At 43.8% G+C, this 288,358-nt stretch overlaps 1 protein-coding gene across 6 annotated transcripts; it reads right to left on the bottom strand.

The window, feature by feature from the left end:
- Nucleotides 1-73,928: 73,928 nt before the first annotated feature.
- ADCY9 (adenylate cyclase 9) lies at nucleotides 73,929-251,402 on the bottom strand. 6 transcript variants are annotated; one of them, XM_030579182.1, is made up of 11 exons: nucleotides 249,028-251,402; nucleotides 177,024-177,196; nucleotides 157,900-158,004; nucleotides 141,713-141,933; nucleotides 127,978-128,080; nucleotides 121,222-121,430; nucleotides 105,345-105,504; nucleotides 101,766-101,914; nucleotides 95,346-95,387; nucleotides 86,887-87,637; nucleotides 73,929-74,854 (listed from the first exon to the last, which is right to left on the bottom strand). In XM_030579182.1, exons 1-11 carry the CDS (start codon nucleotides 250,724-250,726, stop codon nucleotides 74,717-74,719), a joined length of 3,750 nt encoding a protein of 1,249 aa, XP_030435042.1. In that variant the 5' UTR covers nucleotides 250,727-251,402; the 3' UTR covers nucleotides 73,929-74,716. The 6 variants fall into 6 exon arrangements, with proteins under 6 accessions (XP_030435042.1, XP_030435044.1, XP_030435039.1 ...); XM_030579184.1 differs by lacking the exon at nucleotides 73,929-74,854 and having other exon boundaries at nucleotides 85,136-87,637; nucleotides 249,028-249,929; nucleotides 250,381-250,497; XM_030579183.1 differs by lacking the exon at nucleotides 73,929-74,854 and adding an exon at nucleotides 86,519-86,726.
- Nucleotides 251,403-288,358: the final 36,956 nt, after the last annotated feature.

Below are 288,358 nucleotides of genomic sequence, written 5' to 3'. Positions count from 1 at the left end.
GCTGATGGCTTTAGCTTTTCACGACGGTGTTCGAGGCAAAGGCCGTGGCCGTGGCAGGGGATTCCAGGGTGCTCGGGGAAGAGGGTCCTGGCGACCCCAGCCATCAGGAAATTGTTTTCAGTGCGGACAGCCAGGTCACTTTAAACGTGAATGCCCCTGGGGACGCCCAGAGGGTCTGGTTGCATCCGCAGATGCTTACACAAGTGAGGAATACACCCCTGCACCACCAGCTCAGCCCATTCCCCAGGCCTGGATCAACTACGGGAAACAGCAGCAGCCGCAGCAAACTCAGCCTCCTCAATGACGGTACCCCGGGGGCGAAGGCAAACAATGTGATGGTCTTATTTCCTTAATGTCTTTAGCCGGCTCCTTTCTCACTTTCTCCCCTCCCAGCAAAGAGCCTCGTTTAACCCTTTCAGTCCAGGGACTGCCTGTCTCTTTCCTCATTGATACTGGGGCTACTTTCTCTCTTTTAAATCATGCCCCCTCTCCCTGGCTATCCTCTGAGGTTAAAACTGCGACTGGGGTGGAGGGCAACCCACAGTCTCTGGAACTCACTTTGCCTTTGAATGTTGTTTATGCTGATAAATGTTTTCCTCACAGTTTTCTTTTTTCCCCAGCTTGTCCGATCCCTTTGATGGGCCGGGATTTACTCTGTAAGCTTGAGGCTACTTTAACCTGCACTCCTGAAGGGGTAGGATTATTGATGACAGTGTTAGAAGATTCGGCCCCTACTCAGGGTAATTGGGAAACACCCCCCTCTCTCTCCCCTGACCTCACTGACTTGCCTTCAACCCTCTGGGGAATTTCTGACACTGATGTTGGCCTGCTCCTTTCGGCAGAGCCCGTAAGGATTCAGGTGAAGCCTTCCTTAACCCCCCCGTCAGTCCCTCAATACCCCCTGTCGCTGGAAGCCCGGGAGGGCATCCGCCCCATTATCGAGGGATTCATTGCACAAAAGCTAGTCCGCCCTCAGCGCACTCCCTGTAACACCCCTATACTGCCTGTCAAAAAGCCTCCTAAAAAGGACGGAGACCCTGTTCGTTGGCACTTTGTACAGGATCTACGAGTTGTTAATCAGTATGTGGTCCCTCTTCATGCAGTAGTTCCTGACCCAGCTACTATCATCAGCCAAATCCCCTGGGATGCTGAGTGGTTCACTGTTATTGACTTAAAATCAGCTTTTTTCAGCATTCCTGTGCACCCAGACTCTCAGTATCTCTTTGGTTTCACCTGGGAGGGACAAAGTTATGTCTGGCAACGACTTCCTCAAGGCTACAGAGACAGCCCCACGATTTTCAGCCAGTGCCTCCGCCACGACTTGGAAGGTTTCACCAGTCCGCAGGGATCCACATTGGTCCTATACGTAGATGACATCCTATTAGGTAATCGCAAAGAAGCTGCCCTCCGCATCGATGGTAAGGCACTTTTATTATACCTACACACCAGAGGCCACAAGATAGACCCTAAAAAGATTCAGTGGGTCTCACAGAAGGTCCGATATCTGGGCTTCCTGTTAACCCCAGAGGGAAGACAGATGGACCCAGCCCGCATAAAGACTATTCAAAACTGCCCTCTACCGAACACCAAGAAACAACTTCGAGGTTTCTTAGGATTAATTGGCTTCTGTCGCCCCTGGTTGCCATCCTGCGGGGAGTTAAGCAAACCGCTCCACCGACTCACTGCTAACCTTGCTCCTGACCCTTTGCAGTGGTCCCCGGACACTATTCAAGCCTTTCAGTTACTCAAGGACAGTGTGGCCTCCTCCATGTCTCTCCGCCCCCCCAATTACAGCAAACCCTTTCACCTTTTTGTCCACGAGAGGGGCAGAATTGCTAGTGGTGTCCTTACCCAGCTGAGCGGGCCCCACCATTTCCCGCTTGCTTTTTACTCTCAGCAAATCGACCCTGTCGCTCAGGGAACCCCATCCTGCACCCAGACTCTGGCAGCAGCTGCCCTGCTGATCACAAAGGCAAAGAGCCTAACCATGGGTCATTTTACCACGGTTTGGACCTCTCATGCCTTGTCAGCCCTTCTGCGTAGGGGCACAACCCAAGTCTTTTCGGCCCATCGTCAGCAACAGCTAGAGGCTGAACTCTTAGAAGACACTAACCTAATTTTTGAAAGGTGTGGACCCCTTAATCCAGCTACCTTGCTTCCTGACCTGCCAGTCCTCCAGGATCAGCACGACTGTGTGGAAGTAGTTTCCAGCATCTTACAGATAAGGGACAACCTGTTTGACGTGCCACTGGACAATCCCGATTGCATCCTCTTCTCAGACGGAAGCTCCTTCTATGTTGATGGCAAGCGTTTCACAGGTTATGCTGTCACCTCTGAATGGGACATTCAAGAGGCCGCCTCACTGCCAGGCAACTGGGGAGCCCAAGCCGCTGAACTCTATGCCCTGGCCCGAGCTTGCCAGTTGGCCGCTGGTAAGACCGTTACCATTTTTACTGATAGCAAATAGGCTTTTGGAGTTGTGCATTGTCATATCCACCTCTGGAAGTTTCGAGGTTTCCAGACAGCTGCCAGTAAACCCATTCAGCACCTCCCCCTCATCCACAAGCTTTTGGACGCCCTCCAAAAACCCTCTGTCCTGGCTGTAGTTCACTGCCGGGCCCATACTAAAGATAGTAGCCCCGTTACCCGTGGGACTGCCCTGGCTGACGCCTCCACCAAGAAGGCTGCCACCTTACCTTTAGCCATGCCCACATTGGCTATTGCAACCTCCTCCTTTACTCCACCGCACCCCGTACCAGTACCCGCTGCTGAACTACAATCGTGGGAAAACCTCGGGGCCACTCTGGTCAAAGGGACCTGGCTTATGCCAGATGGCCGAGCCTGCCTCCCTCGCTCCACATACCCCGTGGCAGTTCGCTGGCACCATGATAAAGGGGGTCACTACGGCACGCACTCCCTCATGGACACTATCGCTCGCTTTTGGTATGCTCCAGGCATTCAACCCTATTGCCTATCAATAGTGAAAGCATGCAGCACATGTCAGCGTAATGGACCTGCTCCGCCTCTTAACAAAATTAAGGGTGGAAGACCTCCGCCTGCTGCTCCATTTCAACATCTTCAAATTGACTTTGCAGATATGCCAAAGGCTTTTGGGAAAAAGCACCTCCTTGTTTTGGTTTGCCCTCTGACTTCCTGGGTCGAAGCTTTTCCTACTGCTAATTGTACTGCTGCCACAGTGGCGAAGATTCTCCTTAGAGACATTGCACCCCGTTTTGGCATCCCTCTTGTGCTCGACTCAGATCGTGGACCTCACTTTACTGGTCATGTCCTTGGCCGTTTAGAACAAGGACTGGGCATTTCACACTCCTTTCATACACCCTACCACCCCCAGTCTAGCGGGAAAGTTGAGCGTATGAATAGGGAACTTAAGTTTACATTGGCTAAATACTGTCAGGAAACAGGATTAAAGTGGCCTCAGGTACTTCCCTTGGTCCTGTTTCACCTTCGTACTCGCCCAACCCGCGCATTGGGATTATCCCCCTTTGAACTGCTCTATGGACACCCCCCTTTCAAAGGCGGGGCGCTACCCCGTGCTGATGTTTCACTATTGGGAGGGGATCATATGACCGCGTGTCAGTTTCTCTCCCTACAGGCTCGCCTCCGTACCCTTTGGAAAGCCTCGCAGTTTTCCCAGACCGTGCTGCTGGAGGAACAAATCCCCCCCGTTCCAACCAGGGGACTTCGTCTGGGCCAAAAAGTTCGTTCGTGACGACACCCTCCAGCCAAGGTTTACTGGACCCCACCAGGTTCTTTTGACAACCCAGACTGCAGTGTTCCTGGAAGGACGCAAATCTTGGATCCACCACTCCCACGTCAAGCCAGCCGTAGTGGACCACAGTGACGGACCAGCAGCTCTTGTCACCACTGAGGACACTGCCTTCGACCAGTGGACCAGCTTACCTCTCTCAGACATTAGACTTAAATTGACTCGAAAAAAATGAGAGGACCCTTTATTCTGACAACTGTATGTTTTTTTTTATGCTTTTTTAGTTTATTTTCTGCTTATGAAGATAATGCTTTTATTAGATATTCCCACGAGGTTAAAACTCGTATTTTAGGAAATAGAAGTGATTGCTGGGTATGTACTCAATTTCCAGTAAATGCAGCACAGGGACTCCCCTTCACACCCATTCCCCTAACCACTGCTAATATGACTTGGATGCCACCGACTAGAATAAAAAATCCAGTCCAACCCAATCTTACATGGGACAAAACAGGAGTGCCAATTAACAAATATCTCAGGGTAACCAATCAAACAGGATCACTGTGTTTTGTTAAAGAAAAAGGGTCAACTTTTGTGGGAACAAGTAAATGCAACATATATTTTAATGGCACCGCCTTTAGTAAAAATCTTGGCTTCAAGCCTTGCGCATCCCACTTATCCTATATGTGGATCCCTCACCCCGATCCAACCTTTTCAACTTTTTCATGGAGGGGCAGGTTTTCAGAGTCAGTTTTTAAAAAGCCCTGCTCAGATCTCGAGGGTGTCCAACTAATTGTTAAAGGATACACAATTGCCTTCTACAACTGCTCAAGCAGTACTACACTGCCCTTTGAGGACAACACTACCAAATTGTGCCTCTGCAGTTCACACAACGACCCCTCTGCGTTACCAGGGGAACAGTGGTACAACGGGTGGTGGGTTACCTCCTACTTTGAGAAATGGAATACCCAAAACGCATTATATGGAACATACTGGGTGTGCGGGCCCAAGGCTTATTATTTTCTCTCCCCTGATTGGGCAGGGTCATGTTATTTGGCATGGCTAGCACCGCCTTCTCGCATCTCCCTCACTCCCCCTCATTTTCCCCACGTTCGTAACATCCGTGAAACTGACAGAGATATTAATCTCCGTGATGGTTTGTCCTGGCAGCGGTGGGCTGGTCACACTAGCTTGAAGGGTGCTATCATCTGTCTACAGGGACTATTAGAATCTTTGACCAATGAAACTGCAACCCTATTTGAAAATCAGGCCGGGGAAATGTCCCAGCTGCGCCAGTTAGCTTTGCAAAACAGAATGGCTTTAGATATGATGTTAGCAGCCCAGGGAGGAACTTGCGCCCTCATAAATGAAGAATGCTGTGTTTTTGTAAATGACACCTACTCTGACACTTTTCAACGTACCAAACACCTAAGGGAAATGGCTAAAAACTACTCCTCTGGCCAGCCACCTTATGATTAGTGGGGAGCCTTATGGAATTGGCTGCCCGGACTTGGGTGGGTTAAAAACCTCTTGGTGGGTGTTGTTGGGGCCATAGTAGTCCTTATAATACTGTGTTGCTGTATTCAGTGTGTCCCCTCCCTCATAAACTCATGTAAGTCAGTTTATTCTTTTCCCACTTCAGCTAAAAGCCTTACTCTCTTCGAATTGGCCCAGGCTGAAATTGCCAAGCGGCCCTTGAGATCTTGAAATAGGGTGTAGCTTTTTGATTAATAGTTATCTCAAAGCTACAAATGGAGGAATGTTGGGTCTAAACTTTTGGTGAACTTTGGGGAGCCAAAACACACCCAGACTGGCCGTCTCTGCATAATCCTTTCTGAACCCTTTATCGAACAAAGCACTGACCTGCAAACTACTCATGACACCCCCTTTCTCAAGTAGCCATTAGCCTTTATCTCTATGCATTTACTTGTTAAACTTGCTTTTCCTGTAAAATCTTGATTGATTATGCATGACCATTATCTTTTGTTAATCACTTTGTTTACTTCTGTGTATAAATATTGATGCTCACCCCTAATAAAGGGGCCACACTTAATCTAAAGCTTTGAGAGCTAAGGATAGTGTGAGCCCGTTGATCAATGCATTGGTGTCTGGTCTCTGACAGAATTGTGTGCCCCATACCAACTCCGCACGAACTCGGGTGCTGGAGAGGTGAGTGAGGACTTGCTTTATTACCTAACAAGAGGAAAACTGAGACTATCAGGGGAAATCTTCATAGCAGTACAATCTCTGCCTTGGGGGTGTGGATGGAATTGTCTCCCAAGGAAAGGCTTGAACGAACTATCTGCTGTTGTAGTATGTATGTTTAGTTTAGTCCATGTGCTCTGGCAAACACAAGTCCAGGCACCATGTTGGGGGGCAGGGAGAGGTAGCCTGATTTTCCCTCTCCTATCAGGAGAAACCTGAATTGTTTCCTAAGGGAAGGGCTTGTGATCATGTTGAGAGGAGGGGGAGGCACTGCTGAGTCCCACGGTTGAGTAATTCTCTGGTGATGGTGGTCATTAAGTTACCAATTGCCATTCACTCGCTGCACACAATGGCTTGTGATGGTTGTTTAACATCCACCCAGCCATTTGGTCAATGCCTTGTTTCTTGGGAGTTGCCTTCTGTAACTTCTCTAATTTCATCCCACTCTCCTGTGAGTACAAATTCTGGTTTTAAGGACCTGGTGCCTGGATCCCATATTGCCTTGCACTGGGCTTGGGAGCAACTCCTCCTATTGTGCCAGTGTAGAGCCTGCTGTTAATACAGCTATTTGCAGGTGCCCTTGTGTTTAGCTGAAACTTTGGACTTAGTTTAGTGGGGGTGGATTCATAGACTGAGATCTAAACTGACACTACTATCCTGCTGTGTGGATCCCAGTGTGCTAGTGCTGATAGTGCTACTGCCTTGGTGTGATGACGACATTATGCTAAGATGAATCGTGAAAATAGTGTCCTAGTGTGATGGTGGTCACTCTGCTGTTCATGTGAATCTTGCATTTTTGTATGCTGGGTTGGTGTAGCCCTGTTGTTCCCAGGAAATTAGAACCACAAGGTGGGTGAGGTGATATCTTTTATTGGAGCAACTTTTGTTGGTGACAGAGAGACAGACAAGCTTTGGAGCTTTCATGGAGTTCTTTCTTCTTTCTGAAGAAGAGTTCTGTGAAAGCTCAAAAGCATGTCTCTCTCACCAACAGAAGCTGATCCAATAAAAAATATATTACTTCATCCACCTTGATATATATTTACCTGCACCCCTCCATATTACCTCACCCAGCTTTCCAGGAGTGAGTTTTCATGATGACATGGGAAGTGCTCTGACTGGTCCTGACTTCTCTGTATCAGCCCCTCTAGCTTGCACTGCAGCCCAGTATCTGGGGGCTGGGTGCCTGCAGCACTGAGACTCTGCGAGATCAGGGACTCACAGACCCAGCTGGGAGGGGAAGGGCACCTTCTCCTTGGCCTCTCTCTCTTGCTGCCTCCTTCTTCCCGAGTGGCCTCATGATGCACAGAGCCAGCATGGCTAGGTGCTGCGTTGGAGAGTCTCCCAGTGCAGCCCCCTACCCCCTCTCCCCAATGCGAACCCCCAACAGACCCTGCCTACCTCTGTCTGACTGTCTCTCTCATGCGGGGGACTGTGCCTCCCCTGCCTTGCTCCTGTGTGCTGCCTGCTTTCAGGGGCCACACAAGAATGATGTTTTATAAGTACGTGTATTATTTTGTATTTAAAATATAAAAAAAGGTTTACAGTATTGTATATAAAATCAGAACATAATAAAACATGTTCTGATTTTATATACAATACTGTAAACCTTTTTTTATATTTTAAATGCAAAATAACACACGTATTTATAAAACAATATTCTTGTGTTTTTATTTTAAGTACAAAATGAATATGTATAACAAATTTAAAAGTATGTAACTAGTAATTTGATATGGTGGTGGGTGGCGCCTTCTTTATGTGTTCGCTTCCCCTGATGTTAGAACCTGGCTACGCCACTGCCTCCACTGCGAAGTCCCCTGTGGATACCTTGATAGCTTCATTGGCAGTTGAGAGTGGACCGAGCCAGGAGTAGGCAATCTTGGATGAAAAGTGGGAGAGGGAACCAGAGGCAGAGGATGACGCGGAGGCCAGACATGCATGCAGTCAGGAGATCTTTTCTACCCCATAGGCGCCTAGCCAGTTACAGCCGTCGGATATTGGTGAAGCGCAAACAGGAGAGGAGGCCCCTGGTAAGTAGATCTGATTTTGGGAATTGCTGAAGCGAGTTGTTGGGGGCAGGAGGGTTGTAGAAAGCAGGCTTGTCTCCCACCTCATGCCTAGTTTGAGTGGTGGAACAGGCTGTTGATAGACTCCCTCACTTCACATGAATCTCCCGCATTGATCTCCAGGAAACATTCATGGAGATACTGGGCAATCTGCTCCCACAGGTTCCTCAGCAAAGCTGCTTTGTTTCTTGCCCCATTAATGGTAACTTTTCCGTGCCACTGTGCCATCATGGGGTGGGGGGAGGGGGAAGGACCATAGTTGCACACAGGCGAGCTGCATAGGGGCCAGGGTGGAAGCTGCAGGCTTGGAGAAGACCCTCCTTTGATTCCCTGCTCACCCTTAGCGGCAGGATATCTTCCATAATGATCACCTCCTGTGGAAAGTGTGGGGACAGGAATTATTATCAGGCCCACCCTACCTAGTTCTCCCCAAGTGCCCAAGAGCCACATGCCTAGTGTCCAGCAGGGTCCGGGAATAGTGATTTACCCTGCCCCTATTCATCATTTTGGGGGTGTTCTGGCTTATGTGTGCTTGCCTGGGGTCAGCTAGTTAGTGACAGGTGTGTGAGTACTGGCTGTGTTTTAAAGCACTGAAACTGTGGTGTCTGTGTTGCAAACAATACTGCTTCTGTAAAATGTTGCATTTAAACTTCACAGACATGACCTTGGGAGCCCAGCCTCCTTTGTCGGCGGCAGAACAGTTGCAAAAAATTAGAAAGTGTCCAAGAAGAATGAAGGAGGACTTTCTGCATGAGGTTATGATGCACTCTGCTGCCAAGAAAAAGGAATTGAAGGAGTGGTGGGACAGCGAGAGGAGGGAATGAAAGGAGAACATGGCACCCCAGAAAGAAGCCACAAAGCAGCTCTCAACAGTTATGGAGCACCAAGCAGACATGCTCCAGGTGATACTAGCTCTTCAAACCAAGCAGTTCCGCACCCACCCTTTTTTGAAGCTGCTGTCACAAAATGATTTTCCCATGTACCCGCCCTACACCACCAGCACACTCTTATCAACCTCCTGGCTCCGCTCTCTACTTGCAGCATTCTACTCCTCCCTCCCCACAGTCCAGCAGTGTGGACTCCCAACACCCACTGCACTCAACACCCATCCATCTGCAGTTTGGCCCTACTGAAGTACAGCACCCACTGCATCGTACTCCAAAGGAGGAGGTTGGGTAAGATCCCTGGACATCCACAAATCTGTAGCCATCCTGGGACCCCTCCTCCTTTTGAGACCTGCCGTTACCCTCTCCCTGCTGATGAATTTTTTTCGTTTGACTCTCTTCTCTGGTTGTTGTCTTTCAATAAAAGAATTGTTTGTTTGAAAGCAATCTTTATTCTGTTAAGTAAAAGCAAAAAGAGCACTGCAAAGCAACATACAGTTATGTTAAGGCCCCTTCTTGCATCATGTGCACTATTTACCTCCTAGCATTACAAGCACTGCAATCCCAAGCATAGCAACAAATACTCGTGGCTTTCAGCTTCAAATTGCTGCCTCAAGGCATCCCAGGTCCTTATGGCCCCGTGCTGTGCCCCTCTAATAGCCCTGGTCTCTGGCTGTCCAAACTCAGCCTCCAGGCACTGAGCCTCTGCGGTTCAGCCCTGAGTGAAGCTTTCACCATTCCCGTCACAAATATTATGGCGCATACAGCATGCGGCTATAAGCATAGGAATAATGTCATTGGTCATGTCCAGCTTCCCATACAGGCATCACCAGCAGGCTTTTAAATGGCCAAATGCACACTCCACAGGCATTCTCCACTTGCTTAGCCTGTTGTTGAACCGCTCCTTGCTGCTGTCAAGTTGCCCTGGGTATGGCTTCATGAGCCACGGCATTAAAGGGTAGGCAGGGTCTCCCGGGATCACAATGGGCATTTCGACTTCCACTACAGTGATCTTCTGGTCTGGGAAGAAAGTCCCTGCTTGCAGCTTCTTGAACAGGCCAGTGTTCCAAAAGATGCATGTGTCATGCACCTGTCTGGACCAGTCTGCGTTAATGTCTGTGAAATGCCCACGGTGATCCACAAGTGCATGGAGCACCACAGAGAAATACTCATTGTGATTAATGTGCTAGGTGGTCTGTGCCAGAATTGGAATGAGTATGCCATCTATCACCTCTCTGCAGTTAGGGAAGCCCATTTGTGGAAAGCCATCCACACTGTCACGCTCGTTGCCCAGAGTTATGGTCTTTTGGAGGAAGATGTGATTAATTGCCCTGCACACTTGCATCAACACGACTCCAATGATCAACTTTGAACTGGCTAACAACCGATCAGTAGCAGCCTCGAGTAGCCAGCTTCCACAGTGCAATCATCACACGCTTCTCCAGAGACAGGACAGCTCTCATTCTTGTGTCCTTGTGCCCACAGGGATGGGGCGAGCTCATCACACAGTCTCATGACTGTGGTTTTCCTCATGCAAAAGTTCTGCAGCCACTGCTTGTCATCCCAGACGTGCATCATGATGTGATCTCACCACTCAGTGATAATTTCCCGAGCCCAAAAGTGGCATTCCACTGTGGTCAGTACCTTCGTGTATGCCATAAGCATTTTGGTATCATAGCTACTACGTGCGGCGAGATCAATGTCGCACTCCTCTTGCCATTGTAGTTTAAGGAATAACTCCACTGCCACTCATGACGTGTTGGTAAGTGTGAACAGCATTCTTGTCAACAGCTTGGGATCCATTCCTGCAGCCAGAAAGAGGCAGGGCAGGGCATGCAGTACACAAACCATTGAAAGATGGCAACAAATGTGGAGAGAAGCACAGGGATTACTGGGATGTGAAGCAATGCATCATGGGGCATTGGGACAGGACCCAGGATGCCCCACAACCCCTTCCACCTTCCCACAAGACTTAGCGGCAAAAGAGAAAGAGGTGCTCCATGGGATAGCTGCCAAGAGTGCACAGCTCCAAATAGGGCCAGAAGTGCTGCAAGTGTGAACACGCTATTGTGCAGGCAGCTGTCAGGGTGAATACACAACGGTTTTCCTTCAGTGGTCTCTGAGCAGCATTGTAACTGCCAGTGCTGTAACTTTGCAAGTGTAGATGTGGCCTTAGTGACAACCATACAATACAATTCTCATAACTTCACATGCATTAATGATATACATATATGGATAGAAAAATGACTTTCAGCAGATCATAACCTTTCCCTTGATACCTCACAGGGCCTGCTTTACATGCAAGATTACAATCACATATAAATGAGGAATATGGGAGTTAGAGAGCGCTCCCCCAAGGTACAGACTGTCACAGAGAGCATGTGGGGCGATGGAGGATGCAGCTGGGGGCTCTCTGGGATGACTAGGCTGGCAGAAACCATAAAGCCACAACCTGACCACTACACCAGCTGGTTATCCAACCTTCCTGCTCCAGTTCTGCTCATGATCAACTCAGCGTTTACATCCAAGCAATTGCGCTTCCCACTGCCCAAATCTAGTCAGTCAGTTCTGCACCCACTCTTTTTCAAGGCTTCCCAACTTTGTTCTCTGTAGGAAAGTACTTATTGCTTATGAAGGCCAAATTACCTGGCCAGTTTGAAGTTTCACAGTTTTTATATCTTTGAGTTATCCCCTGGGAAAATTTAGATGTTCGCACTATTTCAAAATGGCGGAAGGGTTTTTGCTCACGATTTGCTTTTAAATCACCTTCTAGCAGAAAGCAAGCATGGAAACTTTCAGCAAAAAAAGGGAAATGTTTAGAAAGTTATTCAATTGTTAGAACAATCATAGATTATTATTTAATATTGATATTGCAATAGCACACAGGTCAGGGTGCCTGTACAAATGTGTTTGAGGATACAGACTCTGCCACAAAGAATTTACAATCTAAGATATCACAAACCATTCTGTGGCCTTCGGGAGAGCAGTCACTATAATAATCTTAATACTGTGACATAAATCCACAAAAAGAAGAAATGGATAGTTCAGACCAGAGGTGGAGATTGTGGGGGGCCTGAAAGGGAGTTTCCCTCCACCCTCAAACTGTATACGTTGCTTTATTTTTCAGTAGTTTACAATTCAAATTTTTTAAAAAACCTACCATTTTCCACACACCTGCGATTCCAGACCTATCTAAAAACCAAGAAAAAACTAAAATGGATATTTGGAATTGTTTTGTGAAAGTGACTGTTGAACCTCTGGTAGCTGATTCACAGCAGATTTTACAACACCTCCAGGCCAGGCCCTGCCACCATCTTCCTCAATTCTGGATCTTGAATCTTTGGGTGCAGTGAGTACAGGTTCTCTCAGCACAAGTATGACTTAAGATGGCATGAGAAGCATAACGGTTCCTACAGATCTTGGAGGAAAAAGCAATGGGCCTAATCAACCACATCTGCCTGATTTTCTGAGGAGATTGTCTGGGAAACACAACCATTCTTTTTCAAACACAACCATTCTTTTTCAGTTTTCCATTACAACAAATTTCCTTGGGTTGAATATTATGTTCAACAAAATGGTGTATTCTGCTTTCCCTGCCGTCACATCTACTCTGAAACAGGCTATGTGGATGGTTCATTTATCAAAAAAGGTGTGCAAGATTGGAAGAAAATCTCTGAAAAATCATCTAAACGTGCTGTTTCCCAGGTTCATGTGAAGTGCTTCAAACATAGTGAAGAAACTGGATCAGTAGCAGTCAAGCTTTTGGCAAGCCACAAAAGTACCGTTGAGAGAAACTGGGATTATTTTACTAAGGCTTGTGATAGTGTCAAGTTACATTTGAAACTTGGTTTACCGTTTTGAGGGCATGATGATGGAAAGGAATCTAAATTGAAAGGGAATTTCCATGAAGTTTATGATTTGTTTTCAAGTATGATGAAACTTTAAAGAAAATGCAGGCAAGTTATTTTAATTACACACACCCTGAATTTCAAAACAAAGTGCTGCAGATTTGTGCGGATTTGGTTTGCAAAGAAATTGTACAGGCAGGGAATAAGACCGTTTACCACCCCCGACACCCCCACCCCCATAATTGCAGATGAAGCTGGGTTAGTTAAGACAGAGGATCTTTCAGTTTGCATCAGATATGCAGAAAACCTAGAGATTAAAGAAAGGTTCCTATGCTTTTATCAATTGTTCATCTTCCCAAAATGCAAATAGCATCTATACTGCCATAAAGACAGCTTTGGAGATGAGTGGGTTGCAGAATGTGCCGATGGTTGCACAATCTTATGTCATAGTACTGTGGGCTTTTTAAATGTACTTGAGAAATTGTATCCAGTCTTTATGGAGCCAAACAATCACCAGAATTTTCTTGACATGCACACAGCTTTGGGTCTTAAACATCAAGAGATCATGCAGCCTAGTGATATGTGTTTGGCATGTAAGTGGAGAAGTGTGTTTGCAGAAAAAAAAATCACAACACACTGCCATCATGCAGTGTCTACAAGATCTGAGTGAACAAGGCAAAAAGAGGTCTGTGGGAGCCAACAGCCTTTATCATCACATGCCTGGAGTTTCATTTATTGCATGCTTGCTTATCTTTCAGCATATTATGAAAGATCATATTACTCACAAAGGACTTCAAGGTATTGACATCACACTTGCAAAAGCTTCCCTTATCATAGAGAAAATGAAAGTGTACTTTGAGAAACGCAGAAGTGAAGAAGGCTGGAATGAAATGTGGAAAGAAATTACAGAATACTGTCAAGACCATAACAGTGCAGTGCCAGATGAAGACATGCTTCACTCGCCAAAAAGCAAAAGAGTAGTAAAAGTCTTAGCAGCTCTTAGGGACTTCATTGTCCCAATAACATTGGGTCAAAGAGAGCATGTATAAGAAGCAATAAATGCACGTGAAACGCCTAAGACTGTAACTGCACCTGAAAAAAACAGGTGGCATCAGCAGTTGTACCTTCCTGTTTTGGATGTCATAATTGCAGTTAAAGAGATGATTCTCAAAAGAATCAAAAGAAATTCCTGAAGCACGTGACACAGTGTTTAAGGTGTGAAAAAATGGCATTCATCCACTCTTGCAGAAATATGCAGATCCACTCAATATAAATCCTCACCTTGCAGCTGGAGAAATGGACATTCTTACCAATACGGAATCTCCGATTAACTTTCAAAGACTTCAAGAAGAAATGTCTCAGATTACGTACCCAAAACTATTACCAACACATTCAGTTAGCTGTCACATTACCTGTCAGGACAGCCACATTGGAACGAAGCTTTTCTGCAATGAGACTGTCATAAACATACTACTAAGGGTAGCATAAAATCCCTACTTTACCTGTAAGGGGTTAAGAAGCTCAAATGACTGGTTGGCACCTGACCAAAAGGACCAATAAGAGAAGAAGATCCTTTCAAATCTATGGGGGAGGTTTTTGTTTGTGCTCTCTTTGTTGTTTTCTCTCGGACAGAGAGGGACTAGGGCAGGGAAAAAAATCATCTCCTAAAACCCTACCTGAAATAAGCATCTAAGATTACAAATGGTAAATAATAATAAGGAAGTGCGTTATATTACCTTTTGTTTTAGCTTGTGAATTTTCCCTATTCTAAAAGATAATTTTATTCCTGTTTTGTAACTGGGAAGCAGATTCAGAGGGGAATCCTCTGGGTTTTAAATTTTTAACTTTACAGAGTAAATAAATCTTCCATCCTGATTTTGCATGTGTGATTTTTTCTTTTTTTTTTAAATAAAATTCTTATTTTAAGAACCTGATTGATATTCAGTGTTCTAAAAAACAGGAATTTGGTCTGCGCTCACCTTGTTAACCTAACAGTTGGTGCCCCCCAGGAAAGTGGGTGAAGGGGTTTGGGGGATTATTTTGGGGGGGATAGGGCTCCAAGTGGTCCTTTTCCTGAATCTTTGTCTAACTCATTTGGTGGTGGCAGCAATACCGTCCAAGGACAAGGAAAGTATTTGTGCCTTGGGGAAGTTTTTAACCTAAGCTGGCAGAAGTAAGCTTAGGGAGTCTTTCATGTGGATCCCCACATCTGTATCCCAGAGTTCAGAGTGGGGAGAGAACTCTGACATGGTGGCAGTGTGGTGGGATCATTCTGAATCAGAAGCACAGACCTAAGGATTTTAAAAATATTTTTTCTTTTGGCTGATTGAAAATCAGGGATTTTTTTTTTTGGCTGAGAGCAGCTGGAGTTTTTTTTTTCTTTGCCTGGAGGCAGAGGAGTTAAATTACAGCAAGGGAATTCACAAAGTGGTTTATTTTTTTTTCTTTCTAGCTCTCGGATTAGGCTAGACTAAGTGCAGGAAGGCTAGGATGACGGAAAGTGAGGTCCAAAAGAAACTAGAATTAGCAAGATTGGAAGCTGAAGAGAGACAGAAAGAACATGAAAGTTATATGTCCTTAAAGCACTTGGAGTTGGAAGTGGAGGAGATGCTTGGAGGTGAAATGCTTAGAGATGGATATGGAGTTAGAGTTGAAGTGCTTAGATCTGGAAAGGGCTAAGCTGGGTCTACCAGATAACCCTTATAATCCTTCTCCAGGTATCGCTCCCCACTCCAAAAAATTCCCCACCTACAAGGTAGGCGATGATACAGAGACCTTCTTAGAAAATTTCGAAGGGGCCTGCCATGGGTACAGCATCTCTATAGACCAGTATATAGTGGAGCTGAGGCCGCAGCTCAGTGGACCCTTAGCAGAGGTGGCGGCTGAAATGCCTAAGGAACACATGAACAGCTACGAACTTCTTTAAAAAAGGCCAGAATTAGAATGGGGCTAACACCTGACCATGCCTGTTGTCGGTTCAGAGCCTTAAGGTAGGAACCAGAAGTGGCATTTTCCTGAGATGCCTACCACACTGTAAAAAATTGGGATGCCTGGATATCAGGAGCAAGTGTTAAATCTCTGGATGATCTGTCCTTCCTAATGCAAATGGAACAGTTCTTAGAGGGTGTTCCAGAGGAAATAGAAAGGGACATCCTAGATGGGAAGCCCCAAACTGTAATCAAGGCGGGGGGAGATCGGAACCAAATGGGTGGACGTGGCGGAAAAGAAAAAAACTAGTAGCAGTTGGAGTGGATATCAGAAGGGGCAACCATAAACAATACCCTACCACCGGGGGCAACCCAAGGCCCCACCTACATCCCAAGGAAAATCCCAAGCACCTTATTGTCCCACCACCCCAGTCTCCAGCAACTCACCTCGCCCCAGTGACCAGTCAGCTGGGCGATGTTTTAAATGTAATGTGCTGAGGCATGTGAAGGCCAACTGCCCCAAGAACCCAAACAGATTGCAGTTCATTACACTGGAATCACATCAAAAGTCCCCAGGCCCAGTTGCCTCTCAGATACCCTCAGAGCGAGTGGGAAACTGTGAGTGTGGGTGGGAAAAAGGTTACTGCCTGGAGGGACACTGGAGTATAGGTGTCAGCTATCCACCAATCCTCAGTGGACCCCAAATTCATCAACCCAGAGGCCCAAGTGATGATTCAACCCTTCATGTCAAACTCTTTAAACTTGCTTATAGCCAAGTTGCCTGTCCAGTACAAGGGCTGGTCAGGAATGTGGACTTTTGCAGTCTATGATGATTATTCCATTCCCATGCTGCTGGGGGAAGACTTGGCCAACCATGTGAAGCTAGCCAAGAGGTGGGAATGGTCATCTGCAGCCAGGCTAAGCAAGCCTTCATATCTAGCTCCATTCCTGAGCCTTCTACAAGGGCCCCGTCTGTATTACCAGAGACTGAGACTGAAGTGATGGAACCAGACCCCATGCCAACGTCTGCGACAGCAGTAGTGGATCCAGTTGCAGAGACCCAACCAAAAACCAATCCCAGAACCGGAACTGGCGGAGCAACCAGCACCAGAACCATTGCCAGCACTAAACCCAGTGCTTGCAATCCCATCTACAACTCCAACGCCAGAGGTCACCACAGAGTCTGCACTGGCAGCAGCAGATAAACCTACACAAGAGGCTCAGCCGGAGCCTGAAATACAATGCAGTGCACCAGCAGAGAGTGGTTCACAGTCAACAGAAACAGCCCATCACCTACATCGCTTCCAAAGGGACCAAGCCCAGGTCCACAAGCCAGTGAGGAACTGATGTCTCCAGCATCAAGAGAACAATTCCAGGCAGAGCAGGAAGCAGATGAAAGCCTCCAGGGAGCTTGGATGGCGGCATGGAGCAACCCACCACCTCTCAGCTCTTCTAATCAATCCCAGTTTGTTGTAGAAAGAGGACTTTTATATAAGGAAACTCTTTCTGGTGGGCAGTAGGAAGACTGGCATCCTCAAAGACAGTTGGTAGTTCCAACTAAGTACTGGGTAAAGCTCTTGAGCTTAGCCCATGATCATCCTAGTGGCCATGCTGGGGTGGACAGGACCAAAGACCATTTGGGGAAGTCCTTCCACTGGGAGGGAATGGGCAAGGACTTTTCTACCTATGTCTGGTCTTGTGAGGTGCGCCAAAGACTGGGAAAATCCCAAGACCAGGCCAAAGCCCCTCTCCAGCCACTCCCCATAATTGAGGTTTCATTTCAGCAAGTAGCTGTGGATATTCTGGGTCCTTTTCCAAAAAAGACACCCAGAGGAAAGCAGTGCATACTGCCTTCCTTGGATTTTGCCATCCTATGGCCGGAAGCAGTAGCTCTAAGCAACACCAAGGCCAAAAGCATGAGCCATGCACTAATAGACATTTTTGCCAGGGTAGGTTGGCCCTCTAACATCCTTATGGATTCGGGAACTAATTTCCAGGTAGGGACCATGAAAAGCCTTTGGGAAGCATATGGGGAGAACCACTTGGTTGCCAGCCCTTACTACCATCAAACAAATGGCCTGGTGGAGAAGTTTAATGGAACTTTGGGGGCCATGATACATAAATTTGTAAATGAGCACTCCAGTGATTGGGACCTAGTGTTGCAGCAGTTGCTCTTTGCTACAGGGCTGTACCACATCCCAGTTTAGGGTTTTCACCATTTGAACTTGTGTATGGCCATGAGGTTAAGGGGCCATTACAACTGTTGAAGCAGCAATGGGAGAGGTTTATGCCTTCTCCAAGAACTAACATTCTGGACTTTGTAAACAACCTGCAAAACTCCCTCCGAGACTCTTTAGTCCTAGCTAGAGAAAACCTAAAAGATGCTCGGGAAGAGGAAAAAGCCTGGTATGATAAACATGCCAGAGAGCGTTCCTTCAAAGTAGGAGACTTGGTCATGGTCTTGAAGGCACTCCCGGCCCATAAGATGTAAGTGTCATGGGATGGGCCATTTACGGTCCAAGAGCGCCTGCAAACTGTTAACTATCTCATAGCATCCCACCTCTGCCACCATGTCAGGGTTCCCTCCCCATTCTGAACTCTGGGGAAATTTTAACCTAAGCTGGTGGAATATAAGCTTAGGGGGTCTTTCATGCAGGTCCCCACATCTGTACCCCAGAGTTCAGCATGGGGAGGGAACCCTAACAGACAGATTAGAAACTGATTTCATTCAACCATGGGAGAAGAAAGATTTTTTTCACTGGCTCTTCTTCACATAGAAGCCAATTTAACTGCAAAGTTGATTCCAGGAAACATTGGACATTTATGCTAACTGAAGGGAAATACGATTGCATCCACATTAAGGTAAATACAGTATTTCTATATTGAAACAATGTTTGTGTATCTCTAAAACCAGGGAGACACGATTCATAGTTACATGAAACTGCTCAGTTCTGTTTATTGAAGAATTAGTTTTTATGATAATGTTGATTTTTAAGAGGTAGCTGGTAAACGTCAAATAATTAAATTAAAAGAAAAAATTAAGGGTGATTAAATAATGAACATTAACTGTATTTGTGACTTCAAGTACACTGTAATTTAAGTACCACTAACAATCAGTAAATCCAGAAATTAGACCTATAGCTATTAGTAATAGTAGTAAGCCCTCCACCCTTCCAAATATAGAAATCAAACTATTCCTATGGTTCAGATAGAAATTTATCATGTGTCTTCCAATAGCAAGACATCAAGGTTTGTAATAACTAAGCCATTAGGGTTTAGTCTTCTAGGAGAGTGTATTGCTCTGTGTGTGCAATGAATCTCTTATGTGGAAAAATCTTGATCTTGTTCATAATTTAAATCTAAATAGAAAGAGCATCAAAGAAATTTATTTAATCAAGGGCCATCTCCTCAGAGCAGATCAACACAATATGACATAGACTAGGCAACAGCTACAACCAGGAGTGGATTTTCTCTCAAGGGATGCTTTGACAGACTGGGAGTGATGTAAATCAAATAGAAGTAACTATAGTGAGAATTTGGATTTCATCCGTTTTTATAGGGTTTGACCAAGAGGGACAGACCCTGTGGGAAGGGTTCAAAGTATTTTGTTGCTTTCAGGCCCTCCATGTGGAAAATGGGTGTTAGCTTATAAGCCAAGCCTGTGTATAAGCTGTTTCTGATTTTTAAAATATGTTTTCTCTGAAATGCTTTTGTCCTGAATAAATAGTACTTTGCCTTGTGAGAGCTGGCTAGTCACTGGTTAACTGTGCCATTACCCCTTAGGTAACAGGATGGCAGGAGCTGAACTAAACTCAGACTTGCTAAATGAGTTTGCAGGAGGAATTCTAGCCCCGTCTAGGAGGACTGAAATACAGGACTGTGCCCTGAGAACGATGGCAGCTTGAGGCCTGAGACCTAAGTGGGGTGGCCTCAACTGGTATGTCTATACTGACCTGTAAATCTGGCCTCGGTCTCAAACCTGAGTCTAAGGATCACTTCCATTCACACACAAATCAGTCGGAATCAGGCCAGGAACCCCTTTGGACTCAGGCCTGAAGATCCTGCGAGGAGAGTGGGTCACAGCCCAAGTCTTGCTGAGTCGGTCGAAGCCCTGTCATTCTGCAGTGTGGATGCAAGTCAAGCCACAGATCTAAGTCAGAAGGGCTATGCAGTGCAGTATGGCTGTGTTAGCATGGCTATGAGATCTGGGTTCAGCAATTGTAAATCTGGATTTACAGTGTAGTGTAGATGCTCAAGTGCTTGGAAACACCAAGTCCACAAGCATGGAGCCCACAGACCTGGGTTTACAGTGCCTACCTGATGAGGTCATGGAGAGGTCAGAGGTGCAGTGACTTCAGGCACTGTGATATCACGGCACTTTCACTATTTTCTTGTGGCTTGTAGAGATTGTGGCCCATGAATATTAACTCTCTATTTCTGGAACAGCCTTCCAAGGGGAGTAGTGGGGGCAAAACACATCTCTGGCTTCAAGACTAAGCTTGATAAGCTTATGGAGGGGATGGTATAATGAGATTGGTCTTTGACTACTAGCGGTAAATATGCCCAATGGCTTGTGATGGGATGTTAAATAGGGTGGGATCCGAGTTACTACAGAGAATTCTTTCCTGGGTGTCTGGCTGGTGAGTCTTGAACACATGCTCAGGGTTTAGCTGATCACCATATTTGGGGTCGGGAAGGAATTTTCCTCCAGGGCAAATTGGCAGAGGCCCTGGGGGGTTTTCGCCTTCCTCTGCAGCATGGGGCATGAGTCACTTGCTGGAAGATTCTCTGTACCTTGAAGTCTTTAAATTATGATTTGAGGACTTCAATAGCTCAGACATAGGTTAGGGGTTTGATACAGGAGTGGGTGAGTGAGATTCTGTGGCTTGTGTTGTGCAGGAGGTCAGACTAGATGATCATAATGGTCCCTTCTGACCTTAAAGTCTACGATTCTATGAATACTGTTCTGACACATGGGTTATAGATGTGTCTGTACAGTGCCTAGCACAATGGGGACCTGGTCCATGACTAGGGCTCCTAGGTAATATATATATAAATAATCATAATGGCCTATCGATATAGCTTTGGCAGGGGTAGACAAAAAACATGAATTTGCATGGATCTCTCAATTTTGTGTATTTCCAATGATATTTCATGAAATAGCTTTGAAGCTAAATGCAACTGCCATATGAGGTTTGTGTAAACTGCAATAAAAGACCCACAGCATGGCCAGGGATCACCCGGGTCAGCTGGCTCAGGCTCGCAGGGCTTGGGCTGCAGGGCTAAAAATTATAGTGGAGATGTTTAGGCTCAGGTTGAATCCTGGGCTTCAAAACACCATGAGGTGAGGGGGCCTCAGAGCTCAGGCTCCAGCATGAGCCTGAACATCTACACAGCGCGAGCCCCATGAGCCTGAGTTAATCGACCTGGGCTCTGAGACACAGGGCGATGGGGGTTTTTATTGCAATGTAGACATACCCAAAGGGAGCAGGAGAGAATGTTTTGCAGAAAAGACTCATGAGAATTTGTGCAATTAGGCAGAGGTAATTTGGAGTCCACTATTGTGGTGCTTGTAGCTGTAACCCTGATTTTCTACACCCAGTTACATAAACAACCCTTTCTCTCTCTCACACACACACAGTGCCTCTTATGCCCTCACTAGTACCAAATATCACTGTCTTAGGGCTCAGTCTTACAACATGCCAAGCACCCTCAACTCCCATTCAACGCACTTAACAGGATCGGACCCTAAGAGAAAATAAAATAATAAACTAAATAGGGAACCTAAGAAATTGTTTTTCCTTATATTTAAATTGAGGTAGGATCAGGCAACAGCTCAAACCCTTTCACCCCAGTTCCTGAGGCTGCGAGAGAGTTTCCTTAGGGACTCACTCACCTTTCCGAGTGGGTTCCTCAAATAGCATCCTGAATCAGCAGGCAGTGACCACATGGTGCACTATTACCTGCACACTGCACAGCAGAGGTTCTCAAACTGCGGTCTGCGGATAATTCCCTCTAAGGTGCACTCCTGGGCGGCTGCACATGAGAGAATGAAGGCCACCCACTTAATTAGTGGAGCCATGCAGGTTTGGCTCCACTAATTAGGTGCCTGGACCCTGGAGAATACACACATGTAAGGTGAGGTGGTGGCCTTGGGGGGAATAGGGGGTAGATGGGAGGGGGCAGTGGGATGAGAAGAATGGGGTGGGGAGAATATGGGACGTGCAGGGCTGCAGTTGCCAGAGAAAGAGGTGACTTTCCCTGGCTTCAGCTGCTGAGGAGAGACCCCCGCTCCTTCCCAGTCCCAGCTCAGGCGCTGCTGCGGCAGGGGAGACACCCCCCGCCCTCCTTCCCAGCCCCAGCTCTGTGGCTGCTGCTGTCACGGAGTCACCGGGCGATGCTCTGGAACTGCTCCCCACCAAGCCAGTCAGTACTTTGGGGAGCCGCCTCTACCTTGGAGCAGACTTGTTCAGGGCAAGAAGCTCACACAGCTTTACCTCCTGGGTCTCTCCTTGGAGCATTCAGCATCCTCTGCCCCTCCGTGCGCTTCCCACAGCGAGTCCACCCCAGCGGGGTCCTGGGGAAGCCACCGGGTTCTGCACCCCCACTTTGCAGTCAGACGTGACTCTCAGCCAGCCAGTAACACAGAGGTTTATTCAATGACAGGAACAGGGTCTAAAACAGAGCTTGTAGATATAGCGAACCGGACCCCTCGGCTGGGTCCATTCTGGGGGGCAGTGAGCCAGACCCTCAGGTCTGCCCTCCACCCTTGACCCCAGCCAGCTCCAGACTAACAACCCCTCCCAGCCCCTCCTCTCTCCTCAGCTCCTTTCCAGGGCCAGGAGGTCACCTGATCCCTTTGTCTCCAACACCTTCAGCTGGCACCTTTGCAGAGGAGGGGCCCAGGCCATCAGTTGCTAGGAGACAGAGTGCCAGGCATTTAGGTGCACTGGCCATTTGCTCTGCCAGATACTTAAGAACTGCCATGGGGACACTGAGGCACCAATACAGTATTCAGAGAAAACATTAAGAACTTTCCCAGTTCGTCACATCTCTCTCCCCTTCGAGACCGAACTGAGCGAGGTCACTTCAGCCAGTGACCTGGGGAAGTTCGAACCCACCAAGGTTCCCATGGATGCCCCAGCATCTCTCCCATTCCTTGGTGTGAGTTACACCAGGACAGTCCAGTCTTACGCCCTCCCTTAGGTCGGGTGTGCTTGATGGCACTTGCAGGCCGCATGTGGGAAGGTTTATGCAGCCCACACCCTTTGCCACCCCAGTACCCCTGGGCTTCAAGCTGGGATTGGGTCTTTTCCCAGCACTCTGGTCTGTGATTCGGGCTCCCTTGGTTAAGAGCCCCCATCTTGGCCTTTGCCAGCTCTGGGCTTGGGCAGCCGCTTCCCACTTTGTGGCCCAGACACAACACCTCTGCCGTCCCCCTTTGCACTTTCCAGGTTTTACCGTCAGTCCCACCTCCTTGAGGCAGCCCAGCCCCCTCTTCACCTGTGACACCGGTTCCTCCCAGGTCTGGCTAGAGATGCACATGTTATCAGTGTCTGCCAGGGCCACGTTCTCCATCCCTCTCAGCTTGTCTAGAATCTCCCCAGGCCTAGGCATGGGGTCAGCATCGGACACTGTGATGGCTTTAAGCTTCTGATAGCCCCCATAAAACCAGATCATCCTGTCTCGCTTGGGGATCAGCCCCACGGGTGAGGCCCATGGGCTGTAAAATGGCTGGATCCCATCTAAAGCCAGCATGTCCCTGACCTCTCTCTCCAGGATCTGGGCTGCTTTCCCAGTGACTCTGAATGGGGAACACCTGATGGGGAGATTGTCTCCCACCTCAGGGAAGAGATCCCCCAGGGGGTCTTCCCCCTTCTCCATCGAATCCTCCCTCTTCAGGTCCAGGGGTCCCCTCACTCTCCTCCCATCCGGCAGCTCGAACGGGAAGAACCCTGTGGATTCCTGGGGTACCACCAGCTGCCTCCCGATTCCCCCCAGTTCTATTTCCCCTTGGGGAGCCCATTCCCGGTACAGGAATCCCTTCTCCTGCAGGACTCTGTCCCTGCAGCCTTCCCCAAGGGGGTTTGCAGCGCTGTGGCCAGCAAGTTCCCTCAGCTTCTCCAAGGAGGGATCCCTCTGCAGCTCAGTCTGGGATTCAGCGGCTGGGGCAGGGAGTGGGACCTGCTCCCTCTCGCTGGCTGGACCTGGGGTCACAGCCCCCCTGAGCCCTGTCCCTGGTAGCTCCCTCCCTGCTGTGTAATCACTTCCCAGCAGCAAGTCTAGACCAGGCAAACCTGTTTGGCAGCTGACCTGCCCTGCCTGGGTGTCCCCCCACTCAGCTGGGGTCTCAGCTCCCCCCATGCTCAGCCCTGCCCTTGCTGTCCCAGTGGGGGCAGGCAGCGAGCTCTCTGCTCTGGTCACAGCATCAGAGCTAGCGTGAGCCCCCTCTCCGGTGTGCAGGGGGGCGGGGAGCATCTCTCCCTCCCAATCAGCCCCAGGGGGCTGGTTACAAGTAGGCAGGTATCCTGAGCCCAGCAGCCCCTCCCCCCTGCCAGCCAGGTTATTTGCATTTTCACTGACCATTTCAATCCTAGCCAATTGGTTCCCTGGATTTGAATTGAAACCCTTGGCCGTTACAGGAGCGGGGCCTGGATCCTGTCCCATGGGGAGACAGTCACCCCCCAACAGGGCCTCCCAGCCGATATCCTGGAGAACCCCAACCACCAGCCAGCCCGACCCCTCCTTGGTCTGCACAGGGATCTGGGCCATAGGCAGGGCGAGGGGCCTCACCCCAGGGAACTTCACCAAGGTCCCACAGTCCCTCAGCATCTGGGGCTGCACCACCACAGTTCTCTCTGTCCCAGGGTCTCGCCCCTGCAGGCGTGTTTCCCCACTGACCCCTGGGCAGCCCCCTATGTCTCTCTGCTCCACCATCACCAGTCCACGCTGCTGCTGCTTCTCATGCAGCTTTTCCTCGGGCTCTTGCTTTCTCTCACAGTCCTCTCGCTCTCTCGGGCTCTGCTCCCATCCCATCCATCTCCAATCTTCTGATGGGGAACCCAATCGTGAAGACCCTCGTCTGATTGGGGACCAGACTCCCGGGGATGCCTGGCTGATGCTCCAGCTGCTCTCAGATCCTCTTGTAGCCCCATCTGGGCCAGGAATCTGCTCCTCAGAGCGGTGCTTCTCCTTCAACTGCACGATTAACTGTGCCTTGGTGAATTTCCCCATGCGTAACCCTCTCTTTGTGCACAGGATCACAATGTCCTTCTCAAGGAGATGGTGATAGGCCATCACTTCACCGTTCCCAAGTGGCTCTGGATTCACAGGCCTGTGTGCTCTTGGCTCCCCCATGGTTTCCAGGAAGAACCCCCGGTGTGCCAGCCCTTCTTGTGATCACCACCTCTTTGCCAGGGTCGAGCTGCAGACTCCTCCGCCCCTGGGACTGCTCCTGCAATCCCCAGGGGAACCCTGCTACTGCAAAATCCTTCTCTCTCCCAGGGTCGAGCGGCAAGCTCCTCCGCCCCTGAGACTGCTCGCTGCAGTCCTCAGGGGGACCCCGTTACTCCAACAGTCCTTCTCGCTGGTCACACGCTCCCAGAGGTTAACCGCCCCCTGAAACTGTCCCTCTCTGAGCCTTCAGCACGCCTGGTCCTCATTATCCCCCCTTTGTTTTACTGCTCCCCAGTCACTTACTGCAAGCAGTGCCATTCACGGGGTGCAGTACATCCCACCACTGCCACCAGTTGTCACGGAGTCACTGGGCGATGCTCTGGAACTGCTCCCCACCAAGCCAGTCAGGACTTTGTGGAGCCGCCTCTACCTTGGAGCAGACTTGTTCAGGGCAAGAAGCTCACACAGCTTTACCTCCTGGGTCTCTCCTTGGAGCATTCAGCATCCTCTGCCCCTCCGTGCGCTTCCCACAGCGAGTCCACCCCAGCGGGGTCCTGGGGAAGCCACCGGGTTCTGCACCCCCACTTTGCAGTCAGACGTGACTCTCAGCCAGCCAGTAACACAGAGGTTTATTCAATGACAGGAACAGGGTCTAAAACAGAGCTTGTAGATACAGCGAACCGGACCCCTCGGCTGGGTCCATTCTGGGGGGCAGTGAGCCAGACCCTCAGGTCTGCCCTCCACCCTTGACCCCAGCCAGCTCCAGACTAACAACCCCTCCCAGCCCCTCCTCTCTCCTCAGCTCCTTTCCAGGGCCAGGAGGTCACCTGATCCCTTTGTCTCCAACACCTTCAGCTGGCACCTTTGCAGAGGAGGGGCCCAGGCCATCAGTTGCTAGGAGACAGAGTGCCAGGCATTTAGGTGCACTGGCCATTTGCTCTGCCAGATACTTAAGAACTGCCATGGGGACACTGAGGCACCAATACAGTATTCAGAGAAAACATTAAGAACTTTCCCAGTTCGTCACAGCTGCAGTAGGGGAGAGAGGGCACATCCACTGCATTAGAAATGCAAGACTACTGATATTAAAATATGAATCGTGCTTTTAGTTGTAGACCAAAAAATGTTAATTATTATTAAGGTTTTTTTAAATATAGCGCTTTTATCCAAAGCACTTTACAACAGTTAGCTAACGGTACATACGACATTTGGGAAGATCATTAAGTGGTCCACCGAGACCCTCAGCAATTTTCAAGTGGTCTGCGAAAAAAAAAGTTTGAGAACCACTGTGTACAGTAATTACTCTATAGCCCATTGTATCTGCTTACACTTTCTGCCTAGTTCCACTGGTTTCATCTCTTGCTCTCTGTAATGTTCCTGACACTGCTCCTCTCACCACTGTTACTCTGCCCCATACTAGTCATTCTTCCCATCCCCACTTCTGCAGTGACAGTAGCAGGGTCCTGTGGTTCTGCCATCTCCTCCTCCCAGATGCCCTTTTCCAGTTGCCCTTGACTCTTTTGCTTCTAACATTTTAACCAGTTGGTTGACTCCCTCCATGTGCCCAAACAATCCTGAGAAACTGCAGTGAGTGGGAAGCAGGCTATTCTGTCACTCTAGGCATGGTGGTTCATCAGGTCATTATTGGCCCAGACACCATGTAACTGAACTTGGACATCCTGAATCTTATTAGTATCATGTTTAGAATTTGTCCAGAGCTCAGATATTGCAGTGATGAGCATGATCTATCATCATTTCTATTGCAGTAGTACTTAAAGATAGCAACTAAGGCCAGGGCCCACTGAATGAGGTACTATATGTACACACCACACTGGTCAGTGTACATTGTGTATCTCTCTCTGTGGACCTGCTACAGCTGTCAGATTAAGAGCATGGTTCTCTATCTCAGCTTCACTTCTGAAGGTCCCTGGTTCAATCTCTAGGATCGGCCACAAAGGATGCTGACATATATACACAGAGTAAGAGATAGTCTTTGCCTGGAAGACTTATAGTCTAAATAAACAAACACCGCAGGCAAACAATGGGAGAAAAAAGGATTATCCTCATTTTACAGATCGGGAATGGACGTACAGACAGACAAAGTGACTTGCCCAAAGGCATACAGCGAGCATATCACAGATCCAGATGCTAAACCAGTATCTCCTGAGACCCAATGCAATCTTGACCACAAGACCATCCTTCCTCTCAATTAACTACATAGATGGATACAGAGATTATACAGATACAATTAGATCTTCCATGCAAGGTTTCACTTGCTATTGAGCCTGAGCTATCATCCTCTTATCATAATTGAGTTGAACCTCCCTTTCAGGGAGGCTCCTGTCCATCTTGTTACACTCAGGATTTCATCCCAGCTTCTTGCAAGACTTGCAAGGAATCCACAATGCATGGATGGTTCCTCTTGTTTTGCCTAGTCCATTGTCCTCTGACGGCTGCATTTTTTATTGGTTCCTGCACTGCCTGGTAATATACAGTGGCCCTCCTCAAGCATGACAAATAATGGGTCCCTCTCAAATATCAAACAGCAGCTATCCCCACCTTACAGTGGGGCAAGCCTCCCACCTAGTGGTTATAGTTTGGGGGTGGGGCAGCAGCCCCATCTTGCGCTTATGGGTTAGGATAGGGGTTCCCAAACCTTTGTCCCCTGAGGTCCACCTGTACAGCTGCAATAAGCACAGCGGTCCATTAACAACACTTCTCGATAATTTTAATAATTACATACATATAAATTCTAACACTGTAAATAAACAATGTACACATTTCCTTTTCATTTTAACATAAACAATTGTAATGTCAGAAATTCCTAGCAATATGCACTCAAAGAAATGCTTCCACATCTTTGAAACCAAACCGTTTTAGTGAAACTACACTTAATAAAAATGTTGAGAGCAAAATGGGGTGTTCAAACAGGGAAAACACAATTTTGTATAAAACTGAATAAGCAACACGTTAACAAAATTGTTTAAAAAATGGTGTTATTATTGGATTTTAAAACACAATAGTTGTTCGACTTTGAACACTACCTGTTTTCTATTTTTTTGTGTAAAATCTGAATATCTGTGCTGTGTAAGTGAAGACCCAACCCTATTCTCATAGACTCATAGACTTTAAGGTCAGAAAGGACCATTATGATCATCTAGTCTGACCTCCTGCACAATGCAGGCCACAAAATCTCACCCAACCACTCCTGTAACAAACCCCTAACCTATGACTGAGTTATTGAAGTCCTCAAATTGTGGTTTGAAGACCTCAAGCTGCAGAGAATCCTCCAGCAAGTGACTCATGCCCCATGCTGCAGAGGAAGGCAAAAACCCTCCAGGGCCTCTGCCAATCTGCCCTGGAGGAAAATTCCTTCCCGACCCCAAATATGGCGATCAGTTAAACCCTGAGCATGTGGGCAAGATTCACCAGCCAGTACCCAGGAAAGAATTCTCTGTAGTAACCCAGATCCCACCCCATCTAACATCCCATCACAGACCACTGGGCACACTTACCTGCTGATAATCAAAGATCAATTGCCAAATTAATTGCCAAGATTAGGCTATCCCATCATACCATCCCCTCCCTAACCTTATCAAGCTTAGTCTTAAAGCCAGATATGTCTTTTGCCCCCACTACTCCCCTTGGAAGGCTGTTCCAGAATTTCACTCCTCTAATGGTTAGAAACCTTCATCTAATTTCAAGTCTAAACTTTCTAGTGTCCAGTTTATATCCATTTGTTCTTGGGTCCACATTGGTACTAAGCGTAAATAATTCCTGTCCCTCCCTAATATTTATCCCCCTGATATATTTATAAAGAACAATCATATCCCCCCTCAACCTTCTTTTGGTTAGGCTAAACAAGCCAAGTTCTTTGAGTCTCCTTTCATAAGATAGGTTTTCCATTCCTCGGATCATCCTAGTAGCCCTTCTCTGTACCTGTTCCAGTTTGAATTCATCTTCTTAAACATGGGAAACCAGAACTGCACACAGTATTCCAGATGAGGTCTCACCAGTGCCTTGTATAATGGTACTAACACCTCCTTATCTTTGCTGGAAATACCTCGCCTGATGCATCCTAAAACTGTATTAGCTTTTTTAACGGCTATATCACATTGGCGGCTCATAGTCATCCTGTGATCAACCAATACTCTGAGGTTCTTCTCCTCCTCTGTTACTTCCAACTGATGTGTCCCTAATTTATCACACAAATTCTTGTTATTAATCCCTAAATGCATGACCTTGTACTTTTAACGATTAAATTTCATCCTATTACTATTACTCCAGTTTACAAGGTCATCCAGATCTTCCTGTAGGATATCCCAGTTCTTCTCTGTGTTACCAATATCTCCCAGCTTTGTGTCATCCACAAACTTTATTAGCACATTCCCACTTTTTGTGCCAAGGTCAGTAATAATAAGATTGGTCCCAAAACTGATCCCTGAGGAACTCCACTAGTAACCTCCTTCCAGCCTGACTATTCACCTTTCAGTATGACACGTTGTAGTCTCCCCTTTAACCAGTTCCTTATCCACCTTTCAATTTTCATATTGATCCCCATCTTTTCCAATTTAACTAGTAATTCCCCATGTGGAACCGTATCAAATGCCTTACTGAAATCAGGGTCAATTAGATCCACTGCGTTTCCTTTGTCTAAAAAATCTGTTACCTTCTCAAAGAAGGAGATCAGGTTAGTTTGGCATGATCTACCTTTTGTAAAACCATGTTGTATTTTGTCCCAATTACCATTGACCTCAATGTCCTTAACTACTTTCTCCTTCAAAATTTTTTCCAAGACCTTACATACTACGGATGTTAGACTAACAGGCCTATAGTTACTCGGATCACCTTTTTTCCCTTTCTTAAAAATAGGAACTATGTTAGCAATTCTCCAGTCGTACGGTACAACCCGAGTTTACTGATTCCTTAAAAATTCTTGCTAACGGGCTTGCAATTTCATATGCCAGTTCCTTTAATATGCTTGGATGAAGATTATCTGGGCTCTCTGATTTCGTCCCATTAAGCTGTTCGAGTCTGGCTTCTGCCTCGGATGTGGTAATATCTACCTCCATAGCCTCATTCCCATTTGTCATCCTACCATTATCCCTAAGCTCCTCATTAGCCTCATTAAAGACTGAGGCAAAGTAGTTGTTTAGATATTGGGCCATGCCTAGATTATCCTTAACCTCCATTCCATCCTCAGGGTTTAGCGGTCCCACTTCTTCTTTCTTTGTTTTCTTTTTATTTATATGGCTATAGAACCTTTTACTATTGGTTTTAATTCTCTTTGCAAGGTACAACTCTACATGGTTTTTGGCCTTTCTCACTTTATCCCTACATGTTCTGACCTCAATAAGGTAGCTTTCCTTGCTAATCCCTCCCATCTTCCACTCTTTGTAGGCTTTCTGCTTTTTCTTAATCACCTCTCTAAGATGCTTGCGCATCCAGCTTGGTCTACAACTCCTGCCTATGAATTTTTTCCCCTTTCTTGGGATGCAGGCTTCTGATAGTTTCTGCAGCTTTGACTTGAAGTAATTCCAGGTCTCCTCTGCCTTTAGATCCACAAGTTCTTCAGTTCAATCCACTTCCCTAACTAATTTCCTTAATTCTTTAAAGTTAGCCCTTTTGAAATAAAAAACCCTAGTCCCAGATCTATTTTTGTTTATCCTTCCATGTAGTTTGAACTGAATTAGCTCATGATCACTCAAACCAAGGTTGTCCCCTACAATCATTTCTTCTGTGAGGTCCTCACTACTCACCAAAACCAAATCTAAAAATGGCATCCCCTCTTGTTGGTTCTTCAACTACTTGGTGAAGAAATCCATCAGCTAACACATCCAGAAAAATCTGAGCCCTATTATTATTACTAGCACTTGTCCTCCAATCTATATCTGGGAAGTTAAAGTCTCCCATGATCACACAATTCCCATTAGTGTTTACTTCATTAAAAACATTAAAGAGGTCTCTATCCATATCCAAATCGGATCCCGGCGGTCTGTAGCACACCCCAAGCACTATCTCAGGGGAGGCTCTAGTAGCTTTCTTTCCCAGTGTGATTTTTGCCCAGACAGACTCTGTCTTATCCATTCCTTCACTTATTATTTCTTTACAGTTAACCTCATCATTGATATACGCTACTCCACCACCTTTGCCTTTATTTCTGTCTTTCCTAAACAGCACATAGCCTTCAATACCTGTACTCCAATCATGACTACTATTCCACCATGTTTCTGTTATCCCTATAATATCCAGTTTCACTTCCTGCACCAGTAGCCCTAGTTCCTCCATTTTGTTACCGAGGCTTCTCGCATTAGTGTGCAAACATCTTAATTTTCTACAAATTAGAAAAGGATCAAATATTTAGGGTTACCATATTTCCCAAAGGGAAAACAGAACACTGCGGGGGGCTAGCCTGAGGCCCCTCCCCTGCATTGGGGGCTGGTCCTCCCCCTTCTCCTCCCCATACAGGGCTGGCATTGCTACTCACCCAACACTGACTGCACCCCGCATGAGACTGGGGCTGGCGGTCCCTATTCTCTCAAGCCCTCCGTGTCCCCCACCTAAACCCTGCTTACCCCCGTGTGGGGCTGGCATCACTGCTTACACACTGCACATTCCTCCACACCCCACTTTTTTGACAAAAGTAGGCATTTGTCCCGTTTGCTCTTGGTCAAGTTGGCAAGAGCAAACAGGATAAATGCCCACCTTTGCTAAATAACAGAATTCAGAATATCATCTGATGCAGCTCTTTGTTCATTTCTTTTGATGGTAGTGCCTGTTGACGCAGTGGGTAGCATTAACATTCAGAGTGACTTCTCGCTCTAGAGCGACAACTCCACTTCTCTTACCTGTCATAACAGCTGCTTCATCAATACATATCACAACATGTTTGCTCCAGTGAATTTGAGGTAATGAAATAATTCAGTAACTGAAAGATCTCAGCACCAGTTGTTCAGGTTGGTAACTCTGCGGAATAGAAGTTCTTCTGTCAGTTTGTTTTTGAGTATAAACTGCACATAAATCATGAGTTGTGCTAAGTTTGCTACATCAGTGGTTTCATCGAGCTGCAGTACCAAATAACTGGCATCACCAATTGTTTCAATAAGCAGGGCCAGTGCTACCATTTAGGCAGCCTAGGCAATCGCCTAGGGCGCCAGAATAATTGGTGGGTGCCGTTTTGCCGGAGGGGGCGGCAGGCGGCTCGAGTGGAGCTGCCGCAGTGGTGCCTGCAGAGGGTCCACTGGTCCGCGGCTCCGGTGGAGCTGCCGCAGTTGTGCCTGCGGGTGGGCGGGCGGGCGGGCGGTAGGCTCCTCGTGCGGCTCTGATGGACCGCCCGCAGGCATGACTGGTCCTGCCGCGGGACCAGCGCGTGGGGCAGCGAAATTGCCTTGCGCCTAGGGCACTCAAACCCCTAGCGCCAGTCCTGTCAATAAGCTGATCTTTTGTTCCTGTTTTCCTTGCAGCTTCTTCACCTAGAACCTCTGAACACATATCCTGCATGGAAGGCAAAATCAAATCCTCTCCGATAGTATGAGTGAGGTTTGCAAATCTCAGTATTTGTGTTGTGGTTTTCTTGAGAACTGATCTCTGTTTACTCAATTCTTTTTTCTTTTCAATCACAAAAAACTCTAGTGATTTATTCTGCTGCAATGTACAGTGTTTTTGCTTCTGTTGATGCTCAAATTTTGATGGCTTCAAACACTCATTCTCTAATGTTTCGTAGCATATAACACATGGGTACTCAGGCAATCCAGGAAAGAAGAATTCAAACTTCAGCTATGTGTCATCATATTTTCTTACCACTTTCTTCATTTTTTTGGCTGGATCATTTCGTGCTGCTGTAGAAGGTCTGGGATGCTACCCTTACTTGTGTGCTGCTGCTAGTGGTAGCACTGCTTCAGAGCTAGGTGCTTGGCCAGCAGCCGCCGCTTTCAGGCCACCCCCACCGGGCTGCACAGGAAGGAGTTTCTGAGCCCAAGGGCTCCTCCAGCCATACACCCCCGACCACTGTGCCTGCCGGAAGGGGGGATGCAGGGGTGGCTTGCTGGCTCTGCAGGGATGAGTACTGTTGCCTGCACCTTCCCACCAGGCTGGCAGCTCTGAGCAGTATTGCCCGCCCCTTGGCCAGACGGATCATGGGGTTCAGCTCAGAACAGGAAGAGCCACAAACCCTCCAGTCTCCTCCAGCTGCCCTGGGAACTGCTGCTGTCTCTAGGGTCCAGCCCATTCTCCTTGCCCTCTGCACACTGGCTCTGCTGTGCCCTCTGTCACCTGCAAGGGATGCTGGGCTCCTTTGGCCCTGAGTGGGGGCCATGGTTGGCTGCCACTCTGCCAACATATACTTTTTTTGGGGGGGGAACCCCCTCTCCCCCAAACTCTGCCCATGGCAGACCACCTGGGACTGTGTCACAGATCATCTTTGGGTCATGGCTCAGTTTGGGAACCCCTGGGTTAGGGGAACCCAGACCTGCCCACTCCACCAGGTTCCAACCCAGAGGCCCTCTTGAGCACCATAAGGTACGTGTCCACTACCTGCGATTCAGCTAACACTCTCCCCTGGGCCTCTTCCTACCATTCTGCCCTTCCCCTTGGGGTGCAGCATGACTGGTGGTTGGCCCTGGCAACCTGGCCCATGGGTCTCAGCAGAGTGGGCAGTCTTGACTTCGTGCAGCAGAACTCCCCCCAGAAACGCCTTCCTGGCCCAGTCCCTCTGCAGCAACAAATGCTGGTCTGTCTCTCTTTGCCCACCACTACCCTGCTGTGCTGAAGGATGATCTTTTGAGTTCCGCCTCCAACTGGAGCATGCCCAGCAGTCCTGTCAGGGCAGAACTTCACAGGTCCAGAGTAGTTCTTGCACCCTTACCTCTCCCCTGCATGGTTTATCTACCCCATCACACCACCTCAAGTTGTCTGTTCTCTTACAGTCCCCTGCCTAGGGAGGAGTACTCATTTGTCTGTGATGACCTCAGAAAGCTCTCTTATTTCCTAAGAGATTCCACTTATTTGTCACATGGGATAATTACTCATCTGTAATTTTGCTTCACACTGTAGCACAAGTGTAATCTACCTGACCGCTCAGCAAAAGGAACAAGATTATTGCCAAAGCATAGCAAAATGATTTTTCATCTACTAGTGAAGACGCCAGGCCACACCAACAACAGTCACCAACTAGTGGGTAAATATGCAGACAAAACCACACAGTGACTTTCTAGCCTTTGAGGAAAAGCATTGTATGTTTACAGCTGGCCAGCTTAATCCCAGGTCCTTAAAAAAAATGTTTTCTCAACACGAGAGCTGGGAACACTGAACACCCTTTGCCTTCATCCGATGAAGGCATCAGTGTTGTAAAACATATGATTTGCCTTTACATGAAGATACATGGGACAATGAAGATCTCGCACCTAACTTTAATTAGTGACACAATACACCACACCACCAAGTCAGCTAGACACACTCAGCTCTGAGGACTGAAGCCTCACTAACTCCATGCCTCATTTCTGGTTCTAACAATCATGACGCGGTCAAGCACTGCCAGTGCAAAAGGCTGGGTTAGATGAAGACATTGCTGCAGCTTCGTGCACCAAGACACCACAACGATGAATACTGCACACTAGGCCGGGGTCTCATGCTTCATAGCTTCTGTCAGCCAAGCTCATTGCACACATCAAGGCTCCTTTCCCCACCCCACAAGTTCCCTGTCCCCCCTACTTCCTTCTTTGCTACATGCCAGGGGTGCTGAGCGTCCTCCATGTTCTCCCCCCATGCCAGAATCACTGTGTGTCACCTTATTACTCCCCTTTCCTTCCTTTCCCCCATGCTGGGGCTCTGTTTCACACTGGTTTCACATTCCCTCGGTTTCACATTCCCTCCCCTTAGGCCAGGGACTCTGTGAACCCCATTTTGCCCTTCCTTCCAGTATCATCTCTCTTCTTTTTGTCTAGGAGATGAGTCATTCAGGGTGTCCCAGGGGAGGGACAGAGCTGAGGTGTTGCTATGATGGAAGTCATTAGTGGCTATCATCAAGTGGTCTTTGATCTATAGACAATTGCTGAGGTGTTTGAAGCTGTAGCTCTGCTTGAACAAACACCAGGGCCTGCATTTGTCCCCATCTTTCCCCTTCCAATTTCCCCCAAAATCAATAGGGTTCTGCCCATTGGTGCCTTGAATGTTCACTGAATTTTTGGAATTGATTGGATGTGGCATTCAGAAGTTATTGCATTACATCCAAACAAACAGAGAAATACCACGCTGAGTGTAGCAGCTCAGGAAAAAAAAACATGCAAAAAATCTGTTATAGATTCAAAAGTGTTTGTTTCGAATTAAACATTAATGTTTCAAACATTAAAAAAATCAAGAGTTAGGCCCCTAAAATCATGACTGGCCTAAAAATTGAGAGATTAACTTCTGATTTTTTAACCTTTAGCATGCACAGAGTTCATGTTTTCAAATGTTTTGCAGCTCCAAGAGCTAGACATTTACTAGGGCTTTAAAAAATATACAGCAAAATATTGTGAGAGTTGGCAACACTGCAATCCATGAACAATAATATTGTTCATGTCAGAATTACTAGAAGCAAATGTTTTCTTCAATGTTGACCAAACTAAAACAAGTAAAAAGTGACACCCACCCTGCAAAAAATCACACAGATCGCATCTAAGAAGATAGACAAAATCTCTGCTTAAAACGAGACATTAACAAACATGTTATATTTCAATATGGACTATTCCTGGATTGGATACCACTTTCTATGTTTGCAATAGAGAAAGATAATATCTCAGAAACTGGTGAAGAAGTGAATAGGTTACTGTGACCAAAAGCACCTCTATATTCACACCCTCCACAGTACTGTACAAAGACTTTTACAAAGTATGCCTTGTGAAGTACTATTTGAAAACTAATAACTCACTGGTGAAATGTATGTAGTAACGTTATATGTCAAGTTATGAAATCCCCGTCTGATGTTCTTAGCATATGTTAAAATCCACACAGCCCAACCCAGGCAGAAGAATCACAAAGAAAATGTGTTTACCGTAATTTACATATAAGTAGTAAACAGGGTCCTCAAGACAGCAGGGAGAAGGGATGGCAGGAGACAAAGCAAATTTGCATTTCAGCAAGCATGAGTGAGAAGAAAGAACATGGAGCCTCCTTTACCACCAGACTCCATGTTGCCTTCTTTATGGTTTAAATAAACTTTGCTTTGAGGGGTAACCCTCAGAAGAATCCACTTCCAAAGGTTAACTGGACTATAAAAGAAAGAGGCCGAAAACCCCAAGCGCACGCTCTCTCTCACCTAGGAAGACAAAGGAACCAGCCTTTTGATTTTGGGAGGGATCCTGACATGAACATTTAGTCAACAGTGCTGCTGGGAATGTGTGATAAGGTTTTACCTTGAACCAAGTTTAGTTTAAGTTTTAGCTACTAGGAAGTGTTTTATCTTTATTTCTCTTGTAACCATTTCTGACTTTAATACTGGATACTGAGTTCATTTTAAACATATTCCTATGTAGTTAAATAAACTTGTTTAGTTTTTAAGATGAACCAATCCAGTACTGTGTTTAAACAGAACTGTTTGGTGACTCCAGTTACAGTAGCTAACTGTTGAATATTGACCCTTTACAGGGGAAATGGGCCTTTAATATCTGAACTGCCCAAAAGAGAGTTGGCTGGTGCAGAACATGTTTTTGGGAAAATCCAGCACTGGGAATACATTCAGTTGCCGGCAGGCATTGGGGAAGCAAGGAAGGTGCTCCTAGCTGGATGCTGGGTCTCAGGCAAGACTTTAGCCCAAGGTCAGGGTAAAGCTGAACATGCTGGGGCTGCAGGAAAGTGGCCCAGGGAACAGTAGCAGCAGCAACTTAGTTAAAGGGATGCAGCAGGTGGCTGCCATTTGTAGGGTCCCTGGGTTGGGACCTGGTGTAATGGGCGGGCCCAGGTCCCCCCTACCAGGTCCCCCCCCACTGGCAAAGTGTCTGAGTGCACTGAGAAGGGAGTTTACATAGGGAAAGGGCTGAAGACCCTGAAGAGGTCAATATGTATTGAAATATAATACCCCAGAAGGGGGATGAACTGAACTGAAAGAAGTGACAAAGAGTCCTGTGGCACCTCATAGACTAACAGAAGTATTGGAGCATAAGCTTTCATAGGCGAGTACCCACTTTGTCAGACACAACTCAGCTGGTGTCAGTCAAGGCTCTCTACAGAATAAAGAGTCTCCAAGGCACCACTCCATTCCAGAGCAAGGACTATTTGAGGACTAATCCAGGGAGAGCTGCCAAAGACCAAGGCTGGTACTGGGATAGGCCCTGTTGGACTGATTACCCCAAAAGGGGTCTATTTTGTTTCATACAGGGACTGTGTGTGACTCGGCTGGAAGGCTGAGTCACTGAATACCCACCTGAAAAGAGGAAGTGCCAGCAGAGAGCACTGCAAAAGCAGAGAGAGAGTAGGCATATGCACAACCGATAGGAGACACTCATGTGAGGCGAGTGGCTCCTGCCACAGTGTCTCTTGATCCCACAACTGTAACATCTTTGGGTTTGGGTCTCTGGCCTCCTAGCCCTGGAGTACCTTTCCTAGTCCTGGCCCTTCTGTCTTTTCCTCCTTCCTGCCAGTAGGATACTGTACAAATGCTGCTATTGGTCAGTTACCCTCACCAAACAGCCTTGTATGTATACCTGTTTTTCAAGAATCTGTCCCCATGTGGCATGGACTTGCATCTGTTGCCTCCCAGCTCTCCTCTGGGGGAGTGGCAATTCTGGCATCCACCCTGGTAGGGGATAACTTCCCTCAGCTACAAAAGCCTGTCCTGCAGGCCTATCCATCTTCATTCCCCCTTGGGGTCCCAATTCCACAGAGTCTATCTCTGGCCCTTTGTATCAGGGCGACCATCATTCATACTCTCTCACAGTCCCCTTACATCAGGGTGACTGTTTCATACATCCCTTCACTTGGTACAGTGCCCTTCCCTCAGGGGTGACTGAATGCCTGCATTCTCCACCAAATGTGACAGGGTGGTGCACTCACTGTTATGTATGTCACCTCCTCCTGGTCATTCTGGGGATTAGCTTTCAAGGTCGATGCCCCTTCCTGCAGTTACATGCCCTCACTCCATCTCTCAGGTCTGCAGCCCCTCTCCCACTCCAGGAACTGCAGCATCCTCTTCGTGACTCAGCCCTTCAGCTAGGTCACTCAGCATTTCTCCCTTCTGGGTATCCAAGTCTTTCCTCACCAGCAGTCTCAGGCAGTCTTCACATTCACTGCCCTGCCAGCCTATGCCACACCATCAGTGGCTGGTTGGAGAGCCCAGGCCTGCCCTCTACTCTGGGCTCCAGTCCTGGGACCCTCAAGCCAGCAGTTATGAGCTTTCCTCTCCTGGTCCTCACTGCTCCTTCCCTGGACTGCTTTCTACCACTCCTGGTTCCCCCTCTCTCTGGGTGTACCAGCTCCAAACCCTCCTCCCTCTTCCCAGGGAATGACTGCCCTTTCTGTTGCCAGCTACCTGGCTTTATAGGTCCTGCCTCTTCCTGCCCAGCTGAACCTGCTTGCACTCAATCTCTGCTCCCTGGCTTTCCCTCGCCAGGTGTAGCCTGTGGAGTTAATAGACCTACCTGGCCCCTTAACCCTTTCCAATCCTTTGTGGGGTGGACACCCCATCACAATCCCTTTTAAATTAGCCACTTTTCAATTTCATTTGATGACTTCTTGTTTTTGTGCTATGAGAGGAAAAATAGAAGCACCTGATCTATGTTCTCTACAACATATTAATTTGCATACTTTATTTTTCTCCACCTTTTCAATCTCTTTTCATGTGAGTTTTTCCAAGCCTCTAATGGTTCTAGTACCTCCAAATCCTTCTAATTTCTGCTATATCCTTTTTGAGCTGGGGTAATTAGAACTGAAGTATTATTATCAGCCCTTATCTAGCGCTACAAAGGAAGTCAGCATCATTATCCCCATTTTATAGCTGGGGAAACTGAGGCACAAGAATGCAATATTTCAGATGAGGACATAGCACAGATTTATATGATGATATAATATTCTCCATCACATTCCTTATGCAATCTAACATCTTGTTTGTTTGTTTGTTTGTTTTCACAGCTGTCACACACGGAGTACAAGTTTTAACTGAACTGTCCACAATGACATCCAGCTCTCTTTTTTTACGTGCTACAATTAATTTAGAACCCAGTAAGGTGGATGAGTAGTTCAGATAATTCCTTTCAATGTGCATTGCCCTTTATTTATCAACACTGAATTTCATCTGTCCTTTGGTTGTTAATTTGCATAGCTTTGCTGGTCCTTCTGAAATTCTCACCGCCACTTCTAGAGTTTACTGTCTTAAATTTTGTCATCTGAAGATTTTGTCATTGCACTGTTCACCCTCTTTTAGATCATTCATAAATACATTAAACAGCACCAGTACTAGGACAGAGCTGTGTGAAATCTCATTTCTTCCTTGCTGAAAATTGATCATTTATTCTAAGTCTTATTTTGTCCCATACCTGTTTCATATCATGACAGAAAGTCACTTCTCCACCCATGATGACTGAGGACATGTCTACACGGCCCTGCAGTTTAGTGTAAGAGGGTGCGACTAGCAGTGTGCATCAAAGAGCTGCACTGTAACTCCCCTGTGGATGCCGTGGATGTGAACTAAGAGGTCCCGAGTTTGCACTAATGTAGGGATTTTTAAGTTCACACCCGCAGTGTCCACATGGGGGAATTACAGAGTAGCACTTTGGTGTGCACTGCTATTCACACCATCTTACTCCTGAGTTAAATCCACAGTTCTCTTAATAGCTCAACAATTTCATTCTTACGTTCCTTCATAACTCTGGTATGGATACCACACAGTTCCTTGTGCTTGTTGCTATTTTCCAGTACCTACTCTTTCATTACCTCAACCTCAAAGGTGTCTACACTGATGGCGGCATATAGAGTACAGGCACTACACATGTAATGCACACCACAGCAAAAGGCTCCAGCAGCAGGGAGGCAGCAGGGAATAATAGCTGTGTACCCCAAAGATGCGGGAGGCACTGGCTGGGCCTGTAGAGAGCAATGTAGGGTTGTCAGGGTTCCCTCCCCACTCTGAACTCTGGGGTACAGATGTGGGGACCCACATGAAAGACCCCCAAAGCTTATTTCTACCAGTTTAGGTTAAAACTTCCCCAAGGCACAAATTCTTCCTTGTCCTTGGACGGTATCACTGCCACCACCAAGTGAGTTAGACGAAGATTCAGGAAAAGGACCACTTGGAGTTCCTGTTTCCCCAAAATATCCCCCCAAACCCTTTCGCCCCCTTCCCTGGGGAGGCTTGAGACTAATATACCAACCAAATAGGTAAACTAGATGAGCACAGACCAGACCCTTGGGTTTTTAGGACACTAAAAACCAATCAGGTTCTTAAAAGCAGAACTTTATTATAAAGAAAAAAAAGTAAAAGAAGCACCTCTATAAAATCAAGATGGAAGGTAATTTTACAGGGTAATAAGATTTAAAACACAGAGGATTCCCCTCTAGGCAAAACTTCAAAGTGATAAAACACAGGAATAAACCTCTCTCTTAGCATAGGGAAAATTCACAAGCTAAAACAAAAGATAAGTTAACGCATTTCCTTGCTATTAACAGTAACTCCTCACTTAACGTTGTAGTTATGTTTCTGAAAAATGCAACTTTAAGCAAAACGATGCTAAGTGAATCCAATTTCCCCATAAGATTTAATGTAAATGAGCGGATTAGGTTCCAGGGAAATTTTTTTCACCAGACAAAAGACTATATATATATATATGTGTGTGTGTGTGTGTGTATGCTGTGTATATACATACAAACACACATACATACAGTATACGTTTTAAACAAACAACTTACTACTGGTACACAGCGATGATGACTGTGAAGCTGGGTTGAGGTGGTAGAGTCAGAGGTTGGGCTATTTCCCAGGGAATGCCTTACTGCTAAATGAGGAACTAGCACTTGGCTGAGCCCTCAAGGGTTAACTGGTTGTTAATGTAGCCTCACTCTACAAGGCAGGAGGCATGGAGGGAGGGGAGAGAGCACAGCAGACGGAGACAGAGACATATCATCTGAGAGCGAGAGATGCACACTGCCCCTTTAAGTAGCTGACCCCAGTCTTAAGTACACTGCCTTGTTAATTAGATCAGCTTGCTGAGACCACAGTTGCTGCCTGGAAGCTCCCTCCATCCTGAACCCTGTCGTGTGTATCCCCTGCTCTATGGAAATGTGGTAAGCGGGGTGCAGGAGCAGTGGGGAGGGAGACACCCTGACATTAGCCCCCCCTTTCCCCCTCCCCCTGCACAGCAAGCAGGAGTCTCTGAGAGCAGTTCCAAGGCAGAGGGCAGGAGCAGCACATGGCAGTGGGGGAGGGACAGCTCAATGCTGGCAATTGCTAGCCTGCTGGGTGGCTGCAGCACAGGGAACTTAAGGGAGCGGGGAGCTAATAGAGGGGCTGCCGGTCCACCCTGGTTCCAAGCCCCCACCAGGCTGCTCTGCATGCAAGCAGTGGACAAAGCAGGCAGCTGCCAAACAACGTTAGAATGGAGCATTACACAACTTTAAACGAGCATGTTCCCTAATTGATCAGCAACGTAACAACAAAAAACGTTAACTGGGACGACTTTAAGTGACGAGTTACTGTACTGACAATTTTTGTAATCTGGGATGCTTATTTCAGGTAGGATTTTAGGAGATTTTTTTCCTGCTCTGGTCCCTCTCTGTCCCAGAGAAAACAACAAAAAGAGCACAGACAAAACCTCTCCCCCAGAGATTTGAAAGTATCTTCCCTTAATTGTCCTTTTGGTCAGGTGACAACCAGGTTATTTGAATTTCTTAACCCCTTACAGGTAAAGGAGGGATTTCATGCTACCCTTAGCTGTATGTTTATGACAAGGGTGTATACCCGGAGGGTTCAGGCATGTAGTGTATTCTACTCGCCTAAGCCATGCCTCACTGTCTACACTGCTATTTATAGCCATGCTAGCTGGCGTGCAGTGTCTGTAGCCTACACACTGCCATAAGTGTAAACGTACCTCAAGAGCACCTCATCTTTATTAGCTGACAAGAGTAGGTCCATGATAAGCATCTCCCAAACATCCTCTGTGGTGAAGACTGATGGAAAGGAATTGTGAAGTTCATGGCATGCTCTTTCTGGAAGGTTGTGAAGCAACGTGACTTTATTTCTTACAATTCAGAAGCTTAACATTCCAGAACTAAAACTAAGGGCATGTCTACACTGCCCATGTTATAGCGCTGTGATCTGAGCAATGTAGTCACATTTTATCACCAGGGGAGAGCTCTTCCGGCGATTAACCCCCACCCTCACCCCTATAACTGGTGCTTTTCAGCGCTAAAACTTTTATTGCTTAGGTGTGTGTTTTTTCACATCCCTGAACATCTAAAGTTTTAGCACTGAAAGTGGCAGTGTAGACACCGCCTAAGGCAGAGAGGTACAACTCTCCCACCATGCTGGCTCTTTGCAGACTGATTGCTGAAAGACCTAGATTGCACACTTCCCTACAGAGCCTCCAAGCATGCAGATAGGACCAGGAAACCCTTTAGCATCTAAAGCGACAGCTTGTAATTTTTGCAGCTTTCGATACACCACAGAAATCACTTACCTCTTCTGTGGTGACCTTATCTTCATTTAACTGCTCCCTTTACAAATCCTTTCTCAGTCTTCCTACTTCTGACATTTAACCCTCCGAACTTTCAGTTTACATATTGCATGCCATTGTTTTTGGTTCAGTCTACTGGCTTCACTAGAGTTGGCTTTCTGTTTTCTGAAGGACATTTGTTCGGCTCAAACAATCACTTGAACCTTTCCATTTAGCCATGTTAGTTTAATTCTTGCCTTCTGGATTCGTGTTTTGTCCAGAGGTACGGCCAATGTCTGGGACTCAGTAATGGTACCATATGTGTTAGTCACCTCCACGCAGAGTTTAAAGATGTTAATTTCCTCACGTTTGACTTTAGGGCATTTTTTAACTAGGTTATTTTTTAAATACCCATTCTATAGTTTAGTGTCTGCATACTAGGAGTTAGTAGGATCTCTCTCAAGGATGTTGAACTTCTCTATATTGTGGCCGCTGTTACACAGTGCTTAACAGCTCTAGTTACTGTTTGAACCAATTCCTGAGAGTTACATAGGATTATGTCAAGAATAGCTGGTCATCTTGTGTGCTTTAGAACTAGTTGTTCCAAAAAAACAATTGTTTAAAGTGCTGAGAAATTGCCTCTCTAATTGCCCTGTTGTAATATTTATCTATTATATATTCAGATTATCAAAGTCATCCACTATTATCAGGTTACTAGACTTAGGGCATGGCTACTCTTGCAGATGTAGAGTGCTGTGAGTTAAACCCACCTTCGGATGGTACAGTAGGGAAAGCGCTGCAGTCTGTCCACACTGACAGCTGCTTGAGCACTGGCGTGGCCACATTTGCGGCACTTGCAGAGGCATTGAGAGCAGTGCATTATGGGCAGCTATCCCAGAGAGCACCTCTTCCCATTCTGGCGCTGTGGCTTGTGGGAAGGGGGCGAGGCATTCTGGGTCCTGTCCCAATGCCCTTTGATGCATCGGTTCGCATCCCAGCATTCCCTGTGCTCTGTCCACATTTGGCACCATCTTTCAAAGTTTTTTGTACTGTGCGCTCTATCTTCCCTTTCAGTCTGCGGGAATGGAGCCCGAACTGCTGAGGAGTATGCTGACAAGTCTCGCCAGCAAGTCATGTTTGGCAGTCGAGTTTTCTTTAGGATCCAAAGTGACAGTGAGGGCTCCAACGATGATATTGACTGGAGTAACGCATATGACATAAAAGTTTGCTTGTGGCATTCATGGACATGCTCACCACCATGAAACACCACTTTTAGGCTCAGGAAACAAGCACTGAGTGGTGGGATCACATCATCATGCAAGTCTGGGATGATGAGCAGTGGCTGCAAAACTTTCGGATGAGAAAAGCCACTTTCATGGGACTGTGTGAGGAGCTCGCCCTCAGCCTGCAGCGCAAGGACACGAGATTGAGAGCTGCCCTGATGGTGGAGAAGCGGGTGGCTATGGCAATCTGGAAGCTGGCAACTCCAGACAGCTACCGATCGGTCGCTAACCAGTTTGGAGTGGGAAAGTCGACTGTTGGAATCGTGTTGATGCAAGTTTGCAGGGCCATCAATTGCATCCTGCTCAGAAGAACCATGACTCTGTGTAACGTGCAGGACATCGTGGATGGCTTTCATAAATGGGTTTCCCTAACTGCAGAGGGGCGATAGATGGCATGCATATTCCAATACTGGCACCAGCCTGCCTAGCCTCAGAGTATGTTAATCGGAAGGGGTATTTCTCTATGGTTCTCCAAGCGTTTGTGGATCACCGTGGGCATTTCATTGACATTAATGCAGGCTGGCCCAGAAAGGTGCATGACGCACACATCTTTTGAAACACTGACCTGTTCAGGAAGCTGCAAGCCGGGACTTTTTTCCCAGACCAGAAGATCACCATAGGGGAAGTCGAAATGCCCACTGTGATCCTTGGAGACCCCGCTTACCCTTTAATGCCATGGCTCATGAAACCCTACACAGGGGGCCTTGACAGCAGCAAGGAGTGGTTCAACAACAGGCTGAGCTGGTGCAGAATGACTGTGGAGTGTGCTTTTGGCCATTTAAAGGGAAGCTGGCACTCTCTGTATGGGAAGCTGGACCTGGCCAATGACGGCATTCCCGCAGTTATATCCGCGTGCTATACCCTCCATAACATTTGTGAAGGGAAGGGTGAACGATTCACTCAGGCATGGAACTTGGAGGTTCAACACTTGGAGGCTGAATTTGAACAGCCAGAGAGCAGGGTTATTAGAGGGGCCCGGTTTGGTGCTGGAAGGATTAGGGATGCCTTGAGGGAACAATTTGAGGCTGAAAGCCACCAGTAATGTCTGGTGCCCTGCACGGGAGTGAAGTGCAGTGGTTCCAATGTTAGTAGGAATCTGCGTTAGCTATGCTGACTTGCAGGGCTTGTTTCTTTCCTGGGCTAAGGTGTCTTTTACTTTGTGCAATACACCTCTACCTCGATATAACGGTATCATTGGGAGCCAAAAAATCTTACCGCGTTATAGGTGAAACTGTGTTATATTGAACTTGCTTTGACCCACCAGAGTGTGCAGCCCCCCCAACCCCAGAGCACTTCTTTACCGCTTTATATCCAAATTCGTGTTATATCGGGTGGCGTTATATTGAGGTCGTGGTGTAATAAAGAATGTTTTCAAAGCTAAAAAATCCATTTATTGAAAAGAAACACAACTGCTTGGGAAACAGAAAGGACAAAGGCGTGGTGTGGGGAACGGTACAATCACAGATTTGCGTATGTCCTGTCTGGAGTGCTGTGCAATGAGTGTTGAACTTCAGATGGCTATACTTTATGGTGATGAGGGTTGAGTGCAGTGGTTAAGGGTCGTAGTTTTCAGGGCTGGGGGGTGAAGCTACAGGGCTGGAGGCAGATGGTGGCAATAAGAACCTGTATGTTGGGGTAAGTGGGTTGGAGGTGAAATGGGGGCACCAGGGAAAAAGTTTTGGGACAAGGGCTGCAGGGGGGCGAGAGTGGTAGTGCTCTGCCTGCATGGCTATGAGCACCTGGATAGAGTCTGCAAGGCGCTTCATTATGCTTATCAGCCGATCAGTGCTTTTCTGCCGAAGCACCGTGCTTTTGTGCCACACTCCTTGTTCTGCTGGTGGATCCTTCTTTCACTCTCCTGCTACTCCTGCACTTTTTGATTTTCATTACTTGAATGCTGCATTACTTCATGCAACATGTCTTCTTTTCTTCTACATGGCATCTTTCTGATTCTTTGGAGTCTTTCAGCCAGTGATAACATGGACGGCTGAGATCTCAAGGTTGCATCTGTAAAGGCAAAATCCAACCCTTAACAGAGGCAGCATTGTTCACACTAAACAGAGCAATGATTCCCCCGTACTTAAGGGCAAGCACAATAGCATAATTTGCCCATCCCAAAGTGAGCGCACATAAACCCACGGGAGCCCCAAAATGGTGAGTAAGCACAGAGTTAAGCGTGACTGATTGTTTCATGGCTGTACTGTCTTCTGGCTTTCTGTGCCCTGGGGAGAGCCAACAGCAGCAGGGGGCCCCTATACTGAACACTGTCCCCACATTTTCCACAGGAGTTAATCCTGCACAAGTGCATTGTCCAAGTTCTGGATGAGATCTTTGAAGAGATCATTGAGGCCGATTACAGCGATGTGCGAGAGCACATCAGCACCCTATCTAGGCATGCATGCAGCCCTAATCCTCCTCACCCCAAGAGCCCACACCGAATAACTTCCTTCGCAAAATAAAAGCCGCTTACTGGGAACTTCCTCTGGTGTTTGTCCTTCCCCAAGCACCAGTCGCCGCGACTGGCTACTTTCCTTCTGGCTTGAGAACAGCTCCTGGCTACATACATCTAGGAATTCTTGGGTGCCTTCCTCTGCCTCAGCACACTCGCTCCTGCTTTTCTCCTTCTCCTCCTCCTGCCTTGTTGAACTGGGCTCTGAAGTGTCCATGGTGGTACTCGGAGTGGAGGTGGGGTCACCCCCAAGTATCGCGTCCAGCTCTTTGTAGAAACGGCAGGTTACAGAGGCAGCACCGGAGCAGTTGTTTGCCTCATAGGCTTTGCGGTAGGTATTCCACAGCTCCTTCACTATAATCCTGCACTGCAGTGCGTCCCGATCATGGCCCCTTTTCATCATGTCCCTTGATATCTGCCCGAAGGTATCGTCATTCCTACGGCCGGAGCACAGCTGGGACTGGACAGCTTCCTCCCCCCAAACACTGATGAGGTCCAGCACGTCACCATTGCTCCATACTGGGGCTCGCCTGGCGCGTGGAGACATGGTCACCTGGAAAGATTTGCTGAGAGCACTCCATGCCTGGCTGAGCAAACAGGAAGGGGATTTTCAAAATTCCCAGAGAATTTAAAGGGCAGGTCTGATGGTTGGTCACCTGAGGGAAGGGCAATAGAGTTCAAAGTGATGACCAGAGTGGCTAGAACAGGCCTTGTGTGACACTTCTGGAGGCCGATCAGAGGGAATTAATAGACCAGGGCATCCACACTGGCGCCATGGTGCTCCAGTGGGAGCGCAGTAAATGTTATCCCACTCGCCGAGGTGGAGTACCAGGAGCGCTCTAGCCACAGAGTCAGAGCGCTTTATGTGCCTTGCCAGTGTGGACAGGGAGTGAGCTAGTGCGCTCGGGGCTCCTTTATTGTGCACTAGCTCACTCTTAGTTGTTTCTTTGACCTCTCTCAATACTGGACAATCAGTATCTTTTTTCCTGACCAGCAGGCATTATTTTTGCATTCTTTACAGGAACTTAAGATTTTCTTAAAAAAGCTTCATCATTCAACTGTTAATGCTGCTAATTTTTTATAAACAAACAGCTGTGTTACTGTAGCCTCACCTATTTAATGCATAGAATAACTGTACTGCATGAGGCCAACACTAGGTGGCGATAGAAGTCTGAACGTTCTCTGTGCCTCTGGTCTGGAGCATAAACTGGAATGCTGCTTCTTAGCCAGGAGTATTAAGAGTGGGTCACATAGCTCAGCCACTCTCCCATACCCATCCTTGCTTTACTTTGGTTGGGATTTGTGATTCTCTCTGGACCCAAATCTATTTTTCTCTCCAACTGCCTAAGTAATATTTCTCAATAGAGGTGTACGGAGGAGGAGGGACTCAAGCAAAGGCACAGATAATTAAATATGCTCCAAAAGGACAAAGCTTTCGCTTAATAATTTTAAACACTTGCTTTTGCTTTGCAGGTTTTCTCCTGACACCCTCCCAACCGTATTCAGCAGACCACCTATTCCTTCGATTCAGATCTCCCTCCATTTCCACCTCTATTGTAATGGTCAGATGCAAGCTCTGAACAGCCTGAAACAAGAGTTCTGAGGGCACAACCCCTGCATCAGATATAAAAGAAACAGATGCCCTGTGGTGGAATGTATCAACCCCACATAGGTGAGGCGAGGGTTAAGGAGCTGCACTGGACACAGGAAACAATGCGCCCTCACTCCTGCTGGACAGTGCAGAGAGCATTCAAAAGGAAATATCACTGGTACAGCGTGAAAGAGAATGATACCTCAGCAGAAAAGCACTTCTCTCAGCCAGCTCATCCACCCTGAGACTCCTCTGTACTGGAACTTCTCTAACACGCATGTGGAAGTAATAGGAGAACTTAGATTCATAGCCTTAGACATCTAAAACAATAGACTGATAGATTTTGATACCTCATTAAGTAACTAATGTACAGGCCCTGAGGGCAGTGTCACATGTTTTTGCTACATATTATATCTTCTAAGTTAATGTGCCTGTGAAGGAGGTATAAATTAGCACCATTTCACAGATGAGAAAACCAAGGCAAAAAGGTTAAGTGACTGGACAAAGGCCAGAGAGAGGAATCTGTGTCAGAGCTGGGATGCAGGAACTCCTCCTCACAGTCCTATATTTAGCCCACTACACGAGGCTGCTGCTTATGCTATTGAACTCCCTGCATTTGTGGCAGAGACCCCTTCAGCTGCTCAGCAGAGAAGCCAACCAAATGGCAGCTGGACAGGTAGCAGCGTGATCACTACCAAGGCACTAGCCTTGGTTCGAGTGATCATGAGCTGATTCAGTTCAAACTAGATGGAAGGATAAACGAATGTAGATCTGGGATTAGGGTTTTCGACTTCTCAAGGGCTAATTTTAAAGAGTTAAGGAAGTTAGTTAGGGAAGTGGATTGGACGGAGGAACTTGTGGATTTAAATGTGGAAGAGGCCTGGAATTACTTTAAGTAGCAGCTGCGGAAATTGTCGGAAGCCTGCATCCCAAGTAAGGGGAAAAAAACCATGGGCAGGAGTTGTAGGCCAAGCTGGATGAGCAAACAACTCAGAGAGGGGATTAGGAAAAAGCAGAAAGCTTACAGGGAGTGGAAGAAAGGCGGGATTAGCAAGGGAAGCTACCTTGGTGAGGTCAGAACATGTAGGGATAGAGTGAGGAAGGCTAAAAGCCGCATTGAACTGGACCTTGCAAAGGGAATCACAACCAATAGTAAAAGGTTCTACAGCCACATAAATAAGAAGAAAACAAAGAAGAAGTGGGGCTGCTATACACTGAGGATGGAATGGAGGTTAAGGATAACCTAGGCATGGCCCAATATCTAAATAAGTACTTTGCCTCAGTTTTTAATAAGACTAGTGAGGAGTTTAGCGATGATGGAGGGATGATAAATGGGAATGTGGATATGGAGGTGGATATTACCGCAACTGAGGTAGAAGCCAAACTTGAACAGCTTAATGGGACAAAATCGGAGGGCCCAGACAATCTCCATCTGAGGATATTAAAGGAATTGGCGCGTGAAATTGCGAGCCCGTTAGCGAGAATTTTTAAGCAATCGATGAATTCGGGGGTTGTGCCGTACGAATGGAGAATTGCTAACCTAGTTCCTATTTTTAAGAAAGGGGATAAAAGTGATCCGGGTAATTATAGGCCTGTTGGCTTGACGTCTGTAGTATGTAAGGTCTTGGAAAAAATTTTAAGGGAGAAAGTAGTTAAGGACATAGAGGTCAATGGTAATTGTGACGAATTGCAACATGGATTTACTAAAGGTAAATCATGCCAAACCAATCTGATCTCCTTCTTTGAGAAGGTGACGGATTACTTAGATAAAGGAAATGCGGTAGATCTAATTTACCTCAATTTCAGTAAGGCGTTTGACACGGTTCCACATGGGGAACTGTTAGTTAAATTGGAAAAGATGGGGATGAATGTGAAAGTTGTAAGGTGGATAAGGAACTGGTTAAAGGGGAGACTCCAGCGGGTCGTATTGAAGGGTGAACTGTCAGGCTGGAAGGAGGTTACTCAACCTCAAGGACCGGTTTTGGGACCGATTTTATTTAACCTTTTTATTACTGACCTTGGCACAAAGAGCGGGAATGTGCTAATAAAGTTTGCGGATGACACAAAGCTGGGGGGTATTGCTAACACGGAGAAGGACAGGGATACTATTCAGGAAGATCTGGACCACCTTGTAAACTGGAGTATTAGTAATAGGATGAAATACAATAGTGAAAAGTGCAAGGTCATGCACTTAGGGATTAATAATAAGAATTTTAGATATACGTTGGGGACGCATCAGTTGGAAGCGACAGAGGAGGAGAAGGACCTTGGGGTATTGGTTGATAGCAGGATGACTATGAGCCGCCAATGTGATACGCTGTTAAAAAAGCAAATACGATTTTAGGATGCATCAGGCAAGGTATTTCCAGCAAGGATAAGGAGGTGTTAGTACCGTTATATAAGGCGCTGGTGAGACCCCATCTGGAATATTGTGTGCAGTTCTGGTGTCCCATGTTCAAGAAGGATGAATTCAAACTGGAACAGGTCCAGAGACGGGCTACTAGGATGATCCGAGGAATGGAAAACCTGCCTTATGAAAGGAGACTCAAAGAGCTTGGCTTGTTTAGCCTGGCCAAAAGAAGGCTGCGGGGGGATATGCTTGCTCTATATAAATATATCAGGGGGGTTAACGTTAGGGAGGGAGAGGAATTATTTAAGTTTAGTACTAATGTAGGCACGAGGACGAATGGGTACAAACTGGATATTAGGAGGTTTAGACTTGAAATTAGACGAAGGTTTCTAATCATTAGGGGAGTGAAGTTCTGGAACAGCCTTCCGAGGGAAGTAGTGGGGGCAAAAGACTTATCTGGCTTTAAGACTAAGCTTGATAAGTATATGGAGGGGATGTTATGATAGGATAGTTTAATTTGGGCAACTGATCTTGGATTATCACCAGATAAGTCTGCTCAGTGGTCTGCGGGGAGATGTTGGATGGGATGGGAACTGAGTTACTGCAGAGAATTCCTTCTTGGGTGCTGGCTGGTGAGTCTTGCCCACATGCTCAGGGTTTAGCTGATCGCCATATTTGGGGTTGGGAAGGAATTTTCCTCCAGGGCGGATTGGCAGGGGCCCTGGAGGTTTTTCGCCTTCCCTTGCAGCGTGGGGCATGGGTCGCTTGCTGGTGGATTCTCTGCAGCTTGAGGTCTTCAAACCAATTTTGAGGATTTCAATAACTCAGTCCTGGGTTAGGGGTTGTTATAAAAGTGGACGGGTAGGGTTCTGTGGCCTGCCTTGTGCAGGAGGTCAAAAACGAGATGATCATATTGGTCCCTTCTGACCTATGAGTCTATATGCATCCTATAACATGTCCAGCAGATAAATGCTAACCTATGCAGAAGTCACTCACGCTTGATCCAAGAACTGACACAAGACTATGACCAGAGACAGTCCTGAGTAGTCCAAGCCAAAAATAGCACAAGCACATATGGCTGGCTTAGCTGCCATGAGCAGGCCGAAGTTAAGACAAGAAATGCCTGAACAAGTAACTGCTGAACAAGCCTGAACAAATAATTGCTGAAACAACTAATATTGTGAATATGTTTATAGTAAATAAGGGAGATAGATAGATAGAAACTAATTATTGTGTGTGTGTTTATAGTTAACAAAGGAAGCAGAAACACCCTTAACTGATAAGCTTGCCTTATGCAATTTGCAAAGGGATTGGTCTTCACATTCAAGAAGTCTAGATGTTAGTATCTAGAAAAGATGTATATGAACTTGTTGAACTGTGTGGTGTGTGACATGATTTGGAATTGGAGTATCACCCATACCTAAATCCCGTGCATCTGGACCTGGCCAGTGTGGGCAAAGAGCTGTTACATTCCTAATAAAGTAATCTGCATGATAAGCTGGAATCTTTTGGGTCCCAGCGAACTGGATGAAGTGTTCTCCCAGACTTGGACAGGGTGTTCTAAGTAAGCCGAGTGGAAAGGTCTCACAGAGAATCCTAACAAAGCATACCTGCTGACCTCAACTGCTATGGGAGGAGGAGGAGGAGGAGGGTATAAGGTGAGAAATGATCTCTCAGGTAGCAGACCTTCAGATAGAGAAAGCACAGCTGTGTGCTCATAATGGCTTACCATGAGGTAAGCAGCTGATGCTCCCAGGTAGTGCTGAAGGGTATTGCTAAGTACACAGGAAAACATTGCACTAGCCTGGAGGTCAGAGATGTGGATGAACTTTGGAAGGTCTGCACTACATACATTGGTGGATGGAGAAAGGCCCAACAGGCACTTCCCCTACCTGAGTGATGATGGAGCCCATAAGACCCTGGGCGGTGAGACATTTTGGTGAAAACTAAGCAAATGCTCTTGAGGGACGGTGCAGACATCACCTCTGCTCATTATCCCAAATGCTTTCTGCTCTCAACATAGTATCCATCTTACTAGAGTTGCCAGCTCACTATCTGCGGGATCCCAGACGCTGAGTGTGTAAAGAGACTGCAGAGTCTGGGTTAATGGAGAGGAGCCATAGAAACTGTGTGCTGCTGGCATATGGGTGACATAGCAGCCCACAATCCAAGCCCCATGTCCTGTACTGTATTTCTGTGGCACACTTGTGTAGTGATTGCAGCTTTTGTGGCAACTTCATTTCAGAGGCCTGGTGGACAAACATGAAACTGTATAAAACGACTGTCCTGCCACAGGGAGAGAAGTCATTGACACTTGACGCAAGAACTGACGCAAGACTGTGACCAAAGAAATGTCCTGCGGAAGGACCTGAAGGATTTTAAACCTGCCAGGGTCCCCATATGAAAAATGGATGACCACCTGGTAAGCCAGGCCTATGTATAAGATTTTTTTCAAGATAGGTTTTCTCTTAAATGCTTTTGTTCTGAAAAAATAATACTTTGCTTGATGAGCTCTTGCTGGGCACTGGATGACCCTGCCACTGCCCCTGAGACAACAGGATGGTGGGTACTGAACTGAACCCTGACCTGGTGAGGAGATCACACTGAATTCCAGGAGTCAGCAGCCTTGGGCCCTGCTCTGGAGTGAATGGATCATGGGATCCCACCCTGACAAAGATGACAACTGGAGGCCTGAGACATGAGTGGAGGCCCCCCCTTGAAGGAGTCAGAAGAGAGTCAGAAGTAATTATCTCAGGAACTGTGATGGAACCCCCTATTAAAAATTCACTTCCCTTCCATTAAGGTGTCAGAATAAACATCCCTGACATCTCGCAGATGTTCTCTAGCAAAACTACGGAGAATCTCACATGATATTCCTAAGGTTTTGATTGTGTTTTTAAATCTCAAGAGAGAAAACTTTCAGGGTGCCTTTGTACATCATGAAAATAAAAAGTGTACAAGTCTAATTTAATAGACTGTGGAGATGAACAAGGCAGTTGTTATAGGCTGTCTGTGGACTCAGGAAGATTACACTGGATCAGTTTTTACTTGGTTAATGTTTTCAGGGTTTCTTTACAATAAGAAGGAGCACAATGTTGCAGCAGGAGGGCCTGTAATTAAAACTGTATTTTTTTGCTAGAGAAAGAAGAGTGTCATTTCTCATGGAACAAAATGGGAAATTTCATGGAGCAACATCCCATTTCAGAAATATGGCCTGTATCAATCAATCAATGGGTATGTCTACACTACGGGATTATTCCGATTTTACATAAACCGGTTTTGTAAAACAGATTGTATAAAGTCGAGTGCACGTGGTCACACTAAGCACATTAATTCGGTGGTGTGCGTCCATGTACTGAGGCTAGGGTTGATTTCTGCAGCGTTGCACTGTGGGTAGCTATCCCGTAGTTCCCGTAGTCTCCCCCGCCCACTGGAATTCTGGGTTGAGATCCCAATGCATAATAGGCAAAAACAGTGTCGCGGGTGATTCTGGGTAAATGTCGTCACTCATTCCTTCCTCCGTGAAAGCAACGGCAGACAATCATTTCGCACCCTTTTTCCCTGGATTGCCCTGGCAGACGCCATAGCATGGCAACCAGGGAGCCCGTTTTGCCTTTTGTCACTGTCACCATATGTGTACTGGATGCTGCTGACAGAGGCGGTACTGCAGCACTACACAGCAGCATTCATTTTCCTTTGCAAGATAGCAGAGATGGTTACCAGTTGTTCTGTACTGTCTGCTGTGCCACTGTAAATTGGTGATGAGATGACGGTTATCAGTCGTTCTGTACCGTCTGCTGCTGTCATGGGTGCTCCTGGCTGACCTTCACTGAGGTCGGCCGGGGGCACAAAGACAAAAACGGGAATGACTCCATGGGTCATTCCCTCCTTTATGTTGTATCTATAAATAGAGTCAGTCCTGCCTAGAATATGGGGCAAGTGTACTAGAGAACCAGTGTATCAGAGAGCACAGCTGCTCCGTGTCAGATCCTGCAAAAATGAAGAGCTGCATGCCATTCTCAGAGGTGTCCCTGCAACAACCCCACCCATTGCTTCCCTCCTCCCCCAACCCTCCTGGGCTACCATGGCAGTGTCCCCCCCATTTGTGTGATGAAGTAATAAAGAATGCAGGAATAAGAAATACTGACTTTTTAGTGAGATAAAATGAGGGGGAGGCAGCCTCCAGCTGCTCTGATAGCCCAGGCAGTACAGAATCTTTTCTTTAGACATGAAAGGGGGGGGGGCTGATGGAGCTCAGCCCCCAGTTGCTATGATGAGGACGGTTACCAGCCATTCTGTACCATCTGCTGGGAATGACCGGGAGTCATTCCTATTTTTACCCAGGCGCCCCCAGCCGACCTCACCTGAGGCCAGCCTGGAGCACTCATGGGGATGACGATGAGGACGGCTACCAATGCTTCTGCACTGTACCGTCTGCCACCGGGGAAGAGAGGGGAGAGGATGCTGCTGTTCAGTGCTGCAGCACTGCGTCTACCAGCAGCATGCAGTAGACATACGGTGACATTGAAAAAAGTCAAGAAACGATTTTTCCCCTTTTCTTTCACCGGGGGGGGGTGTGTGTAAATGGACAAGATATACCCTGAACCACCCCGGACAACGTGTTTGACCCTGCAGGCATTGGGAGCTCAGCCAAGAATGCAAATACTTTTCGGAGACTGCAGGGACTGTGGGATAGCTGGAGTCCTCAGTACCCTCTCCTTCCCTCCATGAGCGGCCATTTGATTTTTTGGCCTTCTGTTATGCTTGTCACACAGCACTGTGCTGTGGACTCTGTATCATAGCCTGGAGACTTTTTTCAAATGCTTTGGCATTTCGCCTTCTGTAACGGAGCTCTGATAGAACAGATTTGTCTCCCCATACAGCGATCAGATCCAGTATCTCCCGTACGGTCCATGCTGGAGCTCTTTTTGGATTTGGGACTGCATCGTATCCCGTACTGATCAGAGCTCCACACTGGGCAAACAGGAAATGAAATTCAAAAGTTCGCAAGGCTTTTCCTGTCTACCTGGCCAGTGCATCTGAGTTCAGATTGCTTTCCAGAGCAGTCACCAGTGGTGCACTGTGGGATACTGCCCAGAGGCCAATACCATCGATTCACGGCCACACTAACCCTAATCCGACATGGCAATACCGATTTCAGTGCTACTCCTCTCGTCGGGGAGGAGTACAAAAACTGGTTTAAAGAGCCCTTATATCGATATAAAGGGCCTCGTTGTGTGGACGGGTGCAGGGTTAAATCGGTTTAGCGCTGCTAAATTTGGTTTAAACGGGTAGTGTAGACCAGGCCAATGTTTTTGCATTTTCTATAAACATTTCACTACTGACCTGAATAGAAAATATTTCCTCTCAATTTTCAACTTTACTGTGCTAATCACAATGCTTTCCATAGGCAGTGGGGGGGGGGGAGGGTGAATTTACTTTTCTTTTAAATTCAACTTCCCCACATTTCTGAATGGTGTAGTCCTCCCTCAAGAAACTGAAACAAGGAGACTTTCATAGATTTCAAGGGCAGAAGAGATCATTCTGATCATCTAGTCTGACCTGTATAACACAGACCATAGGACTTCCCCAAAATAATTCCTAGAGCAGATCTTTTAGAAAAGCATCTAGTTTTGATTTTAAAATTGCCAGTGAGGGAGAATCCACCATGATCCTTTGCAAGTTGTTCCAATGGTTCATTATCCTCACTGTTAAAAATGTACACCTTATTTCTAGTCAGAATGTGTCTAGCTTCAACTTCCAGCCATTGGATCTTCTTATACCTTTCCCTCTTAGACTGAAGATCCCATTACTAAATATTTGTTCCCCATGTAGGTACTTACAGACTATAATCAAGTCGTCCCTTAACCTTCTCTTTGTTAAGTTAAACAGACTGAGCTCCTAGAGGTTATTGTTATGAGGCAGGATTTCTAATCCTTTAATCATTCTTGTGGCTCTTCTCTGAACCCTCTCCAATTTATCAACATCCTTCTTGAATTGTGGACATCAGAACTGGACAGAATATTTCAGCAGGGGTCATGCAAGTGCCAATTACAGAGGAAAAATAACCTGTTTACTCCTACTCAAGATTCCTCTGTTTATACATCCAAGGATTGAATCAGTCCTTTTGGCTAGCTAAGGCAGCACCCTGGCTAACATACTGGCTTTTGTGGATTCCATTCTCTGACACCACTCTCTCCCCATGAACTATATATGTGGAAAACTTGGTAACGGGTGTGTCTGGTAAGTCAGTGAGAATTCTGGCAGTATACCAAGGCACTCTCTTGTCCATGTTTGCAGTATGGTTCCTAGGACACGATGCTGTCTGATCTGTGGGAGTAAGGTGTCTTTGCCACAAAACATGTTGGGAAGAATAAAGAAGGAGAACATAATGTTGCTTGCTCCAGTGCTTTGCCATGTGGGGCTCTTGTTTTGAGTTTCTCTAAAATGTAACCCATTCCAAAGGTTATAGAGGTGTCCAGCTCTAGAATTTCAACTTGAGGAGTACAGCACCTCCTATGGTTTTCTGTCTTTGGAGTCTCTACAAGATGACTTCTTGGCCACTTTTCATGCTAAATAAAATTAATATGTATTCTGTCTAGGTTTTTTTTTTAAATATATATCCAAGTAGATAAAGATTATGGATTTGTAGAAAGTACAATACTTGGGGAAGGATATTTGTTTTGATGAAACTGACTTGGCCAAACACAGATAAGGGTGAAATAAGCAATCTTTGAGTCTTGGTTTAAGATATTATATCATCGCAATTGTGCTTCTGTATAAGGTTTGGTTCACTTAAAGCAGGGATTCAGCCTCTCTATTTTGTATGACGAATACAGTGTGTCTTTAGAGTACAATCTGTGGGTCAAAATTGAATTCTTTGGGGATTTTCAAGCAAATCTGCTCCTCAGTTTGAGTTACATTTAATTAAAAATGAGACACTGAAGAACAAAAGGTCCCGTGCGTCTCCTTTTGCTAACGATGTCTGAGTTTTTCAATCCATCACATGGTTAAACATATTTCAAACATACTGAAGAACTTGGGTTGTAATTAAATGAAGTTACTTTTTTCCCATTCTATTCACAATTTTCCATTACTCATAATGGCCAGTAGTTCCCATCACTTACAATGGGAGTGAAGCTACCCACTGGAAACTATTCATACCCTCCTTCTTCCTTCAGCAGCTAAGGAAACACAAACACAGTCTCCCTCCAAATATAAAGCAAAACCTTATTTATAACCTCAATATGTGCCCACAAGCACACACCACACCTATGTTGGGTACATCTGTCAATGCAGGTTGTTTGCTAATGTGCTGAGGTTGTAATTAAGGTTTGTGTTATACTGGGAGGGAAACGAACATGTAGTGTATTTCCCTACCAGCTGGAAGCAGTAGGAGGTTCCTTGGGAAGATGCGGAGTCCACCAACATCACTGGAAACATGCTGTTTGGGCATTTGGGTACAGCTGAGAGGCCCCTGGAACTTGGCCATGCCTTACTGTGTGGGGTTTACACCAGGGAAATGTCATGCAACCAAGTTTTGATTATGTGATTATAGCTAGAGATTTAGGGATCCACATGCATGGACGATGCTTGGATGGGTACCTTGAGGTATTACCTCTGATTGGGTCATATTGACACGGAGATGACATAGGTCTATGACTTTGTTAAGGCCTCAGATTGAGGCTTGTGTTTCAACTGAGGCAGGATGTCAGCTGTGAAAGAGCAATTTTATATTCTTTATTCTGGATTGGCTCTTGAGTCTCTCTGGAGGATCTCTGGTAGCTATTGCAAGGAGGTCAATGCATAGAGCAAACCAGAAGTGTCACAAAATATACCTTTCCTCTGTGCCAATCTTAAGGAGAATGTCTCTGATCAAGAGCCATTTAAATAGAGGAATGACCATAGATAACTGTATAATAGTTAATGGAAGTTACAAAGATATGTTCAGAATTAAACAGCTCCAGTATTAGAGCATTTCACAGAACCCTACAGAATGGCCCCTTTGCACCTAACTCTAGAGGAAAGCTGCTTTTATTTGTTTGTTTACTGCAAAAAGATGCTGGTCTTTCACCAGATATTATGATTTGTGACTTTTCATGGGATCAAGCTAGGGATTAGGGGTATGGAATGGATGCCATATGAGGAGAGATTAATAAAACTGGGACTTTTCAGCTTGGAAAAGAAACAACTAAGGGGGATTATGAAAGAGGGTTATAAAATCATGAGTGGTATGGAGAAAGTAAATAAGGAAGTGTTATTTACTCCTTCTCCTAACACAAGAACTAGGGAGTTACCAAGTGAAATTAATAGGCAGCAGGTTTAAAACAAACAAAAGGAAGTATTTTTTTTCACACAATGCACAGTCAACCTGTGGAACTCTTTGCCAGAGGATGTTGTGAAGTCCAAGACTATAACAGGGTTCAAAAAAGAACTAGATAAGTTTATGAAGGATAGGTTCATCAATGGCTATTAACCAGGATGGGCAGGGATGGTATCCCTAACTTCTGTTTACCAGAAGCTGGGAATGGGTGACAGAGGATGGATCACTTGATGATTATCTGTTCTGTTCATTCCCTCTGGGGCACCTGGCACTGGCCACTGTCTAAAGACAGGATACTGGGCTAGATGGACCTTTGGTCTAGCCCAGTATGGCCGTTCTTATGTTCAAGCTGGACTGGTTAATGTGAATTTGCAGTGACAGCCAGGCTATGTCTTCATTGCAGAGTTAACTTGAGCTAGCTACACTTGAGCTAGCTACACTTGAGTTAATGCCTAGTTCAAGCAAGAGCAGCCACGCTGTGAAATAAGTCTCCAGCTGCACAGAGTGGTTGGGTTACAGTTGACGAGCTGTGCTAGCTCGAACTGGCCAACTTGAGCTAAAAGCACCATCACACTCAAGTTAACGTTTGTGTGTATAGACGGGACTTGAGTTAGGGGCAAGATTCAGAGACTTTAAGGCCAGAAGGGACCATCATGATCATCTAGTCTGATTTCCTGCACATCACAGGCCATAGAACCTCACCCACCCATTCCTGTAATAGACCCATAACCTCTGGCTGAGATACTGAACTCCTCAAACTGTAAGTTATAACTCAAGGAAACTCTGCAGTGAATTCAAGCTCTACTAGAGGCGGTGGATTAGCTAAGATTTTTTGCCACAATTTTGCTGTCTAGCTTAATTAAATGACGTGAGTTTCTCTAATCTCCAATCTGCCCAAGTGTTAAATTTTGTCATGAGTAATTACACTGACTTCCAAGCAGGAAATGGGAACCTTCCCCTGTACAAGACAGGGATGGAGAGTTGGGTGTCTGAAGCACCAGAACTTGCTAGTGACACACTTCGCTGGCCGTAGAGATTTGGAAGCTCCCTTGTGTTCTGAACATTGTCTTTTGAGATCTCTGCTTTAACCTGCACCTTTTCCATCTTTAGTAAATTGTAGGCTTTTTAGGTTCTTCAAAAAACTCAGTATTTGTGTCGCAGTAGGAGCTTCTCAAATGAATAGTTTTTCTTCCATTACAATTGCAGCTATAACTACTGGGGCATTCACAGGACACAATCTCTGAAAGCACATGGATGGGTTTATTTCAACATTTAAAAATTGGATCCAATTACTGAGACCAGCTGAACTTTATGCCACCTTTGCACTCCTTGATTCTGGGGTATGTGCAAGTTAAAATAGCCCTGAGGCTGCTCTAACTTACCTCTGTAGATAATGGGCCCCTCCGAAGGGCTGCTATACCTGCCGTGTACCACTGGAGTGCAGCAGCTCTTCTTCACTCATAGTTATAATCAGGGGAAAGATAGAGCTGGCTATGTGGGCTTTACTCTGCCTTGGGATTTCCCCAAACATTCAAGTCTCCTCTAGGATACAATTCATGTATGTAAGAATGGAGTAACTGATAAACAAAGCTGATATAAATTCATCAGGAGGGGTATATATATCAGTCAAATAGTAACATTACTGCCAGACAGCAAGAAATCACCTGTAAAAAATGAACTAACTACAAAGGCTAAGCTTTCAGGTATTCATGTAGCTGCCCTCCTTTCAGCAGTGTAATATGCAGCAAATACTTGTTTCCTGTCTTTCCCCACCACCAAATCTTTTTTCAGTGCATGACATTTTCTGAATTATGGCAATATTCAACTTCTCTATTTTTTTTAGGTTTTATCTAGTATCTAATTATTCCATGTACAGAATTTTAAAGAATGCAAAAGAGATAAGGTGGGGGATTGTATTTTGCTTAAGGAATCCTTGTCTAAGCCAGCTCTGTGCAACAGAGAAATATGGGGGAACCAGTATGTTTCCAAGAGAACAATAAAAGGAAGCTTCTAAATTTAACAACGTTCTTAAACATACTAACCACACTACATACAGTACCCTGCTGTGAGCAAAGGGCATCTTGGGGGCGTTTTATATTGACTTCAATGGGAACAAGATCAGAGCCCAAATGACTGGACTGTTATGAAATGGTCATGTTTAAAGACAGAACAAAGGATCCAGTCATTTAAACTGATCACAGAATCAACATTATTAACCATACAGCATACATTCCTCACCATTCCACTCTGATAGAGAATGATAAAACAAAGTTCTACTGCTAACAGACAGCTAATTTTTCCTCTGACCACTGCATCTCTTTTATACCCCTCAATTATATGACAAGGAGAGGGAACTTTTCAAGTGCTACAAAATTGTCTTTAATATTAACTAAAATTCACTCCAGCAATTTAGTAATTAAGCAATAAAGTAAAATAGGCTCTTGAGTGAAAGCAGGAACATGAGCTTACCTCTGGTTATCAGTCTTAATTAATTTCTAAGGATCAATATCTAGGAAACTAGGACCACATGGAAAGTAAAGGGCTTTGGGAATAGTCTGGAATCAATCTAGATGTAAGTGGTATTTTAGATATTTGCCATTAATTAGCATATTGTCTGTAGACTAAATGGAAAGTGAACACGTCTCTTGTTCAGTAGATCAGAAGGTAAGTTGCCATAACATTATTACAGGAGCTGTTCCCTGTCAGTTAGCATATAAACAATGAAGTCGAGTGTAAAGATGTGCCTGGATCCTACTGTCTGCAGGGACCGGACCCAGGCCCTCTAGCTCTAAAAGCATGAGACTTTACTGCCTGAGTTATTGGACCAGGTCAGTTAGCTCAGAGGTTGCAGCACTCATAAACCTGTGTTCCAGCCAGTAGAGGGAGACAAAACCACAGTGTTAGTGTGGATCACACAAGCACATACCATAGACCTGAAGAAAGAAATGTGAACCTGTTTAATGCTTTCCATTGAACAAACAGCACAGCCATCTTAATTATAGACCACAGACATTTAACACAAAGAAACCTGAACACACTTTGAGTTAAAATTTTCTACAAGATTTTTTGCAAATTTCACTTCTTCTAGGATTTTAATCACAAAATATGGTATTCCTTTAAAAAGCTCCAGGAAATATACATCGATTATTTGTATTGTGGCAAAACCTAGCAACCCCAGTCATGGAGCAGGACCCCATCATGCTAGACGTTGTAAAACAGAACAAAAAGACAATCTCTGTCCCCAAGTGCTTATCATCAAAGTATAAAAGAAGAAACAGTTGAAGACGGCAGCACAAGGAAATAGATGCTACTGGTCAGCATGATAGACAGCAGTCTCAGTGCACTATCTGCCTAACCATTGTCAATATTTTGTAGGGATAACAGCCAAGCAGAGTTTTATGGAGGGATCTGAAGGAGGACAACAAGGTGAGCTTGGTGAATGCTTACCAGGAACTCCTCCCATGCAAGAGGGGCAGCATGGGAGAATACAGGTATGTGCTTTGTCTGAAAATGTAGCAAGCGGGCAATGAAGGCTGGCATCCCAGGCAGAGCGGAATCAGGAGTCAGTATCTCTATTGTGTATGAGAGATGATAGTTGGGGTGGGGATAGGCAAGTAGTTTCCTTGATAGATGGATTGCAATTCTTCTTCCTTTTGTAGCACAGAGAATCCTGGGAAATGACAGTGTTCTCTGTGTGAGTTAACTGGAGCTCCTTTTCTCATGGCAGCCTGTATAATGGGTTGTTTGCCATTAAGATTATATAAAGCAGACAATTGCATGTCAGGGGGCAAAGGCCATTCCTGGTGGTCCGCAAATGACATCTATGGGGCTGATTTTTTAATTTTTTTCTCTCTTACCAACAGATCCAGTAGTTCAGGGATCAATTCAGAAGCAATGGACATTGGACTGGGGTTCTTTGCTCCTTCTGGCAGACCTAGGAGTCACATATTCAGCTGGTAGTGTCTGTTTTTGATATCTTCTGGTTTATCCTTGAAGACTCTCTTTTCCAGGCTCTGCAGACAGGGCTGGTTGTTCATTCTCACTCAGACGCTGTTCTTGGTCTCACTGCGATTGGTTGAGTTTGGAATCCATCTGCTTGGTCAGTCAGTTGGTCTAAGGAGGGCTGCTAAGACATTATCATCTCTGAAAGCTCCTCATCCACCACTGTGGTCCCATTTAAGCAAACAACATGTTGGATCTTGGGGGCTAGGTTTTGCAGATTCCACCATCCTGACTGACTTCCTCACCCACTCCCCACTCTTTGAGAGTACATTAGCACTGGAGCTAGAGATGTAATTTCTATCTTAAGGAGACATACCTGTGCTAGCTTTGATCAAACTACTGTACTAAAAATAGAAGAGAAGCTGTGACGTCACATGGAGCAGGAAGGGCTAGCCATCCCAAGTATGATCCTGTCCCAGACTAGGTACTTAATGAATCCCTTCCATTGCTTGTGCCATGGCAGCTATGCTTGTTATTTTTAGCACACTAGCTTGATCAGAGCTAGAGCGGGTACGTCTACTTGAGCTGGAGATTATGCCTTTCAGCTCCAGTGTAGACATACTCTTAGGCCATGTCTACATCTAAAATTTTGCAGCGCTGGTTGTTACAGCTGTATTAGTACAGCTGTATAGGGCCAGCGCTGCAGAGTGGCCACACTTACAGCAACCAGCGCTGCAAGTGGTGTTAGATGTGGCCACACTGCAGCGCTGTTGGGCGGCTTCAAGGGGGGTTCCGGGACGAGAGAGCAAACCGGGAAAGGAAACCAGCTTCGCCGCGGTTTGCTCTCTCGGTCCCGGAGCCACCCAGCAAACCGCAGGGAAGGAGACCTGCTTGCTCGGGGTTCCGGGACCGAGAGAGCAAACCGGGAACGCCGCGGTTTGCTCTCTCGGTCCCGGAGCCACCCAGCAAACCGCAGGGAAGGAGACCTGCTTGCTCGGGGTTCCGGGACCGAGAGAGCAAACCGGGAACGCCGCGGTTTGCTCTCGCGTTCCCGGAGCCACCCAGCAAACCGCAGGGAAGGAGACCTGCTTGCTCGGGGTTCCGGGACCGAGAGAGCAAACCGCGGCGAAGCTGGTTTCCTTTCCCGGTTTGCTCTCTCGGTCCCGGAACCCCGAGCAAGCAGGTCTCCTTCCCTGCGGTTTGCTGGGTGGCTCCGGGACCGAGAGAGCAAACCGCGGCGTTCCCGGTTTGCTCTCTCGGTCCCGGAACCCCGAGCAAGCAGGTCTCCTTCCCTGCGGTTTGCTGGGTGGCTCCGGGACCGAGAGAGCAAACCGGGAAAGGAAACCAGCTTGATTACCAGAGGCTTCCTCCTTCCACGGAGGTCAAGAAAAGCGCTGGTAACTGTCTACATTGGATTACCAGCGCTGGATCACCAGCGCTGGATCCTCTACACCCGAGACAAAACGGGAGTACGGCCAGCGCTGCAAACAGGGAGTTGCAGCGCTGGTGGTGCCCTGCAGATGTGTACACCTTCAAAGTTGCAGCGCTGTAACTCCCTCACCAGCGCTGCAACTTTCTGATGTAGACAAGCCCTTAGAGTCAAGATATCAAATTTAACATAGCTGCTTGTCTTTGTGCATCTCCTGGGAAGCATATGCAAGACAGACAGAGGTTAACATCTTTATTATCTTGTAAATGTAACAGCTTTCATTTGCATCTACTTTTAAAATTCCTACAACATTCCTAGAAAGCTGTGAAATTAGAATTGCTGCTTGATACAAAAGAACAACTACATTTAGTTGCCAAAACCAAAACCATGATTAACTAGTCTGAACAAAAAAAGCATGCTAAAATCATTACCAGGCTCTTCACACATAGACAGGGGCCCTTGCACTATGCAACACATTACAGAGAATTATTCAGCAGGCTCCTTCTCCCCCAGTTGATGTGGGAAATAGGCACTGAATTATATCTAACAAACTGGGGATTCGATGTCAACAGTAACTGAATACAAACCACTCCAGGGCCTTCAACTGGACTGAAATACATCTGAAATTGCACCACAAGAGGCTCATCCATATGAATAATTAGTGCACGGCAAGCTGGGGTGTGACTCTACCTTGCACTAGGCCTGCTGCACACTAGATGTCCGTGTGTTCCCTGCTGCTGTGCACTACAAGTCCCACACTGTGCTTTCATCCACCTCGCTTGGAAATGGGAGGATCAACATCAGGGTGGATTTGATTTAAATCATGATTTAAATCACTAGTCAGGAAGACACAATTTAATCATGGATTTCTACATAAAAGTACACTCTTGTTGGTTGGTATAACCTTAATACATATTTTTCACAACTCAGAGATAGATGTAGGTTTCATTTTTAGAAGGTACACACTATACATTTTCAAAGTGATTTATTTTGAAAACTTTTCAGATTAGTTTTACAGCTATATCAGAAAATGAATGATTGTTTGGTTGTTTCATTTACCAAAGGTAATTGAAGCAGATATTCATGAAGTCATTGGGAGGTGAACTTTCTCCAATTCAACAGGTTAATCATTAATATTTGGAGGATTTTCTTACCATGCTGTATTAGGAGGAGAAAATCACCAGACAAACATTTAATTTGTTTTATTTAACTAAAACAACAACATTATGTATTCTGGATTTTTTCTTCAACAGCAAACATAAAATATTTTAACAAAACAAGCATATGAATTTTTGAATGTAGTTAAATGTTCAAGTTTTTTAAAATCAGGTTTGTTTTTCTTAAAACTGTTTTTAACTAAAATAGTTAAATGAAATATTTAAAAAAAAATTAAATCAACTGTCAGCCAGGTCAACATGAGATACTTAAAATATTGGCTTCTGCAGCTAACTCAGTCATCTTCACTTTCATTTTCCTGTTTGTTCATAATTTGGAAAAGAAAAATAAGCTTTCCTGCTTTTTCAGGTCCCAAACGATTTCTCAATTTGGAATGAATTAGTTCAAAGATAGAAAATAGTCTTTCTACATGGGCAGAAGAAGCTACTGCTGTTAAAAGTGAGATTATCACTTCAACAGTCTCTGAATCCAAGTGCTTAAGTGGCTTCTACTAGTTCACTGGTGTGACTTTCTTTAAAACATCATCAGCAAACATATATTTCTTGAACATTTCACCCTTAGCTCTGAAGTTTATTATCGTTGGCATTATGGAGGGATGATTGCTGGACGTCCATGTCATAGCCAACTCCTCTTCTTCAGCAGTTAAGGTTTGACCCTGGTACCAAGTATTGAGAATATTTGCAAGAAAACGAGCTGGAGATAATGCTCGTCCCATTCGTTTTTTTAATGCTTGTAATTTAACTCTGTCATTGTATATTTCTCTTTTTAAGATCTCACTCAATTCCTTCCAAATTTCAACAGCATCAGCAATAAAACAGCTATTTCCCTGCATTTTGTTGAAGGTTACGGAAATAAGTTTCAGGGCACTGAGCATGTTTTCAACATTTCTCTTAAGCCCAATGCTGAGAACTTTGGCCGTGACAGTGCCATCTATTTTTTCATGATTTTGTTCATAAACTGTCATCAGATTAGGCCAGTTCTTGATATAGTGCTCAAAATAGTCCACTACTGAGTTCCATCGCATGTCTTGTGGGAGAGTTAGCTTGGTTCCTCCCACTTTTTTCAGAGCAGCTGCTGCAAAGTGGTTTTAACAGAAGTATTTTGCAATTTCAAGAATATTAGCCTTTATTTCTGGAACACTGAAGTCTTTGGCTAGGAAGTGCATCAAATGAGCACTACAACCATATGTTATTAGCTTGGGACTCTCTTGGAAATAGTTTCTTCTCATCTTGGATACATTTGCAGCATTGTCTGTGACCAAGCTGCGTACTAGACATTGGAATTTTTTTCACAGTTTGTTATAGCTTTTACTGCTACTTCTTGTAAATATTCTGCTGTGTGTGCATTTCCTGATGTATCAATTGTTTCTGTAAGGAAGACATTCCCTTCTTCTGTTGTCACACAAGCACATACAATAGCATCATTGTTGACACTGCTCCACCCATCAAGACTCAGGTTAACAATTTTACCCTCTAGACCTTTTGCAAACTGCTCAATTTCTTTTTCATACGCTTTATCCAGCAATTTGCTTGCAACATCTGCTCTGTTGGGTGGACTGTATCCTGGTCTTAATGACTGAACCATGTTAGTGAAGTGTGGGTTCTCAATCATACAGAAAGGAGAGTTTGTTGCATAAACAAACTGGGTAATTTTTTAATCAATTACCTCTTTTTGTAATCTGCTGGTTCTTATCACAAACTTATCTATGGTAGTTTCTGGATGATGGAGATGTTTTTTCTTTTTGCTACAGGTGATATACTGTGGCTATGTGACACACGATGTGACACAAACACTATCATTGGTAGATAACGGAAACTATAGAAAATGATGGTGATCTTGAAGGTGGATAGTCAGAATCCTGTATGTTGAGGATGGATTCTCCTAAACAAAATAAGTCAATGGAGTTATTAATTATTACGATACTGCTCATTTATTACTACTCATTGCATTCACTGATACTCACTACTACTTTAAAGATGAATTGTAAAAGGAAGAGCTGCATATTTCAGCTATTTATTTTTATCACAACTGCACCTAAAATGATAGTACCATAGAGTAACAGCTATAGTTTTGCTCCAACATGGAAATTCAAGAATAGTTCAGAAGGAAGACAGGCAGTCCTTAAGAAAGAAGTATGAAATAAAAAAGTTTACCCACATGAAGATCCTGCATGTTCAGATATGTTCCTTTCATCATCTTCAACACAGCTTCCTCCTGAGAAGGAACACTTCTCATGATGATGTTTCATTTGGGCAATCATGCCTTGCATTTCTTTGTTGCACCGTTTGCATTTTGCACACATGCCTGTCTTACCCACAGGTAGAGAAACTTCATTAAAATATTCCCAAGCTTGGCTTCTTTTATGGCTTGCTGCCATTATAGGTTTTCCCTTCTAGTGAGAGAATGTTATGGTAGATCTCAAATCAATGAAGGCTACACTCAGAAAGAGCTCAAGACTTCTGGAATATGCTGCTCAAACAGATTCATTTTTGTTTCTACTGCCTGTCCCTTCCTTCTCACATTTATCTCCAGACGTCTTCTCCTTGTCCAGCTCAATTCTGCCCCCAACCATCTTCTATTCATTGAACTTTTAAAAACTTTGCACTTTTAGAGAGAGGTAAGGGATTGACTCTGTGTACACAAATTTGCAGAGGGACAATAGTGTTGAGATCTGTTATTTCTCACCTCTATATATTATTTATTTATTTAAAACCTTTTTGCTGTTAACAAGCATATTATCTCTGGAGAGACAAATCCACAGTTTGAGAACTTCAAAACTAAGCATCTCTGATGGTATCTTCTAGACTGAGCACTGAGTCCCATTGAGTAGATAGAAAGGTTAACCTAAATAATCTATACAGAAAGCCCTGGAACCCCATAAGATTGGGTCCCTAATCCATGAACTACTGGAACTCATTTACAAAACTTTTCTTAAACATTACATGAATATAGTGTCTCATACTATAGAATTAGAATTTATAATCTCTATTCCATAATGAGATATCTTTGAGCTATAATGTATCTTAATTAAAACTAACTTTAGATAGGTTTTTTCCTCAGAAAGCATTGATTTTTATCCACCCTGGTCAACATGCACTAGGGAACTTCTAGTGCATGGCAGCATGGTCCATATGGACAGCTCGTGCAGAGTAGGGTAATGTGATGTAAGCTACCCACCCCAGCTTGCTGCACACTGTATAGACAAGCCTAAGGTGGAAACAAAGCACAAGCATCTATTGCACCAAACAAAGGAGGGGACTTGCCTTGGAAGCAGGGAAGTTACTGTATTTTGTAAACAATGATTTCAGCCAATACTTGAGCACTGGGAGCACCTGTGCTGGAGCTCTGCATGGCAGGCACCTGATCACCCTGCATGGGTCCTAAAGTGGAGCCCTGCAACAGCATCAGGACAGAAGAGACTGAAGGCACTTGTAGGGCTGCTGTTACCAGGAATCTGAGCGCCCCACAATCTTTAGTGTATTTATCTGTGCATATCCCTTGGGAGAAAGGGAAACTGAAGTGTTCCTGTACAGCTCAGAAGTGACTCTGTCATATGAGAGTGGGGAAGTTTGACTGGACTCAGAAACAGAGGCACCAGAGCACCATGAAGTCACTAGAAGTTGTAAGGGGCCCTAGAGAACCAGACCCATTTGGCAAGTTTTAACAGAGGAGACTATTTTTGCAAATTAAAATTCTATTTATTTTGTATGGAATCCAATTTGCTTCACCCCTATACTTTCTATGGATTCTTCTCACCATATTCCTCTGAGAATCCAGCATCTGCTCCACTAGACTGGGTATATCTGCTGCTCCAAAAGAATACCAGCCCTATCTGGTAGATAAAATCCCTTCCTGCATGTTCAGCTGTTTTCTTGGTTCTTCTCAGCTGTTTCAATAGTCTACCTGCCCACAAATGGTGCAATTAATTTCCGTCCAGAGTGTTTGGAGAAAGCCAATAACTGTTTTGCCCGCATGTCTTCTTTCCAGATGGTCACAATGGATATCATCTGCTGCTGGATGTGAATCCTATTAAGTAAAACAATTCATCTGTCTGTCTGTCCATCCATCTAGGTACTGATATGGCTCTCTACATGAAAAATAATTTTCAGACAGGATGACCAAATCATCTACCAAAGAGGTGACTGGAGAGTCTCTGGTGTCTGCTGGGCCTTCTGCGCTTGGCTGGATGTCCCATTCTAATCTGACACTATCCTCTAGTGTTCCAGGGAGAGGTAGAACTGATTTCTTTCCAACCCCATAGGGGAAGTATCTGCTTTCAAGTCTGCTACCCACAGACTTCCTTTTCTTGTTCCACTTCCTGGGGAAGGACCTTCAGAATTTTTTTATGTTTGTTTGTTTTTGTTTTTACCCTTGGCTGGAAAACCTGTCCTCAGGAGAAAGTCTCTTGAATCTCCCTCCCTGTCTTCTCCATCTCTAAGTCTGGTACCTCTCCTTCCATGCTGGGTAATGAGCTGGGGGAGGAATCTTTTCTTTCCTGGCTCTTGATGTGTATTCTTGGAGGCTTTGCTTTAGCTCCTCAGGCTCTTTGAGATAGAGCTCCCAGAATGCCTTGTTCTGAGTTTGGATTTCAGGTCACTTTAAGTATCCTCCTCTCCCTCATAGAATAACAGGGATATTTGAAAACGGCAATTCAGATGTACGTCTAACATCTCATGTCATTTATTGGTAGGAAGGGATCCGAGCCATTAATGAATGGACTCTACTAAGATTGGATTTAATATATCTGCTCTTTTAATCTGACTTTCCTGCTTTCTCCTTTTGATTTGGAGGGCTGCACTGAGGGTTTTAACTGGCAGGGGCTGAGCTTAGTCTGCTGGCTGGAAGAGCCCATCTGTATCCAACTGATATGAAGCCCAACAGGGCCTGATGCTCGATGAAGGAGGGTGACAGGAGGACTGGCTTTCCCTTCTGGTACTTGCCTGTGTGCCTGCTGAAATGATTAGCTATTTCAGTATCTCAGATGGTGCTGGAGGGGTTACAGAAGGAGATGGGACCTCAGAGATTGGGGAGCGAGTAGAGACCCATAGAGGGCGCATGAGGGAAATGTCAGGTGACTGTGAAAGGAGGAAAGACTTCACTTACATCATAGCATGGTCCTTGAATGGCTCTGGCATCTGTCCAAATTCTGGCTCTACACAGCCGTGTAGAGACTCCCCCTTCCTGTTATTTCTCTTACCTGCAACCTTCTGCATATTCTGTGTCCTCTTTACTTCCAGAATGGACAGATTTTTGGTGTCCAAGCCTGTTTCCTGCTGTTTCAGCCTGAAGCAGGGAATCTGTAGTATCAGGGAGAGGAAACCATAGCTGCCTTCTTTATTTCCTGCTACCTATTCTCCTCGGCAAGGTCCATGGGCGTGACATCTGGGGCTCAGGGGGAACCACCCAGGTATAGAGGCCCTGCAGTGCAGGACTGCAGACTCTTGTCTGCTAAGAGGCTGGCTCTAGCAGCCCTAGGGAGCGAGGGCAGGCAGAGATTAGCACCACAGGACAGGGCAAAGCCAAGGTGGTGCACTGAGCTCCACGTAAAGCTTGCCACCAAAAAGAACGCTGCTGGATGCAAAATGAAAAGTGAAAGAGACCAATGTGGCTATTTTACTTTCATAAGTGATCAGATTCTCAAAGTCCAACCCAGGAGGCTTGTCCTGAGCAAGGAGGGGTAGTGCCACAGCGATGGTTTGGCTGCGGGTGAGAGCAGATTTGGGGAGCATATTTCTAAACTTTTTTCTTCACTCTTTCTCACTTTCTCATCTCCCACCATGTTCCAGTCTTCTCCCTCTTCTCTTCCATCAATAGCTCTCCTCAGCTCCATTTCACCCACAGACTCCTGCTCACAGAGGCGCCGATTTTGTGATTTGCCAGGTGGTGCTTGATCCCCGCTCCTGCCTCCACTCCCACCCTGCCTCTTCCGACCCCCGTTCCACCTCTTCCTGCCCCGTTCTGCCCCCTCCCCTGAGTGCACCCCACCCCACTAAACAGCTGATCACTGGCAGGCAGGAGGTGATGGGGAGGAGGGGGATGAGCTGATCAGTGGGCTGCTGGTGGGTACTTAGCACCCACTATTTTTTTTTCTGAGGGTGACCTAGCCCTGGAACACCTAGAGTCGGTGCCTATGCCTGTTCAGTTACTTGTTTGCCCTGAACATGGTGGCTGTGCAGATGTCTAAATTGCAGCAGGGCCTGAGGTCTCCAATTTCTCATGGATCTGACTATGCATGAGTGAGGGCTGGCTCAAGGAGGTTTGTCTAGAGTATAGTTTGTTTCAATTTGAGTTAATTGGCAATAAATTCATTAATTCCCCAGACATTCCATAACTATTGGTTTTAGGACAAACATCTGTGGTTTATGCCAAGCCTCAGTCTACAAACCCTCGGAGACTTCATGGTGGGGCACCATGGAGATACAGGAGAGACCTGCCAGGCAGGGGCTATTGATGCTCAGCCAGCTTGCTGCAAGTTTCATTGGCTCAGGGGGCTGCAGTGTGGAGGGGATTGTAGCCCAATAGACAGACAACTGGTGCATTCCCGGTTTTCAGGGACCATATGGTCACCCTTGTCTTTTATATGGGTTTGAGTGGGAATAAAGCAAGCCAGTTCAGGTACCATACACATAGCTCCCTACACATTCTGGTGCATTAGGCTCCTGAATTTCTGTTTATTACTTAGCTGCCCGACCACGAGTTCTGATTCATTGGTTTATATCTGATGGCTCTACCGCTATCAGCTCCAGAGAATAGCAGTTCATTGTGCTTCTAGGAACTAAAATGATTGAAACAAAACCTCCTTATTTAGAGGGATGGCTCTTACAATGTGAAAAGTTCAAGACTTGGCTACTTTACCCTTATCGGATCTGAGGATGTCTGGCCAGCCCGTCCTGACTCAGAAGCACGTACCTGGAGCACGGTAACAGGATCTGGACTATGCAAATCTCCACTCCTTCATGGCTCCTTTTCCAAAGCAACCAGCACTTACCATTGCCGAAGATGCAGAAGTCTGGGCCTTCCAGCCTCTGCTCGGTCCTCATCCCTGGTCCTGCCCATGGCACAGATCCAGTGTCCTCCTCTCCTCACTTCTATAAGGGGCGCAGGAGACAAGAGGCCTTCAACCATCATTCACTCAATTCTGAAACTTGGATTCTGGGCTTTTCATTTACTAGTGTGTTGCTCCCTCCTTCACCTGGCCCCATTTGACCACCACCACCTTTCAGCTGCCCAGACTCACTAACCTATTCACTGTGCTTTCCCCCTCAGGAGAGTAGAAAGAGAGAGCCTGAAGCACAGGGCCTGGTGCAAGGCCTGAGGCTTGAGCCAAAGTCAGCAAAAGCCAGGCTATGAACCAAAGTCAGGCCCTGTCATAAAGCAAACACCTGCTTCACTGTCTGGTACATGAACTTGGCAAAAACATGGCTGGTGTTGCTAAAACAGACACTACTAACAAGTACTAGGCAATAGATATTCACATAAACTCATTCCAGAAGGCTAGCACAGGCCTATCCCAACATAAAGTTATGGTATGAATGCATTCATAAGATAAAGTCAGGACGACAGGATAATAGGCGGAGATGTTTTATACATTGATACAAACAAGTTACGTATTACACTCCTGACGTTATTTACCAACCCTACAACAAGTACCTGTTGGCTCAGCTAAAACACATTCCTCTCTCACCCCTCAATTCTGTCCCCCAGAAAAAGATCCCACAGCACTAAGTTTTAGAAAAGATATTTTACAAATGGAATGCGCAAGTGGTGTGTGCACCTGTCATCACCCTGTTCACCTGGGTCTTCTTACCTTATTGCCCCTCACTCCTCCTTTTTTGTTTTTGTTTTGTAAGCACTTTGGATGGGAACCATATTGTCCTATGGTTTACAGGGCTTGCATGTTTTGGATGCTACGGCAACATCATTATAGTTAGGGCCCTGCCAAATTCAAAGTCCATTTTGATAAAATTCACAGACAAAGAATTAAAAAAAATCTTAAATTTGATGGTTTCAGTTATTTAAATCTGAAATTTCATGGTGTTGTAACTGCGGGGGTCCCGACACAATCGCCGGGGGGAGGAGGGGTCACAAGGCTATTGTATGGGGGTTGCAGTATGGTCACCTGTACTTCTGTGCAGCTGCTGGCGGCAGCACTGCCTTCAGAGCTGGGCTCCCAGCTGGCAGCCACTGCGCTTCCTGCAGCCACAGGAAGTTCCCGGAGGTGGGTCTGACCGGGCCTAGGGAGCGGCCTGTGCAGGGGAAGAGGAAGTCCCATCTCTCCCCAGTCTGGCTGGGACTAGAAGCTGGAGTCCTGTGCATGGTAAGAGCCCCAGGTTGGGGCACCTCTAGCCCTGTCCCTGTCTGGTCCCAGGTCCATTGCTCAGTGGTTAAAGGGGCCTTTTGTGTGCATGGGTTAGTGATCACAATGCCCCCCTGATCACGGCACCCTGGATGGTTGCCCACATCATCCACCCATAAGGGCAGCACTGCCACCTCCCAAAGTGACACCCCCCCACACTATGCCACCCTCACTTCTGTGCTGCTGCTGGCAGTGGTGCTCTCTGGCCACCCCACTCTGAAGGCAGCACAGAAGTAAGGGTGGCAATACCATGACCCACCATACAATGGCCAGATTTCACAGGGGAGACCAGATTTCAGGGTCCGTGACATATTTTTCACAGCCATGAATTTGGTAGGGCCCTAATTATAGTAAAACCCACACAATTCTACATTATTTCATTGTTCCCAGATATGACTTGGGCTTATTACTAGAAATTGATAAAAGACACTGATTAAGGTTGAGTCCTACCTGGACTCATACAGTGTGTACACAACAGATGTATCAATTTCCTTGCACAGCCATTAAAGCCCAATTATCAAAAGATGCTTAAGTGTCAGGAATCCTGGACAAATCTTGGCACATATCCTCACACAGTGAAAGAACAAGAAGCAAGACTAAATAGTAGTTAGCAGCTACATGGTACTTTTAATTTACAGCTTTAAAGTGTTATATAAAATTAACAATTATTCTTCACAACACACGCATGAGGTGAGTGTCATTATCCCCATTTATCGATGTGGACACTGATGCAGAGACATTAAGTAAATATCTCAAGGTCAGCTGGGAGATCTTAGAGGAGTTCCTAGCGCTTACTCAAGTGCTCAGTTCACTAGATCACACTGCTACCCACCAGGACAATGCTTGCTCTAGATTTAGACTTAGATTTTTCAATATACGGCATAGTTTACTTTCAGTGGGACACCAGGCTTCCTAAACCACACCACCCCAGCTCTTGAAGGTGGATGATAGGAAAGTTATACACATATGGTCTAACTTAGCCATCTCAATGTTTGGAAATGCTGTTTAATGTGTTTGATGTTATACAGTTGGAAAAATCTCTGGAAAACATTTTTCCTCTTACATGCAATATTTTTAGCTCTACAACACTGGATAACTTTAACTCCATATCTGCACACACAGCATTTTTCTCCAAGAGTTTAGTAACTAGGGGAGTTAAGGACCTTCAAAATAGTTTACTTTTGGAGAAGACAACTTACAATTAATAAGGAAAACAGGAAGACTGGATTTATTGAAAATTCCTTTATAAGATTTATTAAAAAATGTCTCTTGGCTGTTGACAATCACCATGATCTACAATGAAAACAAACAGAAATACTTGGATAATGTTCAAACAGTTTTCACCTACAACAGAAGGCTGACACCCAGGAACTCTTGAGTATTGGTTAAAATATGTGTATTGGTATAAAAATTCCTGGGTTGAGTTTGAGTAATATGGTGGTAAATGTGGCTAATGGCTGGCTGCCTTAAGACTGAATGGTACCATATGTGTGTTATACAAGCGCTCTGATACTTACCTGTCCTTCTGAGAAAACTTTTAAGAAAAATCAGACTGTAGCTCTCAATGGTTCAATAAGGGACAAAGTTCCTGATGAAGCATCTGCTGAAATCCCATTGCATACCAATGGGGCTACATAAATAATAACAGAAAATCCACAATTCATTTGCTGTCCAATTTAACACGCAAAATAATCTACAACTGGATAGCTCTGTCATCACCAGGTAAAAAGGATGTAAAGATGTCCTTTAAAAGATGTGGCAAATGTAAATAAATAAGGTTCATTTGGCAGGCATAAAGATGAGAAGAGTGCATCTGGATGGAGTAGGGTGGACAAAGAATCCAGAAAAGAGAAAAAAACCTTCATTTCTTCTGCACTTATTTTGCAAGAGTTCAGAATTTTCTTTAAATCTTTTGAGTTAAATATTCCAAAGCCACATGAACCCAAGTAAAATACAACAGGATGCTTGTTGGAGATACCCAAGTTGTATAGTGTACTGTGCTACTTACCATAATACATCTTGTCTACAGTGTTCAGTTTTCTAGTTGAGAAACATTAAGACTTTGAAAATCTTAGTCGAACTCTTTCCTTAGAGATTCTACTGAAATTAAAATCAATATGGCTCTTTTTCTTCATTTCCTTAGATTTGCACCTGAATTAAGAGTGACAACAGCACTCTTCCAAGAGCACTGTCTGTCAGTTAACTGTTGCTGTAGCGCGGATTCACAATGTACAGTAGTGTATTATAAAAAAAGTCTGTCTCAGAAAGGAGTTTTGTAAAAACTGGTATTTAGAATTTAAAGGTCATTTGCCACCAAATAATTAGAGTACTTCTAATCTGAGCCGTACACTACCTGAGAATCCCTTTGCTTTTTAAAATTCCTCTCAAATATCCTACTTAACCACAAATGAAATGAGTGAAGTCTCATAAGCAATCACAAAGAACTATTCTGAGGAGTCAATGTTCAGTAAATAAAAAGTCCAAGAGTATATGTTCCAAACAGTAATTCTCTGAAACAATGTACAGCTGGCACAGATTCTGTATGAAGTGGTGCCTAAGCAAAATAAAAAAGCAAACAAATTTGAAGTTGACATACTGTATTGTGAATTACTTTCCCAGCTTTTCGACATCTAAGATAGCGTGAAATGTACTGCAATACAGTAAAACAGTTTAATATACAGTTGATTACAGCTCTGTAGTAACGAGTGAAAGATAATATGTATTTTTATCTATATACATATATAGCTTAATATTTCACAGATATAACTTTTTTCCATTTTATGTGTTGTCAACAAAGCATATGCAGAATATTTACAATTCATCTGCTGAATGGAAGCACCTTCCCCAGCAAATAATTCAGTGGAAGTTACAAACTTCCCCTCCAAAGTGTTTGTAAACAGGCCTTTTCTGTCTGTTTGCAAAGAGGGGAGGGAAGAATGTAGTGTGATCGTGGGGTTTACTGGGGATGGGGAAAAAAAGCAAAGACATCATTAAAGTAACACTTTCCAGGAGATTAGGATTTTTTTTGTTTGTTTTTTTGAATTGGAAATTGTTTTCAGTTAATGCTTAGTGGTTTTGTGCTGTTTCCATGCACACTTGTGGAGGGACAGGCAATGCAATACCAAAGTGCTAGAGCACTTGGGCTAATACTGGTCTAAAGGCAGCTTTTAAAGGAAGCATATAACAGTCCGGAGATGATCTCTATCTCCAGGCATGTTGCCAAGCAGGAATCTTAAGCAGGTGTCTGAACAGAAATGATATCTTTGCCCAACTTACAATTTCTTGTGAAACAAAAATCAACTCAGAAGGATCCATTTTGCGTTTCTACCTTTAAGATGAACTTACGGCAGGTTTTTGCAATCTTGTAACACTCCAGCCAGTCACAATAGCTTTCTATGCGCAGTAATTGCTTACATAACGTCATAGATGTGTAATACTGTATACAACACGATACAGAAAAAAAAAAGAAAGAAAAGAAAAGAAAGCAACAACAAAAATAAAGCCCACCTACCACTAAACTTTGGTAATACGGTAGCTGTGTCTGAATTTAAAATGCAATTTCAACTGCCAGCTCAAAATTTACTCACATGAACAATTTAAAGAAAAATGCAGAGGAGAAAAGGCATTTTTACAAATTCAATGAACAAGTTATGCTGAAGCAGAATTGTCTCAGTCAACTGCAGTGCAGGGAAGCAGCACAGTTACTGACCCACAACTGTCCAATTATTTCTTGGTGTAGCTCTCTGCATTCTTATCGGCTGGGATGTGTGTGTCCAACTGGCAACATAACTGTATGGCATACAAATCCGTGCTCTGCTTGGCTACTGCTCTCAGAACTCCACATCCAGGTGACTACAACACCTCAACTAATCATGCCTTCCTCATTCTGCTACCCATCTGCCCCTAGTCCTTCTAGCCCTTGCCCCTTGTCCTCCTTGCTCTAGAGGAATGCTAAATCCTCTCCCGAGTCATTTGCCTTTCAGATTATATTTTCTTTAAAAGCTACCCCTCACCACTTAGCTTCAGCTCAGCAGCACTGACCTGGGGCAGGGAGCATGGAAGAGTCCAGTCCCCTACACCAATATCTGCAGCTTTTTATGCTGAATGTAAAAACAACCTTTGCCAGGATAGAGGAAGCTTTTAAAATAAATCCAACATAAAACAAATCACATTTGCTATTGGAATGTGGCGATTACCCTTCCTGAGAGGTGCAGCAGTGAGGGACAGCACATTTCCATGTGTTGTTAACTTCTGGGTGTTCCCTGTTAGCTCAATAATTTTGGACATGGTGCTTATCAGAATAGGATATGGTTATTACCTGATCAGTGAGAGACACCCTCCATTTATAATGTAAATTCTACGCAGTATTCATAATGAATTTGCAACTGTGCTTTGTCTTTAAATAGTTGTTAGGACTAGTTAAGGCTCTTGGCTTTTTAATTATTACTTATATTTCTATTTATTACTGCTTAACCAGTTTAAAGCTGTAATCTCAGAGGGTGTTACCAGAGCCCCTGGCTCTGCATATGCAGAACCATGGCCTCAGAACACTACAGTTCGGGAAGCAAGGTCTGAGTGAAATTTCCTCCAGCAGCTGTGGATTGCTGAATTAGTGAATGTTGAGAGAAAAAATGTTTGACACTGGTAGGGCTTTTATAAAGAGTGCAGTGGTGCTGTAGAAGGCATTGCTTTGGGCAATGGTGTAGAAGAGGCCACCACTTTTGGGGTCTGCCGATTTTCACTAGGAGATGACAAGATGGAATTTCTTATACAGTGAGAAAATCCTGGGTGAATGGGGTCAGGATTTCACCCCACATGCATAGGTATACATTCAGTCAGATAACTGTTTTTCACTGTAGCACATTTTGTTTTTCTCCCCAGAGCTTATCCTTCAACAATTACAGATTCAAAGCGGCCTCCAAAGGGCAAATTATTTCTCCAGTATCTTTGTTACTAATAAGTACTATGAGAGAAAAGTGAAGGGTCTTTAGACAGTCTCAGTGCGTTAATGGGTTAGACTACTACCCATGGTAGCCACACACTCAATATAAACCACTTAGAATATATAACCAAAAGCTAAAATTTAAAATAACCCGTCCAATGCCAATACCTTATTTGCAGTTGTTAAGGTTTGCTGAATGCTACCATTTCTAAAGGATTAGAATAAGTGTTATAGTAAAACAAAAAAAAAACAAAGAAAGAACAAAATAAAACACCCAGAAAGATGGCTGAAGGCTAAGTTGCAAAGAGCAGAGAAAGCAGTCTTAAGGTATCTTTCAGTAACTGTAAAACTCAAATTACCAACTCTTCTTGCACGGATGTGAAACTAGAAACTCTGCATGTAAAGCAGCCTGTTGTCAAAGGCAGTAAATGTACTGCATATGGAATGGCTGGCTTTAAAATGCATTGCCTTTATTTCTTTCCTTCCTCTAGGTCTAGAACCAAAGTCCACTGAAATCAACAGAAAATTTTCCTGTTGACTTCACTAGGTTTTGGATAATATCATTGTATTAGTCAAACATGAAATGTTTAACTGATGTAACTAAGACCCAGGGATAAAGCCTTAAATATCTTTTACAATCAATTTTTCAGAATACCTTTCTTTCTCAGAGCAGTAGCAGACTTGCTAATGGGGCCTTTCCCAGTGGCCCTGACCAATTGGGAGGTCCCCACACCCTGACCCGCTACGCCAGTGTTCCTGCCGGAGAGTGGGGGAGGCCCCCTCGTCCCAACCCTGTACCCTGGCAGAAGCGTGGGAGGAGGGGGGACTGCAGGCGGAAGGGGTGGGGAGGGGCCCCCCACTTGCTCTGGCCCAGGGCCCCACAAACCCCTAATCTGCTCTGCTCAAAGTGAGCAATTCAAACCAGAGACATCTCTCCTCAGTAAATAATAAGTAGTAAGTATTTGTGTGCAAACATCTAAGTAGTGAAGTACTTAATAACCATCTGTGCAATCAGGAAATACCGTATGAGATTTAATCCACTGGGTAAAGACTTTACAAAAATTACCTAACACTTTCATTTCATGGTTTTTTTTGTCAGAGCTCAATCCTTTTTCCTCTGAAGATAGGAAAGTACTACCATCTTGAAACCCTTTCCCTCACCACCATTCTACAGGAACAGCTGGTAAACCCCCCCCCGATATCTACACATTGTAGGATTTGTTTGAGTCTCTTTAGAATTTCAGCAGTGTTCTCCTTTAAGTAATCCTAGTAAGAACAAAGAAAACAAATGTCTGAGGCCTGAGTCTCATTAAGACTGAAAGTGTGTTGTAAATATATTACATTTATGCTCAGTTTAAGGTCCCTTTACCCTGCCAAAATGGTGTGAAGCAGCCTTAGAGTAATAAAGAATCAGGACCCTGATTTTCTATCTGCCTTCAAGTTCCCTGTTCCTTCACACAAGCAAAGACAAAAAACCTTGTGAACAAGGATCAGCCTTTTAAAAAACCTGACATCCAATATTATATTTCCTTTCTCTATTTGCCAGTAGTTTTGCTGAGCTTAGTGTCTGGTGGTGTAGTGTGTATTTATATTATGTTTCACCTCTAGATTGACAGGAATTCCATTTCTTTCAAGGATGGCATAACATCTGAATGAACTTTGGCATGATAGCTCTGAGCAGGTAGGTGGCTGATTTCTCAGGTATGGCAAATTTTCAGATCTGGCCAATCTGTTAATGTGGCACATTTACTAGTCCTTATTCCTTACCAGTTGATTTAGATGATGTATTCTATTTGCATAGATATTGCATGAGAGGAGTTTTTTAGCACATCCCCACTCTAGTTGTTCCATTTTTGTGAATGCAGGGCTAGTTCTCCCCTCTCTCAAGTTTTCTTTATCTTACTACATATTAGTCTAATAACTTTCTCCATGATTGTACAGCTGAGACACTTTCCACAAATTGGCCACTTGTAGCAAGTCGGTGTGGCTCCCCTCCTGTCCAGGACAGGGAGTGCCCAGCCAGAAGCCTGAGTGGGCGGGGCTAAGGAGCGATGAGCCCACCCCTCAGAGGGTCAGGCAATGTCCCAGAACTACAAAAGCCGGCCATCAGAGCTCAGTTGGAGCCCAGCCGCCGCCAGGAGCAGACCTGCTGCAGGGAGCTCGAGACTGGGAACCCTCTAGGGCCCAGGGCAGCTGCCCTGACTGGCTGGAGCTTCCCCGCGCCCTCTACCTGGAGGAGCTGCCGGAGCTTCTCTGCGCCCTCTACCTGGAGGAGCTGCCGGAGCTTCCCCGTGCCTACTACCAGGAGGAGCCGCTGGAGCCTCCCTGGCCCTGCTGTTACCCGGAGGAACCACCGGAGCAAGCCAGCCCGGACTTCCCTGGGGAACGACCGGACCTGCCACCCAGCCCTGGCCGCGAGGAGCCCATGCTGCTGGACTTCCTGGGAGGCGACCCCACGGACCAGGTAGGCCCTGAGGGGGAGGTCAGAAGTAGCCCGGGGGCAGCCGACTCCGGTCAGGATGCGACTATATCCGAGTCTATGTCAGTGTGTTGCGGGCAGGATCCCCACTGACGCAGCAGCGGACTGTCTGCCGTTGTTAGGGCCCCGGGCTGGGACGTAGTGGAGTGGCTGTGGGCCTGCATCCCCCCTGCCACCTCACTTATGAGTGGCAGTCCCCACCCCCCCCGGGGTGCTCAGGCCTACAGGCCTGGGCTTATAGACTGTATTGCTGCTCAGCCCTGAACCAGAGGGCATGAGCTTCCTAAACCCAGTGTTTTGCTCAGCCCTGAGCCAAAAGGTCTGAGCTTTGTGACTCTGCGTTTGGTGCCCCACCCGAACTTAGGGCTGGGCCCCCTTTAGACTGTATTGCTGCTCAGCCCTGAACCAGAGGGCTTGAGCTTCCTAAACCCTGTGGTTTGCTCAGCCCTGAGCCAAAGATCTGAGCTTTGTGACGCTGCATTTGTTGCCCCATCCGAACTTAGGGCTGGGCCCCCTTTAGGCTGTATCGCTGCTCAGCCCTGGACCAGAGGGCCTGAGCCCCCTTTGACTCTGTATTGTCGCTCAGCCCTGAAGCAAAGGGCCTGAGCTCCCCATTGACTCTGTATTGTTGCTCTGCCCTGCACCCGGGCCGGAGCCTTGTGCTTTGGTGTTCATCGCCCCAGGACCTGCCCAGCCCGACAGCGTGTAGGGAGCCGGTGTGGCTCCCTTCCGCCCCTCAGAGAGGGTCGAGCCCTGGTCCCACACCTTTACACCACTAAATAAAACTAAAGGCATAGGCTAAAATATGCTGGTAGAGATTTGTTTTTGACGAATGATTATGGTTTTCCTAAAACAGTTTTTATAACTGATCATTTTTAATTTTAAAATTGATCAGAGCAGACAAAACTTTGGAGCCATTGGCTTATGTGGGTATTCATATTAATAGTGCATTACAATTCAGATTTATTGTCATTTATTGAGTCACTGGGACACTGTCCCTGGAAAAGAAAAATGGTTCCACTACAACCTAGATAGAAAACTACAATGAAAGGAGTTGGAAAATGTTGTTTCTGGAGTAGAATGCACAGTTCCCTGAACAAATACTCTGCACATTTTAGCTGTCACAGCTTTATTTAGTTCAGTTTCCAAAATGTTTGGAGGCCCAGTTTGTGTTTGTTTTCCTGGATGCATTTGTAATAGGGCAGCAGTGCTATTTTACTCTATGGTTATGCTGTAGCACTGGGATTCTCACATCTTTCACCATGAGGGCCACTTACTTCCCCTCCTGTTCACAAATGTTCCACTTCCTTTCACAGTCTCACAACATCCCTGCAGCATCTACACCAATTGCTTATGTGGGAAGGCGACATTAGGGAGTATTTAATGTAGTTTTAGCTGTCTTTTAATGCAATTTAGTTGCCAGAAATAAAGAATCATCAACGTATTGCTAGCCAGCTCTCCATAAGCAGCAGTTTAAGAACCTATAGAAAGTGGACATATGTTTCTGATGCTTTATTGTATTTTTCTACTACAGATGGTAAACTGAAGCAGCATTAGTCATGAATATATAAAGTATGCCCTTTCTGTGGATGTGCTTTGCTTTGTAGATCTGTCTACCCAGACTCCTTGAGAAAACTTTTGTTAATATGGGTCCGTCTAAACTCTGCTTCAATGAATTTCAATGCTGCTAGCAGTTTCATTTGATTTTATGTTTCATTTCCTCCTATTATGTAAGTCTGCTATGACTTAGTGGTGTACTCTTGCTGTCAATTTAACTATTCTGATGTGTTTCTCTTCTATAACTTAAAATAAACCAGCTTACAATAAGAAAAGGAAGAGAAAGGACAGAAAACCAACAGAACACAGTAGTAAAGTTGTGACTGGACAAATGGACCACTATGAAAGAACAAGGCAAATAGCCAAACTCCAGTAAGTTGGAGAATACTGCTAGAGACTGAAACAGTAGCCAAGGAAATTTTACAGCACCGAGAAAGTTTTTTGACATGAAACCATGATCTGGCACCAAAGAAATTCAAATACTGCTGTTAAAACAGAAGATCTAATCCAATGATTGGGGAAAACCATCCCTCGACATATCTCATCATGCTCAATACAGAAGAATGCAACACAAAGGAGAGGGGAAACAAATAATCTTGAAATCAGGCAAAAAATCTATACAGCTAGAAAGTTGATGAGATTACAATCAACTTCATACTAATAATTGCTCAATGCTGCTATTTGGACATGCTTTGCAAAATAAGGTATCAGCTGGTTAAGAATAATTATTCGCTTTCAATATTTTTACGTATGAACATCATGTGACATTCACTAGAAACCCAACATTTTATAAATCATTCTAAATTTCAATATCAGAGAAAGTTACAGAAACAGGCAAATTAGGCAATTTTAAAATACTAGTTTACAGACAACCTTAAAGATAGTTTCTCTAATCAAGATATAGCACTTCCTTAGATAAAAGCTTGAGAGTACTTTGTTTTTGTTAATTCCTTTTATCTTTACTCATTGAACTTCCATATCCTTTGAAAAACCATGTTCTTTGGCTCTATATTCAAACTGTCAATCGTTTCAGTACCCAGATTCAGAAGAGAATTTTTCTGTTAATCCCTGCCAATGTTCACAAATAACTAGTGCTAAGCAAAGTGGCAGTGAAAGGTTTGGCTACTTAGCCTTTTTTTGAGACTCCATCATCCTTCACCTTATGCCATCATGGCCTTTCCCCTAAGAATATTAGTAAATAATAGTGTAGGAATTGCTGACTGGCAGCTGGCATTCTTACCACTATCTACCCTACTCAGAGCAAGTATTACATTCTGATTATTAGATTAAACAAACAAACAAACCCCAACAGTCTTCCTCTAACCCCACTCTCAAAAAACCTTAAATCCTGGACAATAACAAATTTGTACTTAGCTTAAAAATTTGCTGTAATTAAAACAAACACACTGGAATGTTATTTACTTATTTATGAGAAGTCAATCTGTTTGGTCTTAAAGGAGTAGTGGGGGAAAATAATGATGTGTCAGTGGCAGATTAAGGAAGTGTTGCAGAAAATACTCAGTATCTTCCTCAATGTTCTAAACCCTAGAATTACTCACATGAACGAGGGATAACAGGAGCAGAACTCCTGGGCTTGAACACATTTAACAACTAAATTTTTTTTTCCTGTGGGTGATCTTGAAATGATCAGCATTAAGAAATTTTAAACATACAGGAAAAGAAAAGAGCAAGCATTGGCCACTGTCTGAAGATGAGATACTGTCCTAGATGGACCTTTGGTCTGACCCAGTATGGCCATTCTTAAAACAGTAAGTGTGACTTTTTCTGCTTTCAGTTTTAAGTCATTTTTTTGGACTGAAGATGGAAAGAAATAACTAAAAAAATATGGTGGTGCAGACAAAACAGCATTACATTTTCCCACAATCACCCTATTTCCCTTGGCAGATGAATTTATTTTGGACAGAAATATTATAGTCATTTTGTTGGTACAAGAAATATATGTTTAAATTGGAACCTTGCAATATTTAATATTATCCAAAGTGGGTCATCCACTCAGTCAAAAACTATGTGAAAAGGGGTTAAAATTATGGAAGTATGCAAAGGAAGAACTAGTCAGTCTTCCCTAGGAATTGAAATTAGAGGAGGTGTTTGAATTTACAGGGGGGGTTGGAAAATGACTAAATTGGCAACACTGCCACTGTGGGAGGGATGGGGCAATGTCGGGGGTGGGGGAGGAAGTAGGATGTAGGGAAATCCCTGGGACTAATGTTGTCTGAGGCCTTGATCCTGCAACTGCCTCTATGCAAACAGACCCCGGCATCTGTGAACAGTCCCACTGACGTCAGTGAGCCTTTCTGTAGGCACAGGGGTTTGCCCACACAGTCAATTGTAGGTTCAGGCCTGAAATATTGTGCTTCTCAGCTCATGGCAAAGGATCTTCCTATTCCTACTTTAAATGGCACATGGGAAGCATGTCTATGCTGCAAAAGCACAGCATACGGGAAAAGCATTAGGGGACGGATGGATAGATCAGTGGTTTGAGCATTGGCCTGCTAAACCCACAGTTGTGAATTCAATCCTTGAGGGGGCCATTTAGGGATCTAGGGCAAAAATATGTCTGGGGATTGGTCCTGCTTTGAGCAGGGGTTTGGACTAGATGACCTCCTGAGGTCCCTTCCAACCCTGATATTCTATGATTCTATGAAAGCCTGAAGAACATTGTTAAGCACCATTAATTCAGTACAGAAGGGAAGCTGGGATTTTCAGATTCAATCTGCATTTGGTGGCTTTGGCGATATCACCAATTTTGACACAAGTATTGCCTAGGTAACATCCTCACAGTGGTTGGCAGTTTGAAGAGGATGAAGCACTAATGGGCATCTGATTAATTTGAGTGACACCAATTACCACCTCTACAAATCCTAATACCTTCCACAAACACAAATTTTAAAATAAATAAATAAATAAATAAATGTAACCCCAAAACATTTATTTAAACACCCCCTTCTTAAATCAGAACAGTTTTAGAGGCATCAACTTCACTCAAAACCTCACAAATCCCTTGGGGTGGGGGTAAAATGAAAACTGCTTTTTAAACACCTGAGACCTGAATTGTAAAAACTTTAATGGATGCTTGTTTGTTTTTGGAACCCTATCTTGAGAGCTGGTGAAATCTGATCCCTTAATCCATCCCCACATATCAATAACCCATTGGATGTAAGGAAAGCAGTGCATCCAAAGCATACAATGGCACATGTCTGATCAACACTGTTAAAGGAGGGTGAAACTACAACACTTGTGCTGCCAGCTCCATCTAAATGCTGAGCCACTGTAGAACTCAGCTCCTCCTCCTGCCCAACACAAAAGCAAAATTGTGTTACTTCATCTCAGCAACATTCTCTTGTGGTACATTACTGGCACTTTTATATCAGTCTCATATGATAGATACACACACATCTGTCTGTGTGTTTACATACAGAAGGTCTGATAACAGTAAAATATTACACATACACACATATATATATATAAAGCCCAAGGAGCTGCATTAGCCCAAAAAAATGTTTTGTGAGAAATAACCATAAAAATGAAAGGATGACCACAGCTTTTCTTTTAAAATTAACAGATACCCAAAGCTATGATTTTATTTGGGGCCTTTGTACCTAGACAGGGAGTCCAATGGAGTATATTTGAAGGCACTTAATATGCTCCACTCAGCTGAAAGAGGGTTACACAGGGAGCTGGGGAGTTTTGGAAGAGGGCTAAGGGGCATGGAGGGGACAGAGAGATGAAAATGAGCCCTGAATAACTGTGATCCACACAGCATCAGGTGCTAATATGAAAACAAATAACCCAAGTGTTGAGAATGTCTTTCTTCAAAAAAGAAAGCAGCCAATTGCAAATGTCTTTGTGTTTCTATGGACAGAGCACATCATGCAGCTCTCTGTCACTGCATCATACACTCTTAGAGATATTTAACTTTGTTAGTTCATTGACCTCCTCAGTTTCTGCTTCCTCACAATCATTTTTTACAGCTTTGCCAAACCTGCACCTGTCTTCTGCTTTCACTGACTCTTTTTGGAGCTTCTTGTAAGATGGAAGCATATCCTTGGGTTCTAAGTTGTTATCTGAGCCCTGGGATGTCTTGTCAGAATTCTGTATAGAAGGCAGATTGGCAATCTCATCGGTAGGAGACCGCCCAATGCTGCCATCCACTTGAACCCGGATGTCTGGAGATATAGATAACTGGTGATGTGGCACAACCCCACTGTCCATGCATTTTGGGTAAAGGTAGGTTTTCATCTGACCTTTCCCCTTCACGTTGACTGTCCCCCTATAATCAAAGTCATATCCCATCTTATTTAGGATACGGTAGCTCTCCTCACTCACCTGTATCCGGCACTCCACGCCGGTAGTGTCCATCCTGCTAGCAATGTTCACAGTATCACCCCAAATGTCATACAACAACTTGGTGGTGCCTATGACCCCAGCAGTGAGAGGGCCATGGTTAAAGCCAACACGAAGTTTAAAATTAAACCACAACATATTGTTGTTGAAGTCATCCACCACTCGCATCATTTCTTTGGCAAATTCAAAAAGGGTTTGCAAATGTCCATGTGGATGGTTATTATCCTGACACTGAGCGGTGTTCAGTCCAGAGGCAGCCATGTAGGTTGCCCCTATTGTTTTGATTTTCTCAATGCTGCTGTAATGTGGTTTGCTCAGCAACTCATCAAAGTCCCCAATCAATTCATTTAGGACTCGATAGCATTCTTTGCCTCCCTCATAATTCTCTTCATAGAACTCACTGAAGTTCACAATGCTAGCAAAGATCACTCCGCCACTATCATGGTTTTTGGAGTAGCTCTGGGAAACCTTCAACTGCTCCGCCACGTGATATGGAATAATATTCCTCAGCAACCAGTCAGCCTGATCCCTCATGCTCTGAATTTTGGTGCGGTGAAGATCAGCCTCTACATCTCCATTGTAGTGAAGGCGGTAACTGACTTCAAATTCCCGATTCAGAAACCAAACCAAAAGGAGTAGGAGAAAGAAAACCAGTATCACTTCCTGGCCAATCCGGTCTGCTGGTTTCTTTATATCATTTAGCACTGAACTGTTGCATGGATTCTTCCTAGAGCTGGGGCAGTGCAGAGGAAAAGAAAAATAAAGATGAACATTTTAAAATACAGATTCATGACTTCTTAATCTCGAAATCTGAATTGTTAAAAATGCGTCACTAAAGCCAAACTCTAGTTGTAAAATTCCAATTTTATTTGCTATTAAATATGCTGATGCTGTAGAACTCTCTCATACCAAATTTAACTAGAACTAAATTAAATGGACCTGGTTGAGTTGTTGGCCTAAATACTGCCCATGCTTGACAATTTTAAAGTTCTCTTTGAGGAGTATACTATCTTTCCATATATATTTATAATATTGCTTTTTAAAATTATTAAATATATATATTTTTTATCTATAGTGACTTCTTGCATCCCTGATTCAGAAATCAAGCCTGGAAAAAAAAATTAACTACCAATAAGAGAACACAAACTGCTGCTTCAGGCCATCTATATCCCTCAACCTGCCCCTTTTCCAAAGACCTGAGAAAACAGATGAGTCTTGCGAGGTGTCTTGAAGATCAATACATTTAGGCTCTGTAGGACACAGGGAGGAAGAGAACTGCAGAGCTGAGGAACTTTATGGAGAACAATCTGCCACTTTACTATGAAACTGGGGAGGATGGGGTCCTCACTTGAACATCTCTGTGGATTACAATCGCTGAAGCTTATGATGGGGAGACAGGCAATTTTCTCAACTAGCCACAATATCAACCTTTTAGGGTGTGTACAGATCAAGAGCAATATTCACAAATTCACTGGTGGCCTCTGCAGATAATAAGCTTCATCGGTGAAACATCCCCAAACAAGCAAGTGGCTGCATTCTGTACAACTCTTATTTTCTGGGTGGTGTCAGGGTGTAGCCCAAATCACTTTGAGAAGACCACTGAGCCACACAATGCCAGTGTGTTTTCTGAAACCAGGCCCAAACTCAGACTGACTGGGGATTACCAACATAGTCACTTCATCACAAGTTTTTCAGTAAGCTTATCCAGTGCCAGAGATTCAATACAAGTGGGTAGTTGGTAAGTTTATCCAACTCCAGAGATAGTTTCTTGAGCAGAAGCACCATACCAAGTGGCTCCCGGAAAACACTTACCCTCCTGAAAAGGGGTGATAGCAATCTCTACCAAGACTGGTAGAGCACACGATCTGACTTTTAAGACTGAACTTTACTGCTCTCTTTTCTAACTTGCTGACATGTGGGCATCTGCTAGTTACCAACCATTTCCTCAACTACCTGGTTGAGCGGCTTTCCACTATAGTTGTCCCAGTATACTCGCCTCGCTTTTGTAATGACAATAATTCACTCGTGAGCTGGCTGACAAGAGAATTCCCTTAAGATGACTGAATTCATCCACAAGGCAGGGAGCTGCGTGTCTCAAATGAGAGGATACAAGACCTTTCCCAGACCACAGATTTTTTCATCCCATTGTGACTACAGTGAGAATCAGATATGCAAAAAGCCCACAGAACTAACCTGAAGGAGGAAATTACTGAAGTGATGCCCTCATCTTGAAAATCAAACCTCTGAAAATGTTGCACCTACTATGATTACAACTAACACTTTTGATCTAGCATAACTATAGCTGAAAGAAGTTAATGGAACAATATTTTTTTTTTAGTTTGTTAGATTGTGTATTTGACAATACAATATGATTGCATAATTAGCAAGAGCGAAATTCAGTGACCTATATAAACAACAACTGAGAAGCAGAAAATCCCCACCAAAACCAAAGTCTTACAAACTTTTTAAAAGGAGCTTGTACAAAAAAATTCAGGGCTGTTTAAGCTGTTTACTGTTTAAAGGGTGTGGTAATAGAAAATGACATTTTAAAAATTGGTCAATTTAAAAAACTCAAGCTGACTCTGTTCCTTTAAACCAAATAGTTTAAATACTTTCAGGCACAAAAGCCTGAGAAGTTAGTTGGAATTTTCATCTACTCTATGTGTTGAATACAGCACCTGTGAAAATTCTTTAGATGGAATCAGGAAGCTTTCCTTTGGATTGATCACAAAAACCGTTCAACATAATGGCTTTCTCCTTATAGTCGAGGTTCTTGGAAAGACACTTTCCCAAGGAGATAGTAATCTGGGTTTCAAATGGTATTTTCCTATATATAAAGCAGATGCATAACAACTAGGTTTTTGGAGAGAATACAAGGGCTGAACAATGAGAAAAAGAGAGGAGACCAACAGAGCTGTGCATTGGAATTTTTGATGAATCATGTAGAATCTGAGATATGTAAATAGGATGCTGCTACACATATAAGGTGTTAAGCATCCTGAGGTGATGGACAGAGATGGTGTGAACACTCTATTTTATACCCTGATGCAACTACAGAACATAGGAACTCCATTTAGAAAAAAATTTGGAGGGTAAAGGTGGCGGAAGAAAAGTAGGGGTGTGAGTTTTTTCCAAACCACAAGGCAGCTTTGAATCTTTATCTCAAAAGGCCTATCCATCATTCCATTTGGGAACTATGAACAGTGGAGAAAAGAATACACTCTATCTGCTTTGAGGCAGGGAGAGTAATCAGTGCATTGACTCTTAGTGGGAGGACGCATTTGTTTAACAGCATCTTGTTTTGATTACATGGGACACAAGAAGCAATGATGTGCCTTCTACTGGAAAGCAAAGAGGTAAATCTGATGTACTGATTTAGCAGCACAGGTGCAAAAAAGCTGTGTGTTGACCAAATCCTAGAAAAGCTTATGTGCTGAGACTTCACAGACAGTAGCTGTTTTGATACCACTTTAACAAAGATCTTAATTCTCGGTTAAGCAAAGCAAAAGGGGAAAGGTCTCCCCCAGGTACACTTGTTACAAATCCACCAGCAGAACACAGAAAAAGTCTTTGTGCTGACAGTCAAGTGAGAATGGAGACAATAATAACTTCTCCTAGGGTAGGATTTCAGCTTCTTATTGATTCATCAGTCTCCAATCACCTGTAGCGAGGGGAAGCCCTAATTAATACAAAATGCTAGAATTCAAACAGAAAACAAAACAAAAAATAAATAAAAAAGCTGAAAATGTAAGATTGCACAGCAAATCTGTGACAGAGATGGTAATAGAATTAATTCACAATTCTGTATCTTTTACAACAGATCACACCTAAAAACTATGCCGATTTTCTGTGCCACTATTCAATTGTGTGTGTCCTCAGTTTGCACTTTTGCAAACTTCCTATTGCATTTATGTAGTTTTCCATATTTAAATTTAAGATGACAGCCAACCGAGCATCGCCTGCTAAAACTGTCATATGCCTTATAGAGAGAGAGCAAATATGTTCACAAGCATGTATAAGGTGTCTAAGACAGACAGACACACATATATAGATATACAATACACACTCACAAGCGACAACACACACTTATATTTTTCAATAAAGTAATGATCATTTGGAAAAAATATAACTACAAACTCCTCATGGTAAGAACTTTGATGAGACTGTATAGCATACAAGTGTTTGATATGACGTACTTTGGTCACTGTACCAGTCAATATTTACATCTTTAGGTTGGGACTTATTAAGGAAACTAAGTGAGTTAAGTGTCCATCTCCTGTAGAATTCTACTGGGGTATGGGTGTCTAATTTCATTAGGCTCCTTTGAAAATATCAGCATTATTATCTGTTCCTATCTTTATCTATCAAGTATAAGTGAAATGTTATAATTTCAAAAGTAAAATACTTTCATACTAGCATATTTTCTCTGGCTATTACCTTTGTTATTTTTAGGGTATAAGGTTAATCACTAAAATGAAGTCATGCTTACCCTTGATTACACAAATCAGAATTACTTTTTTAATGCTTAACAGCCAGCTAGGTTTTCTAGTGCTCATGGATAGCTATCTGGAAGCAACTGGCAGTTTTGAGCTACAGAAGTGCCTGGCTAATTCCATGAACTAATAAGGAAGACCCAAGCTGAGGAAAATATTACGACATAATTTTTCATTGGTCACAATGCCTTTATATTTTCTGTTTTAAATTTATGTATAGTCTGTTGTAATAGCTCATTTTATAGCTTTTCCAAGTTATAATTCCAGTTTAAAAATAAAGGTACATTTAATGACTCTATCTTTCTCACACACAGACACACACACACGCAAATTCAGAATGCTCAAAAATCCCTGCAATATAGGACATAATAAATTAATCCTATATTAGAATTGGAAAGCACAACTACCATCCTCAGACCTCAGAAAAATGCCTACGTTATTAGAAATTATGACTGCATTCATGTAGAGATGAACTAAACAATGTAATTTTCCTATAATATATACTCCAAGGAAGAGCAGTGATCTTCAGAACACACTTCTGCCTGGAGCTACTATTTGACAATATGTTTACATAGTCACTAGTTAAATCAAAGAGAGTGTCATACTTTTAGAAAACCCAAGCCCAGAAGAAAATTTTCCACAATTACTAACTTCAGTGAAAGCAGTTGTTTTATTCAGCAACTGCGATAAAATCATGAGAATTGACCACAGTGAAATAGTGACAAGTAAACTGAATCTTTGAAATTTTCACTTTCTAAGGGGTCATTAATAACACAAGCTTTGTTTAAAAACAGGGGTTTATGCTGTCAAATGTGTTGAGTTTGGAGCTACTCTAAATTACAGCAGCTGGCTTTGGTGCCCACGGGACCACTTGCCACTTATGAATTGGCAGACTGCAGCTGTGCTCTACACTGCCTCCAACAAACCCTCTAAACTGGAGTTGGGGACAGTTGAGGTAGGAGCCAGCTAAGGACTCTCCATAAATTTTGGCCCCTATGTACTGCTGAGTGGCACAAAGCAGACAGGACAGAGGGAGAGAATCTGGCCCATAATCTGTGCATAGTACTTTAAAAAAAAAAAAGAGAGAGGTTACCACTAGAAAAACAAATACTATAATTTATCTGCCACAATAACTCTACATTTCCTAGAAAACCATATAAATAAGGGAGCATTTCACATATTAGCATCAACTTTGTTGATTTCCTTCTATGCATTTGTATAGTTAGTTTGCTTTCCTGGGTACTCACATAGCACCAACACAACTTATTGAATCGCTGTATGCTGCTGTGCACCCAAAGTCAGGGACGCTCGGGAGGGGCAAGTGGGGTAATTTGCTCCAGGCCCTGGGCCCCGCAGAGGCCTCCACAAGAATGATCTGGCCCCGCCTCCACCTTTCCCCATCCCCCGGTGCCTCAGCACGCCGCATTCAGGAGCGGCCCTGGACACAGCTAAAGCAGCGTGGCTCCAGCGGGCCCTGAGCTCCTCCTTGCTCAGAGCCGCATGGTAAAGGGGCGGGACTGCGAGCTCCAGTCCTGCAGGAGCCATGCCGCTGCAGCTCTGTCCAAGGGCCAGAGCAGCTCCTAGACTTGGCGCGCTGAGGCTCAGAGAGGGGAGAGGCGGTGGTGACTCAGGAGCAGCCCTGGACAGAGCTAAAGCAGCATGGCTCGGGCGGGGCCTGAGCTCCTCCCTGCTCAGAGCCGTGTGGTGAGGGGGCGGGGCTGAGAGCTCCGGGCCGACCAGCGGGAGCTGAGGCCCTGCTGGAGCCATGCCGCTGCAGCACTTGTCCAGGGCCGCTTCTATTCATGGCGCGCTGAGGCTCTGGGAGAGGGGGGAGGCAGGGGTAAGCAGCATGGCAGGGGGTTGGGGGGATTGGATAAGGGGCAAGGAGTCCTGGGGACAGTCAACGGACAGGGAGGGGGCAGAGGTTCTGCGGGGTGGTGGTCAGGGGATAGGGAACGGGGGGGGGGTTTGGATCGTGGGCATTCCGGGGGTCTGTCAGGACTTGGCCGGGGGGGGGGGAGGGGGTGTATAGGGGTCAGGGCAGTCAGGGGACAGGGAACAGAGGGGATTGGTGGGGGTGGGGTTCTGGTGTGGTGGTTAGGGAGGGGGTCTCGGGGCGGCGGTGAGGGGACAAGGAGTAGGATGGGTTGAGGATTCTGAGGGGGACAGTCGGAGGGCAGGAAGTGGATGGGGGATGGACAGGGGGCAGGGCCAGGCTGTTTGAGGAGGCACAGCCTTCCCTACCTTAAAGCTCATTCAGCAGTTTGAGGCTTGCAGACAGCTATTTAACACAAAGAGCCAAGCTGTTAGCTTTTCCATGGGGGAGGGATCACATGAGAAGAGCAATATCCACCACCACCTACCTCCTTCCCAATCCTACCAAGGGAGATCCCCCTCCCCTGCATTCCCCTAGGCTCTAGAGGGGTTAATTCAGTGGTTCTCAAACTTTTGTACTAGTGACCCCTTTCGCATAGCAAACCTCTGACTGTGACCTCCCCTTATAAATTAAAAACACTTTTAAAATATATTTAACACTATTATAAATGCTGGAGGCGAAGCAGGGTTTGAGGTGGAGGCTGATAGCTCATGACCCCAGTAATAACCTTGTGACCCCAAGGGGTCCTGGCCCCCAGTTTGAGAACCCCTGGGTTACTTTAATTTTAGCACCCTGTGTCCATTCACATGCATGCGCTGTTTTGAGCATTTCAGTTTTCACAACATAGGCTCATCCCAGATTCTGGAACAAGCTCAAATGCTCAGTTCGTGGAGTATGTAGATAAGCTATGCTAAAGACAAACCCACAGTAACCATCTCCAGTTTGTCTCATGGAGCTAGTCTCTAGGAAACAGATACATTCATGGAGGTTAAGTTCATTAATGGCTATTAGCCGGGATGGGTAAGGAATGGTGTCTCTAGCCTCTGTCTGTCAGAGGTTGGAGATGGATGGCAGGAGAGAGATCACTTGATCATTACCTGTTAGGTTCACTCCCTCTGGGGCACTTGGCATGGCCACTGTTGGTAGACAGGATACTGGGCTGGATGGACCTTTAGTCTGACCCAGTATGGTCATTCTTATGTTCTTATGTTCTAAGCTAAATGAACCCAAAGTTATGGAGACAGATATGAGTCAAGGAAGCCAGCAGAGTATCAGAAACCTGGAAAAATCTCTGACTGGATGGGCTCCAGCACTTGGTCACAAGCTGAGGTGGTTCAAAAGTTTTGGATTTTTTTTAAGCAGATTTTTTTTATTGTTTATTTAAACAAACACAGCAAGCAGCAAATATTTGGCCACACACTTCTGAAACCCCAAACCATGTTCAGCAGACTAATTTCAGCTTTTCAATTAAAAAAACACAACAAATTTTGAAGGAAAGCAGACACTGTCTGTGATTTTTTTCTGCTTTTTAAAAAACCCTAGTTTTCGATCCAAAAAAAGTTTTGACGGAAAATATTTGTCCAACCCTTTTAATGAGCTTTAATGCCTTTTAGCACTAGCTGATGCTGAGAACCAGTGATACCTTGTAAAGGTGACTTGAAAAGAAGTTCTCTCAAAACTGGGTTTGTGCCGAGATGTGGAAGGTTTTTAAATGTTTATTTTTCCCAGGGCTGCCGGGGGGGGGTTAGGGGGCGGGAGAGAAGTGGAGCAATTTGCCTCGGGCCCCACAGGGGCCCCCATGAGAATATAGTGTTCTATAGTATTGCAACTTTTTTTTTTAATGGAAGGGGCCCCTGAAATTGCTTTGCCCCAGGCCCCCTGAATACTCTGGGCGGCCCTGCCCAAAGTTTGTATTTTTACATATTTGACTGAAAACACATTTTCACACAAACATTTTAAAGCTATACTTTATCTAGTTTACACAACTTTTTGTAAAAGATAATGTTGAAAAAAAGGAATGAAACGAAGTTTTCCATAACATTGTAGAGATGGGCACTGTATGTAAAGCTTACCTAAAGTTCTGTCTTGAATCTAGGTGGGAAGTTTCAATAGAGCTGAAACATAAAGGTATTAAAACATTAGAAAGAAAACAAGACCATTACGCAAAGCAATCTGACAATACTTCAGATTAGTTCAATTGAACTTTTTTGCTTGTAAGGAACGATGATCAGTAATCTGTTTTGCACCTGATTCCAGACAAACTTTTCTTGAATGTGACTTAAGGCTACGTCTACACTGCAAAGTTGTTGACAAAACTTTTGTCTTTCATGGGTACTTAAAAAAGTCCCCCTGCAAAAGACAAAAGTTTTGCCAATGCAAGTGGCAGTGTGAACGTGGCTTTGTTGGCAGAAGCACTCTCCTGCTGACAAACCTAACATTGCTCGTGGGACTGAAAGTATTTTGTCAGCAAAAGTGCTGACAAAGTACCAACAAAGAGCATTTATGCATGCTGACTTTTAGCGACAAGGCTGCGTCGACAGAGTCTTATCGCTAAAAGCTGCATGATGTAGACAAGCCCTCAGCAATAACTTTTGCTTGGGAGTGGCAGAAGCATAGAGACAGTGATCCAGGTTTCTCCAGCTAAGAGTAACTGGAGGTAATGTAGTCAAGGCAATGGCTGGAAAAAGCCATTTTCAGGTCAGCTCCAACCCCCATACTTAGCTGGAGATACATGGAGGAGTGTGTTAAGAACTCTGAAAGTCAATTATTTCCCAGTTTCATTGGATCAACTCTGTAAAAAGTGACAAAAGAGGAAAAACAGCCTCTTTATGAAGATGCCATTACAGAAGAAGAACTCAGAGAGACTTTGAATTTATTTGCATTCCAGGCTCTTCTATCAGCAATTAATATAAAGAACAGCCAGGCACACAGTGCTCAGTTACATGTGCCAAGAACAACTACCACCAGCAAGTTACTGTTTAAAAAAATGTGCAAGAATAGGTCTGTCTGTAGTGTATGAAGAATTGCCAATACTGTGGCGATAAAGCATGATTAAAATGACAGATATTGCAAGAAAACTAGCTATTACTAAGGTTTTCAAATGAAAACTCTTGAGGGCTGTGATTTAGTCTTCATGTTCTGTTTTTCACTGTTGCTTCTATTCATTGTTTTGCTAGCTCCAGGATTGTATAGGGGTGTGTATTATTTTGGATATGAATTTATCTTTATAAAATAAAGTGACAAAATGTTCTGCAGTTACTGTACTTTGTCCATTAATGGTCACTGCTTTACAAAACACAGGACAAAATATATTATAATTGGGCTTGATTGTGCCTTGCAGGCATAGGCCTGTGCTGGAGGGAGCTTGGAGATGACCCACGCAACGGAAACTCCAGAGACATGGTGTTTCCTGGACACATCCTAACACACCAAGGGAATCTGTCACGGACACCCTCGCCCCACTCCCTGAAGAGGGTGAAATGTAAGTTGACTGTGTTGGCTGATATGTGGGTGAGGATGTCGCTCCAGCCTTTTGGAATGGCTAGTAACATGAGCCTTGTGCAATCCATGCACTCAGCTGAGATGTATGGGGAGCAGGTACAATCTGACCAGTTATTTGCAACTGGAATTTTCTCTAGAAGTCTACACATAATGAATTATACATAAAATCCAGTTTCTTACCTTTAAATTTTTTTCCTGTGGCAAAATGCCATGGGTATAGACAAATAGGGTGTGACCTGACACAGTAATCAGCCAGGAAATGTCAATCAGAATGAAACATTTTCCACTCTGGCTAAGAAACTTCTTTTGCTTTTTGCAGGCACACTCTCCAGTGCGATGACATTTAGAGTTATGAGCAAATTAGATTATCCTACCCTGTGTCCCTAACACTAACTTCTCAGCCAAAGTCAAAGCCCAGGTGGGCCTTAAGCTAGGGTGTCTGTAGGATTGCCACTGTACTACAGACAAAAGTTAACAGGTAAGAAATTTGATCTTCTCATGGAGAGAGTACCACTGGCAGAGACAGATGGGTTGCAGCACCCCCAGCTGCTGGGAAGGAAGAAACCAATAGCTGGACTAAAGAAAGAACAAGAGTGAGATGAGGTCGAAGGTGAGAGGAGAAGGAACCAGAAATTACTAACTGGATTGTTTCCATTAAGGCTGTCAGGAAACTAAACACCTGGATAATGAGGAGGCGGTCAAAGGGACAGTACTTGAGGAAAGTGTGTACCAATCCCACGTAACACCATGGCACAGTTCATCCATGGATATATGCCCTGTTTCTGCTCAGGAATGGGAAGCAACTGATCATTCTAATCTAAGGAGAGCACAAGAAGTCTGTCACTGAACAGGTGCACTGCAGAGCTTGATCCATCCAGAGACTGTAAAACTAGAGGATTTTTGTCCTTTTTTGGGACGTTGGAACAGGATGACTAGGTAACGGGATTTCTTTCTAGGCTGCACCAGAGTTAGAAATTCATCTGCATCTTGATGTGAAGACAGAAACTTGGACGAGAGATCTTGTTAATGAGGAAAGCTACAACTCAGGCAAGAAGCTGGGACAGGAGCAAAGAACTATTTTTCCCTCATAAAAAAAAACCAGTTAGGGCAAATTACAGGAAAGGGGCACTAACATCCCCACACAATGAACTGAGGTAATGGCTTCTTAAAAACCATTTTCCAGGAGAGGATGTGAAAGGAAATGAAGTTCAACCACCACACCTGGAGTGACAAAAAGTGATAAGCTGCTGAAATCCAAGAAAATGGCATCAGTTGTGATGATACCGATGGCAGATCTTGAAGGAGCGTTTGACTGATTCATCCACTAGCTACTGAGACTTGAAGTGTTTCCAGATTCTCCCATGCTACCTGGAGGGCTTTCAGCAGAAACTGTTGAAAAGTCCTGTAACAAAACTATACGCAAGGAACCACATTTTAGCACATTATCCACATTCCACTCAGTGACTTGCTCAGTGACTTGCAGAATGAGAGAAGGAGAAGATGACTGCTTAATGCTGTCTTGATGGTTGACTCTAGTTCTAAGTTCTTTTCAAAGGGGGCAGACTTTTCCTCCCATAGCATTGATGTCCCGTTCTGAACAAACGAGGGTCTGTTAAGGAGATTTTCTTTTGTTTACTAGACCCAGATTTAAGAACCTCAGCAGAGAGGTGGAGAATGCCTTAGATGCTTCTTGAGGAAATTTGCTTTGATGAGCGTGCTGCCTGGCCACCAGCTTCCTGCACTGTGTGGTGCAGGAAGTCTCTGAAAAGGAGGTAAAATATTGGCCTCCAGTGGGAGGTAGAACGGTCTCAAGTTATAGGCCACTACAGAGTTACACATTAGGACAAGAGAGCCAAAGTTCATGGTAAGAAGTAGGGCTGTCAAGCGATTAAAAAAAATTAATTGCTATTTATCACGCTGTTAATAATAGAATACTATTTATTTAAATATTTTTTGATGTTTTCTACATTTTCAAATTCTGTATTGTTTTGTTTTTAATTACAATACAGAATACAAAGTGGACAGTGCTCACTTTATATTTATTTTTATTACAAATATTTGCACTGTAAAAAAGAAATAGTATTTTTCAATTCACCTAATGCAAGTATTGTAGTGCAATCTCTTTATCGTGACAGTTGAACTTACAGGTGTAGAATTATGTACAAAAAAAGCCTGCATTCAAAAATAAAACAATGTAAAACTTTAGAGCCTACAAGTCAACTTTGTCCTACTTCTTGTTGAGCCAATCAACAGACAAACAATTTTGTTTACATTTATGGGAGATAATGCTGCCTGCTTCTTGTTTACAATGTCACCTGAAAGTGAGAACAGGCATTCTCGTGGCACTGTTGTAGCTGGTGTTGTGAGATATTTACATGCCAGATGCGCTAAAGATTCGTATGTCCCTTGAGACTTCAACCACCATTCCAGAGGACATGTGTTCATGCTGATGACGGGTTCTGCTTAGTAACGATCCAAAGCAGTGCAGACCAACACATGTTCATTTTCATCATCTGAGTCAGATGCCACCAGCACAAGGTTGATTTTCTTTTTTGGTGGTTCGGGTTCTGTAGTTTTCGTATCAAAGTCTTGCTCTTTTAAGATTTCTGAAAGCATACTCTCCACACCTTGTCCCTCTCAGATTTTGGAAGGCACTTCTGATTCTTAAACCTTGGGTGGAATGCTGTAGCTGTCTTAAAAATTTCACATTGGTATCTTCTTTGCATTTTATCAAATTTGCAGTGAAAGTGTTCTTAAAATGAACATGTGCTGGGTCATCATCCGAGACTGCTATAACATGAAATATATGGCAGAATGTGGGTAAAACAGAGCAGGAGACATACAATTCTCCACCAAGGAGTTCAGTCGCAAATTTAATTAACGTGTTTTTTTTTGTGTTTTTTTTTTTTTAACAATCATCATCAGCATGGAAGCATGTCCTCTGGAACGATTGCCGAAGCATGAAGAGGCATATGAATCTTTAGCGTATCTGGCATGTAAATATCTTGCGACGCCAGCTACAGCAGTGCCATGCAAATGCCTGTTCTCACTTTCAGGTGACACTGTAATTAAGAAGTGGGCAGCAGTATCTCCTGTAAGCGTAAACAAACTTGTTTCTCTTAGCAATTGGCTGAACAAGAAGAAGGACTGAGTGGACTTGTAGGCTCTAAAGTTTTACACAGTTTTGTTTTTGAGTGCAGTTATGTACCAAAAAACCCTACATTTGTAAGTTGCGGTTTCATTATAAAGAGATTGCACTCCAGTACTTGTATGAGGTGAACTGAAAAATACTATTTTTGTTTATCATTTTTACATGCAAATATTTGTAATAAAAATAATATAAAGTGAGCACTATACACTTTGTATTTTGTGTTGTAATTGAAATCAATGGATTTGAAAATGCAGAAAAAATACAGAAATATTTAATACATTTCAATTGGTATTCTATTGCTTAACAGTGTGATTAATCATTATCTATTTTTTTAGGTTAATTGTGTGAGTTAACTGCGATTAATTGACAGCTCTAGTAAGAAGCTTTGTAAGCTACTGAGAATATACAGTTTTAACAGTGTGGATGGCTGATGGGAAGGACACTCTCCTAACTAACTGCCTTGCAAGAAATAATCTCCTCATTAGGAGGTGACTGCGCAACATGGGAAATAATTAAAAGCTTGAATTGTATGGGAGACAATATAATCCCATTCTTCAAGTGGTTAAACAAGATCCTGGGATTCTGTGATGAGGGAGAAACAGAGGGAAGAGGTCATGAAGGGTCCTGCTAAAGATAGGAATTTCCACCCCTCCCCAAGGACAAGCTGCAGAGTCAGATACAGGGATTGCTCATCACCGAAATCCAAAAATAAATCCTTGGACAGAATTCAAGAGGACAAAAAGAACCTGCGCATGTCTTGGAAGTTTCTTCGGAGAGTGGAGCATTCTAAACAGGAGGGAGAAGAGAATCTGTGAAGAGCTGTCTGATAATGGATCACTTGCAAGGGTGGGGTACTTCCAAACAGATTAAAGGAAAGGGATTCTAGTATTTGAGACTGATCTTCCTAGAAATCATGCAGATCTTCTCCCAGATGGATCTGTAAGATGGCAATGATGGAGAAATCCATGGAGGCAGCCCGAAACATGGCAAAACCGTCTGGATTCAGACCTGCTCCCATTAGGAACTGATGGCGGTGAACACAAGCGATTCTTATATAAGTGTGGTGGAGCACACAAGCAACCTAGTCCCATGATGGAGGGCTCATGATTTCCATAGTAGTTAAGACAGAGTCTGACTTTTTTGACAGTTTTCTTCCATTCCTCTTACTCTTTCTCCATTTTGAGTAATGGCTAGGGCAGTGTTTCCCAAACTTGGGACGCTGCTTGTGTAGGGAAATCCCCTGGCAGGCTGAGTCGGTTTGTTTACCTGCCGCATCCACAGGTTCGGCCGATCACAGCTCCCACTGGCCACAGTTCACTGCTCCAGGCCAATGGGAGCTCCTGGAAGCGGCGGCCAGTACGTCCATCAGCCCACGCCGCTTCCAGCAGCTCGCATTGGCCTGGAGCATTGAACCACCGCCAGTGGGAGCCACGATCATCCGAACCTGCGGACGCGGCAGGTAAACAAACCGGCCCGGCCTGCCAGGGGCTTTCCCTACACAAGCGGCATCCCAAGTTTGGGAAACACTGGGCTAGGGCAAGGAAAAAATAAGCCAAGATGGCTGATCAGCCAGAGACATGAGTGGCTTCTTGAAGCAAGGCAGGAAACAAACTGCAAAACCCACCTAGAGGGACTAGAGGAAGGGGCAGAACCATATGCAGATATGCTTCATTCAAACTGGTACCTCTCTATCTGACCAACAGAGAACAGGACCCAACCCATCTGTCTGTACCACTCTCCACAGGAATGAACATTTCCTGTTTTGGGACTGAACTAGTTAATCCTGAGGCAAAATGAAGCTCATGATACCTTGTCTACAGTGATAACATGCAATACTCACCTATCTGGACATAAAGAGATGTAGAGCAAGATAAGGAGCACCACTCCTACAACAGTGGCCAATGATGATCTCATCCAGGAGCTCAGCTGGCAGAAGTTACAGTACTGGACAATGGTGATGAGAATCGCACAACACATAAACATGGTATACTGCAATGAATAGAAAGAATGACAAGTTAGCCTTTTCTTTTCCATTAGAGCCCCTGCACAAATAGATACCAATTTAAATAAAGGCATTCAATGATCTGAATGGTAAGAACACAATTTCTACTTAAATAAAAATGATCCATACATTAAATAACCAAGTATAGTGTCTTTTCAATTAACTTTGATACCTTTGTATGAATTTCAGTAAACAGCATTACAAGCCTAGAAAAGTTCTTGCTTCCAATAAGCAAGAAAGTGTCTTCCACAGATAATGTATCACAATTATAATTAGCTGGAGTTCTGAGGTACAGTTTTACTTTTTTACAATTCCATCTTCAGCTCACCTTTGTAAAGTATTAAGTTCCTCCCAGTCAAGCCATTGAGTCTGAGCATTCATAGATACCATCATATACTCAATTATGCTCCTAAGGCTTCTCATTAAATCACACCTGTGTTTTAAACTGGATATCAAATTATACTTCTGGGTTGAAAACATAACATGTGTTGAGCCCCAGAAACTCTGTCAAACTGTCTGGCCCTAATAATATATTTTGCAGGATATTATTCTGCTAAGTGTTGAACTCAACATGGGTAATTATTCCTTTGAGGAACAAAAGTGGGCAGAAATTTAACATAATGTTAATTGATGCTCTGTGAAACTGGTATTTGTGCCAAGCGGAAGGGGTAGTTCTCCGTCTTTCCTTTCTGTTCCAGGTCTCAAATCCAAGAATCTCAGAAAACCTCTCTTTTCATGTCTTTACTAGATAGGTAAATTGAAGTGCAAAGCACATGCTTTCTGAGACATATCTTAATTTCCCCAGAATGCAATATTGCAATAGTCAAGTGCTAAAATCCAGCTTACTTAAGGTACTAAGTAGGGCTGTGTTAAGAAAATCATTGAAGATCCAGTGTTAAAATAGAGAACTCCACAAAATTGTACTGCAGGTCTTATTCTCCTTAGCATTAACTATGCTGCTCTTTATGATTTCTGGTGGCCATAATCTCTTCCATTGTGAGTGGAGTGGGACACCACTGCTTTGCTTTACAAGTTGAAAATTTGGAATGCTTTATTATGTTTTCTGGGGCACAACAACAGCTGAACAAAATAGCAAGGCCACATTACAATTACAAAACAGTTTATCCACAACAGGCAAACTAGTAAAACTTACATAACTTACTTACATTTTTTTAAACCATGACCACAGTTTTTCCATGTTTTCATAACTAAGAAATAGCTAAGCTGAATTTTAAAAAAACCTCCGCACATAACTTGGTTTACATTTATTTTTTCCCCCATTTCAGGTCTCGTAAAGTGGCAGGGCACTGGTTCTGACTTCAAGTGAAGCCCCAACATGAAGCCAGCCTCTAGAGGGTCAGTAAGTGTTGTGTTTTACTATGTAAGCATGGCTTTGGAAAGTTTTTTTTTTAAATTATTATTATTTTACATCCGGGGAGGGTATATAATGCTATGAATAAAAAAAACTTTGCAAAACCATGTCATAGTAAAATATGGCACTTACCTGACCCTCTACAGACTGGTTCCCTTTTCCCAGAGCTCCATGATTGTTGCAACATCACCAAGCACAGGGCCAGCTGGAACATCTCTTGGTGAGTGAATCAACAGCCCAATAACTCTGGGGGATCTGAAACAGGAAAAAAAGGGGTAGTGCATGAACAGTTGTGTAAAGAATCCCGTTCTTACTTGCTACTACTTGGGGCATTCAGCACATACAACCTGAAACTGAGAGAGGCTGAGCACCCACAAATTCCATTGTTAAAGTTAATGTATTTTTAAAATATGTAGGAGGTGCTCAAGTACTATACGGAATGGGCCTATGTAAGACAAACAGAAATCAAAAAGGGTTGAAGGGGCTCAGCACCTTTCAGGTTCAGCTCCTGTATTGCTTGGGTTCTGTCACCCTATATAGGACAGGTTGTTCTCCAGCAGTCAAAAGTGTAATTCTAGGTGTCTTCAGTTCCCCTGCCTGAATTGCAGACTTTGAGTTCCTGAAAAACTCTGTTCAGGTTATTAATTCTGCCAGTTCCCCAGGACTATCCACACAAAGTTACCCAGAGTTTTCTACAATTCTTGACAGGGCCTGCTTCTTGCACCATCCTGAAACTCTGCAAGTAGAACCACCCTTTATTTCAGGGTTTCCTTGTCTCAACTTAACGTTGATCATCACCCTCAGACTGTCCACTGCAGCGCAAACCACCTCCACTGCCTGTCTCACCAATCTTCCTATAGTCCCACAAAAGTGACTGGGATGTGATACCAGTCCCTGCAGTTTCTTCTATACTCCTTTCCAGTCCCCCAACCTTGAGGACTGATGACAGCCTGTTGCTGCTCCCTGAACACAGCCAGTTGCCTCTGCATAATTCAGGAAGAATGGTTGGTACCATCTGATCCTCTGTTCTCTGGAATATCAATTCCATAGTTCCACTCAGTTCCAGGGGTACTAGTCTGCTCTCATACGACTCCTAACACCAACTGTGTGATCTTCCAATCTATACACAGTCTGCTGTGCCTCACTCCCTAACACAGTCTAGAACTGGCACAGTTCTCCACCTTCCCAGGGTTTCAGGCAGGCCATTGTCCCTCAGCATCTCCCAATTGTCCCTTAGGCCATCTCCAGAGCAGACTGACTGCTCCTCTTCCCTCCAAGTAACAAGCCCCTTCCCAGAGAGAGAGAATTCATTATATTCTCTTTCCTCTCTCTCCTCTTCTCTAACTAAACTTCTATCTCCTCTTTTAAATCCATCCCCTCCCCAGGTGCAAACAGTGAGACTACCAACCCTCTCAGATGCATTTAACTCTTTTGGTGCTGTTGTGGGTGTCACACCCCACTACAGGCCCACAGTTCTACAATCGGTTCAATGAGGAAAAATTTCACCTTTAAATTAAAGAAAATATAGCTTTAATATGCTGGAAACTTCACCAATTTACATAGAGAAAAAGAGCTACAGGGCCATTTAGAAGAGGACGAATCATTTTTGTGTTGCTGAAAATACTCCACCTATTTCGACAGTGTGCAAACACAGCACTGCTGTTGATATGACAGATAGACACAATCCACTGCGAATACCATTACTGCTGCTGAACTTCAGCAATGAACCATGCAAGTCCTTAGGGATATTCAGCATCTCATTGGATAAAGAAGAATTGCCGCTCAGAAATTATCCTTTAATATAATGAAAAATTCCTAAAATGTGTTCAAATTTATTTACATTAAATTCTGCCTAAAGGTAAAGCTTGTAAAAAAACTGATTCATCCTACTAGCAATTCCATCTTACAGAATCAGCCCTATCCTCTTGAGAGATATAGATCACATGGATGAAGGGAATGGGGAAGGAGAGAAGACAAGGAGGGAGGCAATCTACTCCTTTAAATCTAAGAGAAACTTAGACAGGATACATCGTCCTATAACTTACATGTATGTTGGTTTCAAAGTCAGAGGTGAAATGTGAAAAAACTGCAAGAGCCGGGAGGGAAACTAGGATTGCACCGATGAAATGTCGAGGCAGCCAGCCAGCAATCACCTCCAGCAGGCGCTTAGTACAAATCATCACCTCCTCCAGAAAGAATGCCATTCTGGAACAAATGAAAGCACAAACCAAGATTTTTTTTCTCCCAATGCATCACTTAACGTATCTGATTTACCTATAATAATATGGTCACTCCAATTCCTATAGTTAATGTTGCATAACTAATCAGTGCATAATTTCATGCTATCACTTGCTTATAACTTCCTGAAACAATCAGTGTTCAGTAAAAGATGAAAGATAAACCATTTTTTAAAAAAATCTTTAAGAAAATCTCTTCTATCACTTGGAAGATACGAGAGAGTGGGGAAAAAAACCACATTTTTCCCTGTTTAAAAAAAATGGGCTGTTTTTTGAAGTAAATGCTTTTGTAACTCAAACAAGTTGTTTAAAATAACATTAAGAACATTGGAAAAGTGGGAATATGCACGAACAGTAACCAACTTTGTTAATCAGTTAGCTTCAGACTTAAAGACAGTTTGGGTAGATGCTTTTCTAGCATTTTAAAGTCTTCTGAACTAGCTCTCCCAATGCCAGACAGCTTAACAGAAGCTGCCCTCTGAAATCAACAGAAGTTCTCCTAAGATATCTGGCTCAGTAACTTCTTAATAACAAGGAATGGGAGGAGAGTGTGGGCTCATGACTGACTGGATCAGCAAGACCTCAGTGCATAAAAAGAAGTCATGCTGAGAACTTTGGGAGGCCAGCTGGCAGCTCACATGCTCCTCCAGCAGTCCATTTGTACTTGTTATAGCAAACACCAGTGTAGCTGGCATTGCACAAAACACTCTTTGGGAAGAAACAGTCCTTGCCTCAGTTGCTCACAAACTAAAGACCCAATGCTCTCACGTGCTGAGTGAACCACAGGAGGAAGCGGAATGCAGTCTAAGGCAGGGGTTCTCAACCTTTTTCTTTCTGAGGCCCCCTTGCAAGACGCTACAAAAACTCCATGGACCTCTGTGCCACAATAACTGGTGTTCTGCATATAAAAGCCAGCGCTGGTGTGAGGGGGTAGCAAGCTGGGTTTTTGCCTAGGGTCTCATGCCACAGGGACCCCCACAATGCTGCACTGCTCAGGCTTTGGCTTCAGCCCCAGATGGCGGGGGTCGGGGTCCTGGGCCCCAATGAGTATAATCCTGGCCCTGCTTGGCAGCCCCCAGGAATCCTGTTTGCGGTCCCCCAAGGGGCCCCAGACCTCTGGTTGAGGACCACTGGTCTAGGGAAAAGTGAAATTTATTCCCATGTAGCATGAGACTCCTATTACTGAAGAATTTAATTGAAAAAAAAATCCAAGATAGTTCCCGGGGGGTAGGTGGGGAAGGAGGAAATGTAGTTAACACGGGAGCTAAAGTTGCACAAAACTATCAATTATTTAAGGAAACAAACCTAAAGAAACATAACTTTAAAAAACCACAAATATTAGCTAGTCTGGACAATCACAGTTGATATTCAGTTTAAAATTAAAAAGAAAATGAGAAAGTAACATAATGAAGTTACAGTCATCCAAACTACCTAAAATTTGGACATGTATCACGCTGCCCAAAGAGCAAATGAAAATGAGGAGACAGTCCTTTCCACACCAGACACAACTTCACAGGATCAGTGATTCTGAAAACTGAAGTGATCTAACTGGACTACCTCATTCTTGCTGATACACTAATTGTACATTACCAAAGCATTCAAACCAAAGTGAGTCCGTCTTTATATTGCTATATCAAATTACTCCTCCATTCTTTAAGACCATGCTGAATTACTGGAGAGAGAGAGACAGACTTTTACAGTTTATCATCAAGAGACACCACATTTGGGACAATGGCTTGGGAAAATGTCCCAAAAGTATATCGAATTCTAACTTTTACAAAGTTTCATGCTGTGAGACTAAGCATAGACTCATAGTTACTATACCTGGGACTATTCACATTTTAGAGCCTGAACAAAAATTAGGTAACCAAATCACTGGGGCAGAGGTTCACATTTAAGTATCACAGAAGTATATGTGGAGTATCAAAGCCAAATACTCTTGAATTCCTTGACTCTACTGGCGAATGGTGCAAATAAAATAGATTTAGGATCCACTGAAACAGGATGAGTAGTCCTTTTCAAAACTTTCTTTATAAACATGTTTTCATCCTAAATACCAGATGTGATGGACATTCAGAGTGGGAGGCTGGCAGAGAACAAAGGCAGAGCTAAAGTTCTTTGTGGGACTCTAACACTGTGTTTCCATACTTTCTAAGAAGGTTTTGTTTGTTTGCCAGTGTAACTTTAATTTTGAATTTCCGGAGTAAACTTTTGTGGTTCTTTTGAGAAAACTACAGCATCCTTTTAACGTGTTGAGATTTTCTTTTTTTTACTTCCGCTTAATAAAGCTTTTGTTCATCTGAGAATACATACAGAACTACAGAGAGAGAGAGCGAGTTATGGGTAGCAAAACGATGAGGAGGGAGACATTTGTAATATTCCAATGCCTCACAGGAGGGAGCTAATAGGCTCTTTCAACTCCAATGGAAACTGGATTTTCCAGTTTAGATTAACTGTTTTTTATCTAAGAAAAAAATAACCACAAAATCTTACTTTATATAAAGTAAAGAAAAATACTTTCCAACAAAGAGTCTGACAATAGAAAAAATTTACAAGGCAAAATAAAACAAAATACTCAAGCTATATATAGCATTAGCTCAGCTTTGCTCCCCTGGAGTTAATGGTAAACTCCCAATGATTTCAATGGAAGCAGGTTTAGGCTAATGCTGAGTACTTTTGAAAATCCCACCCTAAATTTACCTCTCTGAAAGTGAAATTCACTTCCCTACATAAAGTATGAATATTAAATGTTTATGTGGGTGGAATATGGAGAGGTGGGAGCAATGATATCCATCGCCCAACATGGGTTGCCTAGACCTGTCCCGCCTTCTCAGCTGCTTCTCCAGCCAACATGTTACAATAAAACATAAGAACACAAGAACGGACACACTGGGTCAAGCCAATGGTCTATCTACCCCTGTATCCTGTTGTCTGACAGCGACCAATGCCAGATGCTTCAGGGGGAATGAACAGACCAGGGTAATTATTGAGTGATCCATCCCCTTTCATCCACTCTGAGCTTCTGTCAGTTAGAGCTTAGGACGACCAGAGCAAAGGGTTGTGTCCCTGATCCTCTTGGCTAATAGCCATTGATGCATCTCTCCTCCATGAACTTCTTTAATTCTCTTTTGAAAACTGTTATACTTTTGACCTTCACAACAACCCCTGGCAATGAGTTCCACAGGTTGACTCTGCACTGTGTGAAAAAATACTTCCTTTGTTTGTTTCAAACCTGCTGCCTATTGATTTAATTGGGTGATCCCTGCTTATTGTGTTATATGAAGGGGTAAATAACACTTCCTTATGCACTTTTTTCACGCCATTCATGATTTTACAGAGCTCTATCATTAGTGCCCTACCAACTTCACAGCTAAAGGCATGAAGGACTGTGAAATCTGGTCTCCCCCTCTGAAATCTGGTCTTTTATGTGCTTTTATCCTATACTATTTAGACTGCACAGGGGAGACTAGTGTTTCTCAAATTGGAGGTCCTGACCCAAAAGGTAGTTGTAGGGGCATCCACAAGGTTATTTTCAGAGTGGTGGCAGTATTAGTCTGTATCAGCAAAAAGAACGAGGAATACTTGGGGCACCTTAGAGACTAACAAATTTATTTGAGCATAAACTTTTGTGGGCTAAAATTAAAACCCACTTTATCAGATGCATGCAGTGGAAGATACAGTAGGAAAATATATATACACAGAGAAAATGAAAAAATGGGTGTTGCCATACCAACTGTAATGAGGATAATTAATTAAGGTGAGCTATTAGGTGAGCTATTATCAGCAGAAGAAAAAAACCCCAAACTTTTGTAGTGATAATCAGGATGGCCCATTTCCAACCATTAACAAGGTGTGAGTAACAGTAGGGGGCGGGAAATTAGCATGGGAAAACAGTTTTACTTTGTGTATTTGTGTATTTTCGGCGGTTGTGATACTCTCACCCCTACTTCTGCACTGCTTCCAGAGCTGGGTGCCTGGAGAGCAGCAACTCCTGGCCAAGTGCCCAGCTCTGAAGGCAGCACTTTGCCAGCAGCAGCGCAGAAGGGTGGCAATATCGTTCCATGCCACCCTTACTTCTGCACTGCTGCCTTCAAAGCGGAGTGGCCAGAGAGTGGTGGCTGCTGACTAAGGTCCCAGCTCTGCCTTCAGAGATGGGCTCCCAGCCAGTATCTGCTGTTTTCCAGCTGCCCAGCTCTGAAGTCAGCACCACCATCAGCAACAGCACAGAAGTAAGGGTAGCAGTACTGCAAGCCCCTCCTACAATAACCTTGCGACCCCCCACAGCTCCTTTATGGGTCAGGACTCCTACAATTACAATACTGTGAAATTTCAGATTTAAATAGCTGAAATGATGAAATTCACAATTTAAAAAATCTTATGACCATGAAATTGACCAAAGTGGACCGTGAATTTGGTAGGGCCCTATCTATAATATCAACTCCTCAGTTGTGTCTTTTAAAAATCTCTCCTCATGTGGAAGCTGTTCCATACCTGATTAATTTTTGTTGCCCTTCTCTGTACTTTTCCCAATTTTAAAGTGTCTTTTTTGAGATGGGGTGACTGGAACTGCATGCAGTATTCAAGGTGTAGGCATACCATGGATTTATATAGTGGAATTATGATATATTCTGTCTTATCTATTCCTTTCCTAATGGTTACTAACAATCGGTTAGCTTTTTTTCCCACTGCTGCTGGACATTGAGCAGATATTTTCAGAGAACTATCCACAGTGACTCCTAGATCTCTTTCTTGAGTGGTAACAGCTAATTTACACCCCATCATTTTACATATCTAATTGGGAATATGTTTTCCAATGGGCATTAGTTTGCATTTATCAACATTGAATTTCATAAGACATTTTGTTGCCCAGTAACCTTGTTTTGTGAGATCCCTTTATCATTCTTCACAGTCTGCTTCGGACTTAACTATCTTGAATAATTTTTTATTGTCTGCAAACTTTGCCACCTCACTGTTTACCCCTTTTTCCAGATCATTTATGACTACGCTGAACAGCATTGATCCCAAAACAGATCCCTGGGGTACACAGCTATTTAATTTTCTCCGTTCTAAAAACTGACCATTTATTCCTACCCTTTGTCTCCTGTCCTTTAACCAGTTACTGATCCATGAGAGGACTGTCCCTCTTATCCCATGACTGCTTACTTTGCTTAAGAACCTTTGGTGATGTACCTTGTCAGAGGTTTTCTGAAATCCAAGTACACAATATTCACTGGATTACCCTTGTCCATGTTTGTTGACCCCTCAAAGAGGCATGATTTCTCTTTATAAAAGCCATGTTGAGTCTTCCCAATTAAATAATGTGTTCATTTAGGTGTCTTGTGATTAATCCAATTTGTTTTGTACTTAGGTTTACTAACTGCCATTATATTAGCTATCCTCCCTCCTACCAGCTATCCTACCTGGTACAGAAGCTAGTTTATGTGATAGGTTACGTATCACAGTTAATAGATCATATTTCATATATGAGTTCCTTCAGAACTCCTGGACAAATACTATCCAGGCCTGGTGACTTATTATTGTTTAATCTATCAATCTGTTCCAAAACCTCCTCTGCAGACACCTCAATCTGGGACAGTTCCTCAGATTTGTCATCTAAAAAGAAAAGTTCAAGGGTGGGAATCTTCCTCACATCCTTTGCAGTGAAGATTGATACAAAAAATTCATTTTGCTTCTCTGCTATGGCCTTTTCTTCGAGTGCACTTGTAGCACCTCGATCATCTAGTGATCCCACTGATTGTTTGGCAGGTTTCCTACTTCTGATACACTTTAAAAGTTTTTGATGTTAGTTTTTGTGTCTTTTGCTAGTTGCTCTTCAAATTCTTTTTTGGCATGCCAGAGTTTCTGCTCCTTTCTATTTTCCTCAAGAGGATTTTATTTCCAATTTTTAAAGGATGCCTTTTTGCCACTAATCACTTCTTTTACTCTGTGTACCCATGGTGATATTTTTTTTGATCCTCTAAATTGTTTTTTTTTTTAATTTGGGGAATATTCAGTTTGAACCTCTATTACGTGTTTTTAAACACACCTCTACCCCGATATCCTGCTGTCCTCATGAGCCAAAAAATCTTACCATGTTATAGGTGAAACCGCATTACATGAAACTTGCTTTGATCCACTGGAGTACGCAGCCCTGCCCACCTGGAGCACTGCTTTACCGCGTTATATCCAAATTCGTGTTATATCGGGTCGCGTTATATCAAGGTAGAGGTGTAGTTTTAACGCAGCTTGCAGACATTTCACTCTAGTGACTGTACCTTTAAATTCTGTTTAGCTTCCTTATTTTTGTGTAGTTCCCCTTTCTGAAGTTAAATGCTACTGTGCTGGACTTCTTTGGTGTTTTCCCTCCCACAAGGATGTTACAATTAATTACATTATGGTCACTATTACTGAGCGGCTCAGCTGTATTCACCTCTTAGACAAGACTCTATGCTCCATTTAGCACTAAATCAAGAATTGCCTCTCATCCCTTGCGGGTTCCACGACTAGCTGCTCCAAGAAGCATTCATTACTGGTGTCTAGAAACTTTATCTCAGCATCCTGTCCTGAGATGACATGTACCCAGTCAATATGGGAATAGTTGAAATCCCTCATTATTATTGAGATTTCTATTCTCTAATCGAAGGGTAGGCAACCTATGGCACGGGTGCCAAAGGTGGTACGCAAGCTAATTTTCAGTGGCACTCACACTGCCTGGGTCCTGGCCACTGGTCCAGGGGGCTCTGCATTTTATTTAATTTTAAATGAAGCCTCTTAAATATTTTTAAAACCTTATTTACTTTACATACAACAATAGTTTAGTTATATATTATAGACTTACAGAAAGAGACCTTCTAAGAATGTTAAAATGTTTTACCGGCACACAAAACCTTAAATTAGAATGAATGAATGAAGAGTCGGCACACCACTTCTGAAAGGTTGCTGACCCCTGCTCTAATCTTTCTCTCTTTCTAATAATTTTACAATTAACTTCCTGGTCAGGTAACTGGTAGTACAGTCCTACTATTATACTCTTATTATTAAAGCATGGAATTTCTAGCTATAGAGATTCTATAGTACACTTTGATTCATTTCAGATTTTAACTATATTTGACTCTATGTTTTCTTCCACATATAGTCCCACTCCCCCACCAGCATGACCTACTCTGCCATTCCTGTATATTTTGTATTCTGGTATTACCATGTCCCATTGATTATCATCGTTCCACCAAGTTACTGTGATGCCTATAATACCAGGGACGCAAGTTCTCCCATCTTAGTATTCAGACTTCTAGCATTTGTATACAAGAATTCATAAAATTTGCCACTTTTTTGTTGTCTGCCAGTTGCATGGGACAGTAGGGCCACTGGATGTCTATAAATGCAGATCCGCAACTCTTTTCCAGCCTATCTCCAAAGTGACCTTCCATCTATCATCACACAGGCTGGCACGGAGGCCAGTTCTGTGGCACGCAGTGTATGCAAAAACACCTTTGTTTAGCAGGTTAGCCAGTTGATTCTGGACAAAAAAACAAAAAGAAACAAATCCTCCCAATCCCAACCTACATACATATCCCATGCAGGGACTAGTTGATGCAGAGAGCCTTGCGCTGGACAGCCCACTACGGTCAAATTTTACCCTAGCTAGTCTTCTGGCAAGCATTATGATAAATCTATCAGCAAATCTGATCAGCTGATCCCATGATGATCCTTTATTTAAGCAAAGTATTTGAAAAAGCCACCATGACTTCCAGAACAATGCAAAATTCTACATTTGACAATAATATTTACATCTTCACACTGATCCTTTGGCATAGGTTTTATCACAATTGTACTGTTTCACATTTTGGTATCAAAGCTAATTTTATTCAACTCTATTTTTCACAGTTCAGTAGCCGCCAAGAAATTGTGCTGTGCTAGCTGCAGCACCTCCCTTCAAGCAGTAAAAGGAAGCATTGCATTGAATCCAGACTTTAGTGGGAGATGCAGTAAATTAATGGCTGTGGGGGCAGTATCAAAAAAAGGTTATTAGGAGTAAGCAGAGCTCCTGGGATGATCAGCAAAGCAAGGTACATTGGGCATGTTAGAAAATGTAGGAATAAAGTGAGAATTGCTAAAAGTCCAGCTGAATTCATTCTTGTCAAAGAAATTAAAATAAATAATAAAGAGGTTTTTTAGTTATATAAATAAAAAGAGAATAAGGCAGTATGAGGGTTGGGCTGCTATGCAGTGGATGGGAAGGAGATTAAAGGTAATCCAGCTATGGCCCAAAAACTAGATGAACAGTTTGCCTCCATTTTCAGCTATCATGATAATAAAGAACACGTGCATGTATGCAGTATGGCTGATGGAAATGAGCGTCTAGAAATGGAAAGTACCACCTCTGAGGTGGAAGAAAAACTTAAGTCCTTAATGTGCTCTAATCAGGGGGACTGGTTTACTTCCACCCCAGAATATTGGAAGAACTGGCATATACAATTGCTAATCCAGTAGCAAGGATTTTTATCTATTCAGCAGTAGTACCATATGGCTAGACAATTGAGAACATCATACTTATATTTTAAAAAGTGGGGCAAAATTTGACCTCAGTAGTATGCAAGATTTTATAACAAATTGTGAAAGAAAGAATAATTAAATTAACAGAGAAGATTACCAAAGGTAGATCATGCCAGTCTAACCTGATTTCCTTCTTTGAGAGAATATTTTTTAGATATGGGAAATATGGCAGGACTTCAGCAGAGCATTTGACACTGTGCCAAGAATGATGAATTTCAGCTGGAATAGGTCAGAGAAGAGCTACAAGCATGATCAGGGGAATGGAGGGCTTATCTTATGGGAGGGAACTGGAAGGGTGCAGAGGGGATATGATTGCTCTCTGTAAATAAATTAGAGGGATAAATACCAGGGAGGTAAACAGCTATTTAAGCTTAAAGACACTTTACTAAAAGAACAAATGGATACAAACTGGCCATGAACAGATTCAGGCTGGAAACTAGAAGGTTTCCAACCACCAGAGGAGCCAGGTTTTAGAACAGCCTTCCAATAGGAGTTGTGATTGTACGGCAGGGTTGCTTGTGATGGTAGGGGCAGGGCTCAGCAGTCCTGGGCCTCACTTCTGGTGTATGTCCTGTATTCTTAAACTTCATAATTCAGAGTTTTCAACTTACCACTGGTAGGGGTCAACAAGGGATTCCCACCTACCCCATGTATTCTGGGAGGTTTTTTGTTTTTTTTTAAATCTCCTTCCTCTGAAGAATCAGGAGATGGCCACAGCTAGAGAGGGGACATTGCAAGGTGCGGTATGGGGCGTGAGCCAAGGATCTGAGGTGGCACCAAGAATTCTCTCTCTCAGGTGCTTAGCTGGCTGGTTCTTGCACATATGCTCAGGGTCTAACTGATCATGACATGTGGGGGTGGGAAGGAATTTTCTCTTGGGTCAGACTAGCAGTAACCTGAGGTTTTTTTTGTTTTTGTGCCTTCTGTAGTGTGTGGGTGCCAGGATTATCTGAGTCTAATCTCAATCATTTCCCTGCTGTTGCAGGGGCCTTGGGAACTGGTGCACCTCAGTCCCTCCTATTCTCAGCCAGTGGCATATAATATTCCAGTCTCCCGTGGGCTGTAATTCTTTAATCTCATTTCAGTGTTGAGTACCTGTATGGACTTAAATTTATGACTCCTGCTTTTGGCCTTGACCCTCTAAATTGAACTTGGACCACATCCCCTGTAACCCAGGCCCTGGATTTGACCCACACCCCATAGCTGGGATTATGACCAAAGTAACAAAATCAAGGATGTATAAGCCAGAGTTAATCCATAATTACTTTTTGCATCTGTGTACTGCACAAGTCATAATGCAAATAGAGCAGGCTCACTCATCTCTAGCTCTAGAGAAAACGTTTTGCTTATAGCCAATTCAAATAAGTAGAATATTTTTTTTAAAATCCACTGTATAGGCTATATTATCTTGACACAGTTAACTGCATGATCAATACATCTTGCTTTATTACTGAGGTAAGATGAAGGAGATGATTCTGGCAGCAGATGGCCAAAACACAGCACTTTGTAGAGCTAACCAACAGACAGACATTTTTCTGCTTCTTTCTGCTAACGTTGCATGTATTGTCACTTTTTAACACTAAAATATGTATATAGCTTAAAAGCTTCACTCCCACAAAAACCCAAACCGAAAACCCCCAGAAACTCTCCCTCCTCACAAGTCTGATTTTCACGCACCCCCAATTTACACCGACTTAAATGGGGGTTGAGGTGCTCCATAGTTCATTGCCTCTGGAAACTCCAGTTAATAAGGATGTCACAGATATAGCATTCTCTTCAGCAAGCTCATTCATATTGATCTTTAACTCAGAACAAGAATAAGTTGCCAAAAATATCTAGATAATGAAAGCTCCTGTATTTACACCTAGGCATAAAGGGCTGAATTCTATGAACAGTATTCTTGTTCAAATATTTCCACAGCCCCTAAGGAAAGTGACTACAACTTCACTTGTATGCAAGCATTGTGTTGAAGTGAAACTTCATGCTTACAAAGCTGTAGCTACTCCATGCCCATTTTCTAAGATGCATTACATTTTATGAAATAAAATACCAGACTCCAAGTTTCATTACACTACACAGGGAGGCTAAAGCGGCCAGATTTCAAAGAGAGGGGAGGACATTCTTTGTATTACTGAAGATGACACTTCCTGTCCACTTATAAATAGAGGTTTCATACCAAGAAGAATCTATTTATTTATTTAATTCTTATAGCACCAATTTCCATGGTAATTACATGTTTCACTTACAGAGATTCAGACAAGTTATTATTGGACAGGACTATAATAAATGTCTAACTTAAAAAAGAGTACTTGTTTTAGGGGTTTCCTTTCCCTTTCACATGATGCTCCCCTGGCATGAATATTCCAGTAAGTCTTGAAAGTATTACGATACAATTGCATTTGCTCAAACAGAGACAAACATCTACAAGATCACTATCAAGAGTTCTTACAACTACAATACTCATCTGCTGAAGTGAAGAAACAGATTGACAGTCAGAAGAGTACCCAGAAGTCACCTACTACAGGACAGGCCCAACAAAGAAAGTAACAGAATGCCACTAGCTGTCACCTTCCGCCCCAAACTAAAACCTCTCCAATGCATCATCAAGGATCTACAACCTATCCTGAAAGACAATGCATCACTCTCAAAGATCTTAGGAGACAGGCCAGTCCTTGCTTACAAACAGCCTCCCAACCTGAAGCAAATACTCACCAGGAATCACACAACAAAAACAATAACCCAGGAACCTATCCTTGCAACAAAGCCTGTTGCCAAATCTGTCAACATATCTATTCAGGGGACACCATCATAGGACCTAATCACATCAGCCACGCTATCAGAGGCTCATTCACCTGCACATCTACCAATGTGATATATGCCATCATGTGCCAGCAATGCCTCTCTGTCATGCACATTGGCCAAACCGAACAGTCTTTACATAAAAGAATAAATGGACACAAATCAGACGTCAAGAATTATAACATTAAAAAATCAGTTGGAGAACACTTCAATCTCTCTGGTCACTTGATTACAGACCTAAAAGTCGCAATATTGCAACAAAAAAACTTCAAAAACAGACTCCAATGCGAGACTGCTGAATTGGAATTAATTTGCAAATTGGACACCATTATATTAGGCTTGAACAAAGACTGGGAGTGGATGGATCATTACACAAAGTAAAACTATTTCCCCATGTTTATTTCCACCCCCCACAGTTCCTCACACCTTCTTGTCAACTGCTGGAAATCGGCCATTTTGATTACCACTACAAAAAGTGGTTTTTTTTCTCTCCTGCTGGTAATAGCTCACCTTAACTGATTGCTCTCATTATAGTGTGTATGGTAACACCCGTTGTTTCATGTTCAGTTTGTGTGTGTAAATATCTATCTATATCTATATCTTCCTACTGTATTTTCCACTGTATGCATCTGATGAAGTGGGTTTTAGCCCACGAAAGCTTATGCTCAAATAAATTTGTTAGTCTCTAAGGTGCCACAAGTACTCCTGTTCTTTTTATTAAATTTTTGTAGTTTAATAGGCACATATTGTTCAACACCCTTCAACCTCCCTTCATTCCAGCTAGACTAGGCCCTGGATCACAAAAGCTGCACTGAATACTCTTGATTACTGGACTTGATAAAAAATTAGAACTATATACCAAGCTACTTTGCTGAAGATATCTGGGGTGAGAAACTAGTAGCATAACAATCTATTAACTATTTACAAAAGTGAGCTATCTATTGTGGTTAATACCACACATAACATACAGGAATAGCAGTTGTACAGAAATTACATTTCTTGATACTTGATAAATATTCTGTAAATGGTTATTAGGATAAATGGTAGCATTTTGTATTGCCAATGCATTATTTATTGCAAATCTAAGACAGCAATGATTTCTAAAGACGGGACTGCATAAGATATGTGTCTCAAGGTTGGATGCTTGCTTACTAGATATCTTTTCAAATGTAGGAGATTACCTAGACAAACAGTTTTCCAAGGTGGAGTTAAGTTTGAGAGCTGGGGTAAATTTTTCAAAAGCACCTAAGTGACTCAGGAGCCCAAGTCCTATTTTCAGAAGATATTTAGACACTTAGGAACCTAAGTACCACTGACTTTCAATGAACTGTAGGCTTGTAAGTATCTAAGTCATTTTTGAAAATGGTACATAGGGTAAAATTTTCAAAAGCCCCTACATCATTTACGAGTCTACATTAGTAACTTAGGGTAAACAAAAACAAAACAAAAAATTAAAGGTATGTTATAGATGTAAAAAAAACCCAACCCCTATTCGAAACCCAAGACATTTTGAGTTAAAGTTAAACTTAAAAGAAATCCAATAATTTAATAATATGGAAATACATAATCAAGGCATCCAACATTAATTTTGTCCCAGTAGCAATTCTCAAAGAGAATAACACCATTATTTGTCCACATAAGTTCACCTCACTAGTGACCACAAAAACTAGACTGCTTTTCTTTTAATAACACAGTAGACATGCTGTCTCCGGTCATTGTTGCAGTCGTACATGATCCAATTGCAAATTCCTGATTACACAAATAGCATACTGAATGCAATCATCCCCTCTCTCCTGAAGATCTCATGTGTCACCAGTTCCAGAATATCACTAAACTCAGAATCTATGCGTCTACATATAAAGCCTACATGCTCAGATCATTAATTTATAACACTTGCATGAAAACAGCCTAGATTACTGTGGTGGTGAAGAATGACATTCAGTGTTGGAGACATTAGAACAAAACAATAAAACAAAAGTTCATGCGATGAATATTTTTTACATTGTACAAGCTGTATTAGTCTAATACTTTCTCCACTTGTAACATGTCCGAAGCTTTAGATATAGACTTCTTAAAACCTTAATGCAAAATTCACATATCTTATAAAACAGGCTTGGAAGGAAAAAAAAGTTTGGAAACTGGCCTCTCTACAGGGTGGAGTTAAGATTGTTTGGGTGCCTTAATTAACAAATCTTACATTTGAGTTTCTTCCAATTTAGATCTTAATGCTGAACCTCTTGAGTTTCAAATGATGGTTTCCTGCCAGATACAATATCTGTGTAGGATTATTTAAAAACAATTATTATTTATTTTGCAAAAGTCCCCAGGTAAGGACCAGGGTTCTGCTGTACTAGGTACTGTATTCTTAAAATGCATTTCGAACTCTGCAAAATGACTGTGTAAAAGCTGACATCTTCCTACTCAACAGATGTCTTTCCTGTAGGTAGTCATAATTTGTACAGGTTTATTTTAGTGACAAATACACGTTTACTGCTTTTTACTCTTGTATGACCAGCAAAGCTAATATATCTAAGAATGTGTATTGTATTCTATTCTTCTGCATCATCAACAGAATTGTTTGCTAATTTACAATTACAAGCCAATGCTGTTACACCTATGCAAACCCAATGGGTTTTCACAGATGTAAATGAAGGCATAATTAGCCCTACACTACCTTTATTACATGCACAAACTTGTCAAAAGATTAATGCCTTTTTTGCATGAGAATTTCTTTACGGTTTCTGTTTTGTTATGTTTTTTAAATGTCTGTGACATTCACTGAGGGGCAGGGAGCAGCATCCTTTGTGGAGTTCCTAAATTGACAGGGCTCTGTGAATGTAAGCAATAGGAACTGGTTCCTGTCTCCCCAGCTGGCCTCTTGAAGTCACCTCTCCTTTTTGTCCAGCCTTTCTGCTCCACTAGGTTCCATATTTTGCTTCTCGATCCCCCTCTCATGTTTGCCTCCTGCACCTTCTGAAGTCCACAGGACCTTATATAAGCCATGGCAGATTACCAGGTACTGAAGGATTGATGTTGGCCTTACAGAGGCTCAAAACAGGCCTCTATCTACTCTAAGTTGCACCAAAGGCCAGTTTGGCTCTCAGTCAGCTGCAGGATGGAGCAAAGGGGGCTGGGGAAGGGACACAGATTCCGTTTACATGCTGAAATCTTTTATTGTTTGTATTGTTTAATTAAACCAATAGCTAGATCTTTTTAAGAAAGAGATCAGAAGAATTTCAGCATAATGAACTTAGTATTTGCTTAATACGCAATGTGCTTTCGGGGCAGTGTAACTGAGTACACGGCCATGGGGAACAGAAAGGCGCAGGGGGGTAGAAAAGTCCATGCTTTTTAAAAAAATTCCCTTATCCTCTTCAATGGTTGTTAGGGCTCCAAGGCTGAAGAAAAAGGAGCAAGGATGACAGCTCCCTTGTTCTCCTAATGTACTCAACTTTTCTTTCAGAAAAATGCAGGAAGCAGGACCTGGGACATCTGTCCCTAGGTCACAGTGAGACTCTGTCTGGGTGTGGTGCAGAGCAGGCTTTCCCACTGAAAGAGTGGGGAGGAGAGACCTAGCTACTAATTTGCTTTTAACATTGCATGCTAGGAAGAAGGAGGGGTCAGGGGCTTTATATAAAGAGGCTCTTCTAACCCTTCACTGCATGCTGGAGAAAGCAGCACTATAGGGAAGATGCTGTCCTAAAGCCTTTGGATGCTATAACCTGTCAGACATGTACAAGTAACTGAAAAAACCTATTGACTCTTAAGGAGAGGGTTTGAAGGACTAACAGCACTTTGACCATTGCACATCTTTAGGAGAATACATTCTATGTAGCTGTGTGTGTCAGTTGGTGTAATAAGAATCCCCATATTTAAATAATTGCTACATCCTTGTCATATTCTATTCTTCACTTCCATGGTGCAGTAAGGCAGCATGACTGCTGCAGCTCGTACCAAGAAAGGGTTTAACTTCTCTCTCAAGCATCAAGTACAGACCAGTGTTGGAGGCAGGATACCAGACTTGGTAGATCAATGATTTGATCCGGTATGGTAAATCCTAGAAAATCATAATGCACTACAGCAGGCTGTGAAAGATTCAGTATGTAAAACATTCTATTTTTAATTTAAAAAAACTCTATTTTTTGCTCAGCAATTGTTGAGCTGTAGGTAAAACAGTATCTTCCTTCTCCCCACCATCCCCACCTTGTTCCCCAAGCCAGGAGAGCAAGTTCCTGAAGTTGTTTTAAAACAAAAGTTTTCAAGCCAGCCACCATTTCAGTTCTTGGGGATTGCGACCCCAGACATTTCCTATACTCTGATTCGCTTTATTTACCTAATTGAGACGATAAGAGACAGCACCTCTAGCAGGATGGCAATGATGAACACCACTACTGCTGCAGGTGGGGGAGGGGATAGGGCCATCCCATGTTTCAGGAAACAGGTGATCGAGAGTATGAGGAAGACTGTTGTGGACAGGAACACATCCAGGAGTGAACTGAAGGTAGCACTGGCAAACGTCTTCACAGGAGCATTCTTTATAACCTGTTTTGCAACATGGGGGGTGAGAGGAAGTGGAAGAGAACATGAATAAGTTTTTCTATGCTGATTACATTGTACTACACACCAGAAACATAGACTTTAGACTCATAGACTTTAGGGTCAGAAGGGACCAATATGATCATCTAGTCTGACCTCCTGCACAAAGCAGGCCACATATCTGAAAACAAAGAGAAAGAATACATAGCACTTTGCCAGCTCAGCACTTCAACATAAATACTGAATGACTACTGTGAAATGAGTTGGTAGTCTCAGTCCAGTTCCTGGTGGATGAGTCCACATCACAAAAAACATCATCAAAATTTGCACCCTTGTTCAGTCATATTTTTAAAGGGCTCAAAGAATGTTTTCAGAATGCTAATAATATAGAAAGATTACTGCGATGCTCTGTACCTTGGGAGAACACCCAGCACCCTCATGTTCATCCTTGTAAAATGATTATGTGGTATCCAACGCAAAGTTTATCATGTTAGGTGTCTTCAGAAGGCTCATGATGTACTGAGCACTGTTGTTATAGTAATGTTATAGGTTATAGTTTCATGTATGTAGTTATGAGACTGAAAATATATTCTCATGGCTTAAAATTAGCCCAGGCAAAAACTCTCCAAGCACAGAGAGGCAGTTCACACCTCATCGGGGCAAATATGGGACAAACCCAGCCCAGGCTCACAGGAACAATGGACGCTGGCCTAGGCAGCAACAAAATAATCTGTTAGACTCTCGAGTGAGTCACTCCCCCTTCCTTTGCTCAGTTTGGAACTGCGATGAGATAATGATCACCAGACTCTGAAAGGGGTGGGGGGGAGAGCCTGGCTGAAAGACAACCAACCAGCCAGTAATGAGAAGCACCTAAGGTTGTAAGGGCACTGAAAGTGTTAAAATCAGCTTGGAATGCATGTTGCTTTTATTTAATTTGACCAAATCTCATTAGTTATGCTTTGACTTATAATTACTTAAAATCTATCTTTATAGTTAATAAATCTGTTTGTTTATTCTACCTGAAGCAGTGTGTTTGGCTTCAAGTGTGTCAGAGGCTCCTCTTGGGATAACAAGCCTGGTACATATCAATTTCTTTGTTAAATTGACAAACTCATATAAGCTTGTAGCATCCCATGGGCATAACTGGATACTGCAAGATGGAGGTTCCTAGGGTTGTGTCTGGAACCACAGATATTGGCTAGTGTCATTCGGCTGCACAATCCAAGGAGCAGGTTACATGCCAGAGGCTATGCGTGAACAGCCCAGGAGTGGGGGTTCTCACAGCAGAGCAAGTTAAGGCTGGCTCCCAGAGTCAAGGATTAGAGTGACCTAGCAGATCACTGGTCCGGATAACACCAGAGGGGAACGTCACAATTACACAAAAAGCATGTAAAAACTAGGTAAAAACATTCTCAAGAACACAAGAGGGGATAAAAAGATAGAAAATCACTTACTGCTATGCAGAATCTAATTCTCAACCCATAGAGCACATTGTCCCCTCTAAATCTATCACTTGGAGAGTGCAGATGGAGCAAGGGTATCAAACCCAGGACCCAAGGGGCTGTATCCAGCCCGCTTGACGTATTTATTTGACCTCCCTGGCATATTCAGATTCTGTAGATTCTTTCATTAAAAAGAAAAAAAAAACCAACACTTCTGGCTCTCATGGTTACAGAGAAAACCTTTTCAATGAAAGTCTACTTGCAGTTTGAAATAATTATTAAAAGGTGTAAACTCCCCCATCTTTCCTTTTATCATCCTTAAAGCTAGAAACTAGCATTCAGGTGCACTCTTGAGGTAAACAGCAAACTGAGCAGAGTTTTATAGTTCTCGTCTCCATTAAAGTCAGTTTAGATTCTGGTTCACAAGAAACAGCGCCCATAGCAAATATCTTACTGCTGGAAACAGAAAAAGAAGGAATAAATTGTTGGCTGTATCCAGATGTGCACTGACTCACAAACATGCAAGGCTCATTTTTCTTTATCAATGTACTAGTTCATAATGGTGCAAAATCCTCAAACACTTATTCAATCTGTACAGGACTAAGGTGCCACAAAGACTGAGAATGAAATGTTTGCCTGCCATATTTGGTAGTTTTGTCATCCTTTACGATTACCTGTGTGTAAGGAAAGCCAGGGTACTTCTAAGGGAAAAGTTTCTGATGCTCATGCACATGGCACACACGCACCTAATGTGGAATGGATGTGAACAAGCACTCAAAGAAGAATAGTAGTATCTGGTATGAGGGGAAGCTCACAAAGCAGATAAAGTACTTGACTCCTTTTGGAATTCTTTGAGTCTTAGGAAGTGTCTCTATAAGATCCACAGTATAGATCTTGGCAGTGGACTTGGATAATACTGTGCATTTCCTGTTGTGCTTCCCCTAAAGGTACATACTGCTCTCAAATTCTGTGAAGTGATATATATGCTGGAACTCCCTTATCAATACCTACAGCTTAATATTTTTAGACATATGGTGTAATGAACAAAACAGTTATAGAGGGAAATACACAAAGCTCCACAAAACCTTTGCAAATACTTGTTCATTTAACAAATTTGAGGAATATTGGCTAAATATTAAAGTAGATATTTAAATAATTTATTAATATCTTCAAATTAAATTAAACATTCTAGAGGTGACTGAGTCTAGATTTGAGAGACTGGATTATTGATCTCAGAGTCAGAGACAGGGAAAGGAGCATGAGCAGTAGATTAAACTCCATAACAGAACAGGTAAAAATAAGCTTTCAGTGAGGGGAAGTCCTTTACGGAAAGTGATCACAGAGCAACCTAAGCGTACAGCTGAAACAAGGGATTAAGATGAATTCATTGGCTATGGTATCATTGGCAGTAGCTTTCACTGATCGCTGACTGCAAGCCAATCAAACAAATGTCATATACCCACCACGAAGGTCATTTTGTACCCCAACATTTTTTTTTAAAAATGGCTGTACACTTGGAGTTCTACCTCCATCCTGGTTTCAAAGACACAAAGTAAAGATAATCAAGCAGCTCAGAAAAAAACTTGTGAAAGCAGTCTATGCTGCCCATTTTCATTTATGAAAAATACTGTGCATAATATAAATTTTGAAAATTTCAGCGAAGGAGAATAGAAATAGTTTGTTTCAGATAAATAATCACATACATATCCTACACTGCACCGTATTTGTAACCATAATTCTGGTCAATTCTCAGCAATTTACATTCTAAAATAGCTAATGATATTTCATTTCACACTATTCCAATATAGCAATAAGCTGCAAATTTCTACTTTAGTAAATTATTTGGTGCATGCTTTCAGTATGCTATAATTTCAGAAAAAGACAGGTTGGGAAGGGAAATAATGTTTAATTCAAAAGGAGCCCTAGTGATCCCAAAATACATAAATACTACTAATTTTAGAGAAGGAAGTTCTTTACTTCCCCCCGCCTCATATTTATTTCTCCTTCCTTTTTCATTTTTCCTTACAGTTCACTACATGTCAAATGTCTCAGATTGGAGGAGAGAACAATAACTGAAAATTTATTACCTGATGATTTCCTTTCTGGGACAGACTTCTCCTCCAATCCACCCCAACCCAAAGAGGTTTTTCAGGTATTTCTAGAATGGCCTCTTTATAGATCAGTGTAGTTATATAAGGCATCACTAGTAAGAGTTTTCTTGTATCTAGTAAGACATAAGTGTTCCAACACAGCTCTGGAAGATTGTGTCCAAGCCCAGGAACCCAGTGGACAAGTATAAATTATTTCTGTTATTGCCAGAAAAGCAGCGCAGTAGAACTGGCAGAGGACAGCACCAGAAATGAAATAATCAAGATACAAAATTTTCCATTTTATTTTAGTCTTCCTCCTGTAGAACCAGGAGTCTTAGTTACCCTGAGCCCAAATGTACAAACCCCAGAGGCAAAAAAAAAAGCTAAAACACTTTTAAATATGACCTAAAATAGCTATAAATATAGTTTTGTATAGCACCCATCACTGTAGTATCAAAGCACTTTTCTATATCTAAATATGTCATGACTTAAAAGTAACTGGGATCTTATTTGGCTGGAAGGAAGAGCTACATGTCCCACTGGAAATCTGAGCTTCTCACTTTACCAATAGGCTACAGACCTCATTATATCTATATGGGCATTGGATATCAGTCATTAAACCTTTCATTTACTAAAGACTCAGCACTGCCTATTCCAAGAGTATTGTAATTGAGGGGAATTAAATATTTTGAAAATACTTTTTCTGCAACCTGTGAGGAATATAAAGTATGTATGAAGCGGTGAAGTTGGTAACAGTATTATCTGTACTCATTTACAATATCTGCATAATCCACATGTTGTTTTGACATTTGAGTAATGCACCCATTTTAAAAATCACACTAATAAAACCCTTAGCCCCATAACACACTATCACACACTATTTATCGAGAGTTCTTATATGCCCGCATCTGTTTAGCAATCTGAAGGCCTCACAAAATTATGATAAACACATGAAGATGTAGCTACTGCTCTTTCCTCTTTTCCTTCCATTTGGAAAGCACTGAGTGCAGTGTACTATATATGGTATGTGTAACTATTATTACATATGTACACACACATAGATACATTATGTTATTAACATCCAGTACTTTATAATGGTATATAAACAGCAGCAAATATTTACTACCAGTTAAATTTCGTAGGCTTGATTTTTTCATTGTTTCACTCAATTTATTGACAAAAGGAGATGCAATACTAGCATGCTGAGAAATAACAGCTCACATCTATTATTTAAGTATCCATACCAGCTGAAATTAAATATAAATTCTTTCCGTAGTATCATGACACAGTCTTTACTCAAAGATAGAGTGAGAGTTTCAGAATGCACTAAAACCACATTTATGCTTAATTGTATGATAAGGTAAACTAGAGATGTCTGAGGGCTTGTTTTTATTACTGCACTAAATTGGCCCTGCTGCATTGATGCAGTGGCGCCGATTTAGTGTGTCTGGTGAAGACGCATTAAAACAATGGGAGAAAGCTCTCTTGTTGAGGTGGAGTAATTACATTGACAAGAGAAGGAAGCTATGTCAGTGGGAGAGTGTCTCCCGTCGACATAGCATGGTGTAGATGCCTCTTTAAGTCAATGTAAGTTACGTTGCTCAGGGGGGTGGTTTTTTCACACCCCATGAGCAACGTAACTTACATAGACTTAGGCAGTAGTGTAGACAAGCCCTTATTTATCGAGACTGAAATTACAGGAGGATAGGGACTGTGGCCAAGGACAGTGAAATCATATGGTACAAGAATTAAGGAAGGAATGTCCCCATAGAATTTATTTCTTACCAGTGGTAGAGGGAAGGCTGGGCAGGGGGGAACTCAACCCTCTCCCCCAATATTAATCATTTAGCTCTGACATCTTAAGTTTATATTTACCAGTAGAGAATCTCTTGCTACCAGCAAATGTCAAGGAAACAAGAATACCTGCTATGTCTGAAAGTGGGACGCAATGTAATAAAAAGACAAAAAAATCAGGACACTGATATTTGGTAGTGCAGAATTCTTAAAGAAATGAACTTCACATCATTTTAAGTAAAGTATTCTGTACTTCCAATTTCATACTGCAGTACTTTTATGTAATTTACAATACTGAGATGAAAGCATGTTTGGGTGAGGACGGTATAAACTTGGGACTGCAATAAGTATTAGAGAGCCAAGATCCAATTTTGTGAGTTTTCGTTTTGTAAGTTAAGATATTTGAAATGGCAGTAAGGAGCATTTGCCTTCCACTATTACCTGATTACAGAATTTTGCCTGGCGAAAGCTAAATCTAAATACGAAAATGAAGGTACAGTAGAACTTCAGAGTTACGAACACCTTGGGAATGGAGGTTATTGGTAACTCTGAAATGTTTTTAACTGAACAAAACGTTATGGTTTTCTTTCAAAAGTTCACAATTGAACATATATTTAATACAGCTTTGAAACTTTACTATGCAGAAGAAAAATGCTGCTTTCTCTTTATTTTTTTAGTTGTTTATGTTTAACATGGTATGGTACTCTGTGTGTGTGTGTGTGTGTGTGTGTGTGTGTGTGTGTGTGTGTGTGTGTGTGTGTGTGTGTGTGTGTGTGTGTGTGTGTGTGTGTGTGTGAGAGAGAGAGAGAGAGAGAGAGAGAGAGAGAGAGAGAGAGAGAGAGACTCTGCTGCTGCCTGATTGTGTATTTCTGGTTCCAAATGAGGTGTGTGGTTGACTGGTCAGTTTGTAACTCTGGTGCTCATAACTCTGAGGTTCTACTGTACAGTATAGAGTCAACAGCTAAAATTTATTCTGGTCCATTTTTACTGGTGAATGAAAATAGAATGCCAGAAATAATCTAATGTTCAAATCCTGGAAGCTGATCATGACAGTTTACTAAGGTGGTCATTTCTCACTAGTTCTAAATATTAAGTCATATTTGACACACTATGATCTCAGTCATCAACTGCAATAAAATTTGCAAAAGCAGTGAGATAATTATTTTGGCTCCTACAACCTGTACAAAAAGACTGCTGACAGCCAACCCGATTCAGGGGAAAACTCACCTCTTCCTGATAGCTCGTCCTGTAAGCCATCTCCAAGTCTCCATCCAGGAAGTTCAGGCTCAACTTGTTAATAGGTGGTTTAAAGAAATAGTCTTTCATAAGGCTAAATAAAAAAGAGAGACAATGTGAACAGTTTTAAAAGGAGTTTATTTAGCTGTAATTCTTTTTCAAAGATACCATTTCACAGGTTCCTCACTCCTGGGTCTCTGCTTCCAGTGTGAAACTGGTGGTCTTAACAATTTTGATCTTTTGAAGTACTGGTAGCTTCTCATTGTTCATCAGAAGCTGCAGTACCTACAGTGGGGTTGGACAAACTTTTTAGTCCAAGGGTCACATCTGGAAATAGAAATTGTATGGCGGGCCATGAATGCTCACAAAATTGGAGATGGGATGCAGGAGGGGGGTGAGGCTCTGGCTGGGGGTGCAGACTCTGGGGTGGGGCTGGGGATGAGGGGTTTGGTGTGCAGGAAGGTGCTCTGGGCTGGAATCGAGGGGTTTGGAGGGCTGGAGGGGGATCATGGCTGGGGTAGGAGGTTGGGGCATGGGGGGAGGCTCAGGGGTGCAGGCTCCAGGGCAGCGCTTACCTCAAGTAGTTCCCAGAAACAGTGGCACGTCCCTTCTCCAGCTCTTATGCAGAGGCGTGGCCAGGAAGCTCTGTGCGCTGCCCCATCCACAGGCACTGCCCCTGCAGCTATCATTGGCTGTGGTTCCCAGCCAATGGGAGCTGTGGGGGGGCACTTGGGGTAACGGCAGTGTGCAGAGCAGAGTGCCCTGGCTGCCCCTATGCATAGGAGCTGGAGGGGGGCCAAGCCGCTACTTCCAGGAGCTGCCTGGAGCAGCCCCCAAACCTGGTCCTCGGCTGACGTGCCGGAGCGGGGCAAGCCTCAGACCCCACTCCCCAGTGGGAGCTCGAGGGCTGGATTAAAATGGCTGGTGGGCCGCATCCGGCCTGCGGACTGTAGTTTGCCCACCCTGTCCTACAGCATCACTCTGCATCCTTAAAGTGAAAGGTGAAAATTGCCAAAAAAACATTTATAAGAAAAGGAAACATTTCATTACAAACAAACAAATACAAACAAACTAGACAGGCTTTTAAATTGTCAGGAAGACATTAAAAGTCTTTCCAAAAAACTTTTGAACCATAGGATAACTGAAGAAATAAATGTCCACAGATCAGCAAATGGTATACATTAATAGCTGCCAGACATTGATACATGCAAGAGACACAGCCTTTTTTTAACTGAAGCATATCAAATATCAGAAATTGATAAAAAGTTGAAAATGTATTAATAAAGTATTTTCCATTTCAGGGAACAGCACTTGCTTGTCACTGCCTTCAGAGACTAATAATAACTCTGCATCTTCCCAGGATCACACAACAACAGCACGTGACAATCCAGACAACCAGGTAAAGGAATCTGAGACAGAGTTGGAAAGCTCAGCCTTGTTTTTGAGACAGGAGATCCAAAAACCTTTGGTAGAAGAGCCAAAGGCGCTGATGAACAAAGAGAATAACATACTAGACCTGATGAGCCTGGCAGCAGATACAAGGAATGGTTGTGCACCCTCTCACCTTTTTCTCCCAGTGCCTGGTGGAGAAGCATACAAGAAGCCTCAATTCTGATTCAGTAGAAAGGTTTTTCTGAGCAAGAGATGGAACATTTTGAGGTTACAATGGATGTAAACAGATTTATGGTAGAACATATTCTCTTGTGTTAACTCTGACATTTGCAACACTTGTCATCTGCAAGTGTTTTCTTTCCCTGGTAGATGTCAGGCAGCTGGATGTGCCTGATGCTGTGACATCATTCACAATTTTTTATGGCAGAGTGTCTGAGAGTATGCTCGTACTCCTTGTTTAGGTAATATTCTGCAGTGATATTGTAATCAGCATCTCTTTTCCCCTCTAATATGAGATAGGAAAGATTTCAGAGAACATGGAGCTCTACTCCCTGGAGCTCCAACTTACTTATATGCAATTATATCCTTCTGTGATTCCATTTGTACACCCTAATTACATTTCTGAGACTTGAAGGGGAGTTCTGTGTTGCTCAAAAGTTTTTCTCCTTCATCAACATAAGTTGGTTCAATAAAAGATATGACCTCACCCACTTTGTCTCTGTAATTACACTGGCTGTTTAGAGTCAATTTTTATTATTATTAAGGTTGCAGTGGCATCCAAAATGTGCTAGGAACTTTTCAAGCACAGAGGATGACAGTGTCCCTGCCTGAAAAACTGTAATACAGTATAGAAAATGAATGACCCATCTCAGGTTGGATACATATGGTACAATCATCGCTAAGTGAAAGTTTCTGAAACACACACTGAAAAACAACTCGGGTTATTTATCAAATCTGATGCCAACTAGATGAAGATGCTGAAGGACCCCATGGAGCTGATCTCCACTTACATTGTTTTCTCTTGAGTTGCCTACTCTGCTGCTGACAAAGAAGTGTTCTGGAAGCCCTAGAAGCACAAATTCAATGGTATAAGATAATAGAAAGGAGAATTTTCTACTGAGATGCAGGATGAGTCAATCCCAGATATCTGGCCAATGACTTTTGTGACAGACCCAGACCAGTGAGGTACATGAGTCTGGTAGAGGGCAAATATACTGGTCACTGGATGAGTAGTTTTCTGTTCCCTGAGTGACCAGAGCAGGGGCTGCACTAGAGTAATCAGGAACCTGCTAGAACCAATAAGGCAGACAGGCTGATTAGAACACCTGCAGCCAATCAAGGCAGGCTAATCAGGGCACCTGGGTTTAAAAAGGAGCTCAGTTCAGTTTGTGGGGGGCATGTGAGGAGCTGGGAGGAAGAGGCACAAGGAGCTGAGAGTGAGACGGTGTGCTGCTGGAGGACTAAGGAGTACAAGCGTTATCAGACACCAGGAGGAAGGTCCTGTGGTGAGGATAAAGAAGGTGTTTGGAGGAGGCCATGAGGAAGTAGCCCAGGGAGTTGCAGCTGTCATGCAGTTGTTACAGGAGGCACTATACACAGCTGCTATCCATAGGGCCCTGGGCTGGAACCCGGAGTAGAGGGTGGGCCCGGGTTCCCACCAAGCCTCCCAACTCCTGATCAGACACAGGAGGAGTTGACCCAGACTGTGGGTTCCACCAGAGGGGAAGATCACTGAGGTGTGCAAATCTGCCAATAAGCGCAGGACCCACCAAAGTAGAGGAGGAACTTTGTCACACTTTGTACCAAAGTGCTTTTAATGTGTCAAGTTTTTAAGGTCAGCTTTCAAATTTCAAAGCACAATCCATGACTGGATCTCCAGAGGAAGACCGGAAGACTTTAACCATGAATAATGGTGATGATTTTACTTCATTATCTCGGCCCTTGCTATGTACTGAAAGCGTTATAAGAGGCACCAAGAAAATGACAAGTTACACTCTGACCAGATCTCCTCCTGCGTGGTTAGAGCTATTTTTATTGATCTGTCCATGAAGACCTGGGCATCCTTGCAGAGGCTAGCAGGGGTTTCAGACACTCCTCTGGCATTCTGATTTGTCAGGGTGACTGACATCTTGGCAAAGTACACTTCAGTCAAATGGCCAATGTATGAATTGTATGAGCTTTTTTGGGTGGTTGGACTTTCTTCCTCCATGAAATCTTAACAACAGAATAAGACAGAGAATGTAACTTCACTTCAAGAAACAAAGTGTCAAAAAAGCCAGAATGGAGAACAGGCCTCAAAGGGCCAAAGACAAGGGTCCAGTGGAATGAGGCACCAAGTCCAGTTGACTCTAAATAGTCAGGAAACAGACTGAGCATCTACAGGGCCTTTGAGAATGTGTCTGCTACAGTGCCCTAGCTGCTGCCTGCATGCCTCTGATTTCTATTAATCAAATAGTGTTAGGAAAATGGAGATTGAAAGAAATCACCTTTGTAGTTAAAAGAGGAATCCGGTCAAAGAAACAACACTAAAAGGATGAAGCGGTATGAACAAAGGAGCATATTAGGGTGCTACTCTGCAGACCACAGCTAGAAGAGACCTTAGAATGCACTGAAGTGCACCACAGATACTGTCATGGCTGGGATATGAGGAACAGTTACCAGTATTTCAGAGGATTAACATTTTTAAGAGCTCTCAGGGCTGATTCCCCACTCTGGCACTTCGAGTGCAAAAAGTGAGGACCTGCAAGGACTCTAAAAATTAATACTGGCCACTCCAGGCTTGTATTAAACTCTCAAGGTTACAGCTTTTCTCTGACCTTGGCTGGGCAGATGCTGCCACAACCCAAATGCAAAACCCCTTGGAATCCAGGAAGGCTCACTTGGGAATTCCTTCCTGTGGGGTACCCTCAAACCCTTTCACTCCCCGCCCCCTCCAGGGAAGAGCTGAGAAAGGAAAACAAAGAAATCAGCTGTTGCAACCATCTAATTAAAAAACGTGCACAAACCTCTTAAGACACAAAAAATCCAATCCTGTTCTTAAAAAAGGTAAATTTTATTAAAAACAAAAAGAAAGATAATACATCTGGATCTTAGGCTTTTACTAGATTTGAAAATCCTACTTACAAAAATTAAACATCAAGAATAACCTTATTGAGGTCCATCTTAAGGTTACAAGCAAAACAAAAGCATTTGGGGTTAGCACAGAGGAATCCATAAGCCTTACACAATAAAAGAAATAAACATAGTCGCATCTTTCTAGGCATTTCTCATCTACTTACATATCTGGGTTTCCAAATAAGCAATTTCTAGGTCTGATTCTGATGATTTTTATACCTGGCATTCAGCTTCTCACAGCATAACTGTTGCCCTATTTCCTGCTCCACCCTTCCCCGGAGAACAACAACAGACACAAAGGGCAAGTTTTTCCCCAATTTTAAAAAGTTTTAGCCTTCCCATTGGCTCTTTTGGTCAGGTGCTCACTCCCTTCCTTTACCTGTGGACTTTTTAGAGAACAGCTACTAACAGGGATTTTATAGCTAACTGGCTGGCTAGATGTCCATAAAAGGGAGCTACTCTCTCCTCCTCCCTTCATTTATTACATGAGCTGAGAGAGTTCTCGCTGACCTCACACTGGAAGCAGAAATCTCTCTCAAGAACATGAATCTTTAAAGAAATAAGCTTAAGCATTTCATACTTTACTGTCTTGTTTATTCAGTTTTACTTTAACAACCTCAGTATTGCACATAAGACTACAAATAAACATGGAAGAGCCCCATTTCTGTAACTGTATTAGTAAAGCTAGACCTAAAACTCAAAGTAATAGTACATTGTTCACCAAATATACAACACTGTTCTTGGTAAAGCTTAATATAAAACAATGCAACATTTACTGTAAAAATGCAGAACCGCCACTTGCTTCAACTGTCGCATAGTAATTGTGCTTTAGTAAAAATGCACAGGATACAGTAATCTGTGCCAAGTGACACCATACAGCTGTTACATGAACAAAATATACAGAAGATGGCCCTGCAACAGTCAACTTGCATACTGAAACTGTTTATAGCACAGAGGTCTCAAATGCACTAACGAGTTAGAATTGGCATTGCTGTGACAGAGTGAAGACCGCAATTATACCACAAGGACAGGGTTCTTATAACCTTATCCCAGATACTCCAAAAATCTTTCAGCAGTTCATTGCTGCTGAGTTCACATTAACATTTAATCAAAGCACAGTTCTGATGCTATTATCTCAAATGCAGAGTGTCTGTAAGCTGACAAACCAAAATACATCTCGATTCTTTTGTTATATGAGAACTCACATTCATGATTCCCTGTTCAGACACAGAGGAGATTCCTGCTCATGTAACAGTTTTATGGAGACTAACGATATCCCTTTCACACACTGGGGGGGTCTGTGGTGGCTTCTTGATAAATTCTTATCAGTACATACAATTTTACGTAAAGATATATTAAAATGGATGAACTTTTCAACTGGGTGAGCCAGTTTGTATAGGGCTATCTAATCAGTGAAATTATTTTTAGTTACCATTATGTGAACTGAAAAGGGATTTCTCCTTTGTGATGGTAATATTTAATTACGGGAAAAATCCTAATCTCTGAATGTGATGTCAAATCAGCATTTCCCTCTTGCTCTTACTCAGAGAGAAAGAACTATCCATTTTGTAAAAGGAGGAAGAAAGCTCAAGGAATATCTGAGCCTGTGCTGAGTATCTTCAGCTACAGACAGACAGTATAATTCTGCAACTTCAAGTTCTACTGTTGTGTTGCGTTGTTTGTTAAAACACACCTCACATCCTGCTAAACTGTCTTCCGTAAGCAATTGGTCTCACACACTAATCCCTCATCTGTGAATAGCTGAAAAAAGGTAAATATTGATCACTCAACTGCTTGAGAGAGAACCACAAAAAAGAGAAACAGAGTTAGGTAGAAAAAATGATTACCTACCTTTTCGTAACAGTTGTTCCATTCCACATTAGGTGTGTGTGCGCCGCGTGCACAAACATCGGAAACTTTTCCTTTAGCGGTACCCGTCAGGTCAGCAGGGCCCCCGCCTGAGTGGCACCACTGTGCCATGCATATATACCCCCACTGGCCTGACCCCCTCCAGTTCCTTCTTGCCGGCGACTCTGACAGAGGGGTAGGACGATGTGTGGTAGAACGGATGTGAACAACACATCTCGAAGAAAAATAGTTACGAAAAGGTAGATAACCGTTTTTCCTTCTTCGAGTGCTTGTTCAAGTCCATTCTACGTTAGCTGAATCACAAGCTTACCTTTAGAGGAGGGTAGGAGTCATGGAACAATTGATCAGAGGACCACCCCGCCAACTGCTGCGTCCTCTCGGGCCTGCTGGTTGACCGTGTAGTGGGTCGTAAAGGTATGCACCGATGACCAGGTGGCTGCAGATCTCCTGGATCGGGACATGTGCCAGGAAAGTCGCTGAAGCTGCTTGCACCCTGGTCAAGTGGGCCGAGACCATCAGGGCGGGAACACCTGCAAGGTCATAACACGCCCAAATGCAGTCTGTAATCCAGGAGGAGATTTGCTGCGCCGACACCGGGAGGCCTCTCATCCTTTCTGCCATGGCCACCAATAGCTGCGTGGATTTACAAAAAGGCTTGGTGCACTCCACATAGAACGCCAATGCTCAATGGACATCCAGAGTGTGCAGGCTGCGGTGACTTGAGTCCACATGGGGTTTGGGAAAAAACACCAGCAGACAAATGTCCTGGCCTAGATGGAATTGTGAGACCACCTTTGGGAGGAACTTGCGGTGTGGGCGGAGCTGCACCTTGTCTTTATGAAATATCATATATGGTGGCTCCGAGGTGAGGTGATGGCCACCAGGAATGCCAACTTCCAGGAAAGGTGGAGGAGGGAGCAGGTAGCAAGGGGCTCGAATGGGGGCCCCATGAGTTTAGAAAGGACTAGGTTGAGATTCCATGGAGAGACTGGAGGGCATGAGTAAGGGAACACCCTCTCCAGCCCCTTAAGGAACTGCCAAATGACTGGGCGGGAAAACACCGAGCCCCCTGAAAACCCCGGGTGGAAGGTGGAGATGGCCGCCAGATGCACCCTGATTGAAGACGGGGCCAGCCACTGCTGCTTGAGGTGCAGTAGGTACTCTAGAATGGTAGGCATCGGAGCCTGGCGTGGCTGAACCTGTTGAGGCCCACACCAGCACGAGAACCTCTTCCACTTGGCCAGGTAAGTCGCCCTGGTAGAGGGCTTCCTACTACCAAATAGAACCTGCTGCACAGAGAGGGAGCACTGGCTCTCCAAAGCATTCAGCCACAGAGCTTCCACACCATTAGATGCAGTGATTGCACGTTGGGGTGGAGGAGCTGCCCTCCATCCTGCGTGATGAGGTCCTGGTGTAGGGGCAGGATTACTGGGGCTTCCACTGACAGCTCCAGGAGCGTGTTGAACCAATGCTGGCGGGGCCAGGTCGGGGCTATGAGGATGACCGCTGCCCCATCCCTGCGCACCTTGAGCAAGACCTTGTGCACCAGAGGAAGCGGGGGGAAGGCGTATTTCAATTCCCCTCCCCACGGGATCGCGAACACGTCTGCTACTGAGCCCGGGCCATGGCCCTGGAACAAGCAGAACTGCGAGCACTGGGCATTGCCCCTGGTGGCAGACTGGTCTACCCTGGGAAATCCCCACTTGCAGAAGAGCGAATACATGACATCCGCTCTGAGCGTCCACTTGTGCATGTGGTATGACCTGCTGAGGTGGTCCACCAGTTTGTTCTGCACCCCAGGGAGATGTGACACCTTGAGATGAATGGCATGGGCTATGAAAAAGTCCCAGAGGAGGAGAGCCTCATGGCAGAGTGGCAAGGAACGGTCTCTGCCCTGCTTGTTTATGTAAAACATGGCAGTCGTGTTGTTTATCAGAACTGTCATGCTGTGACCACTCAGTGGCGAGAAAGGTCTGGCAGACTAAACGAATCGCCCTGAGCTCCTTCACATTGATATGTAGCGACCGTTTCGCTCCCGACCACAAGCCCCAAGTCTTGAGGTCCCCCAGGTGAGCACCCCATCTGAGGTCTGACACGTCCGTCACAAGCTTCATGTCCAGCTGTTGTGCAGCAAAGGGGATGCCTTCGCAAAACACGGTCTGGGACAGCCACCACCGCTGGGAGTCTAATATGTCCCCTGGGGCAGTCACTACCAAGTCCAGGGGGTCTCTGCCTGGGTGGTAAACACAGGTGAGCCAAGCCTGCAGCGTTCTGAGTTTCAGTCTGGCATGCCTGACCACATGCGTGCATGCTGCCATGTGGCCCAGCAGCCTCAGGCACCATCTGGTCGTTTTAGTGGGAAACTGGCACAGGGAGTTCACTGCTTGCTGGATGGCCAGGAGTCATGATACTGGGAGGCTCGTCTTTGCCTATACCGCATCTAGGACCGCCACTATGAATTCCACTCTCTGCGTTGGAATGAGGGTGGACTTGGGGACGCTGACCAGGAGCCCCAGCATGAGGAATAGTCTCAGGGCCACCTGCACACGAGACTGAACTTCCTTTTTGGAAAGGCCTGCCAGGAGCCGGTCGTCGAGGTACGGGTAAACTTGGACCCTCTGCTTCCATAAGAAGGCTGCCACTACTACCATGCATTTTGTGAACACCAGTGGGGCCGCAGCTAGGACAAATGGGAGAACTGTGAATTCGTAATGTTCTTGGTTAACAGTGAAGTGCAGGAATCAGCGATGCACCGGGTGGATGGCAATATGAAAGTACGCGTCTTTCATGTCGAGAGCAGCATATCAGTGCCCTGGATCCAGGGAAGGGATGATAGTGCCCAGAGAGACCATGTGGAACTGGGCCTTGACCAGGAACTTGTTGAGCCCGCCCAGGTCCAGACTGGATCGAAGGCCTCCTTTGGCCTTGGGAATGAAGAAGCAGCAGGAATAGAACACTTTCCCTCTTAGGTCCTTTGGTACCAACTCTACCGCCCTCACCTCTAGGCACGTGCCAACCTCCTCTTCCAGGTGTTCGTTAGAAGGGTCCCTGAAGAGGGATGGGGAAGGTAGTGGGGGCTAGGCAGGGAGGAGAACTGCAGCATGTAACTGCCTCGCACCGTGTGTAACACCCAACGGTCCGATGTAATGCTGGACCACGTACAGGAGAAGCGAGACAGGCGATTCAGGAAACAAGGGGATGGATCCGGTGATTGATCTGGTACGCAATCCTTGAGCGCACCTTCAAAAGCCTGGTTTAGGGCCGGGCTGAGACTTATGCTGGCCTTGGCTCTGGCCCAGCCTATTGGAGCTATTATTATTATTATGCCGCCTCCTCTTATCCTCATTTTGCCTGCGGTAGGGCTCCTGCCTAGGACGAGGTTGGTAGTGATGCTGAGTGATGCTTTGGGTCGACGGGGTATGCATACCCAGCTACTTGAGTATGGCCCTCGAGTCCTTGAGGCTATGCAGCTTTGCGTCCATCTGGTCCGAAAAGAGCCTGGACCCTCTGAAGGGGAGGTCCTGGAGCGAGTTCTGGACCTCAGGCGGCAGACCTGACTCCTGTAGCCACGCCGAGTGTTGCATGACCATGCCAGACACAATTGTCCTGGCCACCACATCTGTCAAATCCAAGGATCCCTGGAGAGAAGTCTTCGCTACGGCCTTGCCTTCGTCCATCAGCACCATAAACTCCTGTTGGGAACCCTGCGGGAAGTTGTCCTTAAACTTCCCCACTGCCACCCAGGAGTTGAAGTTATGTCTGTTAAGGATGGCCTGTTGGTTAGCAATCCTCAACTGGAGGCCCCCTGAGGAATACACCCTCCTGCCAAACAGGTCCAGGCACTTTGCTTCCTTGGCCTTAGGGACCAGGGCCTGCTGTCCATAGTGTTCTTTCTCGTTTACTGCCGAGACTTCCAGGGAACATGGGCTTGGGTGGCAAAACAAGAAGTCGTAACCCTTTGATGGGGCGAAGTACTTGCGTTCCACACCTTTGGCTGTTAGCGCATTGGAGGCCAGGGTCCGCCATATAGTCTTATAGTTCGACTGTATGGTCTTAATGAACGGAAGCGCTATTCTTGATGGACCCTCTGGCTCAGGCTGTCCACCATGGCGTCCTCCTGCTCAACCATCTCCTCAGCCTGTATCCCCAAGTTATAAGCAACCTTACGCAGCAGCTCTTGGTGGGCTCTGTGGTCTATTGGCGGAGGTCCTGATACTGCTGTGCCTGTCACCACTTCATCCGGGAATGATGAGGATGTCAGCAGCTGTTCCGTTTCCTCCTGCTGGACCCCTTGGGTCCCCCTCTCCTGAAGGAGGGGCTTCCAGCTCGGGCATGGACAGCTTACCCTGGGGCGGCACCGGACTCGGTGCCGGTTTCTCCAGTCTCTTGCTTGGCGACGGTGCAGGTGGTCTGGACGCCGTAGCTTCGTGCACGGAGAAGCGTTGGTGTGGGGACAGGGACTGGTGCATCAAGTAGCTGGCTCTGGAGGGAGCCCCTTGCTGCTGGTGGTAGGCCCAAGGGGTCCAGAAGGGCCAGTGTCCCGGTGCTCCTCACTGGGGTTGCCACTCAGCCTGGTATTCTCTGGTGTCCAGTGCCCGGTGCAGGTAACTGTATCGGCCCGAGTCGGTGCTGGACTCTGGCGACGCCGAGAGCAAAGGCCACGGCGGTGCCGTCGACGTGTGCTGGTGGGAGGCCGACAAGTGGCTTCTTGTTGATTGGGAATGGGACTGGTACCTCTGCTCGTGTGATGGTCAGCTCACCTTCTCCTGGTGCTGGTCTCTGGAGGGTGCCAGAGAGCGTTGGGTCCCTTGCACTAACCCTGTGCACTGACTCGTCTCCGGTACCGAGGCTTCCTTCTGTGTCAGAGGTAACAGAGTCCACAGACTTGATGCTTGACCAGGACCAACCCCGGGAGCGATGCCTGGAGGGTGTCCTCGAACGGCACACCATTGCCGGCTTTCCCCTTGACAGCACCGCGGGCGTGGATGCCAGACGCTTCTCCCTGTTCGGGAGGGGGCTCACTGCTGACAACCCAATGAGGTTCTTCACTGCCTCAAAGGTGTCAGGCGTGGAGGGCTGATCTATTACTCCCTCGAGCCCGTCGTTCTCACTGAGTTCACTTAGGACTGGACTCAGTGGGATGTGTGGCACCGGTGCCATCGGTGCTGGCACAATGTCTATCCCGCTCTTTCAGTACCTGGGCCCTTAGATGGTGCTAATATCCTTTGTGGGCAATGGGTCTCAAACTTTTGTACTGGTGACCCCTTTCACACAGCAAGCCTCTGAGTGCGCCCCCCAATAAATTAAACACACTTTTTAATATATTTAACACCATTATAAATGCTGGAGGCAAGTAAGGTTTGGGGTGGAGGTTGACAGCTCGTGACCCCCCATGTAATACCTCATGACCCCCTGAGGGGTCCCGACCCCCCGTTTGAGAACCCCTGTTTGTGGGGAACCTCCGTGCCCTTCTTTTGGTTTGGCCTTGGGCTGCACCAGAGAGGATGAGCGGTGCTGCGGCCTACCTTTCTCCAAGGCCAACGGCTTGCGGTGCTTATCCGGCACCGGGTCTCTTGACGACTCCGAGCACTCCACAATGAGGAAGCTGGAGCTGGCGTTGGGTGCTCTGGGCCTGATGGCTGCAGCGCTGCCTCCATCAACTGCTTCAAACAAAAGTCTCTCTCTTTCATTGTTCTAGGCTTAAACGCCTTGCAAATCTTACACCTGTTTGGTGTGCTTCCCTCAGGCAACATAGCCAGGAGTAGTGGGGGTCACTAACTGGCATGGGCTTGTGGCACGTGGCGCAAGCCTTAAACCCCTGGGCCTGCGGCATGCCCTGCGGCCTGGGGCGGGTGCTGGAAGCTGCCAAGCACCTAATCTAGTAAGTGTCCACAACAATAGAATGCTAATGAACTGATAGCAGCTAATTACCCTAAAGCTAAGGGATTGCTTCTCATAGGAGAGCAAGAGGTTGTTCCAATGTCGCCACAGATGGTAAGAGGGAACTGGAGGGGGTTGGGGCAGAGGCAGTATATATGTACAGCGCAGTGGCACCGCTCAGGTGGGAGCCCCGCCGGTCCGATGGGTGCCTCTAAGGGGAAAGTTTCCGACGCTCGTGCACGTAGTGCGTGCACACCTAATGGGGAATGGATATGAACAAGCACTCGAAGAAGAACTTTTATTGATGGTAGTCTTGGGAGAAACTTTAATTGGGAAAAGGGGGACAGAAAGAGATGTATATTTAGAAATAATTAAACAAACAGACCCTTAACAATGGCTAAGTGGTTGGATATAGTTTATATATAATTATATGGATATGTATGTGTGTAAAAATGGAAAGGACAAGGGTTTGATAAAACAGGAAATGAGAAGAAGTTAAACAGGCAGGTGTGATGAAAACAAACAAACAGATAGTATGCAACATTTAATAAAAAACAAAAAAAATGTATGCTCTGTATCACTAGCTATCCCACAATCTTTTATTTGCTCTCTATTCTGTCTTCCCTGGTTTTGACATGTTTCTAATTAGGAAGACATTGTTCCTGTCCCCAAAACATTATCTACGTGTTCATATAGAGCCAAGCACAATGAAGCCCTTAATCTAATTGGGGATTTGCTTGCTATCACAATAGAAACAGCTTATTATCTAATGTTGTTATTCCTAACGTTCACAAGCTATTCTTTTGACAGACTCAAGTTAAAGTCTGGCCATAATAAGAGGGAAATTGTGTGTGTTTGTGTAAAGTCACAGATTGTGGGATCTTGGAGCCTATATTTTCCTCTTGTCCATAGAAGGGGTGACAATTTAAAATCCTAAAGTGAAGAGAGAAAGTCTAATTTTACAGAAAGTATATTTAGGACAATATCAGACCAATACTTTCATGACAGTCTCCTTCTATTTGTTCAGCATCCAAGACAGAAAGTGTATATATTTTCCTAAACACTTCAATGTCACCAGGTATAACTATTATATGCAGATATAACATTTTTGTAGCTCCATGTTTATAGTAAAAACAGCAAATGCAAATAACATATGTACTATAACGTATTATGAAGCCTTTGTCATTTCTGAGGATTTTTTAGTTCAAAAGACTCAAATGTAAAATAACTGTTCAAAGAGAAAGATTAACAAAGTTAAGTAAAAACCTGCACTGGTATTCCTCTTAGCAGAATTTTCAGATTGGTGAGTTCCTACTGTAGTTACAGAATAGTAAGCAGACTAACATTATAAAACTTACAGTATGATAACCAACATCATACAAGAGCAGAGGAACAGAGATTAAAGGCAGGGAGCAAGTTTGCTTTCTTTATACCACACTATTTTAAAATTATGTAACTAATTCCTTCTTACCTGTCTTCTTTAATCACATCCACAAAATGAGCATCTGTCTTCTCTCTGATGTTTTTGAACCTCAGTGGAAGGAGTGCTGACTGGTCCAAACTCACTCCTACCCATCTTCCTTTCTCCTGCAACATCTCATAAAGTGATGTCTGGCTGTTGCTCAGCTTCTCATCCTGTGGAGGACTCAAAAGTCCATTCTGGGTCTTTGGATTGCGTCGTCCACGAGTCTGCTTCATAGCAAGAAGAAATGTATGAGTGAAGGAATAAATATGTGAGAAAACATACAAACAGCACAGAGGTTTGAACCTGATGATATTCTAAAAGAAGAGAGGTCTCAACGATGCTTGTAGCTGTTTACACTATTCCACACTGATGCAACAGACATTCTGTATTTCAGAGTGACAATCCTGGAATTTTATTATATAGATAAGGCCAGAAAAGACTATTGTGATTCTCTAGTCTGACTTCCTGTGTAACACACACCATAAGACTTCCCTGAATTGACTTCTGTTTGGACTAAAGAATATCTTTTAGAAAAACATCCAAGCTTGATTGAGAAGTTGTCAGTGATAGAGACTCCACCATAACCCTTTGTAAGTTGTTCTGAAGGTTAATTTCTAGTCTGAATTTGCCTTGCTTCAACTTCCAGCCATTGGATATTACTATACTTTTGTTTGCTAGATTGAAGAGCTCTTTATTATCAAATGCATGCTCCCCATGTAGGTATTTATACACTGATCAAATCATTCCTTAACTTTCTTTTTGTTAAACTACCTAGATTGAGCTCCTCTCACTATGAGGCAGGTTTTCTAATCCTTTATTTATTCTTGCGGCTGTTCACAGAATCCTCTACAATTTATCAACATCCTTCTTGAATTGTGGACACCAGAACAAGACACAGTATTCCAGAAGTGGTCACACCAGTGTCAAAGGCAGAAGTAAAATAACCTTTCTACTCCTACTTGAGATTCCCATGTTTATGCATCCCAGGATTGCATTAGCCCTTTTGGCCATAGCAATGCACTGGGAGCTCATGTTCACCTGATTATTTACCATGACTTCCAAATATTTTTCAGTCACTGCTTCCCAGGATACAGTACTTTATCCTGTATGTATGGCCCACAATCTTTTGTTCCAAGATATGACCTCATATTTGGTCACATTAAAATGCATATTGTTTGCTTGCGCCCAGGTTACCAAGTGATCCAGATCGCTTTATATTAGTGACCTGTTCCCTTTATTATTTGTCATGCCCCCAACTTTGGGTCCCCTTCTAACTTTATCAGTGATGATTTTATGTTTTCTCATAGGTAATTGATGAACATTTTAAATATCTGGGATGAAGAACTGATCTCTGCGGAACCCCACAAGAAACATACCTGCTTGATGATGATTTCTCCTTTACAGTTATATTTTGAGACCAATCGATTAGACAGTTTTGAATCCATTTAATATGTACCATGTTAATTTTGTATTGCTCTAGTTTATTCATCAAAATATTGTGTAGTACCAAGTCAAATGCCTTTATCAACCAAACTTGTAATCTCATAAAAACAGATATCAATAGTGGCACAACATTAGCTTTCCTTCAGTCCTCTGGAACTTCTCCAGGGTTCCAAGACTTATTGGAAGTTATACTCTCTTAATAGTACAGAGAGCTCCTCAGTCAGCAATTTTAAAACTCTTGAATGCCAGGCATCCGAACCTGCTGATTTAAAAATGACTATCTTTAGTAGCTGCTGTTCCACACCTTCCATATTTACCAATGAATGGAAAGTGTTATCATATGATACTAATATGTCATCTGTTTTTTTCACCAAGCACTTCTGCATTTTCTGCATTATTATTGACAATTCCATGATTTTCATCTAGTAAGGAACCAATACCATTGTTAAGATACCTTTTGTTCCTAAATATACTTGAAAAACTCCTCCTTATTGTCCTTAACTCTTCTGGTCATAGATTTCTCTTTGTGTTGTTTTGCCTCCTATTAACAATTTTACACGATTTCTAGCGTCTGATTTATATTTATACTACCAACTTTCCCTTTCTTCCATTTGTTATACATTGTTTTGTTTTTACAGTTGCCTTCACTTCTCCCTAATCCTGGTTGGCTTTTTTAGCCAGTGCAGCCTTCCTTCTTGATTGTGGTTTTGTTTGTTTGTTTTTTAGCTTGTTCTCGAATAAAATGCTTTTAAACAATTTCCAATAATCATTTACATTTTTCTGTTTAAATTCTTTCTCCCAACTAATCTGGCTCATAAGTCATCCTCTGCAAAGACAGACCATAGTCTCCAAATAAAGACTACTATATCAGATATTTAAACTGACAGAATACTTGATTCTTGCCAAAAGACCATATATAATACCTTCTGAATCTCATTAGTTTTTTTAACTAATATATCTTTAGAGACTATGTGTTATACGATCCTCATTCCTTTCGCAAGATATGCTAGTGCAGACAGGAAGGTTCAATGAGGAATGATCCCTTTCCATCTGAAGCTTTTTTTACCTAGGGTACTTATATTTAAACATTACTTGGTTAGAGGAATTTAAATCAGGATCATCTCCATAAGGAATCCACTAAATCAAGAGCTGGTGAACAGGTAATTCCCACCCCACTTGAAGGTGTTTTTTTTTTCTTTTAATTAACACTTTAGTTTCTTTGCCTGAAAATACATTAACTGTAGAAAATGTTTATATAGAAACTAAAATATGACAGATATCTCTTTAGACTATTTTTTTTTAATTCTTTCTGCTCATTTGAGCAAACTGATGAAAATGTATGCTTCCTTAGAGTGATGTGGAGAAGCCTGATATGGAAGAACAATAGGGTATAAACTGGCCATGAACAAATTCAGGCTGGAAATTAGAAGAGCAATTGTATCACAGGGCTGCTTGTGATGGTTGGGGGTGGGGCTAGGAGTCCCTTCCAATTTATGTCTTCTGTTCCTAAAGTTCATGGTTCAGGGCTTCAGATGGTCCTCTGGTCCAGGAAGAGGTGTGTTTTTGTTTGTTTTTAGTCTCCTTCCTGTGAAGCATTGGAAATGGCCACAGCTGGAGTTGACACGCTGGATAGGGAGGCCAGTGCTGTGGCACCAAGCACTTTCTCTCTCACATGCTTAGGTGGCTGATTGTTACTCATTTGCTGAGTGTCTAACTAATCACCATACGTGGGGTCAGGAAGGAATTCTCCCCCAGGTCAGATTGGCAGGGACCTTGGGGTTTTTTTTTTTTTTGCCCTCCTTGCACCATGGAAGGAAGATCACTTGCCAGGATTATCTGGGTATATTTCCCATAATTAAATCCCAGCCATTGCAGGAGCTTCAGGCATGAGTGCACCTTGGTTTCTCCTATTCTCTGCCTGTTGCATATTGGTTTAGCCTTCTCGGGGCTGTAATACTTTGGTCTAGTTTTCATGTGCAGCTGCTGGATGGTGTTGACGGTCTGTGATACAAAGGAGATCAGACTAGATCAACATTTCTCAAATGTGGCCACTAGCAGATTTTTTTTGTGACCATGACATCCTCCAAAGCATGAATTTAGATTTTTTGGGGGAGGAGGGAACAGCGGTCCCTCCCTGCAGTGCCCAGCTGTTGCTCCTGAATAGCTGTTACCAAAGGCAGCGAGATGTGCCACCTTGGTGTTTGTGTTGGCACTGCCAGCAGGGATCAGAGCCCTGCACCGCACAGCCTCCTTGGGGCTCTGGGCAGAGCCTCTGGAGACAAGTGTTGCAAGTGTGCATGGCGCCAGAGGTGGCTCTTGTCAGTGGAGGTGGCTGCTGTGTTCAGTCTCAGGTGCTCCCCTGGGCAGCTCCCCCTCTCCCGCCCAGCCGGGGCATGGAGATCCTCAAGCTCCACAGGTGGCTAGTGAGTTCCTGACACACCTTCCCCAGGACTGGCTCTTGCTGAAGGACTGAAGGAGACAGGAACAAAGAGATGGGTTGGTGCTTTCCCTACCTGGAGCCACACTCACTGTTTACAGTTGCTGTAGTTACTGCAGCAGCTCAACAGCTCCAAGCTGCTGCAGGTCTTGGCAGCTCCCCAGCAGGGTGAGGGGCTCCCGCTCCATGACACACTCCAAGCACAAGAATGGGAACGTTGAATGGGGAGCTCTACTTCCTACCGCCTTCCTACTACATACATAAATTACAATGATTTGGACATGTACATGCACATATTTATTTGTTTTTCCTAAAGTTAAGTATTTTAGGAAAAATTTATCAGAGCAGCCACCAGCAAAGTGGTCACACTCTGTGGTCACCAAAAAATTATTTGTGAGAACCACTGGACTAGATGATCTGATGGTCCTTCTGGCCTTAAACTCTGTGACTGTGACTTCTCTTAGCCTTTTTTCCTTTCAGCTCTCTGGCAGAGGCTCAAATCCCTAAGAAAAATCTTCCCTTCCGTCAGCTCAAGGTTTTCCTGGGCTATCGCCACTCTGTTAATCTTAACAAATTACTTGTGTGGCAGCAGAAAATCCCTATTTAATAAATGTTGCTAACTCTAGCTGTACAGTAGTTTCTGATGGTGACTGGCAGACTGACTGATGCACCCTATCCCAATTTCCTCTAATAAGGAGGGGTGCATATTGGGAAAGGAGAACTCCACAGGAAGTTAGGAGCCAGACGAGTTCCTTATGTTGTTTAGGAGAACTGAGATAGGTGCTTGAACACACTAAGCTGGCAGCTAAAGGCAGCAATAACGCATTTCTAATAAAGGGATTATGAAGAGTGGGCAGTCTCTAGGGAAAGAGGTCTGCCAGACGGAACTTATTGCCATTCGCCTCAAGAAACTTAAGAAGTATGTAGGACCTGGGACTCAAGTGCCACTGCATGTTTTAGTTTTTAGTTTTTTGCTTCTATTTATATATATCTATATATCAGTTTTGCTTTGTTTGGTAATATTTACACTGAATAAATGAGGCACATCTGACCTTGTGTACACTGAGAGACAAGGAGGGTGAGGTAATATCTTTTACTGGACCAACTTCTGTTGGTAAGAGAAACAAGCTTTCAAGCCACACACAGCTCTTCTTCAGGTCTCTGAACTCTGTGTGGCTCAATCACTTGGGTCCCTCACCAACAGAAGTTGGTCCAATAAAAGATATTACCTCACCCTCATCTCTCTAATATCCTGGGGCCAACACGGCTGCATCTACAGTACATATAACTTGCGTACGCTAGCATTTTTCTTTTAGTTATCCACTGTTGCAGCTCAAAGTGGCACTAGTGTAGAAAACACTACTGGCATTTTATGCAGCGTTCCACAGACCTCCTCTAAGCAGGGACAGATGAAACTGTGGTTAAAATGTCAACAGCTAATATACACTAGGGATCATAACCACTGCTGCCACTGATGGAGCTGCAGTGGTGGAAATCTCAAAGAAAAATTCAGCCTGTGTGGAGGTTGTTTGGTTTACGGAGTCTCTGGTGGTTTGTGGTAGGTGACACTTAAACAGAAGCAGAAGGGATAAAAGTATCCTACGCATATCACCTCAGCATTTCGAGATGACCAACAACATCTTTCTTTTGAAGTAACTGCCTCCTGATGTGCTGAGGCCTGTACTGGAAAAAACGGTTATTCACCTTCTCATAACTGTTGTTCTTCGAGATGTGTTGTTCGTGTCCATTCCAATCAGATGTGTGCGCATACATATGCACAGTAGCTGGAAGATTTTTCCCTCGCAGCATCTGTTGGGTCAGGCTGGGCACCCCATGGAGTCGTGCTTTCATGGCGCTCAATATACAGCCCTGCCAACCAGCCACCCCCTCAGGTCCTTCTTTCTGGGAACTCCAACAGAGGGGTAGGAGTGTGAGTATTGGACTGGACATGAACAACACATGAAGAACAACAGTTACGAGAAGCCTAAGTTCAGGAGGTGAGGTCAGTCTTCCACTGATTGGAACACTGCTTGTCCAAAGACTGCATCGTCTCTGTCCTGCTGGGTAATTGCATAGTGTGTGGTGAAAGTGTGGATGGAGGTCCACATTGCCGTTCTGCAGAATTCATGAGTCGGGACCAGCACTATGAATGCTGTTGATGAAGCCTCCACTCTGGTAGAGTGCACAATGATTGGGGGTGCGTGAACCCCAGCCAGGTTGTAGCACTCACAAATGCAGGATGTGGTCCACGACAAAATGCATTGTGATGACACAGGCAGATCTTTCATTCTGTCTGTCACTGCCACAAATAACTGGACTGATTTTCTGAATGGCTTCGTTCTCTCGATGTAAAAGGCTAGCGCCCTTGTCATAAACAGATAGCTAAGGGTTAATGTCTCTTTCACCTGAAACACCTGACCAGAGAACCAATCAGGAAACTGGATTTTTTCAACTTTGGGTGGAGGGAATTGTGTGTCTGAGTCTTTTGTCTGTCTGCCTGCTGTCTCTGAGCTTTGGAGAAGTAGTTCTATTTTCTAATCTTCTGTTTCTAAGTGTAAGGACAAAGAGATCAGATAGTAAGTTATATGGTTTCTTTTCTTTGGTATTTGCATGAATATAAGTGCTGGAGTGCTTTGATTTGTATTCTTTTTGAATAAGGCTGTTTATTCAATATTCTTTTAAGCAATCGACCCTTTGTTATATCATCTTAATACAGAGAGAACATTTGTATGTATTTTTCTTTCTTTTTTATATAAAGCTTTCTTTTAAGACCTGTTGGAGTTTTCTTTACTTCAGGGAAATTAAGTCTGTACTCACCAGGGAATTGGTGGGAGGAAGAAATCAAGGGGAGATCTGTGTGTTGGATTGCTAGCCTGATTTTGCATTTCCTCTGGGTGAAGAGGAAAGTGCTTTTGTTCCAGGATTGGAAACGGAGAGGGCAAGTCCCTCGGTTTGGATTCACAGAGCTTGTGTCTGTGTATCTCTCCAGGAGCATCTGGAGGGGGGAAGGGAAAAAGGATTATTTCCCTTGGTTGTGAGACTCAAGGGATTTGGGTCTTGGGGTCCCCAGGGAAGGTTTTTCAGGGGGACCAGAGTGCCCCAAAACACTCTAATTTTTTGGGTGGTGGCAGCAAGTACCAGGTCCAAGCTGGTAGCTAAGCTTGGAGGTTTTCATGCTAACCCCCATATTTTGGACGCTAAGGTCCAAATCTGGGAATAAGGTTATGATAGCCCTACGTACATACAGTGAGTGAAGTCTCTGCTTCCTGCCAGCAGAGTGCAGATTAGAGTACCGGGAGAAAGATGTCCTGGTTGATGTGAAACTATGACACAACCTTTGAGAGGAAAGTAGGGTGAGGCCTGATCTGAACCTTGTCCTTATAGAACACAGTATAGGGAGTGTCTGATGTTAGGGCCTTGAGCTCAGACACCCTCCTGGCCGAGGTTATAGCTACCAGGAACGCCACCTTGTAAGAGAGGTAGAGCAGGGAGCATGTCGTCAATGGTCCAAAGGGTGGTCCCATGAGCCTAGAGAGGATCAGGTTGAGGTCTCAGATGGGGACAGGGTGTGAGGATACAATCTGTCGAGTCCTTTTAGAAATCGCTTGATCATAAGGTTAGCAAACACTGCCGAGACTCATTAAGCCATCGGATTGCTACCCCTTCCTGCTTCTCCACATGGGAAGCAATGATACTGCCAAGAATGACCTTGAGTGGATCACTGCAGACTACGTGGCTCTGGGAAAAAGGATAAAGGAGTTTGAGATGCAATGGTGTTCTCATCCATCCTCCCTGTGCAGGGAAAAGGCCTGGGTAGAGATCATCGAATTGTGGAAGTCAATGAATGGCTATGCAGGTGGTGTCGGAGAGAAAGCTTTGGATTCTTCGACCATGGGATGGTGTTTCAAGAAGGAGAAATGCTAGGCAGAGACAGGCTCCACCTAACAAAGAGAGGGAAGAGCATCTTTGCAAGCAAGCTGGCTAACCTAGTGAGGAGGGCTTTAAATTAGGTTCACGGGGGGAAGGAGACCAAAGCCCTGAGGTAAGTGGGAAAATGGGATACTGGGAGGAAGCACAAGCAGGAGAGTGCAAGAGGGGAGGACTCCTGTCTCAGACTGAGAAGGCAGGAAAATCAGCGAGTTATCTTAAGTGCCTATACACACATGCAAGAAGCCTGGGAAACAAGCAGGGAGAATTGGAAGTCCTGGCACAGACAAGGAACTATGATGTGACTGGAATAACAGAGACTTGGTGGGACAACTCACATGACTGGAGTACTGTCATGGATGCATATAAACTGTTCAGGAAGGACAGGCAGGGCAGAAAAGGTGGGGGAGTTGCATTATATGTAAGAGAGCAGTATGACTGCTCAGAGCTCTGGTATGAAACTGCAGAAAAACCTGAGAGTCTCTGGATTAAGTTTAGAAGTGTGAGCAACAAGAGTGATGTCATGGTGGGTGTCTGCTATAGACCACCAGACCAGGGGGATGAAGGGGACGAGGCTTTCTTCCGACAACTAGCAGAAGTTACTAGATCGCAGGCCCTCGTTCTCATGGGAGACTTTAATCACCCTGATATCTGCTGGGAGAGCAATACAGCGGCGCACAGACAATCCAGGAAGTTTTTGGAAAGTGTAGGGGACAATTTCCTGGTGCAAGTGTTGGGGGAACCAACTAAGGGCAGAGCTCTTCTAGACCTGAAGCTCACAAACAGGGAAGAATTAGTAGGGGAAGAAAAAGTGGATGGGAACTTGGGAGGCAGTGACCATGAGATGGTCGACTTCAGAATCCTGACACAAAGAAGAAAGGAGAGCAGCAGAATATAGACCCTGGACTTCAGGAAAGCAGACTGACTCCCTCAGGGAACCGATGGGCAGGATCCCCAGGGAGAACAACATGAGGGAGAAAGGAGTCCAGGAGAGCTGGTTGTATTTTAAAGAATCCTTATTGAGGTTGCAGGAACAAACCATCCCGATGTGTAGAAAGAATAGTAAATATGGCAGGCGACCAGCTTGGCTTAACAGTGAAATCCTTGCTGATCTTAAACGCAAAAAAGCAGCTTACAAGAAGTGGAAGAGTGGACAAATGACCAGGGAGGAGTATAAAAATATTGCTCAGGCATGCAGGAGTGAAATCAGGAAGGCCAAATCACACTTGGAGTTGCAGCTAGCAAGAGATGTTAAGAGTAACAAGAAGGGTTTCTTCAGGTGTGTTAGCAACAAGAAGAAAGTCAAGGAAAGTGTGGGCCCCTTACTGAATGAGGGTGGCAACTTAATGACAGAGGATGTGGAAAAAGCTAATGTACTCAATGCTTTTTTTGCCTCTGTCTTCACAAACAAGGTCAGCTCCTAGACTGCTGCACTGGGCAGCACAGTATGGGGAGAAGGTAACCAGCCCTCTGTGGAGAAAGAAGGGGTTCGAGACTATTTAGAAAAACTGGATGAGCACAAGTCCATGGGGCCGGATGTGCTGCATCTGAGGGTGCTAAAGGAGTTGGCGGATGTGATTGCAGAGCCATTGGCCATTATCTTTGAAAACTCATGGCGATCGGGGGAGGTCCCGGATGACTGGAAAAAGGCTAATGTAATGCCCATCTTTAAAAAAGGGAAGAAGGACGATTCAGGGAACTACTGGCCAGTCAGCCTCACCTCAGTCCCTGGAAAAATCATAGAGCAGGTCCTCAAGGAATCAATTCTGAAGCACTTAGAGGAGAGGAAAGTGATCAGGAACAGTCAGCATGGATTCACCGAGGGCAAGTCATGCCTGACTAACCTAATTGCCTTCTATGAGGAGATAACTGGCTCTGTGGATGAGGGAAAAGCAGTGGATGTGTTATTCCTTGACTTTAGCAAAGCTTTTGATATGGTCTCCCACAGTATTCTTGCCGGCAAGTTAAAGTAGTATGGGCTGGATGAATGGACTAGAAGGTGGACAGAAAGCTAGATCGTTGGGCTCAACGGGTAGTGACCAACGGCTTCATGTCTAGTTGGCAGCCGGGTTCAAGTGCTGTGCCCCAAGGGTCGGTCCCGGGGCCAGTTTTGTTCAATATCTTCATTAATGATCTGGAGGACAGCATGGACTGCACTCTCAGCAAGTCTGCAGATGACACTAAACTGGGAGAAGTGGTAGATATGCTGGAGGGTAGGGATAAGATACAGAGGGACCTAGACAAATTAGAGGACTGGGCCAAGGACAAGTGCAGAATCCTGGACTTAGGACAAAAGAATCCCATGCACTGTTACAGACTAGGGACCGAATGGCTAGGCAGCATTCTGCAGAAAAGGACCTAGGGGTTACAGTGGATGAGAAGCTGGATATGAGTCAACAGTGTGCTCTTGTTGCCAAGAAGGCTAATGGCATTTTGGGCTGTATAAGTAGAGGCATTGCCAGCAGATCGAGGGATGTGATCATTCCCCTCCATTTGACATTGGTGAGGCCTCATCTGGAGTACTGTGTCCAGTTTTGGGCCCCACACTATAAGAAGGATGTGGAAAAATTGGAAAGAGTCCAGCGGAGGGCAACAAAAATGATTAAGGGGATGGAGCACATGACTTATGAGGAGAGGGTGAGGGAACTGGGATTGTTTAGTCTGCAGAAGAGAAGAATGAGGGGGGATTTGATAGCTGCTTTCAACTACCTGAAAGGGGGTTCCAAAGAGGATGGATCTAGACTTTCTCAATGGTACCAGATGACAGAACAAGAAGCAATGGTCTCAAATTGCAGTGGGGGAGGTTTAGGTTGGATATTAAGAAAAACTTTTTCACTAGGAGGGTGGTGAAGCACTGGAATGGGTTACCTAGGGAGGTGGTGGAATCTCCTTCCTTAGAGGTTTTTAAGGTCAGGCTTGACAAAGCCTTGGCTGGGATGATTTAGTTGGGAATTGGTCCTGCTTTGAGCAGGGGGTTGGACTAGATGACCTCCTGAGGTCCATTCCAACCCTGATATTCTATGATTCTATGAACACCGAGTGGCCTGCTTGCAGGTGTACTGAATGTTCCACACAGAAGTCCTACAGCATCACTTTCAACTCTCTGATGTTGATGTGGAGAGCCAGGTCTGTGTGAAACCAGAGACCTTGGGTCCTGCAGTCTCCCAGATGAGCTTCCCAGCCCAAGTCTGAAGTCACTAGCGAGAGAGATGGCTGCAGACTGGTGAAGGGGACCCCCTGAGCACACCTCCTGAGGGTTGAGCCAATGCAGGAGGGGGTCGAGCTCTGGGTGAGGCAGAGTCACGATCCTGTACAAACTGTCCCAGGCTGGGAGATACACTGACGCAGCCATGACTGAAGGGTCGAAGCCTGAGTCTGGCATGCTGCACCATGTAGGTACAGGCAGCCATGTGACCAAGAAGCTTCAGGCAGTTCCTTGCTGTGGTGGTGGGAAACTGTCTGATGCCTCGAATGATATCTGTCAGGCCCTGAAACATTGCTTCCAACAAGTATGCCCTGGCTTGTGTCGAGTCCACAGTACTGACCCTATAAACTCTATCCTCTGGACAGGGGACAGAGTCGATTTTGCTTTGTTAAGAAGGAGACCCAGGTTGTCAAAGGTGATTCTGATGAATCTGACCTGAGCTTCCACTTGGGTCCTGGAGCGGCCCTTGATCAGCCAGTCATCGAGGTATGGAAACACGACAACTGCCATGCACTTGATGAAAACTCAAGGTGCTGTTGACAGGCTGAACAGAAGGACTATGAATTGGTAGTGGGTACTGTACACCACAAACCTGAGGTACTTTCTGTGCGGCTGAGTAACTGCAATATGAAAATATGTGTCCTTCAAGTCGAGGGGTGTCATATCAGTCTGTTGGATCCAGCAAAGGGAGGCTAAAAAGACCATGCGGAACATGAGATTCTTAATGAACTTGAGTTCTTGCAGGTCCAAGACAGGCCTGAGGCTGCCTTTGGCTTTCGGTATTAGGAAATACTGGGAATAGAAGCTCTTGCCCTTCTGCTCCTGAGGAACCTCTTCCACTGCCCCTAGCGATAGTAGTGAGTGAACCTCACGTATAAGGAGTTGCTCATGAGAGGTGTCTCTGAAGAGGGAAGGGGAAGCGAGGTGGAAGGGTGTGGGGGGGACAGAATTGGATGGAGTATCCCCTATCGTGTGGAGCACCCAGCGGGGTCCGAAGTAATACAGGACCATGCATGGTAGAAAGGGGATAACCAGAATGAAAAGGTAAGGTGAGGTGGATCCAGATCTTGCTCTGGTGCACTGTCCTCGACCTCACCTTTAAAAGGCCAGTTTGGCCCCTGAAGATGCCTTGGATTGCTCTGAGCCCTGGCTAGAGGGTTGACATGGCCTTCTCCTGCCACTCCAATTTCTCCTTCTGGAGTCATCTTGGCAGTTCTGATGACCAAACCATTGAGGAGGCTGTGGACAGAAGTGTCTCCGCTGCGTTGAAGGCATATAGAGGCCTTGAGGATGGCTCTGGAGTCTTTAAGGGTGTTTAGCCTTTTGTCATTTTTTTTCTGAGAGTCTCACCCTCAAAAGGCAGGCCCTGAATGGTTTGCTGTACCTCACAGGGGAGGCCAGAAACCTGGAGCCATGAGCCCCTTCTCCTAGCCACTCCTGTGGCCATAACCCTGGTGGCTGCATCTGTTCCGTCAAGTGCTACCTGAAAGGACACCCTTGAGATGAGTCTCCCTTCCTCAACCAACACTGAAAACTCGGTACGGGAATCCAAGGGGAGCAGCTCTGTGAATTTGGCCATCACCGAGCAGGTGTGGTAGGAGTACCTGCTGACGATGGCCTGCTGATTGGATATGCGGAGCTGCAAGCCTCCAGTGGAATAGACCTTTCTCCCATAAAGGACAAGCTTTTTAGCCTCCCAATTCTTCGAGGAAGGCCTCTGGAAGCCCTGACGCTCACAATGATTGGCAGCATCGACCATGAGAGAGTCAGGTGTGGGATGCCTGTATAAATGCTCATAACCCTTGGATGGCACAGAGTAGTGACTTTCATTGTGCTTAGCCATAGGGGGCAATGAGGCTGGGATTTGCTAGAGTTTTCGTGGTATCAGAGATGGTCGTTATGAGGGGCAGGCCAATACATGCAGGTCTGGAGGAGGCGAGGATGTCCACCATTGGATCTGCATCCTCCACTACCTCCTCTACCTGAATGCCCAAGTCCTGGGAAACCCTCCACAACAATTTCTGCAGAATCTTGTTGTCCTCCAAGGCCGGGGCTGTCACCATTCCCGCCAACGCCTCATTTGGTGAAGAGAGACCCCCATGAGTGGTGGCTGCTCCTTTCCTGCTGCACCGATGGGTCCTACGGCACTCAGATGGTGTCACGCCCCTCAGTGTAGGGACTGCATACACCGACGCAGGCACCGCCAGTGCCAGAAGTGTCATCAGTGCCGATATCATTCTCAATGTCAGAATCGCCGTTGGCGCCGGAGTCAGTGTCGCCACTGGAGTCCCTGCTGATGCCAGGCCCAGTGCCGGCTGTGCTGGAGGCCTCGAGATGGTAGTGCAGGGTGGTAATAGGCCTATCCCCAGCCCTGCTGGTGCTGGCGGGTGGGACAAACAAGGCAGAGGCCACCGACGTTGCCCTGGAATGAGACTCTTGGCTGCAACCTTGGCTTTGATGAAAAGCCCAGGGAGTCCAAAAGGGCCATTGCACTGGGAGCTGCCATTGGGCAGGCCACTGTGCTGGGTAAGGGTGTTGGTCCCAAGTTGACGTGGACCATCTGCTCCTACTCCTCTGGGACTGATAGGAGTCTGACTCTGACTCCGAGGTGTCTGAAAACGATGACCACGAGGGAGTGGTACTTCTAGGCACCGTGCTTTCGTGCCAAGCCCTCAGGGATTGGCATGGCTCCTGGGTCTGCTTCGGTGCCGGGGATGGCGCGCTGGGGTTGGAGATCAGCTGGCCATCATAGTGGGCCCGGGGAACAACCGGCGCTGGTGACCTGTCCTGTTTGGGAGGAAAGAATGCTGCCATGAGGTGAAGCAGTTCCTGGGCTGCTTCAGATGCCTCTGGTGTCAAAGGGAGGTGCGGCTCACAGCTCGGCCTCGGTGAGCGAGGAGGGTCCGGACTCAACTGCCCTTCTATGCAGGCAAGAGTTAGCACGACCATCGCCGGTGGAGAAGCACTAGTGTGGCCCAACTTGGGTCTAACAGTGGCAGGCTCCTTAGGCCTAGAAGGGGGAGAGCAACCCCTCTCCAGCCGCCTCTTCTTTTGCGGCTCCAGTGATTGCGAACAGTGCCTGCGTGGGGCATGTGAGCCATGAGTGGAGCTGTGATGTGCCATGAGTCTTTATCCTTACCTGGCACCGGTGCTGACAGTGCCAGAGCACTCCACACTGAGGAGGAGATACTTAGCACAGAGTCCATCGACCCAGAGTCGGACTGGGGGGTGGAGTGCTGCCTCCATCAACAAGACCTTTGGGCACTGCTCTCTATCTTTTAAAGTCCTGCACCTAAAGGTCTTACAAATGGCACAATGATCCTTCTGCTGGCCCTCTCCTAAACATTTAGACAGGAGGTGTGAGGATCGCTTCTGGGCAAACTCTTGCTGCAGGCTTCGCTGGCTTTGAAGCCTGGAGACCCTGGCATGTTCCAGCATCAGGAGAGTGTAGGAGGGAATTCACCCCCGCAAAGGAAACTTATGTAACACTAATGAACTACCAACTACTATTAACGAACAATGGAAAACTAATAGAGAACAACGTAAGAAACTGCTAAATGTGCTTGTCAAGACAACAGCACAGGGAAATTCCAGCTAACTATCACTGATGGTAAGAAGGAACTGAGAGGGTGGTAAATTGGCAGGGCTATATATTGAGCGCCATGAAGGCGCAACTCCAGGGAGCACCAAGGCTGACCTGACAGATACTGCTAGGGAAAAATCTTCTGGCTACTGTGCACGTGTGCATGCACACACTTGATTAGAAACTACATGAACAAGCACTCGAAGAATGAACAAGCACTCGAAGAAGAATAGAAATTTCCTGTAGCCACTCTGCTCTACTCCCTCAGAGCGAATGATGGTGGAGTTGTAGTATAAGCATACTGGACTCAATACAGTAGGCTCAAATAAGATTGCATTCACTGCATATTCTGCCCTTTCTGAGCTTAAAAGATGTCTGTGCTGATTTATAATTCAAGGACTGTGTTAAGATGATGCGTGGTAAGCAAGAAAATGTGGGTCTGGAAATTAATGAACCAAAATTGGTGTCAGAAATTAGGCCTAATTGGTGAATAACATAATGTGGAATAGGCTGTTCCACCCACCATTCCCTCTGTGGGTCCTAAAAGAACAGACATTAGAGGGAAAAGAGAAGGAACAGACGGAGGCTACTGGGGTGAGCTTTGCCATCATGGCTGTCACCCACACTAGGACCCCGGGCCTTCGTCATTCTGATCCTGAGAGATCACCTGAACCAGACCAGATCAGAGAGAGGGATCCAGATGGCATTGCCAACCCCTACCAGCTTCAGCTGAATACCAAACACCTCTGAGATGAAACAAGATGACACTTTATCAACAGCAGTAATAACAATAGCTATAGCCCATCTCAACTATCTTCTTCTCTTGTAATCAAGAGTTGTTATTACCATCTTTGATACCATCTAAAAGACTGTCAAGCAAGGGGAGTTTTCCTTCTAAAACTCTCAAGCTAAGGGAAAGAGAACCAGGAATATTGTTAAAATGAAAACCTTAATTAATACTTCACATTTCAACACTTTAACTGTTTTTCCTTCTTTTCTTTATCTTTAATAAAAGGTTATAAGGGTTTTCAGTGGTGTGTTTGCCATGGTACTAAGCAGGCTGAAGTCTCTGTATACAAAACCCAACCCTTGTTTAACACTGTTTAATACTGGAGAGTGACTGGGTTATGTTAACACTTTGGGTCATATATTTTATCCAAATAAATACAATACTGCTTCTTCTGTGCCTATCTATTATTTAAGGCAGAGGTGTAACTGAGAAGAGAACACCATAGGTTGAAATAATTTCATAAAAGTGATATTGAGTGTATCAGTTTTTGGGTTTCCAACTTGAGATATTTTAAAGTAGTCAGACATTCAGAGGTCAGGTGCTCAGCAATTTCTGAAAATCAAGTCCTCTAAGGTGTCAAGTTGGGCACTAAAAAATTAAGTCATGCAAGATGACTAGTCACTTTTGGAAACATTGGCCAGAATGACTAGAATTTGGTGCCCAAATTCTACTGGATTATGCTGAAATTCTGAATTCTGAAATTGGCTCTGCTGCTTGCCAGTTATATTGAAGTGAGGAGGAACCCAGTACAAAAATGAGGCTATTAAAACTGATGCAGGGGATTCAGGAGTGAGAAAGCGTAAGTTACCTTGATATTGTTTTTATGTTCATCCTGACAGCCATTTTGGATAGCTCCTTCCTCTATAGTGACATCACTGCTGGGAGCAAACGTAACACTACATGAAGGACATGTCTGCAAGAAGACAAAAAATTGAAAACAGAAATATTCAGATACCATCAGAACATTATTCATTTCACAACAGAGTCATTTTCACTGCCACAAGTAGACTCTCAAAACTGTCCATATTCCAAGATTCCCTTTCAATAAGAATTGCATGATAGGATGTCTAACTATACTGCAATTTTAGCTGGATACTGCGTAAGGCCACAAAATGCTATTGTGAATAACTGCTATGTGGTTAAATGAAAACTAAACAGCAGAACTGAAAACAATAAGCAGAAAGGGGAATGCCAGTGAACAATCCCAGATGATCTTCTTACTTCAGAGTTTTATGGGTAATATTTACCTGAATTACTGAGTATAATAGGCTATTATGTACTGTGTTTAATCCCTGTGAATTAATTTATAATGTATGGTAGTAACATATTTAGACAGATGAAACATGCTTTTCCATGCACATACAGGACCAGATTCTCTAATGTGAGGTAGCTACTTTGTGCCAGTACATCCTGCTTCTGGAGAAAGCTCTACCACCTCATGCAATAACAGAAAGCTGCAATAGACACTGCCACCTACCTGGGCTGCTAGTACAAAGGCCAAGGCTGGGATAATCTTAAGCCTTAACAATCCTTGGTTGTAGTTTCAGCTCATTAGGGCTGTTATAATAGCCAGCATAAGTCAAAGCAACCCTCAGCCTGCCCTAATTTATGCTGGGGAACCGACTGCACACAACAGCCCCGGGATTGAGAGAGTTCAATGGTAAACTTTCCATTCCACCCACGCCCATCTCAGCCTATGTTGTATGGAGTCTGGCTCCATCCAAAGAACTTCTCCAAAGCTGTCACAAAGCATATTAAAAATCCTGTTTTGGTGGTCTAAAAGTCTTAGTGCATAATTTAAAACTCTGTATATAAGCCTCTACCCCGATATAACACGACCCGATATAACACGAATTCGGATATAACGCGGTAAAGCAGTGCTCTGGAGGGTGGGGCTGTGCACTCCAGCGGATCAAAGCAAGTTTGATATAACACGGTTTCACCTATAACGTGGTAAGATTTTTTGGCTCCTGAGGACAGCGTTATATCGGGGTAGAGGTGTACTGTACAGTAATGTACATCATCGTCACACTAAAATAAAGTTAAATATGTATTAATATGTCACCTATAAATTAGTGCAAGTGGCTCTCTACTCAGCGGCCTTTTCTTAAAGGACTCCTTGCCTCTAATGTGGACTCTGGATCAGCAGCATGATAAGGGACTCACAGGTGGAATACAGATAATAAACAGGATACTCTCCAATGGAACACATTAGAAATATTGTGCTGGACTGCATTTTTGCCATCTATGCTGTAAATTACACGTCAAATAACTGTTAATGCAAGGTTAAGACTGTACAGTTAAAAAAATAATAAAAATAAGAAAATATAAAAGTTAAGGCTTCAACAGGAAAGCAACTGGATTATGCTGAAATCCTGTATATACAGGGATACTGGTTAGTTACCATTCCCTCTTCCCCCCTTCCTCGAGGCCTCACTCCTCTCAATAGCCTCATCCTCCTACTCAGTGTTGAAACAATAATTAAAAACAGAATAAGAGCATCTGGAAAATCATTATATGATATGCTCTAAACAGCTCAGTTTCTGCAAAGGAAAATCATGTTTCACTAATCTATCACATTTTTGAGTATGTCAATAAAACAGGAGATAAAGGAGAAATAATTGACATAATTCATTTAGACTTTCAAAAGGATTTAGAAAAGGTCCCTCACAAGAGGCTACTAAAGAAAAAATGTAGTCATGAGCTGAGAGGCAAAATACTGTCCTGGACCAAAAAGAGTCAGGAAACGGATTTTCATCATGGCAAAAGGTTATCAATGGGGTGCCTACCTCATGGTTTCACACTAGGGGCATGTCTACACTACGAAATTAGGTCCATTTTATAGAAGTTGATCTTTAGCAACCGATTATGTACAGTTGATCGTGCGTGTCCCCACTAAGCGCATTAGGTCGGTGGAGCGCGTCCTCAATACTGTAGCTAGCACCGACTCACAGAGTGGTGCACTGTGGGTAACTATCCCACAGTACCCACTGCCCACTAAAATTCTGAGTTAAGCTCCCAATGCCTGATGGGGCAAAAACATTGCTGCGGGTGGTTTGAGTATATGTCATCAAGTCTCCCCTCCCTCCCTCTCTGAAAGCAATGGCAAATAATCGTTTTGCACCTTTTCTCCTGGGTTATCCATGCAGACGCCATAGCACGGCAAGCATGGAGCCTGCTCAGCTGCACACTACTTTTGTAAACACCTCACACATTATTCTGCAGTATGTGCAGAGCTTAGCTAGGAGCCACCAGCACGACCACGGCACGAGGAAGATTGGGAGGAGGACATGGACACAGATGTTCCTGAAAGCTAGGGATGTGGCAATTGGGATATCATGTTGATACAGTGGAATGCCAATTCTGGGCCCGGAAAACAAGCACAGACTGGTGGGACCGCATAGTGTTGCAGGTATGGGATGATCCCCAGTGGTTGCGAAACTTCGCATGCATAAGGCCACTTTCATGGAACTTTGTGAGTTACTTTCCCCCACCCTGAAGTGCAGGAATACCAAGATGAAACCTGCCAGAACAGCTGAGAAGCGAGTGACATTAGCCCTGTGGAAGTTTGCAATGCCTGATTGACATCGGTCAGTCGGGAATCAATTCGGAGTGGGCAAATCTAGTGTGGGGGCTGCTGTGATCCAAGTAGCCAAGGCAATCAATAATTTTCTGCTAACAAGGGTACTGACTCTTGGAAATGTGCAGGTCACAGTGGATGGCTTTGCTGCAATGGAGTTCCCTAACTGTGGTGGGGTGATAGACAGAATGCATATTCCTATCTTGGCACTGGACCACCTTGCTAAACAGTACATAAACTGCAAAGGGTACTTCTCAATGGTGTTGTAAGCACTGGTGGATCACAAGGGTCATTTCACTGACATCAATGTGGGATGGTCGGGAAAGGTGCATGATCCTCCATCTTTTGGAACTCTGGGCTATTTGAACAGCTGCAAGAAGGGACTTTCTTCCCAGACCAGAAAATTACCATTGGGGACGTTGAAATGCCAATAGTTATCCTTGGGGACCCAGCCTACCCCTTGCTCCCATGACTCATGAAGCCGTACATAGGCAGCCTGGACAGCAGTAAGGAGCAGTTCAACTATAGACTGAGCAAATGCAGAATGGTGGTAGAATGTGCCTTTGGACGTTTAAAAGGGTGCTGGTGCTGTTTGCTAAGTAGGTTAGACCTCAGCGAAAGCAATATTCCCATTAGCAATATTCCCTCAGAAACCACCCAGACATTATAATCAAAGAGGCTGATAAAGAAGGTGCTGTTGTCATCGTGTACAGGTCTGACTACCAAAACAAGGCTGCCAGACAACTCTCCAACATCAAATTCTACAGACCACTTCCCTCAGATCCCACTGAGGAATACACTAAGAAACTGCAACATCTACTCAGGACACACCCTACACTAACACTGGAACAAATCAACATACCCTTAGAGCCCCCACCAGGGTTATTCTGTCTACTACCCAAGATCCACAAACCCGGAAATCCTGGACGCCCCATCATCTCGGGCATTGGCACTCTCACTGAAGGACTGTCTGGATATGTGGACTCTCTACTCAGACCCTATGCCACCAGCACTCCCAGCTATCTCCGTGATACCACTGATTTCCTGAGGAAACTACAAGGCATTGGTGACCTTCCAGAAAACACCATCCTAGCCACCATGGATGTAGAGGCTCTCTACACGAACATCCCACACACAGATGGAATACAAGCTGTCAGGAATAGTATCCCTGATGATGCTACAGCACAACTGGCTGCTGAGTTCTGTGCCTTTATCCTCACACACAACTATTTCAAATTTAATGACAATATATATCTCCAGATCAATGGCACAGCTATGGGCATCCGCATGGCCCCACAATATGCCAATATGTTTATGGCCGACCTGGAACAACGCTTCCTCAGCTCTCATCCACTCACGCCCCTTCTCTACCTACGCTACATTGATGACATCATCATCTGGACCCACGGGAAGGAGTCTCTGGAAAAATTCCACCACAATTTCAACAGCTTCCACCCCACCATCAACCTCAGCCTGGACCAATCTACACAGGAGGTCCACTTCCTAGACACCACGGTGCAAATAAGTGATGGTCACATTACCACCACCCTATACCGAAAACCTACTGACCGCTATGCCTACCTTCATGCCTCCAGCTTCCATCCCGGGCACATCACACAATCCATTGTCTACAGCCAAGCACTGAGGTACAACCGCATCTGCTCTAACCCCTCAGACAGAGACCAACACCTACAAAATCTCCGCCAAGCATTCTCAAAACTATAATACCCACATGAAGAAATAAGGAAACAGATCAACAGAGCCAGACATGTACCCAGAAGCCTCCTACTGCAAGACAAACCCAAGAAAGAAACCAACAGGACTCCACTGGCCATCACATACAGTCCCCAGCTAAAACCTCTCCAACGCATCATCAGGGACCTACAACCCATCCTGGACAATGATCCCACACTTTCACAGGCCGTGGGTGGCAGGCCAGTCCTCGCCCACAGGCAACCTGCCAACCTGAAACATATTCTCACCAGTAACTGCACACTGCACCATAGTAACTCTAGCTCAGGAACCAATCCATGCAACAAATCTCGATGCCCACTCTGCCCACATATCTACACCAGCGACACCATCACAGGACCTAACCAGATCAGCCACACCATCACCGGTTCATTCACCTGCAAGTCCACCAATGTAATATACGCCATCATATGCCAGCAATGCCCCTCTGCTATGTTCATCGGCCAAACTGGACAGTCGCTACGGAAAAGGATAAACGGACACAAATCAGATATTAGGAATGGCAATATACAAAAACCTGTAGGAGAACATTTCAACCTCCCTGGGCACACTATAGCAGACCTTAAGGTGGCCATCCTGCAGCAAAAAAACTTCAGGACCAGACTTCAAAGAGAAACTGCTGAGCTTCAGTTCATCTGCAAATTTGACACCATCAGCTCAGGATTAAACAAAGACTGTGAATGGCTTGCCAATTACAGAACCAGTTTCTCCTCCCTTGGTTTTCACACCTCAACTGCTAGAACAGGGCCTCACCCTCCCTGATTGAACTACCTCATTATCTCTAGCTTGCCTGCATATATATACCTGCCCCTGGAAATTTCCACTACATGCATCTGACGAAGTGGGTATTCACCCACGAAAGCTCATGCTCCCAAATGTCTGTTAGTCTATAAGGTGCCACAGGACTCTTTGCTGCTTTTACAGATTCAGACTAACACGGCTACCCCTCCGATACTCAATATTCCCATTGTTACTGCTGCTTGCTGTGTGCGCCATAATATCTGTGACAGTAAGGGGGAGACGTTTATGGCGGGGTGGGAGGTTGAGGCAAATTGCCTGGCGGCCAATATTGAACAACCAGACAGCAAGGCAATTAGAAAAGCACACCAAGGCACACTGCACTCAGAGGGGCTTTGAAAAACAGTTTCATGACTCATCAGGCTATGGTGTGACAGTTGTGTGTGTTTGTCTTTGATGCAAAGCTGCCCCCTTTGGTGAATGTACTTTCCTGTAAGGCAATCCCCCTCCCCATCTTTGACCACAGCTGGCAAAGGAAATAAAGTCACTATTGTTCTGAATCCATTCATTCATTCTTTATTTAAAAAAAAACCTGAGATCACTGACAACACTGACTAGTAAAAGGCAGCCCGGGTGGGGTGAGGGAGGAGGGAAGGACAAGGCCACATAGCTTATTGTAGCCACACTACAAATCAATGCTGTTTGAATGACAGCCTTCTGTTGCTTGGGCCACCCCCTGGAGTTGAGTGGCTGGGTGCCTGGAGGCTCCCCTCCAATGTTCTTGGGCATCTGGGTGAGGAGGATATGGAACTTGGCGAGGAGGGCAGGCAGTTACACAATGGATGCAGTGGGGGTCTGTACTCTAGTTGCCTTTCCTGCAGCTCCACCAGATGCCTCATCATGTCTGTTTACTCCCCCATTAGCCTCAGCATCTCCTCCTGTGTGTTCCGATCACACTCACTGTATGCTTTGAAAGCTCACTACCAGTGAATGTCTCCATGCATTCAGCTGTGCCATAGCAGTTCTGGAGGACTGCATGAGCTCTGAAAACAGGTAATTGTGAGTGCGGTATTTTCACCTTCTAATCTGCGATAACCTCAGGGACGGAGTTGATATGGAGAGCACAGAAACATTTGCTGCTGCAGGGAGGAAGAAAGGGAGAGCAGAATTTAAGAAGATACATTTCTGAGAACAAAAGGGAGACTGTTTCACAGAGAATCAAGCAACTCACAGCAGACAGCACATGTGTTCTAGGTACAAAGTTGCATTTTGCCTTTTATATTGAGTGCCTGCCGTTACGGTAACACATCACACACGGCTGGGCAACAGAATTCGGTTTCCAGGCAGCCATGGTAAGCCAAAGAGTATGCGGGGCTGGCTTCTTCCACATTCATAACATGTGGAATGGTTTCAAACTGCAGAGCCCTCCTTTCACATAGCAACCAATGCCGGTTGGGTTTGCCATTTAAAAGGAGGGGCGGCGGTTTTGGGGTGGATGTGCAGGACACTCCTCCCTGCCTCCGCATGGCTATTCTCCGGGATGATCCCTTTTAGCCAAGCTCAAACAGCTCAGCATGACTGGGGTCTAATGTGCCGGGAATCACCAAACAGGGGATTACTGTTCCCTTACAAAAATTCCCCTATTTCAACCAGGTGACCATGAACGATATCACTCTCCTGAGGCTGACACAGAAAGATAAAGCCTGAATGTTGCATGAATATGATCAAAACCCAGGACCATTTGCTGCCATGCTTCGTGCTGCAAAGATTCCAGACTACTTGCTACTGGCTTGGTGTGGTAAAGTGTCTACCGTGGAGGACGAAATAAGGCAGCTCTCTCCAGAAACCTTCTGCAAAAGTTTTCACAGTACCTACAGGAGAGCTTCATGGAGATGTCCCTGGAGGATTCCCGCTCCATCCCCAGACACATTTTCCAGTAGCTGTGCTGGCCGTGAATGCATCACAATTGTTCAGGGAAAATCAAACATTAAACACAATTGCTTTTAACTCCAGTAGTGTAGTTACAAATGTGCACTCACCAGAGGTGCTTCTCCGCCTTCAGGGTCCAGGAACAATACACCCTGGGAGGGTATTGGCTCCAGGGTGAGGAAAAGGTCCTGGTTGCCAGGGAAAATAGATTTTCCGCTTGCCTGCTGCACGTTCTCCTCCTCTTCCTCATCCACAAAATCCTCCTCCTTGTTGCGTGAGCTGCCACCTTGCAGGTGTCCACAGACAGTGGTGGGGTAGTGGCATGCAGCTGATCATAGAAGCAGCATGTCTGGGACTCTGATCCAGAGCAACCATTTGCCTCCTTTGTCTTTTGGCAGGCTTGCCTGAGTTCCTTAATTTTCAAGCGGCACTGCTGTGTGTCCCTGGTTTAGCCTTTGTCCACCATGCCCTGTGCGATTTTGGAATATATATCAGCATTTCTTCTGATGGATCAGAGTTCTGCCTGCATAGATTCTTCTCCCCATATAGTAATCAGATCCAGTGTCTCCTGTTCGCTCCATGCTGGAGCTCATTTGCAATTCTGGGACTGCATGGTCACTTGCTCTCCTAAGCTTGCCACATTGACCAAACAGGAAATTAAATTCAAAAGTTCCTGGTGCTTTTCCTGTGTACCTGGCTAGTGCATCAGAGTCGAAAGTGCTGTCCAGATCAGTCACACTGGAGCACTTTGGGATAGCTCCTGGAGGTCAATACCATCAAATTGCACAGCGCTGCGTCTACAGTACCCCAAATTCAACCCAGGAAGGTGGATTTTAGTGTTACTCCCCTCATCGGGGAGGAGTACAGCAGTCGATTTTAAGAGCCCTTTAGGTCAGCAGAACGGGGTTGGTTGTGTAGATGCATTCCTTATAAAATTGACTTAATGTGGTGTGACAAAGTTCCTTCTCCACCTTGGTGGGTCCTGCGCTTATTGGCAGATTTGCTCACCTCAGTGATCTCCCCCACAGTCTGGATCAACTCCTCCTGTGTCTGATCAGGAGTTGGGAGGTTTGGGGGGAACCCAGGCCCGCCCTCTACTCCGGGTTCCAGCCCAGGGCCTTATGGATTTGCAGCTGTCTATAGTGCCTCTTGTAACAGCTGTGTGACAACTATACCTCCCTGGGCTACTTCCCCAAGGCATCCTTCAAACACCTTCTTTATCCTCACAAGACCTTCCTCCTGGTGTCTGATAATGCTTGTACTCCTTAGTCCTCCAGCAGCACACCCTCTCAGTCTCAGCTCCTTGTGTCCCTTGCTCCCAGCTCCTCGTACGCACTTCCTCTCCTCTGGCTCCTCCCCATCTGACTGGAGAGAGCTCCTTTTAAAACCCAGGTGCCCTGATTAGCCTGCCTTGATTGGCTGCAAGTGTTCTAATCAGCCTGTCTGTCTTAATTGGTTCTAGCAAGTTCCTGACTACTCTAGTGCAGACCCTGCTCTGGTCACTCAGGGAACAGAAAACTACTCACCCAGTGACCAGTATATTTGCCCTCTACCAGACTCCTGCACCCCACTGGCCTGGGTCTGTCACAGTGGCTAAATTTGACCTAACCTCATAGTGTAAACCAGATCTAGGTCCAGTGTTGTTTAATATATTAAACAACAATCTGGAAAAGAGAGTGAGCAGTGAGGCAGAAACATTTGCAGATGACACAAAGTTATTTAGGTTAGTAAAGTCCAGAGAAGAGTGTGAGGAACTTTAGAGAGACCTAACCAAACTAGATGAATGGATAACATGGATACAGATCAATTTGATAAATGCAAAGCAATACACATTTGTATGATTAAATTTTTAACTACACTTACACCTTCCAGGGTTCTAAATACCTGTATCTGCATAGGTAAAGGATGTAGGCATCATTATGAACAGTTCAAGGCCTTAATATAGTGGTGGGCAACCTGTGACCCATTAAGATAATCTGATTATGGGCCACGAGACATTTTGCTGATGCTAACTGTCCGCAGGCACGGCCCCCCGCAGCTCCTAGTGGCTGTGGTTCGCCGTTCCCACAGCTCCCATTGGCCAGGAACGGCGAACTGTGGCCACTGGGAGCTGTAGGGAGCCGTGCCTGAGGATGGTCAATGTCAGCAAAATGTCTCATGGCCCACAATCAGATTACCCTGATGGGCTGCATGCGGCCCATGGGCTGAAGGTTGCCCACCACTGCCTTAATGTGTAGCAAAAAGGATATGGCATGATTAGAGGAGCTTCAGAGCAGAGTGAGGAGAATATTAGTAGCCTGGAAAAACTCTCATATGAAGAGAGATTGAAAAAAATGGCAGAGAGTCCTGTGGCACCTTATAGACTAACAGACGTATTGGAGCACGAGCTTTCGCGGGTGAATACCCACTTTGTCGGACGCATGCCATGCATCTGACGAAGTGGGTATTCACCCATGAAAGCTCATGCTCTAATACGTCTGTTAGTCTATAAGGTGCCACAGGACTCTCTGCTGCTTTTACAGATCCAGACTAACACGGCTACCCCTCTGATACTTGAAAAAAATGGGACTGTTTACCTCAGAAAGGACGTAAATGTGGGGAGGAAGAACATGATAAAAGGATACAAAATAATGAAAAGTAGAGAGAAGATGAGAGATTAGAAGCCTGATCTAGCCCAACATAAAAACAAGGGGGAATTCAACAAAACTTAAAAGCAGATAATTCAAAACTGATAAAAGGAAATACTTTTTCACACAATATGCAATATTAAAGGCACAACATCAAACTATCCCAATGACAAGGAAAGATAGGAAGAATGGTAAGAAGCCAATATAGTTCCATCAGGAGATGAAAATCAAAAAGGAATATCAAAGAAAGTAGAAACATGATAAATTGCTACGGAGGAGTACAAAAGAATTGCACAAGCAGGTACGAACAAAATCAGAGAGGCTAAGGCATAAAATGAGTTATTCATAGCAAGCGACAAAAAAGGCAATAAGATGATGTTCTATAAATACATTAAGAGAAAGATAAAGGAAAGCATAGGTCCTCTACTTAGCAGGGAAAGATTGCTAATTATTGCTGACATCAAGAAGGCTGAGGTGTTTAATTCCTCTTTTGGCTTCAGAATACTCAACCCAATTAATATTAATAAAGGGGAAGAACATAAGCCAAAACAGGAAAAGAACAGGCTAAAGAATATTTAGGCAAGTTAGCTTTATTCAAGTCAGCAAGTTCTGATGAAATGCACTGCAGGTATTTAAGTTGAAACAATCTCAGAACCATTAGTGATTATCTTTAAGAACTCATGAAGGACAAGTGAGGTCCCAGAGGACAGGAGAAAGGCAAACATATTACCTATCTTTAAAAAGGAGAACAATGAGGAATAGACCAATCATTCTGGTTACTGGCCTTGTGGATGGGTGAAAGCTGTGGACATGACATATCTTCATTTTAGTAAGGTTTTCGACATAGACCCACATGATAGTCTCATAAGTAAATTAGGGAAATGTGGTCTAGATGAAATTACTATAAAATGGGTGCAAAACTGGTTGAGACATCATACTCAAAGAGCTGTTATCAATGGTTCACTGTCAAATTGAGTGGACATACGTAACATGATCCAAAAAGAGTCAGTACAGGGACTAGTACTATTCAATATTTGAATTAATGACTTGAATAATGTAGTTGAGAGTAGGTTTATAAAATGTGTGGATGATACCAAGTGGGAGGGGTTGCAAGCACTTTTGAATTCTAATCCTGTTCACCAAACTTGACAAATTGCAGAAGTGGTCTGAAATCAACAAGTGCAAAGTACCAAACTTAGGAGGATAAAAATCAAACACACAAGTACAAAATGGAGAATAACTGTCTAGGTGGTAGTACTGCTGAAAAAGATCTCAGTATTATAGTGGATCACAAAGAGAATACGAGCCAACAATGTGATCCAGTTGCAAAAAAAGGCTATATCATTCTACGGTTTATTAACAGGACTATCATACAAAAGACATGGGAGGTAATCATCCTGTTCTGCTCAGCACTGGTGAGGCCTCAGCTGGAGTACTGTATCCAGTTCTGGGTATTCATACTTTAACAAACATAACAATAAATTGGAGAGCGGCCGGAGGAGAGCAACAAAAACAATAAAAGGTTTAGAAAATTTGATATATGAGGAAAGGTTAAAAAAAACTGAGCATGTTGTCTTGAAGAGTGGGGAGACCTGATAACACTCATTAAATATGTTATGGGTCATAAAAAAGAGAGCAATGATCACTTTTTCCTCATGTCCATTGAAGATAGGATAAAAAATAACTGGCTTAATCTGAAGCAAGGGAAATTTAGATTAGATATTAAGAACAACTTTCTAACTAGAAGGATAGTTACACACTGTCATAGGCTTCCACGGGAGGTTATGGAAGCCCTGTCATTTCAGGTTTTTAAGAACACTACAAACAAACAGCTGTCAGGGATGGTTCAGGTATACTTTATCCTGCCTCAATGCAGGACGCTGGACTAGATGATCTCGAGGTCCTTTCCAGACATATAGTTCTACAATTCTGTGCGATTAGACTATGGAATTCATTGCCACAGGATACCATTGAGGTCATGAATTTAACAAGGTTCCAGGAAGAACTGGACATTTATATGGATAACATGAACATAAAGTGTTATAACAGTTAATAGTAACACAAAATGTGGTTATGAAAACCCATGTGACGCTACACCTCATATTCATCCTAGTAATATTATTATTATATAATTATGGTATAATTGTGATGCATTTTGTACAAGGTTTCATTGGAAAAGTTATGATTTGCTGAATATGATTATCCTATTTGTATGCATGTCTCATTTTTGTATCTGAAGTTATAAATATTGATTAGAGATCTGTATTTCCAATGGGCTTACTCTGGAAAACACCCACAGCCAGACTTTCAAGTACAATAATGAAGCAGCTAGACAGGGCTGATGGCCCATCAGCAAAGACAATGGACTGTGGAATAGCTTAACCTTCCTGTGGGCATTTTGGCCAGCCTGTAAGCAATAGCTGCTATAACACTGCAAGGGCATGTGACCAGACCAAATGTCTCTGGACTCAATCTTGGACACCAGCGTTTTTTCCACAAACTAAGTTTGAGACAAAGGGTTCCCACCATATGCTAAAGCTATATAAGGCAGGGAGTGACATCATCTGTTGTTCTTCACTCCTCCACAACCGAACACCTGAGAGAAGCTCCTAAGAAAAAGGACTTTGAACGGGGGTGGGGATCCCAAGCTTCAAAGTAAATGCAGCTTGACCCTTTAGAATCTGCAAGCCTGTTTGTACCCCAGCAGTCAGGGTGAAGAACTGCTAATTCAGACCCAATCTATCTAGTATGTTAAGTTTAGTTTGCATTTTTTTTTATTTGCTGGGTAATCTGCTTTGATCTGTTTGCTGTCACTTACAATCAGTTAAAATCTATCTTTTGTAGTTAATAAACTTGTTTTTGCTTTATCTAAACCAGTGACTTTGAATGAAGTGCTTGGAAATCTTAGCTCAAGGGGCAAAGGCTGTTATATTTCCTCTCCACATTGAGGGAGAAGCGAACTGGATAATAAATTCATATTGGTCAGGATTTTGACCAGGGCAGGATGGTACAGCTCTGGGGTCCTAGGCTGGGAAGATGGTGGCTATTTTGGCTGAAGCCTTTTTATGCGTTCATGCAGTGGCTGGTCAACTTGCATGTAACTGCAGTTGGGAGTGTCTGCCTGTGTGAATGCTGGTGAAAGTGCTAGCTTGGAGAGCTTTGCAGCTTGTCACGGCGGCACAGTGTAGGAGGGAGCCCAGGCTGGCAAGTCAGAGGTTCTCAGGGGTACACCAGTTCAAGGTGGCACCCTGGGGGGAACCCCACCTTTCTGATTTTAACATAATTTAACTATTGAGGATTCAGATGTGGCCTTCTTGGGAGATTATCCCACATTGGCCTTCTGCAAATTTCTTGCACTTTCCTCTGCACTGTGTGGGGCTGGCCACTGTTGGAGATATGATACTGGATTAGATGGACCATGAATCTGACTCACTGTAGTAACTGCTATGTTCCTATGTGGTTTTTGATGACACCACACTTGCCAACAAATCACTGTCAGCTGTATGCACATCTGCCTTTGGGGACAGAACGCTAAACTGGGCACACAAAATCAAGTCTTGTCAACCTACTGTACTGGAGAAGATCTTGACAGGGATACCACCAAGCAGTTTTAGTAGTCTATAACACTCTTTCCCCAAACCCAGCATCCCAGGAACTCCTTCTCTGTTTGTTTTGAGCCCAGAGAAGCGTGTTTTGACCTTTTGGAGTTCTTTTTCCTCTGGTCCAAATATATCAACTACTCATTTCTGTGGCTTAACCTCCAATTTTTTATGGCCATTTTGTATTCTGTTTTCAGGATTCCCCTCACTCCACCAAAAAGCTCTATTTAAGCAAGACCCCACCCTTCCTCTTCCCTTAACCCAATGTCATTTGGCAATCATCTTTGTTATTTTGTAGAGGTGTGGGTCTGTACCCCTCAGATGCATAGAAAAAGGGGTTGGTTTCTCTTGGTCACTATACAGCAGCAGTTCTCAAAACTGTGGTACATATACTGCTGGCAATATGCAGGCCACAATTCAGCAGTATGCAGTTTGTTTCAAAAACCAAGATTAAGAAATTATTACAACAATGACTGAAATTATGAGGTGGTAGCCTGGTCAAATATTTTTGAGTTTTAAATGTGGCATGATAAGACTGAAAGTCTGAGAACTGTTACTCCATGGAGTTTCTTCCAGGTCCTTATTCCCTGGGCTATTGGTCCACACAGTGGTTCAACAAGCCTATTAAGTTCTTTTTTTTTCAGATGGATGTTCTAGATTTTCTCAGTAAGTGAGTCATCATGCCTGCTCCTCCCCAGAAACAGAGTTGGGGTGAGGGGCTTACTTACAGAACTTCCTTACCTGCAAACAGGCAGATTTTGCCCTCTTCTTGAACAGTGATGCCTGAACAAATGACAACACAGGCAGAAATCCCAGAAAGTCTCAATTCTTAACTTATTTAATAACTGTAAACATTTATAAATACTTAGTGAGTGTGTGTTCTAAACATTTTGAATAGTAGATAAATGAACTTTCAATGAATACCAGTGCAAGTAAAACCACATCCTAATTTTGTGTTAGAGAAGTGATACTAATATATTTTATAGCAGTTTATGATTTCTAATCATAGTAAAATATGAAGCGTAACAAAATACAGTACAAAAAACTTGGTATCAAAATAAGTAACAGATTACAATGTTTTATATAAGAGTCGTCTACTTGACTCAGTAATTGCTATGTAGAGCCCTGTGTGGATACAAAATGTGTATAAGCATCCGATCCGCAATCCATAAAAATGATCCAAGGATATCCGCATCCGCGGATATAATGTGGTTATCTGCAGATTTGCAGGGCTCTAGCTATATGCAGTAAGTTTAGTTAAATTTTTCTGCATCTTTCCTTCACTATCATAATTCTGCACAAGTACCACGTCCTAGCTCAACTGTGAGGTTTTGCATTTAAACTACGGCATATTTATTGTTGAGGGGAGACGAGTAAGATGTTACTGAAATGTTGTAACAATTTACATACTGCAAGGTACCTTTTCCCATTCTCAGGTAAAACTGAGAAGAGCCTTCCAGCTCTGCTGCCGGAGAACCAAAGAAAGCTGGGTGGTCAGCCCCCAACCTTACTCCCAGTTCCAGGGGGCCGGGCATTATGCCTCTCAGGTTCCTAGATCCAGGGAGGTAGATGCAAAGGCAGAGAGGCCAGGGATCTCAGTTTGAAAGACTCCTGACAAAATTTCTGTCAATTTCATTTACAAAGTGAAGTGAAAAAGCATTTTTAGTCAGAAAATCATTCTTAAGAAATTTTTTCTATCAGCTCTTCCCACACTGCCAATGTTGCCTGCTTTGCATTTAAAACAGTAAGTGTTGGATTGATTTACAAATTACATTGCCAGGCCCTGAAAGACTACATACACGCATGGGAGAGAAGCCATCTCCCTGCTAAAATCAAATCACGTTTGCAGCAGTAGCAAGTAATTAAATTGTAGTTTATTTTACTATAAAGCCTACTCTGACTTGCTTGGCAAATTAAGCAATCACTTACTTTTCTGGTAAAAATAACTGTCATTGAACCATCTGACTCTATGTCCAGTCACGAAAAAATCTATGATGAGAGAGAGCACTAACAGACAACATATTCAAAGCTAAGTCTCAGGTACACTCAGTAGTGCATTCTCCATGATTTCATTCTCCTCCCTGTTAAGGCTTTACATCTGTGCCACCGTCAACCAGGCCCAAATTCCTCCCCTCAGTTTGGCAGCTCAGTTCTATTGCTCTGCTTAGTCCCTTCTTTTTTTGCCCTACTCTGCTCTCATTAGCAGTTCAGTTCTATTGCTCTGCTTAGTTCTTTCTCCTCCTCATGCCTGAAACAGCTCAATTTTTTGCACCTCTCTAATTAGTCTCCTCTAGACTCTGTCACTTCCAGCTGTTAGCACAAAACTGCTGAGACGGATAACACTCAGTGGTCCCTCTGTCTCGCTATCATTGTATGGCAGATAGAAAACGTAATACTTGCTCTGCTCTATTGTCTTGGGGTTTTAGTCAATATGATTTTCCTAGCCTGGATGCTACAGCTTAGATTGAGATACAGTAGGAGACAAAAACAACTCAAGTCTGGCTAGGCAGAATATAACAACATAAGAATGGCCATACTGGGTCAGACCAATGGGCCATTTAGCTCATATCCTGTCTTCCAACAGTGGCCAGTGCCAGGTGCCTTAGAGAGAATGAACAGAACAGAGCAATTACTGAGTGATGCTTTCCTTGTCATCCAGCCCAGGGTTCTGGCAGTCAGAAGTTATGGGACAACCTCGTGCACAGGGTTGCATCACTGACCTTCTTGGGCCATTAATGGATCTATCCTCCATTAACTGATCTAATTTTTTTTAAACCCAGTTATACTTTTGTCCTTCAAAACATCCTCCGACAACAAATTCCACAGGTCGACTGCATGATGTGAAGAAGTATTTCTTTTTGTTTGTTCTAAACCTGCTGCCCATTAATTTCATTGAGTGACTCTTGCTTTTAGTTTTATGTGAACGGGTAAACAAAGAATGTACAGAAAGAGGTTTCATGTCACGAAAAGACTTGGGATAAACCAAGTTGTACACAGGTTTGGGAGATGGGATACACTAAAGTGGCATAAAGCTCATTTCTCCACTCCCTTAGTCCTGGGGCCACTGTGTGAAGGCATGGTCTGCCAGGTGTAGGTGAGAAGAACCTAAGGGCTGCTCTAAGTTTTGCAGGCAGCTAAGCAACCTGAGGGGCCATAGCTATAACCAGGGATACACATGATATACAGGTGTCTCAGTTATGCCCTCCTTGCACTAGTGACACTCCCACCCCCTGCTTTACAGTAGCAGCAAAATGGGGGGTGGCATAAAGGATTTCCTGTCAACTCTACTCCACTGCAAAAAGCATTTTGCATTGAGGAGCTGCTCTCAGGACTAGATATGCTGGTTTAACATATGACTGCAATCTGCTGGCAGTGCAGCCCAAGTGGCCATATCACTCTGGAAGATCTGGCCATCATTTGTCTAACTCCATCAGCTGGCTAGGAGGAACCACAACAAAAGTGCAAGGAAAGAATAATAATTTGTGCTCTATCAGTTTAGTTTTGAGATGAAATAATACAGTGTAACAATAAACAGAATCCACACTTCCTAGGCTACCTTTTCTTTCTTCTTAAGAATGTTTGCCATTTTCAATACTCACAAAGTAATTCATACAAATTACTGCCTTTAGCTCTATATAACTTGAACTAAATTTCTAAAGCAAGCAGCTAAGTAAAATATAAAGTCCTAGCCTTCCAGAGCATATTTGTCTATTTTACAGCAACTGAAATGAAGAGCAATTCACACAGGCCAACACTACAATCACTGGCTGCACAGGGAGTATTGTCTTCCCTGGGTTTACTGATGTTTACCGCATATTCATGAACAAAATGCTAGATTACTAGATTGCACATACTTTGAAGGCTCTTGTGGGAGAGAGAGAAAGAGGAAGAAATAGGAGAGGGAGCCAGTGTCAGCTGAGAAAGGAGAGAATTTGACGGTGTGAAGTCTGAAGCATGAGTAGTGATATTCTCATCCCTCAACAGAGAATAGAATAGTAGCAGCCCAGGAGTTAGAAATGAGCTAATGGAGTGTGCCAAAGTACTTATATCAAGCACACATATATTTTCTTTTAAAATTCAGTTGAGACTGTTGAAAGAGGAGTTTGTTAATTTGTCTATTCATAGAATATCAGGGTTGGAAGGGACTTCAAGAGGTCATCTATCCAACCCCCTGCTCAAAGCAGGACCAATCCTCAACTAAATAATCCCAGCCAGGGCTTTGTCAAGCCTAACCTTAAAAACCTCTAAGGAAGGAGATTCCACCACCTCCTTAGGTAACCCATTCTAGTGCTTCACCACCCTCCTAGTGAAAAAGTTTTTCCTAATATCCAACCTAGACCTCCCCCACTGCAACTTGAGACCATTACTCCTTATTCTGTCATCTGGTACCACTGAGAAAGTCTAGATCCATCCTCTTTGGAACGGCCCTTCAAGTACTTGAAAGCAGCTATCAAATCTCCCTCATTCTTCTCTTCTGCAGACTAAACAATCCCAGTTCCCTCAGCCTCTCCTCATAAATCATGTGCTCCAGCCCCCTAATCATTTGTGTTGCCCTCTGCTGGACTCTTTCCAATTTTTCCACATCCTTCTTATAGTGTGGGGCCCAAAACTGGACACAGCACTCCATATGAGGCCTCACCAATGCTGAATAGAAGGGAATGATCACGTGCCTTGATCTGCTGGCAATGCTCCTACTTATATTTATTCTGAACTACAGATATTTTAAAAATTATTTGTTCAGCAGCAAATCTGAAAACTCACCACGTTACTTCAAGGCTGATTTGTCAGGTTTTTGATAAATATCTTTGATTTTTTTTCCCTTTACTCATAGACCAAACTGATGTTTTGAATAAAAAATAAACAAAGCATGTAAACAAGAAAGCAACAGAATGTCTCTGTGATGGGGTGTTCATCTCACACAGGATTAGAAGGGGTTAAATTAACTGCCCAGGCTACGGGCAGAGTAGCAGCCAGGGAGCAGGGAGTTGATTAAAGAAGGGTCAGCTGGGCAGGAATAGGCTGGGCCTATAAGGCCCAGGAGCTGAGACCTGACAGAGCTTTGGGGAAAGGGCAGTGACTCCCTGGGAAGAAGGAGTGTTTGGTGGCTTCAGAGAGAGAGTCTGCAGTCTCCCTGGGAAGAGGGATGAGGGAATGGGTTTGGAGCTGGTACTCCCAGAGAAGGGGGGGAACCAGGAAGAGTAGAAAGCAATTCTCAAAGGAGCAGTGAGGGTTGAGAGGACAGAGCCCAGAACTACTGAGCTGAGGGTCCCTGGACTGGAACCCAATGTAGAAAATGGGCCTGGACTCCCTTACTGGCCACTGGAGAAGTAGCACCATAGGGGAAGCACAGGAGAAGACTGCTTGGGACTGTCTGCATAGAATGACTTTGGGTAACTACGGAAGGGGAAAATATGGAGGCTGAGTCATGAAAAGCAGGATGCAGTTCCTGGAGTAAGATAGATCCATGGAGTGAGAGCAAGGTGGGAAAGGCACCACCTGAAAGAGGGTGCACCAACTGGCAGAGCTAATCCCCAGGAAGGCCAGCAAGAGGGGTCACTGTGGTAAGTGAACCCCCTCACAGCCTCTCCTATCGCTATGCCCATAACTCGCTCCATACCTCTAGGGTTTCTTTGCCTGAATTAAAAACAAACAAACAAACAAAAAACAAATAACCACAAAAACAACAACAAAAAACAACAACCCTAACCTTGTGTTTTTCGGAGTGTTTGACAGTCTTTGCCAAGTCACCAATATTCTCAGCTGATGACGCTCCCTGTATGTTGGCTCCATCTCCTGCCTCCAGACCAGTAACCAATGGCTGTGAACAGCTGCAATGGGACTCCTTCGCTTTCTGACCAGATATCAGGTAAGTCTTCAAACCTATGGAAAAATTACACAATTACAAAATGATTTATGGAAGCAATTCTTAGTTTTTCATTCTTTGATTTCTTAGGTACACAATATGAATAATAGATTTCCACACCCGAGAAGTATCAAGACTCAATGATACAGTAGAAATAACTATCATTTGCACACAAACCTCAAAAGTTTGGATAATATTAGCTTTAAGGTGTTGGGAGTTACATTTTTCTATTGTATCTGGAAATACACGATCCTAGGAAATCCTAACAAACTGCAACAACTGTAGAGATGGTTGAAGAATGCATACTTTATTTTGCTCTTCCTCTTGTACTCATTTAGGCAAAACTATGGCCTATGCATTGGACTAGAAGTCAGAAACTTCAAAATTCTAATCCAAGCTCTGAAACTGACTCCTTCAATGGGCTTTGGCAAAATATTTATGGCCTCCTTTTCATAGATATTGGGGGCATGTCTACACTACAAAATAAAATTGCTCTAACTTACATCACCATATAGCCACTGAAGTAATTACATCGCTTGTGTGTGTCTACACTTTGCTCCTTGTGTTGGCAGTGCGTGTCCACACTGTCAGTGTGGGATGGTTTCTGAAAGCCAGTAACAGTTGATGTAAGCAACACAGTGTCTACACTGACAATGCATCGACCTAACTACATGGATATTGATTCTACACCTCTCATGGAAGTGGAGTTAGTAAGTCAGTGTAACGGGAGTGTTACCTCAGCAGGAGTGAAATTTTAGTGTAGGTATTTATAGAATAAAATTGACCTAAGCTGCTTTGTGCTAACCTAATTCTGTAGTATTCTTAGGGTCACAGAAGGGTGCTTAACTCCCTTTGGTTTCATCCACATCCAAAAGTTGTACTGATTTAACTAGGGGTATGTCTACACTGCAAAAGAAGGAATGATTGCAGCATACCTATGCTATCTTAAATCTAACTAGCAAGGCCAAAAATAGCAGTGAAGACTTGGCATCACAGGCTTCAGTATAGGACGGGGTTTATGCTGCCACATATTCACTAGCCATGCTAACGAGATTAAAGCTAGTGCAGGTATGCCTACTTAAGATACAATCATACCTCTGATTGCAGTGTAGACATACCCTAATTTATAAGCCAAGAACTGGCAGAGATGCACTGGCAATCGATAGATGTTTTTGCCATTCTAGTGTTGGGAGATGTATATATTTTTAAAGAATTGAATATGCTACATGCATTTATATAGTTTATCCAAAAAATATTTTAAAAATAAGTAAGTGAGGCTTAATAGTCACTCCATTTGATGTTTAAAAACATAAGAACGGCTGTACTGGGTCAGACCAAAGGTCCATCTAGCCCAGTATCCTGTTGTCTGACAGTGGCCAATGCCAGGTGCCCCAGAGGGAATGAACAGAGCAGGTAATCATCAAGTGATCCATCCCGTCACCCATTCCTAGCTTCTGGCAAATAGAAGTTAGGGACACCATCCCTGTACATCCTGGCTAATAGCCATTGATGGACCTATCCTCCATGAACTTATCTAGTTATTTTTTGAACCCTTCACAACATCCTGTGGCAAAGAGTTCCACAAACTGACTGTGTGTTGTGTGAAAAAATACTTCCTTTCGTTTGTTTTAAACCTTCTGTCTATTAACCAGCACTTCATGCATTTCATTACAAAGACTATTTGATATTCATATTCTGTGAGAATCCAACTGTTTTATTGTAGACTCAGCTACTTATGAATCTTATGGATTTCTGTAGCCTATCTATGGATTCTGGGACAGACCTTGTCTCCCCTTCTTCTCCAGTCACGTAGTTCATCAGCTCACAGACAATTATGCCTTTAGGTGGGGCTCATTTGCATGGCCCCTCACTGTAATGTGTTGTCACTGGTTCCCCATAAGCCACTGTGGTTTAACAGTGAGCTCTGACAGTTGCAATAGCTAATCCATAGACTGGAAAGGAGACGGCTAAAGCACATCACCACTCTGGGCTTTGACTTCTGTCTAGCTTGGATGCTTAAGGCAAGTGAATTAGCTTTTAATTCCATTACTGACAGGTATTATGAATGTCTCACTTAATGAGGAAGGGCCCTAACCATCCCTGAATACTGAGGGTCACCTTTATCTTCAAGAAACCATCACTTGACACTGGAATGCTTGTCCACTATTTCCCAGTTGCAAACATCATCCTTTCAAAGGGAAGAATGAGAGCTATTCAATTCCAGGTTCACTTGGGACAGCAATGATATCCTAGGTAAATTCCAGACTCGACTGGGCCTTTAAACTGTGCTCATGAAGACCATGAATGATCTCCCGCTGGTTTTACATCAGGGTCAGCTGGCCATTTTGGTCATAGTGGACCTCTGAGCAACTTCTAATATGACTGACCACAGGCTATTGCTTCAGCAACTGAGTAACATTACTGGAATGTCTGGAATTGTCTACAGTGGTTCTAGTTATTCCTAGAAGATAGAAATTAATATGCAATTGTGCATACTCATTGAGAAATGGTGTCATTAAAGGTTCTATTCTATTTTACTTTTTAGTCAAACAGATAAAGGTTCTTAATGAGATCATTTTCTGAAACCTGAGCTAAAGTATCATCATTATGTTGACAATAAACAGCATTGTATTTCTCTTGCCCTGAGGATCCTGCAATTGTTTCTCTGTTCTGGAAGAATTCTTCAAGAATACTGCCAGCTAGATGCTCTGGGGCTGACTTATTCTCAACCATAGGAAGACTGGATTCTTACTTCTGGATAAAATCTATCTTATAAGAAGGCTTCCTCCCCTTCATATCCTAACTTGTTGGGTAGATTTTCCATTTGAAAGGCATGGTCCAAAATTGCTAAAATTAAGCTAATTTTGGACCATGCCTTTCAAATGGAAAAATCATGTGTCTGATGTGGTAAAGAAATGTTTGTTTTTCTGTTGCGCCAGTCAAACCAGTTGAACCTTTATTTCATGACAGTTTTACACTATCGATATATCTGCTTGTGATAATGATTTAATTATTATAACTCCGTGTTCACTTGACTGTGGGGAGGGCTGTTCTGTTACTTTCTAGTCCTTACCTATGTTTGGCTTGGGCTGGCTACTGTATATCTGACACTGGCTCCTTGAGACTTGTACGGATGGGAGTGCACTTATGTGCAGCTGTTTTAAGGAACTCACCACAATAATCAGTCAGCAAGCAATTACACTTTTATTATGGGAGCTTTGCAGCAGGAACTCACTGAAATTTGTTCTCTCCCCCATTTTTAAAAGTCCCCTTAAGTTGTTGTGCTCGTTTATTATCTTCCTGTCCAATGCTTTTCTTTCTTTTTTAAAAATGTGCTGCCCCCTCTTGTTTTGTATGTTAAGGCAGTATTTTATTCTGTTTTTATAAAACTGTATTGTTTCTGTTCTGTTGTACAGCATTTGAGCTCTTTGGCAATATTTTGTATGTGTGTTATGTAAATTAAATTATCTCCAGTTTGAGTTCCACATCCAACAAAAAGGTGAAAAGCCTGTGCTGCAGTAATTGAAAACTTGTTTGGAAAAGCAGCTTCTCAATTCTTCACAACCTTTAATCACAGTGGATTGTGATTCCTCTATCCCCAGTTCCACCCTTCGTGCTTTCTAAAACCGTCAAACCTTGCTAACCAAAAGTAGTTTTTGTAGCATTTGACAGTAAGAAGTATTCTCACACACATGCTTTGCCTCTTATGTTTAGTTCTAGGGTCTAAGTTTGTTAAACTAGCTGATTATTGGCCATAAGAAAGGGAACCTAACCTATAAAAAAACACCACTTACCACCTTCTCTGTACTCCTAACCCCCATCACACACACTAAACAGGAAGCATATACAAAATGTTTGATTCAGTAGACACACTAACACCACCACTTTGCAAACACTTAATAAATGTTTACTTTAATAACATCAAAATTAATTGCACTACTCATATGCATAAAGTGAAGCATGTGTGTTTGCAGGATCGAGGCTTAAGGAAGCACATTATACGGAATCTTGTAATTATTTAAAATTAACAAAAATGTTTAAAATCTTTAATCATCATAGTACTTCCTAGTTGACCTTTTCCACATATTAATTTATATTGGTTTTGTTATTAAATTTCTGCTACCCTAGCATAATGATATGTGCTTTGCTCTATTTTGCCAATGACTGCAATTAAAGTGCTTAGCAAGAGAGCTTCTGTGGTCAATCTAATTAAAGATTTTTAAATAAAAGCTGACAAACAATGCTTGTTCATTTGTAAAGCTTGTTATTATTATTTCTTACGATCCATAAATTGATGAAACTCTCTCAAAACCATTATAAAAAGGGATAATTGTCTTTTTTTTTCCAATTCTAGCAAGTAACTACAATCAACACTTTATTTTATCAACTACATTACTCACTTCACCTCTCTTCAAAGGAAAAAGGACTGTAAGCTGTCTAAACTCCTACCTGCCACATGGGGCCACAACAGTGGTACCCCTAACCCACCCAGCAATATCGTCAATCTATCCAACTACACACTCAGCCCAGAAGAAAAGTCTGTCCTATCTCGGGGACTCTCTTTCTGCCCTGCCACCCCCACCAACATGATACAGTTCTGTGGTGATCTGGAAGCCTACTTTCGCCGTCTCCGACTCAAGAATACTTCCAGGACAACACTGAACAGTGCACTGATACACGGGTGCCCTCCCACCACAGCACAAGAAAAAGAACTCCACATGGACTCCTCTTGAGGGTCGAAATGACAGCCTGGACCTATACATTGAATGCTTCCGCCGGCATGCACAGGCAGAAATCGTGGAACAACAACATCGCTTGCCTCACAACCTAAGCCGTGCAGAACGCAATGCCATCCACAGCCTCAGAAACCACCCTGACATTATCATCAAAGAGGCTGATAAAGGAGGTGCTGTTGTCATCATGAACAGGTCTGACTATCAAAAAGGAGCAGCCAGACAACTCTCCAATAACCAAATTCTACAGGCCACTTCCCTCAGATCCCACTGAGGAATACACTAAGAAACTACAGCATCTACTCAGGACACTCCCTACACTAACACCAGAAGAAATCAACATACCCCTAGAGCCCCGACCAGGGTTATTCTATCTACTACCCAAGATCCACAAACCCGGAAATCCTGGACGCCCCATCATCTCGGGCATTGGCACTCTCACTGAAGGACTGTCTGGATATATGGACTCTCTACTCAGACCCTATGCCACCAGCACTCCCAGCTATCTCCGCGACACCACTGATTTCCTGAGGAAACTACAATGCATTGGTGACCTCCCAGAAAACACCATCCTAGCCACCATGGATGTAGAGGCTCTCTACACAAACATCCCACACACAGATGGAATACAAGCTGTCAAGAACACCATCCCTGATGATGCCACAGCACAAACTGGCTGCTGAGCTCTGTGCCTTTATACTTACACACACTATTTCAAATTTGATGACAATATATATCTCCAGATCAGTGGCACTGCTATGGGCACCCGCATGGCCCCACAATATGCCATATCTTCATGGCCGACCTGGAACAACACTTCCTCAGCTCTCGTCCACTCACAACCCCTTCTCTAGCTACGCTACATTGATGACATCTTCATCATCTGGACCCATGGGAAGGAGACTCTGGAAAAATTCCACCATGATTTCAACAGCTTCCACCCCACCATCAACCTCAGCCTGGACCAATCTACACAGGGAGGTCCACTTTCTTGACACCACGGTGCAAATAAGTGATGGTCACATTAACACCACCCTATATCGAAAACCCACCGACCGCTATGCCTACCTTCATGCCTCCAGCTTCCATCCCGGGCACATCACACGATCCATTGTCTACAGCCAGCACTGAGGTACAACCGCATCTGCTCTAACCCCTCAGACAGAGACCAACACCTACAAAATCTCCACCAAGCATTCTCAAAACTACAATACCCGCATGAGGAAATAAGGAAACAGATCAACAGAGCCAGACATGTACCCAGAAGCCTCCTACTGCAAGACAAACCCAAGAGAGAAACCAACAGGACTCCACTGGCCATCACATACAGCCCCCAGCTAAAACCCTCCAACGCATCATCAGGATCTACAACCCATCCTGGACAATGATCCCACACTTTCACAGGCCTTGGGTGGCAGGCCAATCCTTGCCCACAGACAACCTGCCAACCTGAAACATATTCTCACCAGTAACTGCACACCACACCATAATAACTCTAGCTCAGGAACCAATCCATGCAACAAACCTCGATGCCAGCTCTGCCCACATATCTACACCAGCGACACCATCACAGGACCTAACCAGATCAGCCACACCATCACTGGTTCATTCACCTGCACATCCACCAATGTAATATACGCCATCATATGCCAGCAATGCCCTCTGCTATGTACATCGGCCAAACTGGACCAGTCTCTACGGAAAAGGATAATGGACACAAATCAGACATTAGGAATGGCAATATACAAAAACCTGTAGGAGAGCACTTCAACCTCCCTGGCCACACTATAGCAGACCTTAAGGTGGCCATCCTGCAGCAAAAAAACTTCAGGACCAGACTTCAAAGAGAAACTGCTGAGCTTCAGTTCATCTGCAAATTTGACACCATCAGCTCAGGATTGAACAAAGACTGTGAATGGCTTGCCAATTACAGAACCAGTTTCTCCTCTCTTGGTTTTCACACCTCAACTGCTAGAACAGGGCCTCATCCTCCCTGATTGAACTGACCTCGTTATCTCTAGCTGCTTGCTAGCACACATATATATACCTGCCCCTGGATATTTCCATTACATGCATCTGAGGAAGTGGGTATTCCCCACGAAAGCTCATGCTCCAAAACGTCTGTTAGTCTATAAGGTGCCACAGGATTCTTTGCTGCTTTTACAGATCCAGACTAACTCGGCTACCCTCTGATACTTAACACTTTATTTTGTCGCATTGAAGAAAAAAAAGGATACAATACCTAAAATATTCAGCCCAAACAAACCACAGCAGGCTTAATCAGTCAAGTACTGTAGCAGTATTGAATTAGTCTGCTACCAATAGGGGGCAAGGCTGTTATTATATGTATAACACAGCAAGTATCTGGTGCAGTATTTGTGTATCTTGCTGCCCAATACAGCATATATGAATCAGTCCGTCACAGTAAAGCAAATCCTACGATATGCTAGCATTATTACATTCAGAAAAGAAACCTCAAACATTTTTATTAAAAAAGTCTCTCTAATTTACTGTGTTCATTTCTTCTCTACCAGACGTATTCCAATTCACTGTTTAAAACAATACCATTTAATGTGATTTTACAGTGAAAATCTACATTACCAAGCCTTGTCCATCATCTTATTTTATCTCTTTATTAAGAGAGGAAAATTATTTCAGAGAGACCTCTCTGGGATGTCAAATATTTGGAAATCTGTTAATCTCTATATCAGATATTGCACATCTAACTGAAAGAACACCCTGCTCTAAATTTACATTTTATTCTATCCTCTGAAGAAATGGGCACCTTTAAGGTCTGTAATGTAGAGACATTTTTGAAAATTAATATGAGATGGAAAACAGTAGCAAACAATTACCTGCAGGACACAACTACTCCTATTATTAATTAATTGAACTAATTGTTTTCCGTTGGTATCTAACTTCTCTCTTTTACCTGCCAACCCAGGTTTATTTAAGTTTTTCTTTTTAAACCTGAATATTTTCAGGTTTTTTCAGTAACAATTTCAGATGTTTATAATGAACAATACTATTATGCCTGCTATCACTTCCATTAATTTGAGTGTCCTTGGATTTGATATTTAATCTTTCTTACTGTTACTGCTGTGTCTAAGAAGATTAGCAGCTCTGTCTGAGCCTCAAAATCAAATAGCTGCTAAAGCTCTACAAATTTACTGGAAGTGTCTTCCTAGAGTAATATACCCACTACTCCAAAGAGCAATGAGTTCCTTTCTATCAGACAGATTAGTGTAATTCAGCAGTACATATTGTTCTGATATTTATTATAATGGACACCTATAAATATATTAGAAAGTTTAGCTATTCAGGGAAAAAATATACATAGATAAGGTATTCAATGAAGTGCCCAATCAATCATCTTTTAAATACATTAACTAGTTAAACTGAAGTGGGTATAGAGTATTGGCTTTACAGAAACCATAGTGCAATCAAAAAAGACAGATACTACTTTTTCTAGTGATAAGTGACACTTGCAGGCAAACACAAACCCATGAAAAAACACATCCAAAAGAAGCTCTATAAACCTACAATGCAGAATCCTGCTTGAATCTGCAATGACTAGAACATGAGAGAAAGGAACTTTTAGTTCTTGTAAAATAGTTTCTGGGACTATGCAATTAACCTTCTGATCAACAAGCAGAGACAGAAAAAAACGGTTACTCATCATCTCATAACTGTTCTTCGAGATGTGTTGTTCATGTCCATTCCAATCAGGTGTGCGCACACCGCATGCACAACCGTCGGAAAGTTTTCCCTTAGCAGCACCCGTCAGGTCGGCCATGGAGCCCCCTGGAGTGGCACCTTTATGGCGCTCAATATATGACCCTGCCGACCCGACCTCCCTTCAGTTCCTTCTTGCCGGCTACTCCAACAGGGGGGAAGGAGGGTGGCTATTGGAATGGACGTGAACAACACATCTTGAAGAACAACAGTTACAAGAAAGCGAGTAACCGTTTTTTTCTTCTTCAAGTGCTTGTTCACATCAATTCCAAATCAGGTGACTCCCAAGCTGTACCCTGGAGGAGGGCTCAGAGTCAAGGAAGTACTGATTGGAGCACCACTTTGCTGAAAGCTACATCATCTCTGGAATGATGGGTTGTATTGTAGAGAGAGGTGAACATATGCACCGATGATCAAATAGCTGCTCTGCAGATCTCCTATACCAGGACTTAATCCAGAAATGATGCTGAAGAGACTTGAGCACTTTTTGTGGAGTGAGCCGTAATAGGCAGAGCCAGGGCCTTGGCCAGCTCATAGAATGCGTGGAAGCAGTCTGTGATCCAAGACGATATATGCTGAGAAGAGATCGGGCGTCCTTTTATCCGATCTGCCAGGGTGACGAATAGTTGGTTCGATTTTCTGAACAGCTTAGTACGCTTAATGTACAATGCCAACACCCTCCATATGTTCAGTGAATTAAGCTGTTGTTCACGGGCACTGATGTGAGGCTCGGGATAAAACACAGGTAGGAAGATATGTTGGGTGGTATGAAAATGAGACATCACCTTGGGTAGAAAAGCCAGGTGAGGCCTGAGTTGTACCTTGTCCTTGTGGAAGGCCGTGTAAGTTGGATCAGAGGTTAGTGCCTTCAGCTCAGACACCCTTCTAGCTGATGTAAAAGAGAATAGGAAGGTCAACTTCCAGGACAAATAGAGCAAAGAGCAAGTTGCCAGTGGCTCAAAGTGGGGCCCCATAAGCCTGGATAATACCAGGTTAAAGTCCTACACGGATACTGGCTAATGAACATGAGGGTATAACCTTTCCAGCCCCTTCAAGAAACGCCCCACTATGGGATTGGTGAATATGGAAGGGCCGGACGCTCCGGGTGGAAGGCCGAGATGCCGCGAGGTGTACCTTAATCAAGGCCTTGTTGTCTCAGATGTAGGAGGCAATCAAAGATGAGCAGAACCGGTGCCTGTAAGGGAGGTGTATGATGCTCCTCACACCAGCATGTGAACCTTTTCTACTTGGCTAAATAAGTGGCCCTGGTGGATGCTTTCCTGCTGCCGAGAAGGACGTTCCTCACAGGACTCGAGCACAAGAGCACAATCGAATTTAACCATGAAGCTTCCAAGGCGGTGAGATGGAGGGACGGAAGGTCTGGGTGGTGAAGGCAACCGTGATCCTGTGTGATTAGGTAGGGGAGAGTGGTAGAGCTATTGGGCAGTCCACTAACAGCTCCAGAAGTGTAGTGTACCAATGCTGATGGAGGCATGCTGGAGCAAGTGGGATTACCTTAGCCTTGTACCCTGTGCATGAGAGGGACTGGCGGGAAGGCATACATGAGGTGGTCTACCCAGGGTAATAGGAACGCATCTGAGTGGAAGCCTGGACTGTGGTTCTGAAAGGAGCAGAATACTGTGCATTTCCTGTTGTTCCTGGTGGCAAAGAGGTCAACCTGGGGAAATCCCCACATTTGGAAGATGGAGTGAATGACATCCAGTCGGATGGAACATTTGTGATTGCGGAACAATCTGCTGAGGAGGTCCGCTAGTTTGTTCTGCACCTCTGGGAGATAGGACGCCTCCATGTGAATGGAGTGGGTTATGCAGAATTCCCAAAGTTGAAGGACTTCCTGACATAGGAGGAGAGGAACATGCTCCCCCTTGCTTGTTGATGTAAAGCATGGCAGTAGTGTTGTCTGTTATCACTGCCACACACTGGCCTTACAGTATGGACAGAAGCCCTTGCGTTTGGTGGTCCCCCTGTGTGCCCCCCAATCGAACGATGAAGCGTCCATTACTACGGTCAAGGTGGGCTGTTGAAAGGACCTCCCTCGCACACAGTACGGGGGGGTCGAGCCACCACTGGAGGGACTGGAGTACTTGTTGTGGCAACATAAGTACTGAGTCCAGCCTGTCGCGCAATGGACGATATACAGAAGCGAGCCACGCTTGGAGTGGCCTGAGCCTGAGTCTGGCATGCCTGACCACGTAAGTGCAGGCTGCCATGTGGTCGAGGAGGGCCAGGCAACCCCGAGCCATAGTGGTGGGGTACTGCATGAGGCTCTGAATGATGCTCTCTATGGCTTGAAATGATGTCTCTGGTAGGTACGCTTTTGCTTGTACTGAGTCCAATACAACTCTGATTAATTCTATTCTCTGGATCAGTGATAGGGTTTACTTGTTCACGTTGAGGTGGACTCCTTGTCTCTGAAACATGGATTCGACTAGTCGGATGTGAGAATCCACCTGCTCTCTGGAACGGACCCGCAGCAGCAAGTCATCTAGCTAAGGATATACCTGTACCCGCCTCCTGCAGAGGAAAGCTTCTACTACTGATATGTACTTAGTGAACACCTAGGGTGCAGTTGATAGGCTGAATGGGAGGATTGGGAACTGGTAATGTTTGTGGCTGACCACAAACCGCAGAAACCATCTGTGCTGAAGTCGAATGGCTACATGGAAGTACACAGATCATCTGGATCCAGGGAAAGGATAATTGTGCTCAGGGAGACCATGCATAATTTCAACTTTACCATGAACCTTTTGAGTCCACACAGGTCTAAAATGGGTCTGAGATTCCCCTTTGCCTTGGGGTTGAGGAAATAACGGGAGTAGAATCCCTTGACCTTTTGCTCCTGAAGAACCTCCTGCACTGCCCCTACATCTAGGAGTGATTGCACCTCCTGGATAAGGAGATGCTCGTGAGAAGGGTCCCTGAAGAGGGAGGAGGATGGGGGATGGGAGGGAGGGGAGGAGCAGAACTGAAAAGAATATCCCACCTCTATCATGTGAAGAACCCAGCTGTCCAATGTTGTTTGGAACCATGCACAGTAGAAGTCGGATAAGTGATTCAAAAAGTGAGGGAGAGGATCCGATGTCATGGTAGGTACACTGTGCTCAGGTGCCCATTCAAAATGCTTGCTTTGAGCCACCCAATGGCTTGGTTGGGACCTGGCCTTGTCCTGAGTGGGAGTGAGATGGTTTGCGCCTAGAGTTTCTAGGCCACCATCTGTAAAAGTCTTGTCTAGGGTGAGGATGGTAGGACTGTTGAGGCTGGGGCTTGAAATGTTTTTGTCCGAGAATCTTTTAAGCTGTGCAGCTTAGAATCAGTCTGGTCTGAGAATAACCCTGCACCCTCGAACGGGGGGTCCTGCAGGGTTTGCCGCACTTCTGAAGAAAGGCCAGACACCTGCAACCATGCACCCCTTCTCATGGCTAATCCAGATGAAAATGTGGGGGCGGCAGTGTCTACTGCATCCAATGAAGCTTGAAGGGAGGGGTGCAACTTCCATTCTTCAACAATAGTCGTAAATTCAGCTCTGGAGTCCGATGATATAAGTGCCTTCTACTTCAACATCGAGGCACATGAGTTGAAGTTATATCTGCTAAGGATAGCTTGTTGATTAGCTATCCTTAGATCGAGGCCTTCAGTTGAATAGACTTTCCTGCTGAATAGGTCTAACCGTTTTGACTCCTTTGACTTCGGAGTCAGCCTCTGTTGCCCCGGTCTTTCTTTCTCATTAACCGCAGCGACCACCAGGGAACATGACTGCAGATGAGAAAACAAATACTCATATCCCTTGGATAGGATAAAGTACTTGCGTTTGACACCCCTCGCAGTGAGGGGATGGACACTGGGGTCTGCCAGAGCATTTTTACATTGCTCTGTACAGTTTTAATCAGGGCAAAGCGACTCTGGATGGGCCCTCTGGCGTTAAGATATCAACCATGGGGTCGTCATGTTCGAAAACCTCCACCTGCAAACCCATGTTGCGAGCGATCCTGCGCAGGAGGATCTGGTGTGCCCTATAGTCTATTAGTGGAGGTCCAGAGGTCAAGGTCCCTGCCACTGCCTTGTCAGGGGACGAGGATGATGAGGCTAGGGGTGGCATGGGGTCCTCTTGTCCCTCAAGCTCTCTGGCCTCCTCCTATTGAATATCTGGGCCCCGTGGGCCGACCCTGGTTGCGGGCTATTGTCCGCCATCAGTGTTGTTGCCATGGCAAACCCTGGGACACCTTCGGCAACCTCTGGATCACCTGCACATGGGACCCTTAGGAGCTGGGCAATCCCTACGTGGTTGAGGTGCTCTGGATTCGGAGACGACCGAATGAGAGTCTCTGGAGAATGAACTCTGTGCCTGGTGATAAGCCCAGGAGGTCCAAAAAGGCCATTGCGGCTGAGGCTGCCAGCATGGAGGCCAAACTACAGGTGCCTCACTCCTGTGTCTGTGGGAACGGCGCCCACTGTGGCAAGAGTAGAAGGATTCTGCATCCGAGTCCGACGATCCCAGTGTGGACTTGAACTACCACGGTGGCCCCAACCAGTACTCTGCAGAGGATAGGTGCTGATGCTCCCGCACTGGGATCAGTGCTGAGAGCTAGGCACAGGAGGTCACTGCCGTTCTAAAGGCACCGGAGATCTGGATTGCCTGGCCAGCACCGGGGACAAGTCTAAGGGGTCCCGAGATTGCTTCTGGTGCCTGAGCGATGGCGAGAGGTGCCGAGGAGAACGCCGCATCATAGCCAGCCTTCCTTTAGATGGAGCCGGAGGGTGGAAGCACAGGGGGCTTATCCCTGACTGCCCAGGGTTGTGGTGCCGTAAGTTCTATCAACTCCCTGGCAGCTTCAAAAGTGTCCGGGGTGGATGGGAGCTCCAATTCCTCCACCTGGCACTGCCTGTCCAGGGAGTTGCTGAGCACCAGACTCAACAGTCCCTCCCAGGGAACTGAAGTTAATGGTGCCGACTCCTGACCCTTAGGTGCTAAGTGCTCCTTCTTGGGATGCACTGCTGATGCACCCGGAGGCTGAGACACCTTTGGCCTCAGTGAGCAGCCTCTGTCCATTTTCTTCTGCTTGTGCGGTATCAGCAAGTGGGAACGGTGCCGGATAGTCTGCGGTAACGGGAAGCGGTGCCGAGGCTCTCTAGACTCTTTCCTCGTTGCCATATTGTGCACTGAGGCAGAAGCACTGTGCACCGCCAGGTCCCCGCGTTCCAAGGCGGGTTGAGGACGGAGAGTGGATGCCATCAAAAGCTGTTTGAGATGGAAGTCCTGCTCTTTTTTTGTCTTGGGTTGAAAGGACCTGCAGATTTTGCACCCGTCTGTTCGGTGCTCTTCTCCCAGTCACTTCAGGCACGCTTTGTGGGGGTCACCCGTTGGCATGGGCTTACTGCAGGTCCCACACAGTTTAAACCCTTGGCCCCAAGGCCTGCCCGGGAGCCGAGGGAAGAAAAGGGATAGGGTGGAACCCTGATCCCTAACCAAAACTGTAACTCTAAACTATGCTGAACTAAGAACTGAAACCTAAACTGAACCTAACGAACAAGCTAAGGGAAGCACCTTTGAGGTAAGCAAACGCTGTTCCAACAACCGTCACGGGCAGCAAGAAGGAACCGAAGGAGGGTTGGGTCTGCAGGGTCATATATTGAGCGCCACTCCAGGGGGCTCAACAGCCGACCCAACAGGTGCTGCTAAGGGAAAACTTTTAGATGATTGTGCACGCAGCACGCGCACACCTGATTGGAATAGATGTGAACAAGCACTTGAAGAACAAAATCTAACCACTGCAAAAAGCCTCTGAATTCAAACTCACTTTTTATTTAATTCTAGAGCAACAGAATGTTCCACCTTTGAAAAATTAAGTATACAAAAAAGCGAATAAAAATCGTCCTAACTCAATGACTGGATAATCAGTCTAAACAAGTGGAGGGTACCTAGGTTACAGCTGAATAAAAATCATAATTAAAAATATATATTTAAACTAGGTTTGATAGTTACACGTTTCTTGTTAGTTACTTTTTCCAATTTTTATAGTACTAAGTTGCTAATGGGAAACTTTTGAACTTGTTTCTTTAATTAGTTCCTTAACTGTATGAAGAGTTTCAGATTTTTCAGAGATTTAATCTACTAAAAAGTTTCACACTTATGCTCATCCTCTGCTGGAAAAGGTAAGCCCTGCACCTGTTTAATATCCCTACTGTGAAAACACAAAATGGACATGCAAAAAGCTCATGATATATTTACAGCCAGCATTACCTTCTAATATAACAAACTGCCACAAGTCAAAAATGCTGCAATGCTTCTATCAGGCTATACTCCTCTGTCAGGGTTTCCAGTCTAAAGTCAATGGGACTTAGAAGCACAAACTTAAGCTCCCATTTCTGAAAAATTTAATCTGTGCGTATTTAAAAAGTTCACAATAACTTTTTTAATGTATTGAAAGTCTAAATATCTTTTCATTGTTGACACTAAAGAAATTTTGTTTTGAAGTGACAAAAGTTTTGATACTGAGAAGTTTTTAATAAAAATATAATTTTAGCTCCTGATACTATAAACAATTATGTACATGCTTAACTCTAAATACACGAGTACCCACTGAAGTAAAGAGGACTACTGATGTGAGTTAAGTTACACATGTGCTTAAGTATTTGACTGTCAATATTTTGTTTTTTTTGCCTATAGCAGATTTGTAAAATTCAAAAAGATACCCTAACACCAGATGTGACATGTTAAAAAAAATGTAATTTAGTTCATTATACATTTTAACCTAAAGGTGCAACAGCACAAATTTCCTAATTAGTTCTAACAAAGCCTCAATACATTATTTTTTTAAAGTTTCAAGCAATCTAAATCAGTGCTATAAGTTGTCTTTCTTTAAATTACATCACCCAGAGAGGTACTCCACAGTGAACACTTTTTCTGATAGGAAAAATTAAGTTTCTAATTCATTCTTTGTATCAGCCCTTGACTACTGGGACTAACTAGTGCCAACAATTTACAGAGCGGGATAGTGACATAACAATTGCTTGCAGTACCTTCCTCCCAAAAGAGACATGGGCAGACAAACTTCCAGTTGAGTAACTCTTAACAAAAGAATATACAGAAAGTCCAAGTCCTAGCTTACAAATTTCCTACACCAAGGCATCATGCCCAGGATACAGTGCTATTAGAATGATCTTTAATTGAAGGAGGAAGGGCTTTTCCAGCAAGTTTACAGGACACGCATATAACTGAAACAATCTCCTAGCCAAGCCTGCCAGCTGGCCCTTATATGCTGTGCAAAAGCAAGTTTATCTGATTTCCTGAAGAAACTACCCGTAGTTCTAGTTAACTAATATTTTAGACAAAAAATCTAAAGAATGCAATTTTCTCTCATTCTTTGAGAACAGGCTGAAGGTCCAAAGGATATAATCTGCTATTCCATCTCTGCATTTAATCTGTTACTCCAGCGCTGAGGTTGCATTGTAATTGCTGTCTCATACTGCTGCCACTATGTACATCTTTTGCCTGATATTAAAGTTTGATAGGGCCCTAGCAAATTCACTGTCCATTTTTGTAAATTTTACATCCATAGCATTTTTAAAATCTTGAATTTCATGGTTTCAGATATTTAAATCTTAAATTTCATGGTCTTGTAACAAACACGAATATGTATTTGAAAACAGCAAAATATAAATATGTAAAGCCCTTCAGACTCAGCATTTCTCAAATTGGGGGTCCAGACTCAAAAGGGGGTCACAAGGCTATTGGAGAGGGGGGATCACGTATTGGAACCCTTACTTCTGCGCTGCCTTCAGAGCTGGGCGGCCAGTGAGCAGCAGCTCCTGGCTAGATGCGCAGTTCTGAAGGCAGCAAGCCCACTAGCAGCAGAGTAGAAGTAAGGGTGGCAATACCGTGACCCCCTACAATAACCTTGCGACCCCTTTTTGGGTCAGGACTCCCAGATTGAGAAATGTTGTATACTTGTATCCTATCATATTGGGTACTTTTATAGTATAGGGTAAAAGTATATAAAAGACCAGATCTGACAGCATGTGACGAGTTTTTCATAGTCGTGAATTTGGTATGACCCTAAGTACTGAACAGTCCTCAACTTGGCCATGCTTACTTTCCTGCATAATCTCACCCTTTTCTTCAAATTCATGGAGATACACACTAAAAATTTCACACAGGGGATGTGGAGCTGGTTCCATAACTCAAGGAGTAGCTGCATTTATTCCACACTGTTAGGAAACGTGTCCATAGTACAGTGCATTTTTACTTCCCTCACTCTCTGTCCCCCTCTAGTGGCTAGAGCACATACCAAGGTTTGAGTTAACTACTGCATTTTAACTCATACACCTGATCCTTTAGCTTAAGCAGTGAAGGTTCATGTCTTTAGATCTAGAGGTCCTGTGTTCAGTTCTTACAGAAGACTATGGTCCGGGGTATTACTACACAGGTCCTTCACCTTTGTCTCTGCTTCTCACTGCTGAACTGGGTCCTTCCTTAGCAGTTTCTTTTCAGCCAGCAGCAGAGACTTCCTTATGTGCAATTTGGCAAAAGAGGTATTTAACGATGAAGCTAATTTAGACAGCATATCTACTGGCTTACTGGTAAATTTTTCATTGTTCCTTATGCTATATACTTAATATACAGCTGTGAAAATGTGTATCATTATGTCTACCACTTTTACAAGATTCTGGGAGCCAGGTGGTGCTGCTCTGGCCACTGGTGCTGCTCTGGCTGGGCGATGAGGCCAGGCTTGCTTTGGCTGAGGCTGCTCCGGGTGGTGCAGGGCTGCTAGGGTCAGCAGGCCATCCAGGTGGCAGGGGCTGCTGGGGCCGGCCAGCTGGCCAGTCTGGGAATTAACAGTTAAGGCAGGTTAACTGATAAGACTAATGCTTACTGGTTAACATTTTACATCCCTAGTGTTGACTGGTCAGGAGTGGCTGTTCTCACAGTAAAGCAGTGTAAGAGATACCACAGGTTGGGGTGACACAGCTGTTCAAAAGACCAGACTGTACCCTGCGTAATGTCACAGTAGTTCTCTGTGTGAGAATGGCTTACTGTGTACTTATTTTATACAAATGACTTTTATGCAGTATGTGTGACATACACAGTACTACCAGTTCTTCAACATGTGTATCAAAGGAGATACAAAAAAATCCTTGTATTTTATTATACTAGTCAAGAAGTTATGCTACCATGTAATTAAAGACTGTATCATGACACATAAGCACTAAGGGACAGAGTTAAGGTTGCTAATTTAACATCAATGTTGTCATTTCCTGATTTATCAGTTTAACAATGAAATTTTAAGTTTCTTAACATATCTGGTATTTAACGGTATTTTTTACTTTAAAAAGAAAAAATGAAATATGAAACTATTTAACTGAACAGCATCAGAATTCTTTGTCCCGTGCAACTGAGGAGAGCCACAGGAAGCATTTCTCTTCCTGTTCACCTATCACAAACAAACAGGAGAAAAGTGGACAAAGTGCACTTTCCAGGAGCTCAAAACAAATTTTCACCCCCCAAATTACTCTTCCATATGTTATTGCCATGCAATAGTTGCATTTTTTACCTCCAGATATTTCAGCACTAGAGCTGTTTAAGCACAAGATTATTATAATAAGGAAGACATGTTGCCCCTACTATCTTCTCTCATACTGCAAAATGGCTGACATGCTTTTGCTTATATATATATATATACATATATATATATAAAATCCTACATTTCTGCAAAGATCCACCCTGGAAAATTTCCACCCAAGGAGTGAACTCCTTGTTATATTATAAGTGAAGGGGAGATAGAAGTAAAGGAACTGTTTATGCAACCTTAACTACAGTGGTCACCACTACTCTCAATGTAATATTAGATTGGGACTGCTTCTCATGAAAAAGAGTAGAGCAGTTCTACTGAAATGTTTGGAGGATCTATTCTACAGAAATGTTGCCTCACTCTCTGCTCAAAAGGTGCAATTATTTTTCAAGGGAGATATGATATGATTAACTCAAGAGGCATGTGTTTCAGGACAGTACATATGCTAATCCACTTTGACAGGATGTTTGTATAGGACTTATGCCCCTTCTTCAGTCCCTCACAGTAAATCAACAAACTCTCAAATCTGAAGTCTTATGATCTATTCTGGAAGAATTTCATTGTCCTTCTGTCATTTAGGATAAGTAGACAGATCTCAGGCTCACTATAAGGAGAATAGCAAAAATGAAGTAACTAAAATGCCCTGATCCTGCTGAAACACAGCATGACTAAGTGTCCTGCAATACACAGGACACATTTTTCTTTATGTAAAATTAATAACGGATTTGTAAGAAAAAAATGCCATCTCAGAAGCCTGGAAAGCAGCCGTTATTACTATTAGAAACAATTAATGATTAAAAACACAAAAAGGCTTCCTTGATAATCTCAAAAGGAGGACTACACAGATCCTGCAAAACCAGAGAGTTAGTCTCTCTGTGGGAAACATCCTTCTAACCGTTTTAAATTTGCCACCTTTCAGGTTCATTCTGTCCCCTTCGGTTCCTGTGTTATGAGAGAGGAAAAAAAAATAAAGCTCCTGATCTATCTTCTCTGTGGTGTCCATTATTATGCATACTTTTATCATGTCCCCTCTTATTCATCTCTTTTCAAAGACAAACTGTCCCAAACTTTGCAGTCACTTTATCAGAGAGTTTTCCAGTTCCTTAATCATTTGCATTGCCCTTCTCTGAAACCTCTTTCATTTCTGAAATACCCATTTTGAGACAGGATAACCAGAACTTAAAAGAGCGTATAATAATGTACATGAACAAAAGGGCTGCATTAGGTTGCATTGGAAACATTAATTCTGGCATTAACAGCCCAATGATTAAAGGAAACTTACGTTAGGAAGGTTTCTCTGATTTTGACAAGAAATTCCATTCTGGACATGAAAAACCTTCCTGATGAAAGTTTTGTCAAAATAAATAAAGGTGTGCTCTGCCTGATCCGGAGTGCTGACCTGAGACTGGGTTTCCCACAAACCAGGTGAATACCATAACCACCGAACTATAGAGTCAGTTTCTCTCTCTGGTCCAGTGAATATTTAATTATTTCTACAAAGCAGAACAGCTCCAACAAAGAGACAGGCCAAGCAAGGACTTAATACTGGGTCTCCCACATCCCAGATGAGTGCCTGAGCCACTGGTCTAATTCTAGTTTCTCTCTCTTGCTTGCTTGCTTTTTTTTTTTTTTAACAAGAAATTTCATCCTGGACCTCAAAAAGGTTTTGATGCTGATGAATCGGACCCGGCCAAGAAAAAGAACATTCTCTCTTATCTCCCCTCCGCTGCCATTTTTCATTCTTTTTTTCTTCATCCTCCTATATTGTAAGTAATGGGAAGTAAATGAAAATAAAGTGAGGTACCTTAATTGGGGAAGGGGGTTGGGGTACAGGAGGAGGTGCCGGGGTCAGGCTCTAGGAGGAAGTTTGGGTGCGAGCTCTGGGCTGGGGCAGGGGATTGGGGTGTGGGAGGGGACCAAGGGGCAGCACTTACCTTGGGCGGTGTGGCTTCCAAAGCAACCGGCAAACAGACCCTTCTGGTAGCAACTCCTAGGTGAGGGGGTGGGGGGGAAGGCGCTCTGCGCAGTGCTGCCTGCAGGCGCCGCCTCTGCAGCTCCTGGCCAATGGCAGCTGCGGAGTCGGCACTTGGGGCAGGGGCTGCATCCTCCCCCAGGGGCTGCAGGGACATGCCGGTCACTTCCGGGAGTGGTGCAGCACAGAGGGAGGGAGGCCACCAGCCCCGCTGATCAACTTCTCTCCCTCCCTCCCAGTGCCTCCGCATGCCATGGAACAGCTGTCCCCCAAGGCGTGCAGGAAGCGCTGGGAGAGAGGAGGAGAAGCGGGGACAGGGCATGCTCGGGGGAGGAATCATGTCTGGGGCCATCGGCCCCGCTGATCAACTCCACCCCTTCCCTCCCTGAAATGCGCCCCCTCCCTCCCAGCACCTCACCTCCTGCACGCTGGGGAACAACTGTTCAGTGGCATGCAGGAGGCACTGGGAGGTAAGGGGAGGAGCAGGGATGAGGTGCACTCGGGGGATGGAGTGGAAAGAGGTGGGGAAGAGGAGGTGGGGTGGAGTGGGGGCGGGAAGAGGTGGGGTGGAGCCTTGGGGAAGAGGTGGAGTGGGGGAAGGGCCTGGGACAGAGCAGGTGAGCTTGGGGGTCTGAGAAAAATTTGAAATCAAAATGCGGGTCCTCAGGTTGCTGAAGTTTGAGAATCGCTGGTCTAGATACTTAGTCCTGCCATGAGTGCAGGGGACTGGACTAGATGACCTCTTTAGGTGCCTTCCAGTCCTACGATTCTATGAACATAGAGAGCAATAAAAAATGAGTGAAATAAATTCTTTACAAATTATTCTAATCTTAGTAATCTTCTTGACTTCCTTCTCCAAAAAAGTTACTGCATACTGTTGTAGATAATGTATGAAGCTAATAGCAAGAATTACCGGTGGCAATATAAACAGTAAGCATGCATGATGGATGAAAGAATGTCTCATAAAACATCATAATTTGATGTTCTGGAGGCATGCTTAGACACTTTGCAAACTGAATGAACTCAATTTTAGGCACACAAACTGATTTAAAGAGTAGCCACAGAATGGGGATGCATCAATTTAACTAAATCAATTTAGTAATCTATTTACTTAAATTGTGCAATTTCTGTGTGTTGACAGGGCCACAGTAAAGCTGAGTTCTTTCAATCATGTGTATCACTGGTAATGAAAATCCTGCATGCCAAATTAGTCTTTCAAGTTCCACCACTGCCTTCTAATTATGCCCTGAGTGACACCTGTGCAACTTCACTGCTTAATGGCCTTGCACAGGAGTAATTGACTGGGAGTTTAATAAACAATTCTGGAACAGACTCCAAAGACCACTCATTATTAGCTATGTTAGGTTTTCAGATATAACAAGAGTAAAACGCTGTAAAATTATTTTAAATGGTTTCTGCAACTCTGAATACGTAAAAGATGACAATCTGCTGAGTAAGAGGGTGCCTTTTTTACATAGCTACTTTTCACAGTAGAATTATATTTTATGTAACCCACCAAACAACAATAATGAACACATACAATAAAAGCCAAAATTTTCAAATTGGTCATAAGTGAAAATATATTCTCAAAACATCTGGGTGTCTTCACTTATTACATGCAAGAAATCTCTGCCCCTTCTGTAGCAATTTCTAGACATGCATTAACAATGACCAAAACTACACTTGCACATTCAAACCTTATCTCAGTAGTGGATAACTGTTTGTATATTAAATGTTTGTGTTAACCTGTCACTTTTTTACTACAAGAACCCATAGTGAGATAAAGATATTGTTTGAAAAGATATGAAAGTACTTGGGCAAAGCTGCTAGTGTACATTTCTACTTATCATCCAAGTTTCATATTATATCTAATGTTCACTGCAATACATAAATCAGCTTTTCTCAGTAAACAATATTGCCAGCAGAGCTTCTTGGGCATGCTTACTGACCTTTGCATTCTGCAAGGGGCCTTAAAAATAGTTCTTTGGAACGGTGTCAGAGTCTAGACAATACAAAAGTTTTTGACATTTAACTGCTGTTTGTTAAACTCACATTAATTTGAGTAAGACTTCATTAACTGAAAGAATAGCCTTAACAAGGTTTATAAGCTTTCAGACTAAATGAAAACAAAAAAATCCACAAAGATGATTAAAGCAAAAGCAATCATTTTCAAGACAGAGGCCATTCCCATATTCACATATGGCTCCTTTAGAATAAGGTCAGTGTTTTCTCACCCATCAACAGCACATATCAGCACTGTTTGAACACTTACTGTATTGATCAAGTACTCCAATTTATTTGAACAGTTCTTATTAAATCAGTTATTAAGGAGAAGCTACTCACCCCTGATCACATTCCCAAATAAATGTTCTTGGAATACTATCCTGCAGTAATGGGCTTAATCTGCAGCTAGGGATATATAGGTTAGATATTAAGCTTTGGAACAGACTTCCAAGAGATACTGTAGAATCCCCATCCTTGGAGTTTTGTTAGAACAGGTTGGACAAACACCTATCAGGAATGATCTAGGTTTACTTGGTCCTGCCTTAGCCCAAGGGGTGGGAATTGATGACTTGAGGTTCCTCCCAGCCCTACATTTCTGTTCCATATTTCCATTTAGAGTTGATCATGACCAGCTTCACATTTTTAAAGTTGTTAAAAACTGTCTATTCTAGGTGCTAGCATGTTTTTAAACATAATGTATTAGCTAGCACATTTAGGAAAACAAACAATGCCTTCTTCCTAGACTAGCTATACACTAGAAACTTTCTGTTGCTACAGTGGAAGCCTCGGGAATGGAGGTTATTTGTAACTCTGAAATGTTCATAACACTGAACAAGATGTTATGGGATGCTCCTCAGGGTGGACTGCTCAGAGTAGGGGCTCACAGCTCTGCCTGTGAACTGCAGCATCTTCACCTCCTACCTGTATGTGGCTGCCCTACGAGTGGGGGTGTACATAGGCAGCTGGTTCTAGGCCCCTGGCTGCAAGGGTGATGAGTGAGCACTGTGCTGGGGTGTGCAATGCAGTCTGTATCCCTTTAAAACTGAGCTGCTCCTCCAGAGCACAGATTCCAGGTAAAAGCTTGGGCTCCAGCAGCAAACACTCAAGGCCAGGTTCCAGCAGGAGTTCAGAAAGTTTCTTTCCTGGAGTGGGATGAGGGAGAGAACTATGCCCCTGGCTTACAGGAAAGCTGTAGACCTTGCTCTGCCTGGTTGGGGGGCTCACAGCTGTTCATGTGAAACTCAGCATCTTCATCTCCTACCTGTAAGTGGCTGTCCCCCATGTAGCAAGTAGAGGGAAGGGGTGGGAACAGGAAGCCCAGATGTGCTTACCTTTAAGATGCAATACAGGCACAGTACAGTATCTGCTGGTTTGGTGTTTGTTTTTGTTTGGGGGGGGGGGGGAGGGGGAGGTTGTCTCCATTGCTGCCTGATTGCTTACTGCTGGTTCCACATGGTGTCCGGTTGACCGGTCAGTCCGTAACTCTGGTGTTTGTATCTTTGAGGTTCTACTGTATAGTAATCTCAGTTAGGCATATGGGATTTTTTATGACATTTCTAAACTGCATACAAGTGCTTTTCCCAGGTTAGTTTATTTTGCTAATTGAATCGGTATAAATTATATAGGCAAAAAGAAAAGCTGTGTCTACACTAGGAGGATTTGCTGGTATAGCCATACTGGCAAAAACGTTTCTAGCATAGACATAGTTCCAGCCTAGACAAGGTCTTAGTGAGAAAGCTGTCTTTTTTTCCCTGCAAATCTGCTTACCACTTATTCATACTACTCCCCGCTCTGATTCTTTCTTCTCCTCCTCTAATATTGCTGTCTCTCATCTCCATTACAGTAGAACCTCAGAGTTACGAACACACCAGTCAACCACACACCTTATTTGGAAGCAGAAGTATGCAATCAAGAAGTCTCACATACACACACACAAAAAGCAAATACAGTTCAGTACTCTGCTAAATGTAAACTACTGAAAAAATAAAGGGAAAGTTAAAAAAAATATTAGACAAGGTAAGAAAACTTTCTGTGCTTGTTTTATTCAAATTAAGATGGTTAAAAGCAGCATTTTTCTTCTGTATAGTAAAGTTTCAAAGCTGTATTAAGTCAGTGTTCAGCTGTAAACATTTGAAAGAACCACCATGATGTTTTGTTCAGAGTTACGAACATTTCAAAGTTACGAACAACCTCTATTCCCAACACATTTGTAATTCTGAGGTTCTACTATACTATAATCACTGCTAAAGGGATCTGTTCAGTACTAAGCCCTGAGGGAAAGGGACAGCTTATTCCTTGTAAAAGTGAAAAGGGTGGAGAGAAAGATGCACTCCACTTGTCTCCATGAAGAGCTAAGGAAGATCACATGACTAGCTGTCGAGCAGGGCCATGATCTCAAGCCCTTCCTCAAGAACTTCAGGCAGATAGCTGGCAAACTAAATCAAGGTTGAATCAAACTCTCAGATGACCCCTATCCAGAGAATCAAAGTTTTAAAACTGGATGATCCTAGGATTGTGCATTGAATGTAAAGCCCTATATCAAAATCCAGTTTAATAACTTGTCAGTCACTACAGTCATGCACCTGACAAGCTAATTTTCATTTTCACTTAAACAAAACATACCCATTAAATGTATTCATAATACACACCTAATTAATTCTTTCATGTACCAAAATAGCACTCTGCATACTAAAAATATTCTTAAATCTCATTCAAATTGTCACTTGTCACTCAAAGTGGCTTGACTGACATTGTCATTGAACTTACCTATCATGAAGGTTACATCAAATATGATTAACTACTCATTCACTGAATACATGATTTTTATCAAGTTACTTTGGCTTGCTACTGTATATGAAGATGCGTTAATCCCCAGAGCAATCCCCACAAAAAGAGCAACATCTAGTGCTGATACTCAAATCCATTTTTTAGTCCAAAGAAGATACCAAGATAGCTGTCAGCCAAAAAAGTAGAAATCCCTCAAGTGGCATTCAATGGAGATAGGTACAAGAAATACTTTTGCTGCTCCAAGGTTCAGTTATTCCACTAGTCATACCATGTTATTCTCTGCATTCTGTATAAACCTGGCAGTTCAGTCAGTTTGTTTCATACCAAACACAAGTCCAACTCAAGAAGACAGCTAGCTCTTCAGTCTGTTCATGTTTCATATTTGATTTGTTCCTCCTTTGCAAACACATTTTCAGACTTGCTGATAATAACTAGCTGGTTAAATTTCAAACTTCCCTCAGGCAGAAAACTATTACTAATGAGCACAGGAATGTATTTGGCATGCAAAAGGAATTTATGGGAGAAATCAGTGGGCCAAATTCTCAGCTGCTATGGACACACAGTTCTACTGAATGCCAATTTACACCAGCAGAGACTTCCATTCTGTCAATACACAGATTATGTCAATCACATGATTAACTTTCACGTATCAGAGGGGTAGCTGTGTTAGTCTGGATCTGTAAAAAGCAACAAAGAGTCCTGTGGCACATTACAGACTAACAGAAGTATTGGAGCATACGCTTTTGTGGGTGAATACACACTTCATCAGATGCATATGCTCAATACTTCTGTTAGTCTATAAGGTGCCACAGGACTCTCTGTCCCTTTTTACATGATTAACTTTGTGGGTGTAAGAATACTTTGTGTGTTTTCAACTGTGAAGAGGAAACTCTGCTTTCAGTGTGGCCCAACTGCTGTTTACAAGATCTCTGATATCGCTTTATCTACATAAACAGCATCACGTTTTAAATATACAACAATCCTGAATAATCTGTTGATAAATTACTGTAATGACCAGAAACTTCCTACTTTTCAAAGACAATACATATACCTATTTCAGACTGGTTTATAAAAGGGTAATGCAAAATTGCCACGATTTTTATTAAACTAACTCAAATCCAGGAACATTTTATCAATGAAACACAAAGTATTTCCACGTAATAATTAAACAAAACCAAAAACCAACAAATAATCTTTACTCCTCGCCTAGTTTTTTTTTTTAAACTTTTTCTTCTGCAAGGTTAGTTGAAAGTAAATAATTACACACAACTGTTCAGAGTTTAACACTGCAGGAATTCAATCTATATATATATATTTTTAATAGCATAGTAAAAAATGAAGAACCCTGGTATAGGAGTAGAGACATGCACACAGACCCCATGGCACACAACCTCCCCGGGGACCAAAGGGGCATAGCACTTCAGTGGGAGGGGGAAAAACGATGGACCTTGTTCTGAGGGAAAAGAGGGCACTGGGGATAATAGAGGACACAGAGCACCTGGCATGTGTCAGAAGGGGAAATGTGGGCACAAAGAGCCACTGGCATGAGTAGGGCCCTACCAAAGACATGAAATCTGGTATCCCCCATGAAACCCTGTCGTCTGTGTACTTTCACCCTATACTATATGGTAAAAGTATACAGTGTTTTTCAAACTGGGGGTCCTGACCCAAAAGGTATAGCTATACTGGCAAAAACCTTTCTAGTGTAGACCAAGGCTATTGTAAGTGGGGGGTCGCAGTATTGCCACCCTTACTTCTGTACTGCCTTCAGAGCGGGGTGCCTAGCCAGCAGCCACCGCTCTCCAGTTGCCCAGCTCTGAAGGCAATACTGCCACCAGCAGCAATGCAGAAGTAAGGGTGGCATGGTATGGTGTATTTCCAACTTTATTTCTGTGCTGCTGCTGGTGATGGCGCTCCCTTCAGAGCTGGGTATCCAGACAGCTACTCTCCAGTCACCCAGCTCTGAAGGTACTGCAGAAGCAAGGATGGCAATACTGTGACACCTTCCCTCTTCCCTCCCACCCCCGCCCCCATAGTCTTGCAACCACCCGTTTGAGAAATGCTGATGTAAGGGCTTTACATGTTTATATTTTGCTGCTTTAAAACACATATTCATGCTTTGTCACACCACCATGAAATTTAAGATTTCAATATCTGAAATTGTGAAATTCAAGATTTAAAAAATGCTATGACTGTGAAATTTACAAAAATGGATTGTCCATTTGGTAGGGCCCTAGACATGAGGGATGGGGGAGGGGGTTTGCGGCAAGTCCCTGAAACAGAGGTGGATGGAGCAATCACAGGACGGAGCTTGTGGGGGGATGGAGGATGCAGGAAGCCCCTGGTGTGTACAATGAGCTCAACATACAGAAGCAACAAAGCATGAGACCCCGTAGCCTATGGGAAGCCAACGTAGAGAAAGGAGGGTAGGTTTGATGTGCATTACTCCTGGGGAAATTCTGCACGACTGCGTGCACACATATTTAATGAGCCACTCAGATTTCTAATTTTTTGTGCAGAAAAAAGCTGCTGCCAAAATGTTGCTGCAGTTCTGCCTTTTGTTCCCCCTGAGGGTGCTGTAGCGATAGAACAAAGTTGCAGCTTCCCATCAGCAAAGAAAGAGAGAGCACTGCCTTTGCTGCACTTGTCAGGCCAGGTCAGGAGATAGGTGCTATGCAATGCTGGGGTGGGGCCAGACAGGGCTAGTGGCAGAGGACAGACTGGGGCAGGGGCTGAATGGGAGTGGAGACACAGGGCCATGGGGGTAGGGAGATGCAAACCCCTCACCTAAAGAGCTCTGTGTGTTCACAGTTTAATCTGCTCAACTTTAATAACAAAAGTTACTACTTTTTCCTCCTGTTAGCACTGCAAAGAACACAGGATTGTGCAAGAAAGACAGATGGACATTATTACTGCTCATACATTAGCCACAGAGTTGATAATCAAGTCCCAATTTCTAACCATCAGAGGAGTGAAGTTCTGGAACAGTCTTCCAAGGGGAGCAGTGGGGGCAAAAGACAATTCTGGCTTCAAGACTAAGCTTGATAAGTTTATGGAGGGGACGGTATGATGGCATAGCCTAATATTGGCAATTTATTTATCTTTGACTATTAGCGGTAAATATGCTCAATGGCCTGTGATGGGATGTTAGCTGCGGTGAGGTCTGAGTTACTACAGAATTCTTTCCTGGGTGTCTGGCTGGTAAGTCTTGCCCACATGCTCAGGCTTTAGCTAATCACCATATTTGGGGTCGGGGAGGAATTTTCTTCCAGGGCAGATTGGCAGAGGCCCCGGGGTTTTTTTGCCTTCCTCTGCAGCGTAGGGCAAAGGTCACTTGCTGGAGGATTCTCTGCACCCTGAAGTCTTTAAAACACAATTTGAGAACTCAAATAGCTCAGACATAGGTTAGGGGTTTGATATAGGAGTGGGAAGCTGAGATTCTGTGGCTTGTGTTGTGCAGGAGGTCAGACTAGACGATCATAATGGTCCCTTCTGACCTTGAAGTCTATGATTCTGTGATTAGCCACAGAGTTGATAATCAAGTCCCAATTGCAGTGCCAAATTCTACCTTTAATAACACCCATTAAAGATGATGGGGTTGCACAGTCGTTATTGAGGACTGAGTGTGAAGGCAATTCAAAATAAAAATTCTTTTTTTTTAGCAGAACAAGCTTTACAAGCAGCAAAGAATCCCGTGGCACCTTATAGACTAACAGACGTTTTGGAGCATGAGCTTTCGTGGGTGAATACCCACTTCCTCAGATGCATGCATGCATGTATTCACCCACAAAAGCTCATGCTCCAAAATGTCTGTTAGTCTATAAGGTGCCACGGGATTCTTTGCTGCTTTTACAGATCCAGACTAACATGGCTACCCCTCTGATACTTAAGCTTTACAAGGGAGCTGTCAAAGTCCAAAAGAGACAAAAAACACTGGTCTCTGATAGAGATAGGTACAATATACCAAATGTCTACCCAGGATACAGCATGGTGTGTTTACGAGATTATTCCCTGTTACCACTTGTCATCACTATCCATTCCTGATTTGGTAACAGGTTGTGACATAGCATGTTATCTCTTCCAACTCATCCTTTTCTGCATAATCACTTCTGCCTGGATTTGTGCTGTACTTTCCATCTCAAACGGAAAAGGAAACCTTTTGAAAACTAACCTAGCTACTCTTTGAATGTTACTGCTGACATAAATTGTAACACTACTAAATAGAAGAAATATAAATTCTGCATTAAAATGGCATTTAAATAATCTACTACCCAGTGATGTATACCACTGGCAACACTCCAAGAAACTGATCCCCTGAGAGACCAAGATGGTTGGGATAGTTTAATAAAGTTAGAGTGTTGTGATAATAACTAATGTTTTGAGAAAGTGTTCTGAGCTTCTTTTGTAAGTACAGAATGCTAGTTTGATTTTACTAACTCTAAGGCCATTTTGGCAAGACCCTTATTTCCAAATACAGACAACTTGCAACTACTACACATATTTATATCCACAAAATATTTTTATTCTAATTTTATTTCAATAGTCCAGACAGACACTCATTCATAACATTTGGTTTCCTTTCTTGCTTCCTGATTCTACTCACTTTCTATAGAGTTCACTTTTTTATTCTTCATAGCAGAACTGGCTTGGCTTATTCATATTAAAAAAAACCCCACCCATTAAATCAAAAAGGAATCCTGCAAAAAGTGGAAAGAGGGACGAACTGCTGAGGAGCGGTACAAGAAAACAGTGCAAGCATATAGGGGCAAAATCAGAAAGGCTAAGGGACAAAATGAGTTACACCTAACAAGGGACATAAAAGGCAATAAGAAGAGGTTCTTTAAATACATTAGGAGCAAGAGAAAAATGAAGGAAAGTGTAAATCCTCTACTTGGCAGGGAAGGAGAGCTAATAATTGATTATATAAAGGCTGAGGTGTGTGATACCAAGGCCCATTAGTGACAATGTGCAAAGGATAACATGAGGGGACAAGTTCAGGCAGAAAAAAAAGAACATGTTGGAATTAGGTGTAATCACTGGGTCTAACAGTCCCTGGGCTTCCCCAGTTTTATGAATCCCAAAAAGGATGAAAATATAAGGTTCTGCGTTTGGTTATAGAAAATATAATGCTGTCACACTAACTGATCCTTACCCTATGACAAAAACTGAAGACACAGAGGGCATTCGGTGATATTTTATCAGCCAACACAGACCTTTGTAAAAAGAATAAACTGGACTGAGACTTGTCAAGGGTCTTTGATAAAGTAAAAGAGGTTCTGGCAGGAAAGCCAATACTGGCAAGTCCTAATTTTAATAAAGTGTTTAAGCTATGTACAAATGTGTCCAGTTCCAGACTGGGGCAGTTTTAATGCAAGCTGGGGAAACTAACAAGAAACACCCCACTGCACAGAACCACAAGGACCAACTCTAGCTGCTGCGCTGGAGCACAGCACTACAGGAATGTGAGATGGAGACTGTGCTCATCAAGGGGTAAGTAAATGTAGTAAGAGATGCTTTGTCTAGGAAAGAGAACCCAGAAATGACAACTGCAAAATAACCAGTGGCTAGCCCTACTGCATTAGTGTCGGAGGAGGTGTGACAAAGATTGGTTATAATGGGCAAAGGGTTCACAATTCTATATAAGCAACTCCTGTTTCAGACCTGACGAACTCACTACACCTTATGTACCACTTTCACGGCATTTATCCAGGGACGGTAGCATGTGAGGTCTCAATTGAAAGCTTGTAACTTAGTGATACTCAATCATTGCAAGATGTGTACATGGGTAATACTTAACTGTAACTATATTGAAAACTATGCTTTATAGTCTTGGAATAAAAGCTAATCACTATTGAATCTTGGCGATGGCCCATTCAAGTGGGAGGAAGTTGTCATGCTCCCTGGTCAGCAGTGATGTAATGTAAGGTTCCATTGTTTATCCTTGCCCCATTCCAGAACAGTAAATAGAAAACCATCAAAGACAAGTGCAAACTGTTATCATCCAAGAGAGACATCTTGCTGTCATTGTGGATAGTTCTCTGAAAACATCTATTCAAAATGCAGCAGCAGTCAAAAATGCTAATAGAATGTTAGGAACCATTAGGAAAGGGATATAGATAATAAAACAGAAAATATCATAATACCACTATATGAACACATGGTATGCCTAAACTTTGAATACTACGTGCAATTCTGGCTGCCTCGTCTCAAAAAAAAAGATATACTAAAATTGGAGAAAGTACAGAGAAGGACAACAAAATTGATCAAAGGTATGGAGCAGTGTCAATGCGAGGAGAGATTAAAAAGACAGAGACCGTACAGCTTAAAAAAGAGACAACTAAGGGGGACATGATAGGACACTGAATAACACTGAATACCTGTTTCAGAGCACACTTTACAGAAGTATGATCTGATGCAGTAAATTACACTCAGGAGATTTTGCATATGGAAGTTCATGTAGGTTGTCATATGCACAACCTTTTGGACTACTTGTGAAATAAAGATCTATTCAGCATTGAGCTGGAAGGGAGGGCACAGCTTTTGCATAGATAGCAAAGAATCCTGTGGCACCTTATAGACTAACAACGTTTTGGAGCATGAGCTTCGTGGGTGAATACCCACTTCCTCAGATGCATGTAATGGAAATATCCAGGGGCAGGTATATATATGTGTGCTAGCAAGCAAGCTAGAGATAACGAGGTCAATTCAATCAGGGAGGATGAGGCCCTGTTCTAGCAGTTGAGGTGTGAAAACCAAGAGAGGAGAAACTGGTTCTGTAATTGGCAAGCCATTCACAGTCTTTGTTCAATCCTGAGCTGATGGTGTCAAATTTGCAGATGAACTGAAGCTCAGCAGTTTCTCTTTGAAGTCTGGTCCTGAAGTTTTTTTGCTGCAGGATGGCCACCTTAAGGTCTGCTATAGGTGTGGCCAGGGAGGTTGAAGTGCTCTCCTACAGGTTTTGTATATTGCCATTCCTAATGTCTGATTTGTGTCCATTATCCTTTTCCGTAGAGACTGTCCAGTTTGGCCGATGTACATAGCAGAGGGGCATTGCTGGCATATGATGGCGTATATTACATTGGTGGATGTGCAGGTGAATGAACCAGTGATGGTGTGGCTGATCTGGTTAGGTCCTGTGATGGTGTCGCTGGTGTAGATATGTGGGCAGAGTTGGCATCGAGGTTTGTTGCATGGATTGGTTCCTGAGTTAGAGTTATTATGGTGTGGTGTGTAGTTACTGGTGAGAATATGTTTCAGGTTGGCAGGGTTGTCTGTGGCAAGGATTGGCCTGCCACCCAAGGCCTGTGAAAGTGTGGGATCATTGTCCAGGATGGGTTGTAGATCCTTGATGGGTTGTAGATCCGTTAACGCATCATCAAGGATCTACAACCCATCCTGGACAATGATCCCACACTTTCACAGGCCTTGGGTGGCAGGCCAATCCTTGCCCACAGACAACCTGCCAACCTGAACATATTCTCACCAGTAACTACACACCACACCATAATAACTCTAACTCAGGAACCAATCCATGCAACAAACCTCGATGCAACTCTGCCCACATATCTACACCAGCGACACCATCACAGGACCTAACCAGATCAGCCACACCATCACTGGTTCATTCACCTGCACATCCACCAATGTAATATACGCCATCATATGCCAGCAATGCCCCTCTGCTATGTACATCGGCCAAACTGGACAGTCTCTACGGAAAAGGATAAATGGACACAATCAGACATTAGGAATGGCAATATACAAAACCTGTAGGAGAGCACTTCAACCTCCCTGGCCACACTATAGCAGACCTTAAGGTGGCCATCCTGCAGCAAAAAAACTTCAGGACCAACTTCAAAGAGAAACTGCTGAGCTTCAGTTCATCTGCAAATTTGACACCATCAGCTCAGGATTGAACAAAGACTGTGAATGGCTTGCCAATTACAGAACCAGTTTCTCCTCTCTTGGTTTTCACACCTCAACTGCTAGAACAGGGCCTCATCCTCCCTGATTGAATTGACCTCGTTATCTCTAGCTTGCTTGCTAGCACACATATATATACCTGCCCCTGGATATTTCCATTACATGCATCTGAGGAAGTGGGTATTCACCCACGAAAGCTCATGCTCCAAAATGTCTGTTAGTCTATAAGGTGCCACAGGATTCTTTGCTGCTTTTACAGATCCAGACTAACACGGCTACCCTCTGATACTTTGCATAGATAGTGATAGAGTGAAAGCTATCTAAATACAGTTTAATTGTAGCATGTATCCACCCATATCCATCTTGTTATGGGTTTTTTGGATAGAATAAAGAGGTCATTATGTAAATTCTAGAGGAAAAACAAATACATTATTAGTAATATACACTTGTATGTTCAGAGAACATGGATTAGAACTTTCTACTAAAAGGGATACTCCAATAATCTGGAAACTGGGTTGTTCTTCCCTCCTCTCCTTAATCAGGTAGCACTACCGAATAGAAGATTTTGGTACCTTTTTCTCCTCATCTAGCCTATTACTCACAGAAAATAAAGTGTAGAATTTCAAACACTCTCAGAAATGATTTTAAACTCTTGCTCTCATTAATTCAATTGAAAAAAAATCCCACTCTAAGAATTTGATGGAAGTCATAATCTTCTCAAAAGAAGGGCCTAGCCAATCTCTTGCCCTTCAGATGAAAACTTTGAAAAGAGTAAAAAATTCAGGCGGACACTGTTCAATACCTTTAACAAATGCCTTTAATAACAGTATATTCTGAAAATATCTGACCAGTGTGAAAAGGCGCTGTAAATTAAGCCTGCCCACTTCAAGGAAACCCCCCAGCCACAAGATTTCAGTCCCTTTTCTTCAGGGCTTTCATTTGATTTTTTCAAAAACAACACTCTTAATACAAGTTCAATATACCAATCTCATTCTCCCACCCACACACTCTCCTTCCCCCCACCTCACACTGATAGGCTCTTGCAGAAGATGCATCTACTCCCCGCAGCTCTTATGCTCCTTCCTAGCCTGCTGCCTGCAGGGTTACACCTCCACAGGCATATTCCTGGGAGTTGCATACAAACTGGGCTCTCTCTCATGACTGAGGGATTCCTACAGGAGCCTACCTACTCCCTCTGAGTTCTCCCCAGCAACTGACATTTACTGGTTTTTATGAAGAGCAGTGATCTTCAGCTATCACCTTTGCTGGGAGACAAATGATTAGTCGAGATGGGGCAAAAGCCCAACTCTCGTAAAGGGCCAGCTACCCTGTGACAGGCACGTAATCATAGAGGGAGGGCATCTGGACAGGTATGGAAGATCGTAAAGAAAAAAGATACAGGATAAGGAAAATTTTCTCTTCTACAGATCTTATACTAGTCCAGATTATTGGGAATCTACCCAAATTAATCAATTACTTAGAATGAGTGAGATTGACATTTGACTACCTCCTACAACACCTTTCTGATAAGCTAAGACTGCAAGACTATTCTATAATAATATATGACAAAGGGTGCAAGTAAAGATGAGGAGGCAGCCTTGCAAAATCTCTACTAAAAAAAAGCTTTTCCTCTTTCTGACAATGAAGATTCGTACTGAACAGGTTAAAGCTAGCTTTAAAAGACTGTGATGCTGTCCTTTCCCACTGCAACTTAAGCCCCTCCTGAACAGTTCCCAATCCATTTAGAAATGGTAGGAGTCAGAGGCCACTTGACCTTTAACTCCTGACAATGAATGAACAGACTGAGACGTCTCTCTTCAGTGTAAAAATGAACTGTACTGCATAACCATATGCTACCATGTAATAATTAGTACAAATACGGTTTGGGCGCAGAGTGATTAAGATGTTCATCCATCTTTCCTGATGCAGGAACTCCTGACTTGGACCTTGTATCTTCAGGCTGACTGTTTAAAAATCAGAAGAACCTCCTGTTGTTTTGTACCTCTTCTTTGAAACAAAAAGTTTAATTCAGTTGAAGCATGCCATCTTCTTGAAATTTTCTTTGCTGCTTTTTTCCTGGAAAGCAGGCCCTAGTCTTCTTGGATCTGTTTTTGTTTGGACTTGCAATTCTGCTGTTCCCCTACTGGACCCATCCTGGTTTAGGGCCTCTGTCCTTTGAGCAGCTAGATTTGTTGGATCTTCTCCAAGTCTTCCCTGAAAGAAGTCTGGCCTTTGAAGGCCCGGTCAAGCAAGACCAGTGTGGAAAGAGACTGGTTGCCAAATGTTTTAACTACAGGTTCTCTTGCCTGCCTCCAAAGTGAGCATGGCTCCAGAAGTCACTTGGATTTATGTCACATACGAACAAGAGCCCCTATGTTAGAGACCCTTGGCCAGCTCAGAGTTATCATCTTTGAGAGCTGCTAGTGCCTGTAGCCACTTCACCATCCCTTGGGAGGTGCATGCTGCCTAAAGTGAAAAGTTATATGATAGGCTTGAAAGTCTGGAGATAAATGAAGGATGACCAGATGTCCCGATTTTAGGGTCATTTTCTTATATGGGCTCCTATTACCCCCCACCCTGTTCCGATTTTTTTCACTTGCTGTCTGGTCACCCTAGATAAATGTGAGAAGGGAGGGACAGGCAGTAGCAACAAAAACAAAACTGTTTGAGCAGCATATTCCAGAAATCTTGAGGTCTTTCTGAGTGTAGCCTTCATTGATTTGAGATCTACCATACCATTCTCTCACTAGAAGGGAAAACCTATAATGACAGCAGTGATTTTTAAATCACTTTTAAAATGTATAGTGTGTACCTTCTAAAAATGAAACCTACCTCTATCTCTGAGTTGTGAAGAATATGTATTAAGGTTATAACAACCAACACAAAAGCACTTTTATGTAGAAATCCATGATTAAATCAAGTCTTCTTGACTAGTGATTTAAATCAATTTGATTTAAATCAAATCCACCCTGCAGTTGAACCCCCCAAAACATTACAAATCACCTACACTCTTGCCCATGAGGAAGAGAAGAAAAGTATCCACTTGGCCAAGTGACAAAAGCCTCAACCACCTTGTGGATACTAAAATCTCAAATAATCTCCATAGCCCTCTTAGTACCAAATTCCCTAACTGTCCTCTTGTCATTTAACAAAACATCTAGCTCCCGCATTCCCATCTTTTCCAACGTAGTTATGCACTGTGAATAAATAAAATTGTGCAGCAAGTTGAAAACTGAAAGTCTGGGATAAGCTCAAAATAAAACAGCCCAAGAGATGCACTACAGATTGTATTATTTATTTTCATGTTTAATTAACAATTGCCAATTTTGCATTTACTTGACAAAGCTTCAGATTTTCCAGTTCAAAAGAACATTTAACTATTCCATCAATTTCTGTCCAGCAGATTTAAAGGCTAAAGGGTGACGTATCACAGTGAAACCACGTCCTTGCAAAATCATGCTGAGTCCTTCAGATACATGCAGTGCAATTGTAATTTTCTTCAAAAAGTCAGAAATTACTTAAGTATAGGATTCTAAATTAATGTTGAAAAATACCAGGGTGGGAGAGCTGAAAACATTAAAAATATATTTAAAAACCTTCATGGAGAAAAAAAACCCTTAAATTTAAATGTAGTGACACAAATGCTGCTGCTTAAGAAATTATAGTTTTAAAAGAAATAAGTCAGTGGATGTGAATGTTTTGTAATTTGAAGCCAAAATCTCCTGGCCTTTCTAGCAGAACAGTTTAAGTTTGAAGCTATATCTATTTATAGAACTTGGGCTCGTAACTACAATAGTTTATTGTGCCGTGCAGCTGTTTTGTATATCTAAAAGGGCAGGAAAGAACAGACTATGCTTTGATCTTTCCCTTTTTTTTTGAGATGTAAAACAACAACAAAAATTGTCACCAGGAAGAGAGAATATTTTTGGATGTTAAAATATTTTTGGATGACATAGGTATCAATTCCAAGAGCTATGGCTTATATCAGGTGTAGAGGACTAGGGTGGAGCCAATAGGGTCAACTGCATAGCAACACTGTAAATACCAAATAAATTGTGGAATGGACATAAACTATTATACCTATCACAAAAACATGTGTCAATAAAACTAGTTCCAATGAATCTTTGGTACACAAAGCAACCACTGCAAGTGAAACACATACAGCACTGCTACACTAAATGCCTCATTCAAACTAAATTCCACATTACTGTAAAAATCACATGGACTGTTCCTCAGGAAATAAAAATCAAATATTTGCTCGAGATATCCTTTGCAAGATAAGATATAAGTTATATGCTATAACTATGTAGTAGTACAATCAGTGAGTACTGCAAGATTTTAACAATGTATTCAAGAGTTACAATATACAAGTGTTGTTAACATTAATAAAAAAAAGAAATAGAAATATGAATTTATAAAAGTCAAATAAAAAATCACGAAGTTACCAAGTATATAAACAGTTACGTAGATTAAGATTTCTCAGATGTGAATATGAAATCTTGTCCAATCTGTTTTTCCAACTCTTGAATTAGGGCAATGTCTGTTACACATTCATGCTGGAACAGTGCAGTGCATGCTGCTTTGATTATGCACTATTTGTCCATAAAATTTTGTTGCTCTAAAAAATATACTACCCTGGCATTTTAAGAGAAAAGGACCTATGATTAAGGATTCAATTTAGTCACGGAGGTCATGGCAGTCACAAATTCTATGACTTTACTGGACTTCTGTGATTCTTTGGTTTCAGCTGACAGCAGCTGCCACTGGAGTTGGAGCCAGGGACGGGACCATGTGCCCCTCCCCCCGGCTGCTGCCGGAGCTGTGCACCCCTGCCCACAACCGGTGCTGGGACTGTGTGGGCCCCCAACCATGGCTGCAGTCAGGGCTGGAGCTGGGACTGTACAACTTCGGCCGAGGCTGGAGCTGGGCTGTGTGCCCCTGCCCTCCCTGCCGCAAGGCTTTGGCCAGGGCCGGTGGCTGTGACAGGGGCTGAAGCCAGAGTCATATATCCTCCACCCTCCCACTCCGATGGCTACGTCCAGGGCCAGGGCTGCCACCTCTGTCCCCCTGTGGCTGTGGTTGGAGCCAGGACTGTATGCCCCTGCCCCTGCCCCACTGCTGCAGCTAGGGCTGGAACTGGGACTTTGTGCCACCCCATTCATGCTTGCGGCTGAGACTGTGCCCCCACACATGGTGGTGGAGCTCCAGCTGTCATTCCTCCCCTCGCCCAGTCACCCCCCACCCCCACCCCAGTTATTTTTAGTAATGTCACAGACAGATCACAGCTCCCATGAATTTTTGTTTACTGCCCGAGACCTGTCCATGATTTTTTACTAAAAACAACAGTGACAAGATCTTAACCTTAGATATGATAAAATGATCTAGAAACTTTTACAGCATACTAATTGCTATTCAACTGTACTAGCTTTCTGCTTTACACAACCTTCATTTCAAATGGAGGGGGGAAGGGATGAGGAGAGGGGAGGGAGATGAACCAGAATAGTTCAAAACAAGGTAAAGGCTTGCGCTAGTGTCAGTTCACTGGCAGATCTTTTGGAAGACACAAGCCCTTTGGAATTTTCACTAGAAAGAGTTCTTCCAGTGTTGTCGTTTAAACATCAGAAGAAACACAGAAATTGATAACTATGTAACAATTTTATCTTTTTTCTTTATTACATTCTTCCCCAAAGAGGAACTGTATTAGTGCAGTGGTTTTCAAACTTCTTTGATTGGGCCTCCCTTCTTTGTGTCTCTAGTCCCTTATACCCTCCCACTCCAAGTACATATACTGGCATTCAGCTTTGAAGGCAGAGCAGAGAGCAGCGGCTGCTGGCCGGGTGCTCAGCTGTGAAGGCAGCACCACACACCAGCAGTGCAGAAGGGTGGCAACATGAAAAGTGATTATTTGTCAATTTCACTTTTCACAGCAGACTTACTGCCCCATTGCTACCCTTACTTCTGCACAGCTGCTGCCACACCAGGGCTGACAAGATGGAGCCCCACTGCTGCCTCCCAGTGAGGGACTGGGTGCAGGGGGGAGGAGAGCCTGAGCAGCAGAGCTCCGGCTATCAGAGCCCGGGTGTCAGGGCTCCTGCTGTCCCTTTTCTCTCATCCCCCCACCTCTTGGGTGTGCTCGGCCCTTCTGCATGAGCCCCAGCTGCCCAGGACTGATAACCAGTGCTCCTGGGGGGAGTAAGGGGAGCACACAGCTCCTGCCTCCCTTGACACATTCCCACGCCTCCCTTGAGAGGCCAGCCATATAGTTTGAGAACCACTTTATTAGTGGATAGAGTTTCTCAAAAATAAATCCTCTAACAATATTTTCTTATTCAACTTACAATATACCACCAGTCCTCCGCTTAAGAGAATAAGCTAGCCATGACTAAAACTGAGATGGAAAAGAAAAATTAAGAAAGTCTTATACAAAATTCTCAAGGCTACTATCAATAAGATCTTCATGAAGGAAAGCCTGAAAGATCTTTCAGCAAAAGTTGCTTCAGTAGATGGCCAAGTGCAACTAGTACAGTTACTTGGTCAAGCTCTAGCTTCTGCAAAGCCCTTTTGATGCTGCACATGCCCTTATTTGGCCAGTTCCTCCATAAAACACCCTTTTGTTATGGACGTCACAGATTCCATAACTTTAAGAGACCTCCATGACTACTTCAGCTTCAGCCATGCACCTCGGGGCAGCAGGGGACCTTGAAGCTGTCAGCCACTGGGGGGAGGAGAGGGGGCTTGCAATCATCAGTCCTCCCCGCATGGAACTTGGGCTTCAGTCCCAATAAGTCAGCCTCCCTCCTTCCCCACCCCCCACCCCCAGTCATTTTTAGTAAAAGTCACAGACAGGTCACAGACTTCCATGCATTTTTGTTTACTGCCCATAACCTGTCCGTGATTTTACTAAAAATAACCGTGACAAAATCTTAACCTTAGTTATAAGTCTGGGAAGAAAACCCAAGTTTTAGAAATTTATTTTAAAAAAATCTCTCAGACTAAACCCTTTCATGCTAAGTTTCAGCCCAAACCAAGTTTTAACTGAAAATACAAACTTTTGAAAACTAAGATTTCATTATAAACACAACAGATGCTAAGCTATACTAGTGCTACCAAATGCCATTGTAATAAATTCTTGAACAGCATAGGGTGTGTGGTCCTTACAACATTATTTCAACAGAAAAAAAAATTAAACATTAATTTCAAAGATCAGACTGATTTCCGCCTGGGCTAAACTAGCTTTAAGTGGTGCACAGCTGTTATGCAATGTCAAAGTATACTGGAAGCTTTCATTTCACTGGTTTCATTCCCAAATGGAAGATGGCCAGTTTTGATGACATAGACATGCTGCAATAAAACTTTTGTAAGTACTACTAAACTCAAGAATTATGTTAAAATAACATTTAGGATCCTAGTTAAATCCACAAAGGAAGGAAATTCAGAGATTTCTCATTCCACCCTTAATTTGTACCATGTGCCTAAATGCTTCAAGACACTGAGTATGTAAATTTATCATACTTATCTCAGACTCTTGCAACACACAGGTGCTATAGTGCAAATTCCAAAGAAAGTGAGAAAAGTTAACTACACTTTTGCACTGTGATGACTAAGGTGAAAAACATTAACTCATATTAAGAGGAATTATAAACAACAACAAAAGGAGACTACACACCACTTTAATTATATGTATATTATTTTCTAGTAGCAATGGCCTGTGGATTTGCCACTCAAATGTATGCTTTTGGTAAGTATGCGTGAGGGTGGGTGAATTGTGTGTGTGCTGGGAGAGTTGATTTGTGAGAGGTTTGTGTTGTGCTGAGAGATTTGTGTGGAATTGGGCACGTGACAAATGAGGGGTGGGTACTGCCATGAAGGGTTGTGTGTGTTTGGGATTATTGCGTGTGTGCTGGCTGTGTCGATAATTTTGAAGAACTGTGGCAGTTAAAACCACCATGGTATCCCTCTACCATCTGTAAAATCTCCTTTATATACCAAAAAAAATAGTTGCATGCAAATTAGTCCGTAGAATAGGGTGGTAAGTGATTGAGTTATCTCTGATATCACAATGTTCTAGGACTCTTGGCATGGCATAAATACATGCCTTGCTTCATACAGGGGTTAAAATGTAAAGTTCAAATGGCTGTGAATTAAAAAATTGGGATGGTAACAGACCGCAAATCCCAGTGATGATTGAACCTGGTGATATTGTGAACAAAAAGAGCTCTAGTTTAAACCATGCTTGTGTTTCCATTGTTTCACACTGATTCAACATTCTAGGTTTCAGAATGACATACAGAGTGACAATTCCGGAATCTTATTATACAGATGTTATGGGAAAAGCCTTTTTATTACAAATGGATATGAAACATCATTAAAACTCAAGGAGTACTGGCCCTAATAGGATTTCAAATGGAATCAGTATGGGTTTTCCAATGAGCCACTTCCATGAACTTTGGCTGTTTCCATTTTTCAGGAATCAGACATCACTTGAGGAAGGCGTCTCTAGATTAGAGTATGGATTGAATGGTATGATTCAAAAATTTCTCTGTGCCCAATTCTCTGTGGGTCAATGGCACAGGAGAGTGTAACAGATCAGAACTTATCACAGTGACTTGTGACAGGAATTTTTAAAGCAGTCTGAGATACAGTACAGCCTTGCTAATTAGCACTTAGAACAATTTGCTGATTATTTGATTGACAGTAGCTCAAACTACAATAACTGGCTGATTTTTGAAATATTAACTTAGCTTTAAAAAATATGGTGTACAATCAACAAGCAATGTTGCCCACTAAGAGAACACTGGACACTCTTATACAGTAATTAATGCACTACAGCTACTTTTTATACCTTAATATCTTAACCATAATGTGTTTTGAAATTTTTAGTTTACATAATATGCCAACAAAAAGCAACGTAGAATGTTTTAAAGAGAAACTTCTGCAAGCACAAAAAATGAATCAAAACCAATGAGGGAAGATATGGATGCAAAAGGTATGTAATAACTTAACACACCGTTAAAATCAATCTTTGTAATTCAGATGAGAAAAAAAATCTCCAGGCTAGAGACCTTAAAAACTAGAGTCAATTTTTACTGCAAAATTACATAATTCCGGAAAGTAAGATGTTTGTGACTGTTTGCTGTATTCATCACAATAAAAAGTCTAGCCTATTTTTTTCCTCCACCCTTACCTCTAGGTTTTAAGTTACTACACTGTGGCCACTTATGAGATGGCACGACCAATTACTTCCTCTCCCCCAGGCTTTTCAAAATCTAACAGAGCAAGTTAGTATAACTAAATGTTTACTTTTTAAATCTGTACAGCATCACAAGGCTGCACCAACAAGCCATGGGTTATTTTTCCCAGCTAGTAAATGGGTTTGGGCAGCTACAGTTTTGCCAAAAAAATTGTTTCCTTTTATGGATGACAGTGTCAATGAGAGTGCAGATTGGAAGAGAGTGCAGAAACTATTGATGTTACATGTTAAGGCGTGGCTAGTCTCCCAGGCAAAAACTAAACCATCTTCACATAGCAATCCTGATGTATTCTTTGCTGTTACTGAAAAAAAATCAAAACAGATTCTTCATAAACAATAAATCAGGTAATGAACTAATCACAAAGTAATCTTAAAGCATGAAACAGATGCACCAAATGGGTGATATATTAACTTATGACGTTTCTCCTGTTTTAAACTCTATCACTCCAGAGCCAGTCAGAATTGGAGCAACACCAGTTAACTTGGTATAACTTTCTGTGCTATGCTCAGTCAATCAGAAACATCAGTGGAAACAGACAGAGCTGGAGAGTGAGGAGCAGGGAGGGTCACCTGCAAGTACTGTTTCTGCAGATCAATCAGAGAATGACTACAATTCTCTAAGATCTACAAATCTGAACTCATAGTATTAAGGATTGCTACTTAAATTTGAAAAACACAGATTAGGGGAAAATATATTGTTTTATCCATGTTAAAAAATTCTTGCAACCATTTTGTTGGGAAATTCTGGCACCTTCATGCTTTGGAGTAGGGTGTCAGGAAGCGAGCTGCAGCAGGGTCAGCCTCCCGGCAACACAATGGACAGAGCTGATCCTGCACTCCCTGACTGGTGGGGGAGCAGAGTGAGCTACTACTTGACCAAGCAACTAGCCACGGCTTGCTGGCTGCTCAACGTTTTCCATGCCCACAGCTGCAGTAGGTCCTGCTTCTTGCCCAGCCTGCTCTTGTACCTGCTTCAGTTCCTGCCCTTCTCCATCCTTGACACCCCTGGTTCTGCTTCATGACCATGTTTTCAGCTCACTCATTAGCTCTGGCTTTCGGCTTCTGATCCCTGGTTCTGACCCTCAGCTCTGCTCTCAATTATACTCCCGGGCATCCTGTGGTTCCAATTCTTTCCCTTAGCTTGTCTCTGCTCTAACCTCCAGGCATGGTCACTCCCATGACTCCGACCATTAGGCTCAATCCACCCTCCTGGAGACTTCCAGTCCCTTGCTGGGACAACTTGAAGAATTCATCTGAGCCATGGCAATTGTTTTCAATGACCTGAACTTAACCCACGCTGCCAAGAGCACACTTCAGAACCTATGGCAGGGCACTAGATCAATAGCCAGGTTCACTGCGGAATTCCCAGGTTAGCAGTCAACAATAGATGGAACAAGGCAGCACAGCACTACCATTTCCAGCAGAGCTTGAATGAAGAAATCTAGGACAAGCTGATGCAGGTAGAGCCATCGTCCAACCTAGATGCTCTGGTCAAGCTGTGCATTAGCATAAACAATCACCTTGTTGAACGCCAACTAGAAAGGGATTCCAGTTTTCAGCTCTCCCCCCCTACTCCCCTGACTAACCAGATTCAACTCTGCCTTAATGATGCAGAAAGGAGCTGTCAACGAGTCTTAAACTTGTGCCTATATTGCAGGTAACCTGGCTAGTACAACCAAGGGTGCTCTGGTAAGACTCATGGCCTGCCCCGGTCAGGAAAGCCCCTTTTATCCTGGCCCTAATCAACCAATGAGCTGTCAGTTACGACATCCTGCCATGGCTGAGGTCAAGCTGAGGATGCTGGTGGACTCAGGGCCCTCCGACAACTTCATGAACCTAGATTCTGCTCAGACTCATAACATTCCTACTCAGCATAAGAGCATAACCCATTTGGTAGAATCCATTGATCGGTCCTCCCTCTCCTTTGACCCAGTTACTCACCAAACAAAACTGCTGACTGTGACCAAACTCCAGAACCACTAGGAGGTCGTGCAATTTGTACTGATCTGCACTCCTGGCTTTTCTGTCATCCTCAGAATTCCTTGGCTGGTTGCCCACGACCTGCACATCCCATGGGGAGCAAGCATGGTGCATTCATGTCAAGATTCTGCCACCTGTCATGCTTCCCAAAGTTGCGTTTGAGACTTAAACCACCTCATGACGCAGGAGTGCGTGGGGGATTTCAAAGGTAGATGCTTCCTCTGTCACCTCCTTTAGCCACTTTGGGTATCCTGGAGAAATATCAGGATACACTGATGTCTTTGAAAAAAGGATAGATGTCTTGCCACCACATCACAGTTCTGATTGCCCCCTCAACCTGCAGCCTGGGACAGCCATTCCCTTCAGACGTATTTACTTCCTCAGAACCAGAATTCCAGATGCTCTGGGAATAACTCCATGAGAAATTTAGAGAGGGGGTTTATTCATCCTTTTAACTCTCTGATGAGGTACCCAATCCTTTTCATGGCAAAAAAAAAAAAAAAGGACAATTCCCTGCACCTGTGTTGATTACAGGACTCTGAACAGAGAATTCACTATCCTTTGCCACTTATTAACGAGCTGTGACCACCATCAGTGGCAGCAGAGGGAGTATCTTGACAGCAATTCTATTGTCCTATGCCAATAGCCTTCAGCCCAGGGGAATCCTGGAAAAAAAAAAACTTGTCTATTTGACTTCTGGATTGGGAAATCAAATGGACTCGGCCACCTAGGCAAAAAGGTCCTATTTACTTAATTGGAAGGTTGTCAAAGGCTGATGCATGAATTACCGTTTAGCAATTACCTTTCTGACCAAATCCGAGGACTAGCCTAAAGATTCCAATCCCAATGAGTGCTACTGCAGAGCAGGAGAAACGTGCCTTTAGAGAGGCCTGCTGCTGGAAGTATTAAGGTATTCTACTCTACCTGGCAATTTGGGGAGACACTGAGTTGCGTCAAGATAAAGACTGTTGCACCAGCCTGTACTGCTTCCCTGAGACTAAAAATGCAAAGAGCATACGTTAGGGCTACAATGGTAGGGCCAACTGATGGGGTTCTGGGGAGTGACTAGCAGCAGCAGTGGCTAAGGCAGCCCCAAAAAGCAGATTAGCCATTTTCTGTGGTAGTAACAGCTTTGCAACAGTAGCTGCAGCTTTTCCTGACTGCCCTTTCATTTCAAAACAAAACCAATTAAATGTAAGCATCTGCCATGGAGTCCAGACACTACTGTGTCCTGGAACAAAAGAGGAGGCATTTTCTATTTAGACGAGTAGTGAACAGGATTCTCTCATGGGACCTGCCCCCAAGACTGAAGGATGAATTTCACAATATCTGGTTTGAAAGATTATTCATAGTTTTGGCTGAATGCTCAGTTTAGATCAGGTGTTCTCAAACTTCATTACACCATAAACCCCTTCTGACAACAAAAATTACTACATGACCCCAGGAGGGGGGACCAAAGCTTGAGCCTGCCTGAGCCCTGCCGCCTTGGGCAAGTGAGGCCAAAACCTGAGCGGGAGCCAAAGCCCAAGGGCTTCAGCCCCAGGTGGGGGGCCTCTAAGCTGAGCCCCACCACCCAGGCTGACACCCTCAGGCTTTGGCCCCGGGCAGTGGGGCTCACGCTTTTGCTTCAGCCCCAGCAAGTCTAACGCCAGCCTTGGCAACCCCATTAAAATGGGGTCACGACCCCCAGTTGGAGAACCGCATTACTGATACAAAAGTCCCAAAAATCTATTGCTTCTTGACAGATGATCTGATCTGGCCCCTTCTTCTCTGTTCATGTAGAACATCCCCACAGTGTTGTCTGTTAGGATTTGTAAGGTAGCTCCCTTGGTATGAGGGAGGAAAACCTGATGTGCCAGGTGAATAGCCTGCAACTCTTGTACATTAACATGTAGGGCGAGATCTTAATTCATCCACAAACCTTGATCTGTAGGCTCCTTAAATGAGCTCCCCAACCTAGGAAGGAAGCGTCCATAACTAGAGTCATGGTGGGCAGAGGAGGAGCAAAGGGAACTCCCATACACATGATAAGATCCATCCACCAGTGCCTAGAGGCAAAGACTCTTGCAGGTAGCATGTCCAATATATGACAAGATGAAGAGTAAAGAGACTTCAACCAGCCCTGAAACCTTCTAAAATGAAGTATAGCATGCTTAGTCACATACATGCAGGAAGCCATGTGTTCCAGAAGCCTCAGACAACTTCTTACTGTTGTGAGCAGATGGACTTTGAGATTCACACAAATACATAGTATTGTCTGGAACCTGGCTTGTGGCAAGAATCCTCTACCCACTGCAGAGTTGAGGATTGTCCCTATAATTGTTTCCACTGTACTAGAGGGGGGGGAAAAGATTTGTCCTCATTGATCAATGGGCCCAGATACTGGAAAAGAGACTGGATCTTGGTAAGACTGACTTCCACTTGATGTTTGGAATGATCCCAAATCAGTCTGCTGCCCAGGTAGGGAAATACCTGCACCCCTGTTTTCCTTAGAAATGCCACTGCCATGCATTTCATTTAAAAAATTGCGGGGGCTGCTAACAGGCTAAAGAGCCAGATTGCAAACTGATGAGTGCTGTGGACAACAAATCTTCAGACCTTCCTGTGACTCTGGCGGACAGCCACATGAAAATATGAATCCCTCAAGTCGAAGGCTACATACCAGTTACCAGGAAAGGATATTGGAAGCTAGGGTGACCATGCAAAATGTTTTCGTCCTTCTGTATCTGTCTGAATCAATCAGGTCCAGAATTTGGCTAAGACCTCCTTTTGCCATTGGAATCAGAAGACAGCTGGAATAGCAAGCCTTCCCCAATGGAGAGGAGGCACCTCCTCTGTGGCTCCCACTTTCAGAAGAGACCATACTTTTTGGAGAAGAATAGACTTATAGAATGACCCCTGAAGAGGGACTAGGAGAGGGTTGGGAGAGAGGGATAAATATAAACTGCAGGATGTATCCCAGTTCCATGATGCTTAGAATCCATCAATCTGTGGTAATGAGGGACCATGCGTGTGGGAAGCAGCATAAACTGCTGGAAAAAATAGGGATTGGAGAACTTGTAATATGGTGAGCTGGTACCGTTCTCAACAAAACAGTCAAACTGCCTGCCTAGATACTGCAGCCTGTCTCAAGGAATGCACATTAGAAAAAAGAGGAAGAAGTGGTGTTGCTGTTCTCCTGTGTGTCCTGGTCCATTTTCCAAACTGATCCAGGTGCTTAAGTGGGTAGGTTGGGTGTCTCTGAAGAGGCTGACGGCAGAACTGCTTCCTTGTAGGAAGAGGTGTGCAAATATCCAAGAATTTCAGCATCACTTTGGAATCCTTGAGACTATCTAAGGCCTCATCAGTCTTTTGAGAGAATATGATAGGACCTTAAAAGAGAAGATCCTGGACTGGTTGCTGAACGTCTGGTGGGAGACCAGATGATTGCAGATGCCAACATCTGCCCATAGTTAGTGTGGACACCTTAACTCTAGACACCAAGTCAGCTCTGTTCAAAGCTGCTTGCAAGGAAGTTCTAGCCACTAGTTTATCGTCCTCTATTCTGGCCTGAAAACTATGCCTACTATCCTCTGACAACTTGTACAAGAACTTCAGAATGTTGTCCCACATTGAGAAATTGTATCTAGCTAATAAAGCCTGCAGAGTGGAGACATGATACTGAAGCCCAGAAGTGTTCTCTCTTCTACCCCAAAGGACAAAGAAACAAAAATGTGATTCTTCATTCCCTGCTAATAATATCACTAAGGAACCTGGCAAAGGGTGATTGTAAAAATGTTCATATACTTGAAAAGGGACGCGATACCTCCTCTCAGTTCTCTTCGCTATTGAGGATAGAAAAGTGCCAGTGTTTGCCAAATGTACTTTTGAAGGCTCCAGAATGGCCTCATTCAGGTAGACTCACTCATCTGAAAAACCCTGCTGAACTTAGAATATCCACTAGTCTATGGAAGCTCTCCTGAACCAACTTGAATGTCAAGAGAGTTAGGTACTTTCTTTAACATTTCTTGAAATCGTCATGGACAAGAAAGGAATCCCCAGACATTGTGAGCTAATCCAGTGATGAGAAGGATGAGTTCAAAGAGATTAAGTTTAAACCTCCTGTAATGGTGAGACTTCTGGAGGAGCCTGTGTTTCTTGCTTGATATTGATATCAACGTCAAACACAGGAGCCTTAATGTGTTCATGGGATTTGGCTCAGAGCCTGCTAGGTGACTTGGAAGCAGAAGGAATGGGAGAGGGCCATGAATGGGAGGTACGCCCCAAGAGTTCCAAAAAGGCCAGTGCTATGTCATGGAATTCTAACCATAACTGCTCTAACCATATACAGATATGCCATTGCAACAGCTTTTATTTTGTAATTTTCTTGCTGTTTTTTAAATTAAAAACAAACCATACATGTACACTGAACAAGAAACGCCAAAGAGAACATTACCATGTTGTTTTTTTATATGTGGTACCAACCTCCCTCCTTGCCTCCAACATTCCTTCACATGACTCCTCTTGAGTTCCCTTTCCCAGCATTTCCCAAACTTTTCTGCACACCATCCTCAAACATCCCACCCTCCCTGTTCTGTCTTTGTCTGATTTTGGAAGATGTTCCAAAGACCATTTCAGGACTGGGATCTTCCCAATGATGATGATGTCTGTCAAAGCCTCCTATCCCAGGAATATGGTGCCTAGGAGCCAACCTCAGTCTCTGAAGAGGAACTGAAGTCGTTTACAGGCCATAGTTGTGCTGTGCCTCTTGGTGGCAGCGATGGAGAGTGTCTGGCTGGATGCCGGTCCTAGGAACAACATACTGGACTTACCCCTCGACTGGACAGGATGAGACAGAGTTGGACGTTCTTAGGACTTGACCACCAATGGTACTGTGATCTGTTGTTCCTGCCTTGAAGTAGCACAGGACCCTTCTACTGGCAGCGAGTGTGCCAGAGCCTGGGGAAGGACAAGTACTAATATATCTACCTCCTGCACAACTGTAGAATCCAGCACTGAAAGGCAAGCCAGGCTCTTTCTGCTACATAAGCCTCAAGTATTATCGGCACCGCAATAAGAGTTGGCCTTGATGGCCACAAAGCCAGCGCTGAAGCTGACAACTTGAGCCAGAGCTAAGCAGAGGTCAGTACTGGGGAGCATCATCTACCTGCCTTATCTACTGCTCTGCTGGTAGATGGCATTAGGTATCTCAATGTCCTGTCAGGATCAGATCTACTGAATAGTGCTCACCAGATCGCTTGTGCTTTTCCTCAGCAGTGGAGAAAGGGATCAGTGCTTTCCTTTTGAGAGTCTTCTCTGGGGGAAAATGGCAATGACAGAGTATTCTTAGATAAGCCATACTCGGCACCCGTACCAAGGAGGAAAGACACGGTGACCAGAAACAGCTCAATTCACTACCTAAAGATAATGCTTCTCCTGTTTAATAAATTAGTCTTAAAATATAAAATGTGTTTTGATATATTATTTTTTTCTAATGTATCCAGCACATTTAAGGTATTTTTATTTAATAAAAAATTAAAATGCTGTTTTTGTACATTTTTAATGAAGTTAGAATTTCCATCCAAACAGAGCTTGACATAAGTAGCAAGTAAAAAATTAATCATCTACTTCAACATCAAGATATATAATTGCTTAAATAAATAGGTACAGATATGTTGTATCCTCCTGGTTAGCAAAACGAACAAACAAAGCACCAAATTTAATGTAAATGCTATATTTAGTTGCGAATCAAAGTGTTTTGTTACAAACCAATGAAAATCAACCTTTCTTTAGGAAAATAACTAAAAAGTAAATATGCAAAATACAATTAAAATAAATTATTTAAATCAAGGTTTCCTGTTTGGTGATTTAAATTATTAAAATTGGTGATTTAAACCGCTTTGATTTAAATCAATCCACTCTACTCAAAATCAAGCATTACTAAACTGAGGAAATTTAGAATGAAATTTAAAAGAAATCCAAACACGTTTACGTATGGAAAAGCAAATTCACAAACAAACCTTCACTCCAGCCAGTAACAATGGCATGCAATAAGCATACAAGTATGGATGACTACATAACAGTGTTTATAGTACCAGAATAGATTATACAGCTGTCTAAAAGAAACAAGGATTTTCCCCTCCTCTCATGGTGTAAATCTACAGGGTAGATTTAAGATAGCTTTAGTACCATGGCTGTGTATTTCCATATTTTAACTTCTTCTAACTTTAAGTCTGAATTTCCTAGGTAGTTGAAGATAATTCCAATGGCCCTGTAATTTTTTTATTATTATATTACAGATATATACAGATATGCCATTGCAACAGCTTTTATTTTGTAATTTTCTTGCTGTTTTTTAAATTAAAAACAAACCATACATGTACACTGAACAAGAAACGCCAAAGAGAACATTACCATGTTGTTTTTTACATGTGGTACCAACCTCCCTCCTTGCCTCCAACATTCCTTCACATGACTCCCTCTTGAGTTCCCTTTCCCAGCATTTCCCAAACTTTTCTGCACACCATCCTCAAACATCCCATCCCATCCCACCCTCCCTGTTCTGTAACTCTAGTATAATGGATAGTTTTTTAAAAAATTTTAAGGGCCAACATTTTCCCTTAAGCAGCTTGGCTTCACTCCCATTAGAACGTGGTGACCATTTTGAAAGAGCATTTTGCTAATGGAAGCTCTGCAAGTTCACTGTCATTAGGAAGAATAGATTATGAAAAATATCAATTTTAAAAATTCACCTTACTGCGCCACAGCACTTTGAGAATATCTGGCATAGTGCTGCAACATCTAGCGATCCTGTAGCAGAATACTTGGGGCTTTTACTAAAGTAATTTTATGCTGTTCAGTGCTAGGAAAGGAGACTGCTGGGTCGGAGGAGACAGGAAGAGCTTTTAAAAACTTCAATTCCTGTCTTTCAATCCTATCTTTCAAATTCTTAATTCATAACATATTCCAGAGAACATTTCAAAGAGATCGTTTTAACTCACAACACTTAATTATTACATCAAATTGTTTATATTATCAGTTTAACAACAAATATATACACAAACATGTAATGCTAAAAGTATTCAAACAAAAGGAAATAGTTAAACTACAGTACTTATGTGATCATCTAGTAGTAAGTCATAAATGAAAGCATAAACAGAGTCATTATTTTTAATGGAGAAAAAAGTACAAAGTTTGTTTATACAAGGTTCTGGTTCTCCTCCAAGCTTCAGGTTCCAGCCTGAAAATAACTTTTTAAAACAGCTGGCATACTTTTTCTTTCTTTTTTTTTTTGAGGGGGGGGAAGGGAACAGGGGGTTGCTCTACCAGTGAATATGACTTTTCTGCAGACGTGCACAAGTCATGGCTTGTATCCCATGTTTTCCTGAAGGAGCTATTCCTTTGTGGGCGTCTGAGCACTATATTCAGAAATGTAAAGGAGCGTTCAGGAAGAATCAAGTAACTAGTATTTCTGAACAAAGACAGCAACACTTAACTTTTGGTTTTATTTCCATCTTCAGCTTCTGAAGAAAACAAGATACCATCAGACCTGTGCAAATAAAATAATTTCCAAAACAATCATGACAAAACAAAGCCAAGATGAGCTCAAAACGATACAGCGTCAAGATTAGATTGTCACAAATATGTTCTTATGGTAAGAAGAATGATTCCTCACCTCTAGACTCCAGTACTTTTCAAATCCAGCATTCTCTCACTGTTTTCCCTCCCCTTCGAAGACACTTTGAAAGATGACAGTAAGGAAACCTTTCTTTTGAACCGAAAGACTGTAAGCCTTTCTTCTGAACCAAAAGTCAATTGCTCAAGAGGTCCTATTCCTCCCCACAGCGAAGTAACAAAGCGACAGCATCGATGGTCTCAACATAGCTCTAATAAAAGGCTATGTTAAATAATTGTCTATTGGAGGTACTTAAGTGGCCCCCCATCACCGCAGTGTATGAGTCCCTCAGAAGCTTTAAAGTATCTGTCTTCATCATAACCCTGTGCACTGGGGGAAATTTTATCATCTCCATTTTACAGATGGGGAACTGAAGCAGAGAGAGATTAAGGCCCAGATTCATAGGGGGATTAGGTACCTAAAGACCACATTTAGATGCTAGTGCGATTAGCAAAACCTGCACTCAGATACTGCTTAACCCTGCAGTGACGTAGAACCTTAAAATCATTAAGTACCTTAATTTCCAGAATACCCTAACCACTGGACTATGGGATATTGAGACGTGGATCTCTCTCAATTTCTCCTGTTGAAGACATTTCATTCTGTATAAATAATTAAATATGCACTGGACCAGAGACAGAATGACTCTATAATTCAGTATTTAGGGCATTCACTAGAGGTGTGAGAAATCCCCTGTTCAAATCCCTTCTCCTCAGCGAGCAGATAGATGAACTAAACTGGGGTCTACCACACTCTGGGTGAGTTCCCTAACCAGTAGACTAAAGATTATAAGGGAGGCCAACACTGATGTTGCCTCCGTCTCCTCCTCCCCCTCCCCCTCCTTGCTGTTTTGTGTGCTGTTAGGTGTGCGCCACAACTGTTCTTGCAAGAAATGGCTTAGGCATAGACACCTGCCCTCCAGGAAAGGGTTCACAGCTGTGGATCTCAAGCACAGACAAACACCTCCCTCCAGTCCAGACTTAGGCACGTATCTCCATGAGAGGGATGGCATCTGATTCACAGATTCCAAGGCCAGAATGGACCATTATGATCAGCTCATCTGATTTCCTGTTAGACCATAGAACTTCCTCAAAATAACTACTAGAGCAGATCTTTTAGGAAAACCTCCAATCTTGATTTAAAAATAGCCAGTAATGGAGAATCTACCATGACACTTGGTAAATTGGTCCAATTGTTCATTATTCTCACTGTTAAAAATGTATGACTTATTTCCAGTCTGAATTTGTCTAGCTCCAACTTCCAGCCACTGGATTCTGTTATGCCTTTCTCTGCTAGACTGAAGAGCCCATTATTAAACATCTGTTCTCCATATAGGTACTTACAGACTATAATCAACTCACCACTTAACCTTCTCTTTGTTAAGATAAACAGACTGAGCTCCTAGAGTTTATTGTTATAAGGCTGGATTTCTAATCCTTTAATCATTCTTGTGGCTCTTTTCTGAACCTTCTGCAATTTATCAACATCCTACTTGAACTGCGGACACCAGAACTAGACAGAGTATTTCAGCAGTTGTCACACAAATGTCAAAGAGAGAGATAATAACCTCTCTACTGTTCCTACTCTAGATTCCTCTGTTTATGCATCCAAAGTTTGCATTAGCCTCTTTTGAGGGTCTGAAATCAGAATTAACAAAGTTCAACAGAAACAGAAGAAAAATCTTCACATCTTAGCAGCAAAGAGGACACTGCCTGAGTTTATCTATCCCACCTGGAGCTATTAGTTCCATATCAAGCCCTTTACCTGCAAGGGACTCTCAATCTTGATTCCTTTCAGGAGCCAAGGCCTCTGCAGGGCTTTCCCACTGACTGCAGCTCTTCTCCCAGCAGCAGCATGCAGCTCATTGCAGGCTAGGCCTCCTGCAGATATCTGGGAGGTCCCTCACTAAATTCCTTTCCCTCTGAGTTCTCCTGCTCTGTTCCCTTAGGAACCTCCTTTCTCAACTCTGGTAGTCTTTTACCAGGTTCTGGTGCTCATTCACCTATTAGCTGCCAACCATCACGTAGGCAGTTGGGGCCACATTTTTAAAGGTATTTATGTGCCTAGTGGGATTTTCAAAAGCACCAAGGTGCCTAGACCCTAACTGAACTCAATGGGAGTTAAGCACGTGAGTGCTTTTGAAAATCTCACAAGGCACCTAAATACCTTTACAGATCTGGCCCTTAATTACGTACGGGAGGGCTGAGATGGACTTGTTCTCCTTACGGAAGACTGTCACAGATAGACCGGGTCTGAAAAGGGACCAGCCACCTCGTGATAGTACACTTCTCAGAGAATCCCCTGCAGCTGCCTCTCCTATGGTGCACTGAACTCTAATCTGCACAGGTAGATCTAATCCAGTGCAAATCATAACAAACTCTAATGCAATTAGGCACCCAGTTACACAGTCTCTGGGCCAATACTACCTGATCTTTCATTCTACCTATGAAAGGTCTCAAGGAGATTCTAAAAGGTTTGGTACTAGCCAGATAAAATGAGGAAGCCCTGAGTACATCCAACATATGCAATCTTGCTTCCACTTCTTTGGAGTAGGGCCAAGAAAAGAAGACAGGCAAACAAATTATCTGACTCAAATGGAAGTCTGAGACAACCTTAGGTAAAAATGCAGGGTATGTCCTGTGATTTTGTCCTTACTGAATACAGCGTATAAAGGGCCAAATATAAGTGTCTGTAGTTCCCCCATTCTTGTCCAAGCTGATAGGATTGCTACCAAAAAGGCTAGATTCAGAGATAGATTATACACACTGCTGGTCAAAAGAATCCAATCTGGCAACCCCAGATATACAATACATATGGATTCACACTGCTCTGAGGCAAAACACAAGAATTCTCCTTCCTCACTAATGGCTAATGAAATGCCTGAAACAAATAATCAACATCTATGAGTAGGGTGACCATATTTCCCTATGCTGAATACGAGATACCTGGTAAAACTACTCATATTCAAGCGAGTTCAACAGCAATCAATCAGAACTATGCAGTCCAAACGTTCAAATTAACATCAAGTTGACTGAGCTCCCATTAAAAAGAAATACTGAGTATCTGGATTCTTTATATTTACCTTTATCATCTTTAAGGCTTTAGGGTTCACACTGGGAGGGGCGACACATACACACTCCTGTATACCTCTCTCACATGGTGGGGTGACCGACTGATCCGACCCTCCCTACCGAGGGCTCTCTGCCCGCCATGCCTGACTGGGCCCCCGGAACTGACCTGCCTCTCCTGGTACTCAGTGCCACGTCTTCCCATGGCAACACGTGGAGGAGGGCACTCAGGGTAACATGCCCCTCACCTCCAGATTTCTGCCAGGTTTCACACCAGAATCTGGCCAGCAGCAGCCTTTCGGCACTCTGTGGGAGGGAAGGGATGGGAGCTACTTCCAGCCGCAGGGGAGCAGGACGCAGGGAAAGGATAACCTGGCCTGTGTCTTTGCAGGGCTCATCTTTCCTTCCTCCCACCCCATGTGGCTGGAAGCAACTTGTCCCTTCCTGCCAAAGGCAGCTAACACCTCCAGGCTGCTGCTGGCCACTGACATAACCAGACGGCCCCTGTCTCCCAGCCACAGTGCGGCCAGGAAGGCGTTAAGCCCTCAGGATGCATGGTGCACCAGAGCCCAGGGAACCTGACTTCAGGGGCTTCAGCGAACCTGGCCAGAGAGGTGGCTCAGCAGGGAAGAGTGTCTAGGGGACGGGGCAGCCCCACGCTCCCTGGGAGCAGGACCAGTGAGGGGGAGGAGAAAGAGGATGGTAAGCTTCTACCCCAGAGGCTGCTGTGGAGCCTGCAGGTTCAGGTCATGAACAAGCTGGAAATCACTTCCTTTCCCCGTCACTCCACAGCTTAACTGAGGGGCAGAGAGGTTTCTCTGTGCCAGCACTGTGTGGGGCTCTGGCTTCTCCTGGCCAGTGCCCCAGGCCAGAGGGTTTGGGGCTTTCCCGGGGTGCCGGGGCAGCCAAAGGCAGTGGGGGAAGGAAGGAGCCTGCTGGCCGGAGCGTTGGTGAGCTGAGCACTCCCACCAGGGACTGGTTCTCCACACAGCGCTGGGAACGGGATGCTACCCACAGGAGGGGATATGGAGGAGCAGTGGGGCTGGAGTGAGGACAAAGGGGCAAAGCACAGAGAGGACAGCAAAAGGCATAGCACGTAAGGGCCAATGGGTGGGCAGCAGAGGTGACACATAACCGGCTGCCACCTGGTTCCTGTCTGCAATCACTACCTACCGCAGCTTGCAGTGAACAGCCAATGCTGGCCAAAAATGGGACGGGGCCCTGCTGGCCAAGAGCTGGCATGCAGTGGGGGCTGCGCTGACGGACCGGTGGGGGAGCGGCCAGCTCCACACACTGCATCTTCACCACACCACCAGCCTTGCATACTCACCTCCATCGTCGACCACTGGACCCTCCCATTCACTGCTGGTGGGCAGGCGGCTGGCTAGCAGGGAACCAGCCAGCAGCCGGTACTGATGGGAGGGAGACAGAAAATACAGGATAATTTGCTTGTTTTTAAGAAAAAGTTGGGACACTCCTAGGAGGGCTTAAAAATGGGATGCCTGGTCCCCTATCTATGACAATGGTGCTTGCTGCAGCTTCCTTATAAACCACTCTGTTTCTTGGTGTGTGTGACCTGACCAGAAGTGAAAGTTAATCTGAAGGTGACCTGTTCCACAAAATCTGTAGGACTAGGGACTATGGATGGTTGCATCTCTTGGACTCTCAGGGCGCCACAGAAGAAGAGAGAGAAAGAGTAAAGTCCAGGTCTCCTCTGAGGACAAGGAACCCTATGCAGTTTACCAGAGAGAAAGAGGGGATAGCTATTCTCCAAGATTAAAAAAAAAAACTATGCAGGTCGTGGAAGACTTGAAGTTTCAGGGCACAGTGGAATTAAGAACAGTCCCTGGACTGGGAATCTCTATTAATTACTGAAGGGATTAATCCAAAGAAGTCTGGAAATATCAAGAAGCAGAGTGAGACAGGGAACTGACATTAGTGCTAGGGCCTTCCTCCCTGGAGCACTTGCAGCAAAAAAACTGCCACTGAAGCAGTACAGAAGGTCTCCACATCTTCTTTTCTCTCTGACTAACCTGATCCTTCATTAACTTAAAAGGAATTATCTGGGTAGCTGATATAGTGTGAAAATCAAGAAATCAGATCCCATCTCTGGAAAGGCCCCAAAATGCTTAAAGAAACCAAAGAACCACCAACTAACACCCTCTTCTTCATACTGCTGCAGGAAGACAAAAACATGGGAGATGAGATTGCTCTTAGTGCTGAGGCCCTTGAAGCCATTGCACCACTAGATGCAAAAAACCTAAGAGCAGGGAAAATTCCTATCCCTCCAGAACTCCTTCAGACAACAATATCTCTCTGTCAGAAATGCTGGTAGGCTGGGGGAGAAAAATAATTCTAAATCCTGTCTGGACGCAAAGTAGCCCTCAGGGAGAACTCACGAGAAAAACTTTTGCCTTCTCCTACAGAGGCAGAAAACTAGGCTCCAAATATGAGTGCAATAACTCAAAAGTACTAAGAAGAGTAGCTGACAAACCATCAAAAAATGTTTCAAGAATAATCTGCCACCAAAGCACAGGAAAAGGGGAAAATGCTGATATTGTACTGAACAATGGGAGAGAGTGTGAAAGTCAAACACATTCTTTACTACAAATAGTTATTCTAGCTCTATCTGTGAACATTAGCTATTACAGTTTTAAACCAAACATTTTAAACTTAATATTGACACTGAAAGGCATCATGTGTGCATGATTGAAAACTAGTAATTTGTTTTCTCTTTTTATCTATCTGATATTTGGTTTAGACTTACAGTTGCTGGGAGGAACTTAAAACTATAAAATATTTTAAAGTAGTTTTAAAATTAGTTTTAGTCAGGTGTACATTCTACCTTATAAAACACTCTGATCTATAAGCAGCAGAAAAGAAAAAAGCACCATATTTCTCTCAAATTTTATATTAATCAAAACAGCAACTTTACACTGATTAAAGCAATACAAAAAGGAAAAATACAACTACCCAGGTTCCTCCTTCCATCAACTTCACTGGGAAAAAAATGATGCTATATTAAGGAAACTTGTGGGAACAAAACTGGCTATGGGAAAACCAGAGTTCTAAGGATAACTTACAAGCAAATAGCGTCCTGAACGGGATAATCAAGCAAACACATTATCCGTATCCCATGGAAACCAAAGCAACGTTCTAATTTTAATACTCTACATTTAGTCTATTTGAATTCATTTACACTAAAAGTTTCTAGAATCTTCTGTCTAAACTTTACGCACAAAGTATTTTGGAAGATCACTTTTGATGTAGGTTTAATCCTGCTGCTTATTAAACACAAAAAACAAGTTCATTACATTAACTCACCACACTTAATCTTTATTATTGCTCAACTTTGCCTATCATAGATCAATTCTTAGAATGAACAATAATGAACAATTGACAGGCAATTTTTTCTGTTATTTTATAGAATTTTTGTGTGTGTCACCTGGGGGGATATGTCTGACTGTATACTGATTCTAGCTATAATGAGCAAACATTTGTCTATCAGATGTGATATTTTATGGTTCACTCCTGTAACTCTCTTTTACATAATAATATGGTATACCAGTAACACATAAAGTTTATGAAACTGGAAGCTGATAAAAACAAGATCAGTAGCTTTGTAATTCTGACTGGAAAGCACTACTTTCTAGCTACAGTTATAAATGAAAATAAGTTTAATTAAACTAAAGCAGTTATCTTCTCCTCCCAGAGGTTATTTTATGGGCACTTGTGAAAAGTAAATATAATTTCTAAGCATTTTCTTAATACTTTTAGATAATTGTTTTTTAATCTCCCACTTACCTTCCAGGAGTTGGCTAAACCAATATAGATGATAAGCATGTTTGTTTGCTTGTGAACAGCCTGATAGCAGGAAATCTAGATGGGACTTCTCACACTCAGCACCTCCTCCTCTGATGATTCTAGCCACAGACCAGATTATCCACAGATGAGGAATGAAAAGTTAGTCTACCACACTAATCAATGTTTCATACTCCGAGTACCATGTCCATAAAGGAATCCTGGTAAAAGGAATGTAAATTTGTGTGTGTCTTAGCTAGTCAACACTAGATATTATAGGGTAAGGACAGAAAGAGTAACCGTCATCAAGGCTGGCAAGGGCAGCAGCAGCCTACACCTGGAATAACCAACCCATAATAGACTTATTTTAAGATTTCCTGTAAGAGGTCTAGAATGACTAGGAAAGGAGCATTCTTAACTCCAAGTCACAACAAGAAAAGAAAGCCAACCATATATAAAAGTGTAAAGTTCTCATACACTTTACAAGGTTCTAAATTAATAGTATCATCTCAGAAAAGGGACCTGGTCATCATTATTTGACCGACTCATGGCCAAAAGGCAGTAAACTAATGTATATTCCGCCATGTCCTGAGATAGTGAGTGCCCATCTGGACCAAGTTGTCTTTTAGCCATTCTGTGTTTTCTAGCAGCCTTTAGTTTGCAGGTGCGTAGTTCATTAGGGACCCATCCTAAACACTCCTACTCATTTAAAAAATCCTCATTGACACAAGTATTCCCATTTAAATTAATTACACTCTGTTATGGCAAGCAATGACATAACTAACATACCAGTTTATAATTGTATTTGCTCTATACTTATCTATGAGTAACACCTGATGCACACCATTCAAATCTAAATTAAGTAAAAAATTTACTCATTTAAAATGATAAACCTAAAGTAAATACTATTTACATTGTAGGGATTTCCACATTTTGGTTCCAACCCTGCAAACATTTAAACACCTAAAAGATCTTTTTTTTCTTTTGTTATATTTTGAAACATTTTATAAGTCTCACCTGCATAAGTAGATTAATTAAACTAAATACAAAAATTCAAAAAAATTTCCAGGGTGGATTTGATTTAAATCAAATTGATTTAAATCACTAGTCAGGAAGACTCAATTTAATCATGGATCTCTACATAAAAGTGCACTCTTGTTGGTTGTTATAACCTTAATACAAGGTTTGCCAACCTCTGGAACACACTCGCCGGGGTAAGCACCCTGGCAGGCCGGGTCGGTTTGTTTACCTGCCGCGTCTGCAGGTTCAGCCGATAGCAGCTCCCATGGGCCTCGGTTCGCCATCCCAGGCCAATGGGGGCTGTGGGAAGCAGTGCAGGCCGAGGGATGTGAGAGCCGCAGCTTAATACATATTCTTCACAACTCAGAGATAAATGTAAGTTTTATTTTTAGAAGGTACACACACTATACATTTTTAAAGTGATTTTGAAATCTTTTCAGATTAGTTTTACAGCTATATCAGAAAATGAATGATTGTTTGGTGACTTCTTTTACTCAAGGTAACGGAAGCAGATATTTATGAAATCACTGGGAGGTGAACTATCTCCAATTCAACAGGTTAATCATAAATATTTGGAGGGTTTTCTTACCATGTTGTATTAGGAGGAGAAAATCACCAGACAAACATTTAAATTGTTTTATTTAACTAAAACAACATCATTATGTATTCTGGATTTTTTTCTTCAACAGCAAACATAAAATATTTTAACAAAACAAGCATATGAATTTTTAATTTAGTTAAACATTCAAGTTTTTTTAAAATCAGGTTTGTTTTTGTTAAAATTGTTTTTAACTAAAATAGTTAAATGAAATATTTGAAAAAAAATTAAATCAACTGTCAGCCAGGTCAACATGAGAAACTTAAAATATTGGCTTCTGCAGCTAACTCAATCGCCTTCACCTTCATTTTCCTGTTTGTTCATAATCTGGAAAAGTAAAACAACCTTTCGTGCTTTTTCAGATCCCAAACAATTTCTCAATTTGGAATGAATTAATCCAAAGGACGAACATATTCTTTCTACCCTGGCAGAAGAAGCTACTCATGTTAAAAGTGAGATTATCACTTCAACAGGCTCTGAATCCAAGTGCTTAAGTGACTTGCACCAGATCACTGGTGTGACTTTCTTTAAAACATCATCAGCAAACATATATTTCTTGAATGGTTCTTATTCCCGAACTAGGTCTCTTTTACAGCTTGCTGCCATTAGAGGTTTTCCCTTCTAGTGAGTGAATGGTATCTAGATCTCAAATCAATGAAGGCTACACTCAGAAAACCTCAAGACTTCTGGAATATGCTGCTCAAACAGTTTCACTTTTGGTTCTACTCCCTGTCCCTCCATTCTCCCATTTATCTCCAGATTTCTTCTCCTTGTCCAGATCTATTCCGCCCCAACAATCTTCTATTCATTGAATTTTGCTGCTCTTTTAAGACTTATAAGCACATGCTCCACACCTCGTCCCTCTCAGATTTTGGAAGGCACTTCAGATTCTTAAACCTTGGATCAAGTGCCGTAGCTATCTTTAGGAATCTGACATTGGTATCTTCTTTTCATTTTGTCAAATCTTCAATTAAATTGTTCTTAAATCGAACATGGGTCATCATCCAAGACTGCCATAACATTAAATAAACGGCAGAATATGAGTAAAACACAGCAGGAGACATGCTAGTCTCCCCCAAGGAGTTCAGTCATAAATGTAATTAACATTTTTTTAATGAGAGTCATCAGCATGGAAGCATGTCCTCTGGAATGGTGGCTGAAGCATGAAGGGGCATACGAATATTTAGCATACCTGGCACATAAATACCTTGCAATGCCTGCTATAATGGTGCCATGCGAACACTCGTTCTTACTTTCAGATGACATTGTAAATAAGAAACAGGCAGCATTATCTCCCATAAATGTAAACAAACTTGTTTCTCTTAGCAATTGACTGAACCTGAAGTGAGACTGAGTGGACTTGTAGACTCTAAAGTTTTACATTGTTTTGTTTTTGAGTGCAGTTATGTAATTTTAAAAAGCTACATTTGTAAATTGCACTTTCAGGAGAAAGAGATTGCACTACAGTACTTGTCTGAGGTGAACTGAAAAATACTATTTCTTTTGTTTATCATTTTACAATGCAAATATTTATAATAAAAATAATAATATAAAGTGACCCTGGTACACTTTGTATTCTGTGTTGTAACTGAAATCAATATATTTGAAAATGTAGAAAAACATCCAAAAGTATTTAATAAATTTCAATTCGTATTCTATTGTTTAACAGTGAGATTAATCCTGTGATTAATCACAATTAATTTTTTAATTGCAACTTTTTTTTTTAATTTATCGCATGAGTTAACTGGGATTAATTGACGGCCCTACTTCTTTCACCTTCAGCTTGCTAGAAAATGTCAACCTTCCCTTCCAGGTTAGAAGTACTATAATTCACTGTATCTGAAGCTGAATGTGAAGACAATGCTCTGGCTCTAGCTGGTACAGAGTGTGTCTGCCCACCTCTTCCAAGCCCTAGGTCACCATGAGCATGAGGGCCAGTGCTCCAGTTCATCCACTGGCTCACAGTCAGTTTCAGATCCCTGTTTAAAGCCTCAATCCCAATCTACAAAGCAGCTAAAGGATCAAGTCTCAACTATATTAAATGCTGAATTTCAATCTATGAACTACAAAGACAGTTGCATTGGACAACACAGATCACAAAACATGTGAGAGCTGGGGACAAGGAATTCTTGGTTGAGGAGATCTGGCTATGGAACAAAACTTCCAAAGGAGACTAGGTTAATTCAGAATCTGATTGTCTTTAGGAAATGCTGTAAAACTTTCCTCTCCAAAAAAGCTTTTTCCCCATAGTAAAAATGACGCTCACAACACAGACACCTCCAATTACCCAAAGACCTGCAAATTAAAATAAAAAACCCAACCCTATTAACATAAATAAATTAACAAACAAACAAATTACACTCACAAACACATATCCCCAAGTAGAGATATTACTCTCAAAAGGGAGGAGAACCAGAAACTCTATGAAGCACTCTAGGAATTTAGCTATTGATTTTGTTCTGACATCAGATACTACAGTGATGGACAGCAATATAAAACACAAACCGAGAGTGAGTGTATCAATTATCAGATAACCAGAGAAACTGAAAACTGGACTGGAGCTATTAGTGGAAATCTAAAATACACATAATAGCATGTCCAATTCATTTAGTTTAGGACTGAAATTCAGGGTTGTGTGTGTGTTTCCGTTACTGGATTTATTTTTAAATTTTATTTTTTTTGTTAAATTTATCAAAGTATACATATTTACTGGAATGCAATACACACACAAAACTAATATTATGTAAATAAATAGCAAGCAGCTGACAATATATTTTAATGTAAAAAAATAGTTTTTATAAACCTTTACAAAGACTACCATCAGGTACCAATTTAGTAACAAAGTTTCCAGTCAAGGTAGGGAAACATTACTTCAGTGAACACCATGGGCCCTGCTGTTTACAGTTCTCATCCCTGAGGAATTTCCAGCAGCAGTAACATTTCATAACAGATGACGACCTATTTAATTGAGCATTCTCAGTGGAAGAAATTGAATTACTGATTACTAAGGGTCCCAGAAATTCTTGTTTGATTTGTTATTTTCCCTCAGGCTCTTCACCAGCACTCTGAGATAGCCAACACACCACATTCTCTTGCAGTATTTCCATCTAACAGAACTTCCTGCTTCTAGTCTAAAATGCTTTCCCAAGCAGCAAGAAAAACATTCAAAAGTTATTTCAATCATATCTTCAATAATCTAAATATTATAGAGAGACACAAGGTGGGTGAGGTAATATCTTTTATTAGGACAACTTTTGCTGGTGAAAGAGACAAGCTTTCAAGCTTACAGAGCTCTTCTTCAGATCTGGGATGGTCCAATAAAAGGTACACCTCTACCCCAATATAATGCTGTCCTCAGAAGCCAAAAAAATCTTATGGCGTTATAGGTGAAACCATGTTGTATCGAACTTGCTCTGATCTGCCAGAGTGCGCAACCCTGCCCCCACAGAGCGCTGCTTTACTGCGTTATATCCAAATTCATGTTATATCGGGTCATGTTATACCAGGGTAGAGGTATATTACCTCACCCACCTTGTCTTACTAATATCCTGGGAACAACACAGCTACAACACCATTCTAAATACTATATGGGTAGGCAAATGTGGTTATTATAGCAGAAAGGTACGTCATAGGAACAGAGGGAGACAAGAAAAAAAGCCAACTAAAAATTTCTATTAAATCCATTGAGAACCAGATTTAAGGAGCTGAAATATATGAGAAACGGTTATAAGTCATGAAACTAAATACTATTCTTCACTGGCATAACTCAAAAGAATAATATGGCCCATGATGTCTGACGGATTTTTCTTTCAGGGGGAGGGTTTTATATCTTAAACTGACATTTTAAAACAAAAAATTCAAACATGTTGATACTAGATGCTAGGTTTGCCAACTTTCTGACTGCAGAAAACTGAATACCATTGCTCTGTCCCTTCCCTGAGGTCATGCCCCTGATCCACCCTTCTCCAAGGCCCCACCCCGCTCACTCCATCCCCTCCTCCCTCCGTTGCTCATTCTCCCTCACCCTCACTCACTTTCACTGGGCTAGGGCAGAAGGTTAGGGTGTGGGATGGGGTGAGGGCTCTGGCTGGGGGTGCCGGCTCTGGGGTGAGGCCAGGGATGAAGGGTTTGGAGTGCAGGAGGGGGCACCAGGCTAGGGCCGAGGGGTTTGGAGTGTGGGAGGGGGCTCTGGGCTGGGATAGGAGGTTGGTGGTGTGGGAGCGGGTAAGGGCTCCGGGATGGGACCAGAAATGAGGGGTTCAGGGTGCCCCAGGTCTGGGGAAGGAGGTTGGGGTGTAGGAGGGAGTACAGGCTCCAGGGAGTTTGGGTGTGGAAGTGGGCTCTGGGCTGGGGCAAGAGGTTGAGGTGCAGGCTCCAGGCAGCACTTACCTCATGAGGCTCCCTGGAAAACAGCAACACGTCCCTGTGGCTCCTAGGCAGAGGGGCAGTCAAGGGGCTCCACACACTGCCCCTGTCCACAGGCACCACCCCCACAGCTCACATTGACCGCAATTCCCAGCCAATGGGAACTGCAGAGCCGGCACTCAGGGCAGCGCCTGCACCATGGGCAGGGGCAGCACATGGAGCCCCCCTGGCTGCACCCTGTGCCTAGGAGCCAGAGGAATATGCCGGCTGCTTCCGGGAGCCACGTGGACCTGGCCGCTGCGACCAACCAGACTTTTAGTGGCCCAGTCAGCTGTGCTGACCAGAGCCACCAGGGTCCCTTTCCGACTGGGCATTCCAGTAAAAAAACGGATGTCTAGCAACCCTACTAGCTACCCAGTACTAACAGTAAATTCACAAACTTAGACTCGAGAAGCATCTACACTGCCCAGCAAATTCGGACTACTGGGATTAGAATAGTATGGCACACCAAAGTGCTGTGCTGTAATTCCCCCAGGAGATGCTGCAGAGATGAACTAAAAGGTTCCCAGTTCACATTAAGTTAGTCCTCTTCAAACTGGACTACATTAATGCAAAGAAAGAACCTTTTAGTTTGTGCCTGCATCATCGATATGGGAGAGTTACTGTGCAACTCTCTGAGATACGCTGCTATTCACACCCTTGAGTCCAAACTGTTGGGCAGTGTAGACATGCCCTCAGACTTCTGAACCATAGATTGCTTGCTAGCAGTACTTACTACGAAGCTGGATAATCCCTGCTGACATCATAATGCATAATACAGAAAAAATATTTGGATCTAATACTGTGTGATCTCTTTGAAAATAATGCCTTAAAATATTTACTGATAATTTTGTAAGAACCATTGTAAACTGAACTTCCTCACTACAGAACTGTTCCTGCCAGGTGCTATTTCCTTCTTATCTTCCATTAAAGTCAAAGGGAGACGAAGATGCTCAGCACTTTGCAGGATGGGGCCTATTAGTCCTTTAAAGAAAGAAAATGTGTGAAGATTTGATTTACAGAACTACCAGCAATAAAGACACATTTGACGTTGGGATCACTTGTTAAAAACTGATTTAGCTGAGTTTTCTAAATAAAACATCTTAGTTTTTACTGTAACTAACAGTATGGCAGCAATGCAATGAACTCCATCCGATGTACAGTATTTTACATAAACAAAAATCATGAAAACATACTATGAAAAAGCACTTGAGACAAAAAGAAATTTCAAGACCACACTTCTTTCAAATAGTAAAATGTCACTTCTACTTTTAACATACTTGTTAGTATCATGAACATATGAAGTTTTAAATAACAGTTTAGGCTTAGCAGTCCTTTTGTGTGTTCATAACATGAAACAAAGTTTGCTAGTATGAAACAACTTTTGAAAGCATAGTTTATTCCTATAGCACACATCTCTCAGTTACAGTGTCATTAAATACAAGCATATGCATTTTAATTTGTCAGAACAGCCATAGTACATGTCCACATTTACCAAAGTTGTCAACCTCTATTGCCTATTGGTAATTTTCATCCCCCACTTCCTCCTCAAAGCATGCACGCACACATCTGCACACACGCGCGCGCACACACAGTTTGTCCTTACAAGGAAAGCAAGAAATCTATTTTCTGCTAGGTCTGTAACCAATTCGGAGACTGCTAATTAACAAGAATCCAGAAATAACTTGGCAAGGGAATTGAGTCTTCTGTATCACATTGCTTTCAACACTTTTCTTCGCTTTCAACAGTTTTCTTCACACAAGGCCAGATTCTGATACTCTTTATGAATAGCAGCTTTCCTCCCCGAGGGGCCCATTGACTTCCTGGGACTACTTGTAGTTTAAGTAAAAACACAGCATGTATAAGGGTATTACTAACTGGCACTTAATTACCTCAGAACAATACCTAAATGAACTAACTTTAACCAAACGTATATAACTTCAACCAGATTAGAACACAGATAAAACACCTGGATTGATATCAGATATATCAAAGGATAGATTTTCTTTTGCTAAAAGAACGAGGAGTACTTGTGACACCTTAAAGACTAACAAATTTATTTGTGCATAAGCTTTCGTGGCTAAACCCCACTTCATTAGATGCATGCAGTAGAAAATACAGTAGGAAGATATATATACACAGAGAACATGAAAAAATGGGTGTTGCCATACCAACTATAATGAGAATAATCAATTAAGATGGGCTATTATCAGCAGGAGACAAAAAACTTTTGTAGTGACAATCAGGATGGCCCATTTCCAACAGTTGCCGACAAGGTGTGAGTAACAGTAGGGAAGGCTTGTTGGAATCCTAGCCTCTCTCCCAGAGAGCCACCTAGTGACCTCTAGAACACCAAAGGAGATTTCCCCCAATCACTCCCCAGCCAAACCCTGCAATGCCTCTCCTGGAACTAGACCTCTCAAGGTCTCCAAGGGCAAGGCTTTCTTCCTAAGGATTCGGGTATTCTGAAGAAGAGAAAGCATGTGCATGCACATGTGCATAGGTGCATACACAGATGGATAGGGGAGAAGGAATGCAGCAGAGGAGGGAGGTACTCCCCCGCCCTGGATTAGATTAATCCATTTAACTTCAACTGTCTTCTACTTTCCACTTGCAAACTAGGATCAAGCAGAAATCTGTAATTATGGTGACTATTTTTTTTTTTAAATGTACATTCACAAAACACCTTGCCTGATTAACTTCAATTTTGGTGACAGAATTCTCATTTTCATTGATATGTCTCCAGTGCGGACAACTCTTAGGATTTTATTGTGAGTAATGGCATTTTATCACAGTAACATGATTGAAAAAGCTCCCACTCCAGCTTCCTAGTCATCCAAGGAGATTTCCAGCAAAAATGGGGAAAGACAGACTTAACTGCTTGAAATTTCTAAATCAGACACACTCAGAGAATTTTTTTTAAGTTTACAAAAAGCAGTCTCAGCATGTGTTCCAGAAAAGGAAAGTAGTTAGTATCAAACGTAACAAGCCCACCGTTCCCACTGTGGCACTACAAACAATTAAAAGAGGCAATATTAAAAAGCAAAATAGAATGGCATTATTAGGAAAATCTTAAAGTAAGCTGAGGATCTAGGGAGAAGAGGAAGAGACTGAGAAATGAAATACTGAAGAGTAAATAAATCTTATGTCTGTTGTTACAGTTAGCACTACAATGCTAGAGCAGAATGATAATATCCTAGGATTACACCACTTCAACAATATTCCTCTTCTCTCTGTTTGCTATCAACTCATTCCCACAGAAGATCTACTCATGAGGTTAAGGGAAACTTCCTATTACTGCATCACCTCACAAACACCTACCTTGCCACTCAGCAGGTCCTGGACATAGGACAAGGGAAGAGAACAAGCAATCATCAGAGACTTCAATTCCTACTACAGAAATCTCTCAGAACTCCTGCATAAAAATAACTCTCTCTGAAGCAGGACTGAGATTCCCCACATACCTGTACAAAGCACTGCTGCTATGCTAAACTGATATCAGTGCTGTTTCTTTGTTCTGTTTTATTCATGTTCTTATGTCCACCTAACACTGTGGTATCTCTCCCCTGCAAAAAAGGTCATGAGGAGACAACACGTTGCAGAAATACATCATAATAGCTCTCAGCTATTACACATCATATATATATCATATATCATAAATACACATCATAATAGCTCTCAGCACTGCTGTCATGAAGGAAAGGGACCATATCCAACACCCATTGCACACAGGTATGATTTTGTTTTAAAAACCACATACACCTCGATACCTCAATAGAATGCTGTTCTCGGGAGCCAAAAAAATCTTACCGGATTATAGGTGAAACCGCATTATATTGAAATTACTTTGATTCACTGGAGTGTGCAGCCCTGCCCCACTGGCGCACTGCTTTACCGTGTTATATCCGAATTCACATTACATTGGGTCGCGTTATATCGAGGTAGAGGTGTACATACACACTTTTATTTATGTTTGCATATGTGTGTGTGTGTGTGTGTGTGTGTATGTAAAGAGCAAGGAAGAAGATGTGAGATAGTTGCTGATCTATAACAAGAGAAGGGAGAAAAAAAAATTCATATATTTCACATTTTCCTCATTAAAGTAATTGTTTCATGAACGGGGGGGGGGCACAAGTGAATGGCTCTGGAGAAAATTTTATTCATTGGTACCGTCTTTCATCTCTAGGTCCCAGCTTTAATTCAAACACCTTTAACTTGAAAATCGTCCATTTTCAACATTTAGTTAAAACCAGGTTCTACGCCTACTTTGTCCCTGCCAAATTTTGTGCTTTAAAAAATTCACATTTCCTTCTTTACTCTACTTCTTTTCTCTTTCACTGTTTGTGCAAGTCTTTCATACCGTGACAGGTGAAACTGACTACTCACAAAATACTGTCAAAGGAACAATATATTGAAAAAAAACAAACATTTTTCTTCTAATTTTTTAATAATTTTAAGTTAAAAAATCAGAAAAATGTGATATTTAACTTGATGACATCCCTTTAAAAGACATTACCCTCTAATCTCTGTTTGATAGGCTATGTGTAAAATAGGTTAAATCCACTTCATATATTGAGAGGGGTCTAACTCAAGTGCCTCCACAAAATTTAACAGTAGCATAGAGAGGCAGTCTTTCAGGCAGAAAACTCTTAAGCCATTTTTAGGTCAATATCAATACCTTAAACTCTGAAAAGAAAACCACAGGCAGCCAGTCCAGACCATGAAGCTCTTGTTGAATGTGCTCATAGCAGGATATTCTGGTTAACAAATAGGTTGCTGGTATTGCACTAGCTGTCAATTCTGAATGGATTCAACATGTAACCCTGTGTACAGCACATTTTAGTAATCAAGACTGGAAGGGAGAAAGGCATGAATCATAGAGGCATGGTCAATTTGGAAAGAAAAAATTGCTAGCTCCTAGCCAGACACAAATAAAAAAAACAAATTTGGCTACCATGGACAATGATCATCCAGAGATAACAAAAGGGATTCTAATCAGACTCTTATGATGCAAATGTGTGACATACACAACACACACTCAGTGGGACAGAATTGTTTTTAAGCATAGCTCCTTTTCCCCCAACCCAATAACATCATTTCTGTCTTATCTAGATGGAGCCTCAATCAATTTGCCCTTGTTCACAAGCTCCTAGTCACCACCAGATACTGTGGAAGGCACTATAAGAGAGAGAGGAATCTGTAGCTGAGTGTAATGAGCATATTGGAAACAACACAAACCATGCTTCCTTACTAATCCTCCAAATGGCCTTCTATACTTATGTGAAGACAAAATGAAACCTCGAGGAAGACCACAAAAAGAGCAACCTCGAGGTACAGCAATAATTGCTCTACACTCCACTTTGTGATCTCCTTGGAAGATAACATTCACATAATAGCAGCACCATCAATTTTCGCTGTCATGCACAAGTGTATGAATACCACATTGTGATCAATGGTTCTGAAGGGAGCAGATAGACCTAATAAGACCAGCAAGGGGATTTAACCTTCATCCATTACTAGATCATCATCCACCAACACAAGGACAGCCTTTAAACCATACCTATCTCAGTACACAGTGAGACAACAATCAAGGAAACAGAGTTGTTTATCCACAACCTTTCCAATTACCAGAAAGGCCAGAGTCAACCCAGGTCAGTAATGGGACAGCTTTTCCAATATCTGACTTTTTTTAAAGTATATTCTTGCCTATTCCTCTTTAAATGAAGCTTAAAGATTTCAGTATCGTCAGCTGTCAATTGGGTCAACACTTTTTACCAGCATCAAGTAAAATAAAAATCCCTGACCCAAATTCTGAGTAAAATAAGAAGCCCTGATTCTGCTTCCGTGCCTCCAACTGTGTGCCTTCGGAGCCTCCAACCATCATGTTACCACCCATTTCTCCCTCTAGCACCCCTTTCATCTACACTTCGCGTAACATCTGTAAGGACAATTAACTCAATGTTTTCATCAAGAAAATGGGTAATATTTTCACCATAACAGCTCTCTGCCATATGTGATTTGACTTTGCCCCTCTGCCCATCTATTATACCAACTCACTGTCACTCACTCACTCTATTATCCCATTGTTTTGCACTACTCTCCTACTGTCCATTCACTGGGCTGTCTCTGAGCCTTCTGACCTTACTTCTTACCTTTGTTACTACCAATAATCAACCTTCTTTCTCCATCATAGCCCACCCATATGATTCCCACAAGTTCTGTCCCTTCATATTCTCCACAAGCTCTTATGTACAATGAAAAAAATATAACAACTGGAAAAAAATCATGCCTAATCTAAACAATCTCAAATACTTTTTATTTTCTGCTACATTCCACTCCCACTCTCATTTTATCTATTATCCAATTTCAACTGTAAACTCTGCAGGGCAAAGAATGCATGTGCACCACTCACATGACATTGTAGAAACAGAAAATGCTTGTGATGTATGCACTCACAATGGGGCAGAGTTTTACATATCAGAAAAGATAGATGTTCAAAGACAGATGCAGTTAGATCTCTCTCAAGCATTCTTTTCTTTATCCAAAAAAATCAAGGATTTCTATTTAAAATGATCACCAAAGTGAGTATTAGACATCCATATAAACAATGAAAGATATTGGAGAGATCTATTTTTCCTCTCTTAATAGCAAGTTTGTATTTGTTACATGTACCTGAACTTTTCTTAGAGCCACAAAGATGAGAGCATTTATTAGCTCAGTGAACCACCTTGAGTAGTTTTTTTCCAATCCCAAGTTTTAACTCCACAGCTGTAACAACTTGCCATCAAACTGCCAGCTACACACACTGCTCAGTTGTCTTCTATGAATCCATGTATCATTTCCCACCAAAATGCCTATTCAGATAGGTAAATAACTAGCTTTATCTCACTTTTTTTTTTACAGTGGCTAAAATCTAACTTTCTGTACCAAAACCTCACCATTTTTATATATCAGCCTGCAAAACACACATGCCTTATGTATAGCACATGAAGTTAATTAGGAAGATGTCACACTGTATTGAAACAAGAACATTTTGTTGAATAATAAAGACATTTAACAGTCTACTTTCTATTATGTGACATTCCCACGGGGGAGTTTTTAAGGAATTTTGAAGTCAGCAAATATTGCAAGTTCTTTAGAAGTTCTTTCAGACCTTTCATCTCTGCTTGAAGCATCACATTCTGCAGTTTCTGTTCTGTTGCTGAGTTCCAACTTGTACTGGTAAATGTAAAATTTACTCAATTTGCCTAAGTTAGTAAAGCACAGGTCAGTTAACAGGAAACCTTGAACATTCCCCCTCACTGAAGATTCATTACAAAATAAAGCACATACCTTTTAACTGGTCAGCTACCACACTCTGGCCAACTCGTTCAATCACCTTTCCATCCTCCATTTCGTAACGGTCATCCAAATATTTGGCAGTAGCTTCTGAAATATGGACCTTTCCAGCCACTCCCAACTGCTCCATTAGATTGGCCAAGTTGACATCATTAGACCATACATCAAACTTAAACCTCCTCATCCCCAAAATGCCACAAAGAACTGTCCCAGTGTGAACTCCAACTCTCATGTTCACCATTTCTTTTTTCTCTTGGCAAAACTGCTCTATGGCTTTAATCATACCCAAACCCATCTCAATGCAGCAGTAGGCATGATCCGCTCGGGGCTCTGGGCATCCTGCTACACAATAATAACAGTCTCCCAAAGTACTTATCTTCTCACATTTGGTGTCCTCACACAGACGATCAAAGCGGCCAAACAGATCGTTCAAAAGCCCCACTAATGCATGGGCAGATTTGTTTGCACTCATTTTAGTAAAGCCAACTATATCTGCAAACAAAATACTCACTTGTTCAATCTGCTGCATTTTAAAAGGACGGAATATAATGGGGGTTTTCTGTATAGAGGGTTTTTTCTTCCTGTTTTTGGGGCTTGAGGTGGAATGACGTTTGACTGAGTTCTCACTTTCATCATCCCCCTGTTTCATTAAGTCATCAGCTATTATTCTTGGCATCACAGAATGAATCATCCTCTCTTTCAGTGCTTTTTCCACTTCCAAATCTTTTCCATGCATGATTGATTGCCCCACTTTCAAGAATGTGCTCCTTGATCTGACTTCAGACATGATAAATAAATGAATACCTATAGCATGGATACAGATGTGAAGCAAGGCTTTACTCAGCAGTTCCCAGTAAATTACACTGGCTCCAAGGGGTGCAAAGCAGTCTTCATCACTGAAATGATAACCAAAGGTTTCAAAAAGGACTGAGTAGGATAGTCCCAGAAACAAGCTTAAATACAAAGGTAAGTGCATTACTGTGTAGAGCAGCAAAAGCACTTCAACACACATAGAAAAACTGCCTACTTGAGAAAGGCAAGTGTCTGTGGCTCTCACAGGGAGAGTACGATTGGATGTGTCATCACTTCCTGAGATAGGTGTCAAAACTTGGAACTGTGGAGCCAGAGTCAAAATAAAAACCAGGAGGGTGAGGATCAATGAGGTCCACACATAATGCTGGGCATAGATCTTAGTGAAAGTGAACAAGAAAAATGCTACACATACTAAGAGGAAGGACAGAGCTGGCACCATGAAGACAATCAGTTTCTCTCTCATGTGGATTCCAAAATATATACCCCAGAGGAGACAGGCCACACCTATGTAGAAAAGAGCATAGCGAAACCTACGCTGGGTCTGCGGGAAGCATCTCTCCATACAGGCCTCTTCCAGGTTGTTGGAGTCAAACTTGGGGTTCCACCACTTGGAGGAGGCTCTCTCAAAAAGCTGCGGCAGCTTCTTCTTGCGCAAACCTGCACCACCGCTTCCCCCTCCTCCTGTTGTTCTGCGGGCACCTCCTGACTCCCCAGAGCTGCTACAGCTGGAGATGCTGTACTTGCAATGCTTGGAAGAGGAGCAAACCTGGTGCTGTTTGGGGTTGATTCTGACCATCACACTGTTACTGTCTCCACTGGAGTCGCAGCTCACCTCAGTGCTGTGGTGATGCAGTAATTGCTGGTGCGGTGGGGAAGCCATGTTGTCAAATTTTCTTTAAATACTTTAGGAGATGGGTCCTTAGGACTTTAAAAACAATAAATAGAGTGATCCTTTAACTTTCTGACTTGGGGCTTTTCCTAGGACAGTTGCTTTTAAATTCCTTGAGAAATCACTGCCTGTTTAAAGAAACCGCCAGGCAGGTCCACATGATTCAGTTACTTATCCTTCAAACGGAGCAAGACAAACAGGAGACTGGGACCTAGGCAGGCCCACATATTCCAATCTAACGCTGTAGTAGGTATGTCCAGCTGGCTGTCCACAAACTAGCCGCGATTTGTTCCAAGTTAGTTGCAGTTTTGCTGTCACTCCCCAGGTCCTTTCCAATAAGTGCAGCTCAGTCTGGGGAGAGTGACAAGTAGCCCTCTTCGGGAAAGAGCCTCTTCTCCATCTTTTTTGCAGCTTACCGCAGAGGAAGAGGGAGGGAGAAAGCCCCGTGCCTCCCCAGGCCAGGCGTGTTAGCAGCGTGTGGCTCTCACCGCGGCCGCACCGTTCCCACTCCTGACGTTGACACGGAGGAACAAGCCCGGTTTGGCCCTGTCTGGCTCCCGCCCGCAGCCCGCGCTGCTCCGGCAGAGCCCAGCGCTTGGGGCCGGGTTATTTTCCTCGTCCCCAAATTCCCCGCGCACCGGCAGCCTCGGGACGCCCGGGAGACGCAGCCGCCACGCTGTGGTGCGGCAGCCGCCGGCCTGTGCCGCTCCCTGCCGCCCCCAGGGGCCGGCGCGGCCGTTCGCACTCGCCGGGGTGGGGGCTCCACTCCCACCGGTGGGGCCTTCGGCCTCGGAGCCGCCCCGCTCTTTCCTGACGGGCTCCCGGCGCGCAGGGACCGGCCGGGGAGGGGGGTCGGCCCCCGCAGTCCCGCAGCCCCCTCAGCCACCGGCCGCCTGGCTCCGCCAAGGCCAGGCGCACGCGCCGCCGGCTGGGCTCAGCGCTCGGGCGGCCGCCGCCTCCGCTCGTGTCTGCGTCCGGGGGCCCTGGCGGCCCCGGCTCCCTGCTGGCGAGTTAATTCAATTACCCTTCCGGCGGGGAGGCGCCGTGCCGCCGAGGGCAAGGAGCTCCGCGCCCGCGCGATAGCGGGGGGCGCTGCCGCCCGCTCCTGCAGGCAGGGCGGCTCAGGCGCGGCCGCGGGAGTGCGGGTGCAAAGGGGCGCGGGGCGCCGCCGCCGCCACTATCTTCGGCTGCGGGCTGTCACTGAACGGGCTGAGGGCTCGCGCAGCGACGCTCGTGCCCGTGCCACCCTCCCCCGTGGCGAGAAGGCGGGCGCGCGCCCCAAAGACCGAGCCGGGGGGGGCGCTAGCGCGCGCACCCGCCCCCAACCCGTGTCTCGCGCGCCGCCGCCCTTGCCATCCGGGGCAGGGGCCGCTGGGCCCGGGCAGCGCCCCTAGGCTGGGGTGGAGGGAGCCAGGCTGAGGCTGGGTGCCCGTTCCCTGCCTCTCCTGGCGAAGCGCTCAGGCTGCGGCCCCCGGCCCAGACTCTCCGCCCCCGTGCGCACAGCCTGCAGCAAACGGGAGGCGCCCTAGCCTCACGGCTCCCTCCAGCCCTGCGGAGGGACTGGGCGAACTCCTGCCTGCTCCGTCCCACTGTGTCCGGCGGGGCGCACGGAGCTCGGGGAACGCACTGGGGGTCCCGCCCGTGCCAGGGAGAAGCGCTTGGTCTTGCACAGTGCGGACTGTGAGGCTAGGCCAGGAGGAAGAAATTCAGTTTGACCCTCAGATGCAGTTTGAAAGCCATTTCCTTGGAAAGGAAGCATGTTTGGTATAGCACCCGTCACAGACCATAACACCGGGAAATCCATGCTGCTATTTTTAGAGAGAGTAACATTTTGCAATAGAACCATTCTCTGAGGCACAGACCTGAGTTCTCTTCTTGGTTTAAACTTGTTGTGTGACCTTAAACTAGTCATCTCTCTGGCCCGGATCCACAGATGCAGCTAGGCTAGGTTCCTAACTTTCAGTAATTTCAATGGAAATTATGAGCCTAAATACCTTCCTGGAGCTGTGCTTCAGTTCCTGTGTCATTAAAATGGGTACAATAAAATGCTCACCTACCTTCACAAGAGCATGGTGAGGTTACGTTAATTTATGTTTCTAAAACTCCTCTTCCTAAGATGGTGACTGTTACACCATTGCAAAATATTGCTGATTTATTTATTATTGGGGCATTCTGCTGGCTGAGTTCCCTTTTCTGTTACTTGAACTACAACCACACATCCTCATGCCACCTTACATACATATCTCAGTACTCCTGGCTGACCCCCTGAACCTGTTTGTCTCTCCCCCTAAAGAGCAAACCGTTGTCTTAGAATAATTTGTTCAACAAGAGAAAGTAATAGATTTTATTTTTCTATTTTTTAAAATGGTCAGGCAGAAATTCACTCAGGTCAGAGATAATAACCAGGATCTCACTCATCTTTTTAGGAGGGTTTCTCTGTTGTTTTTTCTTGCCTTAACTATGTCATGTTTTCTGTTGGTTTTCTTTATTTTTTCCCCTCTCTCTTCAGTGGAAGCTGGTGAAATATGAAAATGGGGAGGAAAATCTGATGCACAAAGGCAGCTCAGCAGACGTTAAGGATATTATATCTGAGGGCTTGTCTACATCAGAAAGTTGCAGCGCTGGTGAGGGAGTTAAAGCGCTGCAACTTAGGAGGTGTACACATCTGCAGGGCACCACCAGCGCTGCAACTCCCTGTTTGCAGCGCTGGCCGTACTCCCGTTTTGTCTCGGGTGTAGAGGATCCAGCGCTGGTGACCCAGCGCTGGTAATCAAGTATAGACACTTACCAGCGCTTTTCTTGACCTCCGTGGAATAAGTATCCCAGCATACCTGAGGAAGCCTCTGGTAATCAAGGTGGTCTCCTTCCCCAGCTTGCTCTCGCGTTCCCCGAACCCCGAGCAAGCAGGTCTCCTTCCCTGAGGTTTGCTGGGTGGTTCCGGGAACGCGAGAGCAAACCGCGGCGAAGCTGGTCTCCTTCCCCGGTTTGCTATCGCGTTCCCCGAACAAGCAGGTCTCCTTCCCAACGGTTTGCAGGGTGGTTCGGGGAACGCGAGAGCAAACCGCGGCGAAGCTGGTCTCCTTTCCCGGTTTGCTCTCTCGTTCCCCGAACCCCCGAGCAAGCAGGTCTCCTTCCCTGCGGTTTGCAGGGTGGTTCGGGGAACGCGAGAGAAAACCGCGGCGAAGCTGGTCTCCTTCCCCGGTTTGCTCTCGCGTTCCCCGAACCCCCCTTGAAGCCGCCCAACAGCGCTGCAGTGTGGCCACATCTAACACCACTTGCAGCGCTGGTTGCTGTAAGTGTGGCCACTCTGCAGCGCTGGCCCTATACAGCTGTACTAATGCAGCTGTAACAACCAGAGCTGCAAAATTTTAGATGTAGACATGGCCTGACTCAAATCAAACCAGGCAAAGTCTCCTCGACATTCTCCACCGATTATTTTCCTTTCACTCACTTTCATGTCCATGATGCTACTCCCCTCACACACTTTACCCCAATTCCTTCCTAATGGTCTGTTCCCCTTCTCTTTTCCAAGGGACCCTGCCCCACTTTCTTCACAACCCCCATTTTCACTGTCTAGCTGCTCAGATTTCTACAGCTATGGAATTTTCTAGTCCCAAGATTCCATCCCTTCTACTACTAATGAGACACTACTGAAAATAATGATCCTATTCTGGTACTCAAAGCTGGAACCCCAAATCATCAAACCATGTTATATAAATAACTATTTTATTAACTGTATTTGTACCTGAACCTAATTCACTCTCAATAAAATTTACTACCTTAGAGATAATTTTTCGACAGGGAAAAAGATTGTATTTGTATAATTAAACAAAGTGCACAACAGCAAACTTTCACTTTTCCATGTTCTCAGCAGAGTGAGAGAATTAACTAGAAATTCTTTTTTTTTTCATTTGCCTTTTCCCTTCTTTCAGCTCTTTAGTATGTAACGGACAGTGTCCTCCTCACACACACTCTACCATGACTTCTGTTATCTCCTCCTTCCTGATGGTTCACATTTTTCCCTTCCCATGGCCTTCCCTGCTATTGTCACTGCATTTTCTTCATTTTTTTTCTTTTCTTTCTAACTATCCATTTCCCATCTGCTATTCCTAACTATCACTCTCAAATCTCACTCCCAAAACGCCCAGCCCCACTTGCCATTCCCAACTTCACTTCGAACAGTCCCACTGTCATGCCTAACTTCTTAGTTCCCATCAGGCTGACCAGTTCCTAACTGTTGTTCCCATATATTTAACATTCCCAACTGTCATTTGCAGCTGCCTAGCATCCATCCATTCCTCACAGTTGTCAGTTTCCTACTGACCATTCCCCAGCTGTCCCCTTCCCAAATGGCCGATTCCATCTGTCAAGCCCTAATGGAACCTTCTTGTCCCAATATTCTGTCCCTGTTACAAGGATATCAAACAAAACATTCTCCTCATTGTTTGAGTAGCAAAGAATCTCTCTCCATGTGCATTAATTATAATGAAGTCTTTGAAGATGAAGACAGTGAGTTTTTTCTATTTCCTTTTAACTTGTTTAGCAATTGTGCAATAAAAGGATGGCACAATACTAAAATACTGTTTGCTAAAAAAAAACCCACTCTTTCTGAGGCACTTAAATACCATGATAGTCCACAATGAGCAATTAAGATGAAATTAATGTTACTATTATAACTGGTCCTGTTATTATAGATAATAGCTTCCATGATCAATATCTTACAACAAAGGCTTGCCTCTGTGAGTATCACTCTTGTATAAGCCAAGTTATCAAGAAAGAAATCCCTCGGCTCAGGATGCAAGGGAGCAATGTGGCTTTCAGTTTAACTATTAATTGGTATATTTACTCAAACCCACGGGCTACCTTTAGAATTGTTTGCATTCACATCTTTACCTCACACATGAAGGTAAATACCATTTATCATGGAAGCCTAGAGCCATGGAGAAATCATTACATTAAAAGATAATACAGGAACTTGGGGCAAAGTCCCCCTCCCCAGAAAAGGTTCAGATCCTAGTGACATAGGGATTTAAATAGAAAATGTCTAATTGCCTACAGGATCTGATGGAAAGCAGCTGCATTGGGTGGGAATACATACTGAATTATTTAAAAAACTAATAATAATACAAGATTTGTGTTGTTGGAGAGATTAGATGATTAGAACTTTGGGATGGAAGACACCTTGAAGTTAAAGCAGTTTGTTAGTGGCAAGAGGCTATGCTTTGAGGTGATAATTTTTCCAGTCTGCTCTGTAGATCCTTATTTAATTGCCAAATAGCTACTATCAACCAAAGAGGGTGGGACAACTCTGCCAAGTTCTGGTATAGTCATGGCAGATTGGGAGAAAAGGAAGGTGATTTTGATGGGACCAGAATTTCATCCACTTCCTTTAGTTCGTTATGATTAAGGAATAGTTGGTGATAAATAAAATGCTGGCCAATCCTGATGTAGTAAAGGATGAGGACTCTGATTTTGTGTGTATTACTAAAACTTGTTTGGATTACACTGTTGGACTGCAGTTATGTACAGCTGGATATTCAGTGTCCCTGGAACCAAAAGGACCTTGGCAAGGAGGCAGTGTGCCCTTATTGGCTGAATCCAGCCATAAGTGTAGGAGGGAGATTGAAGAGACACCATCACAGGATCCAACCACATCAGCCACACCATCGGGGCTCATTCACCTGCACATCTACTAATGTGATATATCCCATCATGTGCCAGCAATGCCCCTCTGCCACATACATTGGCCAAACCAGATAGTCTCTATGTAAAAGAATACATGGACACAAATCAGACATCAGGAATGATAACATACAAAAGCCAATAGGAGAACACTTCAATCTCCCTGAACATTCAATAACAGATTTAAAAGTAGCCATCCTTCAAAAAAAATCTTCAAAAACAGACTTCAAAGAGAAGCTGCAGAGCTACAACTCATTTGCAAACTTAACACCATGAATTTGGGCTTGAATAGGGACTGGGAGTGGCTGGCTCACTACAAAAGCAATTTTTCCTCTCTTGTTATTGACACCTCCTCATCAATTATTGGGAGTGGAACACATCCACCCTGACTGAATTGGCCTTGTCAACACTGGTTCTCCACTTGTAAGGTAACTCCCTTCTCTTCATGTGCCAATATATTTATGCCTGTATCTGTAATTTTCACTCCATGCATCTGAAGAAGTGGGGTTTTTTTAATCCACGAAAAATTATGCCCAAATAAATCTGTTAGTCTTTAAGGTGGCACCGGACTCCTTGCTGTTTTTGCAGACTATTGGACTTTATACCCATATTATGGACTAACCATTGCCTCCTGAGCTAGGGCACATCTGTCCTGTTGGGACAAGGGATTTTGTTGATCTATCTGCAGAAGCTAATGCAACCAGAGGATTTTCAGAGGGCTTTCAGAGAGAATGTTGTTCCTACACAGCCTGTATTCTTGAGATTTTGGTAGGACTCTATAATATTCTTTTGATCTCCATCAGTACAGTAGTCCCTAGGCTTCCTGTTCCCCAGCCTTGGCAGTGTAAAGATGACCTGCAACAAATGAAATGAGACTGAAGACCCCCATTTGTTCTGAAATACCCCAAATCTTTTGACCTTATTGGCATACTGAAAAGTCCATCTGTTTGGACTTTTGGGGAAGGCTCTTGGGTATGAACAGGGCTGGCTCCAGGCACCAGCCCAGCAAGCAGGTGCTTGGGGTAACCAACGGAGAGGGGTGGCACGTCGGGCTCTTTGGCAGCAATTCGGCAGCAGGTCCCTCACTCCTTCTCAGAGCGAAAGACCAGCTGCCAAATTGCCGCTGAAGACTGAAGCGGCGGCGGAAGAGCTGATCGCGATATCAGCTTTTTTTTTTTTTTCCCCACTCGAGGCCGCAAAAACCGTGGAGCCGGCCCTGGGTATGAATGGGATGCTGTATGTTTTGCTGATTTGAATTACTAGTTAGTTAAGATAATTTAATTTTTATAGGTTCACAGATTCTAAGGCCAGAAGGGACCATTGTAATAATCTATTCTGACCTCCTGTATAACATGAACCATATAGCTCTTTCCCAGAATAAATCTCTAGAGCATGTATTTTAGAAAAATATCCAATATTGATTTTAAAATTGCCAGTGCTGGAGAATCCACCATGACCTTTGGGAAATTGTTCCAATGGTTAATTACTCTCACTGTTAAAAATGTATCCCATATTTTCAGTCAGAAATTGTCTAGCTTAAACTACGCGCCCTTAAATCCTATTATACCTTTCTGTGCTAGATTGAAGAGTCTATAATCAAATATTTGTTTCTCCATGTAGGTACTTACAAATTGTGATCAAGTCACTGCTTAACCTTTTCTTTGTCAAGCTAAATAGATGGAGCTCCTTTCATGTATCATATAGGTCAGGTTTTCTAATCCTTTAATTATTCTCGTGGCTCTTCTCTGAACCATCTCCAAGTAACATCCTTCTTGAATTGTGGACACCACATTTAGACACAGTATTCCAGCAGTGGTTGCACCAGCAACAAACAGAGGTAAAATAACACCTCTGCTCCTACTCGAGATTCTACTGTTTCTGCATCCAAGGATCACAACCCTTTTGGCCACAGCATTATCCTGGGAACTCATGTTCAGCTGATTATCCACCAGGACTCCCAAGACTTTTTCAGAGTCACTGCTTCCCTGGATAGAGTCACACATCCTCTAAGTATAGGAAAAAAGAATGTAGACCAGATATATACATTTACATGTAGTCATTTAAAAACACATATTGTTTGATTGGGCCATGCTTACCAAGCAATCCAGATCACTCTATCAGTGACCTGTCCTCTTAATTATTTACTATTCTCCCAATTTTTGTCTGCAAACTTTATCACTGATGATTTTATGTTGCTTTCTTTCAGGTCTTTGATAAAAAGGTTAAATAGCATAAGGCCAAGAACCAATCTCTGTGAAACCTAGGGTGACCAGATGTCCCGATTTTATAGGGACAGTCACGATTTTTGGGTCTTTTTCTTACAGAGGCTCCTATTACCCCCAACCCCCTGTCTCAATTTTTCACATTTGCTGTCTGGTCACCCTAGTGGAACCTCACTGGAAACAAACCCACTCAATGATGAATCTCTGTTTACAGCTATACTTTGAGACCTGTCAGGTTATCAGCTTTTAATTCATTTAACGTGTGCCATATTAATTTTATATTGTTCTAATTTTTTAATCAGAATGTTGTGCGGTACCAGGTCAAACACTTTACAGAAGTCCAAGTATATTACACCAGCATTACCTTTAATGAAGCAAACTCATAAATATCAAGTCAGTTTGATGGGATCAATATTACATAAATATTCTATGTTGATTGGTGTGACACTTCCTGAGGTTGCCCAGGGGTCACCTGGCTACCATCTTCCCTTAGCGTAAGGAAGACTTCTCTGTACCTGCCAAGGGTCAGTTTCCTGATGCCACCAGCTACTGGCAACACAAGTATTCCCCTCTCAGCCTACACAGGCTCCACTGGCCCTAGCAACAGACACACTCCAACCCCTGAGCCCTCCAAGCATTCGCCTGCAGAATCCAGCCCCTGATTCATTGAATGATTACAGAATTTCCAGATCCTCTGTACCCAAAGGAACAGTAGATCACAGCTTACTAGTTTCAGCAGAGAACACAGCTCTGCTTGACACACAGCACTAGATTTGTTTCCTATACAGAAAGCAAGTACAAGTTTATTTAACAAAGAACAGAGATTCAAATATTTTGAAATAAAAAATTATGCTAGCAAGCATAAATATTGAAAACAAAAGGGTTACATATAAAATAAAATCATAACATGCATTCTAGAACCTTAACTTACTTAACAAGCTGCCCTCTTGCCTAAGAAGAACTGGTTACCCAAAGTTCTTCTCACAGCGTTTTTCAACAAAGATGACTGAGACTCATCTTTTTTGAGACCAAACCCACTGGCAGCTTATGTTCCCAGATGAAGGATTCCAACACATCTCTCTGCGCTGCTAGACATATTAGACCAGTCCTTTGTTCTTCACCTGTGAACAGGGTCCCCTGTCCCTCTGTTTACCTCTTCCTGTTAATTTCTTCTCCTGATGTCCCCACAATCTCTTTCTTGGGACTTGACTCAGTATGCAAACAGACTTCCATCGTAAGCCACACAATATACAGTGGTCAGCCAGGGAGATAAGTGTTTCTTGCCTTTTGTCTGATGGAACCTGGGTCACCTGCCTTTAACTTCAAGGCTTTAAAAACAATTTCCTATAGATATACACATATCCCCTTACCTATTATCTGCACACACATTTCATAACAATTATGATGACGAGTGTGACACAGGCTTGTAGTAGACCTTACATGAGACTCTGGTAAAACTAGCATGTAGATACCAGACCCAGGGGGTCTCTATAACTCCTATATATATCCTTTGGGTGGGCTAGAGTTTACTTCACTGCCCTTCTCCTAGTACCTAAGAACAACTCCCATACAAAAGCATATGGAGATCCAGAATTCAGTCATTGAGGATTTTTAGCAAAGACTGCACAGGGTCAAACTCCCCTACAATCAAGTCCAAAAAGAATAAAAGGAATTAACTTAATTCTTAAGAACCAATTGTATAAAATCTTATCATGATAAAGAGACATAACAATTTAATTTCAACAGCATGACATGGCTACTTTATAATACATATACATTACCTCCACAGTTATACAGAAACATCAAGAAAAGAAAACAAATTCTATCTAAACAGGTCAGTCCCCACAAAAACACAGTGAGAAGTAACTCAGAGTTCCCAAGAGCTGAGTTCACCTGAGTCTCAGTTAGAGTCTTTGATCACCAGATCTATACAATCTGGTGACAAGCACTTCAATAATATCTTCCCTCCTCTTGCTTGCAGAAATCTCCAACTGAAATCCATGCAGACTCTTTCTCCTCCTTTGCTGAAATCATTCAGGGCATGTCTACACCGGAGAAGTTACAGTGCCAGCAATTACAGCGACACTCAGAGAGTGCAGAAAGAAAACTGCTGTTGTGTGTTCACACTGACAGCTGCCTGCGCAATAGTGTTTTCACGCTTGCAGCACTTGCAGCTGTATTCGGAGCAGTGCATTCTGGGCAGCTATCCCACAGAGCACCTCTTTCTCTTCTGCCACTAAGACTTGTGGGAAAGCAGAGGGGGTTGCAGGGCATCCCAATGCCCCGGTCAGCTTCTGTACCAGATGACTGGAGGATAGCTAATGTGATGCCAATTTTTAAAATAGGCCCCAGAGGTGACCCTGGCAATTACAGGCCTGTAAGCCTCACTTCAGTACCAGGCAAACTGGCTGAAACTATAATAAAGAACAATATTGACAAACATATAGATGAACATAATTTGTTGAGAAAGAGTCAACATGGTTTTAGTAAAGGGAAATCATGCCTCATCCAGGGCTGGTGCAACCACTAGATGAACTAAGCGGTCGCCTAGGGTGCCAAGTGGTTGGGTGCCAAGTGGCAGGGAGGAGCCACCTTCCGGAGGCACCAGACAGCCAGAGCATCAGCTTGCGGGGGTGGTGAGCCCCAGCCATGGAGGAGCCAGCACAGCACAGCGAGGGCAGCAGCCCTGCAAAGGCGGCAGCGCCGCTAGTGGGGAGCAGCCATGCCCCTCACCCCTCCTGCCCAGGCTGCGGCCCAGCACCCTCCGGGGGTCTCCTGCATGCTGCAGCAGATGCATGCGGGTGGCAGCCCCCATGCGCTCCCCGGCTACCCCCTCGCTCCGCTCGGGTTCTGCAGCTCCTCGGCGTGTGAGCTGCCACTGCCACTGCCCCTCCCGGAGCTCTCCCCCTCCTGCTGCCTCAGCACTCTGTGAGGAAGGGACTGTTCACGTGGCAGCCTGGCCACGCATTTTGCTTCCACGTGGAGCCAGCATCTGACCAACATGGGCATGGTAAGGGGAGTCCCGGGGGCAGTCAGGGAGCAGGGGGAGGGTTGGATGGGTCGGGAGTTCTGGGGGGGTTGTCAGGGGCGGGGATGAGGAGGAGGATCGGAGCAGTCAGGGGACAGGGAGCAAGGATGGGTTGGGTCAGGAGTTCTGGGGGTCCTGTCAGGGGGCGGGGAGTGGTTGGATGGGGCGTGGGAGTCCCAGGAGTCTATGTGGGGGTGGGGTGTGGATAAGGGTTGGGGCAGTCAGGACAGGTAGGAGGTAAGCTCCTAGGGGAGCAGTTAGGGTGGGAGGGTCTCAGGAGGGGCAGTCAGGGGACAAGGAACAGGGAGGCTTAAGTAGGGGGTGGGGTTCTGGGGGGGCAGTTAATGGCAGGGGTCCCAGGAGGGGGCAGTCAGGGGACAAGGAGCAGGGGGAGTTGGAGGTTCTGAGGGGGCAGGGAGTGGGAAGTGGGAGGCAGTGAATGGGGCTCTCTCCCTCATCCTTTTTTTTGATTGTTGAAATATGGTAACCCTAGGTGAGGGGGGAGCCGGCATGCATTCACTGCAGCCTGCAGGAGCCCCCGGGTGGGTGCCGGGCCGCAGCCTGGGAAGGAGGGGCAGGAGGGCGCGGATGCTCCCCGCTAGTGGTGCCGCCACCTTTGCAGGACTGCTGCCCCCCCGGGCCGCGCCAGCTCCTCCATGGCTGGGGCTTGCTGCTGCCATCACAAGTAGGATGCTCTGGCTCTCCGGTGCCTCCAGAAGGTGGCTTCTCCCTGCTGAGCTGCTGCAGTGGCCCAAGCCTGGCAAAGCCAGTGAATGGACTTGGGGTGGGGGCCGCTGGGGTGGGGAGGGCTCATGGGGGGGCTGCACACCCTCCAGGGAAATTCAGGGGGCAGGGAGGGGGGAACCTGGTCTGGGGAGTAGCTCCTGGGCACGGCTGGCCCTGGGGCAGGCTGGCCCCTGGGGTCTATAAAGGCTCATTGGGATTTGCCACTCAATGAACCGATGTGCACGGCGGGTGGGGGGGCCACAAGGTGGAAGTTTTGCCTAGGGTGCAAAATATCCTTGCACCAGCCTGGCCTCACCAGTCTACTAGAATTCTTTGAGGGGATCAAAAAGCATGTGAACAAGGGGGATCCAGTGGATAAAGTGTATTTAGATTTTCACAAAGCCTCTGATCAGGTCTCTCACCAAAGGCTCTTACAAAAAGTAAGCGGCCTTGAGATAAGAGGAAAGGTTCTCTCATGGATTGGTAACTGGTTAAAAGATAGGAAACAAAGAGTAGATTTAAATAGTCAGTTTTCAGAACTGAAAGAGGTAAATAGTGGTATCCTCCAGGGGTCTGTTCTGGGACCAGTCCTATTCAACATATTCATAAATGATCTGGAAAAAGGGATAAACATTGAGGTGGCAACATTTGCAGATGATACAAAATTACTAAGAATAGTTAAGACAGACTGCAAAGAGCTACAAAAGGATCTCTCAAAACGGGGTGACTGGGCAACAAAATGGCAGATGAAATTTAATGTTGATAAATGCAAAGTAATGCACATTGGAAAGGATAATCCCAACTATACATATAAAATAATAGAGTCGAAATTAGCTGTTACCACTCAGGAAAGAGATCTTGGAGTCACTGTGGATAGTTCTCTGAAAACATCCAGTCAATGTGCAGTGGCAGTCAAAAAAGTGAACAGAATGCTGGGAATAATTAAGAATGGGATAGATAATAGGACAGAAAATATAATGTTGCCTCTACATAAATCCATGGCATGCCCACATCTTGAATACTTTGTGCAGATGTGGTCACCCCATCTCAAAAAAGATATATTGGAACTTGAAAAGGTTCAGAAAAGGGCAACAAAAATGATTAGGAGTATGGATCAGCTTCCATATGAGGAGAAATTAATAAGACTGGGACTTTTCAGCTTGGAAAAGAGATGGCTAAGTGGAGATATGATTGAGGTCTATAAAATCAAGACTGGTGCAGAGAGTGTAGATAAGGAAGTGTCGTTTACTACTTTTCATAACACAAGAACTAGGGATCACCAAATGAAATTAGTAGGCAGCAGGTTTAAAACAAATAAAAGGAAGTATTTCTTCACACGACACACAGTCAACCTGTGGAAATCCTTGCCAGAGGATGTTTTGAAGGCCAAGACTATAACAGGGTTCAAAAAAGAACTAGATAAATTCATGGGGGATAGGTTCATTAATGCTATTAGCCAGGATGGGCAGGGATGGTGTCTCTAGCCTCTGTTGGCCAGAAGCTGGAAATGAGTGACAGGGGATGGATCACTTGATGATTATCTGTTCTGTTCATTCCCTCTGAGGCACCTGGTACTGGCCACTGTCTAAAGACAGGATGGACCTTTGGTCTGACCCACTAGGGCCAGTCTTATGTTCTTATGATGCATACCAGCAATCCCTGGGCTTCCGTCTGCATTTGGCACCATCGTTCAATGGTTTGTGTACTGTGCACCCTGCCTCTTTTGGGCTGCAGGAATGGATCCCAAACTGATGACCAGTATGCTCCTCGCTCTGACCAATACGTCACAAGTGGCAGTGGAGTTATTTCTTAAACTACAAAGGCAAGAGGAGTGCAACATTGATCTTGCCATGTGTAGTAACTATGACACAAGATTGCTTGTGGCATTCACAGAGGTACTGACCACAGGGGAACGCCGCTTTTGGGCTCAGGAAACAAGCACTGAATGGTGGGATCACATTGTGATGCACATCTGGGATGATGAGCAGTGGCTGCAGAACTTTTGCATGAGGAAAGCCACATTCATGTGATTGTGTGATGAGCTCACCCCAGCCCTATGGCACAAGAACATGAGAATGAGAGCTGCCCTTTCGCTGGAGAAGTGCGTGGCGATTGCATTGTGGAAGCTGGCTACTCCAGATTGCTACCGATCAGTTGCTGACCAATTCGGAGTGGGAAAGTCGACCATTGTAGTCATGTTGATGGAAGTGTGCAGGGCCATTAATCACATCCTGCTCCAAAAGACCATGACTCTGGGCAACGTGCATGACATTGTGGATGTCTTTGCACATATAGGCTTCCCTAACTGTAGAGGGGTGATAGATGGCATGCACGTTCCAATCCTGGAATCAGATCACCTAGCCACAGAGTACATTAATCGCAAGGAGTATTTCTAAATGGTTCTCCAGTCACTTGTGGATCCCTGTGGGCGTTTCACAGACATTAATGGAGGCTGGTCCAGAAAGGTTCGTGACGCACACATCTTTCGGAACACTGGCCTGTTCAAGAAGCTGTAAGCAGGGACTTTCTTCCTGGACCAGAAGATCACCATAGAGGAAGTTGAAATGCCCATTGTGATCCTGGGAGACCCCACCTACCCCATAATGCTGTGGCTTATGAGGCCATACCCGGGGCAACTTGACAGCAGCAAGGAGCAGTTCAACAACAGGCTAAGCAAGTGCAGAATGACTGTTGAGTGTGCATTTAGCCATTTAAAAGCCTGCTGGCAATGCCTGTATGGGAAGCTGGACGTAGCCGATGGCAATATTCCTATGCTTATAGCTGCATGCTGTATGCTCCATAATATTTGTGAAGGGAAGGGTGAAAGCTTCACTCAGGGCTGAACCGCAGAGGCTCAATGCCTGGAGGCTGAGTTTGGACAGCCAGAGACCAGGGCTATTAGAGGGGCACAGCGCGGGGCCATAAGGATCAGGAATGCCTTGAGGCAGCAATTTGAAGCTGAAAGCCACTAGTATTTGTTGTTATGCTTGGGATTGCAGTGCTTGTAATGTTAGGAGGTGATTGGTGCACATGATGCAAGAAGGGGGCTTAACATAATTGTATGTTGCTTTACAGTGCTCTTTTTGCTTTCATTTAACAGAATAAAATTGCTTTCAAACAAACACAATTCTTTTATTAAAAGACAACAACCGGAGGAAAGAGTCAAATAAAAAAATTCATCAGCAGGGAGGGGAATGGGAGAAGGAAAGGTCTCAAGAGGAGGAGGGGGTTGCAAGACAGCTACAGATTTGTGTATGTCCAGGGATCATACCCAACCTTCTCCTTTGGAGTACAATGCAGCGGGTGTTGTACTTCAGCAGGGCCAAACTGCAGAGGGATGGGTTTTGAGTGCCCTGGATATTGGGAGTTCACAGTGCTGGACTGTGAGGAGGGAGGAGTGGAACGCTGCGGGTAGAGAGTGGAGCTAGGAGGTTGATAAGAGTGTGTTGGCGGTGTGTGTGGGATGCATGGGAAAGAGTTTTGCAACAGCGGCTGCAGGGGAGGGCAGGCACGGAGCTGCTTGGTTTGAAGAGCTAATATCACCTGGAGCGTGTCCACTTGGCACTCCATAACGTTTAAGAGCCTCTCCGTGGCTTCTTTCTGGTGTGCTGCTTTCTTCTTTTGGTCCCTCTTCTTGCCATCCCATCACACCTTCAATTCCTGTTTCTCGGCGGCAGAATGCATCATAACCTCACAGAGAAAGTCCTCTTTAGGTCTTCTTGGCCGCTTTCTAATTCTGCACAGCCATTCTGTCACCGATAACAAACAGGGAGGCTGGGCTCTCTATGGAGTTTAAATGCAACATTTTACAGAAGCAGTATTGTTTGCAACACAGATAACAGTGATTCAGTGCTTTAAAACACAGCCAGTACTCACACACCTGTCACTAACTGGCTGACCCCAGGCAAGTACACATGAGCCACAGGACCCCCAAATGGTGAGTAGCCTCAGGGGCTGGGTAAATCACTGTTCTTGGACCCTGCTGTACACTGGGTACATGGCTCTTGGGGAGAACCAGCACTGTAGGGAGAGTCTGCTAATCATTCCTGTCACAGTTTCCACAGGAGGTGATCATTATGGAAGATATCTTGCTGCTGAGGGTGAGCAGGGAATCAAGGGAGGGTCTTCTCCAAGCCTGTGGCTTCTGCCCTGACCCCTATGCGGCTCGCCTATGTGCAGCAATGGTGTCCCCTCCACAACCCGCATGATGGCAAAGTGGCACGGGGAAAGTTACTGTTTATTGGAACAAGAAACAAAGCAGCTCTGCTGAGGAACCTGCATCAGCAGATTGCCCAGTATCTCCATGAGAGTTTCCTGGAGATCAATGAGGGAGAGTCACATGAAGTGAGGGAGTCTATCAACAGCCTGTTCTGCCATTCAGACTAGGCATGTGGTGGGAAACAAGCCTGCTTTCTGCAACCCTCCTGCCCCCAACAACTCGCTTCAGCAATTCCTCAAATCAGATCCACTTACCAGGGGCCTCCTTTCCTGTTTGTGCTTTGTCAAGATCCGACTGTTGTGACTGGCTAGGCTCCTCCATGGTAGAAAAGAACTCCTGACTTCATGCATGTCTGACCTCCGAGTCATCCTCTGCCTCTGGGTCTCCCTCCCTCTCTTCGTTCAAGATTTCCTTCTCCTGGCTTGGTCCATTCTTGATTGGCACGCGAGCCAATGAAGTATCCACAAGAGCCTTCGCAGTGGAGGTGGGGTCGCCACCGAACAATCGCATCCAGCTCTTTGTAGAACCAGCAGCTTGTGGGCGCAGCACCAGAGTGGCGGTTTGCCTCCCACGCCTTGTGGTAGTATTCTGCAGCTCCTTCACTTCACTGCAGTGTGTCCCGGTCATGGCCCATTTTTATCATGCATCATGAACTCTGTCCGTAGATGTCATCATTCCTACAGCTGGAGTGCAGCTGGGACTCCACAGCGTCCTCTCCCCAAACGCTGATGAGATCCAGCAGCTCAGCATTGCTTCAAGTGGGGAATCACGTGGTGTGTGGAGCAGGCATGGCCACCTGGAAAGATGCACTGACACCACTGCACACATCACGAGTCAGACAGGAAGGACTTTCAAATTTGCAAAGGAATGTATGGGGTGGGGATAATGTTTCGTCACCTGAGGGCAGGGCAGTAGAGTTCAAACCGATGACCAGAGAGGTGAGAATAGGCATTATGGGACACCTCCCAGAGGCCAATTGCAGCACTGTAATCGCCATGGGGTCTACACTGGCACTGCAGCACTGTAGCCCCGGCGAAGAAAGCTCTACGCCTCTCGTTGGGGTGGTTTTTTTAGAGCGCTACAACTGTGCAGTTTCTAATCACTAAGTGGCTTGGCAGTGTGTACATCTTGGAGTTACAGCGCAGAAAGCTGCTTTACTACACAGTAACTTGCCAGTGTAGACAAGGCCTCGATTAGCTAGTCAGCTAACTAATTAGTCAACCCCTCAAACTGAGTACCTAAAACAAAAACCCTGTTACAAGAAAAACACAAAACTGCGAATAGCAAAATATAAATGATTCTTTCTTCATCAGCAATTTAAATAAGAAAAGAGTTGGTGGACCAGACTGGTTGAGACAATTTAACCAAAACAATTTGGCTAAAAACAAACATTCAAAGGATGCCATTAAAATGAAAGAAATTAGCTTTCCTTCCAATTTCCCCTTTCTATAACTAACACTGCCAGGGCTTCCTTGCTGGAAGATTAACAGTATCATTAGCCTGCTGCAAAATGCTTCCGAGTTAGGAGAAAACAGCCTGCATTGGACTCCTGTGACTCAGCTTCTCCCAACCCAGACAAGCCGCATGTCTTTTTCTAAAGAAGCTGCCCTGATTACTTGCCCTCAATGGAATCTGAGTCCAGCAACCGGGAATCTGTTGACCATGCCCAAAACTACCACAACTAATTCCAGAAACTTCTGGGAGTGGAATGCTAATTGTATAGCTGCGTAGCAACAATAACCTAGACACAACTTGTTCCTCCTCCCCCATCCCACTCTATAGAGTTCTTAAAATGCTATTTTCCTATTAGGCATGTGGGTTGCATATGCACTCCATGCCCTTTGCCCATTGGCATCAAGAGGTCCCTGGTGTCATGTTCTGGGGTGCAATCCAGACCAGTGGGATTGTGTCACTGTCTGTCCTGTAACCTCGGGTTCCTCACAATGCTTTGCTGTTGTAGCTACAACCTGCACATTTTGAGTGTCTGTATGCAGTGGTTGTCAACCTTTCCAGACTAATGTAACTCTTTCAGGAGTCTGATTTGTCTTCCATACCCCTAAGTTTCACCTTACTTAAAAACTCAGGCTTCAGCCCCATGCAGCAGGGCTTGGGCTTGGCCTTTTTGCCCTGGGCATCAGTGAGTCTAATGCTGGTGACACTAATGGTGATAGCATTAAAATGAACTTGGCCACAGTTTGAGAACCTCTGAGCTAGTATATAGAACAGTATAAACAAGTCATTGTCTGTATAAAATTTTAGTTTGTACTGGCTTTGCTAGTGCTTTTTATGTAGCCTGTTGTAAAACTAGGCAAATATTTAGATAAGTTGATGGAAAAATTCTACAGACCCCAAGGGATATGGTTGAAAACCATTGTGCTACACAACTCTGTTTCAGCAGTTCTGACCCCAGCAGGCTGTCTACAGCTCCACAGCCCAGCCCTGGCTTCCACCAGCTTTGGTTACCCTTGCAGGGTGACCCCAGCACATCCCCAGCTCTCAATTTTCCCAAAACTGTGTGCTATGCAGTGCCCAGCCCTCTCCTGGACAGTTCAGAGAAATGGGTTGTTTGTTCCTTTAAAGACACAAAACCACAATATAGCTTATTAACTTAACTGCGGATCAATATACCCTTCCCTTTAAACACAGCAGTGAGCTGGTTTATGGTAAAAATTAAATAAATTTATTAACAAAGTGGACATAGGATTAGCCGACTTCAAGTATCAGGAATGAAGACAGAAAGAGTTATGAGTAAAACGGAACAAAATACACTTCTAAAAGTCTAAAACTTAATCTAGCAAGATACAGGCTTTATTTAAGGTGGTTTCTCTCACCAAAAAGAACGAGGAGTACTTGTGACACTTTAGAGACTCACAAATTTATTTGAGCATAAGCTTTCGTGGGCTAAAACCCACTTCATCGGATGCATACAGTGGAAAATACAGTAGGAAGATATATATATATACACAGAGAACATGAAGAAATGGGTGTTGCCATACCAACTGTAACGAGGGTAATTAATTAAGGTGAGCTATTAGGTGAGCTATTATCAGCAGAAGAAGAAAAACTTTTGTAGTGATAATCAGGATGGCCTATTTCCAACCATTGACAAGAAGGCATGAGTAACAGTGTGTGTGGGGGAAATTAGCATGGGAAAACAGTTTTACTTTGTGTAATGACCCATCCACTCCCAGTCTTCATTCATTTCCAGAGACTTCAGTCCCCCACTTGTTTGAAGGACCCATCTTTCTTAATTTGCAAGGGCTCTGTTCCCTTGTGTCTGGCTAATGATGGATGCCAAAGATGGATCCTGTCCTTGCTTATATCTTTCAAAGTTCAATGAACTTATTTCAAGAGGCAGGATGAACTCATGCTGTTCTTCCCTTCCTGTGGGCTTCTTATCCCCCGTATGAGTCCTATGTAAACAGAGTTTCCATTGTTTCTGATTCCACATGTTTAATTGATGTAGGAGACAGGTAGGTAGCTGTAACATTCCCTCCTGTGTGGGTCAACTGTACAGCCTAATATCAATGAGTATCCATAACTCCTTATGTTGTCATTGTGAAATGTATGTTAATGCATACATTACTCACTCTTATAATACAGTAATATTATATACCATCAGTTGATGCAATTGCTTATCACATGAGATTCATAGATTCATAGATTCTAGGGTCAGAAGGACCAATGTGATCATCTAGTCCGACCCCCTGCACAAAACAGGCCACAGAACCCTACCCATCCACTTCTATAACAAACCCCTAACCTATGCCTGAGTTATTGAAGTCTTCAAATTGTGGTCTGAAGACCTCAAGCTGCAGAGAATCCACCAGCAAGTGACCCATGCCCCACGCTGCAGGGGAAGGCAAAAAACCTCCAGGGCCTCTGCCAATCTGCCCTGGAGGAAAATTCCTTCCCGACCCCAAATATGGTGATCAGCTAAACCCTGAGCATGTGGGCAAGACTCACCAGCCAGCACTCAGGAAAGAATTCTCTGCAGTAACTTAGATTTCATCCCATCCAACATCCCATCACCAACCACTGGGCATACTTATCTGGAGATAATCAAAGATCAGTTGCCAAAATTAGGCTCTCCCATCATACCATCCCTTCCACAAACTCATCAAGCTTAATCTTAAAGCCAGATATGTCTTTTGCCCCCACTACTCCCCTTGGAAGGCTGTTCCAGAACTTCACTCCTCTAATGGTTAGAAACCTTCGTCTAATTTCAAGTCTAAACTTCCTAGTGTCCAGTTTATACCCATTCGTTCTTGTGTCTACATTGGTACTAAGCTTAAATAATTCCTCTCCCTCCCTAATATTAATCCCTCTGATATATTTATAAAGAGCAGGCATATCCTCCCTCAGCCTTCTTTTGGCTAGACTAAACAAGCCAAGCTCTTTGAGTCTCCTTTCATAAGACAGGTTTTCCATTCCTCGGATCATCCTAGTAGACCATCTCTGAACCTGTTCCAGTTTGAATTCATCTTTCTTAAACATGGGAGACCAGAACTGCACACAGTATTCCAGGTGGGGTCTCACCAGCGCCTTATATAACGGTACTAACACCTCCTTATCTTTGCTGGAAATACCTCGCCTAATGCATCCTAAAACCACATTAGCTTTTTTAATGGCCATATCACATTGGCGGCTCATAGTCATCCTGTGATCTACCAATACCCCAAAGTCCTTCTCCTCCTCTGTTGCTTCCAACTGATGCGTCCCCAATCTATATCTAAAGTTCTTATTATTAATCCCTAAGTGCATGACCTTGCACTTTTCACTATTAAATTTCATCCTATTACTATTACTCCAGTTTACAAGGTCGTCCAGATCTTCCTGTATGATATCCCAGTCTTTCTCCGTGTTAGCAATACCCCCCAGCTTCGTGTCATCTGCGAACTTTATTAGCACATTCTTGCTTTTTGTGCCAAGGTCGGTAATAAAAAGGTTAAATAAGATTGGTCCCAGAACCGATCCTTGAGGAACTCCACTAGTAACCTCCTTCCAGCCCGACAGTTCACCCTTCAGTATGACCTGTTGTAGTCTCCCCTATAACCAGTTCCTTATCCACCTTTCAATTCTCATATTGATTCCCATCTTTTCCAATTTGACTAATAATTCCGCATGTGGAACCGTGTCAAATGCCTTACTGAAATCTAGGTAAATTAGGTCTACCACATTTCCTTTGTCTAAATAGTCTGTCACCTTCTCAAGGAAGGAGATCAGGTTGGTTTGGCACGATCTACCTTTAGTAAAACCATGTTGTACTATGTCCTAATTACCATTGACCTCAATGTCCTTAACTACTTTCTCCTTCAAAATTTTTTCCAAGACCTTACATACTACAGATGTCAAACTAACAGGCATATAGTTACTCGGATCACTCTTTCTCCCTTTCTTAAAGATAGGAACTAAGTTAGCAATTCTCCAGTCGTACGGTACAACCCCTGAGTTTACTGATTCATTAAAAATTCTCGCTAACGGGCTTGCAATTTCATGCGCCAGTTCCTTTAATATTCTCGGATGAAGATTGTCCGGGCCCTCTGATTTTGTCCCATTAAGCTGTTCAAGTATGGCTTCTACCTCAGATGTGGTAATATCCACCTCCATATCCTTATTCCCGTTTGTCATCCTTCCATTACCCCTAAGCTCCCCATTAGCCTTATTAAAGACTGAGGTTCAGACTCTCTCCCTTTATGGACCAGTAAACCTTTGAAATGGATTCTTCTGAACAATAAAACTCAGACTGAACTTGTCTCTTCATGCTGCAGACACAATGCTGTCTTATTCCCCACTTGCTAGTTTGAGATTGGCCTCTACAACTTGTTAGCTTGATGGGTCTGCTTACTGCTTATATGTAAATTGAGGTAAACATACATTCCTTTGTTTAGGATAGATCTGTTTAACTATTCCTCCTGACATACCTGGTTTGAACATATTTTAGTTATTATTCCAGCATACATACCTAACTCTTAATACCCATCATGTACATACATGATTTAAGATTATTAATGATCAGTGAGTTCATTTTCAAATGATACCTTGCAAGGTATATTTTCAATAAATATCACAACAGTGTGCAAGGTGTGAATACAGCTGTGCTTAGTCTGACAACTGGGTCACAACTGGCATTAATTAGATTACTGTTCTTTAATTCTCTTCTCATATCAGTTGCTCCATTATCTTTCCTGGAATTGATATCAGAGTCTGTCATCCCATTTACCCCTTTAAAACATTGATACAGCATTAGCTTTCTTCCAGTCTTCTGGAATTTCCCCAATATTCCAACATTTATTGAAAATCAACATTAATGGTCCAGTGAGCTTCTCAACCAGCTCTTTTAAAACTCTTGGAAGCAAGTTATCTGGACCTGCTGATTGAAAAGTGTTTAACTTCAGTAGCTGCTGTTTAAAATCTTCCTGAGACACTATTGGAATGGAAAGAGTGTTCTCATCAACCTATGACTGACTACCTCATCTGTTTTTTCCCCAAATACAGAACAGAAATATTTGTTGAACACTTTTCTGTATTATTATTATTGATAATTTTACCATTTCAATCTAGTAACGGACCAAGGCCATCGTTAGGATTCTTTTTGTTCCTAATATATGTAAAAAAAACTCCTTATTGTCTTTAACTCTGCTGGCTATAGATTTATCCTTGTGTCCCTTTACTTCCCTTATCTATTTTCACGTGTGAGAGTTCTATTATGCTGCAGGGTGGATTGAATGGGTGGCTAGAGCTGTGCATAGACATTTTTACTATATACATCTAAATAAATAAATACATCATAAATCAATCTGAAATCCAACAGGGCCCAAAGGGGAACAGAGTGATCGTCTGATGTACACAGTAAATACAGAGGGCCAGGTCTTCAGCTAGTATACATTGGCTGAGTCCCACTGGAGTCAGTGGAGGTACACTGATGTACTCCAGCTGAGGATCTGGCCCAGAGCTAAAAAACTGATAAATAGAAGAGTACAGTGTAGCAAAGAGCAACTATAGCCTCCAGTTCCTTAACAAAAAAACAACTAAAAGAACTGTGTGAAATAGGCACATTCGTGTACACAAATTACAAACACATGCAACAATTGAAAACAGACTTGAGCTAAAATTATTATTATTTATATTCCAGTAATGCCCAGAGGCCCCAATCAGGGTCTTATAGAGTTCTCTCAGCTGTCAGTGCCTGGAATTCAGCTCTCTGGGGTTGGCAGCAGGACACTTTCAGCTGAAGGCCCCTATCTTTGGAACATGCTCTCCTGTATGTGTCAGAACGCCATTTTGACAAACTTCCAGTTATATTTATGAGATTGTTCAGTACCCTTCCTCCCATCTGGAGGCTGCCATCATGATTCCTTTCTGTACAAGCCTCCCACTACCCTCCTCTTCCATCTTCTGGGTGAGATCAACTATGCTGTTTGATTGCCCCTAAGCCCAGAACTCAAGGAGTCAAAGACCAGCTTCTAAGGGTACTTCTACACTACGAAATTAGGTCGATTTTATAGAAGTCAATCTTTAGAAATCAATTTTAGACAGTCGATTGTGTATGTCCCCACTAAGCGCATTAAGTCAGTGGAGTGCGTCCTCAATACCGTGGCTAGCATCAACTCATGGAGCGGTGCACTGTGGGCAGCTATCTCACAGTTCCCGCAGTCTCCACTGCTCATTGGAATTCTGGGTTAACCTCCCAATGCCTGATGGGGCAAAAACATTGTTGTGGGTGGTTTTGGGTACATGTCATCAGTCGCCCCTCCCTCCCTCTGTGAAAGCAACTGCAGACAATCATTTCATGCCTTTTTTCCTGGGTACCCGTGCAGACGCCATAGCATGGTAAGCATGGAGCCTGCTCAGCTCACCACTGCTGTTATGAGTGTTGTAAACACCTCACACATTATACTGTAGTATGTGCAGAACCTGCTAAGAGACTGCAACACGAGGATGATTGTGAGGAGGACATGGACACAGACATTCCTGAACTCATGGGATGTGGCAATTGGGACATCATGGTTGCAGTGAGGTTGGATGATACAGTGGAATACCAATTCTGGGCCCAGCAAACAAGCACAGACTGCTGGGACCGCATAGTTTTGCAGGTATGGGATGATTCATATCATATCAAAACTTTCACATGCATAAGGCCACTTTCCTGGAACTCTGAGTTGCTTTCCCCACCCTGAAGCACAGGAATACCAAGATGGGAGCTTCCCTGACAGTTGAGAAGTGAGTGGCAATAGCCCTGTGGAAGCTTGCAATGCCTGACTGCTACCGGTCAACAGGAATCAATTTGGAGTGGGAAAATCCACTGTGGGGACTGCTGTGATTCAAGTAGCCAATGGAATCACTGATGTTCTGCTTTAAAGGGTAGTGACTCTAGGAAATGTGCAGGTCATAGTGGATGGCTTTGCTGCAATAGGGTTCCCTAACTGTGGTGGGGCGATAGATGGAATGTATATCCTTATCTTGGCCACCTTTCCAACCAGTATGTAAACCACAAGGGATACTTCTCAATGGTGCTGCAAGCACTGGTGGATCACAAGGGACGTTTCACCAACATCAAAGTGGGATGGTCGGGAAAGGTGCATGACGCTCGCATCTTTAGGAGCTCTGGGCTGTTTGAACAGCTGCAAGAAGGGACTTAATTCCCAGACCAGAAAATTACCATTGAGGATGTTGAAATGCCAATAGTTATCCTTGGAGACCCAGCCTACCCCTTACTCCCTTGGCTCATGAAGCCGTACATAGGCAGCCTGGACAGTAGTAAGGAGCAGTTCAACTATAGACTGAGCAAGTGCAGAATGGTGGTAGAATGTGCCTTTGGACGTTTAAAAGCTCACTGGCGCTGTTTGCTGACAAAGTTAGACCTCAGTACAACCAATATTCCCATTTTTATTGCTGCTTGCTGTGTGCTCCATAATATCTGTGAGAGTAAGGGGGAGATGTTTATGGTGGGGTGGGAGGTTGAGGCAAATCGCCTGGCAGCTGATTTCGAGCAACCTGACACCAGGGAGATTAGAAGAGCACAGCTGGGCATGCTGCACATCAGAGAGGCTTTGAAAACCAGTTTCATGACTGGCCAGGCTACCGGGTGAGAGTTGTGTGTGTTTCTCCTTGATGCAATCCCACCCCCTTTGTTGTTTTTAATTCCCTGTAAGCCAACCACTCCCCCCTTCAATCACAGCTGACAAAGGAAATAAAGTCATTATTGTTTTGAAACCATGCATTCTTTCTTTATTAATTAATAAAGAATGAGATAACTGACAAGGTAGCTGTGGGGGGACGACGAGGGAAGGACAAGGCCACATTGCTTATTGTAGCCACATTATAAATCAAAACTGTTTGAATGACAACTTTCTATTGCTTGGGCCATCATCTGCAGTGGAGTGGGTGGGTGCCTGGAGCTGTCCCCCCCCAGCATTCTTGGGCATCTGAATGAGGAGGATATGGAACTTGGGGAGGAGGGCAGGCGGTTATACAGTGGATGCAGTGGTGGTCTGTGCTCCTGCTGCCTTTCCTGCAGCTCCACCAGACACCTGAGCGTGTTCGTTTGCTCCCCCATTAGGCTCAGCATCGCATCCTGCCTCTTCTCATTGCGCTTACTCTGCCACTGAATGCCTCCATGCATTCAGTTGTGTCCTATCAGTGCAGGAGGACTGCATGAGCTTGGAAAACATGTCATTGCGAGTGTGGTTTTTTCGCCTTCTAATCTGTAATAACCTCAGGAACGGAGATGATAGAAAGAGCATAGAAACATTTGCATCTGTGGGACAATAAAATGGAAGAGTAAAATTTAAGATGATACATTTCTGAGAACAAAAGGGAGACTCTTTCACAGTGAATCAAGCAATTCACAGCAGACTGCACATGTGCTTTAGGTAGAAAGTCACATTTTGCCTTTTATCTCGAGTGCCCGCCGGTATGGTGACACATCACACACAGCTGGATAACAGAATTCGGTTTCCAGGCAGCCATGGTAAGCCAAAGGGTACGCGGGGTTGGCTTCTAACACCTTCATAACACATGGGAGTGGTTTCGAACTGCAGCGCCCTTCTTTCCCACAGCAAGCAATGCCGGATGGGTTTGCCATTTAAAAGGAGGGACTGTGGTTATTGGGTGGATATGCAGCACTCACACCTCCTCGCATCCCACCACATGGCTATTCTCTGGGATGATCCCTTTTAGCCAAGAGCAAACAGCCCGGCATGAACAGGGTCCTTTTACTGTTCCCTTACAGAAATTCTCCTATTTCAACCAGGTGACCATGAATGATAACACAGAAAGATATAGATTGAATGTTGCTTGAATGCGACCAAAATCCAGGACCATTCGCTGCCATGCTTTGTGCTGCAATGATTCCAGACTACTTGCTACTGGCTTGGCGTGGTAGTGTCCTACTGTGGAGGATGAAATAAGGTAGCCCTCCTCAGAAACCTTCTGAAAAGGGTTTCAGAGTACTCCAGGAGAGCTTCATGGAGATGTCCCTGAAGGATTCCTGCTCCATCCCTACACACGTTAACAGACTTTTCCAGTAGCTGTACTGGCTGCAAATGCATCCCAAGTCTTCAGGGCAAATCAAACATTAAACACAATTGCTTTTAAACCCTGTACAATAGTTACAAATGTGCACTCACCAGGAGTGCCTTCTCCGCCTTCTGTCCTACTACTGTCCAGGGTCGGGGATTCCGCCTTGGGAGGGTATTGGCTCCAGAGTAATGAAAAGGTGCTAGCTGCCAGAGAGAACAGATTCACCGATTGCCTGCCGCGCATTCTTCTCCTCCTCCTCTCTATTACGTGAGATTCCCCCCTTGCAGGTGTCCACGGACAGTGGTGGAGTAGTAGTAGGGTCCCCCCTAGAATACTATGCACCTGATCATGGAAGCGGCATGTACTGGGCTCTGACCCAGAGTGACCGTTTGCCTCCTTTGTCTTTTGGTAGCCTTGCCTGAGCTCCTTAACTTTCACGCGGCACTGCTGTGTGTCCCTGTTGTAGCCTCTGTCCATCATGCCCTGATTTTGGCATTATATATTAGCATTTCTTCTTTTTGATTGAAGTTCGGCCTGCACAAATTCTTCTCCCCATACAGCAATCAGATCCAGCGTCTTCCATTCGGTCCATGCTGAAGCTCATTTGTGATTCTGGGGGAACTGCATGGTCACCTGTGCTGCTGAGCTTGTCATGCTGACCAAACAGGAAATGAAATTCAAAATTTCCCAGGGCTTTTCCTGTGTACCTGGCTAGTGCATTGGAGTTGAAAGTGCTTTCCAGAGCGGTCACATTGGAGCACACTGGGATAGCTCCTGGAGGACCATAAAGTCGAATTGCATCTGAACTACTCCAAATTTGACTGAGCAAGGTCAATTTTAAGCATTACTCCCCTCTCCAGGAAGGAGTACAGAAGTTGATTTTAAGAGCTCTTTAGGACGACAGAATTGGGTTGGTTGTGTAGATACATTCATTATAAAATCTACCTAACATGGCTAAATTCGACCTAACCTCATAGTGCAGACCAAGCCTAGGTCCAGGGCTAAGAACTGAGTTACTGCAGGCACTGTAGTGTGGCAGGCACCAGCGCAACCATTCTCCAGCTCCTTTGTCATGATCAAGTTCTATTTATAATGCAAATATTAATGATGTCAGCAAAGTGAGGGTAGATATCTTGTATTTATTTATGCTAGCTCTGGACTTCATGGGAAAATCCTAGTGCTGCATTCCTCAAAGATTCTGCATATTTAAGATTGGTTCTTGTGTCATGTGCAATATTCTTTTACTCTGCTTTTATTATGAAAAATATTCTTTATCAGGTTTGTTTGAGAAACAGTTTAAGCATATGTTAGTCAGCAGTAATCAAGAAATGCCAGTTCATTTCAAATGTTTGGGTAAAGTTTATCTTAATGGGCAAAAAACACGGTTCAAGGTCATATTTGTTATTTTCCCTCTACAGTCTGGTTCATTTCCAGCTGGACTTTTATAACATAAACATGTTTACCCTTATGTTTTGGAACATAATACAGCTAGAGTTTTGCTCATCCACGCATCTGTTTTGAATGGATAAAGTCTGTAGCATCCTTTAAAGAAAACATTTCTTTTGGCAACTTTCTTGGTAGGCAGAGTCAGCCCATCTTGATACCACCTCAAGTTATATCTCTGTATTGATTCTTAGCCATGTGTTAATTTCAATCTCTCATCTATCTCAGTTAAATGGATGCCCCTTATTTTTCATTGAGAATTCTGGCTGCCCTTCCAAAATCTCCTACAGTTATTGTCCTTCCTCAGTGAAGGAGTTAGGTGAGGCAAAACTTCAGTGTGATATTTCAGAGAAATCCAAATTTAATTTTAATGTATATTTTAAATTCATGCAACCTCAACATATACTTTTCTGAGTCTTTGGGCCAAGACTGATTTATACCTGCTGAGGATTTGGTCTTTTATTTCTATTTTTGGTTGTGTAACTTATTTTTGTCAGCTCTTCCAATTTGTGTCTGTTTATTTTTAGCATTCATAACATCACACTTCACATGATGGAATTAAATTATTCAGATTTGTTCTAAAATGTGATGGAGCTTGGGTGTTCTTTGTGTCAGAATTCACAGAATCCATCGGTGAAGCAGAACTTCTGTACATAAAGTACATACCATCAGATCTGCTTAATTCAACTGGCTAGAATAAAAAATGCATCCTCTAGTGCCAGGCCAGGTAGAATAATTGGGCTGAGGGAATGCCACTCAGAGCTTGATGAATTCTCCTTTACCAATACATAATTAAGATAACTATAATCTGGAAGAAGATATGGCATTTTGCACAGAGATTGCGAGTAGGGACCCACCCTTGTTGCTCTGGAGACAGCAAAATTATAAGGAGGAAAAGTGCTGGCAACCTATTTATACAGTCCAAAGACAGTAGGATTGTGGGAAGACACTGGTGATGTTCCATTCCCTAGTTCTAGCTGTTGAGAGACAGTAGGATATCACTTTCTGACTGGTCTTGCTCTCAATCTGAACATTATTTTGAATCTAAGCTGAAAACCCTAAGTAAAAGCACTTGATGTGATTAATAAGAAAATGTTTGTTCAGATTCCTGTTAATAAATCAGTGATTAAACATTAGAAAACATTGCTACTTTCATATTTTGGAGAGACTACTACAAATCCATGCCTTCCCAGATCAGTTTGATGTTGTTATTAAACAGAGGAATCATATACTAAATGCCATCATAATTATGCCACAATTCTGTAAAAGAAAAGGCATAAGAACAGCACAACCACTGATTTTCACACCTTTTTCGAGTGAAGCAGAAGAATGAAATTTGGATGAGTCAAATAATTGATACTTTTCTTTTATTTCTTTAAGATAGTCCCAGTCTGATTGTGACTGGCTCCTAGTGGGGAGCCAGGTATTATCACTCAATTAGGGTGAACTGCAAAGAATGGGGCAGCCAATCCCCATAAAGCTGGTGGATATTCCAATACTTGGTTTTACCAAGACATAAACAGCTTCTTTATTACCTTACTGGCTACTCAGAAGTCCAAAGAACACAGTTCCCTTAAAGTAATCCAGCCTCAGACTTCCATCTAGGTACCCATGTCAATTGATGATGAAATAAGATTTACAGAAATTTTCATATAAAAGAAAAGGTTCTACCAATCCCAAAAGGATCGGACACATTACTTCCCAGGTTAATGAATATTCCAGATCTTACCCAAATACGTGCTACAGCCAATTCTTATTAACTAAACTAAACTTCTGTTTCTTAATAGAGAGTATGGTTAAAAGATCAATATACATACAAACATGAGTTCAATTCTTAAGGTTCAGTTTCATAGCAGAGATGGTGAGCTTTGTAGTTGTAAAGAGTTCTTTCAGAAACAGTTCACAAGTTACAGTCCAATGTTCAAATATTGTATTCAGGGAGTACCAGCAAAACTGGGACCTCAGTCTTGTGACTCAAACTTCCCTGATGAAGCCTAGCAGATCTGAGATGACAGAATCAGGACCCCAGGATCTTTTATACAATTTCATGTCTTTTGACAAGTTGGAGTTCAAAAGGTAATTAGCATGACTTTGAAGGAGGTCCATCACCAGTACTTAACTACAGAATTAACATAAGGCAATTTGCTTGTTCTGCCACCATTCACAGTACATTTCAAAAGGGGAGATGAATACCCAGATATACCATGTTTACCATTCATTTAAATGCTAGGATGTTCTTTTTATCTCTGCAAATTTGACACCATCAGCTCAGGATTGAACAAAGACTGTGAATGGCTTGCCAATTACAGAACCAGTTTCTCCTCTCTTGGTTTTCACACCTCAACTGCTAAAACAGGGCCTCATCCTCCCTGATTGAACTGACCTCGTTATCTCTAGCTTGCTTGCTAGCACACATATATATACCTGCCCCTGGATATTTCCATTACATGCATCTGAGGAAGTGGGTATTCACCCACGAAAGCTCATGCTCCAAAACGTCTGTTAGTCTATAAGGTGCCACAGGATTCTTTGCTGCTTTTACAGATCCAGACTAACACGGCTACCCTCTGATACTTGAATTATCTGAATACAGCATAGACAGGAACTATTGATTAAATTGTCGACCCTACTCATACATATGTAAATACACAAAAACACAATTATTTCCACACATGTCTTTTGAGGGTTGTTTATTTTGCAGGATGTTTAATCCTTTCTAGCCAAGCGTCACACTGATATTTTAAAAATTACCTCGTGCAGTGAGCCCAGCTTTCTGAGACTTTGAGTTTCATGTAGCTAACTCTTGCTGGTATAAAACAATATCCTGAAAGAGACTCATAGGTGTATGCTGGGAAGGGGAAAGAAGAGAAGGAGGTCAAAGATCCCTTAACATTACATTTGTCCCAAGATGGAGAGTGACATCCTAGCCCCAGTGAAATCAATAAGAGTTCTGCCATTGACTTCAGTGGAGCCAGAATTTTACTCAGAAGTTTTTTTTTAATAGTCTTATCCACATGGAGTGACAGCAGCTCAGAAGATAATCTGATTTGTTTAGCAAAATGGCTGCCACCATCAAAGGTATTAGGATAGCTGAGAAAAGCTGCATGTAAAACCTCTCATTTAGGGTATCTCTGCATAGCAGCTAGGAGGGTGCTTCTCAGTGGAGGTGGACAGACATGCTAGTTCTGTTCAAGCTAGCATGCTAAAAATAACAGTGTGGCCACAGCAGCACAGGCAACAGCTCAGGCTAGCCTTCTGAGTACAAACCCACTCACCTCCCCCCCCGGCTATGTAGTCAGGTGGCTAGCTAGTCCAAGCCACCGCCTTTGCTGCCAGAGTCACGCTGCTATGTTTAGCATGCTAGCTTGAGCAGAGCTTGCACATGTCTGTCTATCCACGCTGGGACGCAAGCTCGCAGTTGTTGTGTTCACATGCTCTTACTGGCTGCTCAACTAATCGCTATGATGTCTGATAACTCTATAAAAAAAGCCATTGAGAAATAAAGTGAGCTCTGCCCATGGCCACCACTGTTTCAGCCAAAAAGCTAGCAAAATAAAAGTCAAGGTTTCCCCTTTATGATTATCTCTCCTGGCATTAGCAGCCATCAAAGTCTTATACCTACCCTCATAGCAGGAAGTTCAGACTGATGGAATGGGACCACTCTTGTTTCTTTGGTTGAATCCTTGAGGTAATATTCTTTATGGTTCTCCCAGACATTATGGAGCCCACAGCATATAGCAATGACCTTGGAGATGCATTCAAAATTGCCATTGGGCTTCAGTAGTCATCACTTTACTCTGCAAAAGCTTACACCCACATATTGCTCCTGCTCGGGTGATAATTGCTTATTTCTGAGTTGTCAGGGCATGGGTACATTACCCAGGAGAACAAAGGTTAAGATGCGTTCCCAAGGACCACAGCAGGCACTGCTATCTAATTACATTCTTAGATGTGCCACAGGCAAATTGCCCTAGTCTATCTCCTCTGGAATTCTTGAAAATTCTGGTCTCGTGGATATATTTAAGCCAACCAGTGTTAACATAAGTGATTCTGGTATCAGTAACAGAGAATAATAGATCTGTGGTTACACAACTCTGACATGACAGGCAGAGAAAAAGATAGTGAGATCTATTGACAGTTCCTCGGCAGTTAGGAAAGACCTGCCCCTGTTCAAATTTCACCATTATCTCAGGGACATTCGCGGTGACCACTGCCACCACCTGACACTTCCAACACAACAGAACTCAATGTGGACTTTCCAGGACAGAACATATGAGGCACAGGAACCAGTCTTCCCAAAGCTATGGCAATTCTCCTGTCCACAAAAGTCGATGCTCACATCTGGCACAGTAGTGTTGAGGTAAAGAAGCTTTGGTGCATGCATAGCAAATGTTTTACTATGTTTTAAGTTATGTAATTTCCTGAGGTACCACACTGCTGCACATTGCACAATACTGTATTATCCTGTAGCTGGGATTTTCTGTGGATTTAAAAATCTATGGAATTGTGCAAAAGACAATTGCATAAACCTACAGTGATACGTGTAGATTCCCAATACTTCCTTTGTGTTTGAATGATACAAGAAATTAAAATCATAGAGTTGCACAAGTGAGGAAATGAAAAACTTATGTGCTATATAGCCAAATCCTGCCAGGTCTGTCAGTTCAAGGGGAAACATGCCCGTAGGGCTCCATGGGGCAGTCTAGAGAAACTTGCTGCAAGTTGCATTTTATTGCAGCTTTAAAAAGAGACCCTTTTTCTCTTGAAGGCTAGCTCTTCCCATGGTCTAAGTCACAGAGACTGCACTATGACCACCACTTGTCTAAAGGTGGCATCTCTGGCAATAGAAGCTCTCTCCTTCATAACCAGCCTGTCCGTTATGTCCAGTTCATGCTTTGGTTCCACAATCCATACTTTGTGACATCACACTTGGTGCACATGGTGCAAAATGATCGTGTCACACATACGGAGGGGAAATGCAAAAGCAGCCATGGATGGGAAAGGAAGTGCAGAACATATGCACATTTTCATGAGGGTCTTGTGAACGTGTCTGTTCTTTAAAGCTTGCCTGGCTGTGGCATTTTTATCAAAAGATCAGAGGGCTCAGTCCTGAGCTGCACTGAGTGCATGCTGGATACAACTCAGGAGGGAGGGGCAGGGCAGGGGGGAAAGGTGGCTTTAAGCCACTTTTATGTTTTGTTCAACCCTTGGCCTGACTTTGGGCCAAAATAGCTCCTGCCATAGCTTAGAACAGCCCCACCCTGGCCTGCCTTGACATGCTCCCTACACTTGTTTTCTCCTAGCCTATGGAAATCCTGCTGACATATTTGCTGCCTCTACAATTTAATGTCTCACTTCATATTTCAGTCAGTTCACTTTTGGTTTGGGTTGACGTGTACCATGCCGTAAGTGAAACCATTTTAAAACGCTTCCTTAATACTTTGTCTTCTGCCTGACTGAAGAAACTGCACATTCCTGCTGGTGCTAGACTTGCCAGACACCAAATGTCTTGCCTTGTTCAAGCCATGATGAGAGACACACTTATAGTTGGATGCAGCTTTTGATGGTTTTCTTCACTGTTATGCCTCTGGAAGTTATTTGCGTGTGCCTCAATGTTTGCTTTCTTCTTGGTCAGGATGTTGAAGAACTTGGCTGCACGTTCATGAGAATCTCCATGCTGTTCAGAGTTGACATGCTCTCTTGCTGTTGCATTAAACTCCTTGGGAGAGAATTTCCAAGGCACGTATTGTCTGCAATACCATTTCTGTTTCTGTTAAGCTGAATTGCTACAAATCTTCTGGCACAGAATCCTCGTGAATCAACCAGTCACTTGAAGCTTTTTGCTTCTTGGAGTAGCCAAATGGATAGGGGGAAGTGGTAGATGTGGTACAGTAACTCCTCACTTAAAGTCATCTCTGTTAATGTTGTTATGTTGCTGATCAATTAGAGAACATGCTTGTTTAAAGTTGCACAATGTTCCCTTATAATGTTGTCCGGCAGCCGCCTGCTTTGTCCACTGCTTGCAAAAAGAGCAGCCCATTGCAGCTAGCTGGTGGAGGCTTGGAACCAAGGTGGACCAGAAGCCCCCCATCAGCTCCCTGCTTCCCTAAGTTTAGTGTGTGGCAGCCACCCAGTAGGCTATCAATTGCCAGCAGTTCAGCTGTCCCTCCCCACACTGCTGTGTGCTGTTCCTGCGCTCTGCCTTGGAGCTGCTCCCAGGAGCCTCCTGCTTGCTGTGCAGGGGGGTGCAGAGGGGAGGCTAATGTCAGGGTGTCCCCCTCCCCCCTACTCCTGCCCCCGCTTACCTCATCTCTACAGAGCAGGGGGGACACACAACAGGGTTCAGAACGGAGGGAGCTTGCTGGCAGCAGCTGCTGTCTCAACTTGCTGATCTACTTAAAAAGGCAGTGTACATAGAGTGGGGTCAGTGTACTTAAAGGGGCAATGTGCATCTCTCTCTCTCTCTCTATCTCACACACACATACACACACACACACACACACACACACACACACACACACACACACACACACACACACACGGTGTGTGTCTGTCTCTGCCTGCCATGCTGCCTCACCTCCTCTCCCTCCATCTGTGCTGCCTTGTAGAGTGTGAGGCTACATTAACAACAATGTGTTAACCCTTGAGGGCTCAGCTGAGTGCTATTTCATCATTTAGCAGTAAGGCATTCCCTGGAAAATATCTCATCCTCTTCCACCCTCTGACTCCACCACCTCAACCAAGTTTCACAATCATCATTGCTGTGTACAGCATTAAATTGTTCATTTAAAACTTATACTCTGTGTATATATATGTCTTGTCTGGTGAAAAAAATTTCCCTGGAACCTAAGCCCCCCTATTTACATTACTTCTTATGGGGAAATTGGATTTGCTTAACATTGTTTCACTTAAAGTCACCTTTTTCAAGAACATAACTACAATGTTAAGCAAGGAGTTACTGTATATCTTGACTTTAGTAAGGCTTTTGATACTGTCTTGCATGACCTTCTCATAAACAAACTAGGGAAATACAACCTAGATCAGGGGTCAGCAACCTTTGGCATGCGGCCCATCAGGGCTGCAAGACATTTTGTTTACATTGACCGCCTGCAGGCACGGCACCTTGCAGCTCCTGGTGGCTGGGAATGGTGTACCACAGCCAATGGGAGCTGTGGGAAGCAGTGGCCAGCATGTTCCTGTGGCCCGCACCACTTCCTGCAGCTCCCATTGGCTGGGAACAGCGAACTGCTGCCACTAGGAGCTGTGGGGGGCCATGCCTGTGGGTGATCAACATAAACAAAATGTCTCACGACCCGCCAGTGGATCACCCTGATGGTCCATGTGCCAAAGGTTGCTGACCCCTGAACTAGATGGAGCTACTATTAGATGGGTGCATAACTGGTTGGAAAACCATTCCCAGAGAATAGTTATCAGTGGTTCACAGTCAAGCTGGAAGGGCATATCGAGTGGGACCCCGCAGTGATCTGTCCTGGTTCTAGTTCTGTTCAATATCTTCATCAATGATTTGGAGGATAGGATTATAATTCAAAATGATCTGCACAAAGTAGAGAAATGGTCCAAAGTAAACAGGCTGAAATTCAATAATGACAAATGCAAAGTACTCCACTTAGGAAGAAACAAACAATTGCACACATACAAAATGTGAAATGATTGCCTAGGAAGGAGAACTGTGGAAAGGAATCTGGGGTTCATAGTAGATCACAAGCTAAATATGTGTCAACGGTGTAACACTGTTGCAAAAAAAGCAAACACCATTCTGGGATGTATTAGGAGTGTTTGTAAGCAAGACACGAGAAGTAATTCTTTCACTCTACTCTGCGCTGATACGGCCTTAACTGGAGTACTGTATCTAGTTGTGGTCACCACATTTCAGGAAAGATGTGGACAAACTGGAGAAAGTCCAGAGAAGACCAACAAAAATGATTAAAGGTCTAGAAAACATGACCTATGAGGAAAGATTGGAAGAATTAGCTTTGTTTATTCTGGAGAAGAGAAGACTGAGGAGGGACATACCAGTTTTCAAGTACATAAAACAGGGACAGAGAAAAATTGTTCTCATTAACCTCTGAGGATAGGACAAGAAGCAATGGGCTTAAATTGCAGCAAGGGCGGTTTAGGCTGGACATTAGAAAAAACTTCCTAGCTGTCAGGGTGGTTAAGCACTGGAATAAATAGTCTAGGGAGGGTGTGGAATCTCCATAATTGGAGGTTTTTTAGAGCAGGTTAGACAAACACCTGTCAGGGATGATCTAGAACTTAGTCATGCCATGAGTGCAGGGGTCTGGACTGGATGAGCTCTCAAAGTCCCTTCCAGCCTTACAACTCTATGATTCTTTGACTCTCCATGGTTAACCTGAGAGGAGAAAAATTAAAATATGCTTTAATTCTAAAAATGCAAATGGGCTCTTAATACTTTAGATGTAAACCCTACTATTCCCAAGATCCATGGTGATGACCGATTGTCACAGTAGCAAGGCCTCTCCTCAAAAATCACAAGTGAGGCACCATACGTGGAATTTTTGCACATGGTCAACTTCATTACTTCAAATGAACTCATACATTCAATTCATAGACTCATATGAAATATTACAAAATTTTCCAGTTTTCTCCTTTCTGTTATCATCTTTCCAGGAACACCATATTTCTGACTCCATATCTCAGGCTCTATATATGCCCCAGCCCATATGATCCCCTATCTCAAACAAATCCACTCCCTATAGAAGAAGCCCACTGTTCAGGACCCTCTCCCATCTCTGCTCCTTCCACATATAAGAGTGGCCATACTGGGTCAGACCAAAAGGTCCATCTAGCCCAGCATCCTTTCTTCAGACAGTGGTCAATGTGAGGTGTTTCAGAGGGAATGAACAGAACAGGTAATCATCAAGTGATCCATCCCATCACCCATTCCCAGCTTCTGGCAAACAGAGACTAGGAACACCATCGCTGCCCATCCTGGCTAATAGCCACAATCTCCCAGTGCCTACTTTAACACATTGTAAGGCACAGAATCACAGTTTAAGGTCAGAAGAAACCAACCAACCACCTAGTCTGACCTCCTGTATGTCACAGGACACCATCTCTATCCAGCATCTGCACACTAAACCCAACAAGTGAAACTAGACCAAAACATAGGCGCCGACTTTCCAGTGTGCCAGGGGGTGCTTGACCCCTAGCTCTGCCCCAGACCCCACCCCCACTCACCCTGCCCCACCCTCTCCCCCAAGCACGCCGCATCCTTGTTCCTCCCCTCCAGAACCTCCCGCATGCTGCAAAACAGCTGATCACGGTGGGCAGGAAGTGCTGGGAGGGAGGGGGAGGTGCTGATGGGGGCTGCCGGTGGGTGCTCAGAACACATCATTTTTTTCCCCCATGGGTGCTCCAGCCTCGGAGCACTCACAGAGTTGGCACCTATGAGACCAAAGTATTCTGGCCCATAGGAGACTAAACCATTATGTACCACAGGCAGAGAATGGGAGCGACTAAGTAAGGGGTAGTGTCGTGTCTTCTGCTCTGTACACTGCATGGGTAATATATATGAAGGAACCACAAGGGCACAATGGGATCTAAATAACCAAGTTGACCTACTATAGACAACAGGCAAGGCCCAGCTACATATACAGGCAGCTACTTTGGCAGGGTTCCGGTGGCTTCTGAATCATAGAAGATTTTGAGAGCCACTACAGGACTCCAGTTATTTAAAGAGCTACTATGTAATTCCTCTATATTATAGAGTGGGTAGAACAGCCACTCATCCAACA

Source organism: Gopherus evgoodei, chromosome 10 (genome assembly GCF_007399415.2).
Source record: "Gopherus evgoodei ecotype Sinaloan lineage chromosome 10, rGopEvg1_v1.p, whole genome shotgun sequence".
Classification (NCBI taxonomy): domain Eukaryota; kingdom Metazoa; phylum Chordata; order Testudines; family Testudinidae; genus Gopherus; species Gopherus evgoodei.
Note: the sequence above shows the minus strand (reverse complement) of the source record. Positions and strands in the feature narration are given on the sequence as shown.

Bases quoted from the DNA above. Each gene is read 5' to 3' on its own strand.
- ADCY9 (XM_030579179.1), bottom strand. From the start codon at position 250,726: ATGGCTTCCCCACCGCACCAGCAATTACTGCATCACCACAGCACTGAG. The intron at 141,934-157,899 runs GTAACTTACGCT...CTTGCTATGAAG, and splicing joins AACATAAAAACAATATCAAG to CAGACTCGTGGACGACGCAA. The intron at 121,431-127,977 runs GTGAGTTTTCCC...GTTGCAAAACAG, and splicing joins GGACGAGCTATCAGGAAGAG to GTTATAAAGAATGCTCCTGT.